Genomic DNA, 246,947 nt, shown 5'->3' with positions numbered 1-246,947 from the left:
AAACACCAGGCAAGTGAAGAGTGCTGCTATACTTCCATATTAGTTCTGAGGAATGTAGGGGTTACACCCTCTGGTCTGCATTTTACATCTGAAAGTGGAAGATGTATTGGGTATGAAACCAAAGACCTGCTGCAAGAAGCGAGGTTCATCACTGAGACATTCCTTGAGGAAAAAAGATTGACAGGCGATCGTTTATTTCTGTCTGAGAATGAGTGTGAGTGAGATGGTTTAGACAAGCAGCTCACTGTTGGCCTCAACCTCTGTCTGTTTATTCGTTCAAATTCCAGAAATTACATGAGAGTCCATGCATGTTTTCATCACGAGGAGAAAAGGCAGAATGTATTTATTTTAATCAAATATTCCTCTTTATTCAGCAGGTGAAGTTGCATCTGGAAATATGAAACATTAACCTCGAATTTTCTCGGCATCTGTGGTTTCCCGCTCTGCAGAAACTGCAGTGTCTGGAGCATTCCTCACATGTTTTTCTTTCACAGAAAGAAAGCCATGCTAATTTCTCTCTCTCACCCTATTCCACAGAAATATGTAGGTGACGTTTTTTTCTCTCCATCTCAATCATCCCTTCTTGACCTCGTTCGTTTGTGCTTTCTCGACAAAGTACCTCAAAACTTGGGTTTTTTCATTGATTTTATTATACCTGTATAAAAAAGAGTCAAACAACAGAGGGTACTTGAAGGATGATACCCAAATGTGCTTGCTTATACTAATTCAACAATGATCTGAACAATGATTTGTTTTGGTCCAATGCCAATACAAATACTTTTTTTATTTCAATTTTTAAAGCGGAAACAAGCTGTAAACACAACGCTGAGATATTATTAAAAGTTGCTTCGTGACATCCCACTGTTTTACAGTTGTTTTTCTGGCCACCTGCTGAATGTAAGTGCAACATTTACTCTCCTTCAGCTCTGTATTTGGTCTCCACCAACTCTAGAAAATTATCAGGTTGTTTAGTTATTAAATATTAGACGGTTTAGCTGCAAGTTCCTAACTTTGTTGTTCTGTTTGCTGTTTGGTGCTGGGCAAGTAGCGTAGAGTTGGTTTATCAGGGTTTTTTTGCAAAAAAACGTCTGGAAAGCTTCGTCTAGAAAGAATGTTGACAGAAACAATGAGCTTAAAGACACGTAAAAGCTTCGTAGAGTCTATGAGTTTGTTCTCACAACATTTGTTTCATATACAAATACTGATAATAGCAGCTTTGAGAGTTTAATAAATCAGTTAACAGCCAATATGGGTTTGATATGGATCCTTTACATTTGAAGTGGACATTGTGTCATTGTGATGTGACATCAAGCATATCTTTGGCAATTTATTGTTACTTATTCACCCACAAATTCAGCAATACAGGATATCTTTGAAAAGGGTCTGCCTTTGTATCGGCAGGGCTCTACCCCTGACTCCAGATGATTTGTAAAAAAAAAATCTGCTTTTGTTTTGGTTTCACTCATTGTCAAGGTCCAGACTTGTCCAGACTGTCTCCCCAGCAGAAACGTGACGTGAAGCTAAGGGTGGAGAGGATGAAAGCGGGCTGACACTCACTTTTGATCCCTGCCTCATGAAAACCAGATGGGCTGTCCATCTAAGCCAACTGAAAGACGGCGGAGGGGCTGCTGTGTTCTCTGTGAGTCAGTGGATGGGGAGTTTTGATAGGACGCTCTTAAAAACGCAGACATAAACACACAGAGGTACGCACAGAGAGAACCAGACAAAACTAGACGCAGAAATGTACACAGAGATAGAGAGCTCCGGAGATACCGCTCAAGTCCGGAAGTTTGGAGCACACACCCGCATGGGTTCATTAAGCAACCGTATAAATGTGCACATGTACTGCAATTTCTTAATTACAGACATAAACACAGGAATTCACACACACATATACACACACACACACACACACACACACACACTAGCACGCAAACGCAGCAGGATGAGACCCTGAGCCCTCTGTCCTCCCTTCCTCCCTCCATGTCTAATTCCTTTCTAGTAGGTGGGAAACCCCTGAGGCGAGTGAGCAGGACCCCTTCAGTGATTTACTTCAAACCAGCACTCGCCCACATAACCTCCCATGTAGGCTTAGACACAGCAGCCCACGGTCTTGACGGTTTATAAAGCATGACTCACAGTGAGTGTACACACTAATATCGCCATTAAGGAATGGGAAAACATAAACTCTCCTGTTGGCAGTGTACCCCCCGCATCACTTCTTGGATCAATTACCTGACTCCATTTGCTCTCCAGGTCTATATTCATTAGCTTTATGTGGCACAGGTTGTTTTGATTTAACACAAGGGGGAGAAGAGCAATCTCAGCATTGATAATTCATATCCTGCTCTTGGATCAGTCCCAAACGCTTCCAGCATGTCTGAGTGACATTATTATGAAGTGCACTGTCTCAGTGACGAATGCCTGAATAGCTTTCGGCTGTAATCACTCATGTCTTAATGGGACAAGATGAAAGGAAGAAAGAGAAGACAAAGGGGGCCGTCTCTCTCTTGTTTCTCGTTCCCAGGGACAGCGACCTTATCAGCGTCTGGAGATCTGCCTCTGTGACTGTGACATCATTTCCTGCCTGACCCTGGACTATCAAGGTCTATCAAGATTAGGGGCCTGGGCTTGTGATTTAGACATTTGGTTGTTCTTTCACAGACAGAAGGGATAGAAGTCCGACTTCTTCTGAGTCAATATCTGTCTACAGCACAGATGGGGGTTTTTTTGTGAGGTATTTCTGAGTCTTTAACAGACGATTTAAGGCATGTTGTGAGTAGCATGTCACTTCTGTGTCGTGCTAAAGAGAAAATAAGGGTCTTGTGGAGGAGAGATGTGCATTCAAGGACATTCCAGCAGGGTTTGTGGGGCTCGGTACATGTGCGTGCATGTGTGTGCTTGTCTTTCATTGTTCTATCAGGTGCCGACGAGTGATGCATCGTGACATTAAATGTTCCCAAATGTTCATTTCCCTTGTAATTGTAAATCCATTGAGTTCTGCATATCACGCTCTATATTTAGTGCTAATAAAAGACAGGACAGAGCTGCTTGCAACACTTTAAATTGCTTTCCATCTGTCTCACTTTAACTGCTTTGTTCCGACTGAGATGTTATAATGAGACAGGTCTTTCTGGGATGGAAATACATTCTTTTGTCAGTGTAGCTACTCTCATTTTTCAGAGATATCTTTCGTACTAAATATTAGACAGTGGACTTTTACAAAAGACTTAAATGTTGATACAACACAGAAAATCTTTTTTTTAAAATGGGTACTCATTCATTATAGAAAAGTATAATGTAATATACAAAATTATGACAAAATATGAGCAAACCATCCTGCCAACATGCTTCAATATTTATGTTTAGTATAGAGAGATGCATTATAATCCTCTTTGATGATATTGTCCTAATGTATACCACAACATCCTGTTTGTAGCAAATCCTCAATATGAACTTCAATCCCTTTTTGGAAAACAATACGCTCTGCAAGTGAATCCCACTCAGCTGCAATCTAGGATGAAGCCTGAATCTATCTTTGTGTGAGAGCTTAGCACATCAAATGCTGGGAATAAAGGACCATGCATGCTCTGCAAGAGAGGAATGATGCATTAAAGACTTCCCAAACTAGAAACATCTTTGCCATAGCTAGAAAGAACAGAGCATATTTGTTCCATATTCTTTTTGTAGGCTTTGAGTGGACGTTCAAATGGGTAATTGTAGTGTTTGTGGCTTAGTGATGTCTTGTCAGTTTACAATATAGTACAAGAAGACTGTAAAATGACTTTTTTTCAATGTAATTGTTTCTACAGACACAGTTTTGTAAAAATCAAAGACGTTTCTATCTACTATCAAGCTTTTGCTTAACAAAAGCAAAAGGATTTAGATGCTGTTTTGATTATTATCATACGTGAAACTCTAATGGTACACCCACTGAGCAGTTCCACATGTTTAGGTTGGTCCCTTTCTGTCCTGATGTGTTTTCCACTGAGAGGCTCTAACCTCAGCTGGAGACTGCTGGGTGCTGGTCCAGTGTAGGAAGCAGGTGCTAAATTCACAACAGCAGACAAGTTGGAGAAAAATAAAACGGCTGCAAGTTGAGGCACAAGAATGTGTGAAGCTTGAGACTCAAAAGTTTGTTTCCCTCCCTCCTTACTCAAATAAAACAAGACCGACAGTCTGGAGCCACGCTAGCGACCCCGTGAGGATGTAATGCACATTACACACAAGAAGCAAAGCGCTTCAGTAGATAGGTGAAAAATTTACTGAACCATAAAAATGTTCAACTTCATCTGAGCAAAATGAAAGGACATTTTTAGGACATTTGAGACTCATCTTGTCATGCCCAGCTCTTAATTTTCATAAATACAAAAATTCATCATTATCTTTATCAATTGCTGCATTCACACAATACAGGCAGAATGGACAACCTAGGCTGAGGTACTTTTAGAGATATTGTCATGGGTTCACAGATGAGGGGACATTTTAAAATATTGGTGGCACTAGATGAAGTCAGGGTATCAGTCATTGAGATTCATAAGACAACATGAATGTATGCACCAAATTCCTGGCAATCCATTCAATATATTTCATGTGGAACCTATGTGTCCAACAGACTCCATAACCTTGCTTTTTACAATTGTGCTGGCGTGGCTAAATATTGTTAAAAAAACGTGAAGACTCACTGATGGAGTAAAGCTTTTTAAGGAAGTCACTGCTGGACTAGTCATTAGGACACACCAAGACAGTATTTAGCGGCTAACTCTCAACTCTACTTGCTTGTATAAGCAAAGCTGTCGACACAATGGTGTTTTGGGATAGTGGTATATGAAAACAACTCCTGCTGCCGGGCCATGGGAAACAGGGAGACTCAAACATGCCGCTGAGTCAGAGATGGACTGCTGCACACACAGACAATGTTGTTTCAGGTGAAATGGAGGACAACAGGTGTGTGCGTGAGAGAGAGAGAAAGAGAAAGGAGCAGCTTGGAGGATATATCTTCATGCTTCTCCTATCCTATATACAGGACCAGTCAAGAGCAAACATAAAGTACTGGTTGTAATGTTTGGTTCTCTCTACACCCTCTGTTTCCCAGTATCTGTCTCATCATCTGTCTCCTTAGTGTCTCCTGGGATTATTACTCTCTGACTGCCTCTAACTGCTTTACCTTCCCTGACGCGGATCTCTCAGCACTCTTTTGTGTCAGCTATTTCCTTTCCGTCTCTGTTTTCTCCTTAACATGTCTTGTCTTCTTGCATTAATTCCTCCTGCCACTCACCCCTTATTTTTCTCTAACTCTGCTTAATTCTTATCCCAGCTGGACTCACTGCTTTTAGGTCTTTTGTCCCTGCTCTTCTCACCCTCTTCTCCCCCCCCCCCCCCCCCTTGCATTTTTTTACAGTATGCCTTGCAGAAGTAGCTGTTGGGAGGTGGCTGCTTCTGAGTGAAGCTAATCAGTGAGATTTATTACTTGGAAACTGGACCTTGAACTGGACAAAGTTGATATTTCTTAACTGAGACACTGAGCATGTAAAACTCTTGTGCATTTGTGCACCTTGTTCCCCTGTTTTTACATCTCTTTCTTGTCATTTCTGCTCTATTTTTTACTCCAAAACCACCCCGAATCATTTATTTCCCTGGGTTAGACAATCACATTCTTTTGTTTTTTCCCTCCCCTTGTCTTCTTTGACACTATTCCTATTTTGTTGAGGCTTGTCCGCTTATGTAAAACTGTATTGGCGGTAGTTGTGTTTGGTTTCTCTAAGTCCCAGCTGTGCCTGCTTCTCCTCTTACTTTGGGTTGTGGTTGTGGTTGAACAGATGTTTTGGCTAACCATAAAACCACGCCATACAGCGGTGCGTCAACAGATACAGGACCAACCCAATGCACAGCAGAAGCAAGATTTACTGTTTCTCTGATACAGATCAGGGACTGAAAGCCAATGGTAATGGACTTCACATGTTTCTTTAGGCTGAAGGTAGGGTAGTATACTTTTTTAGGAGAACAGGATGACGTTTTAGTATTTTATCTTTCTAAATGTGTATTTCATTTCATCCTTTCTTTGCAGTATAGCTGATTGTGACATAAATAGTTACATTAATTAAATGAATAGTTGAAAGAAAACCATTGTTCATAAAGATGCACCTTGCAATATGCAGAGGATGACAGTTTTGTCTCTGTATCAGGGTTTTTATCAATGATTACTTTGGTGCACATTAACCTTTCCATTAAGATGTTATGGTTAAAATTGGTGATATGATAATTAAATAGTTTGCAACAGTTAAGAACTGGTATATGATTTTGACATATGTTGGGGAGGGTGTTGCTGTATTTTCAAGAGTTCAAAGAAAACATCTTAATTTTTTTATAAAATCAAACATAAGGTACCGTCCCGAAAGTGAGAATGAGAACAAATTGAAAAAAAATCTAAAACTATATTTTCACTATAGAATATAGTGAAAATATACACTTGGGCATATACAGTTCATTCACATAAACACATCAGCGAAGCCTTGTATGGACTTCCTTCTGTTAACTTGCAGTGTAAATGTTAAACCACTAGGTGTCATGTTTCATCAACTGTCACAATTGTGTTGTGACTGTAATTTGAGAAGTATCTGCCTCTCAACATGACCGCAGAGAGAGCAAAGGCTTCTCTCAGCGCTCTGTTTAGCATCTACATATCATCTCTTGACTTCAAAAAGCATCTGAAATGAGAAAGACTTAAACACACAGTTCAAGTGCAGGAGCAGCCTTTCCTAAAAAGGACAAGATGGTCCACTGAAATGAGCCTGGACCAAGCAAGCACTCGTGATATGTGTTTCCTCCCTAATGCCAGGTGAAGGCAGTCATTTCCACTGGCAGGATAAATTGATCCAGATGGCATGTGGACTTACGAGCATTATGACCCTCTCCTCACCTGCCTCCTTGTAAGGTATTATTATCCCAAGTCAAGAAAACATCTGGCTCGCAGAGCTGTGGGATGCAGGGTTCACACACACACACAAGCACACTTTTCACGGCTGACATTAAAGAAAGATTCCCCTGGTTTTATAAGATGGTGTCTGGCTTCAAATCTGTATTTGCTCCTAACTTTTCTAGAGGTCATGTGGTGGACAAAAGTGGAACTCAGTGAGTCATATTGTTTATCATCTCAGTGTAAAGACACTTCTGGTTTGTTGCAAAGAGAAGTACAAGTTGTCCAACATAAGGTCTTTCTGAAGCATTCTGCACAAAAAGCTGCAATGTAAGTTTGAAAATGTGTGTGTGTGTGTGTGTGTGTGTGTGTGTGTGTGTGTGTGTGCGTGTGTCTGTACTCAAGTGTGCAGCTGTTTAAGCAATCGGCCTGAAGGGGACATTAGAAGCAAAGAGCCTAGTCTTTGAACACATGTTTACCTACGTGCACACAGACACACACAGGATGTGCTCTTAACAGGTCACACAAGATGCATGCTACTCATGCTAAGCAGCGTGAAGATTCTGCAGCCATCAAACAGATTATGCTACTTAGATGTAACCTCTTTACATAATGATTGAAAGTTTGATTCTCAAAATGTTAAGAAGAGCAACAACCAAGAAGATCACTTATTTTAACCAAGCATGTTATGTCACACACAGTTATTTAACAATTTCCATGCATCTTTTGGGATTTCTACAACTCTTAAACTTAACTTAAACTTAAACTTAAACACAAAAGTGTTTCAAACAACTATGGGTGTGTGCGTGTGTGTTCTCATTTTCTGATGGGTTTATTGACACAGATGTCTGTCTGTTCCTGTGTTTGCCCGGGATTGTAATGTTTTCTGTTCTAGGAAACAATAAAAGCTTTTATGTGGGAAATGTCACAGTGCATCAGTTGAAAAGGAAAAAACAAAAAACAAACTAATAATAGAAAAGCCAGGATTAATATAGCCACTGGCTCAAAAATAAGCAAAATGCCCAATGCAGTGGGTTATATTCAACCCAGGGACAGAAAAAGACATTTTGTATTTCATGATTGTTGTTGTATAGCGGTTACATTTTGAATTTGTGGTGAATATATAGCAATCTGGATTACCTTGTTGAAAATTCAAAAGTCTAGAGCTGGGCAATTTCACTTCTGTGCACAGAGATATCTATCTTTGTTAAGTTCAAAAACGTAATAATTAAGGAGCACAAAGGAGTGAAAGCTTAATTACAGAAGCGACCCGGTTAACAGTTTATGAATACCCAATAGATGGGTCATGTTGCTCACGTTGTAATAGCATTGACAGCTCAGCTCATTACCAAAGCACTAAAATTAAGACCCAGGCATCTTTATGTGCTACTGAGGCAGCTGAACCCGAGACAGGCCACAGGACACTATTAAGAGGTTGTGACCTTCCGTCTCCATGACTCAATATATCCCACCAAGTCCAGAAAAAAAAAAAAACACACACACACACACACACACACACACACACACACTCACACACATCAATGTCTGTGGCCAACAGGTGGGACTCCTTGATGGAAGACAGACTCCTGAACAGGAAAGTCAGTGAAACTACCGTCTTTGTGTAGGTTGACAGGCATACAGGTAGGAAATGTGTCCTCCTGGATCAAATTAATGGCTTTTACCACCTTGAAAAATACGCCAACCTACGCTTCTAGAACAATAACTTGTATCATCTTTCTACCCCAACGTTTCTGACAAAACATTTTGAAGCTTTAAATAACATGTTTAATAAATTGACTGTTTTTCTTTTCTTTGAAGATGTGGAACTTGTTCTGGACTTGCAAACATCCGGACACACACATGCAAAATAAAAAAAAGAAATGAAAAAAAGAAAAGTAAAAAGAAAACCTGCTATTTGAGATTCCCCCACAGGATATAAAAAGATCTGTAACCCGCACACAGACAACTGAGCTGAGACAAGCTTCAAAGCAAAGCCTTGGAAAGAGCATTAAATACATTTCTATCACAGAACATGCTTTAACTAGAGCCAGAAATCTTGCTGTAATTGGCCTCCCCACTGGAAAAAGATGCTGCATTGTTTTAGTGGCAGTTTGGCAACAACTTTTCAATTAGAAGTTGTGTCCCAATTAGCCAACACTCACTGCCACTGAAGACAAACAAAAACTCCAATAAGATCCAAGACGACAAGATTACTAATCCATGATATTTTGATATTCAAACCAGTTGAGAAGATTTGGTTATACATCAAGTTAACAGCAATAATCAGCAAATGAGAAGAGTAAAAAGTACAACAGGTATAGACAATATACACTATATTACAGTGTAGAAGTATTAAGTTGCATTAAATGGAAACTGAATTGTCATAAAGCGTTCGTGCTCATGGGAAATGTTTCCTGATTGCAAAATGATTCATGAAGATTTATTGTGCGTCTAATAACACCTCACTATGGAGATATGTATCAAATATTAACACTCCCCTCTAAAACAAAAGCACAGAAAGTGTAAGCTTTATCTGCACAGACAAGCCCGGAGGCAGAGTGTTTCATAATCTCCTGCATTGTTCCCCTACACACCTGGAGGCCAAAAAATACTTCTCGTATCTTAACTATTGAGGAAACTACTCTAGCAACATCCTAAAAGCGTTATTATAATATTTGAGTCAAACAATATTAAAAAAAAGAAAAAAAATGGATAAATAAAAGAGTTAGCATACCTTTTTGTGTCAATCCAAATACCAAAGGAGGATCATCTCTGGGCTGTTTGAAATCAGTTCATCTTTAGGGCCTAACAGTGGAGGGCAAGCTGTGACAACATACCATATCACAACAGGTGTAGCCTTGGAGGAAGGGTGGAGAAAAAGAAAGGAGGAGGGCTGGAGTTTTTTGGGGGGGCGGAGGCTACACACAGGCCTGCTTTGGCGAGAACCTGCAGTCATACTTCAGCAAGTTTTCAAAATCCATTTGATTGGCTTTTATTCTGTTTGTCAAATTTGCAGCTGTTGATTGAATACACTAGAGGGCAGTTTAAAGGCCATGCTCCCAAAAACTAGTTTTAATCCACAATTGAAAACATTATCATACAGACTATAACAAGTCTCCTTTCCTCTGGAATGATAAGATAAAGCAAAAATATTAACATAAACCTTTAACACTGAATAAAGTAACTGTGCTCTTGTTGTAGACTCCACAGAGAACACACTGGCCTTCATAAGAGATCAGCTGATGATAGAGGTTGATGGAGGTAACCTCTTCTGAATAAATATAGCTGTGTACTATCTCATGCAAAGCCCGACCCTGTTCTCGCTGCACCCAGTGTGCCTGCCTTCCACCCGTCACACAAAATGGAGCTCTGAATTTGGGTCAAGTGGCCCCAGGAGTTGTTCAGGCTTGCAGCATCATTGTGTAGATTATAGTATGTGTTCTGCGACATTTATCATAATCACAAGCTTACCTTTTACCCCTATACGCTCACATGCTTTGATAACCATGTTACTGAAACGTCACAGCACAGTAATGGTTATATTTTAGTGTATTTATTAAAACAAAGATGTGATATACTTTGTCTCCACATGCATCGTTAATCTTTTTGCACAGTGCTGATAACACTGCTATATTAATAAGACTTGTCCATTCTTAGCAGTATTTTGTTTCCCCAAAGTCTAGAAAAAACCCAGACATGTTAGCCTTCACATCACTACAATATGTTTCTTTAACTTAACTAAATCAAATGTTAAATCATTTTCAAAGCTTGAAAGGACCAAATACTCATCAAATACTGAGTTCTGAATAATTATTTGATACATGACTACACATAACGTCTTAGAAACATGACTTTACCTTCTGATCTAATGTAACATGTTTGCTTTCTTTTCCTTTCTCTCTTTATATATTTGCTTGCGTATTTGCACAAGTAGATAGACAGGTAGGTAGGTAGGTAGATGGATGGATGAATAAATAGATAGATAGATAGATAGATAGATAGATAGATAGATAGATAGATAGATAGATAGATAGATGGCAAAGAGAAATTGCTGACTGCTGCTTCATGTGTTCATTGACTACTGCATACACTGTACTGCCCACTGTACACAGTGAACTGCATGCACTTCCAAGACTGTCTCAGCATGGCTTTGCCTCCTCCTATAGAGAAGATGTTATCACCAGCTCCCTGCTGTGTTGTTCGTGCAGAGATGTAGGCCAGTTTAAGTCTGATCTAATCCTTCACTATTTAAATCTTTAATTATTGACAGTGGTTCACAGACAAACTGCAAACCTGATGTTTTTTTAATGGATGAGTACAGAAACACAGAGCTGCCACAATGAGAAAAAAGTCTTGTAATACTGCAACAGGAAATCTTCTAGTTACAACAAGATGGCATATGTCATCAGAATGAGATAATTAGAGCTTGCTTGCTTGTGATAGTGAGGCAACGGAGGGAAGTGTCATAACAAAATACTGTTTGGGATTATGACATTAGAATTCACTCTCTAATAGCGCTGGAGTGTAAACAAAATAATAATTTTTACAGCCCCAAATCACAAGTTTTTATTACGGGGCTTTGTAGCAATCATTACAATATTTCATGACAGACTGACATCCAATAGATTTAATCAAATACACAAAAGAAGTCGTAGAATTACAGTAACCAAGTAACAAGCAAGTAAACAAGAACTGCAAAGTACCAAAGCAAGATTGTTTTTTATATTTCAATTTATATTTGTATTATTTGTCATAACAAAACACTTGATGTTGTAATGGGAGTGAGAATTCTCATTATAATAGCAAAAAGCTCCCCATACACAAAGATATATATTAGTTAGCTATTATGTGTTTAACAACAATTGGTTTGCTTCCGGTTTGATAGGTTTACAGTGTAAAGTGGCAAGCAGTTGCCTGTTTTCACAGACAAATTTACTCCTTGTTAGCTTTTGCTCCCAGATATGGAAAAGCTTGCTCCAGGCATTCAGATAAATCCAGCATAACTACTAATGAAAGCACTTGCATGCAAACAGAAACCCTAATGAGTTCGGTTTTGATCTGCCGAAGGAGCTGCAGGTCTGAAACCAAAGCTAAATATTCAGAATTTATTTGTGTTGCCTTTTAGATCAAATTGATGAGATATGCGGTGGCCACTCAGTACCACACATGTCTACACTCCTTCACAGGAATACTGCTTGTCCTTAGGCTAACTCTGGCTTCAAAGATGTGTATTTTTGGCAAACATGACTCATTTCCTCCTGTCAACACGGGGGCATGCAATCGAACAGGCATGTTGTTTGAGGCAGAAATACTTTTATGTGTTGTATGAATGAAAAATGAATCCTGGGCCTTACCTTACAGAGGAAACCCAATTAAGAATTATTGTTCAGTACAGTAGATTATATTAGGTTTTCTATTACGTTGCAATTCTCTACATTATAGCAATACATTGTTGTTCATGGTTTAAAAAAGCTAGTCTCAGGATGTCTGCAAACCATCAGCTTAACCTTTGAGCAGCATCTCATGAGAGCTATTTGTGTTTGCATGGAGTTCAACTTCACCTCCGTCTTAGATGTTATTAAAAGCCTCGCCACAGGCCCAATCAATGGAGTCAGTCCTGCTGTGCATTGTGCCCCTGTTGAGGATAATATCTGGTGCGTATGGAGAGCTGAGTAATCAATCAGTACAGTCCGCTCTTCAAATGCTGAACACGTACAAAATTTCAGATGAAAACAAACTTATCAGTAATAGCATGCTTGCCATGACGCTGTCAACAATTTACCAATATTTAAGTTAGCAATCGATCAAGCCCACATACAGATTGAATCAGAACCAGACATATTTGTATGAAGAGAGCATTGAATTAATCGTTGAAATAGTGAAACACTTCCACAAACAATTCAAATTTCACCATTCATTGATCTTCCCGTGCCCTGAAAAACAACCACATCAAGAGCAGTAGCTTGCTGCCCATAATCAGGGTTCATGAAGGACGAAATGTAAATATCACAGAGTCTCTCCCTAGAGCACCACAAATACGTATGCTCAGCTAAATGCTCCAAAATGGCTTACTCATGCAAAACAGTGCATCCAGTCATGGAGCATCTCTTTAAGTCAAGTCCATTTTAGTCCAAAATCACATACAGTATCACAGATTTGCCTCAAGGGGCTTTATTATCTGTATAACATATGACACCCTTAAACCTTGGAATCTCAATTTGGAAAAAGAAAAACTACACAAAAGAGCCATCCACTGAAATTTATCTAAACTTAACTATCATGACAAAAAAAAATGACATACCCTCATTAACAAGTGTTGCTCATGTGTTAAGTAATTAATTATTGATCACTCTCCAAGCTGCCGCCCTATGCAGCAGCCGGTGCACTGGGGATTATCTAATTTAATAATTTTAGGATCAAATCAATAAATATTGTATCTAATTTTCCAAACCACCTATATTCCAAAAGGAACTGTTCTTGCTGATATTACATTTGGGCATGATATGCAAATTTAAAAGCTGAATTGCCTTTTGCTCTGAATTGAACAAACTTCAATACTCACTTGCACATAAGTACTCTCACTGATTATTGAAACAGTTGATTCTAAGCTTCTAACATGCGAACAAATACAAACACACACATTCACACTCTTACACAACAAGACTCTGTCTTCCCACACACGCTCTGATGCAACCCTGGAGGACTCTCTCTATATTTGTACCACTTCACAACTGTTATCCAAACAATAACAGGAAGTTTTAAATGGAAGCCAGTTTTATTTTTTTCCCTTTTGATCTGCTGCGTTGCTTTTAGAAAGTGCCGAAAAGTTGAATGTTTATTTCGGGGACTATCAAAGTCATGTAATTGCAAAGGAAGGCCATTAAATCTGCACAGGCTAAGAGAAAAAGCAGGTGCTGAGTAAATCACCAAGAGGGTGCTTCTATATTCCTGTGGAATTTGGGACACTGCAAAGAAGCTCAATACATGAGCATTAGCAGCCTCTAGTGGATCACAAGGTCTGGGTGGGTGGAAACACCTGTGATGGGGAGGTTGTTGAAGATTGTGTGAGTGAGTAAGTGAGAGAGGGATAAGCAAAGGAGAGAGGGTATGGGGGTGTTCAGACATCAATTTTATTGTGAAGTCTGCAGATACTGTAAAAGCGTGGGCGTGTGCCTGCAGAGCTCAGAAAGTTGTTCAACACAGAAATGTGACTGCTAGCAAAAGGTGTGTGTGTGGGCTCGAGGTGGGGGTATTCAGCTCGTCTTGTTGAGTGTCTGAATAAAATTTGAATGTACTTGATTCGCATTTGCACTCATCTCGAAGATGTCGTTGCATGATGGTAACAAAGCACGGTTCTGTAGTTGCTCTGTATCTCAGAGAAGCAGCACAGTCGACGCCCACCAATGATCAGAACATAACTGTCAAGTTTCATATGTGACAGCCTGGATATAACTTTTTAGAAATCCCTCTCAGCAGATGCAGTGTTAACTGCTGTCCATGACATTTACGCATGCATAAGTTTTATGAGGAATCCGATGAGTGAATGTGTTAATGTACTGTTTGCCACATCTGTGTGTGTGTGTGTGTGTGTGTGTGTGTGTGTGTGTGTGTGTGTGTGTGTGTGTGTGTGTGTGTGTGTGTGTGTTTGATCAGTATTCCTCCGCAGCAGAGACAGCAGAGCATTGAATGATCTCATCTACAGAGACTACCAGCTGCGATGCTGTGTGGAGGGATGAACGATGCCCTGAGATTTTACTTCTATCAGATGTCTGCTCCCTTTTTCATCTTTTATTTAATCTTTCTCCAGACAATCTTTCTTCCAGAAGTCAGAGAAGGAGACAAAAAAGACAGGGCATGTGTAAGGCAAGGCAATGCAATTATATGAATATGGCACATTTCCTTACAAGTAAACTCAACGTTCTTTACATTAAAACTTGTGCAGCAACATGCTCAGAAGATAATTAAAATACAAGAACATGTAGACAGACATGCATATATATACCGCACAAACACATACAGTATAATCATACGTCTGAGAACATTTTTTGTATGTCTTCCTCATTTTCTTTTACATAAAATTATGTTAATTGTTTCCCCTATCCCAAAAAATCTCCTTTTGGTTGCTCACAACTCATGTCCAAACTAAGGCCACGAAGGGTGATTGATTGGCTTCACAAGTAAACACACAATTGTGACATTTTTGAGCAGGCTCAAATAGCTACTGCTGCTGTAGCAAAGCCATTTATAACACAAGCACAGAAAAAAAGTGACATGATTAGTGTCATTTGGCTATATTTAAACTAAGCAAAAAAAATATTTTGTAAGAAAAGATGAGGATAATTTTTCTCTGATCAAATCACAAGATCACAGATATATAGTATGATGGGGTTTGTAATTTCACTTTCATTTGGATTACCATTTGTCATTTTAAAATGAAGAAATGAGGATGACCTAATGACAAGAGAAAACGAAGAGAATGACATGAATAATTGAGTCCCTGGTTAGCAAGGGGCTACATTCATCAATATCTGGGCCACTTAATCAGCCTCACCAGAGATGATCACAATATCATTTTGTGAAATGATGTTCACCGACAGTGACACTCACCAAACTGTCATTAGAAGAAGAAGAAAGTCTCACACACACACACACAGACATACAATTAATCAAACACAGATGAGTGTTTCAAGATACTCTCAGACGTCAGTAAATCTCCTGTCCTCTTGTCAATTCTAGGTGACAGGGTAAAACCCTCATTATGCACCTCATATCGAGTAAGAGTCATGAGTTATCACTCTGTACTGAGCAGTTAATGTCTCGGGTGTGAGCTGTGTGTTTTTATCAGAGGTCAGGTAAAAAACTGATACTGATAAATAACCTTAAAAAATAGAGTTAAGCTAAATATTGTAAAGTCTCCTCTGAGCAAATAGGAACTAAAAAGCTATTATTGAAGTTAATGGGCACACATAACTTATTGATGTTGAAAAACAGATATTAGTTTACATATAAATTAACATTTATTCAGCCTCATATAGCACGTTTAATAAAACAATACTGTAACTGTTTAAAAAACGATTTAAACTGTTTAAAGGACTATTCTCCTCAACTCTCAAAAAAAAGATACGAAGATACAAACAATGCAGACACTTTAATTTTCAAAATTAGCCTTATGTAATACATGTTGGTTTAATATACATTGATCAAAAACACTAATCTGTGTGGCACTTACATGCTGAAGGTGTCCTGAAAAGCGTTTGTCTCACTGATCTATAACTTTGGAATTTAACTACACTTTCTTACTCTCTGGTTTTTTCTCTCTTACCCTGATGGGAATAACTGTGCTGGTGTTCATTGTGTTTTAAAACACCAATGTTTAGAGAAAAAAAGAGCTGGACAGTAGCTAATGCTACTAGCTAACAATGCTAACAACCATAACGGAGTGAGTTTGACTGTTTTTGTCAGTTTATGATGGAGGCACTAAAGCAAGTGAGACATCTAGAAATGAAAAGACCAATTGCAAAAAGTGACAAATGCCAACAGAAATAGAGCATTTGATAAGGTTAGTCATAATGCAGTCAAATGTGTTTGTATATTGCCTCAAATCTAAATATATATACAGTATACTGTATAATTATGTGCTTGCATGCTAGCTACATACCCTTGCTTGCAGGTCAGCTGCTAACTGTAGCTAATCTAATTAGCAGAGATACTGATTCTTCTGATGATTTCTTTAAAAAAAAAAGTTTTGTTCTTTTTACAAATCCAAACAAAAATGTTTAGCTTTTTAACTACAGATGCCATCTTCTTGCCAAATATGAATGAAAATTATAACATTTTATTAGCAATTATATAGCCTATTTTTCTATAATGTTACGTTACACTTTTTCTTTCGCAATAACATATTTACATTTGTCATGTAACTACAAAACAGCAGTTCATGAAATGGGATACACTCTATGTCTGAGGTGAGGAAAAAGAGACTAACATCCAATTTGTGCACAGGAGAAATACAAAATATTATCATATTTTAAAATATTACAACATATTCTAAAATATCATAACAGTAAAAATGCGCATTGTTTTCAGGTTACCAGAGACAATACACATTTAGAGCAGAAAAACTGATAACATTGCAAGGCAGTATGCACATTCTTTTTATATAAGTTTGAGACTTTTAGATGTAACAGCTGTTTGAGCATAAAGCAACAGAAGTAATTTCGTCTTTAGAGTTTTGATTTTTACTGTTAATGCTGTTATCTCACTCTAACAAGATTTGGCTCATTTGCATTAGATGCACAGTTGGGAATCCCTTAGGGATACAGCAGTTTTCAACATCTTTTAAAAACAGAGGAAAGGATGCCTGAGGAGAGATGGAAAGATAAAGACTCAGGCAGCTACACAAGCATACATAAATGCTCATGCACACACATACAGAATATACACACACTTATCACAGTCTCTCAGATTCTGCTAAGCATTAACATTAACGGACACCCTTGGCAAAAACATAAAAAGCAAACGTCTCTGAAGCAAATCCAACATGTTTTATTTCCAGTATGTTCAAAACTTCTGTCAGGAGACACAGGCTTTAATAAACAACACAATACCACTAATGATACCACCTCATGTACTGCAATTATTATTGCAATTACATGACGCTTCTGGAGATTATGAAGTTTGGTATCAGTAAAAAGCTGAAGTTCTTGTTTTTTTAATTTTTCCTTTTCATTTTGAGTCACATGCATATCTCAGGAACTGTAGTTCTCCCATATGTTATGTGAAATTTGTTATTTTTTCTCAACAAAAACAACCCTCTACATGCTCTATATGACACAACTCCATTACCTTAAGGTTAAACATATACTTAGGTTAAAGGTTAGGGATGCCACAGTGATGGTTTAGAAGATAATTGCTTTACATTTACAGTATTTGGCAGAGGTTGTTGTTGAATGCAAATTACATTTTTTTTTACTTTTACACTGTTTTCAGCGTCTTGCTCAAGGCTACTTCAACATGTGTACAGGAGGAGATTTGGATTGAGCCACCAAATATACAATTAACGGCCACCTGAGCTACAGCCGGCAGGGATAGACTGGAAGTCAATATCCTTGAAAGTTCTGGAGTCCAAGATTATGTGTGTGGGTCATTAAGCATCGCTGAACATGGCATAAGTCCAAGCTTATTAACACACAGACAAGGTCATGTCAGTGACGTGATAATCAACATGTCATGTCAATATTCAACACTGGTTATGATGTCCTGCTGTCCTCATTCATTCGACCCTTCAATTTATCATTTATGCTGTTTAACTATATCATTAACAATCAAATTATGAGTGTTGACATTATTTACTGTAAAGGCCTGGTACAATGAATATGTATGTGGTATTTAATGGGAGTGGTTCAGAGCTGAAATATAGATGTGGTATACGTACATATACACAGTGCAAAGTGGCTGTGAAGACAAATAGAGAATTCATGTCATCTTCACCTACACGTTCTGTAGCTTTCCTGTACACTTAACATTCAACAGCGTCCCTGCTTCTCTTGTGTTTAATGTGGTATTTCCACAAAGGTATAGAAACACTTTGCATGGCCTTGTAGGTCTGAATAATGTATTAATGAACTAGTGCAGAAGGGATTCATAGTAGCTTGTGAATTTATAATACAAAATAACCTGTTCAAAGAATAAACTGGCAGCTGATGCTGGTTTTCCCAGCAGAATCATGACTGGCAAAACCTAATTTTAGTGGATTGTCTCCTCTTTGGACAGTATAGTATTGTATATTCTCTATTAGTTTGCATGGTTAATACCAATTTAGATTTAAGGCTTTCTTAATAGTTTGGTTTCCTGAAAGTTTGATAGTTTTTTAATCTACGGAAATGCATTTCCAGTGTTTTGCCAGATCTTCAGGAAAAGGTCTGTCACTATTTGATCATAATATTTATCAACGAAAACACCAACACATGACTTAAAAGTCCCCACTTTGACAATAGATACTAATGCTCTTCACATATAATCTTAGTTTGACATATGCTATTGCAACAATTATTTAATGGCCTCCATGCTGGATAGGATTTTTCACATCTGGTCAAAGATCCTTTCAGTAATCTTCCCTTAGACCACAGCTAATCCTACGGTGTTAAAGAAGAAAAAATTCTTGTCTCTGTTCTATAAGGGTCAAAAAAGCATTCTGGCTTAACAGTTAGCATTGCATTTTAGCAGTCATGTTAATCCCCCAGCATCTACCTTTTCCGCAAAGCTGCTTCTGCTCCCATTTGGCTGATTTCATTCTTTTCCCCCCATCTCTAAATGTCCATGCTAGCATTAAGGAACCATCTGTGGCTGCGTTTCATTGGCCACTGGCTCAAGGCTCTGGTTTTTAAATAGACGTAATGGAAGGGTTAGCCCAAAGTGGAGCATGGCCAGGATTTGGTGCATGTGTTTAAAGCATGGATGTTGTTGAGTGTATTAGAGGATTCAGATCTTCAAATGCATACACACTAAAAACAGGAAACGGTGTCGTGGATAGTCCACCAAGAGCATGTGATGCAAAGTGAGTAACAAAGCCTTCCCTCCGGACTCTTACTTCTATAACCTTTCAATGCATACGTCCACACCGATATTTCTTACTGTCAGCGGAAAAAAACAGCTCAGTCCATATCGAGCTTTGATTGTATACCCCACAGTATTTTTTTTTACGTTCTATTACTTTGTGATGTAGAGGCAAGGTGGGCTGCAAACAAACTGACAGAACTGGAGCTACATCCAGATAACTTCACCTTGACAATGTATTTCACCTTGTCTCATTACTGAATAAGAGAATACTGCCATGCAGTCTTTTAATAACTGTGATAGAGAGTGGAAATCTTGGCAAGCAGACGTTTTGCTGTGGATATAAGTTTGCTAGATATGCGCTCCTGAAAAGGTGATGTTTTCATCAACAATCTCCATCAGCATCAGAAACTTGTCGGAGACATACCGAGAAGGCCATGCTGACTAATTACAGTTCTCGTGGCCACTGTAGGCCAAAGTCCACTTGTAGAGATCGGCCTTCCAGAGGTTCAACTTTTGCTACTTCTAGTGGCAGGGCCAATCAAATTCATGCAAGTGCATATTCCTGGTAGACCTTATTGTGACATATTTTTGCAGTTTACCTTGGAATTGATAATACTTGCTGCCATGATAGCTTTCCAGAGTTGTAAAATCCTGTCTCTGAGTATTATAAACTGTTTTGTGGTGTTTTCATGTTTTATGAGCCTTTAAACACATTAATCTGTCAGCACCACTGGACTTAATGGGTTGTATTTCATTGTCTCATCGGTACCATAAACAACACACCTTCACAAACGCGGCCCCCTCCTGTTGTTTCTTTACCAGTAGAGGATTTTCCTCAGGATAGAAGGATACTCACTAATGCTTATAACAGCACATCTAAAAGCTTTTTTAAACCGAGAACTGAGTGGTGTGAGTGTTATTATTTGTGAGTGTGTGTGTGTGTGTGTGTGTGTGTGTGTATGTGTGTGTGTGTGTGTGTGAAGGAGTTGAGGATGTACAGTATGAGGGATGAATGTGGGAGAGGAAGAAGTCAAGGACAGAAAGGAGAGAGTAGGAAATTGAGGTCAAAACTCAATAACAACATAAAATAACATAACTCTGCAGTTTTTCTCCTTCACAATATGAGCTTTACATGTGCTGGTTAACCTCTATCTAGTCCTTTCTTTCCCACACTGTGAGCATGTGCATGTGTATACATGTGGCGCTGTGAGTTTCTGAACCTTTGTTCGCCCATAATGTGTGTATAGACTATACATTTATGCCATTGCATGTGTGTGTATGTGTGTCTGTGTTTCAGTGTCTGTTTGAATGTGAGTCACAGATCATGTGACCAGACAGATTTTGACGTGGTTCGTCTGCTGATGAGAATTGAAAGAGAGACACAAGCTTGAGAACTGTAAAGAGAAATAGACTGCTTTGGTTTGGGCTGAGTGAGAGGCGGTGCATTTTTCTGACATTTCTTCTGGTGACATTTCCAGTCTGAGCGAGAGAAAAGAGAATACAGGGAGATAGAAATGTAAAAACAAAACAATGCAGCAGGTTTGCGCCTCGTCTCATGTAGTTGGTCTCCCTTTGCTCGGTTTTCACAGAGGAAATAATTGGTGTGACCTCTAGGAGTCTAACACAGATCAATTATCTGTGTTTTTGTGTCAGAGCCGTCTTGTTACAGCCTGACTGAAGCAAAGGTCAGCAAGGCAGCAGATTGGGCAGGTACAACCTACTTGATGGCGGATGTATAGGCTAGTTGGTGTGTCTGAGCCGTAGGTGAAAGTAAAAAAGGGTTACAATATGAGAAATAGTTTTGGGTTTCAGAATTGGATTACAGCATGGTCTCTGTACGAGCAACGCATCTTTCGTTTCATTTGAATCGGAATAGGAAATGTGCCGATTGTGGTGGCAGGTGAGTTACAGATGTACAGATACTGCCGGAAGATGAATTGTGCAATACGTTGCTCTAAAAAATAGAACAGGGAGTTAGAAGAGACATCTCAGCACAAGTAAAACGGTCTACATTAAAGATGGTGTGGAATTTTCATTTATATGTTGGCTGAAATGAAATTGGTTTGGTGCTTGGTGTTATAAAAAAAATATTTATCAACTGATCTGCTGTCTGTTTCCATTTGTCTTGACCCAAAAAGGGAATGTGGATGCTCTATAGAGGCAGAGAGAGCAATTCATTTAATTCTAAATTGATATTGGATAAAGAATACAAATCACAATTCATTATAATGATATACTGTATCTTAACCATTATATTTAGAGTAAATCCTACAAAGGTTATTTTAAAGAGGGTAATGATTCCCAGAGCACTTTAGCCTGATTGCACAAAGATAAAATTCCTGCACTATAATGCGGTTCTGATTGCTAAAAGCCACGGCATGGTTTTGTCTGAGGCAGTAACCTCCACTAGGCATCATCAGCCGTCGACTTCTCAGTGTCTTATAAACTCCCCTGTGTCCCTGTCACTGGATTCAAGTCTCATTTTGTCGGCATTCACCCAAGGGACCAGGGTCATGGACGGAAGCCTGGCTGAGACCAGAATCAAGGTCTACACAGTCCTGCTCTGACTTCCTGCACTCTGAAAAGCTCAGCCATTTTATCAACTGTGGGCTTTGGAAAATGGCAATAACTAATGTTTAATGTATTACTGTATTTCATGTGTTTGCTGTTGAAGTTGTCCGACATGTGACTGGCTGAATCTGAACAGTAGATTTAAACAGTGCAGTTTGAACTGTGATTGTTGGCACTGAAGGGTAAATAGCTTCAAAGCCACAGCATACATCACCCGAATGTCCGCAAAGAGATTTCTTTTCAATGCTCACAGTGCTAGTTTCACTTGTCCTTGTTTAGTCATTAATCACACTGCTTGTTTTTTTGTGTGCAGGAAAACTGCATGCAGCAGTGTCTTTTTTCAGTATGCCAAGAACAGACTTGTGTTACTAGATTAGAAGGATGTTTTTTAGCCACGCTAGCAGCGTGGTTCTGTGGATGTCTATATCAGTCTTACGGCCGTTGTGTGTGTCTGTGGTTCAGTTGGTCCAACACTTTGGTTGATAGAGTGCCATGAAATTTGGTGCAGACATTCATGTCCCACTCAGGATGAACTGTAATCTCTTTGGTGATTATAGTCTCTCCCTTTACATTTCTTCTAGGGCCATCATCAGGACAATGCTAGTTCGTCAAATAACTTGGTTTATGACCAATAAGTGCAAATGACTAATGACATGTTGTTGAATGTTAGCATGCTAACGCGATAAACTGAGAAGGTAAACAAGGTAAACATTACCTGCTAAACATCAGCACATTAGCATTTAAGTCAAAGCACTGTGCAGACTCACAGGTCTGCTGAAGTGGCTATTGATTGTGTAAAATATCATGAATACATTCTGTAGAACTTTGAGAAAACATTAAACAATATACTTACATAAATAAAGTCAAATATTGGTCATTTATTTGCAATAAGCTGCATTAAGTAACTGTTAGCATTCATTGCGATAATAGCATTTATTTTGTATCATCGCCCTGAATGCTCTTAATCAGAATTTACAAAAGTGTAAAAGAGAGACTGTTTTCATTTGATTTATTTGTCATCTATAGATCTTTTACATAGGAGTCAGAAGATACTGAGGCAATTAGTTCAAGAGGAAAATAAAGACAGTTTGTTATATAAGTGGAGGTTATTTTAGGTGACGTAAACATGCAACAGGAGTAACAAAATTACTTACTATTCTTTTTGGGATATTCTAAGTTAGCACAAGACATGATCAAAACACATTTTGACAACATTCGCAAAGGCCCTATTCCAACATTAGTCTAGGTCGTTTTAGTCTGTATTGAGTGATACGACACTCACACAAGGAGAACACACAGTACACAATCCTGGGTATTTTCTGCCTCTCACTATTGAATGTGGATCCTTCAACCAATATAGACTTGTTTACTATATTTTACAAGTGCAGCACTCGAGGGGACAATTAGTAAATTACATTTTTAGAACTCATTTGTAGCACGATTGAGAGGTGTTGACAGGGCAATATATAGCACTGAAATCCCACTTGGTTGAAATCTCACAGTGTGATTTGTACCTTACACATGCTGTGAAATTGTGTAATGTGCTCATTATAGGCAGTGAGTGCTTATCATATCCATTGAGAAATACTCTAACAAGATAATTTTTCTTAAAGACTTAAGAAAAATTGTTTGTGAGTGGAGATGATGAGAGAATTGTACCTGCACGTATAATACATGTTGCATTCCATAACCTTTATTGAATTATCATTGTCGTCTTCCTTCATATTAAAAACAAATCAAAGGTGGTTTCATTCTTACCAGCTAAGTTGGCCTGAGCGTGTCGATTACCTGGCCATGTCCTCTTCACGTTGCAGGAAGCTCTAAATTTTAAATCCAATTACCCACTGAGCAAAAAAGCCTTGCAACTGACACCAGCTGACAGCTGATTCAGATGGTAACATTTAGCAGAGGCGGACAGGTGCATCATTGTGTGTGTGTGTGTGTGTGTGTGTGTGTATGTTTGAATTGTAAATTGGCACTGCTCTCTTTCTGTTGACTTTTATTAGGCATTCAGCAGTGTCTGCATTAAAATGAGCGATCTGACAGGAGGACAGGTGTTTGGCAGGGATAGATGCTCAAAAGCAGTTGGTCATAACATTATCAGAGTGCTGGCAGGTAGGGAAATGGAGGCTTGTGCCGTTGTTTATGTTCCCAGAATTCCCATTGAGAGCTGCTCGATATGCAAGCTTTTGTTTCATCAAAGTGATTGTATTCCAGAGAAAACAATGTATTATTAACTGGCTGCAGCAGTGAATCCAAATCAGGTGTAGCTCAAAGGTCTAAAGGTATGTTGAATTTGTCTTGTCTGTCTACAGCTAACAGAAAGACAAAATGACAAATTTGAAGAAAGTGCTACATGTGTTGCAGTGAAGGGATGTTTTTATTCATATCTAGTTTGTCAGTTAATTATTTTTAAGAGCCATTTTAGGAGCCATTTGCCAGTGTATGATAGCTGATGCCTGTGATTTGCTCTATTCAAGAAAAATAGAAACATTATATGATTTTATACATTGCTGATACGCCACACAAAAAAAAGACAAAATGACTAATAAGAAATTCAGTTTGGAGCTATAACATGGCCCTTCAACTTTTGTTTTTTTGGTTAATGAGCTGCCAAGCCTTCTTTTTCACAGCATGCAATTAATCAATGTTGTCAGGGACGTTGATGAGCAGGTGCAGACATCACACATAAACAGGACTATTTCCTTAATTAGTCCAGGCCATACCAGTGTTCATGGAACAGAGTGAAAGGTCCTTTCCTTTCTGCGAAATGTCACTACTAATTCTGACATGCAGGTTTAACCGGCAATCTCCTGATCGTTTCCTGATTGTGTGAAACTTTATGTTCTTCTCCAAAGAGGAGGCAAGGGCATTAAACGGCTTTGATTATGTGAGTGTGGATGTTGTGTGTGTGTGTGTGTGTGTGTGTGTGTGTGTGTGTGTGTGCGTGTGTTTGAGAGAGAGAGAGCGAGACCATCTGTTTATCAGCTGAACCATCACATGACTTACTGCTCTGCCACAGTCATTCTTCGCCCTTGATTTCAATACATTCATGAATTGCAAACTAACGCATATTTACTTCTCGCACCGACGTGGAATATGAATACATTCTGGGCTGCTGTGGCAATTAAGCTAAATGAGCGGAAATGTAAATGAATGTTTTTTTAATATATGTGGTTATGTGGTGTAATAGACGCCACTATCTTGGGAAGCAAATGCCGTGTGAAAGCTCAAATAGATGCCTATTAAGGTGTTTGATTACATGTGATTACAGTGCCTCTCTCTCGTGTGTGTTGTGCACATAACACCCTCACAAAACTCAGCTCCCCTACTAATTAAGCAGGTAATCCTCCCCTCATATTCCCTCCTCACACCGCACAGATGCTGCTGAAAGACATGCTTAGAGAGGGGGAGAGCAGTAGAGAGCTGCTTTGATTCAAATGCACATGAGCTGGGCTTATCTGCAGGGTTCATGTCACAGCAGACATGATCAGAATACATGCCGAGGTTCTTGCCATGCTTTGTGGGTTCAAGTCTGGATCTTGAGGGCTTTTTTACCATGAGACTATCGTCTTTAGTGCCTTTCAGCTGCTCCTCTGCATTTGTGTAAGACAGCAGAGAAGCCAGAAAAATGAATGTGAATGCTGAGTCACAAAGCTGGTCATTTCTTGCACTTTACTCAGTGAACAGTATCTGAGCGGAGTCACTTCGTTCCCAGATCATTTTAAAAATGTAGCCTCAAAGTGAAGGGAAGTCTGATGGAAGAGGGATCAATAAACAAGCACTCACCCTGCTTTGGAGAAAAGTGGTTACTGTAGTTTGCAGAAATTGATTGCGAGAGAAAGAGAGAGAGAGAGAGTGCTGGAATATATCCACATTGCATTACTTGCACTAGCAGCCTTCCAACCGACTTATGATTATTTCACTGCTGAGCTAAGTTAGGGTTATTACATCTGACTTAGAACCAGCCAAAAGATACAAAAACGGTCACCTTTTTTTTTTTTTTGCAATCGCTAATAAGAATTATGAATGGGGTTATTCTCACTTCCAGGGAGTGTGCATGCAGAGAAAGAGCTTCTGTGTGTGCCCAGCTTTGTAGAACATCAAGGTAAATGTCGACCTTTTAAGAAATACTTGTATTTTCTCCCTGGCCTTCACCTCACAGGGATGAGAGCGATCAACTGTGACAGGTGGAAGACGACCTATAATAAAGCAATAAACCTGTAGTCCTCCTGCTGCATTAGGTAGACTGAGCCTTGTTTGATGTCTCACCACACTTCATATGGCTTCCTGTCTTTTTCAGTCTGTAGACAGTGACGTGTGTTTCCTGTGTGTTCTGTCCCAGGAGTTTGTGGATGTAATAGTATTCAGTTCATCTTTAGCCTGTTCCAAACTGAATTTAGATTGACATGATAAAAGAGGTGGCAGCAAGAACAAGAGCATAGTGTTTGGCCTAGTTAGGACACCCAGTGAGCTGTCCAAGGTCCTGAATCCATTCCTTATCTCCCCGTCTTTTACTCGCTTTCAGTTTACCTTAGTCTGGGCTTTATTGGCATGAAAAAAAGACTCCATACAGCGCTAAAGCAGAGGGTGACCAAATGAATTACATTCCCTGTAAAGAAAGATCAGTCTGATAAGAACAGATGGGCAGATGTGCTGTTTTGTATTCAGTATGGTTGCCTGTTTCCTTTAATGTGAGACAAAAATCAACAGCTCTTGTAGAGAAAGAAAATTGGACCAAATGCATTTGTTTTTTCCCTCTGTCAGTTCACTTCACTTCATATATGCCTTATTGGCTTTACAGGAAACAAGCTTAAGGCTTCCTAAGCAATGCTCCCATGGTGTTGAAAGTGAGCTAAAATGTACTCTTCTTCTCTCTTTTAGAGATGATCATTTAGTTTAAGATTGTTATGTTTTACCCGCTCAGCTATAAAACATGTAGCATATTTCCTGAACATTTTTTAAAGCATGCTGTGCAGTTTTACATATCTTCATGTCTTTCCCCTACACTTCTAAGCATTCTGCTCGATACTCGATTGGCAGTCTCTTGAAACACGCTGCTGATGTGTAATCTATCACATATAGAAGCTGTCAAGGCCGCACAAGTCGCATGATCATTACCAGTTGTGGTAATGCATTTTATGTTGACATTCATAATGATAATGCAACTTGGACCAAAATTAAAGGGGCGCTCCACTGATTTTACACATAAAGGTCAGTTTAGTTGTCATTAGGAGTACTACTCAGCTTGTGGGAAAAGCTGTAAAATGTCCTCTGTGACTCTGGATGAGTGTGAACACTTTTGAGAAAATAACCCTGATGATGTCACCAGAGTTTTCACAGTTTTGAGCTTGGAGGGAAAAAATAGATTACAGGAAGCCTTTGTTAAAAACAGTGGAGTTTGGGTGTAGGGTCTGAAAGGTAATTTACCCAGCAGGGAGGGTCTAACGAGATAATGCTATTGAGTTGCATTATGGGAAATGCCGGATTTTGGTTTTTTTGGAGTTTGAATCAGTATATCTAGGCCTCAGCTGCATCAATTTGAATTTATTTCTCTTTCTCTTATGAGTACCCCAATTTTACTGAAGTGCTGTACTGAATCGAGTAACCCTGTTAATGCGGACTTGATCACAGTCATGGTTTACACAACTCAAGCAAGTTTCAAGAGTTTGCCAATAGGTTTTTATATCAAACGGAAATGAATGGACGCCAATGGCTGCCTGATACACATTTCTAAAACAAAATGTGGTTTGCAAAATGGTTCCGTACAAAAAAAAACGCAAAAATAACATTGGTGAAGTAATTTAATTGAAATCGTCTTCATACAAGTGAATACAAATAACTACAAATGAATGATTGGTAACCTAAATACACTGAAGCCTTTCACTTGTGATTTGCCATCTCTCTCTCTCTCTCTCTCTCTCTCTCTCTCTCTCTCTCTCTGGAGTTTGTTGGTTGGTTGCAGCAGTGTCTCAGTATCTATCGGCTCGCTTGACATACGGAAGCAGTCCTCCTCCTCCTCTCTCTCTCTCTCTCTCTCTCTCTCTCTCTCTCTCTCTCTCTCTCGCTCTCTCTCTCTCTCTCTCTCTCTCTCTCTCTCTCTCTATCTCAGTCTGGCTTTTGAGCTGTCTGTCGTCTCTAAACGTTCAGGTGAATATAAAGCTTGGTAATGGAGACAGCCGTGGACCGCAGCTCTTGTTTTTCTTCCCGCCGGTGACACACAAACTAACCGGGCAAATAAGCCTTCAAAGGTGAAAATACCGGGTATCAACGGGAAACGGCGCCGTGGCTGTTCATCACAGTGACGCTTGCTCGTGTTTCTTCTTCTTCCTCCTCCTCTTCTTTGCTATCGGCGTGTCTTCGGAAACAGATGTCCTGCTCGGGAAGTTACGGACGAATCACGGATAAATCCACCAAGTCGTCTTCTCCAATTTTCAAAAGGCGCTCTCACTCGAAGGTAAATCGGCTCCACGGAGCGCAAAACTGTGGAATTGCTGGTTGATGTATGCGTCTAGCAGGCAACGTATCGCCCGCTGTGCGTATGTGTGTTTTACATGTTAAGTCTGAGTGAAGATTTCGTTCAAAGTGGGTGGGAAGGTGACTCATGCTGATTTAAAAAGCTGTTTTGGAGTCAGTATTTACAATGCGCCTTTGCGGGGTTAAAAGACACGCAGGCTATGGGCTATTTCTTTCAAAACATGTCACAGGCACTGTCACAGGACGTCGGGTTTGCCGGCGTTTATGTGGTTAAACATAACAACAGTGGGCGATCTGTCTGTGTGATGTTGTGATGTGTGTCTGAAATGATGCAGCTCCTCCTCCACGGTTTCTCAGCAATATTATTCGTGACAGGTAAATGCATGCGTAATGGTGGATTTGGAGTCTTGGGTGTTATTGGCCAAATGAACGCTGTGACTTGTCAGATTGGGTTAATACGATGTTTATCACACACTACAGGGTTGGTTCCCTGCCCCTGTGTGTAAATGAAAGACAGTATTTAGGAGGAGAAAGTAGTCAAATATGGGTTTGAGAGCTTCTGTGTCAAAATAACAGGTAAACAGAAGTGATATGGTGCCTTGAGTTTACCAGTGTATTCGTAAGTATTTGTTGATCAAATAAAAGACATCCTGTCCTCCCAAGATTTGAGGAATCAAAGCTCGCTCTCCACCACAATGGCAAGTGGCCCAAAGGAACCCGGAGACTTGTTATGTCTCCTCTGTTCACTGTTGAACATCAAGAGGCATCATTCTGCCGGTTGAAAACACTCCAGCACAGACACTCTTGAGAGGAATGAATCAAGTAGGTTTTTCTTTACCCTTTTTTGTTGCACTGAGAATAGTGACAAGCAGAGCCGCCACGTGTTTTATGGAGGGGGATGAAAAGCATTGTATTAAGTGGAAGATTAGTTTTCTGCAAATAATGATTCATTTGTGTGTCTTGCAAGTGACAAATAAAAAGAGAAATGGCTTCCATGTGGCCACTAGAGCACCCTTACATTTAGGCCATTTGCAGAGATGATGATTTAGCTCAGACTACCAGTTCCATACTCACAAGGTCAGTTAATCCACAAACTCAAATGAATCACCCAACCAGCTCTGTCCACTCAGCAGTCACTCACGTCACCCACAGCATGTATGAGCAGGGCCAGCTCTAAAATATTGAGGATAGAGAAGAGGTTCCCAGAAAAAAAAGATACTGTGATGAACATAAATGGAATAGTATGAACAATAAGAATAATCTGTCTGTCTCTGTTTGGCATTTTAAATGACGCATTACCATTAGCTGATCCAGATCCAGCTGTGCTCAGCCCGGGATACTAATCAAGATAAATCAATAGTATTTTTCCCAACAGTTTAATGAAATTAAATCCAGTGTGGCTAGATGACATGAGACAAGCTGTAATCACTTGATGGACTACAACATGTGTGAATCCTTTAGTAGGTTGCAGTGTCTTTCATTCTGTCAAATTAACAATGGATTTAGGTCTAGCTACCCTTTTAGCACAGCTTTTTGTGTGACCTGAAAAACAGCCTAACTGCTGCGTTAGTGGCCTCAATTTGCTTCTGCTGCAAAAAAAAACAAAACAAAAATAAACTAGCAGGCTATGCTAACTCATAGCCATTTATGTCCATCTTCCCTCTTTGGCTCTCTCACTCTCTCATCCACTTTCACACACTATCTCTCTCTCCATCCTGCTGGTATGCACTCACTCAAACTGTGTCTCATCGCATCTCGTCACTCACAGCGGCACTCTGCCCTCTCTGCCTGTCTCTGTCACACACGCACATGTGTGCACACAAAAAGAAGCGCACCAGCCCACAGCCATGTTGGATATTATTTGATACAATCTGTGATCTTTGCACTTCTCTCTCATCTGCATCATCTTGTTTCACAATTTGATTGTTTGTGTTTATTTTATTTTTTTCATTTGTTGACAATCTGCACTTCTTCTTGAGTTTCTACTGTACATGATGACCTCTGTAATCTTAGAACAAGGATATCTGTTTGTTTAAAGTCCATCTGCGTTTATTCCCTGGTTTTCAAATGGAAACATCCACTCAGCCGGAAAAGCAGTGGCGTAGGTCTCCAAAGTAAGCTAATAAATATGGTTATTAATAATGTGAACGCTAGCTGACTCAACGTTATCTGTGCTGAGTTTGGAAATAACTAAAAGGGTTAGTTAAGATTTTTTGAAGTGATGTTGTATGTACCCTTCTGTTCTGCAAGGTACAGTTACTGTTTTTGTCAATGGAGTCTTTAGGCTTTGAAGAGAGAAATATAGCGGTTTCAAAAACAACAACTAACGGACCCGCCTTGATGTATGTTATGAATACGCATGCGTTTTAAGTGACATATTTTAAGGACAAAAGGAAAAAGGCTCAGAACATAATGTCCAAACCCCGGCGATTTTACAAGGGCAGGCCATTTCTGTTTTCTCTGTGCAGTGGCTTCGTTTTAGAAGGATGGGATATTGCAGAGGGACATTTATAATGTATAGAGCAGTCCTGTATTAAATATCTGCAGAGTCGGAGGTGTGTATTCCACTGCTCAGTCAGGGGGGCTAGATTACACCATATTGCATCAATGAAGGGATGAAGGCAATATGGAGAAATGGGAAAAAAATCTTCTCCCTCTTGTGTTTCTGCAGAGTATGCCATGGTGTTGTGAGTTTTTGGAGTGTGTGGGCTCAGTCATAATTAATATTTAATTGGATGCTTTAATGCTGCTGCAGCAACTATGAGTTATAATGTTGGCGTCTTATAGAAAAGGTTAAAGACAAAAAGTTGATGTCACAGGTGCTGAAGTTCAAGGATAAAAACATAAAAGGAAGTCTATGATCATGTATCAGCAGACTGAAGCTGCAGAAACGGATAAAGTAGCAGAAATCTATATTTAAATGGCCTAACTAGATAAGATGTTGTCATTCCCCACAGTTGGAAACTGTGTCTGCAGAAGAAACCACATTTTTCATATCTCTGTGTCCTTTTTCTACTTGTTCTTTATGAAGCTTTTTTGAAATAGATCACAGCTTTGCATCTATTTACATTATTGTTATGGGTTGTTTTAGAGGAAGAGCCTGCTGCTGTTTTTGATGACAATGGCAATTTTATGCATATATTCATATACAAAGTGTTTTACATTGAAAGAGAAAATATTGAAATGTAGTCATAAACATAACAACATAGGTAGTATAAGCAATATGAGTATAAGAATATAGCATACACAAGCGTACACCCTACCACACAGCAATAAAACCTCCAGATTATCAACAGAATTAAATAGAAACCGCTGCACATCACATAGCTGCATGTACCCAACTGCATAAGAAACAAGTGTGACCATACGAGTACACACGCATGCACACACACACACACACACACACACACACACACACACAGATTAAGTAACTGTAACCCTAGGAGAATAGGAACGTTTTGAGTCTGCTTTTGAATGTGGACACAGTTGTGATAAACCTCAAGTTCGGACCACAGTAGCTGGACGAACCCTCACTGGACCTGGATCCAACTCTGGGTAGAGCCAGCAGTCCTCTCCCTGCTGACCTGAGAGGCCTGATCGGGTTATAGTCAGTGAGCAAGTTACTTTAAGAGTGCTTTATAAACTATTGGATATAAGAGCAAAATATGGACATCACATTTGTCCATTTACCTTCAATAGCAGTTGTTAGGTATATTTAGCAGTGCAAAAACTGAATAATTCATGGAGTGAAAGTGTAAAATAAACCCCCTTTTTGCTCCTTGTTTGCAAAGGATTATTTGCCGTTAGAAAAAAGAAATCCTATCCTGTGGGATATTTTACAACAAGTTAATTTTCCTTATTGTAAGCTATTGAGATGCAAGAAAATCATCAAGAATGTTATATCTAAACGGGATTATGCTAAAAAAAAGTCCCTTTCAGTAATTTGTTTAGGAAACTGCAGTGATTGCCATCAAAGATGATAGAACTGAATGAAAGAAATGTTTGTCATTCAAATTAAGTCATGGCACAATTTGCGCCCATCTGCTGATTACTCAATGTAACACTAACAGTCACAAAACAGTGTGTAATTTTTAAAAAATGAGCAAGTCAGTGTCACTGCTGCAGTTCTTTCTCCTCGTTTTGCTTATTTTTCTCTCGCTTGCTCTTACCTGTCAGACAGTCACATTTCAGCTGTCAAAAGCACAAACTGGCTGATTCTATCTTTACTTCAAACTAAAGACTTAGCAAGAGGTGGCGCACCCCTCCAACCTTCTTCTTTCCAGCTTGAAATCCAAGCAGTGGAGTTTGGCTATAGCTGACATGAAGTAAGACACGTTTGACATCAATTAAATCCTAGTCTATGAGTCAAAAACCCAAGACCATCAATTCTAATTAAGCCATACGTCACACTTCCTCGGAGGTGGCAGGCTTCCGAATAGGTGCCAAACCCTCTTTTCACCTACCTGGCAGCTAATAGCCATGCTAGCTGTGCTGCTCCGGGATACTAGTAGGGGTTTGGCACAGGTTCAGACTGGCAAAGGGGAGCTTTTGTGATTCTGCACACAGCATGACGTGCTACTATGTTTGGTGTGATGCTTGTTAACGCTGCAATAATAATCCATTATGTGCACCTACAAGTCAAGGATTTAGGGAAGAAATACAACCCACTTGTCAAACAGAAGGATTATAAGTGATATTGTTAATTCATTGGCATTGTTTTCCATCGATTACTACGGCTGTGTTTGTGCATCCCAAATATGATCAAGTTTAAGCCAGTACAACACTTAAAGTTAGGGAAAGATAATGTTTGGTTCTAAATGTACAGGTCAGTAATGCTAACCATTTCATGAAAATGTCAGTTGAACACCATATGAGGATCCTGGTCAGACATGGTATAAGATGATTTGTACCAAGTTTGCATACTGATTTGTCAAATGTTTATCTGCTGCATATTTGAAATGCATGTCTTGCATTCAAACAAGCATCCACAAAGGACATTATTCACACTGTGGCTCTCCACATGTTTTTATTCTGCAAGGCTTAAAGTGTGTAAAACCCCAAGGATAATTATGGACTTTTCAAAAAATCTGCTAATGACCATATAAAGTTATGCAAAACATCCACCTAAGGTCAACAAATGTATACCTGTGAGAAATTAAAAGGATTCTCAGGTTTTCATTTCAATGCCAGCTACAATTCAAAGCGTGGTTTGTGTGTGTGTGTGTGTGTGTGTGTGTGTGTGTGTGTGTGTGTGTGTGTGTGTGTGTGTGTGTGTGCGTGCATGTTTGATGGACTAATTTATAGTTTGAATTGCTTAAGGAAATGTTGCATGATCATGTGCTAACCTCCCTCTTCTTTGCACTGTAATGACTCAATGGAACCACACATCCAGACTCAGCAAATAGAAAAAGGATTACGGTGTGTGTCAAGTGATTACGCTATTTGTGTTAACAAATGCCATCCATCAGATAGCTCAAAGCGATCAACAAATACCCAGAAGAATGCAACATGTTTTTGTTATGTTTGCTTATGGAATATATTCCTGTGTGCAGCTGCAATTATTTTGCCTTTAAGTGATCGTCAGGAGACCTTTTCTTTTTGCTTTGGCTGAGAGAAGATCTGTTTTCCTTGAGATGATTGTACAGTAACAGGAACTTAACAAAGTGTGAGAGCAAACAGCCATGACTGGAGGAAACCAATGGAGTGTGAAATGCTGTTGTGATGGATCCATGTTAGGTTTGTGTTTGTGTGCCCTCATGCAGTATGTCTATGTAAGACAGCAAGTGCTGCTTTGTGTGTGTGTGTGTGTGTGTGTGTGTGTGTGTGTGTGTGTGTGTGTGTGTGTGTGTGTGTATGAGCCGTGGATTGTGTCTGATTGTAATGCAGAAGTCCTTTGAAGTAAAAGAAATGTTTTTCTCTGTCAGAGTGAAATTATTTCCTAGTTCCATCAGCCACAGAGACTCTTTTCAGGCATATTGATAGTTTTTTAGTTTGTACTGTCTTCGCCTCCATCGGCCGGGAGGTTGGCGAAAGTCTGACACTTCCGCAGCTTTATGTTGTTGTAGTGTGACTCATTTGATTCAACTCTTGAGCTTTGAATATATGTTTTGAAGGATGTCAGGCATAAAAACAACATAAAAAGAAGTTTGTTTATGCAAATCAACCAACATGGAGAAATCCGCAGTATGTTTGAAATCTGACAGTAAAGGCATTTCAACTTTTAAACTACTGTGAGAGTGAGAAGAGATGGCATGAGATTATTAAATGTTATCACTGGTATTGGAACAAAATAATGATGTCCTGATGCCAAGGTCAGTTAAATGTGGCAATTATTGAATTGAAATAACATCAATGTAATGTGTAGTGCACTGGTAGTATTAAAAAGAGATGCTCTTTTTTATACTGTACATTATGTTCCTTTTTGTACTGTGCATGCATTCTTTTTTCTTTTTTCTTTCTTCTACCCTTCTTATCCTAATTTTTTTCTGCATCTGCCTTTTTTTTCCTCACACTAATCCTGCCTCCCTCCTCCTACCAGCAGCCACCTACCAACCCACCCAGCCGCAGCATCTCCCTCCCTCTCTGCTGAGCCACCTCATAACAAGGCTGTTCCACACTCAGGCCTGCATTAAGATGCAGACCCCTCTCTCTCTCCTGCTCTTTCTCAGTGGCCTTAATCCTTTCCTCCTCTCTCCTATGAATGATAGCCTCAGCAACTAGCCTCCCCGTTTCTGGCAGGCACAGGCCCATTGCTAAACATAATGGTGAGAAAATGGCTGCAGTCAAAAGATGCGTCTTGGTGTGGAGGTCAAGCTGTCAGCATCTCAATCATAACGGCGGCAGCGTAGACCTGGGAACCTGGCAGAGAGGAAAGGACCCTGTCAGGCCCACAGCAGAGAATATGGAGAGTTGGATGTAGATACAAAGCACGGTTTCAAGTTTTAACATCTGTAATTCAGATTATGATGTCAGTTTGTATGGTCAGTCTTTCTTGATGACCGTTAAGTGCTGTGGTTGACTGCAGTTTTTCTACAAATCTGACAGTCTTACTGGTTTTCTTTGGAGTGAGTGGATCCGGGTCCGTTTTGGGTTTCAGATCAGATGTGTGAGTCTGCACAGAATGTGCAAGACGTTTGTTCATCTGGGCCTGTTTACTTCAGCTGCCAGAAGCTCTGTATGTGTGTTTGTGTTTATGTACTACTGCCATCTCTTAATGTTTCTTACAGCATAAGTAACGAGATAGCAAGAAACTCCAGGGCCAAGAAACAGTCCAGCACATAACCCTCTATATGCTTTCATATTCCAGTGCTTCCAGTCTTCATTCATCTCCTGTTTGCAGCTTCATATTTAATATACAGATATAGGTATGGATCTTCACACCTTATTTTTGACAAGAAAGCAAATAAGTGTATTTCCCAAAATGCATGCTTTTCTGGCTTTTCTGGCCACAATCCTCTGAGCAGTGGATATACTGTATGAGCAAGAGGGTCAAAGTTTAAGGTGCAGTGTAAGGACAAAGTAGTATGTCCAAACTCATGCAACAGTACATACTGAGTAAGAAAAAAGAAAAGTATGTGATTTGGAACGCAGTGTACACGTATCACACACTCTTCCCTGATAACGCTTGCCACCGCTGCCCCCCTCCTCTCCTATCAGTTTCCAAACAGCGTGAGGGAATTGTTCATTAGTAGTGAGACCACTTCCCAGCTGGACAGGGCTTCATTGAGATGCAAGGCCCCCCCACTAGAGAGCCGAGTGGAAAAAATGATATCAGAGGACACAAGAACAAACAAAGAGGAGGCCCGCCTATGTGTTCAATTTACTTGTTAAATCAACTCACAATGCCTCAGTAATTCTCTCTCTCTCTGTCTCTCTCTCTGTCTCTGTCTCTCTCTCTCTCTCTCTCTCTCTCTCGCTCTCTCTCTCTCTCTCTCTCTGTCTGTCTCTCTGGCTCTCTCTGTCTCTCTGTCTCTTTCTCTCTCTGTCTCTCTCTGTCTCTCTCTCTCTCTCTCTCAGTCTCTCTCTCTCTCTCTCTCTCTCTCTCTCTCTGTCTCTCTCTCACACAGTGTTGAGATGAATAGATTCTATAAGATACTGTCTGTGAATACTGCATAATAATGGCATCTGTGTTGCCTGTGCAGTGCAGGTGGTCTGATAAAATTCACATAGTCAGCTTCTGACATTTTGTTTCACTTGTTTACAGTTCATGACAATAGTTAGCTCATAAATCCTAATGTAACAACAGTTTAACATATAGGCTACTCAGATCAATCATAGTCAGGTTGAACTGGATCTCTTCTTTGATATAGAAAAGGTGGGTGGTAACCGTAGAGTGGGTACATCGTTATGGTTTATGTTACCGTCCTCATTCTCCTCACACTCACAGTAACTCATTAGTGGCCTGTTGCTTTTCCTGTTAAAAGAACAAGGTTTTTCATATTTTAATATTTCTATCTGTATATTAAGATAATCCCTCGGAACAAATTCAAACCTTTATTTAACCAGGAGAGTCCCATTGAGATTAAAAATCTCTTTTTCAAGGGAGACCTGGCCAAGACAGGCAGCAACATAAGAAACACATAGTTACAGACAGAAAACACAGAACAAGTTAAAAGAAACAAAAAGTTAAGAGACAGTGACGAATCCGAGTTCATTTAAAAAACATTTACATTTTTGGGAACCTGCCTGTATTTCTTTCATTTTAGATTTAAAAGCAGTAAGTCATATCAGTTCTTTGAGTTTTAAATCATTCTGCAACATATTCCACGATGAGGGTGCAGAGTACACAAAAGCCCTTTTACCCATTTCTGTTCTGGCATTTGGGACAGTGAGCATAAAGAAGTCCTGAGAACGCAAGGAGTATTGTCCGACATGTTTCTGCATGATGAAGACACACAGGTAGTTTGGGAGCAGACCAAGGATTGCCTTATAAATGAAGGTGTACCAATGACAGAGCCTACGGGTGGCCAAAGCAGGCCATCCTACCCGAGAGTATAACTCACAGTTAAAGCTTTACAATTGGTAATGAACCGCAGTGAACCATGGTAAGCTGTGTCCACCATACGAAGACAGTTAGCAGAGGCATGCATATAAAGAAGATCACCATAGTCCAACACAGGTAAAAAAGTAGCAGCAACTAATCGCTTTTTTACATTGGTTGAAAAGCACAGCTTATTTCGAAAATAAAAACCCAGTTTTAACCTCAACTTTTTCACCAGGTACTGCACATGTGGCTGAAAAGTGAGGGGGTCATCAATCAAAATACCCAGATATTTATAAGAGTGAACAACCTCTATTTCCCTTCCTTCAAGAGTGACCACCAAAGGGATATTCTGTGGCCTACTCCGATAGTTTGAAAACAACATAAGTTTTGTCTTATATGTATTCAGAACAAGTTTCAGTTGACAAAGGGTATTTTGAACATTAAAAGCATTTTGCAAGAAATCAATTGCCTGCACAAGAGTTGACGCACAGCAATATATCACAGTGTCATCAGCATAAAAGTGAAAGTTAGCATCCACCACATTTTGGCTCAGATTATTTATATAAACAGTAAATAAAAGTGGACCTAATACAGAGCCTTGTGGCACACCTTTGCAGATGGTTGCAATATCAGAGGATAGACCTTTATATCTGATGCACTGAAACCTATTCTCAAGGTAGCTTGTGAACCAAGCGACCGCTTGCTCCGAGAGCCCTGAGTTGAGGAGCCTTAGCCTTAAAACATCATGGTCAACTGTATCAAATGCTTTAGACAGATCAATAAACAGTGACGCACAATGTTGCTTCTTGTCAAGAGCAACAGAAATGTCATTTACCACTTTCAGTGCAGCTGTAATAGTGCTATGTTTTTTCCTAAAGCCTGACTGATAGGTTGATAAAATGGCATTGGTGTATAAGAACTTCTTAAGTTGTTTGCTCACAAGAGCTTCACGAATTTGAGCAAGTACAGATAAATTAGATATTGGCCTATAGTTATTTAAACTAGCTGGGTCACCACCTTTAAACAGTGGGTGAACAAAGGCAGATTTCCATTTCATTGGTATTTTGTTATTTTTCATTGTCAGATTAAAAACATATGCAAGTGGCTCTGCAACAAAATCAGCAGCCAATTTCAAAAAGTAAGGGTCTATACAATCAGGCCCTGAAGGTTTTCTATGATCTAAGCTTTTTAGGGCTTTATGAACTTCCTGCACAGGAAATAGGGTAAAATTAAAAGGTTGACCAGTATAAACTGTAACACCAGTACAGGGTTTCACAGACCTTGGACAACAAGAGTCAAACAGCGACAGAATCCTTCATAATAAAAGTAGGTAAAGCTTGTGAGTTCTTGCTCACATAGAGGGATTTTATAGTTTTCCAAAATCTCCAGTAACAGACAAGTAATATTCAGATTTTGCTTTCTTGATAAAAGAGGAACATTTGTTTCTTAGTTGCCTAAACACAAGCCAGTCAGTGGCAGAACCTGTTGTTCTTGCCTTAGCCCAAGCCAGGTTTTGCTCATGAATACTGTCTGCTAGATCAGAGGAGAACCAGGGATTATCACGTCCCTGGTACCTGTAGTCTCTTTTCAGGTGCAAAATACAGTTAAGTCACCAATAATGATTTCTCAGGAAGTTAAAGAAATGGCATGTAATGGAAAGCACAGCGTAACTTTGATTTGTGCTGTTAATACAATCAGTAAAATTCATCATAGTACAGATGTAAGAGTATAAGTTCCCTCAAATTCTTACACAAACACAGTAAGCATTTAATCCCATATTTTAAGCATTCTCATAATGTGTCTTTTGAAATTTTAAACACAGACACACACACACACACACACACACACACACACACACACACACAGCGTACATAAGGAAAGAATTGTGGCCTGTGCTCTAAATAAATAGGGCTCAACCTCAACATCCCCCAGTGATCAGTAAAATGCTTTTAAACACTTTTATGGCTCTTTTACTGCTCGCCATATGTGGAAATGTGTCACCAGAAATAATGATATTGTCTGTAAATACATGCATACATATTTATTACTGCTAGAAGCCACAAACATATACTCACCCCAAATTAGACTGCATGACTGAGAACCAAAGTCCAGACCAAATGTTTCAGTGCACTTGAGAAGCTGCAACTTAATTAAGCACTGGCCCAATATAATAATAATAAGACACAGCGGCTCTTAGGCAATAGCAGAACCTGCCAGCTACTTTATCATGTCTGAGTCCTGTGATTTGTTCAAGGTAATGGATGAGTCCTTTTTCTTTTGACACTTTTCTTTTCCACTGGACACATCTGTTTCTATTTGCCTGCATTTTCCGTTGATGAAGTTTGAGTTGTAGGCAGCAGGTTCTGGCCATCAAAGGTGGCTTTCACTGCCCAAGAAATGCAATGATATTTCATTAGATATCGTGTGTAACATTTTCAACATTGCAAAAGAGAAGTGTATATAAAAATGTCACAAATTATTGCTTTACAGTGCGTGCTGGGGTAGGCCATGATGCATAATTGCATTGTTACAGCGGACTGATTTTCTCTCACAAAATATATATTAACTGATACGGCATGCACCACAGGATAAATAACACAGTGTGGCTCAAATTAATGACACTGGAAAGACTGAAGGAACCAAGCTGCCAACAAATACAGAGAGAGCTTGGTTTCCCTCACTAATTGTTCGATATGATGCTGATTTTGATTGCACTCTGCTGTTTGCTCTTTCAAGTCCCAACTAATAGATAGACACATGCCTGTGTTAGTTTTGTTCAGACCTGAGTCTTCATTCGGGACTTGATTAGTTTGTGCAGCACTTGAGAGTGTTTAATTGTCTTATCTCTGATTGGAACCGAAGTGCATGTGGAGATGGTCAGTTTAATAATGATTTGTTTAGTGTTTATCTATTTGTATGTGAGACTTTGTGCACATACAGTATGTTCAGCTGTGTGCATGTGCACACTGCATATATGATGCCGGTATAGTGTGGTTTCTATGATTGCTACACTTAGTTTAAGCGATATATTTGGACCAAAAGGGAAACTTTCCCGGTCTATAATTACTTTTAAACCCCGTCTTACAGCTTTCATGTTCATTACTTTATTTTTTTATTCTTAATTTATTCTCTTTATTCTAATTTATCCATCTATGCTTGAATTCTTCCATGGATTTGTGAAGCACGTTGATATGGCCTGCGTTTGAAATAAAAATAAACCTGCCATGGCTTTCGATATGAGTTGTTGTGGAGTAATTACTGGAGTCCTCCGCAGTGCAGACCTGTAGGTGACTCATAAAGGATATCACAGAGTGAGACGAAAAAACAGGAGGAAAGTGAGGATTGTGGAGATAAATAGACAGACAGGGGAAATGCCAGGTTCATATGCCAGCTCCAGACAAACAAATAAGCAATGATGAGGCCTAAAGCTCAGGAGACACAAGCATACTTACTGTGGTGTATTAACAAATCTATAGATATTCCTTTGATCTGTAACTACAAAGAAAGCGTGTGTCCCCCCCACAACTGATGTCAAGTTCTCATACTCTCATGTATTGTTCTCTGTCACTGTCAATCAAGGCTTTGCTGGCTTTTCTTCTCTTTGAAGTGACTTTTTTATACACCCACCAAAGTACCATTACATGAGATTAAAATCTGATGCCCCTTTAAATTTGTGTTAAATAGTTTCATCCGCCAGATGCCCGACAGTTCGGTAAACAAGGCTCATCATAAGCTTCAACTGTGTAGCAGTGTTTACATACTGTATACTACATATACATACTGTCCATATGTCGTTGTGTATGCCTATGTGCAGGATGAAAAATTACATAACCAAATTACATCATTATGCCCTCCGCGCCGGGTTGTCCGTCCTTTCGTACGTACGTACATCCATTCTCGTGAATGCGATATCTCAGGAACATTCGGAGGGAATATCTTCAAATTCTGCACAACCGTCCACTCAGATTTAAGAATGAACTGATTAGTGGTGTTCAAAGGGCTCTATGACCTCACAAAACACATTTTACATTATACAGTACCTGCTTGTTATCAGAATGTTATCATTGTGAGCATGTTATGCTGACATAAACATTTATCTCAAAGCACTGCACTGGAGTACAGCCTCACAGAGCTGCTAGTGTCCCTGCAGACTCTTGTTATATAGACAAAACTTGTAAATGATAACCTGAAATACTAAAATCAATACTGAAATCTTGTTACTTATTGGCCAACATATACACAAACAACGATATGATGAAAAACAAATGATGTATTATCTTCTCACTAACCAGCCTTCAACATACCATTCATTTCTGTTTTTAAAGGACACACTTTCACTTTAAGCTTTCTGATGTGGCCTTTTAATGTCTTCTTACATAAAATTATAGTATACGGAAATACCAACACTTGTTTTAGTAAAAAGAGATCTAGAAAATACTACAGCCGTGAAAGTACCTTCTTAGTAACCTTAACCTTAACTCTTAGTTTGTAATCATAGCCTTGCATCACTCAGTATTTATCCAGTCACAGAAGATTAAAAAGGTTATCTATGCCAGTCAAACCATGAGTGAGTCTTGATTGAATGGCTTGAAGCGACCGTGGCTTATCTGAGGAGAGTGCTGCTAATTATATCTTTTTTATGCAGCGTCACAGTAGCTTAGCACTGAAGAGCTAATTCATGCTAACCTTCCTCGCTCATTCTCGTCAGGCTGAGTCATTGATGACTTGTCAGTGCATTTGAGAAGTTGCGAAGGGAGGAATAAGCCCTCTTGGCGCTAGAGCACTTATCACATTACACCAGCTTTTTACAGCACCAATGACATGTGAGCAAGAAGGATAGATATTACAATACAATGTTGTCAGATTTCTGTCTAGAAACGATCAACCATTTATTTGATACAAACCATCTTTGTCTTTTTTTGTTGTGATAATAACACAATATATAGACTGTTAATTGTTATATTAGATACATGAAACAGCTCAAATGTGGTTTGTTCTGTTGAAGCTGTAGAAGTAAACTGTGCATACTGTAATAATGTATTAAATACTGTAAACACAACGCAGAGTGGAAATTAACACATATTCATTTATACGCTGCATAAAAACACAACTTGCAGAAACTGATGTTAACGAGATAATGCTATTTATATGTGGAAGCAGTAAGCAGACCATGACCAGAGTTGGATTGAGGCTCTCAGCAGTGACAGTGTAAGAGGCCAGACATATAACTGGAGGATAACTGTCGTCACAGAGACAGACCAGCCAAAAACATACTGTGAATTCTAAAAATGTATAGCTAGTGAACTGATGCCAGAGTTAGAGCTATGTGCTGGTTAAAAATTGGCCTGCTGCATTCTGCACTGTGTCAGGAGAGGAAATTATTCATGCCATAGCGTCTCCACAGTAACGAGCACTTGACCGCAACTCTTACAAGTCGAACTGACGAAGGTTTAAAAAGTCATGCCCTTTTTCTGGTCGGTTCTTCTTCTTTTCTCTGTGGCATTTCAAAAACTAACATTCTCTGCTCCATTTAGATTAAGGACAACTTTAGTAGAGTTTATATTGACAACTGATGTGGTTGTGCTAGAAAGTGTTTTTTGAATATATCACAGTGAATTCTAAATATTGTATCCTTCCCTCATTGGTGTAAATGAGGTGGACAAAATAATAGAAACACCTTTCTCTGTATAATGCAACACAATTCAACAACAACACAAACTACATCCTCCAAAACACTTCTTACCAACATTATCACCTTCATGAAGGTAGAATTTATGTTGCATTAAAACTAAATTAATTTCAGCTTGAGGGACCGAATAAATTAGCAACTGGTTGTTCTTGTCTACATTGACTTGTTGCCTTTGCTTTTGAGAAACAGATGACATTAAGTGCGTTGTCATGCAATTCCTGCCCACTAAATGGCATTTTATATGTGGGAGGAGAAAGTATCATGACTGAGCATAGCATTAACCTTTTAAGTGCTGCATGATGCGTGCTTTATCTTTTGTGACAATAACAATGCACCCTGATAACTGTAATTTTAAACTCGCTCCATTGATCGCCGAGGCCCATTTAATGAATCACGTTGAATCTTTCTGCATATGACTGCGAGACATTTGCAATAATATTAATGTCATGTCAGTGTATCTATACTATCTCATATGAATCAAGTAACCTCTATATGATGTGCCCATGGCCTGACTATATTTCTGTGCTCACTGAATGTGTGGGCTTTGCAGGCATACCAGCTGCATACAGCCAGCTTCAATCTGACCCATGTCAGTTAATTCCATTACAGGGGAGCTTATAATGAACTCATGAACATGAGCATTTGTTTATACAATGAAATAAAAACAGACAAATGGCTTTCAGGATTGTAATCTTTATAAATGCCTGTGTGCTTAGGCTGAATCATTCTGCATTTCAACCATACTAACTACCACCAAGCCAAATACACGTATTGTGAATACATTTAAAATGGGTCAGGAATAATACAACGCAAGTTGTAGTACTTGCTGCATGACTGCTGGTCTCTATCTGTCTAGTCACCACTCATGCCCCGTTGTCCCATCAATGGCACCTAACATTGTTCGCAGACTGTGACAGGCCAACAAAGAAAGAGGGAGAGATTGGTCGAGGGAATGATGCTAAATCATAAGTGTGGGGAATCAATTGACTTCAGAAGGGGACCAACACTGAATCCACTACAGTGGATCCCCCCCTTGTGGGTCTTGTGTGCATGTGTGTGTAGTGTGCACACAATGATTTCTGCTTTTGTGTTACACTCGTGTGTTTTGTATCTCTTTACTCTCGACAAGAGCACACGTCTACAACCATGCATCAGCTCTGTGATCAGTGGTGCTTTGAGCTAAATGCTAAAGTCTGCATGCTAACATGCTCACAATAACAACAATGATAGCATGCTGCTGGGAATGTAATTGGCCTTCCAGTTAATCTTCATAAACCAAGGTATTTGACAAATTCATTTTTTCCTCAAATATTTTGCTGGCGGATAAAGTGACAAAGAGACAGACACAGTGAAATACTGTAACAAGAGAGTACTGCCTATAATAGGATGGTCATGGTTGCCTTAAGGGTGTTTTATACTGACAGACATATGTCTTCCTCCTCATTTGGTGACAAGTACTTATCCTGACGCGAATTCTCCTGCACTGATTCTCATAATCCTTACCTGCAGTCTTTATCTACAGAAGCCGCAATACTCTAAGATATCGGGTGCAGTATAAGAGGTTGTAATATTGTAAATAATTGAATTGTATACTGTAGGAGCAGAATATAACTTGACTGCAACAAGTGGAGCATTATGGTAAAGTGCCTAACAGCAGGGTAATGACCAATAAGTTCATCACATTGAATACCCAAAGTGAGTGTTTCAATTAACTGAGCCATGCAGTGACAATGTGGTGCAGTGGACTTTTAAGCTAATTTTAATGGTATCATTAGCCTGATGGATGGCCATATGACAACTTAATAAAGTATACTAGAAGTTGTTTTAATTAGTAACTCAGTAAAGGCTGTCGGGATTTGTTAAGCTGGTTTAAGAGAATCAATGCATCCTCATGCAGAAGCTTGAAATGATAATGTTTAGAAACATTAGGTCACTCCAGTTGTTTTTAATCAATGAACGATAATCAGCTCTCCTAGTCTGCTAGGCTTAGCGCCTTAGTCAATTCCCTGACTTATTTAACATCTCGCTGGTCATGTCATGTGACCAAGGTCCTAAGTAGAATGCACACTTTCTGACATCGCAAGTAAATACATGCGACTTAGACTGCCCAGCCATCTGGACACCCAGTGTGTGTGTCAAAGATACTGTAAGAGATGGTTGACCTCCACAAAGGCAGGACACTCTGCACGTCCGGGACTGTTAGCCGGCCACATGAGACCATGCATATTTGATGCAAAACCTCACTCGACCTCTTCAGAAGTACGACAAAAAGTACGCCTTATGACACACCTCCTCAAATTAGGCTGATGTTAATGCTTTTGTGTCTAAAGCTTTTCATACATGTCGCCTTTGTGCAATTTGTGGCAGTCTCCAATGTTGTTAAAGGGAAAATTTGCCAGCTTTTGTAAGGGTTTCCAATTAGTGCTGATGGTACATGTAGTCCACTGAAGAAATAAATTCCCAAGTGTGCCCTATATTGACCAAGAAAGGTGATATCTACCGCTGTAGAGTCATGCCGGCTGTGCCTGCATGTACCAAGATGCATTGCACACGAGTTGCGATTCTGCTATGTCTGACTCATAAACAAAATAAGCGCACCGAATGTCAATTAAGGAAATATTCTTACAACTAAACCAAAAAGTACAATCTTACAACTTTTGACTTCAAGTCTCTCCATTACACTAAACTAATACAGGCTTAATTGCCTTGCCTGGTCAGGTTCGTGCAAAGTAAGGTCTAAAACAGTTTGCTAAACAGAACTCTGTCACTGACGTAATTTCCTTTTCTGCCAATCATGTAAAATGGAGTATAAAAAATGTTGAGTCATAATTCTCGCGGTACCTACTTTTCCTGAAGGCAACGCGATTAAGGAAGGTCCTCAGCCTTCTTTGCTATGCTCTCACTCATGATTGATGCCACACCCCTCTCAGTTGATGCCACGCCCCCCACGCCAGATCAAGGCCATAAGTCTGAAACGGAAGAAAAACGATCTGGAAGTAAAAAAAAGATCTGAAACTGAAAAATGATTTAGAACCGAAAAAATCAGATCAATCTGAAAATATAAAATCTGCAACCGAAAACTATAAGACCTCAAATATTAAAATATATATGGAAGTGGAAAATTAAAATTGTATTCAAAACAATTCCAGAACTGAATCAAAGTTATATTTAACCCAAACAAACTTTTCCTACACTTGTATTTTTCACAGTTCAAGACCAAAACTTGAACTTACAGTTTCAATTTTTTTTTCAAATTATTAAAGCTATTGGCCTGGATTTGGCTCCATACCTGTCGGCCATACCTTCCCCGCTGCAGCCTTCAGCGGCCTCGATCAGAATCAGCCAAACATTGAAAAATCTACACTGTAAAAAATCTTCATCAATCATGCCATTTTTGCTGTTGGAAATGTAAGACAAGCGACGATTACATGAATATTTTGAGCGACATTGCGGCCCACACCTACAAAAGCTGAGAGCAGAACTCTGTAGTTTCCTCGTACCAAAAGGACTACAGATTTTACAGCTGCGCCCCAGAGACCCGGAGAACATAGGTACAAATTGCAGGTTTTTTTCACACTATATACATAACTCGGATATGTTAAGTGACAGAGCAAATCTAGACCTTGAGTTCCTCATGCTTTAAATAGGCCAACTGATGACCTAATTGCTCGTACTGCTGTCAGTGGAAATAGGACTGGTGCTCCGATGAGGAGAGGTGGAAATATAAATGATGTTAAAGAGGAAGAAGACAATAATGGATGAAGGGAAGTAATGAAGTCCTCCACAGAAGAGAATAGAGACAGAGCTTTTCATCACTATTTCTATTGTGAATGGTCTGTATGTTTTGTACATCCAACAATACTGTGTCTCTAGTCTGATATGCATTTACAGTATGCTTCAGTTGTACATACAAAAAGAGCAGCTTGCTATCAGCAGTTTTTTCAAACACAGCAGTTTTTTGGCTATATTATTCATTGTTTCATGTGTATGCAAGTCATTATGTCTCTAATTAAATTTTTTTGAATGAGTCTTACTTAAATCTACTGATGAGTATTTGTTTTAGCCTTATTTTGTGCCGTTCAAACCACCTTCATTGCGAACCAATCCTTACAGCACACACAGTGTTCAGGGGTCAACAACACAGCACAATCCCAATAATCACTCCTTGCTGTTCTGAGTTTTAATTAGACTCATTAGAAATTGAATTGCAAGTTGTAAAGATCTTACTCTGATAACTGGATCGTGGGGAGATTTCATAGCTTACCGTGTTCTCAAGGGCCTGTGTGTGCGAGTGTGAGTGCAGCTGTATGTATCGATTATCTGTGCTACATTGTTAACATATAAATCTCATCCGTCTGGTATTGTGATTGATTGTAGCTCACTTCGAATTCCGTGAAGAGGACACTTCTTCTGGCCAAGAGGCAACAACTGCTTCAAACTGCCATGTCCGTTTTGTCCAAACAGAGCTGTGGTGTGTAGTGGGTGGCTGTCTCTGTTGTCTTGACTGTGGAAATTCTCACACATGGTCACTGCATTCACACATATGGATGTGCACACGCATACACTCAGAGGCCAAATATAGCCGGGCTATTTCGACGCTATATCGGTAAAATTGACTTGAGGAGGAAACTGTACTCCCGTTAATCTGCAGCCCTGACAGTGAAAATGGAAAGAAATGTGAGAACATGATGGTGAGCTGGTACCCTTCTGATGATGGACAGGAAGAGTCTACAGTCTAGTGTGTGTGTGTGTGTGTGTGTGTGTGTGTGTGTGTGTGTGTGTGTGTGTGTGTGTGTGTGTGTGTGTGTGTGTGTGTGTGTGTGTGTATTTGTGTGTGTATTTCTGGCTGAGAGGACAGAGCAGGAGATGCACACTTGCATGTTTACGTATGTCCTTGCCTGGATGCACGGAGTATGTGTATATGTGTCTGACTGTTAAGCTTTTGACCTGCCAGTCCCAATTTGGCTGATAGGAAACTATCAAATGTGGATTATTTTGAAGTGGAAAGCTTTGATTTGATCAAATCCATGCTCTTTTCTGAACAAGCTAATGCCAGGGTGCTCCGAGGTCAGCTTCTGTCTCTTTTAATGCTGTTGCCTCATTCCTCCTTTGCTCTCTCTGCACTCTCCCTCTGCTTTTCTCCCTATCCTTTCCCTTTCTCTGCCCCCCCTCATCCCTCTTTCTCCCTCCCCTCCTGCAGCTGCCACTGTCCTTGTTTTTGACCTATATAATGACCTGGACCATGTCCTGACAACACAAGGAACCATCAGATTCCGTTTCTACACTAGCTCCACTCTGCCATCGGCAATGCATTGAACATGTGGGAGTTGTATGGTTTAACAAGACTGGGTTTCGTCATTGTCGACTCGCAGCAAGACCAAAACACTGATGTGTTTTAAGAAAAAACGGCTGGCTCTTACATAGGCTTGATTCGTGTCAATTCTCCTTCCAAAAACTGACTCCAAACTGAGAGTTTAAAAATGATTCTTCTTCGAGTTATTTCTGCTCTGCTGCTCTAACATTTGAAAATGGCAATTGGAGGAGTATCGCGGCAATGACGTTGCTTAAGAGAATATATAAACTGATAACACTGATGTGACTCAGTGTTTCTTCTGCAGGATAATCATGCACTAGCTTGCATGAACAATCTTAACTGGCATACACTGCCATACCTGGGGACATTCATGCTAAATATGCACAAAAAAACAACTTTGATTCAGTTCTGGGATTGTTTTGAGTAAAATATTTATTTTTATTTTTCACTTTCATATAGATTTTGATATTTGAGGTCTTATAGTTTTCAGTTGCATATTTGATATTTTCAGATTGAGATCTTATTTTTGTTACAGTTTCAAAAAATAATCGTTTTCAAATCTTTTTTTCAGTTTCAGTTTTTTTTCAGTTTCAGATTTTTTTTTCATTTTCAGATCGTATTTTTAAGTTTCAGACTTACGGCCTTGATATGGCGTGGGGGTCGTGGCATCAATTGAGAGGGCCGTGTAATCGTGAGTGACAGCAAAAAAAAAAAGGCTGAGAACCTTCCTCAATGTTGCCTTCAGGAAACGTAGGTATCGCGAGAATTATGACTCAACACTTTCTATACACCATGTTCACATTAACAATCTTAACTGGCATACACTGCCATACCTGGGGACATTCATGCTTAATATGCAACAACAAAAAAGGAAGAGCACTGCGATATTTTGGACTCAGACTTACCTACATTTTAGTCCCTTTTTTCATGTCTAGTTGATCTATTACAGCGGATCAGTTTGTTCAAATTTAAAAACGATTAAAGGAAGAATAATTTCTTCAGGAGAAAAGTAACAGATTTAAAGCAAACTCCACATAACAACAGAAGAGGAAGCACTCAAGTTCTCAGCGTGACATCTGCAACGGGATTAGCAAATTGCTGTGACAGTCTGACATTTGAACCCAAGGGTAGAGCTAGCTGGTGCAGATAGGCCGTTGATAGTTGGTGGTGACGGGGTCCTGACAGTGCCTCTTGGTATTATTATAAATGTTTGCGCTGCACCAACAGTATCCCTGCAAGAGCTTGTGTTACAGTTTTTACGATGAGGGCAGATTTAAGAAGGATTGGCGGTTAATCCTTCAGGGGTTGCCCATGCTGGGAGATAATAGCTCACTTCAGTTGCAGCACTGATACTGACTTGATGTAGAAATCTGTACTGGAGATGTGTTTCAGAAAGGTTCACGACCAGGTACTGATATTATGTAAAGACGTAACAGGATAATGGCTACATTAGTTTACACACACACGCACGCACGCACACACACACACACACACACACACACACACACACACACACACACACACACACACACTTCTTGATGAAAAATAAACATTCTCTTAGCATTATACATTAGATATGGTGAGTGATGGGGTCATTTCTTACCAGATTTTCTTTTTTATATTTTAAAAGAAAGAAGCTGTTTAATTCTCATGGTGTACCCCTATGCATGTGCAGCAGTCCCAGCATATCAGATCTTTTCGTCCTCTGGCCTTTCCAAAGTGCCTGTGAGACTTGAGTGTTGACTGTTTGTCTCAGTGACAAAAGCACCTCAGCCACAGTAACCATGAATGTGCAAAGTGCTTTGCTGCAGGTCTGAGTATGGCAGATAAACGTGAGATTGTTGCACTGTTATTGTATTCTGAGGGGGCTCTGTCATTTGCTGGATAAACATCACTCTATTGTGCAGCTCCTTCTATGATGTCTGGAACATTTGAAATGTCAAACACATGCAAATGTTGAAGCTGCTAAAAATAGCAAAGGTAGTTTTGTTTGGATGCTTTAAGCGTACTCCGCAAATTCCAAAAATCCATTTGTCTGATAAGCCTGACCTTATTCACCCTCCTTTGTCTACTCATAAGTGTGCTAATGCAGCACACCAGCTGTGGCAGTTGCTCGCCAAAACGGTATTCAAGCTGACCAGAAACCTATCTGAGCACAGAGGTCAGTCAGTGAGCGGTCACACTGAGGCTTATTCAGCTCGTGAAAATACTCTGCTACTGCTGCAGCAGAGCTGCCATGTTAGCCTGTGGGTCAACTTCATGTAGGTAATTAAGTTCTGACTGAATTTGGTGACGTATGATGTGTGTTTATGGATAATTGTTGAAGATGTCATTGAAAAATTACAAAGTGACAGGAGGCCGAGGTATATTGCTGAGACGGGACTTTGCGCGCCGAAAGCATTTGCAGGTACACAGAGAGTTCTTAGTATCCTATAACAGTAAGAGTCCGTGGAGCTAAGTCCATGTAATCATAATTTGGTCCGCCCCAGGCCCAGCTTTGTGCTTTTTGTGCTAATTTAGTTTGTTCTGAGTTTGCATAGCTAACACCTCCACAACAAACCTGGCAAAATAGCCATGAGCCTTTAGTCAAAACAACTCAAACCGAGGTTCGGCATCTGTGTATGTGCATGAAATGTTTTCATTTTCATCACTATTTCTATTGTGAATGGTCTGTATGTTTTGTACGTCCAACAATACTGTGTCTCTAGTCTGATATGCATTTACAGTATGCTTCAGTTGTACATACAAAAAGAGCAGCTTGCTATCAGCAGTTTTTTCAAACACAGCAGTTTTTTGGCTATATTATTCATTGTTTCATGTGTATGCAAGTCATTATGTCTCTAATTAAATTTTTTTGAATGAGTCTTACTTAAATCTACTGATGAGTATTTGTTTTAGCCTTATTTTGTGCCGTTCAAACCACCTTCATTGCGAACCAATCCTTACAGCACACACAGTGTTCAGGGGTCAACAACACAGCACAATCCCAATAATCACTCCTTGCTGTTCTGAGTTTTAATTAGACTCATTAGAAATTGAATTGCAAGTTGTAAAGATCTTACTCTGATAACTGGATCGTGGGGAGATTTCATAGCTTACCGTGTTCTCAAGGGCCTGTGTGTGCGAGTGTGAGTGCAGCTGTATGTATCGATTATCTGTGCTACATTGTTAACATATAAATCTCATCCGTCTGGTATTGTGATTGATTGTAGCTCACTTCGAATTCCGTGAAGAGGACACTTCTTCTGGCCAAGAGGCAACAACTGCTTCAAACTGCCATGTCCGTTTTGTCCAAACTTTACTACTCTGTCTCTTTCTCCCTCTCAAACTATCTCCCCTTATATTGTTCCCTTTCCCCCCTCTTACCTCTTGTTTACCGCTGTTTCCTCTCTCTGCGTCCCCCTCCGTCGAGTACCCTCTAATGCTCTTTATCAATGATGGGGCAGAGATACAGAGTTGCTCCCATCCATCTAGTCCTCCACAGTTAGCTGCTAGAGAACACTATCTGTCTCTACCACTCTGCTCTCATTCAGCCTTGGCACAGGCCAGACATTTTTGAGCATGTACATGTGCTCAGGCAGAGACAAGTAAGCCCTCACACACTTTCACTGTGCACACACGTGCATGCACACAAACTTGCGCAATAAGTTTTTATGGCTTACAAAGCCACCCGCTGTTTGTCAAGCTGCCAAAGATGAAAAGACAATTTTAATTTTCAGTGCAAATTAATTATTGTGGAATAATTATCTCTGTAATCCTCTATGCACATATTGATATTCTCAATTACAGGTTTTATCATTTAAAGCTGCACTAACCAATATTTAAAATTACTGTGTGAGAATGTGAAGAGGCTGCTTTGGTCATACAGCCTGAAACTTTACTGTTCTGGTTCAGTTTTGTCTCCAGTCGCAGCAGGCGGCTGTTTTCAGTAAACAACCTGATAAACCCGCCGTACTCGGCTTTCACAGCACTGAATTACAGGCATAGTTAGCGACCAGCTGGTAAACATAGTGGAGCATTGATGGCACAGTGATATGGGAAAAGACGCAAGATGGGAGATCTTTCCAAAAATGGATGTCGACAAGAAACTAGCTATCTCAAGTTGTTTGTTGGCTGATTTGCAGCAAAAAAAAAGAATAAGGAGCAGAGAGTCAGGGAGATGCGGGAAGCAAGTATCGTCTGTTTTGCAGAGAGAGTTGGAGGTAAATAGAAAATGATGACTCCTCCCCCTGATATTTAAAGATATATCTTGCACTCTTAATTGGCTTTAGGTCGTTGGCGGCTGCTGTCATTGCCGGTCAAAACTATTTTCAGACAGTTCCAAATATTTAAACTGTCTGAGGCCTCTGCGCCACATCGCTGCGTCTCTCATGCTCCGTCTTTGAAAATTCACACATAGGGTTCCTCGCTCACAGAAGTTAGCGCCAATTTGCCTCTGATCTGGAGCTTTTGTCGCTGATCTTCGAAAACTGTTGATGAGTGGAAAATCAATCGCGTAGTGTAAACTCTGCGTTAGCTGCTAAAGAGACAGACTTTTCCCTGAGGACTTGGTGGAGACTAAAATTGAGCTGCAAGGGTAGAGGAGGTTGAATGTTAAATGTTGCATTCGTCAGGTGGACACAAACAAACTTCTCAAAAAATGCTGAAACACAGCAGTTTGCATACGTGAAGTTTTTCCGTACCTGAGGGAATCAATGAAAGAGGCAGCCACAGGATGGCTTTAATAATGTATTTAAAATGAATTCAACATGGCTTTTATTTATTTATTAATTTTTTTGGAGGGCTTTTACATCTGTTCTAGTTTTTTTTTTTTTTCTTTATCTATTTTTTACTATAACCAGCCTGAATGTTTTGACATGATGTGTGCAGGCTAGTGTTACCGCAGAGAGTTGAAGTGTTTTATGCTTCCCAACAACCACTAAAGAACAGAAAGTTGGTGCTTATGTTTCACATCCAATCTTGTGTTGGACAGTTAGTGTGGTCCCATCCATGGTAAATTATACACTGCAGTGGTTCGCACAAGATCCAGATGTATGTGCGTCAGTATGCGATAAAGCCGACACAAACTCTGAGGCTCACTGCACTGAGATTCTTGACTCGGATTAAACCCCCCAATGCGGTCCTCTTGAATTCAGTATAAAAATGTGACGAATAACAACTGAAATTTTTATGCTGTAATGTTACACTCTTACATTTAGAATCAATGCCCTAATTTTGACAGGCAGCCGTGAATGTCTCTGCCTACGGCTGTGTGAGTGATGCATTGCAGGCCTGATTGCATCTCCTCTACACAACAACTGAGGGCCAACAAATTTGTGAGTGAAGAAACCATGTTTTCTTTTTCTGCAAAGCCAAATAGCTTCCCGTCACTGAATGTTTAATTTGCCATCTCTTTCGTTTATTTCATGACTTCCTATTACATGGAAGCACAAGACATTATTATAGTAATATAATATCCAGTGGCTGATCAATTTAGTTTGACCTGTTGTGTTTTAGATACGTGCAGATAAAGACAAGAAGGCAATGGATCACCAGCCCAGCGTTCTGCAGGAATAATGACAATATGATGACTGTGAATTACACAATTTACATCCGGTGTCAACATTCAGTGTCAATGCAGGAAGTAGGAAGAAATTCATGTCGATAGGCTGATAAATGGGCAGTTAAGGACTTAGTCTTCAACCCTGGAGGACAGGTTATGTCTTTGTATCATATCAGCAGTTAGTATTGGTCTTTTTATGCCTCCGCACCGGCGATAGCCGTGCTTGGCAGCATTATGTTTTCATGTTGTTTATCCATCCGTACTGTCCAGCCCATTTTTGTGAACGCGATATCTCAGGGACGCCTGGAGGGAATTTCTTCAAATTTGGCCAAACGTCTACCTGGATTCAAGGATGAGCTGATACGAATTTGATGGTCAAAGGTCACACAAAACACTTTTAACTCAAGAATTGACAGGCTAATTATGACAATCTCACACAAATGTCTAATAGGATTAAAATGATGACGTGATGGCATTTTGGACAGACATGGATGTAAACTGCTACATGACTGTTCTGGTTTTAAAACGTTACCATGATAAAGCTCTTTCTCTAACTTTTACCAAGTTTCTTGGCTGCCTCAATGAAACCATGCAGTAACCAGGTGTATTTGCCATATAGTATGTGGATATTTTAGAAATGAACAGGTGAAAAAAGTTGCCAAGATCAACTTCCTCAAATGGAGAACCAATAACCATTTTGAAATAATGGTAAATGTAATCTGACTAACTGACTGTAGATTTGCGAGAAGCAAAAGTTATCTCTCAAAATAAACTGCACATATCTGAGCTGCAGCAGCATCTGCACTTTTAGCTTTTCTTACTTCATAATTGTTTTATCAAGTCTACAACCTGTGCTTAAGGAGGTTAGAATCCACCTTTTTCTTCACTATAAAACAGGTTTAAAGGGAGGGTCTGACTTAACCACATAAAGATGAAAGACGATGTATTAACTTGTTTCCAGTTTAAGCTTTGATTAATAGATGTGTGGAATTGACATATTTTACCCTGATTGTGTTTTTAGCACATTCAGCTACATGGAGGCACTTTATGACCCTGCAGATGTGTTTAGACATTATTTATATGTTGCCTGTGTTCAAGAAAGGCTAATTTTACATTGTAGGGAGATCAGATTTCTACTTTGACCTAGTCAGCACTTCCCATAGAATAAGAGGAGGCGTATTTCGCGTTGCTAATTAGACTCACAGATCTTCTGAAACAGAAAAAGCGGTTGGGAAAAGAAAGGCGTGACACATTGCTTCACATCTGATTTAATTAAATTATTTATTTAGCAGGGCAGCTATTCATGTTTGCTCTAGGTTTAAGGAAGAGAGGGAGAAATATAAAGGGAGGCAGTATTATAGTAATCTAAACCAGAGTGATGGGACCATGAATCATGTGCTGCAGAAAATATGCTCCATAGTGAAGCTGCCTTTTCTCACCATTGCTTTCCCTTTCTTACTCTCTTTCTTTTTACCCCCTCCCCCTTTCCCCTCACTCCACATAAGCTTCACCTAGCTGGATGCTGTCTCCATGGCGATTCCTATGGGTCTTTTTGGCAAGGTCACCTTCACCAGATAGGGATAGTCCCCCCGAGAGGAATGAGAACGGAAAATAGGAAATTGAGAAGATCCATTTTAAGTCAAAGATAAGGAGTGTGACTAATAAACAGAACATGAAGGGTTTGGCTTTAGGGGAGAGTGATGTCAAGAGAGGTGGACGAAGATGGTGCAAAACAAAAGATGCAGAAAGAAGCAGGAAAGGGGGGAAGGGTGCATAAACAAGGAGCTCAAAGCAAACCTATTACTCGTGTTGAGGCTCATCTTGGGGAAACATGTTTGAGTGAACGCTGTATGGAAAGAGTCCAGCTCAGGGGTCCACTCACTCCATCCACACAGATCAACTGGAAGCAAATCACTGAATGCATGTGAAGAAGCCAGCTGGCAGCTGGGATAACAGGGTTTTTACACACACACACACACACACACACACACACACACACACACACACACACACACACACACTCCATCATTTCTCCTCATTTGCCTTACTTCACCTCGCCTCCATCTGCTGGAGTATACCCGTATCATTGCTAAAGTTCACTCGCTCTGACTCTACCTGACCGCGGCCCTTGCCCGTACCCCCTGCAGAGTGTGCTGGAGGTGGCCTTCGCCTGGGGCCATCAATATTTCACACTCTCTCAGCACTCTCGCTCTTGGGGATACAAGGGCCGTTCAGAGCCCAGGGGGAGGTGCTGATGGAGAGACAGAAGAGGGGGGGAGAAGGTTAGAGATGGAGACTGATAGGTGAGGCAGACTGGGCATGATATGGGAGAGAGATAGATAGTGTGAGGGATGGAGATGTAGAAACACTGAGAGGGGTGAATGGATATGAGGAGAAAATGATAGTGTGCATTATAAAAGAATGAATGGGGGGGGGGGAGCACCATGATGGGTGAGTGAAAAATGGGTTGTTAGGCGGTGGGAGTTGGTGAAAACATAATTCTTCTGCTTTGTTTTTGGATGGATTGTTCCAGGATTGTTAATGTCACCGTATCAGTGTGCATGATGAACTGGAGAGAAGAGAAAGAGGGAAATAATTGTCATGATGGTAACGATCTGTGCATTGATGATTCTGAAAATCCATTCACTTGAGGAGAACATTAAGCAGTTAATTATCTATTGAAAATGAGGCAATTGCATACAGGGACTGATGAGAATACAGAAGGGAAAGTGGGCAAGAGACGGATGGACAAAAAAGATGGATGGATTGAGGGGAGGTTCGGCAGACACAGATGCATGACTGCTGATGACAGAGAGTCTCTTGCCCTCTCTTCCTCTTCACCCACTCGTCCTTTTGTCTCAGTGTGAAAGAGCCGCACTTGCCAACTGTTGCTACGACTACAGCTGTTGCCACAATGGTAGTCAGTAGGGGTCGTAACCAAAGCAAGGAGATTCCCGGGGATCAGAGAGAGAGAGTTAGAGATGTACTGGTACAATTGACCATTTGCTCAGCCTCGCCCCCTGCTGCTACTCTGTCACGAACTGCCCTCCCTGAATCTTGCATCCAGCATGTCAATCTGATTCAGCAGTGAAGTTTGAAGTGAAGCAGTTTTTATAGTGTGTGGAATGCAATAAGTTCTGGCAAAAGTCACAACTGATAAGTTGACAGATGTTAATTCTTAATGGTGGATGCAGTTCCTGTCGCAGGTTTTGTGTCCATATGATCTGATCAGTTTGGATGACTCGCGCAGATGACTTAGCATAACTTTTTGCACATTACTGTCTTCATGAACATTTGTCATCCATGCTGGACTAGTTAAAGAAGTAGAGTGTGCCAGAGATAACTTATAGGGGACAAGAAATAGAGCATGAAGTAGAGCAAGAAAGTAGTTCTTCAGTGCAAAGCTAAACTTAAGTGAGTCTCTTGTAGTATTCTCCCTGGAGTCAGCTCCAGTTACACTGTCACAATGACTAGTGAGATATCTGAGCACAATGGGGATGAGTATGGGCTCTTAAAGGATGAGGAAACACTGACTGACCTCTGACCTGTAGTTTGTGTCCTCCAGAGCAAACTGAGTGTTGTGTTGTTTTGAGGAAATATGTTTTGCTGATGTGTAATTATGAGGTAATCATCCAGTGGGAGTGTACAGGATCCTCTATTACTGCATCTCAATGATTTTAAAGTGTCTCGCATGTGTGCGTGTGTGAACATAATTTGAGGTTACTCAGTAGCTGTCACTACTTCTGTAAATAGAGAAGCTAATAAAATATCCATGGGGCGATATGAAATATCGACCAAGTCCTTGGCGCTGCCCTCTCAACCATCCTCTAATTTAATCACACTCTGACACAAAGAGTTCACCCTCGAGCTTCACCCACAGTGCTCTCCAAAACACTTTGGAAGGTGACTGTCCTCATGTATCACATCTGATGCCTGCATGGTTTTAGCGGAGGCTTCACCTCGCCATGAACCACCATGATGGCTCTTGGCAATTGGTTACCTTTGAGCTCCCCTGCTGAGGCCATACTCCTGCCACTGGAGAGGGACAGTGGCAGAATCCTCCAAATCCAAGGTGGATTATGGAGGCAGTACTCCCTTGATGCACTGCCTGAATCTGTTTCTAAAGGGCCCTGCTGGGAAATAGAAAAGGATGACAACTTGCAGGTATTTGATACAGAAGTGTGCATGCTTGTGTATGAGATGCTAATACTGTAAGAGAGTAGGAGAGAAGGAGAAAGAGGAATATGATGTCATGTTTGTGTATCTGAAAATAGACTTATTCTCATCGATTTCTCAGCGGAGTAGTCACAGTTTGCTTTATGCCTTTTGTTATATGAGTGTGAAAAAGAAGAAAAAAAACAGGATTAAGGAGGGAGAGTGTTTTTTGTTGATTTACAAAGCAGCTTGGTCAGTCAGCGTTTGATGCCTGTTTGTGAGTGATTTAATGTGAATGTTGGCAAAAAGGAGAAAATCAGACAGATGAAAAGAGATGGGTGTACAGGGTTTATGAGAAAGCAATTAGACAGAGTTGCAAAACAAAGATGTCGGCAGGTTAACAAATAGAGAAAGGAGAGATGAATGGGAGATGACAGAGACGAGCGGCTGTTGAGCAGCAGTGATGCTGTGGGGCCTGTAGTGAAACGGTTAGATCCGGCTCAGAGTGGCTGCCTCACAGCAGAAAGTGTGTCACAGGAGAGCTAGGTTAATGCACCAGGCTAAAGTTGGTTCACAGAGCCCTGCTGCATTCAGGCCTCCCAGTCAGCTCTACTGTTACTGTTTGAGCAAGTTATGCCCTGAGAAACCATAACAGCATGAGCCACAATGAAAGGTTTAGCTCGCACATGGGCAAAACAGGCCCGTGGTCAAACTCCGCTGTGAGGATCTACACTAGTCACTAATTGCTGCTCAGTCAGTCGAATTTTCTTTTTCTCCTCAGATGACCCGAACAGCACCAGAGGTTGGCACGGAACCAAAATTCAGAAAACTACCAAAGCTATGTGCACTGTCAAGGATCAATACAGTATTGACATAGTTATCGAGTGTATGCAGTGCTACTTACAAAGAATCATATTGCAACATATTGCTGCAGAGTTAAAGGTGCCATGTGGAGCAAACAATCACCGTTTTGTCTAAATTTAGTTTCCCATTAAAACATATCCCCAAGGCCTAACAAACACGTTGAAAGCCTTTTCTCTCTTGTAATACATATACAATGTCTTAAATTGTATTAAGTTAAAACTTGAACTATTTGTACCATAACTGTTTACGAAGTGGAAATTTATGCATCACTAAATTAAAACAGATTGTTTCACACAAACTAAATCTTTTGTAGAAATAAGTTATTACCTAATATTTACACAGAGTAACCGTCAATTGTAGCTGTAATGTAGCTAACTGAAATAAATGACAAAGCTAGCATTAGCTTGCGACTATATTACCGCTGTACCAGATGTTTTCTGGCAACTGATTTGCACATCAGTCTAGCTAACTCCTTCCTTAAGGGTGAAATGTAATTTGGTAAATAACTTGACTGAAACAACCTAATAGTTACAAAGAACTTTGGAAGGACTTTAAACACAAAATCAGTAATGGATTTACAAAAAGTTGGAGCAACCCATTCTTGTCATGTTTACATTGCCTTGCTGTCCTGTTCCTCACTTTTATTTGTATCATTGTTGCATTTAGGTGCATCACAGTCACTAGCTGTTACCGCCCTTCACAGTCAGTTGGAATAGTTATCAGGTCATCCACTTCTTCGTGTGCATGCTGGTAGAACAAGATACAAACAGTATGGTGATCTGCTCAGCAACGTTGTTCCACAGTGCCTCTAGTGGTCCAAAACAGCACACAGTACTTTTAATGCAAGTCTCTGCTGTGGATTGTGTTAGAACTGGTGCTGAATAAGTATTTACCCCCGAAGATGTTCATCTTGGTCTTGTTTTTGATGTTTGTAACAACACTCTGGGAAAATAGGCCTCATTACTGCTCCACTCTCATGAATACCACAGACGCATTCGATTATGGCTGCAGGCTGCCAATTATGCTTCAGGCGTCACTTTGTGTCCCAGCATAGGTCGTTTCATTTGATTCCTCGGAGCCCTTCTCATATAAAAGAGGGCGTTGTAATAGCACTGATATCTGAATTGCACACACGCACACACTGTGCAGATCCTCACAAAGACATGCAGTTCTAGTGTGAGTACGTGAATCCATTCACCTGTATGCAAATATTGGACTTACTGCAGCATGTACACATGGACCACACAGCTGACCTCTGGCTAATGAAAGATGAACCCAGGAGCAAAGCCCCGAACGATGCTCCGAGTGTATGAGATCAGACATTTAGCCTGCATCAGAGCCTTGAAAACCCTTCGGTGCCCCAGCTTCTCTAATCAAGCAGAGGTCGGGTTGAGGCTATTTAGGGTCACTGATCAGTCTCAGCTCTGTGGCACACATCCAATAACCATCCAGATATCAACACTAATGCTTCCCATGTGGAAGAATAAAAGAAAAACAACAGGCGACCACTTATTAAAACCTTTCTGTCACTTACATAAAAAAGCCTTCACAGTGCCGCAATCATTTTATTTTTATCTTATTTAAAGTACCCATGAAATCGAAATAGATGTTTATGTTGTTTTATCACAAACTTATTGGTTTTGTAGGTATTTTAATGGTAGGTAGTAATGGTAGGTATTCGTAATTTCCTGGATAATGCTAAACAATATTAATTCTCATCCTGCATAGATAGAGAAAAGTAAGTTACCTGACTGCCTTGACATTTGTGGTTCTACTATCTGACTTACTTTAACGTTGTTAATTATAAATTGTTCATTACAACTGCAATAAATATGTTAAGTCAGAAAATAGTTATTTTAGCTCTAAGTTAAGTTTAACTTGAACCACCATGTTGTATCAAGATATACAGTGCAACTTAAGTTCAGTTTAACTTGTTTGTATTCCATTTTAATGCAAATGCTCACATCTGAACATCATGATTAGTCCCCTTACATTGTAACTTCATTCTGCAATATTAATAAAGCATCACTTTTCCTCTAGTCCTCTTCTCCTTTGGTTTGAAAATCCTTTCAGTTTTCAGCAACTGTGAATCAGACTGATCACCAGATGCATCCAAATGTGATCAGATCAGAAAAGAGAATAGAAATAGAAATAGCTAATAAATGGATGTCCTTTATCACTGAACCACAGCAGTCCTCCTCAGGAAATAATAAGTTTGATATTTCTGCTTGTGTTGCACAGACACAGTCACTAGAAATAGTCTGCTGTTTTGCGTCACACCAGACTGCAATGGATGGAGCATATAATATTTAATGACAGACTGCGACGGCGTCCTTAAACAAGGGTCGGATACGTGCTGTCTGTGGTATGTTTGCTCCTAAAATGCTCTCATAAATCACTGTATGTTGTCACAGAAAATAAAACTCTTCACCACATTGAATTTGTTTAAGCATTTGTTGTTGGAGGGATTAGCTTCTCTTCGTGAAGGTCTGTTTGTGTTGCACTCTAATCGCTGAATATCACCTCTGGGTATGAAACATTTATTAAGACAAAGCAAAACCTCAGAGGGCTACCTGTTTTAACTGTATGTTGTAAAGCTATGCCTTTATACTGTTAGTGAGCAATATCCAAAAATAATATTATGTAAGTGGAAAATGTTCCTGCTGATTCACGATATGGGTTCCTGGAGTTTTACTGCCTTAGGAGGCATTTTCCTAATCTAATCGGTGGCTTTTAATTGAAATGCTTTATCTCTCAAGATGTGCCAGTTTGCCTATCTTGAAAAGCTAATTGATTTTCCAAATAAATGAAAAAGTTGTCAAGACAAATTAGTAAGCAGTTTTGAGGCCAATGAAAGACATTAACAAAGCACTATAATAAGTACATATTCACAACTCAGAACTATGCTGGCCAGTCAAAATCCACAGATACAGCTTTTGCACTATGAGATACATCAAGTGTGTATGTTTTTATTAATGACTATTGAAGCTGATGAACTGTCTTTGTGTTACAGGATTTCTTCTTCTCTGAGCCGACTCTGCTCTGACCTCAATAAGAGACTCTTCAGCCCCTCCAACAAGGTACAGTACATTTGTACCTGTTTTTTTCTCCAACCCTCAGGACACTGATAGACATTCTGTCTTCATTTAATGCCCATGTTAGCGTCTTCTGCCCAGTTGTGACTGGGACTAGAGAGTCAGTGCTAATGAAACAGGGGCCTGCTTGATGTTGTTGCTGGATATATTGAAATGGCTGAACCGCCAGGAGAATTAATTAATAGGCTGCAGAAAAACAACACGCCTTGACCTTGTCTAGATTGAACTACAATTAATCCTTGGGGCATTTTGACTGAAGGCTGTCAAACAGAAAGAAAAAAAATGGTGGGAGGAAGAACTTGCCCTTTGTGCAGACTAATAAAACTCTGGGGGGTTTTGTTTGCTCAGGCTAAGAACTGATCTGAATAGAAATGTCAGTGTATCTGATGTTAAATAGTTTGAATGTAACATGAGTACAGTAAGTTTACCAATGTTGTGTTGTTGCACGGATGAAAGGGCATGTTTTCTCATGCAGACGCATGCATGGTGTTGCCTGCAGAGCAATGAGCACTGATGGAACATAGCCGCGATGCTCAGCATCATGAGTGTCCTCCCTGGGCTTCCCTGAGGTACAACACTGGACTCGATTTCACACTGGATTAATTCCATTCCAAGCACAAATCTCTTCTGCAATGCTATCCATAAGAGCAAACCACCACTCATGTTGACGAGCAGGGGAGCATTGCAAAGGAACAGCAGCTTACTATCATACAGTCAACCATAGGATGCTTTATCTGCTTTAATTTTACTTGGTTGTTGCACTTCAAAGCGAAATTAAGTTTTATAAGGCAACAGTCAAATTAAATATTAGTGTGTTTTTTGAGAAGGCGTATGAAGAGAACAAGCGAGAGTGCTGGGAGGAGCTACCGCTGTGTACCTTGTTGTTAAATTTCCAGTGACACTGGTAGCACCTCCTTGATTTTCATACTCAAAGAAACAAATCAATAACCTTTCTGCAGCTGTTGCATTAGTGATTTTTGCTCCACTGAGCTGCTCGGCGTTCGTACAAAACAGAGACCCATTCATCAGGGCACACTGAAAACATCAAAAGTTGAAAAGTTTAAAACTTTAACTTTTTTACCATCTGGGATACAAAACGAAAAAAAAAACACCCTTTAAGATTGTCTTGAACAAATGCTGACCCCTGCCAGTATTGATTGGATCAATATTACCAAATGACACTACAATGTAGAGAGGAATTGCACATGGACAAGTATCTGAGAGCATTAATCCATTTACTGGGTAGCAATGGTTAATGGATAGTCATGTTGTAACAGTGAGCATAAGTAGAAATTTCAACCAATCATAGCATTTTGAAATAACTGTAAAATGATCCTTTCACACATTTTAAGCTTAATCCAAAGCGTTATCAGTAGTCTTTTCACAATGGAAAAACAACACAAACAATATGCATTATCAGAACCCAGACATGTTTGTTATATTCGACTTCAGTTAAATCTGCTTCTACTTAGTTTCCAAATGCATTTTGCTGCAGTAATTTACATAACACAACCATCTTTCATTGACACATAAGGACACTTAGAGCAAACCCTTTAATACTCTCAAAGGATTTGAACCAGCATTTCACTTAGCTGATCACCCAGATGTTCCAGACAGCATTATTAACTGCTGTTAATATTGTTTGTATGTAAATGCATTTTTTACACGCAAAGACCCACCACCATACATCACATTCCATTTTGTGTTGATTAGATATTAAAAACAATGTGTATTTTCTGAGTTTAGATGGTGAAAGTGAACAATGAGCTTGAGCTACAATGACGACATTTGAATTCAGTGTTTAATGTGAAGTGTAGCAGTGCATAATATGCATAAAACATATCATTTAAAATTCAAATGATTATTGTCATGAATACATGCACGCTAATTATGCAGTTTCTGTCTGTCTTAGACAAAGTGCATGTATTCATCTAGCCTTGTTTATCTAAAGCCTTTCAGTATGTAAGACCGACAGGGCAGAGACAAATGAATGTTTGTACCGAAGCTACTATGCAAGTACATCAAATATTTGTGCTTTTAAACCGAGGTGAGTTTTCTGTCTGCTTGCATATTTATCTTTTTTCTTTTCTTCTTAAGAGAAATACCATCACATGGTAGTTCTGGCTACAGGGAGCATTAATGGTTCTGAAAATATGGCATTATAGTAGGATCATTTCTGAAAAGCTTAAAAAGTATAAATCACTACATTTTAGAGAACAATGTTGACCTGGTCTGATCTCTCCCAAAATGCACAGTGTTGCATTTTATCCACGATGAAGTGTTGATGTTATTAAGGTTTTCCCTTATATATCAAGTCACCCAATAATATAAAATGGTTGCTTGATAAATGACGATTCAATGATTAATCAATTCAAATTATTCTTGATAACATGTCCTACCAAACTAACACTAATAGATTAATTGATCATTCCAGTACTATTAAATTATTTAAATAAGCCTCTATAGGAATGGCTAATAGTACAGGGACAAATAGTAAATGTTTTTCATGTAGCATTATGTACATTGACCAGACGGCAACTTCCGGGTCTTCAAAGTGAAGCCAATGTGGAAGTGCCTTAAACTCACTTTCTTCCTAATGGCCATCAGGGCGACTCCTCTGGTTGCAAAAAGAAGTCAGATTGTAAAGATACTGTAGATGCCTATGAGAAAATGACTCTACTTCTCACTTTATTTATGACCTCAGTAAACATTATAAACGTGACTCAAAGGTCTCAATTAGTACTTTCAAGTTTTCTTCAATACAACATGATGTTCATTTAGCAAATTATGGTCCCAGTTAGAGTAAAACAGACAATAAAGCAGGGTATGCTTTAGGGCATAGCTTCATTGTGATTGACAGGCCACTCACAAGGCATTGCCTGTCTGGGAGTTGTCCGTGTTTCCCTCTCTAACTTTAACCCTTTCACAATGTGTTTTCAGTTCATGAAATTTAATTAAAACGTTTTGGTTGCCTGAAAATGCCAAAATGCCGAATTGCAGGCTTTAAAACCGTCAAGTGACTACGTCCACTTCTTGCATACAATTACGAATTAATCACGCACATACTGATAACATTGATTGTTTGTTTATCCAGTACAGGGTTCAACACCAAATAGTCTTTACCCTCTACTGTATGGCCAGGAATACTTAAACTTATTGTAAGATTTTCTACTAGATCACTCCTCTTAGTCCAAACTTAAGTTTATTACTCGGTAGATTGTGACTGAGAAATCTTGTGTCTTACAGCTGTGCACCGCAGGCCAGGACTGTGGCTGCAGTTCTACAGGGAAATGTATTCTCTCATGAGAACACTTTGTTCCATTCATTTGCATTAAAGCATTGGATTATCTTTAATGAAGTTGCAGCGCAGCTCCAAGGAGCTTTTTAAAACTTGTTTCTAGAATACTAAAGCTACTGTGGCCAAAAGAACAAAAGTGCTGACACTACTGCAAGACAAGTATATTAGATGTAAAATGCTTCGTTTGTTCTCATGATTATTGGGCCGTATCCTGGAACATTGAGTCATTAGATTAGATGGGAGGCTTTTGTATAGGTTGTTCTCTTGCTTCATTTGTGGGACCTCCACTGGGGAAAGTAGACCTAATGTATGACAGGTGCTTTTACAAACAGGTGTATCAGTTCACTTTGTAACGTTGGGGTCAAAGGTACCATCCCCTTTGAAGGACACTGATACTTTTTCTGTGGCTGATCTGACTCAATTCCAGACTGAATGCAGGACTTAAAGTACCTACAAATGCGCTGACATGGTATTGTGTAAATGCTGTAACAATAGTGTTGTGTTACCACATTACCATACTACACTTATTCCTGTCATTCTGCGCACATGCCACCCTCTCCCTGTGTGTTTGTGTTTGTGTGTGTGTGTGTGTGTGTGTGTGTGTGTGTGTGCACTGTGTCCAGTTTGTTTAGGCATTGCATTAACATGGTTTAATCCTCACATGGCTTATTGGATCCAAATCCCTCCCAAAGCTTTTAAAGCGCCTGCCTTTTCATTTCTGTCCCTCTGTCGTAAACTGTAGTGTTACAGCTCTTTGTGTCAAACAAAATGTCATCACTACTCATCGGTGGTTCGATCCCCGGCTCCTCTAGTCCATGTCTACCATGTTAACCCCAAGGCTGTGCCATTGGTGTGTGAGTGGGTATGAATGCTTATTTAGTCCTGATGGGCAGGTGGCACCTTGCGTAGCCCCTGCCATCAGTATTAATTGATGTGAATGGGTGAATGACATGTAGTGTTAAAGCGCTTCGAATGGTCGGAAGACTAGAAAGGTGCTACACTAGTTCAAGTCCATTTACCATCCATCACCATTTACTTAAACCACATCTGTTTTATTGGGTGGGCCAGTCCCAAAATGCCTTTTTTTTCAATGTTGGTATTTGATTCAAGACATGGGATGCAAATTGATTTCATGTGCAATGCCAAAAATATTCCAGAGACATTTTAAGTACCTCGAGTAACAGTGGCTTGACTGCCTGACTGCATTTTATTTGCAACTCATTGACAAGACTCAATAACACCAATGGATTGAGCTGAAGAATAATATTGAATTGTATTTAATTGTTGCATACAGTAAGCAAATAGAAATACATTTTTAAAATTTCTTCACATCTCCCTCAACTGTCTTACAGGTGACACAAAATATCTCTTTATAGAGCCCACTACAACCATGACTGACCTTATCTCATTAATAGATATGCCACTTTTTTCCACAGCTGAACACATGTAAACATCATTCAAGTAAACATAAGCAACATAATTAACTGAAATATAGTACTAAATTCCCCTTTAACTACCCTTTACTCATCGTACAGCTTAAGGGCGTTTGACTTGGATTTACTCCTTCAAAATCAATAAGTCCGTACTGATGGTTGAAAACAAAACTGTCTAAAGAAGTACCTTGAATCTTTTCTGGCTTTTGAAGCCAAATGATCTCGTCATCAAGCTTTTTCAGTTTAAGAAGAAACGCATTCATGTATTTTTAATCAGAAAGATCAATGTACTGTATCAGTCTTACATACACAGCCTCTTCTGCACAAAGCAATTAAGAATGGTTTATAAACTAAACTAAAGTTGTTAATTGTGTTTGATAAATAGCATAATGGTTAGATTTCTAACTGGACTGATCAGTGAACATATTCAAAATAATGCAGCATGTGTTGCATGCCTTACCTGCTCTCTGTCTCTCCCCTCATTTCCTGCATGCCATGTGATCAAACATAAACTCTGATGATATAAATACTGAAAAGCACATACAGTAATACCTTAAGCATGTCACTCTGTTGTCACTTTGCATATTTCTTAGCAATAAAAACCACATACAAAAAAATGGGAAAAAAAAGTCCAACACTGTCTATCTTTTTTTATTGAGGGCAACTGGAGTAAATACTGTTTGGTGACTATCCCTGATTACCCTGTCTTTCACCCATAAAACCGCTAGAGTGCCTACTGTACATCTCACACACACACACACACACACACACACACACACACACACACACACACACACACACACACACACACACACATCCATCTATGGCTTTGTCTATGAAGGGATTGGAACAGAAATAAGAATGTAACAGTGCAAAGGACTATTTTCTGCTCATCTATAGTATGCCGGGCGATGAACAGAGAAAATTTAATTCTGCTCCTCTGTCTTTCCCGTTATTAGAAATGTCTGACTTGGTTGACAGTGTTTCTCAGGCAAAATTAATATCGGGGTTAATGTGCCTATTATTAACATGTGGGTTCTATTTTAATAACCTCACGACCAATTGCTGGTCTTCAATATCCAGTACCACATGATGTAACCTAATTAATGTGACAGAGACAGATGCTTTATTTTCTTACATGTGATCTCATTTCAGATAATATTTAAAGAGAGAAAGTATATTTTTAAATTTAGTGTAGCAGAAAGCTAATTGAGAGAAGGCCTGATGAAATTTCCACTAGGATGCCAAGACCTATTATACGAAAACTGTACTGTATATCACCAGTTTTCATTAATGCAAATATAATTGAATCTTATGGAGAATACAGATGAAACATTGAACTGCTTGTCAAGTATATTAGTGTTTTCATGCCTGTGTGCTTTCCTGGTGCGTCATCAAATCCTGCAAATTACATAAGCACATTGTTATTCTTTACTTCATTTTGTGTGGAAATAATTTCAAGGGCCCTGATGAAGTTCTTGTGTGAAGGTCATTTTTTCCACTCGAGTAATTTATTTATAAGCTCGGCCTTATCTGCCACAGGCAGTGACTTTTATGGATATTCCCACAATATGACTGCTCTTCCTGATATTTTTAGCACTATTGAGCAGTGCAGTCATGAAAGACAGAAGTTATATTCCACATTAGAATTCAAGCTCGGAGTGTGTTCTCATACTGTATGCAGTGACCTGAACAATACTGAGAACTGTACTGAAAACTGCTTTAAATGCACTTCATCACAATGAGAGTTGTGGGTAACCACAGTCCTTTCTGTGTTTTTGTTTTTCCATACATGTGTTGCTACTGTTGTCTTGGTGCCCGTCTTATCTAACCCACATACATAATTCAACAGGGACCTGAGGTTTTGCAGCATGTAATGACAGCAAGATTTCGAGGAAAGCACTACAACTTAACATCTGAGAGCCAGTGACAGCTGAAGCTGTCATTTTCACTGGCTGCCTCCCCTTCTGTGAGTCTCTCTTCATGATGTCTCACTGCTGCAAATACTTCTCCCTTTCTCATTCCCCCTTCTTTACTCACTGTGATAAATTCTTGCCCCTGTCTTTCTTCTCTTCATATCGACAGACTGCTCTGTATTTTTCCCTCCAATCTGCGAGGCCATCTGGCCCTCTGTCCTCCGCCTCATGTCTGTCTGCAGTATCTTTTGCTCTCTGAATCCATTTGACAAGATTAATAGAGTGAACCTCAGACAGATATAAGCTGCTCATTTTGATAGGGATCGTTGGGGGGGATAAGTTATGTGCTGGTCATGAGCAGATGAGCAGGCTTTTTCCTTTTTTCCCCTCAACAATGACAGCTCACCGAGCCAATTGAAAGGATTCGGGGTAAAAATATTTAACCTATTTAATGTAAAAGATTATTCTAAGAGAAAAAGCTCTAATCACTCTAATGTTAGGTTGTCGTGTCGAAATAATGCAAAAAATGTGACCCCTTTTATCTTGCAGTGTCAGACTAGGCCACAGACACACCAACTACACCCAGTTGGCAGTATAAACGCCTCTGCTCTGAATTGTAGTCAGATTAATAATGTGCTGCCAGGTGGAATTCGTAAAAAGTGTAGAACATGGGGACGCAGTTCAGTTTATTATAACTAATATTGTTTAGTCTAAAACATCCTAGATCTCTATCATGTCATTTTTGTTTCCTAAACTGAGGGTGAAAATAGCAAAAAAAAAAAAAAAAAAAAAAAGCACTTGGAATAACCATAGACTCTATATGAGAAGTTGACCATCTTGGATTATGGCCGTCGCCATCTTGACTTTTTGCAACCAGTGAACGGAGAACGTAGAGACAACGTATACTGCTCTGGTAGCGGCAGCGACCTGTCAATCGCAATAAACCCGCCCTAAAGCATACTCTGCCTTATGATCTATTTTACTCTAAATGGGACCATAATTTAATAAATGAACATCTTGCTGTATTGAAGAAGACTTGAAACTAGCGATTGACACCATAAACTCATGTTTATAAAGTTTACTGAAGTAATAAATCAAGTGAGATGTAGGGTCATTTTCTCATAGACTTCCATTAATTAAATCTGACTTCTTTTTACAACCTGAAGAGTCGCCCTCTACTGGTCAGTAGAGAGAATGCATATTTTAAGACACTTACGCATTGGCTCACTCGGCAGAACCAAAGGTTGGCGCCTGGGAAAAACTAGCAAATGCAGATAATTTACCTGAACAGTGGTAGAAAATTGTGTTAAATGTTATATAAATGTACCTGTAGCATTAGTCACAGTCAGGTGACACTGCCTCCAGTGGCAAAGAGGAGAACTGCTGTTGCGTTTCACGTCCATTTGTCTTTGTCTCTGTGGGACTGTAGTGTCCTGGTTTGGCTGCCATATGCTTATCATTACTCAAACAATCAAAAGCATTAAGATGTGGTTAGAAATAATTGGAACAAACAAACTTCAATACATTAAAGAGCACTGGTAGCCAGTACAGTTTAGCTTTCACTGAAATATTTGACAGGAACACGTCCTATCACACACTGCCAGTGGCAAAGCTTTATGTAGCAAACTATTGAGTAAGCATCACTCATTATGGCCTGCCTGAACTAATTTGGCTCTTTTAGTTTTGTGACTGAGGATATGCAGCGATAATAGACACACTGATTGTACACCTGCATGTGCATTATTTTATGCTCTCATTTTGGCAAACAAACTGCTTCTCAGTTTGAATATACTGCTGCAAACAGGCCTGGTGTAAATGTGTCATTTGCTATTCCACAGTTAACCAAGTTCAGGCCTACATTTTGTGACAGTCCTAACCCAGTTTTTGTACCACTGCTCTAGTTGTGAACCGATGTTGCACGCAATCTTCTCTCTGTGCTTCTATTCTCTGCAATAAAGCATGAAATTCTCACCAAAAGATGTTGTTACTTGGCACTCACAACACATCCTCTCTTCTGGGGACATGAAGCATTGACATTCAAACCCGGCACAAGCACCTCTCATTAATGACATAACACACACCCTTTGGCCAAGCCCGGCACCCAGGTAAACTACACACAACAGCAATGTGATGATTCACGCATGATGCTAACATTTAACAGTTGTTTTGTTTGTGTTTACTTGCCCAATTATAGTTTATCCCTCCAGACACATTCTGCTCTTTAATTTTCTCCCACACATCTCTTAACCTCTTCTCACCCTGCACTTGCATTTTCTTTTTCCAGCAAACCATATTATCTTGTGTGCTAATTAACGAGGCTGGCCTCAATTAAAGCAAAAAACCAAACTGAGACACATAATAGCCAGTTTCTTTGTCATCGCCCTATGAAGACATTACTATTACTGAGGAAAGCTTAGTTTTGGCTGTGATTTGTACTGGATTTATTTATTATGGTAAGATTTGTTTAAAGAAAACAAAGTCTGCTTTCTTTTTGTGTGCAGAGAAACCCTATCAAGTCTTGTAAATGCAGCCAGTCATTGTATTAAAATATATATATTTCAAATTTACTACCGGCTGACAGTAAAGTTGACACGTTATGACAGAATTTCCCACTATTACTTGCAATTTGTGAATTAAATGTTCGGTGCCAAAAATAGAGCAATAAAAAGCACATATTTCCTTTGCCACATATTCACACACTCCTCTTTCAAGCTCTTGAAAATGGGCAGTTTTGAGACCAGAGACATTTTGGGCATGCCTTCTTCTAACATGACACTCTCTGATACTGGATATCTTTGCCACTTGACAGATGACTCTGTCTGGACCATTTCTCTTACATTTCCTTTCAAATAGTTTTTTCTTCCATAGAGGCAGAACAGGTGACACAAGCTTGCAGAAAACCTTGGCATGTTATTGTAAACTGGGCCAACACAAGGGTTTCTTCACAATACCTTATTTATGGAAATGTTCAGAATTAAATATGTAACAACTTGCTTGAAAACAATGTAAATAGGCTATACCTCTTTGTGATTTGTTTGTATGGAAAACTAAAGCAAAGTGACGTAGCACCGAAGGTAGTCACCTCTAGCAAACCTATTAGCAGCTGTCACAAGTTGCACACTAAACTCTGCAGCCAAGCAAACTCATTAAACCGGCCACACACTTTAAACCTGTAATTTTATTTAATTTGTCACTTGAGGGCAGAGGAGCTCCTAAACAAGCTGACAGACACAGAGCCGTGATATATTATCATCCCTAAAGTTCTTACATTTTAATATGCAGTTGCCTTCAAAGCAACAGAGACACAATGTGTTTGAAAGTAAATATTTAATATTATTCAAATATTGGGAAAAAATGGGGATCTTTAGCTTTTCTTTAACATTTTTCTTCACAAGCTAGCAGCTAACTTTGTCTCCTTTGTGTGGACTGTAAAACTAAAACTAAAAATGATATAAAAGAAGCTGTTTAATGAACTTATACCCAACTTATTCCTGCATTTTCTTGTTTTCATGGTTTAAAAATGTTCATGCTTGGCCACTGAGAGCTGTAGATGATCATGAATATATCCATTGCCACAGCCTGAGCTCAACATAATGCCCCATTTGTTGCCATATCAGTTGGATAGAGTATGATATAGATATGTGGCCTTTGAAAGATTTACAACCTATTGCAGTATTGAGCAAGTACCATAATATCTGTCAAATAAATGGAACCTTTACACATGGAAGTACCACACTTTTATTTATGGAAAGTTTATTATATTTTTTATATGATTTTACTATAGCTTTTATTCATAAGTAATGTGTTTCCCATCATTGCTGAATACTGAACTATCCCTTGAGTTGTTACAAACAGTATTTAGTCAATGTGAGATACTCCATGAATGTATACAAGAGAAATGATTTATCTCTTGTACTGTATATTCTACAAGTCCATAAACACAAGCATTGTTAGGCTGGTAGACGACAGGAATGGTGACAAAGACTGTGGCCTCAAGGCTGTGAAGGCTTGCGGTTGGTATTTCCAGTTCATTAATATGTTAATGTCCTGAAGTTCCAGTTGCCTATCATGAATGATACGGTGCTGTGTTTTCACTTTCTTGAAAATTGCAGCGTAATGAAGACAAGGACGCAGATGACATGAGAGAAATGAATAGATATGATATTCAATAACAGATCCATGAATATCATTTCCCATTCTTTTCTGATGTGACACTGTATTACTGGAACCGCAGCTTGGTCTTAATGGCTCTGCCTGAGAACAGAAAAACTGTAACAGCAGGCTGCTCACCTCCACTGTCCTTCAGGGAGGCCGGTTTTTACAGGCTTTTCTTCTTTTTAACGAGGAGACGGGGACTGTGCAGCTAATGGGCTTTGTTCGGTGGCGGTAATTGAGAGGTGGAGGATATAGTATGCTGTATTAATGCTCTGGTCCTGAAGAATGGAATATAGGGACTTAGCAGTGATAAGCATTGAGAAGTGTCAGGCTCCAGATGTTAGCAGGTGTAGCGCTCATTAGCACTCCCAGGGGAAAGTGAGATTAAGATATATCAGTTAAAAGTCAGATGGGGAGGCAGTAGCTTGAAGGTTAGGGAGGTTGGCTCATGCTGTAACTGGAAGGTTGTGTATTTGTATTCACACACAAACACACACACTGCCTCTTTGAACTGTAGTCCAAATGGACAAAGAACTGAAATACCATGATGCCCCAGCGGTGCAAAAGTTGTCATAGGGGGCAGATGGTTGGCATTAAATCATATTTTATATGTTTTTTATGCTTTTAGTCAAGCCTTTTCCCTTCATCAATGTTTAAAGTGATTGACAACTTTGTAATATTCCAGTCTGCCAACTGTGGGAGGGAACCGGAGCTGTTTTTCTTTAAAAAGAAAAGACTTGATCCCAGAAACATCTTGCTGTGAGGAGACGGTACTGCTCAAACTAAACCCTGACAGACTGACAGGCGTCTTTGCTGAAAGCCCACCATTTGTTCCCAAATATGATGTCAATGCTTTCTTTATACTCCTAAGTCTCACAGTGGGGTTAATGTGTGCTGTCACTTACTTGCAGTAAATAAAACCATCATGCTGAACTGTACCTTAACTTCAGGAAGTAGAACAAGCCTGTAAACTCATTAAGATTATTTCTAGGGGTTTAAAATGTGAGTTTCTAACAGCATGTTATTATCCTTACCATGTACTTTGTGTTCCCACCTGTGTCAGAAAATGCATAGTCCAGCATTCATTCCTCCTCTCAGGATGAATAAGCTCCTGGTCTGAGAATATGACTACCTGCTCAAAGCAATTTTCTAAGACGCCATGCACAATTAATCCAGATGGAGGAGGATTCAGATTAAGCCCCCACAGCTGCCTTGCAATGCTAATTTTAGTATTATTACCATGTCACTTCTGCCATACCTTTTTTGTTTTTTTTATTGGAGGAGGACTGATTTGTAGCGTAAACTTATTAAACAGCGCTAATGGATTACTTTGTACCAGATTGAACTTCATCAGCACTAAATACACAGAGCTGGAAGTCTTCTGCAAATATTATCAACAAGCACATTTTGCTAAGAGGTTGTATTCTTGTGTGTGCTCTGAGGCTGTGGTTTGCAATAAAGCTAACGCACTGAAATGATAAATAGACCCTGGGGGTGGGGGGGCTGGGAGGAAATGAGATTAAGGCCACGTCAACTGGCCACAACTCCACTTTGGCATCATCAACACGTCACTATACAGGATGTCCACATGTCAAGCCATGCGAAAAGCTTTATTGAAACACTCCTGTCTAGATCATCCTACTCCTCTCCTGTCTGTCTCTGTTACACACACACACACACACACACACACACACACACACACACACATCTAATCACGTTGCCGGCAGTACCAAACTAAGGTCATTATGTCACTTTGCATTTTTACAGTCTCAATCCTTTACCGGTTTCTCTTTCATCTCTACCCTTCTGAGCCTACTGATATGTTGTCATTGTTGTGGAAATGTATCATATTGTCCTTGTAGTCATAACTTATATTGCTTAAACCTGCATATATGCAGATCATCCGGACTCATTTAAACCCAAATAATACGTTTTATCATATTGAAGGTATTTTCATGTCTAACCCTTTTCCCACGAAAACAATACCAAGGCTGGGAACTTGGCCTTGGTGAATGCATCATCAGGCAGAGGAGGAGGAGGACATTTGCGAAGGGGGGGGGGGGCTGTCCTTCTCTGTGTAACTCTTTCCTCCATCTGTGTTTAACCTCAATTGTAGCATCACTTCTCACTCTTTCAGTCAGCCACAGTTGTCATTGTGAACCCATCAGCATGGCGTGCTTGAGCCTTCCCGGAAGTGTGACGCGTGACTGTGTCTGGCTTAGGATTTTAAACCACCTGCTGTCTGCTCTAAATCTGGGATAGATGGTTGGATAGATGGACATTCTAATTACGTGGTGAAAGATGGGGAGTGGTAGTGCTTATGTTAATGTGTGTGTTGTTTTTTTGTTTGTTTGTATTCTTTCTTTGTTTTGTTTTTTTCTATGAGCAACAGTTGACTATGACCTCCAGTGGTTTGTTTCAAGGGAGCAGAGGAGCACATCTGGTGTTCAGATGTTTGTGTGTATATGTATATGTGTATATGTGTATATGTGCAAATGTGTGAGTGTTAATTGTGTGTAAGTTGAGCATCTGGTCAGGCAAAAAAACAGGCCTGGAGGGTGCAGTGGGAGGAGGCTGTCGCCTACTTCTGTGAAGATGCCCACATCTGTTTTTCTTCCTCACATACATGGGAAAGTAAATAACAACACAAGTGAAAGCAGAAAAAACGGCTACTATACGTATCATAAAACTGACGTTTTTACATAAACCTATCTACTTCAGGGTTGGCATGCACACACACACAGGAGTTATAGCTCATGACATACATATATATAGTGCTATTGAATGCACCACATAGGCCTCAGGCAGGTGTCCAACCCGGAGGAAAAGTGCAGCAAAAATAGCATCATTCACACACAAACTTGCACTCAGACTATCTCTTGCTCAGCCCCTCATAAATCAATGCTCTTTCTCAACGTTGTGGATAGTGGTTACTGAACCGTGGTTGAAAATATTGCTTGGAGTATATTAAACAACTATAGGCTATATGTTATTATACAATGGCAATGTGTGTGTTATGTCTGCTGTATGAATAAGGTTAAAATCATAGATGAGATAAATATGTTGGGTTTAGAGCAATATTAATGCCACAACTGTGTCATTTGATTAATTTGATTTAATGAGGAACACTATTGACCATATAATAAACCCCACCCCAGAATAGTGATTGTCCAATCATAGCTTAGCAACTGTTACAAGGCACAGAAGTCTGTCAAGCTTTGGATTTCTCAACATTTTACCAAAAACACAAAACCAAAAGTGTAAGGAGAGCATTGATGGATAGACTGTCCGGTTTACCTGCTCTAATGTACAAGCTAAATCACTAAATAAGGTTATGCAGGATTAAAAAAATAAAAGTCTGATCTTAACTATAACCTTATACTTACATTAGGACTAACTAGCTTTATGCTGCTTTCTGAAAGAATTAATCAAGACAAATTTAGTAGAAGACTTTTATAAATGAAAATGATAAGATCATTGTTTGTCTATTTTGTAGAATGTCTTCACAACTTGACCTGATTTTGGCTCTTAAAAATCAGAAGGAACTAAATTAGCATTCAAGTATGACGGTTGGTTGGATGGTTGAAAGTAATGCTCTCCAATGAAGAAAACACAATATATTATAATTATTACTGAATAGTGTTTTGGTTCAGAAAGAGTGTGGTTACCTGCTTGAAATATGTAAGTCATGTGTCTGTTCAGATTGATCACCACATGGTCTTCTTCAGGAGAAATGACAGATGTTGCTGTGCTTTGATGCTTTAAATTTGTAAAGTAAACATTAGCTTTATGTATCCCCTGATCCTTAACTACAGTGAAGTCCAAATATAACCATATTAACAAAGAGAAGAGCTGACATGTTCAAACAGACCCAGTGCTATTTTCAGTTCACTGTCAAAGTTATTTAGGGATGAGAGCTCACTCAGACATTGTTTTGAATTGCTGTTAATCTTAGGATTTCATTCAGCGACACCCATTAATGCTGAACATGGACCTTATCAGGGTGGGTGCCAGGATGAGACAATTTCCTGCATCCTACAGTCGTCCCCCCTTCCTCCAGAGACACACTGTGTACTTGGCACAGCAAGTGGTGCGATCACATTCTGTGTCACATCCACACAGTCGTATTATATGTGAGAGGAGGACCAGCAGTCTGGGAAATATGAGTCAGGCTTGGGTTTTTTAAAAACTCCACAAAAATCATCACATCAAGGTTGAGCAGGAGATTTAGAGACTGCTTTTCCCATTCACCCCTTGAAGATAGAAATAGAAAAAGAGGAAATAAAAGATGTTAGAATAGACTACTGAGATTACCTAATTGTTCTTGTTCTTTGGGGGGGTCGTTCTTTGCTGTTCGCTTACACAAACACGCCTCCCACCACTTTAGATGTCTCTTTCAGGATATGTCATCATCATCTTTGTGTATTCAACTCTGTGATCCTCATCCATTGCTGCCATCATTTCCTGCTGTGCCTTTGCCTCCAAAAAAGCATTTTGTTCCTTCCAGTGCACGAGGCCGCTGAGCAAAAGGCAAAGTCCACTCGAGCTGACAGGTCAACTGAACCCAGCGTACTCTGACAAATATGGACACTTCCAAGAAAGTGAAAGTTTTTTTATTTAGTTTTTTAAGTTTACTGTCCTGAAACTTTTGTAGTGAGTGTTGTGTGTGTAACTGCTGGGCACATTTTGACTGATAGTTGAGTTGATTCACTTAATATGAAAATCCATAAAAGGGATAGAAGTACTGGAGTAATGAATAGGGTATTTTTTTAACATTTAGGACTGGTGCAGTGGGACAGAGATGAGCTGACACGCAATACAGAATGATGATATGGTGTCACTGTGTGGATTTTTGATATACAATTAAAGGTGATTTTTAAAATGAAACCATATGGAATAATTTAAACAGATCAGTATGTCAAAAGTAAAACACATTGAAAAGGAAATTATGTATGCACACCAAGCTACAGATTCTGTGATTCACTAAAGTGGTTGTGATGATTGGCTGTCTCTTGATTGTCTGCAGGCAGGAGCTGTGCATGATTGAAGTGACTGAACTTGAAAACTTTTCAATACTTAGTGAATTAAAAATAATATTATTTTTAAATGGTAAAAACTAGCAAGGTGTTACAGCTGATCAAAACTATTTCAATTCATGGATTTAAAACCTGCATTTACAATAAACAGCGCACATACAGTAGCTACTATGTAAAGGAAAGCACATACAGACCCCTGAATTTGAGAGGTCTTCGTCTTGAGCACTTGAAATATCTGCACTGCAGATATTTTAATTTTGCAAACTATGTACCACGCTGTTTGACTACAAAGCATTTAACTTTTGCCAAATTTGATTAGGATTCTCATTACACCCCGGTGACTCACAACAGCATATACAATATAATGCACATATAGAATATTTAACTAAGATTGCCCTGAAGATGCATCTGCTCTTAAGCAGAAATGTACTGAGTGGTAAAAACACATGGACACAAGTAATGCATATTAAATCTCTCTTATTTTTATGTCTGTCCATTCAACAGTAAAAATACAGCAAAAATCCATGAATCAGCCGGGTGTGATGATGAAGTCTGCAGTCTGTGTTTGGTCATGTCAGTGGACTTAGGAGCTTCCCTCGTCCCAGTAAAGCTGCTGTGGCGAAGACGTAAGCTTCTCAATTGGCTTGGGATTGGTTTGAGTAAGACAGGCTCATGTAATAATGTCAAAGTGGTTAAGCCCTCAGGCATCTTTAAAGAGCTTTCAGCAGCCACACAGGGAGAAAGACAGGGGAGAGGGAGGAGGGAAAGATAGAAAGAGCCAGAGAAAAACAGGAAGTGGAGAGACCTTTTTTCAGCACAAGGGAGGGAGTGGAGCAGATGAAAAAAGGTGGAGGAAAGACATCTCATTAGGCTACAGCAGCAAAGAGGAAGAGGAGAGACAGATAACGGGAATGGTAAAGACAGAAAGAAGAGAAAGTCAGTGATCTCACACACCAGCAAACGCACAGCTTGCAGTCAAAGATGACTAAGCTGTATTTCCGTGCGTTCGCCAATGCCTGAGCACCTCTAAAGCCTCTGGCAGTGTCACAGTGATGTTCCCACTCTTCAAAGGAATCTCCCAACGTCTCTGTGATTTACATTAGAGAGGACTAATAGAGTCTCTGTAGTTGTGGTTGACAATTCTACTTAGCATTTTAAATGTGATGCGTGAAGTCTCGGTGGGCGGTAAGAAAGAAAGCAATCAAGTCAAGTCTGAAGTGAGGTCTGTTTAGTGGAGGAGTGGACTTCAAGATTCTCTCACAAAGCCTGGACCTGGACCACAGCAAAGGCTAGTGGGCTGGAGCAGCTGTCTTTAGGCTGAAAATGGCCCACATCCAAATTTTGTTTTCTTCCTGCAAAAGTCATTTAGGTAAAAGTAGAGCAGTGCCTGTGCTCTGTTTAGTGCACTCACAGCACGCTGAATGCCTCTTCAATCCATGCTAATTGCAGTCTTCTCACCTGTGAATCGTGAGCCTCAGCCAAACTCCCAGGAGGTGCACATAGCGGGTTATTAATCAGCCACCGAGGTCAGAGAAATACGGCAACTCATCCCTGCCTTGTTTTCTCCTTGAATCAGCTAAATCATACATAACTTCAGCGGGAGAACACGTCCTGTGACACATCTGACATCTCAGTGAATCACCTATTCACATGCTGCAGATGTGTTACTGACACTGTAAATCGTTTCAGTAAAATGAAGATTCGGGCCGACATCTCTCGGCATTAGTAATGACTGTGTGCAGGTGAAGACACCAGTTGTCCTGATCCTTCTCTGCAGGTGATGCTGGATTTGTTCCGTGACAGGCCGGCATAGTTAGTCATATTTACACGGCTTGAATCAGGATATGAAGTGGAAAATTAAAGGAGAGCCTCAAGCAGCAGCAGTCCTGTTTATTTAAATCACAGGAACAGGAATCTGCTTTTTTGCCAGAGAAGGAAATATGTATGAATAAGAAAACTGACTGGAGTTGCGTCAAGGTTTGGACAAGAGAATACTAATCCATTAGCTGTTTTGATACAGATGGTGCTTCAGTTTGCCTTCAAACATTTCAGTTAATTATGTATGCTGCATTATTTATGTTTCTATAATCAGAGATTCACAGATTTTATTAACACAAAGTTAATCAATTGTTCTGTCACCTTGGTAGCGGCCGAGTAGTCTTTCTTCTTTTGCATTCTTGTAACATCCTTTCCCCCTTAATGTATGTGAAGAAGATTAATCTACCTCATTTTCATTCCAGTTTTTAATCAGGAATACACAGTGTAATGACTGGAGATATATGAGACCATCACGGTGTCCCATAATTGATTTACGCTTTCTGATTTTTGAATTTGTCGCCATTTACAATTCAGTTCAAAATGTACAGAGTTGTCTTTCTGGTACAAAGAGAAAGCCACAGCAGAACAGAATGAGAACTCGGCTTCAGTTGTTTTACTTGTACTTCTGGAAGTCTCAGTGTGCCTCGGTGTGCATGCAGCTTCAACTGTAGTTGTGGCTAATGATGTTACGTCAGTGCTGGAAAAATCCAAAGAACCAAATACTCTTTCAGCCAGTGAATTTCCAACAAGAATAGATCAAGAAGAGGTATAAAGTTTAAATATTCATTATTATGTTAATGTTACAATAGAACCTGTTGTAATGCATCAATTCTAAGAATAACTGTAGTAAAAAACACACATTGTATGTTGTGAAGGATCTTTTGTTGACTGCTTTATATACATTTTACAGGATTTTGCATGAATTTAATTAAGTGGCTTGATTTCTCAGATATTTAAATGACCAAACTAACCAAAACAGACATTGCCATCTAGACTTTGAGAAATTGCAGCCTCCTAAGGACCAGTGTTATAGATAGATATGGATATGATCTTTCTATCTCAGTGGTTAGAGAGCTCCTTTTAAGAATTCCCCCTTCCACTTGTCTGAGAGAAGCTTTCAACTGAGTTACAGTTTTAATACCACTTTTTAGTGAAGTCTTAACTTAGTTATTGCTTTTAATTCCTAGAAGTCAACTAAATTGCAGCCTATGGAAGTGTGTTACTCTTTGAAACTCAATGTCAAAGCCCAGTTATTTTGCTCCTCTAGCACTTGTTCATTAGCCGTCTATACTGTGAGTCAATCTTAAAAGGCACTATGAAGGGAACTGCACTAAAGCACCTTCCTCTGAAGTGCCAATAAAGCAGATGCAATGAATATCTCAATGTTTTAGCATGTATGTAGGGAAATGACTAATAACATTTATCATGTCAGTAGTATTATTGGTCAGGTTGCCTTGAACAACCGTTAGCAGAGCATTGCCCTCCAGTTGACAACAATGAATTATTAAAGCATCAAACAGCATTAAGGAGTTTCTTAGAACTTTATTTTTATCTTTACATACAGCCATACACAGCACAACATAGTTAAATTCTACTTCTACATTTAAACCCATTCTAAGCATTAGGAGTATTGGGCCACTGTGAAGCATCTGGGGAGCATTTTGGGGTTCAGTGTCTTGCTCAAAAACACTTGTGAGGCCAGGAATTGAACTGCCAACCTTGTGATTAAAGGTTTCCTTTAAGCCGCCTTCCGTTTCAAGCATCACGTTTTTGTTTGGAACCCCCTCTACACTAATGTAGGGGGCAGGAGTGATGACTATGGATGCTAAGGCGGCTAGCATCACAGAGCGTCAACAGCATTTGGAGGGCTCCCCATGGGCCGAGTCACAGATGTGGAAATAGAGATCTGGGGCACTTTCTGATACAGCTCAGACTTTCTAAACTAGAGAAACAACGATGAAACTGCCTGCAGGAGGAGTCAACATTTGCTCAGCTGATTATGTGTTAATTTAGCACAGTGGTTGTCTGTGATAAATGACCAGTGACACAGGCTTTTTTCCTGGACGAAAGATCCCAACTGTGCAATAGATATCAGTCATCCACACTAGCCTATAGGACAGGGGTCACTAATAGGCGGACTGCGGTCAGGGTCCAGACTCAGACACCATTGTATCGGGACCTGGACCTAAAACCAATAGATAATTGAAAATTATAACATTTTGACGGAGCGCTTTTAATTATTTAGCTTTTCCAGCCTTTACGGGACTCGTTCAGCGGTCCAGGAAACACACCGACCAATTACATGCATTGCAAATCACATCACGTGATGCTACTCAGCCAATCAAATATGTGTATTCCGATAAGCTTTCTTAAGTGAGATGTACACGGGGGAGACGCGGAGAGGAACGAGTAGTCAGAGTCAGAGAAGTTGTGTCACATGGCATTCTCCAAAAAGAGAAATGTGGTCAGAGCTTTTCACCAAGACTGTACAGACTTTTAAATGTTAATTCTTCTCACGGGCATCTCAAAACCAGTATGTCTCATATGTTCAGTGACTGTGACGATTATTAAAAGCGGCAATGTGAAGCGCCACTACGAGACAAAGCACAACTCTTTTGAGCAAACGTACCAACTCGGGTACAACAAATAAATGATCTAAGAACCCAATATGATCAGAATCCTAACACATTAATTCACTGTCCAACAATGAGGTTAACAGAGAGGAATAGAGCTGAAACAAGTGGTTTCCATAACCACAGATGAGGTCCCTGCACACAAATTTCTGTAATTAGAAAATCATGGTTTTCTTGGTTGGCATCACTTCACACCTGAATGAATGAATTTAAAGCTGCAGGGCAATTCAGTTCAATAATTTTTTCTAAAATTAAGTACTTTATTTTAAGGTGCACATTGTTCAAAAGCTTTCTGTTATGTAATTTATTCTTAAATGCAGCCATTATTTTACTTAAAATGAGAGAACATTTATTTATTATTAGATTATTATGTATCATTTATAATTCATCCAGTTGATTTTGAAAACTGACAATAAATATTGTTGAGATATTATTTCTTTTTTAAATTTCACAGTCAGTTGTTGACATACTTTAATACAACTGCTAGGGTACTTCACTATATACGGAACTAAATCATAACGCAAGTTAGATATTGTGATGTTGCGCACCTTTGCATGAGGAAATTCTCCCTAAATGGACCTCGTTGAATTTTAATTGAATACAGGACAAGCAGTTGGTTGAGTAGTGAGAAACAGCAAAGCCTGTGACACAAAGAAGTTACCTCGCAAGCCTCAGAAACAAATCATTCAAATGTTACATCCTTCGAAGGGTGTGATCTCTAGAGGACAGGAACAAAACATTCAGGAGGATCTTGCCACTTTGGAAAGTTTCATTTTCTGCATGAAAACAGGAGTTTATTGTCTGACATTAAGAAGTCAAAGCCACAGTCTCTCAAACTGTTTATATTTAGTCAAACGTAGACTTACGAACTTTTCTTACTATTTTTTAAATTATTATTTTTTTTATGATCACTGTCAATCGTCAGTTCTCATGTCACTAAGAAGAAATTTAGGAATAAGGATTGTGTGTGTGTGTGTGTGTGTGTGTGTGTGTGTGTGTGTGTGTGTAATTGTGGTTTATTCTCATGGTATTTCAAACAAAGAATTCAAAAGAAATGTATCACATAGTGCTCCACATTCTCAGCAAAAAAAAAATAAAAATTGCAGCTAGTCTTCACTTCCTGGAAACTCCACAGATCCAAAGTGTCATCCAGTTAGCCCGATTTCAGTGTTTAATAACATGCTTCACATTTGATAAGCATAAAATGTACTGTGTATTTAATTGCATTGCTTGATTGGTGAGCAGAGGGATATGCTCATGTCATATGTGAGTAATTTATCTATACATTTTGGCACTAACTTTGGTTTAGGTGTCATAAAGGGAATGAGCTCTCAGGAAAGAATACTTGAAAGCCTTTTTTTTACCTGCTGTTGAATCTTTCACATGAGTGAAAGAAGCAGGGAAATTGTTTTACGTATGATCAAAAGGTATCGATCCCTTGATTCCCTAGAGGTGACAGTTAGCAGGCAACACTTCAATGGTAAAATACATATTTCTTTTCTGCATTAGATTAACTTCATTGTGTATTCAGTGGCTAGTGAATCCAGGGATAATAGGTGGATGAAGCCTTGAGAAGCTTTGGGACTTTCTTATCGTATGCCTTGAAAAAAGATCAGAACTTTACAGTGACGTCTGAAGGTTTTTTATAGCAGCAACAGTATTAAACCTCAACAAAGCAGCAGCACATCAATCACATTGATTTCAGATTATTATTATTTTTCATGAATTGCTGCGATTAAGAGTTAAGTTGTGAAAGTTTTTTTATATTTATTATATTGATTAATTAAGTTACGCATATTTGCACATATTTCTGTATCTTATGGATATTACAACACAAATACAAAAATTCATGTTTATGGATAATAGAAAATGTATGTACCATGGTATACATTTGTGGATTGTCTTATGCAACTATCAAAGTCCAATAAAAACTTCCATATTAGGTTATATCCTATTACAGTATGTCTGTCATTGTGGTTTAAAATGTTTTAATAGGCAATGTTAACCATAATCAAAACTGTGAATGTCAACCTCATTGTGGCATTAGAGATCAAGTGTGGAGTCCCTAGAGTCAATAGAATGCATCATCTGGGAACCACGAATGTCTACAACATTTCATGGGAATCCATCCAATAGTTGTTGAGTTATTTTAGCGCAAATCGTTTTCCCGCGTGTCAAGTGAATTTTTTGAATTGATTTATCGTCCAACATGAATAGCTGGTCCCAATGCAAAAGTGATGAAGTAGGGCGTTTCATCACGAGTCAGGTGGCAGCCAGGTGTGGCATCACGTGCCTCGCTGTGCCAGAGGCAAAGAGAATTTATATTATCAGTCATTGCACCCAAAGTACGGGGACATTTGCACATCCGCATGCTGCTGCACAGTCCTCTCATACAGTATGACTTCAGTTGCAGTGCTCACTGAAAAACAAAGGGCAATTAAAGCTGCACAATTATTACAGCAATTCCAAAGATATGTATGTACAGCATACATATCTTTTCTAATCTCAGTGTCAGTCTTAGCAAACCTTAATACATCAACATTTCTTCCTGAATCCAGTTGCCTCAGTAATGGTAGTTACTGATCATTCGCTTGTCCCTCCCAGCAAAACAACTGACACAAATTAAGTGATTATGTCAATTTCCAGCATGAGGAGATCTGCGTGTGTATTCTTGGAGGAACACCTGCACTGTTGCACACACACGCACAATCCTGTTGCCGCTGAGCTGTAGCAGATGTTTGAGCCAGTGCTCGAAGACTGTCCAGATGTCTTCTTCACGCTCGTCGTTATTGGGAGGGAAAAAACACAAAGCAGACTGCATGGCACACGTGGGCCATTTAGAGAGTATTATTGTGGGGAAAAGCACATTGAGACCTTCCAGATTCCCCTCCATTCCCTTCTGTCCCTATTTCTCCACTTAAAGTGGTTTACTGAAGCTGCTTATTCTTTAGCATTATCTCTGTGAAAACGGAAGGATGAATATAATTGGATTGGTTTTTTTTTATTAAATCATTGGGGTGGGAAAAAAAAGGCAGCTTTGTAACCCAGAAAAGTTAGCAGTTAGCAATTATGATGTGCTTTTCAGGTCAAGTGAGCATATAGCCCCAATTCTGACACCTCTTGTCTTGTGGGATTTTGAATTGTAATAACCTTGAGGCTGTTAATGTAATTGCATGTCAGCGTGTTTCACAAGTCAATATATGCAGCTTTTGGTTAGATATTTTAAATCTGTGACCTCACTGTGTGCAGCCCATTGCTCTCTGAGGTCTCAGTAGTCATTACAACACGTGATCCGCAGGCCACTTTAAATCACTACTATTATAAAAAGAAAAAATGTAAATAATACTTAGTTTTAGCTCAAACCTATAATATAGCTAGTGAGTAATCCATGACTGCAAGCTAATATAAATAGCACATAAACAACCTAAATAAAATCCCACGCTGCCTTCTTGCTGTCTTAACAGGCTATTGTTGCGGCTCAGTAAATGCAGCACTCTGCTGTCAATGTGAGTGGTCTTTCTTTATCTGTGAACATCCCATGGGCCTTTACAGTAGGCCAGTCTGTTCTTGTCCTACTTTCGGGCACGCCTGTCCTCCCTCCTTGTCGTCTGTTAGATGTGGCGTGCAGGCCCTTCTTTCACCGACCTCTCTGAGGTATCAGACTGCAGAGCTACTACCCGTGGAGACAGGGTGGCTTGGTCTGCATCCATCTGTCTTGTTTGCCTCTGTAAAATCCAATTCCCTCCTCTCGTGCAAGCATCCCAAGCGACACTCATCCATCTTTTGCTTCCCATGAATCTGGGCCGTCTGGTCAGGTGCTGCAAGCCCATCATTTGTTTCTGTTAGGTTTTTTATCCCTCCAGCCTACTTTCTTCTGTACTCTATTCTCTCTTTTCAAATGGGCAGGCTGCTGGCCTGTAACTCACAAAGGGCTCGTTGACGCTATGTTAAAGGCTAACAATATCGCAGTGGCAGGGAGGGAATGAGGTTCGACTTTTTTGCCATCAGCAGCTGCTCTAAACCAATAAACAGGATGTTAAATTGAGAATCACTGCCATGGCCAGGTTGTTGGCAGTACCGTCGGCCATATTCCAGACAGCAGTAATAGCATCATTGGTAATGCTATGGGTCTCAGCGGGCTGTAATTGAATGTAACTTATTCAGTTACACGTATATATATCTCTGTCTCCCACAGGGGCTTGGAAAGTGTCTCCTGAGTTTCATGCTGCAATAAAGACAGCATAGAGTTTAATAAAAGTAATGGCAGCTTAATGGCTTTTTCCTGCCAGCGTAATTGAAAATTTGAGGTGTCATATTGCATCTTTGTTTTCATGGATTCTAATCACACCTTGTAGCTGAAAATGAAACTAAATCATAACACAACTCTCTATGGTGATGCTTTTATTACAGTACATTGTCCCATCACAACATGGGAAATAATCATGTTACCAGTAGACCCAGTATACAAACACAGTGGTTGGCTTGATATCCCATTAGCCTCAGCTGAATATGTTTTCCGTTAATTAGCAGATGTTAGCATGCTAACATACGAAAGATGGATGGGGAACATTGTAAACATTATACTCATTAAACATTGGCATTGTCATTGTGAGCATGTTATCATGTGCTGACGTTAGCATTTAGCTCAAAATAGTGGCTAGCGTGGCTGTATACTATTGTCACAACTAAACTGATGTCATTCATTGAAATATTTGCACTGAATGGTGCCTGTGGGGGAAATGTCAAGAAAACATTGTAATGTAGCAGATTCTTTGGAGTTGAACAGAAGGCTAGGATTTGTTCCCCAGTTTATACGCACAAATGTGTAATCTGGCATGCAGACTCCTGTACATTTCTGGCAGTAAAACAGTTGTAGATTCTTGGCATGTCTCTCCTACATGTGACTTCACCTGGAACCTTCTATTTTCACATAATGTGAGCGATGGCCAGTGGTCCATTTAGCCAGAAGACCCAGAATGTGCAGTTTGTGAGCTGAATTAATAAATCAATAATACAATGGATGCTATCCTCATTAAACATTGGCAGCGGTTTAAATAAATCCCTGATTAAACACAAATGAGCACACAAGCACACCACTCACAAAAAGACACACAAGCTTCTGAGTCTAACATGATAATACACTAAATGCATTATATGCTGCCCACATTATGCACTGACATTATTTCTCAGTTACAAAATGGAAAGAAAGGTGGGCTTTCATTCAAATTTCATCTAACCACCTTCAGTCGCATCATTTCAAGTCCTAAATAATCACTTATTTTATGTACTTATACTTGAACATGGAGGCCGCAGAGATAAAGTGTTACTGAGACACTAACACTCTGAAGAAATGCTGTGTGGTAATTTAGTCAAAGTCACGATTTCCATCCTTCCCTCCTTCCTTCAGTGCTTTATCTATCCATCTGTCAATGGAGTCCCAGACTTATATGTATGTCTATGGCTATTGACCAAAATTAGAGCTTTATTTCACTGTCTCTCTCCTCGACTTTTTTAACCCTGCTGCAGCCTCAGAGAAACGGACAGACAGGCAGAGAAAGAAAGAGGTGTTTTCTTCCTCCTCCTTCTCTGTCCCTGTGTGTGTGTGTGTGTGTGTGTGTGTGTGTGTGTGTGTGTGTGTGTCAGTGTGTATATTTGTGTGTATTTTTGCTTAATACAGGTGTCCATGCTGAAACGCATATATGTTCTGTGTGTGTGTGTGTGTGTGTGTGTGTGTGTGTGTGTGTGTGTGTGTGTCTGTGTGTGTCTGTGTGTGTCTGTGTGTGTATTAGCTGAAGGCAGCGCATCTCTCTCTTGAGCCAGGTCCTGCAGAGCTAGCGTGCTGCGTTCACAGTCGGCCTGCATTTTAGCAGCAGTCTCCATTTACACCGTCTGCCACACAACCGTCCACGGCTGAAGCATATATGGATTCTTTGGCTACAATAAAAGGTACAGCTGAGGGCGGCCTGCTACAACATTTATGTAATGTCTTATACTTAACGCTCAGCCGGAGTAACACATAGAATGGAAGGTTCAATGTGCTACACAAACACAGAGACAGGTACACTCGGTGATCAATCATGTCTCACAGGGCTGAGTAGGACATCGACTGGTTGGTCTGTATGTGTTTGCAGAGCATGTTAAGTAAACAAATGAGCTATATCTAATTTATCTGTCTTTTAAAGGCAATCCAACTCCAAAACAATAAGAACAGTTGAAGTGCATATTGATTGCACTAAGAGTGTGTTTTGGAAAGCTTGAGTACATTGAACCAGGGACTGGTGTTTCAAAAGAAATTTATTCTAATTAAGTGGTCTCTCTAATTGATTTGGACGACCGATTGACCGGTACCTTTTATTGCTAGAAAATAAAAGGAACCAACTTCTCCATGTTAACAACCAGTTTCCTCCTGTTCTAAACCTCTTTATCAAATAATGACAGCAGCAAAGAAAATAAAAAGTTTGACTAGTAGGAGAAAACTTGTGTTGGTTCTGTGAGACTGTAAGTAGATTATCCTACCCTGTATCTGACAGATAAAATTGCATTATAGTTGAATTTAGTACATTTTACCAAAAATGAAGTACTGTGGTCAGAGTGTGTATACGACATTTAATTAAATATTATAAATATAAATCAAAACCACAACAGACTACCATAAACAATTTACCAATCACTTACTATCAGTTTTAATCAAAATATGTACAAAATATTGTCCCTTCCTACAAGGGCTAATCTGTCCATATCATATTGAAATGCTGCCAATCCATATGTAAAAGATGTGATTAGTGCAGGTTTGTGAATATAGTAAAAGTAATTTCTTGATTCATCTTCAGAGGAATTAGACTCTTAGACTAATTAGACTGGCCAGCTCAATAAATTATGTCTTCATTTAGCACTTTCCCACCATTATTTTCTGGCGTTTGGTTGTCAGAAAGCTCAAACAGGGTTTGATACAACTACTGAATAAAAAGTGGGTCAACAGAGAATTGTATCAAGGGCAAACTTGACACAAGGTTAAAGCAATTATATTCTTTAATCCCGTCTAGAGGAAACTGCTGGGGATACCGTTGATACATCTGTAGGAAAGCAGTTTTCTAAGTGCAATACAAGGGATTTGAATTGCATTACTTAATTAATTCATTTGTTTTTATTAATACTGTATTTATGTTCTAAAGCACCATGAGTTAGGAGGTCGACAGATGTCAAAGGATGTTTGGGTGATGATGCCGTTGAGAACTTTAAGACTATTTTGGGAAGTTAGAGAGTAATAAACACTCTCTGGTGCTGTTTAATCAATGTATGTGTATGAGTCTTGTGTTGGTTGATTCAAGGTCTAATAAAAAGATAAAGATAAAACATAAAAAGTAAGACTAATTGATCGCTGTCTAGCACTGACACTGCATCCCTGTAGACGTAATGTTTTTTTTGGAACTTTTGAAACTAAAGAGCAAACTAATTAAAGTTGTAAAGATGGGCGAGAGCAGAAACTTGGCATCCACTGAAAGAGTTTTATTTCCAGCTTATTCTTGTGTGTGACTTTTTAGCCCGGAGGATGGGCTGAGCTGGCTGTTTTTCCAGCACTTTCTTTCACTCTCTCTCTGTACTCCAGCCCCTCGCTCAGAGCATAAGGAAGTTCAAAGAACGAATATGAAAACAGGCGATAGTCTGATCTGCTGCAGAGTGGAGGAGTTCTGTGCTTTTATTGAAATGTAGTAGTTAGCAGGCCCCGAAATCATTCACGTTTAGTTAAAAAGAACTTTTTAATTTTGTCCAAGTAAAATAAAGAGAAAACCAAGTAAAATAAAGAGAAAACAATGTAATTATTGTTTTACAAAAAGGTTTATTTTTTAAGTTCTTTCTTAAAGTTGTGTTATTGTATAACTAAACATGAGATGTTTCAGAACTTCTGCTAATAGAAATTGTGTTTAAATCATCATCAAAAATGAAGGGGTCACAACTGCTTTATACTATATGAAAACCTCCTGCTTCAGTTTATTAAATCCCTGCTGCCTTCTGACGACAGCAGCACACATGTGTTGACAAATCTGCACCCCCTGATTTGAGAAGTGCCGCTCCAGAGCACAGCACCATTACGCACAGCCGTTCACTGTGTTCACTCAATTAAATCACCTGCAAATGACACCAGGCTCTCTAAAAAATAACCCCACGCAACTCTATACACAAGGGATGTCATGATACCAGAACATTTGTAGTAGATACCAGTTCCAGTGAAATTCCACGACTTGCGATACCAGTATAAAAAACAAAACAATAAACACTTTCAGTTAGTGTTAGGAAGTTTAACAGGTCACAATTCCCACTCTAATATCTATTTTACATTGCTTCAAACATGGCCTTCAAACAGCTGTTTTTATTCAAGTTTCTAGCCAAAAACTAAATTTTACGGGACATACAACAGAAGTACAGATCTGTGCATCCACCATTGTAAATATATTGTACATATTTCAACGATCTAATCCATCATCATCATATCACACTTCACATATTGTCTACTAATGACTTTAGTGTGGAGTTGCAAAAGCACTCCAACTCCAACTAATGCTGCGGAGATACTTTCACTTCTCTCTTTCAAAAAATAAAAATGCATCAGCCTTGTTTCAGTCTTTAAAAATCGGAGGACCTCTAATTGGCACAGCTCTTTCTGAGAGATGAGACCAATAACAGATTGGTTGAGGATGTATTTATTAATTACCACACCCTCCAATCTATAATCCATTGCATGCAGCCCTTTTGCACTTTGCGCTGCTACATGATCCAACATAGCAGGTGCGCTTGGAGATGCCCATACAGTCAAGGCAACTGACTGCTATATGCACTTGTAATTTAGTTGCACTTGTAGTTGCACTTATGCAATTAAAATAGGGCCCAAAGGGTAAAAGAGATTGTGTTTAAAAGTGATATTCTGATATTCAGAACATTCGTATAGCAGCAAACAACTATTTACTATGTAAAGATATAGGGGAGTACTGTCTACCTGGGCAGAGAATGAATGGCTACTGGCTAGCTAATCGGCGCCATTCTGCACCACGGTTATACAACGGGTACTGTTGATAACGCCGTCCTGACCCATGGCGTCGCCATGGCCCTTTGTAAAGCTGCCTCACTGGTTGCAAACCAATGTTGCTAAAACTGTCAAGATCAAAGGGATTGATAAATATTATTATTTTAATTATTTATAACATTAATAATTGAACATAATGTTGCCATATTTTTTGTTTTTATATACACTCACACCTCTCTCTCTCTCTCTCTCACACACACACACACACACACACACACACACACTCACTCACTCTCCACTTCCATTATTGCAGTGACCACATTGACATGTAATCCAGTTGCCATATCCGCTGCCAGCTTCTGGGTCATTAGCATAATTATAACATGCAGAGATATTTGGAATGAGCTTGTGATTCTTTCCAAAAGCGTTGTCACACTGCCTCACTTGTGGGATTCATCTTCACTCACACTCAAGTTGCCTCCCATCTGCTCACTGAATACTACAAATTGTATAAGTAGGAGAAGTTCTCACCCTCGTTTTCATGAAATGGCCCAACAGATTTCTAAAGGACTCTCGTGTCTGTTGGCCTTTTCACCAGCCTTTACCTTAGCTCAATATGACTTCTTCAACATTTATGTAACTGTGTGCACAATTTACTTACAGCAGTTAGATCCCTTGAATGATCAATGTTTCCTTGATAATGCACCTGGACACAGTGACCTTTTGGTCCTGCAGTAATTGGATTTCATGGTTGAGAAGTGACGATGAAGGATTTGTTTGATTTAGAGCCTATTACTTCCACAACTTTGGCTCTCTTCCCTCCATTTTGGAAAATGTCCCGAATAGATATTACAATGATACTTTGAGGAATGTCACATAAGCATCATGTTGTGTGGTCAGAATAGCCAAAACCTGCTTAATTTAAATTTTAATGGAAAACTATTACTACCTGAGTAAGAGTATTGAGTAAGAGTATTGTACCTAGTGAAAAGTTTACTTCGTAACTTAAGCCAAGCGGGTTGGGGAGGTTCAGGTGTAACCCTACATATACTGTATGTCAGGACCGTGCACCTCAGACAATGTGTTCGTTTTGATCAACCACACAATGATAACCTGGTCGCTCACAGTGCCCCAAGTTTAGTGTCCAATCAACTACAGACCGTTTTGAAAGGACAAATGACTGAGAGAAACTAGATAACACCATCTTCCAGAGTGTTACACTGACAAACACTCGACCAGATATGTTTCACAAGAGCAGTAGCACATTTAACATGTGAATCGGTGATGCTGCGATTTAAACACTTTTTTTTTCAGATCGTTTCACCAGTGAATAGACCTGGGAGTGATCGACTTAGACACAGAATAGTTAAAAACTTTGGCACACTCTTCATATATATATTTCATATATCGGACTGTGTACAAGCAAAAACAACCACTTGAGAGAAATGAAGAGTTGCTCAATATTTTTATGTGATATACAGGCGTCAATCTTGAGTCTACAGTCTTGAGGGGATGTGGTCAAATTATAACGGAGAGCCAAAGCAGTACACCTTCAGGTTCTTTAACGTTTGAGAATAAAACCAATGGGGCATGCTCTGAACAGAATATTGATTAACAAGAATAAAAATATAGTATTAAAAAGACTTATGTAAGGCTATAGTAAAGATTGTATGGAAATCCATCCTATACTGCTTAAAATTACTCTTACAGGTACAGGCAAAAAGTTAAATGGACTGCAATAAATACATGGATCCTAGTAAATGTAACTTGTTACAGCATAACTCTGGTAACATTTTTAATCTTATTTAACAAACCAACGCTATGAAATATTCATCAACCACTGCAAAGCTGACCTGATGTAACCAGCATCACCGCGTCCCTGGACAGACCCTATTGTCCTCAAAGAGCTCTCAATAAGTAATACACAATATCAGCAGCTTAGCAATGTGAAAATAAGAATTCCCATAATATGTATCCCCAATCTTTATTGAAGTTTCTTCATTGAAATATATGTTGCAGAAATGTTTTCTCAATATATGTCATTGTTTTTTTAATTTTAAACTATGCTTGTCCTTCTGCAAGACATCTGCTGTTGTAAAAAAAAAAGTCCTCAATTATCAATGCACTCAATTTAGCCGCAAAATCCGAAATATCTAATCTAATGTAATTGTTTCTCAGTTGAGGCCAATTTCCATCAGTGAGAGCGATTTTCAATAGCCACTGAATAGACATTTATGATGCATTCCCAAAATGAAGAGTCCAAATCAGCAGATCCCTCTGGCCTGATGCCTCAATCTGTTTCCCAATCTCATTTCTAATTTATCTTACTCTGCCCGAACAAACCTCGGTGCCATAAAGTGCAGTTTGACATTAATCCTTCGAATCTGCAGAGGGCGATGAAGCGATAGAAGAAGGGTTTGGCATGATTCCTATTCCCAGTTCAATCCCCAGAACTCTATAAAGTGCCCTTCATTTGTCTTCAAATCAACGTCATCTGTGTTTTGTGAATGAATATAAAAATATGCCTGTTCTCCCAGGAAGTGTAAGGAATCCTAATGGCCTCCTGATGTAGCTTCTGCTGTTAGTGGGAAGAATTGAGGTAGAATCAGCTTTACCCATTATCATCCACTATTTATTTGCAGTCTTACTTTATTCTTTGTGTACAATCAATGTGATTCACATTGATAATAACTACCAGGTGATGTTGGATTGTATTCTTGTTGTTGTCATTCTCCTTCTTGAAGATGATATGAGATGACCTTTACACTTAAGAGGTGTGTTTGTGTGCAGTTTTTTCATTTTATTGCAAAAGGTTACAGCACTTTTGAGTTTTGTGTTTGTTGATTCTGTCCCAAAAACCAAAGCTAACCACGGTGGTGAAACTATTGGTTGTGAATGTTCAGGGTGTGGTGTGTCAAGACCATTCTGAATGGTCTGCCTAAAGAACATGACATTTCACCTCTAAACCTGGTTTCTCTCCTGGTTTCAATACAGGTTCATCTTGCATTTCTATGTTCCAATTTCTTAGTCAGTCTGGTTAGACTTAGTTTATATTTTTCCTTTTGTTGCCTTAATGGTTGCTCTTTTCAACCGTCCCATCAGAAATTCAAAACCTGGTAACTAGGATGGAACGTCTAGGGGCACCACTAACATCTTAATGGCCATAGACAAGTCAGCACTTTTGAGTTACAGCAATGTAGCTAGCTCAGTTCATCGTGGAGAAATGTGTATCCAAATGTTTGAAGATATCACAGACTACTTGTGCACATGTGAATAGTGAAGATAAAGACACCTAAAGGATGTTCTTATGAATTCTCCTTTCAAAACCACAGTTCTGAACGTTCGAGACTGTACACACAAAAACTGATAGTGTTGATCCTTTGTTCAAACAGTTAAAACAAACAGATTTCAGTGAACAATGACTGTTCTCACTCAGATTCAAATGTGGAAGGAGTGCAATGTTGCAGCACCACAAGACTTCTGAGGGAGGAGGTAAGGTTGAATGATTGAGTCAAAAACAGTGTGACTTGGAAAGCTCTTTGCATCTTCTCTTCTATCAAATACCAATTTCTGTTTGATCTTTCCTATCCAAACAGTTGAATTTTCAGGTCAAGCCCTACCAAATAAAAGATGGTACATTTTTCTTTGACACTAAGTCATCCATGCAGGCATTTCACTGGTGTACTGTGACCTAACTGTCTCCATCCCCTGCCAATCCCACCGCCCCCTCGACAATTACGAGTCACCCAATTTGACGATGTCAAAGTACAAACAATTGCCCAATTCTAAATGTGTGTTTTTTTTATGTGTCATCTACTCTCCTATGTATCTTTGTATGTTTGCCACCATCAAAGACTACTAACAGATGAATGCCTAAAAATATCAAAGAGAATATCCAACGGTCTTCATGCTGTGAGTTGGATATGTGCAAAGGAATTAAAACAGTGGCATGAAACACTGAACACAGCAGCATTTGAATATTAACATCAAGGTTATACCCTTCTACACACTGTATATCTGAGTGCTTGCAAGACTGATGAATAACGATGTGTTCTTACTGAATTTTCAAGGAAGAGAGGAATCCATAATGCAAAATAGGAGCGCTGGGATGCAGTTTAATGTATGACCTCAGAGGGTCTTTCTCCTGCAGAAATAAGATGGCACTTGTCAAAGTATGAGCCTTTTGTCATTGGTGCTGAGAATCCTGAAGTTCTTCTCTGATGCGGGAAATGATAAAAAGAAAATAGAGACAGCATTTGTTATGTGTTGACAGGGACACTTAACACAGGCATCAAGAAATTAATATAATAAACTCAAGCATACACACACACACACACACACACACACGTGCGTACCGTAGATGTCCAAAGGCACACCAACCCACACACAATCTTGTGTCTGAGCACTGATTTAACTCTGAGCACTGGTTTACTAGTTCAACTCTTCTGTGTGGACTATGTAGTGGAATCAGACAGGATGCACGGTGAGTGTACTACTGCAGAGAAGAGCCCTGATCCAACATTGTCATAGCTTCTGCAACACTGCAGGCGTTATACAAGCGACTGGAATATGGATGAGTGAGAGAGTGCCGTGATTGAAATGTGCTAAAGCGAGTCGGTGCCTTTGTACTACCCTCCAAGGTGTGGGAGAGGAGGAAGAGAGAGAGAAAGTAGGGCAGGAAAAGAGTAGAGTAAGGTGGAGCTGCCCGCTGATACTTTGCTGGCCTAAACCTGAACACAAGTTGCCCTCAAGCACTGGTTCTCAATCAGATGATTTTAACCCAGTTTGCAATGCTGCATGGCAAAGCCTCATCCTCAGTTCTGTGTGTGTGTGTGTGTGTGTGTGTGTGTGTGTGTGTGTGTGTGTGTGTGTGTGTGTGTGTGTGTGTGTGTGTGTGTGTGTGTGTGTGTGTGTGTGTGTAGCAAAAGATGCTGAGGTTGTCTTGTCAGTTAACAGGTAAAGCATGACGCGGTTGCATGGGTTCATAACACACATAAACACTGACACAGTTTTCCTCGTATCTCTTTCAGGAAACCTCCTGCTCAGATCGAGGCTTCTGAGAAATGAGCTGCCAATGTAAGTCATTTTGCCTGACCTCAGCACTCAACTGGTAATGCTGCTTTTAAATTAATTAAGCCGACTGAAAATTAAAATTGAGTACACAAACACTCAGAGCCGTAGCCTTGGACCCCTAACCTTTAACTCCCTGCTCCTCACTAAACACCAGGAACAGGATTCACCACCAAGTCCATTTATTAGAAGCTAATTGCTATTCCTTGCAAACACACTGATGGGACATCAAAGGAGGACTCACTGCAGGACAAGCTAGGGAAATTCAAATTTCAAACACAACCCTTGCTTCAATGTAATTCTATGAAGTTGCCACTTCTGGTTTTAGTTTGTCATCCCCAGCACAACGTAGGCTTAAGACGCTATCAATATTCTAGTGCATCAGCCTGCCTCTCGTATCTACAAACATTCTTGAAACAAGTTGTTATGTACAGTATAGGAAACAGGTTGCAATACTCTTCCGTCACTGGCATCACTTATTTCAAGAAAATAAGATTTAGGACTCAATTATCACAGAAATAACTTGAGATTGTGAAGATGTTTAGTCCTGCTCTGGTGTAATTGTGCATTGCAACACAATAATTACAATTTGAAAGTAGGGGAAACGTGGTTGTAATATTTCACAGATCATTGAACATTGTGTCTGCAGGATTGTGTTATTTTTGTTAGGGTCTCACTAAATATTATTGAGCACAAGTTGCACAAATCCCACAAATGTGAATCTGCCTCTTAAAAGTTCCTTGAGTGGGCTTATACAAGGCTTCTTCTTATACATGCCTTCTTCTCCATTTCTTGAGTGGGCTTATACATGGCTTCATCTTAATGAAAATGTGAAACAGTGTTCATGCAACTGCAGTAGATTCAATTTAAGGATTATAGCCACAAACATGACCACTTCTCACATATTCAATGTCATGCCCTTCATTTCTTCACACAACTATAGACACAACATGGTGTCTTTGTAGTTTCTCTCAAATATTTACATCGGCATCATACATCACACGCACAGACAGGCATTTGCATACAAATTTCGTCCTTGACATTCACACACACACACACAGGCAGATGTACACCTCAGCAGACCCACACATGTGCACACATATTGCCAGTTTTCTGCAGAAACAGGGGTCCTGCCAGCTGTGTTGCTGTGGTTAGGAGATAACAGGATGCTCCAATCAAAGGACTCCTCTCAATCCTGCCCCTGATGGAAGTCTCCCTTAGGTGGAGGATGAGAAGGTGTTGCTGACATCACACTTACAATAGGCCATGCTAGAGGTGTTAGAACTGGATCCGGAGGGTGCATTTGACACCGGATTTTGTACAGTAAACGTGCACAAAAGGTGCACCGGTCCGTGGCTTGATAATAAATAAATCGTACAACTTTTCTTGAAGGCGGTTTAATTTGTGCTTTCCTTTTTAGGTCAAAGTGAGGCACATAGCATTTGCCAGGAGATAATCAGATCAATGATAGCTTCTCAGAGGAAAGACCGAAAGGATGCAACCACAATATTGAAACACTATGATCAAAGCTGAGCGCACTCTGTGAATGAGAATGTAAAGTATGAGAGCAGGGCTGCAAAGGACGGCTGTGATTGATGCATTACTCATTCCTAGCTGTCTGCAGACATAGAGAGGGAGACTGTTGCAATTTCCCTGAATTACAGTGTACAACTTCTTTTGTCTCTTCACTCTTTCTCTCCTCTCTCATCTCTTTACGCATTATAAAGTGCTCATCCTGTGCTATTAAAAGGCCTCTCATGTGTGCAGACAGTAAGAGGCCGGCGCAGAAACACTTTTTAGTCTGAAAGGGACAGCATAGAACTGCTGTTACTGTCCTACACAGAGAACATAAACTGAGTATCCTTTCTGAGGAATACTGAATTAATTCTTCACATTTATTGCTGCCTTTAATTTGTTGTGTACAAACATTTATATTTTTCTACCTTTTTGTTTTTTATGATACCTAAAAAGCAAAGATGAATCATTTTCGTTCCCATAGATGAGATGTCACCTCTGAAATCGGTGTATTGCTAGATGAGTCACAGTCGTGAAAACATTTATTTAATGGATATGTTCTAATATACCGGGACGAAACGCACAGCCCACTCACACTGTGGATAGAACGTGTAAAAAAATATATATATATTTCACTCTGTGTTACTATGTTAAGGTAAAAATCTTCTCTGACTCAGAAGTCCTATCAGCAAAGAAAATCCACATTGCCGGTTTCAGTGCAGTTTAAAAGGGTAATGAGTCTCAGTGGTGATATTCAACCCTCAGTGGGAAGGAAACCTCATGGGAGCAAGATGATTAAGAAGACTTATAATGTGGTGAAACAGCCTCTAATTTATGAATCACACCTTGGAACAACACAATAGAACAATGTACATTGATGTAATTAATAACAGCTGTTATATACGGTACATCAACAAATTTTTAGTCCAAAATCCATATATTGTTGAGTTGCATGAAATCTCAGCCCTGGGGCATTGTGTTAAATTACCAATTCCAGCTTAAAATATGGGAGAAAACATGTTCTGGTTCTTTGTGAGCTAAACGTATGATTTTGAGACACCATGCAATGAACGTGAATATAGACACAGACTCGTAATCCAGGTAGCTTTACAACCAATGGTTCTACAAGTCAGATTTAACAATCAAGTGCTCTGCTTCATTTGACAGAAACATTAAAATAAATCACAAAGTAAGTCACAAATAACTCTAAAGCTCATTTAATATATACCTAACATAGAAGCTGAGGAGAAGATATTTATAGGCTTGAAATTATACAAATGATCCCGAACCAAATAACATAAATCACAGTATTTGATGTTGTCTGAAGGCTGTTTGCTGAACCACAGACTCTGGATTAGTGCACGTAAACTTGGGTGTCACATGTAGTATAATATACCAACGTGACTTTGGGCAACATTTGAGGGCTGTAGTTCACGTCTCCTAAATGTCAGAGCTCTGTGTGAAATACAACCGTACATACGTAGCATCTATGCTAGTCCTGCTGGCTTTATAAGCATTGTCATGGCAACGGCTCATCCTTGTGCCATTGATAGGTTGACAGACGGCCATTAGGGTATTATTGTGACGTCAAGTGGGGATTGTGAAAAATAGATTCAGGGGTTGACCCACTTGGCATCCAGAGGGGACCCCTGTCCCCCCATCACACGATCACTCCTCACATCTCGACAGGAAGTGACTTTTCACCTTTTCTTTTCACAGCAGGAAGGCTCATTGCGCTGCTGCTTCCTCTGTAAGGAGGGGGGGGGGGGGGGGGGGGGGGGGGGGCTTGGTCAAGGCTATGAGGATGTGTTAGATTGAACCAGCTATTGTGTGTCAGGCCAAGGGCATTTTGAAGTGGGTGAGGTTTAAGGCTTATCCTGGTGGGATTTAAAGCTGTGCTGTGGTTGTTCTGGCTGTGGGTGACTGCTCATAGCTCATACACATGCAATGCAGCAGCTCACTGACAGCACAGGACGTCACTGAGCTGAAGCTTATAGGAGTAAGATTTGAGAGCTTTCATTAAAGCGTTCAGGAATTATCAAAGTTACAAAACATCCAAACTCATCTTACCCCTTCATTTAACTTTGTCTTGTATTTGTAGAAGTCAACCTCAGTTTTAGTTGTGCAAAAACAGGAAAGAGTGAATGGCAAACACTAATTAGAGAGAGACTGTTCTATATTGATGTGATAGATTGATGTCAAGGAACAGCTGAGGTATATGGTTAAAGTTTTACATCAGGAGGTGCCTTCAGTAAATCAGGATCTTCTAGTCTTTGAAGTGGATCTTTACTGTGCGTGGGTTATGGTGTGTGTCTCTGCGTGAGAGCGTCGTGTGTTTGAATGGTGTCTGTGAAATCATAAAAAGATGCTAATGTCTGGGTGCGTGCGTGCGTGCACTTGTGCACATCTCTATGTCTGTTTGCATTAGTCGTTGTGATTTGCCCTGAGTCTAGAGATAGAGGCCACAGCTGCAGCCCACAACCCTCTCCTCCCGCTGTGCTTCACTGTGTGCAGGACCCAGCGAGAGACACCCATCTCTGTGTCATTCCTAAATATAAAAATACACCTTGAATGGAGTAGTGCTAGGCCATGTCTGGTCACCATGTCTCCAGCTTGAAATTGGGCTCATACTAGTTAGTATTTGAGCCTTTCCAACGGGGTGCTAATTCAAGAAGCTAACCCACTGCTTGTGCTTCCTGCAGATTAAATACTTAAATAAAGTTTCACACTGTTTATATTCAATTCAAGTCAATCCCAATACAATACTAACAGGCCCATATGCACATGGAAAGAGTTATTAATTGCTGAATTCAATCCTCCTGTTCATACCAACCTTGAACATTTTCAAGTTAAAAGATAAAATCCACATTCTTTATTTTGTGCAAAAATGCACGACAGCTGAATGCCAATGTGAGGTTTCAATGGTCTGAATTTGCCAAACTATGTATTCAAGTCTTTTTGGTATGACATTCCCTCTTCGTGTCACTATCTTGTCTGTCTCACAGTCTGTAGGGAATTTCGTGCTCCAAAGACATTGACTTTGTAAGATACCCACTTGATTTGACTTGATTTGATAGTCAACGGCTGATCAGGCTTCATGTTAGCTTCTACTGAACTGAAAAATGTATTTGTGGATTTTGTCTCCCATCTCTAACATTGAATTCACACTGTAAAGGAGTCATTTTATGGCCAGTATGAAAAGAAGAAATTATTCAAATGAAAAATAAATTTAGTGTACAAAAGGGTATTTGAGTCTTGTATTAACATAGATTTATAAGTATGTAAATCTTTCTTTTAAAGTTCCACTTTGACTGAATAAGCTCATTTAAAATGTATTTATTGAATAGCCATGACTCAAGTCGTTCAATAGCATCGTATTCTCAAGTACATCTAAATTAATTTGAACTCTGCCCGGTGATATAGGTAAGTGGTGGTGTTGACACACAGTTGCCTTCACACCTCCAGGTAGACCGACCCAACAGATCTACAGAGGGACATCGACAAGGTCACAGAGGTGGGAGTGGAAGATATGTGTTGGAACATGGCCCATGATAATGGATGCCATGCAGATTAGAGGTGAAGGTTAAAAGAATAAGCTACATTTTCTATTATCATATGGCTTTAGGATTAAATGATTTCACTTTCCCTTGTTTTATTGTCAAATCCACTCTAGCTCCAGGTTATACAGATGAGATATTATTATCATTGTTGTCACATCGAGAACCTGATTTTATTTTGAATTAAAAGTTTGGGCACAGATTGGGCTGCATGCATGATCCTTGAGCCCTCACACTTAATAATAATGTTTCTCAAACACTGGATATTTTTTGGCATGTTATTTATGTGTAAATATTGTCGAGATTAATAGCAAAATACAATGGGTGATCATTGAAAATGAGCTGCTTTTTTTGGCGTTTGTGTATTCACAGACCTGACCTCTTGTCTCTTCACTTGCTCGCCTCCAGGCAGATTAGAGGTCAGGAACAGTGACAGAATAGCAATTATAAAACTGCGCTTACAATTCAGTGCTTTAGACGTCTTCAGAGACGAAAGATGCTTGTCAATATACAGCCTTGAAGTCTCTTTGACTGCTAACATATTGTCAAAAATGAGGACTGGAAACTCATAAATACTCTGTAAACAGCAAGGAAGCGCTGCTTTCTTTTATGTAAAACACTCTCGAGATCTACCAGGTGGCACGTTAATGTGCTTTTTCATACTAGGCTTTCCTCATAAAGTGCAAACTCCATACTCGTTTAATGTACAAACAGGAATAGTTTTGAGGACATGGAAAGTTCCATCGCCATCCTAATCAGTGAAGTGGTGCCACTGTCTCTCACTGACTTCCTTTCTGGCTCACAGTCTTCAGAGATGGGCTAAAATGAGTGGGTCATCTATCACAACAGAGGGGAGAGTGGTAAATTTATAGCTGTGAAAATGGGTCAGAGCACAGCACTGATGGAATAGATAGAGCGTAATTAGGACAAGGTTAGCCTGCCTCACACACAGGCATGCGTGCGCACACATACAGTACACACTATTTATTATTAATTACGTGACACACATACATACAAGGGAGTGTTTGTGTGTCTTCGCTCGCAAACACTCAGAGGCATTCAGTGAATGGCAAATTATTGAATCACCTCTCCTCTTTCATAACTTAAAACAAAGCAAAGAAAATTCAAATCTCTCAAGCAGTCGTGGTCAATTATTGTATTTCACACGCATATGCCTCACATATTCACAGTCATTTACACCCTCGCACCCTTTCTGGGATAAACACATGCATCGAACACTCTGCTAACTGACACACATCTCCTCCTCCAGTATCGTCTGATTACCTCTCTTCAGCCGAAAACTTCCAGTATATGCTAAAAAATGTCTCTTGACATTAAGCGCTCTCGCCCTTCCTCCTTCATGCTGTTTCTCCCAACTTGCTAAATTTCTATCGCTCATCTTCCGCTGCATTTTTATATTTCTTCACCTTCTCCCCAATGAACAGTTTACAACTCATACTCATTTTCACGCCGTCTCAGTGCTTTAATTTCCACTGCCGTCAAAACCCACACCTTTCTCCCCACAGCTTTTGCCCCCACTTCTTTCTGTCCATCCCTCCTCACCAGCAGCCTGCAGGCATTCGGCCCCCTTGTTCCATGTAACACACACTGCCTTTAGACACAGCACACTAACACACGCACACACACAGAGAGCTGCCCCCTGTCGTCCAGGGCAGTGCTGTAAGCCTATGGAGCAGATGGGCTCAGGGCTGACTGACTGAGCTGTGCTCTGACAAACTGTCTCTCTGTACAGTGTTGCTCAGATGAGGGGATGATGTCCTTTGCACGGGCGCTAATCTAAATCTGGCCGCCCACAGACTTGCCAATGTAGAAGCTGGCAACCGGTCGGAAAAATCTGGCATCTCAAGCGCTTCAACACAGACAACCCAGAGACGTTTTGATACAGTATAGCCATCAGTTTGACTGTTTCCAGGATGGCAGAGCTTCTCTCTGTTAATGAAAATATTGGATGTAAGAATTCTCACCCTGTCTTGGAGAGAGGAGTCCATTTGTTTGGGGAACTATTTCATGGCAGGAAATGTGCTAACTGGCTAATATTGTTGGAATTGAAATGGATGAAATCTTCATTCAGTGAGTTTTTTTAATAGTTAAATATTAACAGACAGGTCCTTTACAGAAGGCAAAAAGAGGGATGCGTGCCTGTGTAAAGACTGACAGATAGTCCCTAGAATGATGAAGTACTATATATTAAATGTGACAGTACCCAATAGAGTTCACCCAATTTTGTTTTTTGAGAATCAAAAATTGATCCCAGTACTTTATATTTCTTCCATCTATTTAACGTCTTTTGTTTCATTCCTTTCAACCCTCCCAAACACTTGTCCCTCTGTACCAGCACTCCAGTATTTCTGACAAATTAGCAGTGGTGGACAGAAGCTATACTTAACTCATGTGCTGTATTTAAAGCTACTACAGGGAACTCTCCTTTTGTGTTGATTTTGGCGGTCCCTGTGAACGAAGCTGGTAGTGTTTCCGAGCACCAGATTCTCTTTCCCAGCGGAAAACCTCTCATTTTACTGCAGCAGGGTCTGACAGTCTGCTCCACTCAGTAAACCTTGTGAACCTGTATGATATAATCTGATTTTGCGTGGACTCTGACCCAGTGGCACCGATGACAAGCATTAGGAATGACTAAATAGAAATCTATTCGCTGATGGTCTCGTTTACTTATGTAGGTCACACAGAGTCATCAGTATTAAATTGAGACTGTTTCATAACCAGTTAAAAGTTCCTCACAATAACTTTAAGTATGTACTTTACTTAATAGTTGTACTTTACTTGAGTATTTCTATTTTATGCTACTACTGTACTTCTACTCCACATTTCAGAAGGAAATATTGTACTTTTTACTTCACTACATATTGTATACTACATGTATTTGATAGCAGCAGGAAGTAGTTACTTTTCCACTTAGGACAATTCAATACATGATAGGCTTATACAATACAAACTAAGTATATATAATATCCAATATACAAAGTAAGTATATGTTCATTCATGTTAAGAAAAATCACATTTAGCAAACATTCAAGCTGGAAATATGTTGTCACTTTCTAATTTATGAGCATCATGAAAAAAAATATTGGCAACATAGTTTCGGGTATGGTTCTGGGAATTATTTTCTTTTATTCATTCTCTAAACATTACTTGACATCCAGACAGACCTTTTCATCACATCTCCAATGCTTTCTGTGAGACTCAGGGACTGACAAATAAATCCTCACAACATCCCCACACGCTGTATGAAAGACGTCAGTGTGATGGAACGCTTGTATTGAGTGTTATCGCCCTCTTCTGGTCAGTAGCGTGAACTGCCTGTGGATCTGAGGTTAGCAGTGGCTGAGAGAATGAGTAAGGTCATAGATTGGAGACGGTGCCAGACACCCCTTTTCCCACTTGAAGAGCAGATGGCAGCTCCCCAGTGCACAAGGCAGGGAGATGCTACCACCAGACGCTCTAAGCAGGGTGTAAAACACACCCAAACACAGACACATTAACATTCTTGCTTGCACTATTCTCTATGAGCACTGTACACAGACTGAGATGCACTTGTCTTTCCAGGCTAATGAATGCAGAGGCTTGACCTGAATTACTTTAATCTTCACGTATGGGTCAAAATGTCTCTTGACCTCTATTATTATATTTTGCAGTGATACTGTGGTAGGTTGGTGTCAAATCTACTAAAATTTGTGGTTATAAAAGAAGCATAAGTATATACTGGCAGGCTTAATGAAAACTGTATTACCTGCAACAACTGGGACCACACCCATCTTCGAACTTGGCCTTCATTTTGATCTCAACAGACAGACATTAACACCTGGTTTCTCCAGGACCACATTTTGTATATTCAATGATAACCATGTCACATACTGTCACGGCTGGTAATTGCTGAGTATGCCTTTAATGACCTATGACTTAGCATCTTAATTAGCTCATAATCAGTGCTTTATTAAAGTCAATCCACTGGAAAGGTCAACCACTTAATAATATAGAAAATGTCGACTATAAGACAAGTCTGCTGTATATTTTTCTGCTACAAGTCTGTAATTAGAGGGATTGAGATCCAGGCCATTTCTAAGTCATGGTCTTTAATATAAAAAACAGACACATATTTCTCATTTCTCTTTTACTTGTATCTTACTTGTGTTTAGTATAGTTACCTACCATTATTGAACATTTACCAAAAAAAGACATTTTGTGAATGTGCTAAAGCGTTTAAAACTTTTGACTGACAGGGTACAGTTTACAATCCCGCCTGCATTAATAATGCAACTATCACTGTCATTTCAAGGCGTGCTGGTTGACACATTGAGGAGGGTACGCTAAGCTCAGCTGAGTGGCGTGTCGCAATGGGATATGAGGCAGTTAGCTAATGTGGTGTAAAAGGATTTAGAGGATTTGACCCTATCAGCAGAGATGGCACTCAGAGAGGCTCTGTTAATGACACTAAATGAGTCTGTGCCTGCAGCATGCTAATAATGGTGGCATGAAAGCCAGGCTTATAATTTATATGGAGTTCTTTTTTTTTTTTTTGAAAATAGCTAATTGCTAGAAGTGTTTTAAAGTAATATGTGTGTGCACATACAGTATTATGTAAAGGCAAGGTAACACAATTCATTTCAGTGCCTTTTCTGAAACAATCACAACAACTCACATTGTGCTGTGAATTAAGTGTAAACCTAAAAGTGAGCTGCTTTTCATCTTTCTAATATTTTTGCAATAAGTATCCAAACAATAAGAGCACTTGGCCAGCGTCAAAGTGGTGAAGTCATGGTTCGACTGCCGGCCGACAGGACACCTCACAGCAAACAGTGCAAGTCTGCAGTTGTGCGAAGCAGCTGAAAAATTATTGAATTCAAGATGTCTTTGGCTGACTTCCTCTAGATAAATTAAGAATAAATGTACCGTGCTGAGGATGAAATTGAGTTTTTAACCACTTATTAGTTTTCTTCACATCTGCTGGAACTCTGCAGGGGCTCTAATGACTAGATGTATCATTCATCTTTTTTTCTAAATCTAACAACCTCCATGCTAAGTCACTATACACACTATAAACTACTATTTATCAATCTCGGAGACGAATTTGATAGAAAAGTGAGTTATAACTGTATTTAATATCCACCGAATTAAGCATGGAATGATTTGAATATTATATATTTGAATATTATATATTTTGAGTTATAAGAGCTGATTTAAACATTCAGCTGCAGCTGCTAATATTAAATGACAAATGGTTTCGAGAAACATTTGCGATCGCTAAGTCTGGGTTTTTCAAACCTGTTGACCTGAAGCAGAACAATAATCTCGAATAGTCAAGAAAGGAGCATGCATACTGTTGAGTTTTCAATAATGGTATCTGCCTCGACATGCAGGGCTCCCTTAGTCCTGAATGATTAAAACAATATATATTGCTTCATTTATTCATAAGGAATAGTGATCTTTTTGCTCATTATGTAAGCGTAAGACCAACTCTGTTTGAATGCTCCCCGACATTATTTTACAGACAAATTAGTTTTTTTGTTGGTGATTATTCCACACTGGATAAGGAGCCACTCATAGATATACCTGTCAATGCATGAATACCATAATAATCTCTATCACATTAGCTTTCGTTTTCCATGCATGAAGTACCATCATTGCCGCCTTGCCAGGCAGGGCATTGGCACAGCTTGACTGATAGGACAAAGAGGTGTAGCTGCCAACTCCTGTAACCCACCCCCCGCTGGTCAAATCCTCTTTACTGGTTTCACTATGACAGTCTGCCCTGCCATCCTTGGCTTGCCATGCAAAGATAGGACGGGAGCTCAGTGACCATTGCCAGGGATACCCACTCGAGGTGGGAGGAAGAGAGAGAGAGATAAACAGATGGAATAATGGGCAGAGAAAGAGCTACAAGCTGAAAGAAAGGGTTCTCCCAGAGACTAGGTTGTTCTGTATCACAGCTAACCTGTAGGATATGCTGAGAGGCAGCAGGTCTATTATTGAGGCTTTCTTAAAAGGCAAATGGTTCAATATCCAATGCTAGACCAACACAACATTTCATTTTTGATTAATCCACTGTGTGGATTCATTTTCTTTTTCTGAATGTGATTAGACCGAAAAAAGGAGATATTTGTTTACTGACTGCTGGCATACACTGTAGCCCCACATAGCTGTGGAGGTGTCAGGAGTTGCAGATGACTGCCAGCAATTGTTCTTTTTCTCATAATGTATGCCCTAGCCCACTGGCTATAGCTCGTCATTGTTCCACATGTTGTTTTTCCATTCACTTCCAGCATTTTAACAGTGATGTTCTCTGTGGGAGGCAATGGAAAGCTGGCTCATTCGCTGCACAGTGTTTCCCTTACAGCTAGCCTGTTTGTAGTCTGTTTTGGCACATACGTGGGCGTGTTTGTGTGGCTGAGCTGATATGCACTGTTGAGTCTGAATGTGAATGTCTGTGTCCTGTATTACCCAGCTCTGCACTAAACCTCTTCCATCTCTGGTGTGTCTTTCTGCCCTCAAGGAATCACCTTCAAGGTAATCAGTCATCTCTATTTGGCCTGGGGGTCTTCTAGAAGGTCGGACCTCCTCGCCACCATGAAAGGGTTGGGTACCAACCGTAACAGACACCTGTCTGAGTCCTGTGAACCTTCCTCAGGCCATCCAGAGGCCCTCTACTCTCAGAAGACCAGCACTCTCCCACGCAGCCCCTACCTGCTGAGCCCGACAATGGACCACTATGGCACCATGGACCCCCATCTCTATCCTTCAGCCAACCCAGGCTCCCTTCCACCAGACTGCATGCTGCCCCTCAACAACCAGCTGTCCAACAGCAGCACCTTCCCCAGGATTCACTACAACTCCTACGACCAGTCTGACTTCTCCCCACCTGGAGACAGCATCGGGGGGATAAGTACAGGGACTATGGGCACGTCCATGTCCATGGGCATGGGCATGGGCATGGGAACAGGTATGGGCATGGGCATGGCAGGGCTGAGTGGACGAACACCTATGATTACGAGTGGCTCAGCAACTATATCACATCATATGACCAAGAACCAGGCACCATCCAGTCTGCTGGAGTTTGATAAGCAGCTACCTGGAGGCCGTGACGGATTCAGCACGTTGCAGTTTCATCGAACATCTGCTGTTGCTGCTGCAAAGCAGCACACAGACAGTCCTGGCCGGATCCGTTACATGCTGCATTCAGTGCAGAAACTCTTTGCAAAGTCCCAGTCACTGGAAAGCCAAAACATGAAAGGAAATTTCAATGGACGCTCCACTGGCAGTGGTGGAGGTTCGTCTGGCACTGAAGATGGAGGAAAGCAGAATCGTAGATCCAAAAGTAAAGATCGGGGTACAAAATCAGAGGCGACTGCCAAGCGACGACCACGCTCCAACATGTCAGGCTATTGGAGCTCAGACGATTTGGACAGCAGTGATTTGAGCAGCTACCATAACACCATGGCCATGATGACTCTGGGCCGTCCAACTGGCCATGACAGTCAGGGGGGGCAGACCAGATATATCCAAAGCGGCTACAACACTATCAGCTCCTCCAAAAGCAGCAATGACATGAAGTATCAGACACTTACTGGGCCTGTGGTTGGAGGAGGTCGTGGACTAGGTGGAGCAGGAAGAATGGTGATAAATGATAATGACTATATGAAAGGAGGGTCCTGGTCCACACTGACCATGGGCCAGCCGAGACAGGTGATCCAGAAGGGCTCAGCTACTCTGGACAGATCCATGCTCAAGTCCAAATCCTGCCAACCTGAACTAACTTGCAACTACCTGCAGGTTGGACGAAGGGTGAGTAGGCCTGAACTGAATGTAGTGCTTGATAAAAGTTTACTTTTTACACGTGCAGGTTGACAAATATCAAACTATGCTAACTATCAAGAGCTATAATACAGTGATAAAGGGCGGAGATTGATTGTTAAAGACTCATTGTATCCACTTAATGCCGTCTGTAGGGTGATTGGAGTAGTACATTAGGCCGCAGCGGAGGTGCCAATGAAATCCCGTGTCGGCGGATGCGCAGTGGTAGCTATGTGAAGGCCATGGGAGACATGGAAGACAGCGACGACTCGGAGGGAAGCCCCAAACCCTCGCCAAAATCCGCCGCTCGCCGCCAGAGCTACCTCAGGGCTACGCAGCAGTCTCTGAGCGACCAGCTACCCCCACGCAAGTAAGACAACAGACTGAGACACAGAGCTGTGCTTTATTTATGCAGTACATATTAATATTCAGCAGCAAGGAAGACAACCTCATGTTAAAGGTACAATCCGTTAACCAACTGTAAACCAATGTAGCACCATGATTCAAATTCAAAACAGCAGATTGCAACATGCTGTCAGCAGGGTACAGGTCTGTTAAAAAAAGAGACTAAATGAGACAGTTGTGAATCTGAGCTATCAACGTTTTCTGATGCCATTAAAAGTCTGTTTACCTTAGTAAAGTTTGTAAGAAAAACTATAAAACAGATGTTATTTTAACCACAATCAGTTAAGAAATAAGCAAATGCTTAATTGTTTGATGTATATCTTAAAGGCCTTATATCCTGTTTGAGATATACTGTATTTTACATACATGCCTTTAAAATGTGTGGTTATAAAAAGTGTTGATTTTCAGAGCACTTTTAAAAACACACAGTTATCAAAACTAATTAGCACACCCTCTCAACAATCAGTAGAAAATAAATAAGCCACTCTTTTCTGGATGTACAGGAAGGAAACTACCACACCCAGCCCTATCATGACAGTATGCAGGAAAATACAAATGCATGCAACAAGCCGACACAAGCACACACACTCCACTCTGCGCTAACTCATGCATAGAATTCAGTGGTGTCAGACTCCCTGTTGTCCCCCACATGGCAGCCTTACTACCATACCTCAGCTCTGATTTACCTTCCTATTGTTGGACCCACAAAGAACCAGTCTAGCTAAGAGGACACAGACAACATTGGTGTAGTTTACATAATATGACGATGGCATTTATTTCCACTGAACCAGTAAATCACCACAAATCAGCCTCATCTCTCCAACTGACTGGCATTGCGCCTCACTTGTCTTTAAATTACATGCTTTCTGAAGCAGACATATTGCACAATATGTGATACAGGCACGGTGGGACAAAGCTGAGTTGACTGTGCCTTTTCAGAAAATGACAGAAAATGCATTCACTTTCTTTTCATTTGCATCTAAGGCAATGTTGAGCAAATGTAAGCGAGACAGAACTGTCATGTTTTGTAATGTCGAGGAACAATCACAACGCCCTGAAGTTACAAAAGGTTTTGTCAGCAGTTCCATCTGCTGTCTAATATAAATTGTTTTTATGTTTCTAGTTGAAATAACTGTCTGCAGGGGTTTGCTAAAGACATTTAAGGAATGTTTATCAAGATAAGATATAAAATAAAAACTTTTTAAAACTTATTATTCAATACATTGTTGTCTAGTGCCATAGATTGTCATGCTTTGGCATACTCTGAATATATTTTGGATATGTTTTTAGATTTATTTATTTTATAGTCTGCATAAGTGAATTGAGGTATGCTTTAAATTTTCATCAGCACACGTGTATATTATAATCGACTTTCAGTATTCACCAAGGTAATTCCAGAGATTGAAAACTTCAAGACAATATCTTTGTGACAATACCTTCTATAAAGCAGCTCTTGTTTTTGTTTTCAGTGTGGTCCTCAAGTTTGGAGGTTGCAGTGTCAAAATATCAGTGCCACACTATATGCAAACACTTTAACAGTGGGCACATTTCTGGTTGGATCAGAGGAGTGTTGATGTAAGATTTCATTCACCCGAAACAAGAAGGCATCATCCTGAGAAACACAGCCACTACAGGCCTACCTGACATCCTCACCTCCACTTATTTCAAGTCCGTTTAAAGTCTATGTTTAGAAAATTAAGGATTTATTCTTCCCTAAAGCGTGCTTGAATGACTAACCCTACTCCCCCTGCCGATCCCTGCCGATCCCTGACCACCCAACCCCACTCTCTTTCGCTCTGCTCCACCCTGATTGGCTTGAGCAGCAGAACCCTGGATTACACCTCTTTGCAGGGGGAGCTGGATGCCCTGTGGTCTCCCCTCCACAGTGTGTCCTCTCTGCACCAGCTGGGCAGGTCAATGAGCAGGTCAGTGATAGGTCTGTAAGCCACGTCTCAGGAGCGTGGTGCAAAACGCTTTTGTCTCATTGGATCATTTACAACCAATGGCTTTGCACTGCCCCCCTCAGATGCCTGTAAAGTCAGTGGCAACTCCAAATGCCAATTCATGCCCTGCTGCTAACAACTGCCAACCTCCCTTAAGCTTGTAAATACCATCTGCCCGGTGCTTTTAGCAGAAAAGTAGCTGAGTGTGACTCTATTCCAATGGGGGAATGAGGGGACATCAGTGTCCATACACCATGTCATGGCAGCTTACTGTCATGTTACTATCACTGTGTGCCAACAAGGAATATGTAAATAATGTGACTTTAGAGCTGCAGTTTGATTCAACTTAAACCTGTTCTTTGTCTTTGGCACCATGATGGCACAGAGGGCTGTTTACATACGTCGCCTGACATCACCGGCTTTGCATGCCCAGATGCTACAATGACTGATGCCAAAATTAGATGAAATTGAAACAGATTTAGGATTTGGATTCACGATGACTCATGAATGAAAGTGGAAATGAAAGGGGGTAACTTGAATGACAACCTTATCCTCCTTTTATCTCTCTTTCAATTTTTGGTTTTGCTGATCATTCATTTTCTCCCCCGATCCATGTTTCCCTTCTGCCTCCCTGTCATTGTATATATATTAACATCAACTGTCTTTTCCCTGAATATGTCCTCATGCACTCCGGACATTGCGTTTAATTTTCCACCTTATATTTAATCTCCTTAACACATCTCCTTTATCTTGTCTTACCTCTCACCTTACCCCTCTTCCTAGCTGTCTTCCATCTCTCAGAGAGCTCTCCAATAATCGCAGCCTGGACAACCTAGACTGCATCGGGGGTACCGTCTCATCTTTGCCACACTGGGATGACGATGACTTCAGCCAGGCCTGCAGCACCTTGGGCAGACGTAGCTGCTTGGGACAGGTCAGTGCTTGCCTGGACAGGACAGACAGGGGTCGCATTAAATGTGAGCTGTCAAGGGGCTAAATACTAAATCTGTTTCTCTCTGTCTGTTTGTGCCTCTCTTTTACTCTCATTAGTTCAGCAGATATGTTTGTAATGAGTTGAGAATAGATTTGTACTTGCTCGAAATATACATGTCTTGGCTCCAAGCAAACTCTCTACTTTCAAATCAACAGTCAGTTTCAAAGACCCCTTTGTCTGCCTTGAGCTACTAACACTTATTTCCGTAGTATGATTTGCATTTTCACAGATACAGCTTGAATGACATTAATAAAATGGGCTTCCTCTGAACACAGAATCCCTATTTTCCAAATGTATCGCATGCTAATGTTATGAACCTAAGAGCCAAATGAATGACATTGGTAGTTTTAAGTCTAATTTATCCACCCGCATAAGAGCTATTAGCCTCCCACTGACAAGGTCACTAAGATGATGAACAACTACGCGGAGTGGCTCTGATCTTTTTCAATGAACTAGTCAAATGAGGCAGTGCTGGCTATTAGTATGGGATTTACACCCAATCTCTTGACAGGTCACCACATTACAACAAATGTGTCCAATATATGAATTTATTGTTTGGATTTGCATGCACAGCAGCATGCCGAAACATTTTATATGCATTATAATTTAGATTGGTTGAGGTCAAATTGTATAACTTGGAACGTTCTCCAAAACAAAAATGAATTCAGAACAGGGAGCTTCATCAGAACAAGTGGAAATCACCCAAACACAAAATTTAACATAACTCCAAAATGTGTGTATGTGCATATTCTCTGCTTCATTTTCTTTTGTGCTGCCTCTCCTGCACTCACCCCCTTATATGCCTCTGTTACCAGTCAGTGAACCATCATAATAACTTTGCTTCTAACACATTTTTAACTCCTACTCTGGCTCTTTCTGTCAATAAACAGAATATGAAACCCATCATCTGCAGGGCTGGTTCTTACTCTTCAAAAGAAGTCTCAGAAAGAGCCTGCAGTTGTTGTGTATAACACTTTTCAAAGTGATGTTTCTCGTCTTGGCATTTCTTTTGTATTCTGTAAATTGACAGGTCTTACATAGCTGGCCATGCAAGAAATATAAAAGAAATGAAAATGCATTTCACAGATGAAATGACAGCCCATCCAGAAACCCAGCATGTGGAGGAGTAACACTAGTTTCACTGGGGTTGAAGAGCTCTGTGCTCTGCACTACCTAGCACTAATTGTACGTCATTGTACCTGGTTGCCACGCACTTAAACTTTTGACTCTTGGCTCCATTTAATTTCTTCCCATCAGATGCGTCTCACAAATGAAGAATGCCCTTTACAGAAAGAGTCAACTGGACAGTTAGTGGTCACCTTCCAGGGCTGGGAACGGCTCAAAATGACCCCACTCATGCAGTACTGTTCTCCTTGCCACACTGCTGCTGCTGCTGTCTGTGCTAATCTTGCCCTTTGCTTTCTGCAGCTACGGGACCTGGAAATGAGTCATCAGTATGAGGACCGCAGCTCCGAGTCCACATTCAGAGATTCCCGTTCCCACTCTCAGGACAACCCAGAGCCTCTAGACTTGCCCATGCCGACATGCTTCCGATCCCGCAGCCACAGCTACCTGAGAGCCATCCAGGCTGGCTGTTCCCAAGATGACGACACAGCATCCATAGACTCAGGCTGCTCACCGCCTCCTATTGACACCACTGTTCGCACCTACAGCACCAGCACTGGTAAGTCACTGGCTGAAAAAACAAATGACACATTTGATGCAAGTTTATTTATTTGAATTCATAAACCATAAGAAGTGGTTTATTGGAGCTCTTATCATGATGCAGTGATATGTGTTACCAAACTGTGATCTGATTCTTTGTTACAATATGTATAGTGCAAATCTGTTTTGGTTATTTATTTGGTTTAAGCTTTAATGATTTTTTTGCAATTGTGACCCCTATTCCAGAGGGGCACATGGGCCAAATTCTTGGCTTCATTTGTATTTCCCATAACATTACTTTGACTGCTCTTCATAGCCTTGATCCTGGGTGGGACACTAGTCCTCCAACAGGCACGCCCCAGCATATTAGCTCAAATGCAGCCTCTTTTGCCCATGCTAGACGACCTTTCTACACAGTGGAAGACATGGAAAGAGCAGTTTGGCTCTTACCTGATAGCCACTGGCTTGGACAAAGCCCCAAAGGAGAAACAACTTGCAATTTTTCTTCAGCGTTTTGGGACAGACAGACAACGCATCGTACCCCCACACACAGGTAATAAATTCAAACCAGCTCATCTGCCCTAATTCTTCTTTTTTTTTTAAATCAATGTACCACTTCAAGGACTACACAAGAAAAAGCAACAATTAGAACTCACTATCAAGACAAACTTGATCAATAAAGAGACGCTATTGGCTAGTGGAGCTTTGGTTGTCATTGAAATTGATTACAGGACACAGCAGTACAAGAAAGCAATGTGCAATCTGCTGTGTACTTTGATGTTGAATTTGCTATAAGGAAAGGAAAGGAATAGTGAATGTGTGTGATGACACACGTTAGGCAACAACGCTTACTACTGGTGATTGACTTTCAGGTTATTTTGGCTCCAAGACTGTGTCAATGCTATTAGGGGCTGGACGGCAGAAGATTGTTTACGACTCACGACGGAGGTTGTGGTTATTGCACCAGATGAAGTTGTCCCTACGATCAAGCATATTATTGGTCCACTCTCCTCTGCTGCCCACTTCAACCTGCGTAATCTGGGTAATATTTGACCAATCCATGTCGTTTGACCCCCATGTTAAGTCTAGATATTGTTTTTTCAACCTAAGAAATATTAGTAAACTGAGATCTGTATTATCAACACTGAACCAGAGATTATCATACATGCCTATATCTCTTCTCGCATTGATTATTGTGACGCACTTTCCTCCTCACTCAGTAAATCTGACTATAACCGTTTGCAGGTAATCCAGAATGCTGGGCCGCCAGATTACTCATTAGGACAAATTTCACAAGTCTCACTTCACCCCATACTCAGATCTCTTCACTGGCTCCCTGTAGCATTTAGGATCCACTTTAAAATTCTCACTCTCACTTACAGAGCACTACACGGTCAGACTCCTGCATATGTGGCTGAACTACTTCCCTATTTAGCAGACCACACTCTCAGATCAGACTTGTTACATTTTCTGTCCATCCCACGCACTCGCCTTAAGGCCCTGGGTGACCCAGCTTTTGAGGCAGTTGCACCAAAGCTGTGGGATGCTCTGCCTGCACCCCTACGATTTGCTGATTCATTGAATTTATTTAAAAATCAGCTCAAGACATACTTGTTTAGACTTGCATTTGGGTAAAATTCATGCTCCAGGCCTGATTTTAATCTACATTTTTATTGTGTATTTCACTGTTTTTTGTGCCTTCTTAAATACATTTCATGTTTTAATAATGGTCCTTGTAAATGATTGGCCCCTATATGGTCACATTGTGTTATTAATGTTTGTGATCTTTTTCTGTGATAAGCGCTCTCTAAATATGTTTTACTTACTTACTTACTTGTTACTGACTGCTCCCCGTGTTCATAAAAGAACGGGGATATTATGTGCATCTGCTTGGTTGAGTATTACTATGGAGTCTCCACCACGTGGCGCTCTTCCCCGTAGTCAAATAAACTTTAGAGTATTTGCTGCCTTCAGGAGGGTAGAACGTTTCAGTTTCCATTCTGATATTGCTGAAGATCTACAGGGTAGTCTGAATTTTCTTTCCGTGTGGTGTAGTACACATTTAATTATTCGTCCTGTGCAAGAATAATACTGACTGGTGTTGGTTATTTATCATTCATCAAAGAGCATAGAACCTTTTTTGCAACATGTAATACAACTGTGTCCCCATGAACTGAAATATATATATATATATATATATATATATACTACGTGGATACTACAGTATCTACAGTATCCACGTCGTTATTCAATTGCCTCATCAAACGTGCATCAAAAGCACCTTAATGTGCACCATAATCACTTTTAGGTAAACTAGTCAAACTGTGGAGCTCGAGTGTCCAAGGCGGCCCTGGAGGCACCAGTAGACACGCCACCACGCCTCCCTCGGGCTCAGTGACACAAACAAAGGCAACGAAAGCCGGCGTTTCAACTCCACAGCCTGGACGAGAGGCAGTGGATGTCAGCTCCGGTTACAGTTGCCCGGTAAATAATTAGTCTTCATTCAACACACCGCTGTGCTGTATACTTTTTACTGTGCCTTACAGCAGGGTAAGTATTTTTTAACCGTTATTGTTATAGAGTTTAACGTTAATTGTGCTGTGCACAGTGTGTTTCCCGTTACAAATGACAACTAGACTACTCCATTTCTCCTGATGCAGGAACTTTTTGACTATTAAGCAAAGCTACAACAGTGTGCAGGATATGAGGAGAGTCATCTATCATCAGTTTGATATCTGCAAGCGCCGACTCCACTACTGCCTGCATCGTTGAACTGTTTTTATCATCTCTCATACTTCCAGTGGTGCTGTATGATGCACTCTTTACTTTATTTGTTATTGAGTGTACCCTAACATGTGTTCAGTACAAAGTGCTGTGTTGCTGACGACAGAAAAAAAAAAGCATGTTCCCACTATGTGTGCACTCACGGCTGAGATGCTAAACCATGGGAGTCAGATAAGTGGGGTTAAAACTGTGTGAGGATGTTATATTATTAGTATTACTACAGTCGCTTACACTTAATAAAAGCTGCTTCTTTTCACTTGAAATGGAAAATTGGTTTTCACGGGGGATTATTTGAGGGCTGCCCCACTTTGGTCCCACACAGTGTCCTGTGTTTTGCAACATGGATTAAAATCCCAATTTGAGGTCACATTTAATATAAAGATTGTACGGATTTGTAGCTGTGTTGTTGAAAGCATTTTAATGTGATAATTCATTTTGAATAATAATGGCTTTGCTCATAAGGGAGCCCGGATAGTTTCAGGCAAGGTTATCTGTGTCTTGTGACTGTTAATTGATTAAATACAGTTGGGTCGACTGGCGGGCAGCAGGCGACTTGGCAAGCAATACTAAACCGTTAAACAGAGCATCACAAGCCACCCTTTGTCTTTCATTGTCCCTGGTTCTTGTCCAGCTCCAACTGACCACAAAACAGCGCCACCTAAACCAATCAGCTTAAAATGTAGATCGTTGCTGTTGAATAGTTCACCCAGCTTTGTACCACTAGAGAAAGCTAGACCAAAGCCTCATCCTGAGTGTCTCATCTGCCCTGCAACGTTGGAGATGTTGGACTGTATTACATAATGAAGAAGAGGAGAGATTGGATCAGGGCTCGTCAGTGAAATGATGCATTCTGTAACGTGACCGATGAGGGAATGAATCCATTAAAAGGAACAAAGATAAACATTACAGACCCAAGTTTGCTAACTGAATTATGGCTAAAAGCCCTAAATACTTTCATTTCATCTATGTTAATAAGAACATTCTTACCACATTTTGCTACTTTGCAACATTCCTGATTTAATGTAGACATTCTTTAATAATTAGGCAAAATATATTAAAACCTGATCTTGAATTTCAGGGTCTAAAACAACGATGTCATTGCGGGCAGTGTGGTTGGTTAATTACCTCTCCACAGCAAACGTGGTAAAATGCTATTAACAGGAAGGAGATCACTGTGTGGGTTGTAGCTCATAGAGGGTTGACTGAAGTGTTTTTTTGTGTGTGTTTTTTCTTTTGGTGTGTGAGTATTAAGCCAAGATATAATCTGTCAGTATGCAGAGAGTTGGTTAAATTGGTGAGAGTAAAGCAGTCACGGGGTTGTTGGAAACGGCTGTAGCTTCATGCAGCTAGCCTAGTTGTTTTACGGCCTTGAAAATCACGTCTTGAACCAAGGCTCGCTGTGGACAGCAAAACCACTGTCCAAATGGCACGAAAACAGCAGTGCTTAGTACCCACTCAAGATTCCACTCCAACATTTTGGCACAAAGCATCTGCTTGTCTCTGTTGTTAAATTCCCTTCTGTGGAGCAACCATTAGTTCTACTGAGCAGCTCCTGCAGACAAATTTAGCTTATTTAGGAAGATGAAGTGTTTGGCTTCATGTCCATTTCTATAGCTCCTCTCTGTGGTACTAGCGCTGTGAGTTCAGGTTAAGAAAATGGCTTTGTCTGCACTGGTTCTCTTCCCAGTAACCGGTACACATAAAATGTGTTTTATGCTTCCACAGCTGTGAACGTAGGAGTTAGCTTCATTCAATCTTCTAAGCTATGATCTCTTGGCTTCACTTTAAGCTTTGGCCATTATTCAATTACCAATTACTCACCAGTTTCACAGCTGAGATCTGGGATGTGGCATAGCCAGTAGCTAACAGCCATAATACAGTATGTTCAGTGGACGATGTGGTCAAACTCAAAACTTGTTTGAAACCTGATTGTGTGGTTGTCCTGTGCATGCAATCGTTAAGCCGTGTCTTAGTAGAATCACAACAACATAATCACAAAAATGTAAAAACATAATAATGGGCTGCCCCATGTATTGAAGCTGAGTCCTTACCGCAGCAGACCGGGTTTGAATCTGACCCGCAGCCCTTTGCTGCATGTCTTCCCCTCTCGCTCCCCCTTTTCTGTCTCATATCTGCCAAAAAAAAAGCCCATTAAATTATTATTTTTTTTTAATGATAAGGCTACTGATAATGTTTGGCATGCCCTCGATCTTAAGTAACATTTCCTAATTGGCAACACAAAGTACAGCTGAGGGTGATTGGATTGTCTAGGTGTGTTATGTCATTCACTAAAGTATTGGTACATTTTAACCTGATGACAGAGGTATACAGGAAGTCTGGGGATAACCAAAGTTGTTACAAATTATCCTGAAGGGGACATGAATGTCTGTAGCAAATCCCATGGCAATCCATCGTGGGGAAGCTACTGTATGTGATGACAACACCGATTCCAAAATAAAGTACATAATCTTTGGCATTCCTGTACTGCAGTTTCTTGTTACCTATTGGCCGACACATGTGGCATTTGTCATGAGCTAAAATCGGCTGAAAATATTTGCCCGGCCCATTTATTGAGTCCAGCTCTACTACTTTATCTCCTGTCTAATCTCAGAGGCAGCTGTCAGTTATGATGTTAGGGCTTGTTTTGATGAGCCAAGCAGATTCTGTGGTATTAAGACTTAAGGGTGAATTCTGTTCGGAGTGACGAAAGCATGATGTGACACTTTGAGAACTGCAGGGCACACACACACACACACACACACACACACACACACACACACACACACACACACACATTCATCTATGTCCTCTCACACCCAGTTAGTGACAATGACAGTCCTGCAGACTGGGATGCAGGTGTGCAGCTGGTGCCGCATCAGCGACAATCCTATTCTGCCCAACATCCATCTCTGTCAAGAGAGGAAACGTGGACAGCGAAAAAGCTGTCTCAGCAGGTTTTCCTAAGGCAAAGATGGTGGTCAGAGGCCAGTGGATAATCCATGGCTATAGGTGCATGTAGGCTACCGTTTAGCTATGGTGGATGCTAAACTGCAGGTCTCCTAAAATAGCTTTATGAGACTGGATTTCAGCCTTTCAACTTGCCAAGAGTGGGCAAGAATTGTTCTGAAATGATGACGGCTCTGGATATCAATAAGATGCTGTGGTTGACACATCTAATTTTCTATCTTGTGGATGTCAGGGACCACAGATCTGACTTTCAGACTGGGTTCCATCTTTAAAATGGGGGAGCTGAAGGTGTGTTCCAACAATTTAAACCATCACAGTGAGCGAGTGATGTTCGTATTGTCAGCTTATTATTTACAAGAAGGTGTGTGTGTGTGTGTGTGTGTGTGTGTGTGGGGCACGGTGAAGGTCTGGAGATGGTCCAATGTGGGTGTGCTTTGGGTGTTGTCTTGTTTACAGAAGGTGTCAGTGTTTTTAATTGATTGATCTTTATTATTTTATATTATTGAAATGTACGTTTGAGTGCATCGGAGCTGTTTGCTGTTCAGAGTTTCATCTGGGGCCAGCATTCATCTGAGCTCTGTCCTGGAATAAGTCAGGTGTAGAATGTAGGAGTTCTGATATGTTCATGGTAAGAAAATGATTCAAAAGATACTGATCAATGGCAGAACCAGTCTGTAATTGCCTCCACACTACTTTTGCACAGTGCAAACACAAGACAATGGTTTGGCTGAACCCACTGTCATTCTGGGTTGGGTAGGTTTTTTGTGTGTGTGTTTTAAACACAAAAGGGATCATGAATCATCAAAGGGACAGCCCGAACTATGCTAAAGAAGCTCTTGGGTGGAGGACCAGGTGGAGCTTGGACCCGGTGATGTAGTTCATGGTGCATGCAATTCTTTGGAATAGTTTGACTGACTGCAGTTTGTTGTTGTGGGAGGTCATATGAGTTAGAGATGAAGCTAAGAAGCGGATTACAATAAACAACAACCCTTTTGTTGAGGTGTTTTCTCAGCAGCTCACATGTTTGCTGCAAGGCTTTTGTATTTGTTGGTATCCTTGATGCCACAGCATTCAGTGCAGCAACACGAGGCTCTAACAATGTTTGCTTCATGCTGTGCCTCATCAGATGCTGTCAAGTCGTTTCCTTTTGGATGTCGCTGCAGGAAATTGTGATTATTTATTACAATCCCAGTATTTATGATTCATATGCAAGTATTGCAAATCTGGTGATTATGTGTTGTGTCTGTTTTGGCTTTTACCCATGAGTGTAACAGCTTTTAGTACACAATGGCTGAGCTTTATGGAAAGATATAGGACCACTTACCAGAGTCTAACAACACCACATTCAAGTTCTGTAAGTTGCATTAAAGTCACACTCCATGTAATTTCATTGGAAAATAATTTAACCTAATTAATAGGTCTCTATAAGTGCTTCTGTCACGGTTTCATCTGGTGGAATCATTGATGTTAATATTTGGCTATAAAGGCCTTGACTGTCCCACTGACTTTCTGATTATGATGTGGTCTGCACCATAAACTGTTTGTCAGCAAAAATGTCAAGGAAATACAGACTCTGTATTCACAAATTAAATGAATATTAAATGAATTTAATAGCAGGCCGATGAAGCAGCTTGTGCTGTAATGATATCCCTCTGTACGCCTCTAGTCTTAGGTTACATCTGCTTTCCACTGTTTTTTTTTCCTGTGTGGTGTGAAATAAAGCATCTGTTTAAGGGATCACGTAGTAGCCACAGAGCATTACAACAAAGTTCCCTGTTTAGATTATAGGTTCTGCCTTTACTATGTACTGTTTGTAGCATGGGGGGGTTCTGTGGTCTCTTGATCGAAGGCATCAGAGACTCTTTGAATGTTCACAGCAGAAGAATCTTTTGAGTCTTACATTTATATTTGTAGTCCATGAACTTGATTTCTTCTGACTCACTGTCTATGTCACTGGGTGAAATCCTGCTCACGGATGGGATGGACCATTTACTTTTGCTCTCACTGATATATTTAAGACTGTAAGGGAACGTAGCATTGACCTCATCACAGACAACTGACTGGTTGGTGGATGAGATAAGTGAATGATCGGCTCTACTGGTGGTGAAATAATGTAGCCGGACGTGCAGAGGACGGAGCAGTGAAGGGAGATGTTTCACTGAGTCTCAAATCTGCTTTTTATGTTTATGTTTATGTTTTAACCTTGTATACAGACTACCATGTGACCATGAAACTAAGCGTCGTAAAATAATCCAACATTAACAAAGCTTAGTACTTAGTGTCTACTGTTTTTTGTACGGTTTTGCCATTGCATCCGTTTTTGGAGGCTCCTCAGGACTCTTTCCTGTAGCTCAAGCTTTGTGATGACGTGTATCATTAAATCATTTAGAGAATGGGACTAAACATCTGCATTAGACAGATTTTCTCTCTTTCTTTCTATGGTTAATGTACCTTTCTATTATCTCTTTTACAGCTGGAGGGTATATGTGGTCTGGCATTAGGGAGTGGTGCACAGAAATGTCCTCGTTCAACTTCTCAAGCATAATTGGTCTTCAGAGTCTGATGGTCTACAAATTGCTTTGCTGATTTCATTACCTGTTTAATGATCGAGGCTTTTAGTGCTGTGTCTGCTGTCACTGCACCATTATCATGGCCAAACTAGTTCACCATAACAGTATTATAGCAATATCTTTATAAAAAACGATAATGCTTTCAGTCAAATTATTCTTTAAAAGTTCTATATGCGGGATTCACGGCATTGAGCAGAGAATGAAGTCACACTGTGTGCTTTGTTTACATAGCAGTCGGGCTGGCCGCACATGCATTTTAAGTGCATGTGAATCTCTGTTGTGCTCCACTGGCTAGCTAATCGTTGCTGCTCTGCACTCATACTTTGGCTACTGTTGACAACGCCGTCCCGACCCATGATGTCATTGCGTCATAGGAGGATAGGATTTGCTAAAACACCTTTACTTCCTTGATTTTTAATCCTTCAACCTTTTATTTCTCTCTTTCTCATGTCTTTTTCTTCTTGATTCCCCTTCCCCTGTTCTCTACTTCAGTCTCCACATGCATCACCACCTGTAAGAAGGCCGCTCCTCCGCCGGTGCCGCCCCGTACGACCTCCAAGCCCTACATCTCTGTGACGGTGCAGAGCAGCACAGAGTCGGCCCAGGACAACTACCTGGACCAACAGGACCGCAGGTCGGAGGTCAACAGCCAGTCCAGCCACGCTCACAGCAACTCCTCTGACAGCCTTGACAGCACCCGTGCCAACAGCCTGGCCCGGGGTATCACCCGCCCTCCACACATCATCCCCACCCCCATCGCCATCCCGAGAGAGCCAATCGCACCCACCACCTCCAATGCTTCCACTGAGACAAGTGACTCAGTAGTGCAGCATGAATCCCTGAAATCAGGATTAAACAAAGTGAATCTAGTGGCAGAGGAACCCCAAGTGGCACCAGTACCCAGACGGAAACTGTCCTCCATTGGCATACAGGTAGGCAATGGGACTGTTGCACTATCCAGGGCTAGTACCGTTGAATAATGAGAGAGAGAGCCCTAGATACAGCTGGAGTACAGCTCCACAACGCCTGTTGAGTTTGAATCCAGGAAAAATATATTTTTTAGCAGTAATGTCTGTGGTGTATGGCTCCGTCTGAGTGTGTCACCTCAAGCCAAAACATGTGCTTGCAAGCTCAAAGGTCTCATTGGGGTGAACGTCCCTCTATCATTAGAGCTGGCTGTACTTGTACAAAATTCCTATTTGTGATCCCCCTAAACCATAACTTTTCTGTTCTGTATGTACTGAAATAACAGAACCTCTTCTCCATTTTTCAGACCCCGCACATTAACAGAACTCAGTCAGGGTAACCATTAATCGTGACACTTTTTAATTGAAAACCAAGCACAAAATTATACAGATTTTCTCCAAAATTGTTCTTCTGGTGATTTTGGTTTATCACTTGAAAAATGAAAAACCCTGCACAACTGTTCTTATACTTGCTAGAATTAAAAGCCTGTGAACTCATTCGTGCCAAGATTTTAGTTTCAGAGTCGGTGATTCTGTTTTTTTTTTTTTTACATTCCACTCTTTATTTGTTCTCAGGTTGACTGTATTCAGGAAGTTCCACGAGAAGAGACCCCGCCATTGGCCAAGTTTCAGTCAATTGGAGTACAGGTGGAGGACGGTTGGCAGTAAGTCCTCTTCCTGTCCTTGTAACAACGTGAGGAATTTACATTATAGCCACACACACTGGTCTGACTATTCCTTCCCTTTACAGAAGCGTTGTAAATGTGAAAACAATGTGAATGTGGTTTTGTCCGAAAACTATCCCTGTGTGTTGTATTGGTGGTGTTAAAATGGATTCCTGGTATGAGTTGTTACTGTTTAAACTTGTCTCTGCTTACTGTATATTTAAGTTACTGCAGTCTTGTTTGCATTCTGTGCTTTTGACGATTTGAATGCCAGGAAGTTCCTCTTGCCTCCTCCTGTATTTTCTTAGTTTTGCATGCTGCAGTGCATTTAGTGTCTGGTATCTAGCAGAGTCCTGACAGATCAACTTAACCAGCTAAACAAGAGTTCATCTGTGATATGTGTTTCCTTCCTTGTGTTTTTATCAATGTTGTATACACATTTTGTACTGTGACATTCCCTCAGCTGCTTACCCTTTGCTTTTCCAGTCCTCTGCTGTTCTTGTCCCCTATATTTCTTTAAAATCCTTCAGTCGGGCCCTCATAATATTTCATTTTCTGAGTTAATTGCAACTTCTCAGCATTTCCTAACAAGAAATGGAAGTAATGTTCAGCCTGTTCTTTTGTTTGTCATATGAAAACAAGAACCTAGACTCCCACTGACAAGAGATCAGTTGAAACCAGTCTGAGTGCACTATTATCAAAGGCCAGCCTCTGATCGATCCTGTTTATTTATATCTGTATTGACCAGCAGAAGTCGATAATTAGTATTGTGTGTTTGTTCGTATTTCAGATATTCTTCTTGAATAATTTATAATTTTCTTTGTCCGCTGTTAACAGTGAACAAAAAACAACAATTAAATTGTTTAAAATTGAAAGGCGCGTGTGTAACAGTGAGTCTCACTCTTTGTTTCAGGCTCAGTCACTCCAGTAGCATGGCCTCAAAACAAGAAACAGACTCAGACACACAAGACTTCCCTGTCATCTCTTATACCAATAATGCCAAACAATTTGAGAAGAAAGTCATGGTCAACAGTGCCAGCCAAGCCATGAGCTCCCCTCCCGGACATGACTATCTAGACAACGGAGACACTACCGGTGACATCGCTTCACCTCCACCGCCCAGGCAGTTCCTCAATCGCTCTACCACACGAAGTAGCTCCTCCTCCTTCTCAGAAAGTCTTGACCCGGCGCTGGACCCCTCATCTTTACCGCCTCCGGACCCTTGGCTGGAGAGTGGGAATGGGAGTAACAGCAGCGTTCCCCAGAGTGGAGGTGGGGGAACGCTGTGTCGGAGAGACGGCCACTGGTTCCTGAAGCTGCTGCAGGCAGAGACGGGACGCATGGAAGGCTGGTGCCAGCAGATGGAGCAGGAGACCAAAGACAACCAGCTCTCAGAGGAGGGTAAGGCTGACCGGGTGCTCTTCACCAAACCCAGGTGTTTTTGTCGTACTGCCTCCACGCCTCCAAGTTTCCAACGCCAGGCGAGGGTATACAGTATTGTGAGGCAGTGAATGAAACAAGTTGTTTCTGGGTAGCTTGCACACTGTGGGGATCATTGCACTATCCAATCCTTTTTTTTGTTGCCTTTTCTAAAACACAGATGCAATATTTAGCTGCTACACATACAAAAATGTTAACAGTATGATCCGTATCTATCTGATAACATTCTTGAGGTTTCCTCTTGGGCTAGCGTAATTAATGTCCTTCTACTATTTAATCTACTTTTAAGTTAAATAAAGTTATTTGGCCCAGAAAAACACAGAACAAAGCCAAATGTACAGTGAGAGCAGCGCTGAATTCAAACATGTGCAGGCCCTCTGGATGAACCCTGCGTCTTGAGCCTCCTTCCAGAGGTCTGCTGCTGTCTGACCTCACCATGTGCTTCAGAGCTCAGTTATCGGGCTCTGCCTCAGTCACAATCGCTCTATCAGACATACTCAGCATGGAGGGGATGAGGCGGTAATACCTGGGGTTACCACACACAAGCAGGCCTGTAATCCCCAGAATTACACAAATCTACTCTGGAACTGATTAAACCTCCAGATTAGATCAGTGCTCCAACATCAGCAAGTGAACACACACACACACACACAAATACACACTGTACACATAAACAAACAAACAAACAGTAGGAAGGCTTTGGATGCTCAGTTCTTATCAGAAGCACATATGAACAAGGCTCTGTGTGCGTGTGTTTTTGTGTGACCTTTTTACAATAAAGTAGTCAGTATTAAAAAATGGTGCAAATCTGTACTGCAGAGTTGGGTCTCACCACACAATAATCACATTGCTTAAATTTGCAATCCAGTGATCAGATAGCAGTCCCAATTTTGTCCAGGCTGGTCTGGTATAGGCTGGTCTTGGTGTGTACTCCACTATAGCAGACAAGACTGGGTTTCTGTGTCATCCATAGCTTGATTAACAGGATGCTTCTGAGATTAACAATTATTAGAATAATTGTCACAAATGCATGTGTTTTGAGGTTGAAACAAATTAATTTGTGTTGCTTTCTGTTCTCTCTTCAGTGCTGGGGAAGGTTCGCAGTGCAGTGGGAAGTGCCCAGCTCCTAATGGCCCAGAAGTTCCAGCAGTTTCGGGGACTGTGTGACCAAAACGTGGTATGTCTATAGCCTTTCTGGGACCCTCCACTCTACAGGTCTGCAGGAGCATGAATCTGAAACTTTAACCAAACCTATTGTTATATTTTTGTTATTCTGTCTTCTTCAAGATAGGCTTGCCACGATACACGTACAAGCTTTCTCACAAATAAAAAAACGGACTAATCTGGGAACAGCCATGATCACAGCATATTAGGTCTACACAGAATAAGGCATGGTGGCCCACCAGCACAAAAGACAAGGAGCTTATAATAAGCCAATAATCCATTCCTCTCTGTTGACGTGTTTTATTGGCAATGACTTTACACACCGTAGCATTTCAAATTTATAAACTGTTGATTAAATAACTGTTGGTTCATATGAAGCTCAACTTTCCAAATATTGGCCAGATGATCATGGCTGGAAACTTTCTTTGCCAATGTAATGTTTAGCATTACACAATGTCATCATGTTCTTAAGAAGCTGCCATCATGACGAAAGAGAGAAACGTTTTTAATTAGATTATATCTGTAACCATAGGTAACAAAATTACCTAATACAGACATGTACCCTGTCAATGTGTCAGAGCTCGGCTTATTAGACATCTTATATTAATATTTTTCAGAGTGAAAATTGGGTAGCTGTCCAGAGAAGCTGCTGGGCATATCTTCTGCCATGCAGTTTTGCACATTCAGTCAGTTAGGAACGTAATCATGAGCAATCATTTATTTTCTGTTTCTGGAACTTCACAGGTCCTTTAGCATGATAGCAACACAGCAAGTGTGTTTTACCTAAAATGTCTGGACATCCCACCACCAACTCAAACAAAGCCAGTCTGCCTGGAGCATTACAAACTGCATCTGTGTCAGGGGAACAGAAGTAGGAACAGGATATCCTTCATATCTGTTTGCCAGTCTGCGCTTTGTGCAAACGATAAACATGGAGGCAGCTGTTTGTAAGCAGGCGAGGGGTTTGATCTGTTGTTACTTTTGACTCTTAATACGACACTGGATCATTTCTTTATGTTGACATTATCATAAATTGAATGCCCTCTTTTTGTATTACTCCAGCTCAACATGTAGGCTTATTTTACTTTGCTTACTGAAAGAGACAAAGCTCTGCTGTGATCTTTTAATTTTGTCTTAAGATAAACTTTTCAAAAGAATTTAGTTGTGAAATGGCTCCCTCTAGTGATGAATATGCAAAGAGCAACGCTTTATGACGAGCAGTGTGTTGAGCAGTGATGCAGAGGTGGAGTACGGTAATAAGCTGCACCCTGTGAGGTCCCGACCAGGAAACGCCACTTCCCTTCTTTTGTTGCATGTCGTTCTCTATCTCTCTCACTCCACGCGTTTCCTGTATTCTATCTTCTGTCAACTACCTAAAAAAGGCTTAAAAAAACAAACATGCAATACAATATAAACAATATGTAAGTGGAACTACAATTTGTTTGAGCAAGAAACAATTCTGAAGTGACATTTTGATACAATATATTTATGATGACATGATGAAGTTACTCACTTAAAGTTAGTGACTGTTGGCCAGATGTCAACAACAGATGTTACTCTCTGTCTGTAGTGGCATCTAACTCTTTATATAGCCTCAGCTGCTTAAGTTGCATTAGCAGAATGGATGTGAAGTGTGTAATAACACTATTTTATAACCAGGACCACCATGAAAAGGATGGGTGGTTTTGTTGATGGTGACCCACAAAAGCTCACCCACAGCCCTGATTTTCACATCGTGCTGAGTAAAACTCAATGGGCATTTTTACATTTCAGTTTCAAGGATACGGCATCATACATTCTACACTCCAACATTGACTGTGTCCTCTCTCCTCATCATTCATTGTTTGTTCTTTCATTTTCCCGTCCCGTCTCCCTCTCTCGGTCAGAATGTGAATGCCAACCCGCGGCCCACAGCCCAGGACCTGGCAGGTTTCTGGGACCTGCTGCAGCTCTCCATCGAGGACATCAGCCTCAAGTTTGATGAGCTCTACCATCTCAAGTCCAATGACTGGCAGCCCGTGCCGTCTGCGGCTGCCCAGTCGCCCCCTGAGCGGAAGGTACTTCCCACCCCTGCTGCCCAGTGCCCTGGCTGGGGTAGGAAAGCCGCCGAAACCGGCCTCTCTCCTCCCACCACCACCACCATTTCTCCCACTCTTTTTGTTTTTTTACCTCCCCTCTGCGTGGGATGAACTCTTAACAAGGCCTCCCTGTCCAATACAAAGGGGTCAGAGGGATCCCTTTAGGCATGCATGGAAGAAAAATCATCTCAAAGAGGGCTGTCTTTGGTGTGTTTTTTATATGTAAAGCCCTACTTTGAGCATGCATGCGTCACTTACTGCGCTGCTGGTTGCAGTGGAGCATGGCTAAGATGCACTGGCTCAGTCAGTTTTCAGTATTCAGATATCTTTGCTTGTGTAAGAGTGTCTGTCATTGTTTCTAGCTCTCTCTATCTTTCTGATCTGTGGTTTGTCTTATATATGTGTGTGTGTGTGTGTGTGTGTGTGTGTGTGTGTGTGTGTGTGTGTGTGTGTGTGTGTGTCTGTTTGTTTCACGTTTATGGCTCTGTAGCTGAGGTGCTCTTGCTTTATGTTGCTTTGCAGACTGTGTGTCTTGTGATCCCTGTTTTGTGCTTTAAGTTAGCTCCAATGTGGCCATCAATTCATGTTACCATTTCACGTCTACAAAAATTGTCATATAAGTGACTGTTTTTTTTCCCTAAATTTTTGCCTGTTTTTACCAGTTTGTCTACCTGTCAGTGTTTGTCTGTTTTAACACCTAAAGCCACGAAATGTTGTTTCAAGCTTTAACAAATACAATCAGCATTGTCAAAATGTCTTTGTCAAAGTCCTGTCTGCCAAACCTGTCTAGACGACCAAAACCTCCTGAAGACAGTCTCCATCGTACATTCTCTCACTGTGCTGTATCTGTCCTTTCTCCTCCTTCCTGTCTGTCATGTTTCATCGCTGCACACTACAGGACGAGGAGAAGGAGGCCGCTCCAGCGTCAAAGAAGCCCGGTAAGGGACGGCCATCGCTGGGCCGCGAGAAGAGCGCTGACTCCTCGTCCACCTCCTCTTCGGCCTCAGCAGAGAAGCAGAGACACGAGGCTCGCAAGCGTCTACTGGCTGCTAAGAAGGCCGCCTCGTTTCGCCAGAACTCCGCCACAGAGAGCGCGGACAGCATCGAAATCTATGTCCCCGAGGCCCAGACCCGCCTCTGAGACAGTGGGAAGGAAGGAACTAGGGTCGGATCAAAGGACAGATAAGTGTCGCTGAAATACCTGGAAAAAAGGAGTGGAAATCTTTTGCAATGCAAATGAGCTACTCTGAGTAAAGATGGATAGAAGTTGGTGGGGGAGGAGAGATCAGATTCCGTAAGATTGGGGTGGGGGTGGGGGTGGGTGGGGGGGGGGTGAATAGGGCATTTTTCACACACTCTTTCACATATAGTTATGGGCTGGTCCTGGTGGCATCAAATACTCATCTAAAAAATAATTTAAAATGTTACTTTTGAGGACTTGACAAACTATGAAGCAGGAGACTCCTCATTTGAGGCTGCCATTGAAAACCTCAGCTGAAGAACTTTTGTCATTTCTTGTAACTACTCTTGATATCATAAAATTGTTAATGAAGGTATCGTTATTATGACAATTATATCTTAAAGAATCTATATGAAGACTGTTTTAAACGTTGCTCTATCTTGGTTATAAGATCTATTAAGTGGACAGAAGGCAGACATTACTGCTCTTCTGTCTCCCATCGTCCTTCTCTCTTTCCAGATCATTGGCCATCTTGTAGCTTTACACAACACCACCCTGTGGCCATCACACACACTGCGCACACTACATCCACTGCACTCACACACACATGACAAACTCACACCTATGTATGTCTTCTTTGTATTTATTTGTTTACTTTACTCATCCTTTTTTTTGTGTAAATCCATTTGGATATGGTTATTATGAATAATTTTGGTATGATGGAATTGGATGTCCGATTTGAAGGGGGTGTTTATATAGTTCCTAACAATTAACTCTTGTGTGTTTCCGTTGAAATGTTCTTGTGTCAAAGATTTAAACACCGGTGAGAATCTGTAAAGTTTAGTTTCTTAATGGTTTTTGATGAAAGCACATCCCGATATTAATGGTGACCAAGCATGACGATCTCCATTTCAGTCAGAATGTCAGTGGCCACAATATTATTGAAAATGATTTTTCTTTGGAGGGAAAATGTCTTCTTTTTTTTTCAATCTCTCTGTCCCATTAACTTTGGTTTTCATGTTTGTGCTGTAACTGCAGATTCAGGAATATTTCAGTCAAGATTTTTGTTCCATCTGTTTGTTTTAATGCTTCTTTAAGTGCTTTTAATAACCTCACTTAGCATTCAACTCAAACAATCTCAAATGAATTTAGGGCTTTTATTGAAATAATGCAGCAGGCTGATTATGCAGGGTAATGTGTTATTGTTTGTGGGGACACACAATCGGACATGTGTCTTGCTGTTATTTTTATACTATGATTCCAAAAGCTGATTGATTTATTTTTGCCACCCATCACTCAACAAATTCAATCTTCAATTTGTTGCCATTATTGTTTTCCCGCATTGAACATCATCCAAAGTATATAATAATTTTTTTATTCAAAGAAACAAATATTTAATTAAAACATTACATCCATTAGTCTTGTGTTTTCATCATTTAATTAAATGCGACTTGCCTTTTTTAATTAATGGAAGACTGCATAAGCCAAAGATGAATTCACCGTTTCAAATTCAACTGACTATTTAAATGTCAGCAGCAGGTAGCTCAACAGTGACAGTGCTTACTGTTGAAACAGAGTGGAGTGCAGCCACAGCACTGCATGTATTTCAGTTTTTAACATTAACATATGCACATCCCCTAAAGCTCAACTAGAAATGCCCATCACTACAACCGAGTTATTGCTCAGCAGAAGGACCCCCTCCCTTTCTCAGACAAGAAACTCACATCTTGAAATGTCTCATTTCTGACCTCTAGAGGGCAACAGTGGTTAATCAAATACACAGTACATTGTCGTAAACTGTACTGTATGCATTCACATTTTCAGGCGACATTTAGCCCTTTACTGTTCTGCTGGAAGGGGACACATTGTGTGCATTACACATATTTACAGACTCCTGTCTCATTTGAAGCCGTTTCCCAAAACAAAGAAGCCTCTTGGTTTTTGAGTCATTCACAGAGACAAACTTCTGGATTTCAATAAGAAGTACACATCCAACCACAAAGTCGACCCACAGTTGTTCGTCTGACCTCCACTCACATGTGGGTTCTTCCAAATGCTAAGCAAACATCACTTCCCCTTCCTAATTAGTTATGTTAAACTATGACAATGGCACTGCTTCAGCTGCTGCTATGCCTCATTCTCACCTACTCTGACACAAAACTGCAGCCTGAGGCTTTGAATTGGAAAAGTCAGATGACAACTGTTATCTCTCTATCTTGGCAAGAGCTTTCTCTTGATGGCAGGCCTTTGTTTGCCGGCTGGGGATGACTCCCAGCAAGGAAAATGGCTCAGGGGTGTCAATAGTCTGTTCCCTGGGTGCTGTCAATGCCCCCCCCCCTCCCCCCTCTCTCTCTCAGTGGGGTGGAGGGCATCGTTAGCACCTATAGGCCTTTTGTGTGACTTGATCTCAGTCGTGGCTTGATTTGATTTGAGACTGCCAGGAAAAAGTTGTCTGACAAGTTGTTTTTCTGAACTAAGCTGTGGTTTCGATGCACAGTTCTCCATAAAAAAAATGATTGACACATTTTGATGATCTTAATGTCATGGGTATTAAATATTCAGTCTTAGGAATTAATCAGTATTGTATAACATAGCTTGAAGGCAATATATTGCAACAACTACTTTTAAATCTCTTTCTCATATGCAACCACTGCCAGATTATTTTTAACATTTAACACCGTTTCATAACATATCATTTCCCTTTTCTTCCCATTTGCCACATTTTGGGGCCCAAAACCCCAAAACCCTGCTGTCTGCTTCTTCACACAAGTCTGCCTGACGGATCAAACAAAAATTGTGGCATCTCAAGTACACTGAGGGAAGGAGGCCTGGAACGCAGAGAAAGTTGTGCTACGATCTAACCGTCACAAACTGAAAAGCAATGCTTTCCCAGACTTTAAAACTTGGACGTCTAAAAATGCCAAGAGATGGCAGTGACAATATTTAAAGAGAGACAAGAGAGCTCATGCATTTAAACAAAACTTCCCTCCAATACACACATATCACTGGGACACACCTCGGTGGGGTTATGCATGATCCAAACAGCTGCAGTGTGGCATTGCTGCTGTAAAGCCATTGATTTGATGGTGATGACGTCCCCCATATTGGTTTGGCCAAAACCTGTTTTGGTAAAGCTTAATTTTGACTAGTGTTGTTATCATTCATAAATGCAAGCAGAAAAAAAGTTTAGCAAAGTTGTTTATGATGTAGCTATGGTCCAAATTGTACCATATCTTCTGTGATACCAATGTATGTTTTCACTTTTTTCCTCTAAAAATGGGTCTGACATCACACCTTATATAAAGTTTAGCTACCCGTTGACATTGTTTTGTTTCTGCATTCCAGTACTGAGAAAATAGTTTTATCAGTACAGGCAAAGAGAGACAGTTTAATCCCAGTGAGAGCATACCTCAACTGGGATACCACCAGTGAATCCACTCCCATACAGTAGTCCAAAGGCCTGCTTGCAAAAAAAAAAAAAAAAAAACAAGCTCATTAGCATCTGTGCTTTGTTCCTCTGAGTAGGGCATAAAATTGGGGAAGGGGTGAGGGGCAGAGCTCCTACCACCAGGGATGATATAGCAAAAAGTGTCTGTAAAAATACTAGAAGATATATTTTATGAAGCAAGCACTTATTTTAAAGAATAGGATGTGTTCGGTATTATACTCTGTAGGCTGTATGGCAGGGTTTGTGGGGTTTAGTATAAAAGGGTTGTATTGTTTGAGACAAAGTTGTGAGTGAGAGGGTGTGTTCTTCATAAAATGAGATTTACCTATATTCTTGTCACTATACTCTGGTAAAAATTTAAAGTATAAGTGCAATACTGAGTAAAAGGGTTCTTTGATATTAAAATGAAACTAATAATCTTGCATTTCTCCCCCTGTGCTTCTTAAAGTTGTCTTCTGTAAATAGACCAGACTGAAAACTGAAAATTGTCCTCTTTTACAATGCTGTAGATCTATTTATACTATTTCAAGGTTGTTCAAATGTATAATGGAGAGATGTAACATTCAATAAAATGCACACGATACTTTTCTCATAAAGTTCATCATGGTTGTATGTGCTTACTGTTTTGAAGCTTTTTACGGACAAGATGTTTACATTTGTGAATGTCATCTTTCTTTCAACTATTTTTTAGTCGATGCAGTACTTGATATAGTTTGTTATTGTTTTTAACCCTGCTACATTTCAATTATAGCTTTAGATCTGTGTCAATATGCACTTTTTTTGTAGGTCGGTTACAACAGGTAGATTGAGGTTTTGTATTATTTCTTTTAATCTGAGCTCACTCCCGCTCCTTTGGCCTGGGGAATCTCCCAGAGACTTTGATGAATCAAATCATCACAACACGTATTAAAACTGTAAAACTGATGTCTAACTATCAGATCTGAAGTGACTCCGGGCATTGCGAGTCCAAATAACTTGGTTAATTGTGTTATGAACTGGTCCAATGCGGTCACCGATCGACGCTTTCGACGTTTCTGATTTATGTAACCAGAACATTTTGCTCAACGTTACGTAAAGCCAATGTAGCCGTCTCCCGCACACATGAATAGAAACGACCACGGTGCTTACAAACGAGCTCTACGGTTCTGTTCATATACAGACTCGTGTCGACGTAACAGTAGGATTTCAACCGCGTCGAGAAAATAACATTGTTTCAATTGACTGCGCTGTACTTTGAATGAAATGGTTCTCCCCGTCAGTCACAATTACACGGAGCCCGTCTGCTGTCTGGCGGAGCGCAGTGATTGGCTAACGGCTGGCCAGAAGGCGCAATGGAGGTCTGTGATTGGCTGACAGCTGTTGATGAGGCGGGATCATTTCAGCTGCGACTGTCAAGATTGGTAAAAAGAAAAAAAAAAAAAAAGCTGGCGCTGCTGCGTGCAGGTAAAAAGGAACAAGCGACACAAAACAGAAAACATTTGTCTTGGCAGAAAGCAAGGGCTGCAATGGAGACGGAGAAACCTATTCGTGCGACGGAACCCCAAAAGCGAGGCGTTTAAGTCGGTGAAAAAAAGCGCAACACCTTCAGCTTTCTTGGAAGAAAGTGCCGTTGTGTCAACCATCGCTCGGGCTCCCGGGGCACGCTTTGTACAGCGAGCAACTTGGACAGCTGCGTGTTTTCAAGCAAGCCATCAACAAAGAATGAAAGCATTCAAACGAGGTGAGCAGGCGCTCGCATCGTGTTGTTTTTTAATCACTGCCATGCACGTTTATAACCTACAAAGTGTCCCGTCTGCGAGCCCGCTGTGTCTCTCCGCTGTTGGTTTTGTCTGGTATGCGGGCTTTTTGTTGCGAGCAAATGCAGCGTGTGTGTTGTGTGCTCCCATTTGGAGGGACAGCTAGCCAGCTAGTTATCTCTGGAGGCGGGCATGGTGTCCATCTGGCGGCGTGACATGCGGGAGGCTGCGCTTTCCTGCCTGCCTCCTTTGTGCGCTCCAGATGGCTAATTTACCGAGTAGCTCGCTTTATATCTTTACGAATGTAACATTTAGCATTATATTCCAGAGGGTTTGTTTTGTCGTATATTTAGTTTCACTCTTGAGTGTGACGTTATCGCGTAACGAGACAAAGCGAGCGGGTCTCCAAAGTTGATGTTTGGTGTGTAACGTTACTAACGGTCAGATTCAAATCCGTACCTCGGAGTGTGTTGTGAAGTTTAGTTCACTGTTGAGGTCTTTCGTCTCATTTTTATATTAAAATACAGAATGCTAGCAGCACTTTTCACATGACCAACGTGTATGTAACGTTAGAGGATACGGTTGGTAAACAAAAAGTTGGGTTTGACTGCCTGTGAGATGTTACATGTGGCTGTTGCTGATGTGACACAATGTACTATAAGCTAACGTCAGTTCAAAATCTTTTGTTTTATTAACTGAGTCTCACATTGAATGAGTGCACATATGATACATCTTTAAATGTCTATGCAGTGATATAGTGAAGGGAATGCTACTTTGTTGTGGGCCACATAGTTTCTCTCAATGTTATTATAAGTAGGTTAACGTGAGATGTCTGTCAAGCATGAATGGGGCTAATGCATGGGAGACTAATTTTACAGACTACAGTATTTTCATACCCCTTTAGACCAAATTAGACTTAATTTAACTCTGAAATTATTAAGTTTACTCTATTCATTGCAGAGGTTTTAACAAAGATGTTGGGTGAATATTTTTTGGCAAATTTATGCAAAAATCCCATGTTTATTGCAGTGATCCAGGTTGTATGGTTGCATTATATCAGACAAGACACATGACAAACAAATGTTGTGTGAAAACGATCATTAATTGGGACCACAAAATATCATCCCAAATGATAAATCAGTTCTTAAATGTAGTTAATTAGTTCCACTAAAACATTTAAATCAACAGCTCTAGCAAATTATTTTTAGGTGCTAGGGGGAAGCTCATTCACAGTAATTGGGGGGAAAATACACTGAATTTGTATGTTGTTTTTTTAATTTGACCCCCACTAACTTGGTTGTAGCACCCTCGTTGTCGAGGAATGCCAAATTCAAAAGATTTTGTCAACTACTCCTGCAGTACTGAGCCGGAGTGGCATGAGGTGAAAACGGCCTCCTTTGCATGGTCAATAGGCTCCTGGGCCACTGGCTACTGTGATGTTGATATGCACACAATCTTCTTTGTGAAGACAGGCGCTGCCCCGGGGGTCAGGTTTCACCCCAGCCCCACAGAAAGACATTCACTGCATTTTAGTGGCCCACCCCTGGGATCAGGCATGCTCCATTTTGAGGGGAGATTCTCTCCAGTGGCCAACCGGAGACAACCAAAAAAATCCCACAACAAAGTCCAAACCTCGAAGCCATTGTTTGAATTTATTCAGACCACACATTTTTAAATTGGGTTAAATCGGGAGGTTAAAAGCAACCGATGAGGATTGTGCACTTGTTCACAAATCACTGAAAAACACTCTTTGAGTTTGCAAAACAGCCACTCATACAACATGTAAGCTATCTGACACCTCTATTTAAAATCAGTACGCATGATGAGCAACACCGAGGACTCTCTGACCCTTTTTATTCCAAATTATTTCCTTTTTCCTCAGCTCTGGAAGAAGAGCTTCGCCCGGAGCAGGAGCACTCCTCCGCCATGTCGGACAGCGATGACGGCTCCCCACTCGACCTGTCAGGACGGGGTCTATTTGGGAAACGCCGTCGCCGCGGCAACCTGCCAAAGGAGGCGGTGCAGACTCTGCGGAGCTGGCTGTACGAGCACCGCTTCAACGCCTACCCGTCGGAGCAAGAGAAGCTCAGTCTGTCCGGCCAGACCAACCTCTCTGTGCTGCAGGTGAGGATTTATTTAATCTTGTTTTTTCCACAAGCACTCAGCACTTACCAGAGGAAATGACACTTGTGGTTTACACCGTTTCTGCTTTCTGGTGGAGTAGAGCTGATTTTTACAGGTTCCACTGGATTTAAATGCTTTGTGTGCATTTACATTTGTAACAGAAGCAGGGCTGTAAATTAGATTCAGGATGCTTTGATACTGAATATTATTTCTACTATTTTTTTTTGTAATGCACATAAGCAGGTGGTAAATCAATACATTATTACTCGTCTTGTTGCGCAAAAGGCAGATCATGATCCGCACATCGGGACTAAATTTAGTAATGTTTTATCACTATAGCGTTTGATGCTGCACACAAGAAAGGGGTTAAAACTATATTCATAACACCTTTTTACATGCTTCTCACGCTTGAAAGCAAAACAACAATCTGGTGGTATTTCCACACTGCTGCTGAGAATGAGCTTTTCCCAGCCCTCCCTTTTCACTTCATTACATCAGAAGAAGACGTTTCCTCTTTCCCCTCTCAACACTCGCAGGCATGCAAGAACAGGCGGGCAGCATTAAAGACAGCATTACAGATTAGCATGAGGCAGCAGCAGAGTTTCTTGTTGTGTAGTCAGTTCCCTGGAATGCCTTTGGCTGGCTTCTCTGTGGCTCAGCATATTTGAGCTCAGACCTTCATTATTGCCAGCTGTCTGAGGGCTCTCATCTCCGTCTGTCTCCCTCTCTTTCTTCCTTCCTTGTGTGGGAGGCCGTACCACTAGAGGGGGTAAGTAAGGCCTGTGTAAAAAATGTGTAGGTGGTTATTAAAATCACAGGCCTCAGATCATTTTTAGACCTTGGATGTAATTCAGGCTTTCAAAAGAAAAATGTAAAAGTACATTCTTTGTGACTGAAAAGCTTTTCTTTTTATTCATGTAAAACATCCACGTAAGCAGCCGGTATCAGTTATGTTCATGCAGAATTTCTTCCTCCTTTCCCCAGATATGTAACTGGTTCATCAACGCACGCCGCCGCCTCCTCCCCGACCTGCTTCGCAAGGACGGCAAAGATCCCACAAAGTTCACCATCTCCCGCAAGGTCGGTGGTAAAAGTGAAGTCCCCTCGGCTAATGGAGGCGGAGCCAGCTCTCCGGAAAGCAACTCCTCCACCGGCTCGTCTCAACAGCGGCCGTCCGTCATCCGCTCCGCCCCTACGCTGGACCTCAGTCTTCTCGGGAACACGGCGACGGCCATTCTGACCGGAGCGGGCTACCCAGGCAAGGAAGGGTCCGTCCAGGCGCTGATGAAGCTGGACACTCAAAGTCTGCTGAGAGAAGCGGAGGAACAGGGGGCCAATATGGTTTGTCTCACCAGCACAACAATGGCAGCTAGCCCCACCAGTGGCCTCTTCAACACTCCGCCCCCGACTCCTCCCGAGCTGTTCCCCACCCAGGACTTCAGCGACTTGAGGCTCCTGGTCGACGCGGCTCTGCAAAGGGCGGCAGAGCAGGAGAACCTGAAGAGGCTCCAGGAGAGCCAGAACAGACCTGCAGAGGCTGTAAAGACTGAATTAGTGGAGGCAAAGTGTAGCGCTTACGGCAGTGACACAGGGCCGACACCGCCTCCAGAGGACAGCCAACAAGTCATGGATCCTTCCAGGGTGCAGAGTCTGATGGAGAAGGCTATGGCTGTTCCAGTGTCAACTGTGACTTCAGGAAAGGATCCAGTGCCTCTGTCTTTAACCGCCTCTGTGCCAGCCGCAGCTCCAGTCTTGGTATCCGCCTCAAGGCTATCTCCTCTCCTGATGGATAAAGTAATCTGGAGCCCCTTAGACAAGGACACTGCCTCCAGCCCAAACCAGCCTCAGCTCATCCCAGTCCATCTGCCTACTGTAGTGCCAGTGTCTGCCTCAGTTTTAGAACAGCCGAATTCCCAGAAACCAGCCGCTGCTCCAGCCTCGAGCTCACTTCCAGCTCCACTGCCCGTCTCTTTGCTGTCAGCAGTCCTTGTCCCAGCCACAAGTCCCGCCTCTGTGACGGCTCCTAGCCAGGCTTCTTCCCAGACTGTAGCGCTTGTTCCAGCTGCTCCACCTCCAGCCATCACCTCTTTCACAGACCCCAGAGGAGTCCCGCTTTGTCTGCCGTTCCATATGTCCCCCATAATCCCAGTCAGTGTTCCGTGTCCGTCACCCGCTTTCACCGCAGAGTCGTCTCCAGCCTCCGTTCACAACCCGGTCTTTGGCTCCACGCAAACTCCAACTTCTCTGTCCACCTCAGCACAAATATCCTCCTCTACGCCAGCGATGACGCCTCTTCTGGGCCTGGCTTCCCCCCTCACTGCTCCTCTCCAGCCTTCCTCCACTACCACCAGCAATATCAGTAGCAGGAATTCAGCAGCGGTGCCCAGTGTTTGGGGCATGGTCCATGCTGATACCAGGCAACCCAGTTCTCTTCCAGGGGTAAAGACCCCCATCACCACAGTGTGGGGCCCGCAGCACAGCCTGCACTCAGTGAGTGAAGCTGTTAACTAGGAGCCGGAAGTTTGCCCCTTGTTGTTTTTTTTATTTTTAATTTTTTATATATATATATATATATATATATATATATATATATATATATATATATATATATATATATATATATATATATATATATATATATATATATAGGAGGAGAGAAGCCAAACATTCCTGTTGGCTGGACAACACTGTATATAGGAGAATGTATCTTCATCACAAGTCCCCTTGTCATTAACGCCTGTGCCTGCAGAATACAGGGAATGTGATCAGATGAACTGGGACAAAGTGAAGCAACAAACGAGAGGTGTTATAGAGACTTGCTGTTTCAAGCAACTTTTTATTGTTTAAATGTGCTGTTCTTGACGGAGGCACCTGCGGGTAAGAACACTTTTTTTTGATGTCATATCTCGACAGGAACATTCCTCAGTGCAGAGTCATTGTATTGTACAGTTTTTGATGCCATTTGTCTTTCCACATTACAATTTATAAACGAGGCGGAAATATCCCTTAATTGTACAAATCGTCGAACAGTGTCATTTTCAGGACCAGCAGTTAGCCTCTTCAGTAGCAGTACTGGACTTTATTGAATGTACTAAAAGACATGGATATCATTGGCTTGGCTGCCTATCATCCATTCCCCTCCAGGATAAAAAGGAGGACATGAATTGTTCCCCCCCCCCCCCCCCCCTACGCTCAGCAACAACACCGTAGACCTCTTAAGAATTTAGTCTGTTTTTTACTCTTTACATGTCCCCCCTTTTCCTTGGAAATGACCAGAAAGGGAAATTGATTGTACTGCAGCGTCTGTCTCCATCACCCCCCCCCCCCTTCCTCCTGCCTTTTTATAGCTAAGGAGATTCATTGTCATCTCAACCTTTCAACACATGCTCTCAGGCGCCACGTGTTCCTTTGTTTGCCGTTTCCCAATTTATAAATCGGAGCTGTGTTTTTGCTGGAAGTGAAGCGGTTCTGTCCGTTACTTTGTGCATCCTTGATCGGTTGTGTACGATTTTCAGGGATTGTTGAGGAGGAGGAGGGCTGTGGATACAGGATGAAGGGGAGAGGGTCACATTGGATCTGTTACAGAAATCAATTTCAGTGGAGAGGTGATGACATCAAGCTCTTGCAACTCCTCGACTGAAATGTTTCACTTGCTGTGATACTCGGCACCTTTTCATCTTTTGTGGTGCAAAACACTTCAAACATTGGATCCTCTTATTTGGGGAGTAGATAAATTACCCAGTCTTTTTAGGGCCTTATGATTTTGTTTAAAGTATTTCAAACCTGAATGTCTAACTAGTGGAAAGATGGATTGATGCGTATTGTGTCTTGGCAAAGCAAATGTAGCAGATGTACTGAAATAGCTGACATTTTGATGTTTTTTTTATTATTTTTTTCGGTGGGGGGGGGGCGACAGCATAAAAATATAATATTCCTCATTTGTGCTTTCCACCTGTGTTTAGAAATGGTTTCTTTTAGAGTTCCTAATCATTCACAGAGCTGTAGTTTCCATGAAACTGTCGTAGCATAAACCACAATATATCAGGCGTCTCTTCACCGTAGCATCATGTGGAAAAGGTCCTATGTGAATAATACTATAGCAGGATTGTGCGTCACATCTTCAATACTGTCATGTTTACCAGCGTCATTGAGCTGTGCTCGGTTCAAACGGTCACATTTTACTCGTGCAAGGGGAGACAAAAGGAGAAAGTCAGGTGTTAGAGTGCTGCTGAGTGCTGACACCATCAAAAACAAAAATCATTCTTGCTCAACTCTCCTCTTATTCCCACTTGTGTTGTGTTTTGTATGTCCCTCCTCACTGCCAGGGATGCTCTGTGGATGGCGATGGAAATGTTTTATTTGTTTTTTTTGTTACAGGTACTCACTAGACTGATGTGCATTTATACCTCAATTTACACAGGTTATGTCAGGCTTGGGTCATATGTAGAATACTAAGTATTAAATTAATATTTTTATTGTTCATATACTACATCATGCCACTGTGACAACACCTTTAATCAGTTGAGATATACTGGAAATGGCTGGCTAAAGATTAGGCAGGCAGTTTTTTTTGTTTTGTTTTTTAGCAATGTTTATGTGATTTTAGATTTCAAATGACACTCCACTCTGATCAGACAATGTGATGATGCATGTAAATATTTTCAGTCATGTTTTTTTCTTTTTCGTTTTGTTTGTATTGGCATGGACTTTATCTCGAACTATGTAGTTTCTTTACAGCCAAATGCATTCAAAATGTTGTGAATCATGACCGACCGTTGGCAGTATGACTGGCTGCTGTGCCTTAAACCTACGACTGAGGGACTAATGTTCCTTTTTATATAAAAACTTCTCAATAGTCTGTGCAATATATGCCTTAAACTTTAAATGTGTTTTGTATAAGCATTTCAAAGAAATAAAAGTTCTGTTTTTCATAAACGCCATTTCAGTGTTTTGTTGCCTATTAAAGCTTAAGTTTATTTCAATTTAATTTTGTGAGAATATTGCAACATATTTTCTCAATTACTTTCTTACAATAGCCCTTTTTACACACTAGGCTCATGGTATTGTGCATGCTGACTCACTGAGACACTGTCATGGCTTACTGAGACACTTGGGTAGAGGAGTGGCATGGTTAAATATTATCAATTTAAAAAATGTAAATGTCATGAGTGCAGTTAGAATGTCTGTGAAAAGGGCATTTATAAAATCAAATCTTCCAACTTTTTTTTAAAATCCTTAGTAAATATTGCTGTATTTTTTTTTTTTTTTTCTCCTGGGATCAATTGGAAAAAAAGTGTCACATTATGTGCATCAATCAGGATTAAATATTTGAATCCGATGACATTTGTTGGGTTGTTCAGCCACCTTCAAACCAAACTCGGTCCTGATAAAGCACATTTGTTGTTTGAGTGTATCACCACTGGCAGTAGTGAACATTAACATTGAAAAGTTAAAATAAAATTTCCAAGTTGGTGCATTCATGGTCATGTATACAGCGCAAACTACATTTTTTGGCAACTGGTCATAGTGCAAAGTAGATTGTACTGCTTTGTTGGACAAAGCTCTAAAACAACTAAAAGCACTGATGATGAAACAGAGAAAGGAGACACTTACTTGAAAAACATCTACACTGCTCTTCCAACAACATGAATAAACTTTATTTGCCTGAGCAACAGTTCAAGCCTGAATTCCTTCAACACAAACTTGCCTGATCCTTCAAGTGCACACAACCAGCTGATGGGAAAAACAATTCAGTATAAAAGCTCTACTAATCATTTCATCAAGCAGAAGCACTCGCCACTTTCAATGAACACAATCAGAATGATCAGATTCTCTTTTTATCCATTTTTAACACAGGAATACAAATATTACAGGTATGGAGACTTGTTGCAGTGCAGGTGTGGTAGCTAATTGGCAGGTAAGAGGTAAACATTGCTGGTACTGTATGTGGCACCGAATCTTACAGTCCAAAAGCACCCCGCGCACATGATGTGTTGATGCATCCACCCAGCAGTCCGTGAAGCCGCAGGAGACTTGTAGCTATGAGATGCAAATACATCTCTTCATGGTAATATTGCAAAAATATTTCTGTGGATCCCAAATGAATCCCCAGCTCCTACCTTTTAATACACATGTTTAAATCTAAATAACCTCAACACATTGGACACTTGATAATGTGTCTTTCAGTTTCTCTAAAACCTACATGGTCCGTAAATGTAGGAGCTAAGGGTTGATTTGTGGTGCAGTATGTGTGCGGGGGGCCCCAAGGAAGTCGGTGTCTCCCTCTACTCGTCGTCCTTGTCTTTGGCGCCGTGTTTGAGGATGCGCGTGAACTCTGCGTAGTTGAAGTTGCCCTTCTTGTCAATGGGAGCCTCGCGGAACAGCTCGTCCACGTCTTCATCTGTGAAGCGGTCGCCCATAGTGGTCAGCAGCTCCCTCAGATGGTCCTCGTGGATCACACCTTGGACACAGGTAAGACCCATTAAGCTCCAAAACACAGACAGTGAAAGTGCCATGAACTTTTGTTAACAGTATTGTGTTTATGCTGACTCACCAGACCCCTCCTCGTCAAAGCAGGCGAAAGCGTTGCGAATGACGTCCTCGGGGTCCGTTCCGTTGAGCCTCTCTCCAAACATGGTGAGGAACATGGTGAAGTTGATGGGCCCCGGTGCTTCGCTCATCATCCCCTCCAGGTATTCATCAGAGGGGTTCTTACCTGAGGACGAACAACACTGTTACATGTATCGTCTTTATCTTGGGACTACACAAAACCAGGAAGTGTTTCCTTGTGCCTCTAGAAGAACCCTGCTGCTATAAACAGTGGTCAACTTATTTAGTTGTGAAGAACCAATTAAGAACGCAGTCCAGCAGTTTTGAAGGAACCTTTCGGAGGCACATAAATTCAATTGGGTTTTTTTTATTTCGTCTACATATAAAAAGAAAATTTTGATATTGTGACCTTTAGCTCCATTAACAGGGAATCTGTACATTTCCCATAGTGCAGCTCTTTAGCATCTTTTGTTACACACCTAATAAATGCCCACGTCTTTCAAACGCCTCACTCCCGTTTTGTAATAAAGGCTTTTCTGTTAGAAATGTGTAGTGTCAAAGCCCTAACTGACATCATTTCAGTTTTTCTCAGACTTTAGAGAGCTCATGTCGGAGTTACAGATTATATTTTACTACTGTTCACATGTTGAGTGCTACTCCTCATAATGAGCAAACTAAACCTCATATGTAAATATGTGTGTTAGGAGTGGTAAAAGAAGTGTGATATTTATGATTTGAAACCTGCACTTGTAAGCCATAAAAACTAAGTGTAGTGAGAAGATGCCAGTTTACCCAGAGAGGCCAGCATGTCATGCAGATCCTCCTTGTCGATGAAGCCGTCTCTGTTCTGGTCAATCATGTTGAACGCCTCTTTGAACTCCTGGATCTGAGACTGGTCGAACATAGCGAAGACGTTGGAGGTGGCCCTCTGAGGACGCTTCTTGGTGGTCTTTCCCTTGGCACGCTTGCTCGACATGGTGGCAGCTGGATCTGGGCCTGTGCACATTCAAAAAGCACGACTCATGGATTAGATTGCAGTAATGCTGCACCATGAGGAATAGCATGGCTTAAGGCATATTGCCTGTTACCACAGCTTGACATGAATACTGATTTCAGCATTCATTTGAAAAAAACGAGTTGAATTTTACGCATATTTTGCAGTTCTGAAAGCTGGGATGCAGCCATGTAGCTCTGTTATATGTTCTCTTCTATTTGCCCCAAGCAGGAGAATCTTTTTCTCTGGCTTCCTCTAGAGAGAGAATCACACTCTCCTTAAATGTCGGGTACAGTGATGGGTGTGAAAATGACAGGTCTCCACTGTGCACACTGCAGCTAACTTCAGATCCTTCCAGAATTAGACCCGTCACTCATGTTCAGGTCTGCAAGGATTTGTCCTGCGTGCGTGCGTGCGTGCGTGCGTGCGTGCGTGCTTGCGTGCTTGCGTGCTTGCGTGCTTGCGTGCTTGCTTGCTTGCTTGCTTGCTCTGTGATTGTGTTGTACCCAGTGGGAAATAGCAGACAGAAGACGGACGGACAGGCTGGACAGGCAGGAGGGGGCAGGTGAATGTGGCTGATTAGTCGCATACGAGGTATGACGGAATGCCTTGAGAGGCGCTGAGGTGAAGATAATTTATTCAGTGTGAGATTGCATGTCAGGAAAGGGTGTGCAATGTGTTGTTTCCAGTCTTTAATTTACACCTTGAAAATGACATAATTAAGCCACGTTTCTCAGATGTAGAAGTATGTACAGTACGTGCTATTTTGATGTATTATCTTGTCCACAAATTTTTACTTCAGTGGAATAGCACTACTCAAATGCATCTTCAAATGTGCTGTGCTTAGACCTTCACCGGAAAGCTACAGCAATCCCAAAGTGTTTTCATGTCCGGACAAGTCACTTCCTCTACCACAATAGGTAGGTTTAATGTCCAATAAATTAAATCAACAAACAATTGATAGAACATGCCATCCAGTGTCTGTATTGGAATGTACTATATCATATATTTACTACAAATTCAAATAATTCTTCTGGTTACCAACATTTGAACACATTTCTGTGTTTTAGGAGCAAAAGACATCTACAGCCATGTATTTTATAGCACATTATAGTAAAGGCAACACTGCAGTGTAATCCACCACTTATAAATAGCTCTTTCCTGTCCTATATTCACCAAATCTCTGTCTCAAAGGACAGTGTCTGTGTGACACTGTCTGCCATCACTTTTAATGGGCTGGAGTAGTCCTACGTTTCTGTGTCAGCTGTCCCTGTTGCTTTCATGATTGCACTCAGAAAAGTTAGTGAAGGCAGCATTGAGCAGCTTTGACTATCAATTTATCTTGAATCTATGAGACGTTTCTTTCTCAGTTGGTCTCTATACAAATGAATGCTACTGTATCACTAGGGCAGAATTATAACATTCATTGTCAATGCAAATTAGTATGACCAGCCGGTTCTGTCCAGAGTTTATAATCTTGATGAATAACTGGATTGTCCACAGTAACATTTACATAAAATACATTAAATCCAAAAATGGATCTGTGCGTTTGGCTTTTCAGTATTAAAAAGGTTACAGGAAGCAAATTCATGTACTTGCTCTCAATACCAAACACACCCACAGTTTTTATCAGCGATGATTCCACTCTTTATTGTCTCACACTTGCAGACACATGTTGGATCAGTCTCTCCTTTCATTTCACTACTGTTTGGCTGCTTGTGTTCCATCCTGTGCTTGAAAAATAAAGAAATCTGGAAGGTGTGTGCTTTTGGCTCAAAGCCCTTCCATTCTCCATTTAACAGTTGCAGAGGAAGCTGGAAACAAAACAGCTTCTAGCTCCAATTTAAGGTTTCTGGGAACAGAGGAATTCCACATACTCATTCTTGTTTGGCTCCTCTGATACAGTACAGTAGGGCACTGTTCCCTGGAGAGGCTGATTGTCTGTTTCAAGCAATCGATAATATAGATTCTTTGACTTGTGTGATTATTAAAACAACCTGATGTCCAGGTGCCGTAGCGACCGCTGAAATCTTCTGCATAGAGTGAGTCAACGAGGATTCACAAAGAGGCCGAGAAGAAATAGTTTCGGGACTTCAGAGACGTCAGCATTTGGCTGACGTGCCTCAATTGTACTTGTTCTCTGTCCACCACAGCTCCTCTGTGAACCCTTTCATCCAGTGGGACGACAAAGCTTCTCTGTCCCTTCACCCAAGCAAGCAAGCGCGCGCGCACGCACGCACGCACGCACACACACACACACACACACACACACACACACACACACACACACACACACACACACACACACACACACACACACACACACACACACACACACACACACACTTTGATATCACCAAACAGTCAGGCTGTCATCCTTCACTCTAACTCCAGGCCTCGTAGGTCACCACTACTCAAGTGAAGACTGAAACGCAACCGGTCAGGAATTCCAAAAACAAACAGAGAGTACAGTGGAAGTTAAGCTCTCATCGCCTATTAAAAGACAACATCAGAGTGTGTGTGTGTGTGTGTGTGTGTGTGTGTGTGTGTGTGTGTGTGTGTGTGTGTGTGTGTGTGTGTGTGTGTGTGTGAGATCTAAATGGGTCACCTGCACTCAGAAATTCCTCTGTCTAATGTGCCGTAATGATGAGATAGAAGTACATGACACATGTATACAGTCCATTTACACTGCATACACAAACAAATACACAGATCTAAGGTGAATTACAAGTCTCTGTTCATGTTGATCAAAAGATGAAAAAGCAATATTGTAACTTTATCAAATATCCACTGAACCTCTCTCTTTATCCTCTACCTCACTCTCAGACCTGATAGTTGAGCATTGTACCACTGAGCTCTTACACATTCTGTCCTTTCTAAGAAAAAAACACCACATCAAATATGAGCTTTTTAACACTTTGTATGCATGATAATGTGCAGTGGTAAAATCAGCTTTCTTTCTCACCTTGGCTTCAGGTAGAAATATCTGGAAGTCCCTCAATCTCCTTTTGTCTGGGTCCAACACAGCAGTGCGAAAGGGAAGCAGGCAGTCCTCCTGAAAAGTTTGTTTAAAGAATCAGACTCCCGGTGGGTCCCTCCCCTTTCGTGCCCCGGCCAATGGAGAGGACGGCATGTCCCATACAAAGACATCTCAGGCCAGGCCGTTTCTCCATACAAGGCAAAAGAATGCACGGGCTGCAGCCTGTTACTGCCACAGACGCTGCTCTGGATGTTTGGGGAAAAGGCAGAAATGACAGGAACTACGATAAGGCTGCCTTATTTAGAGAAAAGGGCCCAGACATTTAGAGAAGCCTTTGTGTGCTGGAGAGTTGTGAGCAGATGCAGAGCAGTTTAGAAAGCCAGTGTTTCTGTTGTAGGGCCGTGGCTCTCCTTAAATAGGCAGTTTGGCTGGCCATCACTGGGGCCTGGATGTGAAGGGAACACCTTAAGTTATGTCATTGAGTTAACATACAAACCTACTTGACAATTATTCACTGTAAGAAAATATGCACTGCTGCAGCGTTTTACTCCGACAAAGCTGCTGAAGGTGTCGCCATTTTTTTTTATGTGAAGATGTTAAGATATTGATGCCTACTGTCTTCATGGAATAAATGCATGTGTAAAATATGCATCTCCTTAATTGGGCAGTGCATAATGTAAGCACAAAAGCAGCGTATGTTTTTATTTTGGTATTTAGTTTAATTGCAAATAATATACTTTTTTTTGCAACCCCAAAGCTGTTTTTATTCTGTCAATTTTAAAGGTATAACACATCAAAAATGTGTTTTTATTTAATTGTTAAATTACCATTTAGTCATTTCAGTGTTTCTGTGATGGTCATGATTTACAACATAGCTCTATGCTCGTGTTTTTCATCTCTCTTTCATTAGACCGAATGTGCATTCTAAGAATATATGTATAAAATATATTCATATTGTTTTTTATCAATAAAACAGAAAATCATCTGTTTTGTTTAAGCAATGCAGCTTTCCAACATTTTAGTAAACATTTAGAGATAAAGTGTTGTTATTTTATTGAGTTGAAATTATGGAAAGATAGATCCAGAGCATGCATAGAGGCGTTCGGTCAAAGAAAGGAGGAGTCTCAGTTGAGGCTGTGTTCAGGAGAAGTGATGCCCTCTGCTGGACCACACTAGTTATTATTTCTGAAATACTGAAAACCCATGAATGAATGATGATGAGGACTAAAATAACGTGGAAAGGCTGTGAAACTGTTCCGTCTGGCTGCATACACATTAAGTTGTGAGGCAAACATATGATGCATATGCAAATACTGTTTACAGTTCATTATATGGTCACACAGAAAAAAGTATCTCACAGTTGGTAGTGTCTCAGATTTTGAAAAAAAATGTGCATTACAGTTATCTCTTGCTGCCTGTTAGTTGCTCACAAATTATATCAGTTAATGTAGTGCAACTTACGTAAAGTAGCATGTTTTATGAACCCTCTTGTGACAGATATTTATATACACAACTTTACACCATGCCCATTTTCTTTGAACCAAATTGTGTCTGCATGTGTCTTCTTTTCGGCACCATTGCATCAGGAGCTCCTGTATACCAGCACAGTCTCTGCCAATAGCTATGTTTAAAGATGTATTTTGCAGGGTGACACCTGTGGATTCACTGGCTAGAGAAGCTTCCACCCATAGACTAAATTTAGCTCAACAACATCATCTGAATCTGCTGACAACAGAGGAGACACTGTTGCCTGTCTGCTGTTTGATCGAGCTGTTGTAGCCCATAGTCTACAACTGCCCATTTTTTTGACTGTTCTCTGATACAATTCATGATGTAATGTGAAGACATGTTGAATGTAAGAGTAAATAGATATGCATGCATCTCAAATAAGTTCTGTAACAATACTATTGCATCACCAGATATTAATCTTTCATCAAAAAGTAAAATTTGCAACAGAAGTTTTTCTTCAGGTGACTTTGAGTTACAAGGTTTTCTAACTCATTTGTTGAACATATGTTAATGTTTCTTTTATATATTTTATAATTGTAAAATATAAGTATTAGTTGTTTATTCCTTATCTTATATCATGATGACAATGTAAACACTTAAAGAATATGCAGGTCTGCATCATTTAACGCTTTGTTTACAAATTAACGTTAGAGGCGGGTCATGTTTCTTTTCCACTTTGCCCATTGGCTATTGGAGTGTTTTGACTTGTGTTGCGCGCATGCGCTGTATACTAGGAAGCGTCCGAGGATGGCTTGTATTCTCTCAATCTGAAAAGCTGACCCGAAAGGTAATCTGCTCTCTCTCTTTCTCTCACCGAAAGAATAAACTGTTTGTCACGTATATAACAGCCGTGGAAATATGTTAACTAGTCAGAGTTGTATCAGTTAAGACTATTTTTTTACTTGTTGTAATTTACACATCGTTCAAGACGATTAGGTTAACGATGTTTCACCACTGAGTTCCTGTCAAACAAAGCAAAATCTTCCTGAAGTTGTGAAGGGTGAATACGTGGCTCCAGCTGGGTCGGGAAGAGGACGCGTCTCTAGTTTTTAAAACGTTTAAAATAACGGGAGAGGACATTTGTTTCTACTGTTGTAACTGAGTTTCAGTTGCAAACACTGGATTGCACCATACGGTCACACGTAAAGCCGATGCGGAAGTTGTTTGTGGTTTAGTTGTATTTAACGGTTTAAAGCTAAATATATCTGTTTAAAATCTTATTTAAACTTTTTGGTAAAATTGCTGTCTTTCACTGAGTTATTTATTAGAGTTCCGCCAAATGAGGGACTGAGTGTTTCAGTGATGGGGACAGAAATGATGTGATCATCAAATGTGACGTATGAGGAATGTCTTGAAGTGGAACAGTGGTCAAGAGAAGGAGGAGGCAGACATGATTAATCACATTGAAGTGAGGGAACCTCTATGTGTCTGTGGCTTCTGTGAGGCAAAGGTCGTGAAAAGCCAAGACTGCTTTCCACACACACTTGTGTGGCTTTTTATTGACATTTGGAAATAGTGTGTGAATGAATGATTACATTTAATCCAGGGCTGAAATGGTCAAATGATCAAATTTTCATAGTTGGTTAAGCGTTAAGGTATGACTTGATAAAGCAAAAAAAAAGTCATACTTTTGCTTTATCACCGTTCAGAACTTCATTTAGGAAATTAATATCTTTCCGTTAGTAGGTCAGACAAAACAGGACATTTGAAAATGTCACATTGTCACATCTGTTTCCACTATTTTTTGCCATTTCATAGACAAAAAGAGGAATCAGTTAATTCAAAAAGAGAATCTACACATTAATACATGCTGAAAACAATGAATGTGCAGCCCTAGTGTCATCGTCATCAGCTTGAGTGAACTAATAGGAAGTGAAGCTTTGAGTTATGCCAGGTTACACATGAGGGATAACTCACCCTGTGTTTAATACATTAGAGGCGACATCCTGCTACAGGTGGAAGCGTTTGATCCTTTTACATCAGTGGATAACCCCCTTGTCTTTCCCCTCTGTCATCCGTCTACTGCCCTACATTTTGTCGTCACTCGCTGCCATTGTCTGCTGCGGGCTTTTGTTCCTCCTACTTTCTAAATACAGCTGACCTGGCAGTTTCAGTCAAGCATCACTCCAAATCGAATTTTCGGATAGAGAGGCCTGACTGGTTACGGAAAGAGGTAATCACATCAGAAGGCCGTGATGAGCTACACTCATATTTTACATTCAGTGATAGGCCAGAGTGTTTTTTTGAACAAGGCTGATGAGCTACATCAATGCCAACGACATCTCTTTTTGTTGGACATTGTTTTATAGCTTAGGCCTACCTTTCTGTTGTGTCCTCCTCCACAGGCAGTGATGTCCATCACGATTTGCAAGTTATTTGCTTAAGCTCCTCCTGAGTGCTCTTCGCCTATGAAAGATTTTCCCGCGTTGGTAGAGCATGGCTGCTGGAGAGTCCCCTCAGCGTCGATGGCCCAGAGAGCTGTGGTCAAGCCCAGAAACTCTGTGGTCGATCAGTTTGTGTGTGTGCGTTTTGAATAGCCTTTCAGAAACTGCTGGTCTGGCTGTCACGTGCAGTGCAAGTGGTGAAGTATGAATTTGGTGGGACAGGAGGGGATGTATGTGCTTGTGAAATTGTGTGAGATAGAGGAAGCATCGGTGTGTGTGACTGAATATACTAGGACTCTCTCATAGATTTGCTATATTTTGCGTCCCTAGCTCAGGACAGATAGGACTCGAGCGCCGTCATCTCGGATCACCAGTGATCAAGTGGAAAGTCCAAATCTAGCTCACCGGCTCGACTGAGAGATCTTTAGTAGCTACATCTCAGATGTCAAAGCTAACGAAATGTAGCCTTACATCTACAGACAGATATGGGGAGGGGTGGGGGGGGGGGTGTTAAGCACACTTAGCCTTGAGAGTTCAGCCGAGCATTCTGGGGAATGGAGTTGACCGGTTCCTGTGGTGGAAATGGGCGTAAAGTTTCGTGAGTTCCAGTGGTGGGAAAAGCCTTTATAGTGGTGCTGGATGGCAGGAGGGAGGTCAAGGGAACACCGCCTGTTTGGGAAGGCACATCTGCATCCTTCCATGTGGGTAAGATGTGAGACTGGTAATGTGGACTCTAGACGGATGATGCTGTAGACGGGTGTGATTCATTGTGCAGGTGTGTGTGTTAAGTCACTCTTTATGGACTAAATTGGGTTATTGGTTGGGTTGTTAGGAGCATATTGTGAGGCTCGGTTGAGTCTGACAGATCCATCAAGTCTTGTCTCTTGGGATCAGTTACTAAATTGTGTAAACACAAACTAAACGTCACAGAGGTAGAATGTATTGCCAAGCTATGGTATCGCTATCTCTAACAATATTACATTTGTTTCTTTGTTGAAGCAAAGAATTGTAAATTCCTGAATATTGCAGTGAAGGTTAGCTCCTCTGGCCTCCAGTTTGTGGCTTCAGTGTGTTGTAAAGTGAAAATATTCACTTCAGGTTCATTTTGATTTGAATTTAAAATAGTAATACAAGGTAAAACGCTATTCTAGTATTTCTTTAAAAAAGCACTGTCTAGATGTGATAGGGGCTTGTAAGGCCACTTGAGGTAACATCATGGTTTCTTAATCCCACAGAAGCTACTTGCACGGTCCTGCAATGTTGGCGAGGATTCAGTCTAGACCAGATGAGATGTTTTAAGAAGCCTTTGGCAAACTTTGACTTCTTGACTTACGGAAGCTACTTGTTATCAGACGTGCTGTGTATCTGTACATCATGGAAGGAATTGTATTGATCCTTTTTTTCAACATAACTGATAAACTAACTTTATTGTCTTTATCTAGCATGTATGTCCTTTTGCTCTTAGTCTGGCATGAGTCATGTAGGGTGTGAAGTGAACCGTTTTCTCATAATCATCATGCCAGGCCAAGATAGTGTCTTCTTTAGTTCCTGTTGTCTCATAGTGACAATCATCTAGATTGTCTCACCTTCCCTCCCGGGTGTCGACCTTTAGCCCATTAATCATGACCGAGATCCGATTCCAAAGGTCTATACGGTTTAGTCAAAACATTACAAATGCATTCAAGGGACGCGCTTCAGGTTGAACAGGTTTGAACTAAAACTCTGAACTCTGTTTGGTGACAGGGAAATGTTCTAAATGTAGCATTTTAACACTAAATGTAGTACATGCTGAATATGTTGTCTTGATGTCACCTGCTTTTCAGTTTGCTCGACTGGAAGTTGTAATTCTTTCGATAGTGGCTTCTATGTTAACTGTTGACGGTGTTGTTGAGTGCTGCCGACAGACATTGTGAGAAAAGGAGGATGAAACCGCAGACAACAGAGAACACAGAATGCAGACACTTGTGGCTCCTCTGTCACAATGACCACTTGGCCTCACTGTTCTCACTTCTTGTTTGTTTTCTTCTTTTTCTTTCCAGTCCCAAACCATGAATATCGTGGGCCAGTTTGCGGAGACGGTGTTTGTGACGGTGAAGGAGCTGTACCGGGGCCTTAACCCCGCCACTCTCACCGGAGGGATCGACGTCATTGTGGTGCGACAGCCGGACGGATCGTTCCAGTGTTCTCCCTTTCACGTCCGCTTCGGCAAGCTGGGTGTGCTGCGCTCCAAGGAGAAAATTGTCAGTGTTTTCTCTGTCTCATTTAATTCCTTTAACTGCACTTCTACTACAGTTCTGTCTCTCTGCTTTTTTTTTTTCTTTGACACATACATGCATGCCTGTGATTTTAGGTGGACATTGAGATAAATGGAGAATCAGTTGATCTGCACATGAAGCTGGGTGACAATGGAGAAGCTTTTTTCGTGGAGGAAAATGAAAACAAGGAGGTAAGATGACCAACATTTTCTCAATTCTTTGGCAACATTGCATCAGTTTTGGGCTTTGTTTGACTTTAACCCATCATTGTAAACAGTCCCAGGTCCCGGCCCATCTGTGCACCTCACCGATTCCTCTCGAGAACCCCGAGGAGATCGAGGAGCCCCCTGAGGGATCCTCCGTCGCCGGGTCTGGCTCCCGCAGGAAGAAACGCCGTCGCAAGCGCATACGCTCTGATACTCACCTGAGAGAAGAGGCCAGCTCCTCGTCGGATGAGAGAGAACGAGAGAAGGAGTGGGAGAGAGATCTCCTGCCCGATCAGGCCGGGCAGGAGAGTCCTGCTAAAGAAGAGTCCGTCACAGCGCTGCACATCAGGTCAGTGATCATAGAAGAGGAAAGAGGGAGTCGTGGTTCAGTGTTCACACCTTCAAAGTTAACCCAGCAGCTCAACAATATCTCCTTGCTTGTGTTAAAGTAAATCGGTGTACTACTCGCTGTCTGAGGAGCCCAATGAGGAGCTGGGGCCCTCACAGACCAGAGAGACTCATCACCCTCACTCAGATGGAGAGCAGTCACCCTTGGAGAGGTGAGGAAGGTTCATATTGAAGAGGAATTCATTGATTGATGTCTTTGTTTGCATTGAGCAGCTTCACTGTGGCAGTTTGAGAAACGGTGTCAGTCGGTTTGTTCAGTTAATGGATCTTTTGCTCTTTATCTTATCTTCCTCCTTCACAGCAGTGTGTTCTACAGCCGGCCATCCTCTCCTAAGAGCGACTCAGAGCTTCTGGTTAAACCCCAAGAGTCCTCTGGGCCTCAGATGCAGTGGAACTGGGGCGGTTTTCCCATGGTATGGCAACACAAACACACACATATATATGTGCTTTTACTGCCTACCCATGCTGTGGTAATGCTGTAGTATTTGAGATCATCATACTGACACACTGTCTCAAATTGCTCCCTAACAGCTGTGTCAATCTGAGAGGACCCCCGTGGAGTTGCAGCACATCTCCCCTTCCGGCTGTTCTCACTTCCGCACCATTGAGAGACAGGACTCCTTCGACATGGGCTATGAGCCTGTGATCAGCTGTGGCAGAGTGGGCAGCGTGACAGTGGTCAGGCCACAGCCCAGGACTCAGTCCCTAGACCTATGTAGCCACACAATGCAAACCTCCCCCTTATCTGGGGAGAAAAACTCTCACATTGCACATTCCACCCCGAGTGACCTCTCCATGTCTTGTGCATCACCAGCGAACATGGACGTGACACAGGCACTAGAATCCACGTTATGGGAAGAGGAGAACAGAGACTCATCTACTAATCTAATGAACGGCGCAGATCATCTTGCCAGCAGAGAAAGCACAATCGGTGTTGAGCACATTAGCACCGCGACTGACAGTGTGACCGAACCAGACAACGCACAGATACAACTCATAAAAGAGAGCGAAGACCGCACAGACACTGCAACAAGTCCAAGTAGTACAGAGTTGTCTAATCCACAACAGCAGGGCGCCTCAGCGGAACAAAGCGAACAGGGTTCCACGAGCAGTGCCCCTGTCAGCGAGGGGGACAGCGGGATAGATCCCTGTGCTGAGGGAGGGGAGGAGGACGGTGGACCTGGAGGGACTGAAGGGTCACTGACCAACAAAACAGAGGAGTCAGCAAACTCCTCCGAAGCATCCTCCAGAGTGGAACAACAGGATAAGAAGAAAGGTGACACGTTTTTTCTAAGCTCTCTCATTTATGTTGCTTACATTTTGTTAAGTTGTTGTTAAAATATTTTAGTCTATGTCAATGTTCAGTACTTGGGTTCATGTGTCATTTTGTTGCAGGCAAACGCAATCACCATCTAGGACCAACTGGTATTTACTTGGATGATCTGACCACGCTGGAGCCTGAGGTGGCTGCGCTCTACTTCCCCAAGAGGTAAAAAAAAAGATGAAATGAAAATTCTTCACAAAATACAGTACAGAGCAGCACAATTTTAATTATGTATGCAATCCCCATCTACAAATTAAGAAACTAAAATGTGATTTCACACAGTGATGACACTAATTTCCACAGCGTTCGATGTCCAGTGAAACAACTCAGTAATCCAATGATCGTGCTGCTCTATCTGTGAAATGTTTCTCTTTATTGGGGTAAAATGGATGAAGTGTCTGTGATCCCTTGCAGTGAAACGGAGGGAGCGTCTCAGCAGGGGGCCGAGCAGGGCTCCTTCTCCGGGAGCCAGTCGCCTCAGTCGGTGGGCAGCGGCGCCATGGACAGCGGCACGGAGTACCTGTCAGATTCCACCTCCTACAACATGGACATCAGCATGTCCCTCTGCGGACAAGAGGGGGACACCAGCCAAATCACCAAAGGCAAGTGAGAGTGAGTGAGTGAGTGAGTGAGTGAGTGAGTGAGTGAGTGAGTGAGTGCACGCTGGTGGTCTGTGTGTGCAATATAAAGGAACGGGAAGGTTCTCAGAGTGGAGTAACGTCAGTTGTCATGTTGCTTTTGTCGATCCAGAAAAGTTCATGGCGCACATTGTGACGTACCAGGATTTTGCCAACAATCCAGGAATCATTGAGGATCCAAGTCTTGTGATCTGCATCAACTCAAAGTGAGATTAGATATTTATTTGTTCTTATACTATTACAATTTGCATTGTAAAATGAGTTGGGTCTGTGTTTATGTATTTATTTAAGAGGATGTTCTTATATGGTCATTTTAAACAAGTTCATGTCTGTGATTGTACATCAGCTGCCTTTCATTCATGTCATCTCACAGCTATTATAACTGGGCAGTGGCTGCTCCAATGGTCTTGTCAATGACAACGTTCCAGAAAAGCCTCCCCAAGGTATTTCATTGTTTCTACTCTGGACCGCAATCATTTTAATTAATTAGGCTTCCTTTATTCCCAGTTACAAACATCAATGAGCAACTTACGACTGAGTTATTATATTGATTCTCAAGTTAACAGCACGAGACGGATAAGATCGTTGTTACCTGGTGAATATGATGACAGTAGTCGTATAAGCATTGCCTTGTTTTTTGTGCGTCTTATAGGGTACGATAGAGCGGCTGGTGAAGGACAAGATGCCCAAAAAGTCTGGACGCTGGTGGTTCTCCTGGAGGAAACGAGACATGGACAATAACCAGGTACATTCTTAGGATTTCCTGCTAATGGTCATTCATTGAGTAGTGATGCTGTGTAGTAGGTCTGGACCATTGCCACTTGACATTGATGTTGATTAGCATGTACCTGATCGCCTTGTTTTTCAGCAAAAGATCTCAAAAGAGGGACAGGAGGACTTGCTGCCAAGTGATCTTTCCACAGTGAAGTAAGTCAACTCACGAAGACATTTTCTAACACAAGTTAATAACCTTTACACATGCTGTGTTTCAGTCGGAATCTGGTCCCGCTGATCCACAGCTGTTCTCTCTCGTGTTTGAGTGCACTTCAGGACATGCAAACTTATTGCTGGAAAGATTAATACAATGACTGCCGGGACATGTTTTATCATCTTTATTTGGTTGTCCTAATGCACATAATGGAACAATTCTGTAAATATGCCAAAGCCTTGGCCTAAAATAATGGCATTTCTTTTGTAGCTCACCAGGCAAATGTAAAAATAGAATTTAACCACAAGCAGCAGCAAAAGACATTTGTACGCACAGAAATTGTAGCTAATTGTAGCTCCATTCTTTTCCTCTAAATGTCAGATTAAGAGTTTTATTGGGGCTTGTATCACGACTACTGAATTACTTAAAATGTCTGAGGATTGTCTGTGGACACAATAGAAGAAAACACAAAGCAGCACAGGTAGACCAGTCACAGTTGTTGCACTCTGTGAACTTTTCATAGCTTGTATTTGTTACTCGCTTGTACTTTAGATGGATTTTCTACTTCGCTAGGAAGTTTTCTCACAAAGCCTCCAAAACACAAGAACTGATGAATTGGAGCAAAAATAATTGGCCTTATTAGATTAAAAAAAAGACGGTGTTTTGTGTTTCAATTCAAACTCTCATCATGTAGGTTCTTTGCGCCACCAGAGTGTGCCAAAGCTGTGTCCATATGTTACATTACTCGATAAATATTTTTTAAAACAATTGCCATGACACTCAACTATGAGTCAATTTAAGTTCAACACATCTGACAACCAATCAATGATGCAGATCACAATGTTCTCTTATTTTCTTGTACAAGTCACTCAATATTTTTTTTTATCAATTATCATTGATAAATCTGCTGTGACAGAAGGCAAGGCAAGTTTATTTGTATAGCACATTTCAACAACAAGGCAATTCAAAGTGCTTCACATAAAACCATTAAAAGCCTCAAAACACAAGGCAAAAGAAAAGGAGATTTAAAAACAATTAAGAACATTCATTAAAACACTTAAAAGCTAAAAACAGAATAATAGTTGCAGTGCAGTTTTAGAAATAAAATACAGTAGTAAAATGCAGAAATTTATTAATATCCTTGAATGTGGTTCAATCAAAGATTTAAAGGAGCCGAGGGTCTCAGCAGACCTGCAGCTTTCTGGGACTTTGTTCCAGATATGTGGAGCAGAAAAACTGAACACAGCTTCTCCATGTTTAGTTCTGACTCTGGGAACAGAAAGTAGACCGGTCCCAGACGACCTAAGGGGTCGGGATGGAGGGACAGAGAAATATAACTCCGATACAAGGTGTTTAATAGGATTTGTGTTGTTTCTCCAGAGCCACACTGGATGACATTGACAGCGATGAGGCGGCGGGCCTCGGCCGTAAAGCCATGCTTCCTTCCAACCTTTCAACAGAAACCCTGAACGCCACTCAGTGTATCACCCAGATATACCGCAAATCACTGCGTCTGACCTCTGAACAGATAGTAAGACACACACACACACATATATAAAAAGATATATCATACTCTGCTGTCTAATGCGTGTAGAGGATGACCACTTAGCGCCGAGCTTACTCCCCTTTCTCTTAACCAGGAGCACTTAAACCTGCGTGAAGGAGCCAACAAAGTGGTTTTCAGTGTGACCACGCAGTACCAAGGCACCTGTCGCTGTGAGGCTGCTATCTACCTGTGGAACTGGGACGATCACATCATCATATCAGACATCGACGGCACCATCACCAAGTAAAAGCACCTGCCTTTCCTTGCACGCTATGGTGTACAGATGGCCCAATAGACCATTGGATATAAAGCAATTCATAGAACCTGATCACTATGAAAGATGAACTGTAGAACTTTGTTTGAAGCTACATTGTGACATTATTATGAGTGGTCTTTACTGTCTGTCTCCTGCAGGTCGGATGCTCTGGGTCACATTCTACCTCAGTTTGGAAAAGACTGGACACACAAAGGCATCGCCAAACTCTACCACAAAATACACCAGTACGTGAAGTTACTTCTTTAGAATCAGAAATCAAAGAGTAAAAAAACAAACATGTTTTCCTTATTACCAGTGTCTTACTGAACCTTCACAGGCATTACTCACACCGCAACGAGCAACAACAGATGAAATGTATCCGCTGCTGCTGATTTCATCCTGATGTCATTCTAGTTGCAGCTGAGTGTCTAATCTGCATTGCCAGATGTTTCCCTGTTTGTCCCCATTTTCAGATGCCTTATGTTCGGCTTTTAAAACGATCTCAGCTGTGGAGTTAATTGAAAAAAAGATTGAATTCTGTCTTCTCAGCTTTTGTTGCACATACCCGAGGAAATGGGATGCAGCGCAACTGTGTTGTTGAAAGTATTGATGAAAGAGTTCCGGAGCTTAATGCTGTAGATTATCTCAATTACAAGCAGAAGTGGAAAACACTTTTCTTATTTGGTTTTATTCGACTAAAATGCTAAAAGATCTCGATCTCAGTTCACGGATAGACACTATAAAAATGAGCATACTTCCAAGACTCCTCTATTTCTTTCAGTCACTACCAATCGAGATCTCTGAGAAACAATTCAGAGCCTGGGATAAAGTTATTTCAAGGTTTATATGGAATGGCCAAAGGCCAAGAGTCAAGTACGAAACATTACAGATTGAAAAACATAAAGGGGGCATGTCATTACCAAACCTTAGGGCATATTGCCATGCAGCTCAAATTAGATCAGTAATTTATTGGTGTACCAATGACTATGAAGCAAAATGGAAAAACCTAGAACAATATGTAGAAGGAAGGGAAATTCAAAGCCTTATTAGAGATAGAAATATAGCAAAAGATTTACTTGAACAGATGGATGTTGTCACCCGACTTACGTTAGAGATGTGGTTTAAAGTGGTACGAAAATATGGATTAGAAGAAGAGCTCAGGCTTATTCCGGGTACTCTCGATCCAAGGTTTAAACAATGGATTTCATATGGAACAACAGCAATATGCACAGTTATTAAAGATGGAAGTGTTGTGAGTTTCCAGGAGTTGAAAGACAAATACTCACTAAATAACCAGGAGCACTTCAGATATTTGCAATTAAGGGACTTTTTCAACAGAGAAATAAAGCACAAAATTAACCTGGATGAAAATGGAATAATTAGAACCATAATAGGAGTTTACAACTCAAAGAAATATAGAATCATATCGACTTTACATCAACATCTGTTCATCATGAGAGAACATTGTTGGAAGAATATAATCAGATTCTTTATTACTCCCCAAATTACAAACAAATGTCTGTCTATTGTTCAACCATGCTGGAGGAAATGTGGGGCAGTAAATGTAAACCACTCCCATGTATTTTGCCTATGTCCGGAAATAGTACAGTTTTGGGGAAATGTTCATACGGTTATCACCAAAATTCTGGGCTATGATATACCTAAGTCATATGTATTTCTTTACTTTGGTAATATGACAGAAGATGTTGTGTTAAGAGAAGACAGGTATCTAGTGAAAATTCTGCTAGCAGCTAGTAAAAAAGCTATTACGAAGAGATGGCACAAGATAGAACCACCATCACAAGATGGACGGTTGAAAATTGTGACAGAATTGTATGATATGGAACTGCTAACACAGAATAAGAGCTCAAGAGGAGCGATGTCGTGAGAAGTGGGTCAAATGGACGATGTTTACGTAAGAACACCTCAGGCTTTATCATGCCTTTGAGAGGACAGAGCAATCCAGATCCCCTTTTTTATTTAGTTCTCTTTGTTTTCTTCTTGTACGTATGTGTTCTGTCTGTGGTGAAAAGGCAAAAAATAGTGTGGGGAAAAAAAAATAAAATGGTTGCTCCTTGCCTTACAGAAATGGCTATAAGTTCCTGTATTGTTCGGCGCGGGCCATTGGTATGGCTGCCATCACTAAGGACTACCTTCAGTGGGTCAATGACAAAGGCATTGTCCTCCCTCAGGGCCCTGTGCTGTTGGCCCCCAGCAGCCTCTTCTCAGCACTACACAGGTAACAAATGAATCCTACTACAAATAGTGTCCTACTAAAACACTGTAGCATTAATGAATTGAATTAATAGAATGTAGGCTATGACTGTGAAATGTTTCATAGCTTCATAGAGAAAATGTTGTTGAAGTTTGAAAATGAATGTAATGTCTTGCTGACCTCTAGTGGCCACTCTACATAAGCGAGAGCGACTGCTCCGCTAATAAATACACTGTATGAACTACATAAACGTATGCAAGAAGACTTCAACAGATGTCAATTTTGACTGTACTATCTCTCCTGACTTGTGCAGAGAGGTTATTGAGAAGAAGCCGGAGGTGTTTAAAATTGCCTGTCTCAGTGACATCAAGGACATGTTCAACCCCCAGAGGAAGCCCTTCTACGCGGCATTCGGCAACAGGACTAACGTAAGCAACACTGCAGACCGATTCTTTATCGCGGCAGTAAACTTCAGCAACAAGTGTATTGTCAGTCAAGGTTCTCCAGGTGCTGGGTTGCATATTTGGCAGTGGGATAAACCTCTGGCACAAACCTCTGTGTACATAATCACAAGAGACCATGCCTGTTAAAAGGACAAACCCATGTGTTTGTAGTTGTTGTTACATAATACTACTTTTAACACGCACTTCCTCTAACATACTCTAGCAGGTAGAAATAAAGTGTGAGAAATGTGGAAGTAAAGTCTGGGGTTTGCTTGTTGGATATAAACACTGGCTAATGATTTCTGATTTTGGATTAGTGCGTTAACAGCCAAATAATCTTTTTAGTGCACGTAGATACTGCAAAGGTTAAAGTCACACTGAAGCTAGTCCGTGTAACTGTATTGGTTTGCTGCCTTTCCATTTTGCAGGATGCTTTCGCCTATAAGCAGGTGGGGGTGCCTGATACCAGGTTATTTACCGTCAACCCGAAAGGAGAGCTCATCCAGGAGAGGACTAAAGTCAGCAAGTCCTCGTAAGTGTGCAACTAAACATGGACAGGAAATTCCTTTCCACCTTTTTTTTTAGGCTTTGAAAAAGTCTGACAAAGTGACACTGTGGCATACATCAATGCAGGTATCCCCATCAGAAGGAATGGGCTGACAGCCACATGTAGCCTTCAGTCGAATAGTCTTTTTTTTTTTTGCTTGTGGAGGTTCCTAACTGAACGACTTCAGCCGTTGCATAAATACATGGCCTCGTGTTAGTGCAGTCGAATTCTCTCAGCACAGCCGTTGTCTTTTCCTAAGTCCTCATGACTTCTCCTTCACATCTTTTCTGGACCTCATGATGTTTTACATCGGGGTCAAGGAAAAGTGGTCAACCCTAACCTGCACTCATTTTCACTGGGATTGTTGATTTTGCTGCTAACACCATATAAAACCAGAGTTAAAGATGATACAGTTGCATGAAAACTGTGCACATACAGCAAGATGATTTTTTTTATATTTATAATGAAGAAGCAGCTTGTGCAAACACACAAAGCAAATTTCCAGACAATGTTTAACTTCCACATGTTTATTAACAAAAACCTGAGTCCCTTTCTCTGTGTGTGTTTTACAGGTACAGCCACCTCAGTGAGTTGGTGGAACATTTCTTCCCCATGCTCTCTGTCGGGGGCAGCACGTCCTCTACCTTGGACTGTCCCGACTTCAGCAGTTTCTCCTACTGGAAGGAGCCCCTGCCAGAACTTGACCTGGATGCACTACTGTAGACAGACAGACAGACAGACAGACAGACACACACACACACACACGTTTTAAAGCAAGCACATATACCCTTTTGTTTTTTTCCTTTTCCAGAAAGGCATTTGAAAGGGTTTTTCCCACCATGCCTGAATATTGCCTTTGAATAAACTGGAGACAGAAAGAGGCGACTGTCCCATCTTAGAAAGACGGAGACAAATTAAGTCATAATATGCTTGGACTCGACATTTCAAAAATATGTGTACAAAACATCACGCAGTCCTTAGTCTCTGTGCTTGTTCACAGATGATGGCTGTTGACACAATATTTTGCTGAATGTAAAATCCAACATTGAACATGACACAACTGGACAAATACGCCTTTGGACAGTTTTTCATGGTTGTGTACCTGTATCATTCCAAAATAATGAATTTAAACCGTATTAACACTGTCTTCATTTCAGCTCTGTACACTAACCAAAAACACATTTGAGATGCCTAAATGCTGCACATGCCAAAGCTATTGCCTGCTTTCTGTGGCTGATCTGGACATTTTCGGTTCACTCCTTTTTGGGAGCTCATGCCCAAATCTCAAACAGACCTAGAGACACACTGCTATAAAACCAACATGGGTGTGTAGTTGGCAAAGGAGCGTCGAGGGGATGATTTTTATAGCTACATGTACCGATCAACAAATATGGTGTGAGAGTGTATTTACATTTGTTTGTTTTACGGTAGTAAGTATGAGTAAACTGGGGTTTGCCCGGAGCAATATTGAGCATTATTCTGTTTTTGTCGAGCACAAGAGTGTTTTCTAACTGCCTTTGACTCACCTGAGTTATAAGTAATAAGAGCTTTGAAATAGAAAGCTAGATTTTAGGTGCTAAGTGCTGACTCAAAGTCTGCAGAGGGTTACTAGTCAGAGTTTGTTGTAAGGGACAGTAGCATTATTTTCTTCTTAATACCTGAGGATTTCAATAACAAGTTGATTTGAGCATATGATTAATGTGAAACTACAGCATGCACATTTCACATATCTTCCTTTCAGGTGCCTCACTACCAAGTTTAGAAATGTTTGTACATGAATGCAGAGGTGGGTCAGTCTGACAGTGACTTTTATTCCAGAGAGGTGTCAACCGACCTCGGAGGGGAACAGTAGTGGTTTAGCCTGGCCCTGTGCCTTTGCCCTTTGTACTATAATGACTGTTATATTTATTATGTGTGCATAGCTCTCATTATCCAATTGTGTGGCGATGCATTGGAGCTGAGGATTTTGCTTTTACTTTTTTTAAACCAAATGTATAGAAATATAAATAAAATAAAATTAAGTTAACTCACTGAAATTTGCATTCATTCTTTTTTTTTTCCTCTTTTTTTTTGCACTTCATTGCAAGAGCTCACAATTAAAATTTACAATTGCTATCACTGCGTAGTTTGTTTTGAATTCTTACATATATTCTGTATATTGTGCAATGTAGAACAACAACGTGACACTTACCACAGTAGACAGTAGGGGGTAAAGGTTTGGCACACGTGAAGTCAGACTGAAACATGCTGGAGATGGATGACCTCATTGAGCTCCAATGGGACATGAAGTGTTGCTGAATGGCGGATTTGACGGCTGATCACCGCGTTTTATTGACTCTTAGCTGAACAGGAAGCCCCGACGCGACACAGTACAGTAATAGGTAAGCCTCTTTTTACACTTGCTTTTTACTTTTAGCGACGAATAATCCATATTTGGGATAGTTGGTTGTTCAGAATTAGCTTGAGCGTATTAATAATTATATCGGCCTAATTATTTCGTGGGGAAGCAGAGCCGAATTAATTGAAATCAAAGATACCCTGCAGCAGAATACGTCTGCCAGAGTACAGTAAGTGTGATTAAACTGGAGGAATCAAAACTTGATGTGAGTGATTTGGCCGCATGGAGATCCTGTTCGCAGGAAATCGAAACTAAACTAACGAGTTAGTCTCGCATTGCCAGAACAACCAAAGTTAAACAGGCGACAGTGTGATCTACGTTGTTAGAGCTCCTCTCCTTATTAAACATTCATGGCCAATAGGCACATTTACGACAATCGACATTCTTCGATGAAACCTTGGTCCAGCTTGTGTACAGTTTCGTCTGTGGTTATACTTGCATGCGTAGACTGGGTTGCTTGTGCTGTGCTGAGTCATGCTGGGGACGCGTTGGTAACTTCCTTCGTGTTTTTTACACCTGCAAGAAAGATGCAGTAAGTTATGTTCTCAGTATTTTTTGTTGGAATTTGTTATTTATAGCAGTTTATATTCAGTTACACTTGTACACTTGGTGAATATACAATATAATTAACAGAACAGAACTGAACAGTTGACACAATATATATGAATGCAAGATAATACAATTTAATATATTTGGTGTTTATTCATAACTTTCTTAGTGAAAGGGGACTCATTACTAAGGTCCTGGCTATGACTTCGATGTTTATAGTTATTTATTTATTTATTTATTTGACCTTAAATCATTTTCAAATGGTAAATACTTTATTTAAAAATTACAAAGTAAGAAATTATTGACAGCTTTTCAAATGTTAAACATAATAAGCAATAAATAAATAAAAACATGATAAAATAGCAAGTAGTTTCCTTCCATTAAATGTAACACTTACTGATTGACTTGCAGCTTATAAATTCTCATAATTCTAAAGTGCAAAAATAAAAAGCATTTCAAAGTATCAACTGTTCAGCAGGATTCTAAAAAGCACTTTCTTATCTAATCTCAACTTCCTTCCTTTTTGAACCTTGAATCAACTTTCTACGTATCAACTCAATATGTAGAAAGTTCAAACTTAAACAAAGTCAGCCAAGTTTATCTTATAAACTATACTTTTTTCTGAGGTCTTACTCTGAGTTATCTGTTTGTTGTTTTCTAGGGCCCGTCACGATGTCTGTGAGTGAGACTGACGCAAAGTTTTCAAAACTGGATCATCCAGAAGCTTTAGCTTTAGAGCTCACGTGCCCCATCTGCTTGCAGCTCTTCTCTGAGCCGGTTTCTCTTCCGTGTGGTCACATCTATTGCTTTGCCTGCCTTCACACCATGGGAGAAGGCCTTGACAAACACAGCTGCCCTGAGTGCCAGGCAGAGTACCAGGGCACCAAAGCCCTTGTGAAAAGCCTCAAAATGTGCAGCATCATAGAGACCTACAAAGCCACTGCTGGTAAAGTCAATTCCACTGGCAACCTTCCTGATGTGGGCCACGTAACAATCAAGAGTGCTGATAGCTCCGTTACAGAAGAGTCAAACACAAAACACCACCAGGGCACAGCAACAGCTGGACCGAGCCGAGAGGAGAGCTCGGTGCGTACGGGAAAGCAAGGTGTTCAAACTGGGTCTGGATCCACAGAGCAGTCCTTTTCTTTGGCTCAAGAACAAGGCAGCGGCAAAGTCAAGATGGAAATGGATGAACCTAAATTTAGAATGGCATCTCAAGTCACAGAGTTGAGCCTCAAGTTGGAGATGGCAGAGAGTGTGCTGAGTAAGGAGAAGGAACGGGAGTTGGAGGTGACCACTGCTAACGGTCAGCTGAGAGAGAAAGCACGCAGACTTTTAGGGCAGATAGCCGAGTTGTCGCAGAGCTACACCGCGCAGGTGATGCAGCTTATTGAGGAAGAGCTCAGTCCAGGCGAGGCCAGCGTGGGCGGTCGAGTCGGTCAAGCATCTGAGTTGACAAAGCAGCTGAGACAAGCCATGCTCAGAGCGGAGTCCCTTCTGACTGAGGACGACGAGGCTGCATTCAGTGACGAGCTTCGGACTCTACAACCACACATTGTGGAGTTAATGGCCAGGCCCGTAGGAGAAGAGGACCACCACGTTGAATCAAAAGTCAACTCTGCGCGCGCCTGTCCCAAGCTGGAGGAAATGAACGCTGCGTTCAGGGAAAGATCTGGAGAGATTCAGCGCTCCCTTCGAAACACCCTCAACCCTTCAGAGGTGACTTTTGACCCAGAAACGGCCCACCCCAACCTCGTCCTCTCAGGGGACTTGAAGACGGTGACGTTCAGCACTGCCAAACAGCCCTACTCATCCTCTCCTCAGAGGTTCACCAACTTCCTCCAGGTCCTCAGCACCCAGAGCTTCCACGAAGGCGATCATTGCTGGGAGGTGGAGCTCGATGGTTCTCCGTGGATCTTTGGTGTGTGCTACAGCGAGAAGCTAGCACGCAGCGGGTTGCCCTCCGCTCTGGAAAGCAGCCGATACTCCTGGTGTCTGATGTGGTTCAACAACTTGCTGACAGCCTTCGAGCGGGGTCATGATGTGCCGCTGAAGAGGACCACCGTGTCACGCAGGCTGGAGATCAGACTGAGTTTCAAGACCCACAGGCTGAGCTTCTACAACGTGAGCCCCAGCAGCGGAACGACTCATGTATACACATTTAAGGCTAACCTGACTGAACCAGTGCACCTGGCCTACAGGATGATGTCAGGGAACCCTAAAGGCCGTGTCACTGTTTATTCATAATCATACCTGTATTTCTATCAACTATATATCCTTAGCAAATGTGATGCCGAAAGAGAAAAGTAATAATATTTTTGAGACTTTGTATGATAATTTAAAGTCTTTCGTTGTGTCTAGAAGACCCTGATCACCCACTTATTTCTGCCTATTATTGTGGATGCTTTGTATGGTAATATATGACTACTTCTAAAAACATAAAGGTCCAGGGATAATAAACATAAATGTGACTGAATTACTTGTTGCCTGAAACATATTTTTCAAAATGATGTGCCAGATATTGTGTTGTATGTTTTTCTATTTCCATCGGATAAACTCTTTACACACTGGGCCTTTTTCGCAGCAGACTAAAGCATAGGTTTGCCGAAATCAAAGAAGCTAAATGGAATTCAGCCATCATTCATTTCATTATTTGCACTTCTGCTTTTCCTGTCAAAATGTCCTCCGTGAACAAGCCCTATTCTATTCCAAGCTTAATAATGTAATTCATCATATTCAAATTATTACATCCTAAGCAGATGGCAATCTCTAGTCATGTGTATTTTACTTGCCTTAACTTGAAAAATAGAAGAAGAAAAAAAAAAGAGCAATAAACTACGTCACAATGTAATCTCGCGAGACTTCCCCTGCTTGTTTGGTGAGAGTGTCAGCTGACCTCACTGGGGAGATTTTTGTTAAGGAAACTATCCTCAGTACAGCTATGTCCCGTATCGGTGATCAGTTTATTGATCGATTACAGCGTGTATGACGGCGTGTAACGCATATGTACTGAAGTCATATTATTTCTAAAAACATTTTACAGCACTTGTACCACTGAATCGGTAAGATATATATTTTGTTTTTAACCAGTTTAAGCTGTCGTTACGTTGGGTCGGCGTCATCGCACTTGCACTAGTATCACGTTTGTTTTGATTCTAACGTTAGCTTTTATAAACAGTGGTAGCTTTTCACATACGTACTGTCATCTTTACTGTATTTGTCTGTAACGGAAGCTCAGAGAGTATTGTTTTAATTCTCAAATAACCCATCCTCCGACAGCAGTTAGCGTTAGCAAGGTTAGCGTTAGCCAACGTCTGAAAACCCCTTCGCTAACTGAAAGTATTCTGATAAACCATATGACATGATAGGTAGATAGGTGAGGCTATGTTATGATTGGCTTTAACTATCTTAACTTAACCCGTTACCACCTCAAACTAACTCCAGCGAGAGCGGTCTGGAGTTGAGACCTCTTGTCATTTTATGTTGTTTACTAAAGCCAAGTTTGGTAACGTCACTGTTTCATGCAAATTCTCCTATTGTTGACGCAGGATTAGTTTTTTTCTGTCGTTTCGAACTTTAAATGTAACACCACACATGGCCGACATAGCAGTCAATCTAGTTAGCTAGCTAGCTACATAATGTGTTTCTTAAAGTGTAGAAAGCTGTGACAGTTGTACAACAATCCTAACCATCTGTAACGCTGGCGGAAGTAACATAGTGTTTTACTCTACTCTTGCTCATATTTAACTATTATATGACCTAAGAGGATTCAACATCCTTGTATGTAGCCAGAGGACCTTCCCGTAACAAAGCCCTTTTTATTTATTCCCCCTCCTTTAGGGTCCGACACCATGCTAGCCACAGTGACTGCTGTGGTTAGGTTTGCTGAATACAATGGCAGTATTTCACCTACACCATTGGAGAACACGTCAACATTCACAACTTTGCAACCTGATGCTGGGGCCAACATATCAAAGCCTCACAAATGTCTACAAGTTTTATTCGAGGACGTTGGAGACTCCAGGTAAAGTTGAACACTTTTAAAGTCTGGCATTGCAAGAAATACAAAATGGACTACCTGTAGTTGAAACAACATTTTTCCAAAAGCTCTGTATCCATCCCCCTCACGTTCATCTCTCCGTCTCAGGGTGCGCTTCTGGGACATCTTACTGCTCGTGCCGAATGTGGCCTTCTTCGTGTTCCTGATGTGGAAGCTGCCCTCAGCCCGGGCAAAGATTAGACTCACCTCCAGCCCCATCTTCGTCACCTTTTACTTGCTGGTATGACACAATCTACAGATTCACCAATAGTCATCATAGTCGTTATTTTGAGCTTTGCATTGTGCCACACTGTGAACTCTATTAATAAGAGTATTTCAGCCCATTATTTAAGATGGCTGCAGTGTTGAATCAATCCCCCAAAAAGTCTGACGGGACAGTGCACCTGTTTTGTTTGACAGCAAAGACAAACAACCCTGTGAAAAGACTTGCTGATGAGTTTCTTTCTTGCCTTCTCTGTGGAAGGTGCTTACTTTTCCTCTTAATTCTACTCCAGGACATGTTTTTATTGGCCTGAGAAGACAGATTCTTTTATATAATCTGACCAATATTTTGTTTGAACTGTATTTGTTAGGTGTTTGTTGTAGCGGCGGTTGGAATCACCCGGGCTGTCGTGTCCATGACTGTCAGTGCGTCCAGTGCTGCTACCATCATAGACAAAGTAAGGAAGCAAATTAAACATAAATACAAAATGTTACAATGTGGACATAAAGTAAACGGTACATGGGTAAGGCTTGTTGTTTTCAGTCTTTATTCTTCAGATTTACTCTTCACTTTATTTTACTGGGAACATATAAACTTTCTAAAGGGTCCAGTTTTTTTTTTGGTGGGGGGGAGGTTCTTGGGATTTTTTTTTTTTATTCACTGGTAGTAAATGACAGATCCCAGCTTTGTAGCATAAATACTTTACCCCCATACTGAAGTAGCTATCACCATCTCCTCTTTTATTGAATACCCAGAGGGGCTAATATGAGCTTCAGCAGGACTTTGTTTGGCTTTCATGTCCAAAAGGAAAGGCATGGCTGACATTCCTCACATACCAGACCGATCGCTACGGAGTTCAGAGGGATGAACCCGCTGTTCCCGTAGCACACCGTCATGGCTGCGCTGTTGAATAAAGACATACCCACGATGATATATTGTGACCTGACGTATGTTTCAGGTTGACATGTGTTGCTCTGTCACAGTGGATGCTCATTATGTCCGTTGTCTCTTCAGGTGCTGTGGGAAATCACACGCTTCTTCCTGCTGGGGATTGAGCTCAGCGTTGTCATCCTGGGACTGGCTTTCGGTTCGTTCGCGCTGCTGGTTTCAGTTCTCATTTACTGTATATTTGAACCAGTGTGGTGTTGCTGTCTCTTTTCACATGATGGATCTATTTCAAATGTTTGGTTAATAACGCCCCTTTTCAGCCCTGGATATAACTGAGTGCCTGTGTAGTTTTTGTTTCTGTTAAGCCTGTTTCTTTATTCATTTATCAGGTCACCTGGAGAGCAATTCTAGTATAAAGCGAGTGCTGGCTATCACTGCTGTGCTGGCTCTGGGCTACTCCATCACACAGGTAATGACGGATGATGGAAAGAGGCAGGACCTTTTTGAAAGTTGTCATTCTGAATTCAATGAAAATAACTTATATATATATATTGTTCTAGGGTACACTAGAGATCCTGTATCCAGACAGTCACCTGTCTGCTGAGGACTTCAACATCTATGGTCACGGAGGACGCCACTTCTGGTTGGCCAGCTCCTGCTTCTTCTTCCTGGTCAGTAACCTGTAACATTCTAAAATAAAACTCATAACTGATGTCTAACAATAGATTGATGATATAACCCTTTTTTATAGGTGTACTCTTTGATTGTGATCTTGCCTAAAACTCCAGTGAGGGAGAGGATATCTCTTCCATGTAAGTTACGCATTTTATTGCAGCAGATATTGAAAGAAGAAGAAATTTGATTTGAGGTTAAAAGACTTGCATTATGTATCATGTAACCCATGTAAATATACGAGGATGTTCTGCACTTTTAGTAATGATCTTTTTTACCACTGCATTATGACATCTAATTGAAAGAATGTGTCCTCTGTTGCCCATTGATCTTTGTTTTACTCCCTCTGTTCCAGCTAAGAGGAGTTTCTATGTGTATGCTGCCATCCTGTCTTTACTGAACCTGGTGCAGGGCCTGGGCAGTGCTCTGCTATGTGCTGGAATCATAGAGGGACTCTGGTCAGTACGATCCTCTTTAGTATTCTGCCAATAAATCCACATGTGGGAGTATTTTAGGAAGAAAAAGATTAGTTGAAACGATGGCTAAAAGTGTCGGACGTGCTTTTTAGAAAAATGTCTATCGTGGGTGGAGCTGGGTGATTGTTTTTAAACATTTGAAAAGCTGTCAAGGGGGGGGGGGTGTTATGAGAACATAACAGATGTTTTGCTTTTGGATTGAACTTTCCTTTTGGCAGGAACCTTTTGGTTGAGCTTTCTGTATCTACTGAAGCTTATCGTGTCCTTATGTCTTTTAACTTTTAATGAGATTGTTCACACAGTGTGAAACCTGTCTCTATTTTGTGTCTTTCTGAAACAGCTGCGTGGATGTCACCACCTTCCTGTACTTCTCCGCCTTTGCGCCGCTCATTTATGTCACATTCCTCAAGGGCTTCTTTGGGTTTGTACAAGGAATCGTGTCACATAACACACTACTTCATATTTGACAGTTGCCCTTGTTTCACTACTTTCTTCCTTTTCCACAGGTCAGAGCCCAAGATCTTGTTCTCTTACAAGTCGCAGGTGGATGAGCCGGACGAAAGTGACGTCCACCTTCCCCCGACCGTCGCCACGACTCTTGGTCGCAAGGAGCTGACCGACCAGGGCCTGTTCTACTCCTCCACCCAGATCGACGGTTCTGGTCCCAGCAGCTCTCGTATAGTCGGAGCGTACCTAGATGACGTTGCCTCCGGACCCTATGGGTCCAGCAGCATTAACAGCATTGAAGCGGACCGCTGGAGACCTATCAATGCGTGAAGGACTGAAGAGGAGAACCGAGGAACAGAGGTGGTCATACAGCTGGACTTAGGTGTTTGTGTAATGCAGGCTGGCCAAAAACAAATGCAGAACAAAGTAGTCGGGACACCAAGAACGGGTAATCTTGGTCTTGCTTTAACGCCGGGATAAGTTAACGAGTGGACACTTAAAGGAGATAGCTTTTTCTAGCTTATGATCTGGAGGACTGTGATTTACTGCTTTTGTAACACTGTTGCCAGAGTGCACTGCTGCTGTTGCGCCACACTAGGAGTCCTGTCTCTGATTGTGGCACCGTGTGGATTCTGATCAACGTGCTCTTGAATGTGTGGAGCTTACTGACTCAGCACATTTTCTGTCATTCCAGACTTCGAGCGTCGACTGCTCAATCCCCAATAATTTAATTTTAACCTCATTTTAAGTACCCAAGTCTTTAAAGTCGAACATTCTTTTGTTGGCAACTCAACATCTGTACATTCCAACAAGTAGCTTTGAGTGACGGCATCTAAACTCACTTTGTCTGCTGCCTTCTATTAGATTTGTGACTCAACTGGCTACAGCTAGTTCATTTTGATTGGTGTACCGTCTTATGAAATAGGAACAAAAGTGTTAAGTGTGATGTGTGTCACTGCAATATGATAAGATCATTAATACCTAAATACAGGCACAGCATTGACGCTTATCACAAACCATCTGTAACACTCTCTACCAGGAATCATCTGTCATGTCTCTCCTTTAATTTATTCTGGACTTCTGCTTTAATTTCTGATACCAGATTAATAATTCCTGCTACTGAAAGCACATTTGTTAGCTTCAGTCATTTAGAAGGACTTATTACATGTGTGATTTTTTTTTTGTATTCCAAATTAGACATGCCCTCATTCCATATCGGCATATCTGGTTCATCTCTGCTTGCTGATACAAAGCTTTTAGTTTTATGCCAATATCTATTGTTCCTGCGGTTGTATTTTCCTGACTGTTATTAGAAGTGCTCAAATTAGACCATAAACAATATCGCTAAATTGTATGGTATCAAATGATGGTATTGATGCAGTGTAATCATATAGATCTTAACTACATATTAAGAGAGGCTCAGGCCACTGGTATGTCCGATACGAGTCATTATAAGACGGCGTCAAGAGAAAACTACTGGACTGTGGCAGAACAAATTATCCACATATTGCAAATATGCTTCTTTGTTCTGCTCATTAAATCAGTTATTTCACATCTTTTGGTATTACTACAATATCATACTTTAGTCTTTATAAACCACCACACATCACCTTTACTTATTCCTACCAAGGAAGTTTGATGTATGTGTGTTTCCCCCTGAAAATGCTATATGTTTGGTATGAATGGATTACTGTATTTAAGCTAGCAGTATTCATAGATAGTGGGGACCTGGATGCAGAAAACACAGAGCATTTATTTTTTCATCATTTTAAAAGCAACAACGCCGTAAAGAAGTGGTGTATAACCAAGAAATTACAGTATTTGCCTTGACTCTTAGAAATATTATATATTCCAATTTGAGTGCCGGTGATTACTGCTGTGTAACTTGGGAGTTAGAATTGTGTTTAGGAAATCAGTTCGCTGATTCGTGACATGGGTTGGAAAGGTGCAATTATTACGGAAGTCCTCTCTCTTGGTTGATTTTTGGTGTTTAAATCATTTTGCAAATGATCTGTAAATTTTGCCTTCTTAAGTGCATTGATTGTATAATATTCAGCCCATATTAATGCAATGTATTGAGCATTCTGTGACCTACAGAATAAACCATGGACTCTTTCATTTGTTCGTTTGTTGGGATTGAACAAGACACCACTCACTGGCTGCTTTTTGGTAATTCAATACTTTAATTTTCAGGACTCTCTCACTCCGACTGTGTGTGCTTTTGTTCTGTTTCCTTGGTAGACTGTGGTTTCATTATGTTGTGCTTGTCTTTAAACGTCTCACATAAATCAGACTTCTTCAACTACACTTCCCATCGACCCTTTTAATTCATGCGACTATGAGTCATGAGTCCGAATTATTTTATCCGACCAATGAGACAAGAGAATACTGTAGCGCCAGTTTGACCTTTATTGGTTTATTTCAACCACCCTGTCGCTGTGGCGGCGATTCCAGCCGCTTTCTCTCACTTATGTCTCTGTCCCATCACCCGGCAAGGTTTTTATTATTTTTTGCAAACCAGGTGCCAACGAACCGCTGGTGAAAATGGGAGGTAACGGCAGCACGTCGAGGAAAGTGTCATTCGGACTCGACGAGAACGAGAAGGTCACAGTAATTGAAGGAGTGAAGGTAGATGTAATGTAACGTTTTCCTCTAATTGTTAAAATTCAGAGCCAAAGTTTGAGTTGGTTTTGATATCGGGTATGTCGGGTAATGACGGTTAGCTAGTAACGTAAGAGTGACGGTTAGCTAGTAACATAATGGTCTGAGGTTCACTGACAGGTCCCATGTCCTCAAATGAACCGGGTCATACCCTCTTCTCTCCGTTATGCTCAGATAGCGTTACCGTTACTCACTGCCTTGGTTAGCATGCTAAGTTACCTTATAACAGCCTGAGTTACGGCGTGTTTAGCTGGTAGTAAAATATCATTAAAGTAGACATTTACGCTGCTATGACGCAGTGCAACTTTAACTTGCTGACATATCTTCATGAGCATACAGTTAACGTAAGTGTCAGCTAACGCTAGATTAGCTACGTCAACAACGTTCACTAGAGTAGTGTAGGTTTACAGTTACGTTATTTAACTGTAACCTTAACGTTACATGTAGAGATTTAGGGAGCTAAAGGTTGCAAAAACTAAACCTTAGACAGTTTTAGTTTTATAAAAAGCTTAGTTTGCAATTGTATTCGCTGGTGAACCTTCAAATTGTAGCGTTACAGTTGGATTAAATGAATGTTGTGTTTATCATACCACGTTAGGCAGATAAGCTACTCGTTGTCTTATTATTCAGGAGGGTCAGAGAGAGGAGAGTCACAGCTGTACAGCAGCACATCTGGAGCATGTCAAGCAAGTAAGTGAGTGACTTGCTCAAGAGCATTTCAGCAGGCTAGCTGGTGGACTCCTAAACTTGTGAGCCTTTTTAATATGATGCTTTCGAAGACACCAAACGGGCTTGTGTGTGTGTGTGTGTGTGTGTGTGTGTGTGTGTGTGTGTGTGTGTGTGTGTGTGTGTGTGTGTGTTTATGTGTTTATGTGTACATTTGTTAATTCTCACATTCCTGTCCAGCTCTCAGAGGATGTGCTCCGGCGGATGAGGGAGTCTCAGGGGTCTGACGGCGCCAAGTCACCACCAAGTAAGTCCCAGTCCAAGACCTTTTACTCTCTCACAGAGCTCCCACTGGGAGGCCCACTGTGTCAGCAAACGTCCTCACACAGTGACCGACGAGAACAGAACAGCGTCAATAAAGGTCAATTTTATGGCTGTGTGACTTTATATAGTAAACCTAAAATGTGTGATTTAGTTACATGTATTTGGGTATTTACACTTGGTTTTAGAGAGTTTGCGTTTGGCTCGGTCAAACAACTGTTACTTGTAATTGTTAATAGTATTTTATTGATGTTTATCCCGTTTTATTTTCAGGTCCAAAACCAACAGGACCCTCCACTACAGAAGTCCAGGAGGAAATCCGCAAAAAGTTGGTTCTCATAACTCTGCATGGAACTTATGCTTTGGTATTGGCTAACTTGGAATTAGATGCCCCCCTCAGATGTCAATTGATTATTGCAACTTGTGCAGAATATTTGATCCTATCCCATAATACATGTAGGGCCCTTTGCGTTGACACAGGCAACTAAAGGCCAATGGAGGTGATGGATGTGTGAAATAACAGACACTTGAAGCTAACGTGCAATGTTTATGGAGAACACACACATGTCGAGTGACCTGTCAACACAGCCTGTGCTAAATGACTCTGTGTGTACAGCGGGCGTGTTGCTATGCTGCTGGAATGCTCATATACTATCCTGCACCTCTGTAGATTTACTTGTTAGCAAGTCCAACAATTCTTAGCCTCTGTCACTGTAATGCTGTTTCCTGAAAACGTGTTAGACACAGTAGATAGTATATTATTATATTTTGTTCAGTGTTTTGTGCCAAACCTCAATAATGTGATCTTACTGATGTAGTTAAAGAAAATTAGAGAGTTACAGAAGTGGACTCTTGGTCAAGATACAAGTTGTTTCAGGTACTGTAGAAGAAGTATTTTAGGAAACCCAATACAATAACCCTGCAATAGGTTTTTGCTGAGTAGCTCCTTGTGTGAACAAGAACGTGCATGTTTAGCAGACTTTCATTGGATGAATGAAGGTTAAAAAAACAGTGCTTATCTTCCCCTAACTCAGCTTTGAGCGTCAGCAGGCTCTGGTGCAGGAGCAGTTGGCCAGACTGGCCCAGAAGGAGAGAGAGACGGCAGCACCCAAGGACCCGGACGAGCTGACCCCTGCCCTCCTCATGGAGAAAGGAAAAGCCCACGAAGAGCAAGAAAAGGCAAAGATACTGGTTAGTGCTGCTTTCTGGGTCTAGACCGTGAGTCAGCTGCACTTTGTCAAAACCGCAGACCATCTGTGTTACACAGTAGCTGTGACCATGTGACCATGGGCATTAAACAAGGAGTTCCTTACACATTTATTCAATGCTTTTTATCTAGACAGCTATTATTATTTACTTTCGTCCTTTCCCTTGTTTTGTAAGTGTGTCCTCTGAAGCTGCAACAGACAAAGGCACCCATTCATTATTTTTAATAAAGATGTGTACATTTAACCTTAATTTTCAACAAACCTCTCTTCGTAAGATAATGCTGCATTTTCACACTAAAACTTGGCATCGCGTCAATTTTATTTGTTATAGAATTTTTTTATTTAAAAGTTTAAAACAACTTGTCTGATCCATAATTTTGCCGTTTCTTATTAACTTATATCAGTGTTTTTTGGGCTTCAGGCAGGTTGAGTCCTGAACTAAACTTAAGGTGTGAAATAGGCAAACATTTTTAATATAGAAACAATACAAATAATATACAAACACATATCTCAGTGTGACACTTTTAATATTCAAATTTCATAAAATATATGTATCATTGTGTTTGTTAAGGCAAAGATGCAATGTTTTAAATTCAGAATATGACTTAATTACACATTTGACCATAATCATTTAGCAGGAGCAGTACGTTTCCTCCAGAAAGCCTTTGTAGAACTCAACAGCACCCTCTACTGTTAAGACTTTGAATGGCACCTCTGGACTGAGTCACTGGTGAATTATTGAATTATTAGGATGTAGAATTATTACTACAACCCTGGTTTCTATATTGCAGAGGGCAAACCAAACCAAACACATTTTTGAAAAAGCGGTCTATCAAACATTTGAGTAAAACACAAACATAACAGAGATAAATAATATCTCAGTGCAGGAAGAGGCAGGAGCCATTTGAAGCCTCCACCTAAATAATGTTAAAATGTCATATTATAGAGAACACACACTTAATATATATAAGATATGGCTATGTACTATTGATGACAAAGTATTTTAACAAAATATAGGATATACAACAACAATAACAATAACAATACAACAGAAAATCTGTACTTTATCAGAGCAGGGACATGTGATGGTCCTTGTAGCCTATTGGGTAAAACTATGATTATCCATTTCAACAATCTATATATTAACAATAACAGTATTCATTATAGGATGGGAACAAGAACATGAACAACGTTGGCTTCTGCTATGATTGTTAACGCTTATACCCGTCGCAGTCACATGGTTCAGATGCATTTCTGTCATCTGATCCCCCCCCCCCCCTCCCAGCAGTAGTCCGGTTTCCAAAGCGCCACGTGAAGAAGAAACTAGTGTGCGTTTTGTGTTTACATTTAGATAAAGCGATGGCATTGATTTTTGTGTGCTTTCTGTGATAGCTCTGCTTTGTCACTGTTTAAAATGTGCACGTCGAAACAGACTCCTGTCAAATTGAGAATGAGTCGATCAACAGTGCAGTGTGTGAGAGCGAACGAGAGGTGATCGCCAGAGAGATTTGTGTGTTTGTCAACCTGGTTTTTCATTTTACTTACATATCTATATTTGATGAGCAGTGATCTATTGCTGATCATTAATTTGCAATTCCCTCACCGCTGTTTTGTTTTTTTACTTGCTTTGCTTTGTTATAATAATATTGAACACTCTGGATTTTCTTCAACTCTGTCTCTCCTCTCTAATTAATTCGTCCTGCAGTGTCTTTTTTTGTTGTGTTGGCGAGCTGTAATGAATACTGACTGAAGCCGCTGGCTTAGCTCACACTGATACAGGCTCAATTTAATAATGTTGCCTCACAATGTGAAACTGAACACTTTTAGCTCACTGCTTTGTTTTCTACTTTTTCCTGACTTGACAAGTCAATACATCCAGTCAGCGTGTGTGTGTGTGTGTGTGTGTGTGTGTGTGTGTGTGTGTGTGTGTGTGTGTGTGTGTGTGTGTGTGTGTGTGTGTGTGTGTGTGTGTGTACTTAAAAGGTGCTGTATACAGCCCTCAATATAGGCTAAACTGGACCCTACGTACAGTCGCCCACTTTTCTACAACAGTGTTGGTCAGTTTATAGTGTCTTAAAATTTTAAAATTTTAAGTTCTGTTTTTACTACATTGCAGTTTGCACAATACAAATTGTTTACATTCTGCCACTGTTTCATGCATTGTGATTCCTTCATATATTGTAACATGTCATGGGGCCAAGCAAACCCTCAAGTAATCAAAGCCTTTATACATGATGACATTAAAATGTTTTTACATTCTATGTACTCCTGACAGTAGAGTAAGCCACTATAAACCTATAGAAAAACACAGTCAAGGGAGAAAAAAAGTACCGTGATATACCGTGAAACCGCCAGGATCTTAAAAAATACCGTGATACACATTTTTGGTCACACCGCCCAGCACTAGGTTGACACTATCAGGGAATCTGTTTTAAAAGCTCCACCACTATCACATCTCTCTGCTTAGCAGGTGGGCTTCCCTCACCTCTGCATTATCCATCGACCTTGTATCCACTGGCAACAACACAGCTGGATGCCTTTTTAAAGAAATCATTCCACCATAAAACGCTTCACTTTGAGTAGTTTGGGGACTGACAGAGGAGAAGACAGACACACAGTCATGCATTCCCGCACATACTGCTGTGACGCCATCGCAACACACAAAGACATATATATATATATATATATATATATATATATATATATATATATATATATATATATATATATATATATATATATATATATATATATATATATATAGCGAGAAGCCCCCCCCACATGCACTCCTGGCTCCCCAGCAGGCAGGCTGTGCGTTAGTGTTGGGGGGTACAAGGTGTCACAGAGCTGATCTGCTCCCCACACTGCCTCAGGCTGCCTGTCACAAACACTCACATTACTCCTCTCTCAGTGCCAACCGCCACCGCTGGGACTATTTATGTGTATGAATATATCTGCGTCTGTATCTGTGCATACCTGTGCAATAAACAGGCTCTGTGTCGAATTGTATATCAGAGGAGTGTGTGTGTGTGTGTGTGTGTGTGTGTGTGTGTGTGTGTGTGTGTGTGTGTGTGTGTGTGTGTGTGTGTGTGTGTGTGTGTGTGTGTGTGTGTGTGTGTTGTGGGGGATATCTGCTTGCACGGTTCATCCACAGTTCAATCAACACTATATCATTTTAGCATCTTGCATATTATATTTTTAAGCTTCTTTTGTACTGTGGTATTTACACTTTTGTTTGGTACAAAATGTATTTTCCCTTCGTAGCATCTGATGGTGTTAATTCATTCCTTCAATGCCGCATTTTTTCATGAGGGGTATGAACACCTACTTGTGCCGATAGGTACCGTTGCTCTAAGATGTTGTTCAGAAAGTCTAAAAGTGGTGAAAAGCTCCTTTTTTGATGTTCCACAGTGATTGGTCAAGGCTAACCACATCCACTAATACATTTTTGTTTTTTAATGCCGTTACAGAAATACTCTCTGTCCATAATACCGCGCCTGAAAACGCATATCATATGATCATTTACTGGGCATGCGTCTTAGTTACACAAAGTACAAAAGAGTAATAAACGGTCTTTTTGGAAACTGAAGATCTTCCTTCTGTCTTTCTGACGCACGGACTCGAACAGAGACAATTTTATTTTATTTTTTAAAGCCAGTTAGAATGCTGCTACTATAGCCTAACTTAGGTCTCGCTATATCACTCTCTCACACACAACACGTTTATTTTAAAAAGGAACAGTTAGAAGTCAAAGTTGTACTAGATTCAGTCAACAAATTTGGTGAACCCACGTCTCCCTCGTTTCCCCTCGGTTCCATTGTTCTCCGCTCTCACACTTGTAGCTCTGCCGTGTCGCTGCTGTTTAGAGAGCAGCGTCTATACTTTGTCAGAGAATCAATTTCTGAATACTGGCAGTGACTGATAAACTCTAATTGTTGCTGAATATCCCTCCACCTTCATTCCATCATTTTAATGAAGTTTGCAAAGCTGATATTAAAACACACACCGGGGAATGTCGCAATATGTGTGCTCCTCAATATTTTCTTTATTTGTTTGTTTTGTGTGCCAACTGCTCCTTCTGCACCGCATCCCTCTCGTTGCTATTCACCCAGCCTACCAAAGTGCTGTTAAAGAGTGTTTACGACGTGGCTTCTTCGACATGTAAGCTTCCGTAGTTTTGAGACTACATTCAGGCCTTCCACAGTTACACCTTGAGTGAAGACACGTTCCAGTAACACCTCGTCTCTTCACCTCTCCTTTCTTTCATTAGCACCTCCTGTGTTTGTCTCTCCCCCCCCCCCCGACTATTCTCTCCACCTCAGAGGTGTCATTCGTGCCGCAAACAAAACGCTATTAGTATGCACAGGCATTCAGTGCTGAGCATCTCACACACAAGCATCTGCTTTAAGCTGTTGAATTTCTGAAGCTTCCGTGGTGGGTGAGAAGAATAGACTTTACTATTTTTTTGGGGGGAGTCGTGGGTGAATGTTTATAACCAGTCTGTTTATTTGCTTTCATTTCCTGTTTATAAAAAGATAGCTTTTGCCGTCTCTAATGAAAAACCAGCGATGGACAAGCAGGACAAATAACTAAAGTTACAGTTGATCCTTTGCAGATTTATGCAAGCAGTCCTTCAAACAGCTGACATTTACGAACCTAACAAATCTTGTTAAAAGTGTGTTTCGTAAGTGTCGACGTGCGTGCATGCTTCAGTATTACATTCATATTTGGGTTTTGACTGTCTCTGCATCAGCGGAAGTCACCTTAATTCCCCTCACCTCGATTCCGTTTTACTCGGTCCAGACGTTTATTAACCCTGGAGGCAATTTTCATATTAATTTCAGTGTAGGAAATAGGTTCCTCTTCATGCGTCATACCGTCTTGTCTTTGTTCCCTCGTCTCTTCTGGTCCATTCAAACCCAGGTGGGACATTTCCTCGACTCCTCGACACAAACTCACATTACATATGTTCCCTATGATTCAAATTTCCCACAATGCAACAGTGGTAAAAAGCCAAATCAGTTTAGCTAAGATTTGATTGTAATGAAGCCGTGCATTTCTGTAAAAAAAGGAATTGAAATCCTCTATTTAACTGTAAAGAATGATATCTTATTGTGAGAATGTTGTCAGTTGTACAGTTTGAGCTGAAATGTGTGGTCACCCCCAATGTTCCTGTTTTCTCACACCAGCTCTTTCCTTTAACAAACTAGCCAGAGTGTCGAGTAGGCAGCTGAACAGCAAATCGGGTCTTCTCTCCATATTTTTTATATTTTGGTAAACATCTCTGTCAGGCTGTAGTAGTATGCTATTGTTTGTTGAGGTGTTTTAATTCCCTTGCTGTGAAGTTGGACCCACCCTGTTCCCTTTCTCATTAATTTTGACCACATATTACCCGTGGCTGCATATTCTGAGTTATTGGTTGATTTGTCCTGTGTTTGAATGTGGGATGTTTGTGAGGATGTAACCCTGTAAATAGTCACTAGATGGCATTGTTGAAGCATGTGTGGGTTTGCCAGGGGATTAAAACGCTGGATGGATGCATGCTCTGCACAGCAACATGTGCTCCTGAGCAACGTGTTCTCCCAGCATTTATTCCTTCTTCTCGGTCTCTCATTATTTTTAATATCTTTCTCTTTTCAACCCCTCAGTCCCTGTCCTTAGTGTGTGTGTGTGTGTGTGTGTGTGTGTGTGTGTGTGAATGATGACTCGGAGCGAAGCATTTGACATTGTCCAAAAGAAAGATGATGGAAACCTGGGTGAAAAGCCCAGCATTCATTGAAGTCAGACCTGAGATGGAAAAATGAGCACAGCAGCTGTTTCATCTAATACCCTTACTTTTAAAGATTTCTTTAAACATGTTTTTTTTTAAATTGTTTCTTTTATTTCCATTATTACATATAATTTAATCTGTGACACGTTTAAAGACTTCATCACACATCAAATCTACGATTTGATGGCAAATGAAGCGTTTCTACCCACCATGTCCTCTGTCCTCACTAAACTAGCAGTCTCTCCCCCCCCCCCCCCCGCTTGACCCCAAGATGACGACGTGAATCTAAAATGAGAACCATCAATCCGTTGTTTTTCAGCAGATAATATCACATCATTGTTGGAACAGATTACAAAGCAATACAAATCACACAGTAGCAAACGTAACAATAAGATGCCACGCTGTGCATCTGTTCAATGTCTGTCCATCACCCGGTAGTTATTTGTTGCAAGAATAAGCACATAGTGCAGATTCACACACTAAGGATATCTGTTATATCTGGAAAAAAAGCACATTTTTAACCAATATCCAGTAGTCAGCGACGGCTAAGGCAGCCAGCATTAGGCCGGCGAGCTCAGAGAGAGAGAGAAACACGGACAGGGATGGGCTGTAGGAGCTGAAAGGCGGCGAGAAGAGACTCGGAGTGTGGTTTAGTAATATATTCAGATGTCTGACTCCGACAGCCAGCCGGCTAGATGGCTGACGCTGCTTGTTAGCCAAAGACAGGATGGAAGAGGGGGAAGCGAATGGGTGCAAGGATCCAGAGAAGAGGAGAAAGCTGGATCAATGAAATAGAGTAAGAGAAAGCTATGGCAGTGGAGTGAGAGAGAGATTTATGTTGACGCCAAGTGGGTCTTTACCATAACGATGGCTTTTTGAGTGTGACACTGTGAAGGTAAATATATGTGCACACACACACACGGATATAAACTCACAGGTATAATTTCCTTTCTCATAGAAAACGACGACGTCAAATACAACAGCAATTCAGACACGCATTCACACACGGCTAAACCACTTGTTATCAGCGAGTGTAATCACAGACTTGACATCTTTTCTGCATGTTAAAGCAGCTAAGCCCTTTGTGCACACACACACACATGCACACCCGCACAGGACTCCTCCATCGTCTCGAGCGACGGTAATTGCTGACGAGCAGAGCGTTCACCAACTGAGGAGATTTTGATCGGTGTAGAGCAGCGAGTGAGGGAGGGAGGAGGTGTGTGGGGGGAGCACAAATCCTGTCGGTTCAAAGGACAAATGAGTAGGAGTGGAATACCTCCTCCCATCAGAGAGCGGTCGGGATGTAATGAGACAGCTGGACAAGACTTATTATCCAGAGGAAACGTAGAGTTTCCCAGATGCTTGTTCTCGTATGGGAATATAAGGATTTATGCTGGAACAATCAAAGTACAAGTCAAAGGTTTCTGAACTTCAGATTTCTTATCCTCTGAGCAGTTAGGCAGGTTAAATTGCATTTATCACAGTCAAGAAAGAAATGCGATTTATAAATTCTGAACGTCAGTTTTTTCACATGTGGAATCATATCTCATGTTACCCTGAGACACAACAGTGTTTTTGTAAGGAAAGTTTGTTTTCAAACTGAACATTTTACTTGTGTTTTAACGTGTTTTACCGTTGCCCAGTATTAGTACACGGAGGACTCAAAACGTTCATTAATGAGACTGTGTTTCTGCTGGTTGGAGCACTGCGTTCAAATAATCGCTGCAATCTTTCTGGATATTGTTTTGTTGGGAATTTTTTTTTTTTCTTTAAATTAGAAGATTTCAGGATTTCAAGCAAAATCCAGACAATAAATGAAAATCCAATGCCAAGGACATCGATAGTGAAACTGTACAGGTGGTCATGTTCTTGATTTGGTCCTGTTGGTGAATTAAAACAGCTAAACCTAATCAGAGTCCAGTCTCACCATCCTGTTCATGTCTATAGTCCATGAGATTTTTCCAGAGCAGAGTAAGCGATTTCAGAAGATTGATCTGTGGACATAAAACATTGCTGAAAGTCATTATTTTAGGCAAAATGAGAAGAAATTGGAGTGAAAGAGATGGAGCTAATGAGAATATGTAAAGGGCCTCTCTCTCTCTCTCTCTCTCTCTCTCTCTCCCTCTCTCTCTCTCTCTCTCTCTCTCTCTCTCTCTCTCTCTCCTCTCTTTTCTTATCTTCTCTCATTTCCTCCGTCCTTCATTTTTCTCCCCAACAAAACCTCTTCCTCTCGTCCGCCCCGACGTCTCTCTTTCTCCATCCTGTTTCTATCTCTCTGCCTTTTTTTTTTTTTCGGTCTCTATCTGTCTGTGTGACAGTCTGTGGTGTGAAAGCGGGGCTGATGATGAAGTGTTAATTCATTTAACCTCCCCCGATGCGACGAGAACACACATTTAATGAGCAAACGGCTACAGTAACCACTCCGTGCCTCTGGTATCTCCTCTGTACTGCGTGCATGCTGATGTGTGTTTTTTCGTGGGTGCATGCAGGTGTGCATATCACGCACAGGTGTGATGAGTCGTGGATATGTATTTGGACCGCTGTCTTGCTCTGACGGAGGCTGTGCAGTTTGAGTTGACTGCCATGCTTTCCCCTGCTAACATTGCTCAGTACAACGGCTCGACTCGCATGCTGCTGGTGATGGCCGTCCTCGTACATCCTGACTTCCTGTCTCTGACACTCCCTGTACGTACTGAACTGCTACCCATATACACAAATATAATACAAATACTGCAGATACCACTGCCAAGTTTGTTTGTGACATAGTGCACATTTTACAAATGCCTCCCGTGTGAATTTAAAGACATAGACTTATACAAATCAGATATCAATATTTTTCATAATTTGAATTCTACTTCTATGACAGTCATATATCATCTAGTGTTATGAGTACATCATTTTATATTTGTCAGCTGACTCATAGTGCCGTACGCCAGAAGAAGTTTGTCACGTTACGGTACCACAGATTTGCTGAAATGTCATAAAATGTATGGCTTTTGTTTGGAGTTGTTTATGTTCAATTAAAGATGAGCAGCAATGAACAAAAAAGTAGTTGATCATCTGTATATGGTGAATACATATTATGTGGATATAATTTGAATACAGACGGTATAAGGAACAGCTTTGTGATTTTAAGTTGCTGAGGCATTTCAATTTAAATTGTTAAAGTGATAACAGTGTTTTCCCTGTGTTTAAGTATCCCAAAGTCCTTTGATGATGTCAAAAGTAAAAGCTTTATTCTGTACTTTATTCTGTCCTTTTTTTGAAAGTGATGCAACATAACATCGTTCATTGTGCCTTTGAGGGCAATTCCACATTCTGGAGGTTTACCTAAGGGTCAGCATGGACCAAACTAGAGCTGGAGTGAAAGCACTCGGTTGTATCAATGACATTTATTAACCGGCACACATGATGAATATGCTTACCGTGCGTATTTCCACAGAGATATGACAGGAAGAGACCTGTCAGTGATTTAGCTCTTATTTTCTTCTCTTTGTCTATGTCTCTGCCTTTCTCTTTTTCTCCCTAATTAAAAAGCCAAATCAGGAGTGTGACTGCACAAACTGTGCCAGTGGACATTCTCCAGCCTAATCCTCATTTTCACTCTCTCTCTCTCACTCTCACACACACTCTCTCTCTCTCTCTCTCTCTCTCTCTCTCTCTCTCTCCTCTCTCTCTCTCTCTCTGTGTCTCTGTCTGTCTCTTTCTCTCACTCTCTCCACTCCTGACTGCAAGTAGAAAAACCACACCAAAATCCCCCCCCCCCCAACACACAGATTTATTCAAATGCTCCATTTGCATAATTCAGTATTTACATAATTGATTTCGAGGAAGCGTATCTCACCATGTGAGATGGTGTTAGAGACCAAAAGGTCTCATCGTGTCACAGTTCTGTCACTTTTTGCGCTTCACACACACACACACACACACACACACACACACACACACTCACACACACTGTTGGCAGACCATTGGGGTTTGGAGTCTAAATCAAGCATGAAGCATTGTCAAGCTGGTGCATCTGGTGACCCCAGTGGTACAACCATAGAAAACATGATTCAGGGTGAGCGCTGATAATCAAATGTATTGAGATCCATTAAATCAGTGAGGTTAGAAGGGTCATCCTTCATTTCACTATGCTGGTAAATGATTTGCCCCTTTTCACCTATAGAATAGTTTTTGTAAGTTATGTTCCAGTTCGGATGGGATGCATTGAACATGTAGCTAAGGTTTAGCTCCAATTTGTCTTCATGAAATAATAAAAAATTAAAATAAATTAATAATAATCCAATATATTGCATTATGTCGAGAGGTTAAACTGGTGCGAACGATTCACGCTCTATTATTGGGCGACTACATAAATTCAAGACCAGGATTGAAACTGATACAAACCTTTATCAGAACTAGTTTGTAGTAGTTTATTGTTGTGGTGGAGTTAAGAGCCGTCCATTATAGAGAGGGGGGGATACTCAACATTGTTAAAATATGTATATATATATATATATATGTATATATATATATATATATATATATTATATATATATATATATATTATATATATATGTATATATATATATATGTATATATATATACGTATATATATATATATATATGTATATATATATATATATATATATATATATATATGTATATATATATATATATATATATATATATATATATATATATATATATATATATATATATATATATATATATATATATATGTATATATATATATATGTATATATATATATATATATATATATATATATGTATATATATATATATATATATGTTTATATATATATATATATATATATATATATATATATGTATATATATATATATATATATGTATATATATATATATATATATATATATATATATATGTATATATATATATATATATATATATATATAGCGGCGCATATCTTCAGACAGTATTTCCTGAAAGGAGTTCACAGTGTCACAATCAGTTGTTCACATTCGTGATTTAAAATAATTGAAAACAAAAGAGCTTTAGAGCGAAGTTCAAACCATGGCTCCTTTCTTATCTCTTTACGGCTGACTCATCACGGCAGGAAGTGAGCGTCGATGTCAGTTGTCGGTTTCGTTTAGTTACAGAAATGTTCTACTTTAGGAGGAGGGAAGAGTGGAAATTTGAAAATTGTTATTGTTAACATAAATTAATGATATATAATATATAGTATTCAGCTGGGTCTACTATCCATGTCATCTTCACAGCAGTTTAATACATCCACGGCATGTGACACCTACAAGCCACTCAGTCTGTGGTCTTATTTACTACTAAAGGATCACAATTAACTTGGTTTAATAATGCATTAACGCTCCATGTTTGAGCTTTATCTTGGTACAAATACTGGGGAATATTTAAGCCTCGGTCTATTTGGAGAACTTTCCTGCTCGTGTTTTTGCTGGCTCAGTTGATCCAGACTCTTAATGTGCAGACTGAGGCTGCTGACTGGTGGTCACTAGAGAGCCCAGAGCTGCAAAAAAAACAATGAGTGGCTGTACCTGAAATGCCTTTGTCCGTTATGGCCCATGGACCGCACCAAACTACTTGGGTGTGTGTTTGTCTGCATCCGTAACACAACAAGCGCCTTCACCTCCTTTCAGAAGTCTATCATCTATGGAAATGGGACCTCCACACTCCTGTGAGCACTCTGTGGGGTTCCACATACACTCTCACGCACACACACACACACATTCAGTTTAGGGCCTGCCACCCAAAGAGCATGGAGGTTAAACAGATGGCATCGGTTGTATCCGTTACGCAGATTACCCAACACACACACACGCACACACACATTCTGCAGCAACCGGCTTTGTGAGTTCACCTCATTTAACTGAATGGTGTTTTTATGAGGCATGGCAACATAGAGCCACCCACCGCTCTAATCTATCCCTTTCTGTTCTGTTCTAATGCTGGACTGGGAGCACTTGGTTTGAGTGGGCAAGGCCAGACACACCCAAATACAGTGTGCTGTTTGTCTGCATTGTATACTTGAACTGAACATGATTTTGGTCACACACTTTGTAATTTAACTTGAAACTTATGTTCATTTTTCACTAAAAGGTCTTATTAAATGAGAAAATATTTTTTTATTTGTTAAGTATTTAATTCACACAGGAAAAATAGGCTTTACAATGTGGTTATTTCATATAGACTATTTATTTATTGAATTACCAGAAAACATGCTATATCATGATATATGTGTATGTAGCATTATTGAGATATGAGGAAAAAAAGTACATGTATCTTATTTATATACATTATATCATATTTCATCATCATCATCATGCATTTAAGACTGGTACACATACAACAGGCTTGTCAATTATCATAAAAATCATAAAAAGCTGCTACTTCTCCTTTCTGACTGGCCTACTAAGAGCCGTTGTAAAATAGTCAATGAACCCATATATTTACAACTAATTGCCTTTTAAACATTAATGTGCAAGCTGATAATTGACTACTATTACATAATTATTTGGTTTTCATTGCGGATTTTTATGTAAGCAATACTTTCACTTCACTTTCATTTGATGTTTTTGACACACAAGCGCAATTGTCGTGAGACCTTACGAGTTGCATATTCTGAAACGGTAATAATAATAATAATAATAGGTAATCGCTCAGTGATTTTTCATCGTAGATTTTCAGCCAATTGGACAATGCATAAATTATACAAGCAACCAAATTTTTGTCTATTGGCTACTCATTTAAAGGCTGTGTTGGAACACTGAGATGTTGCCCACTGTTCTGTGTGTATTTGCATCTTGCATTGCGTGTGGAAAGAGATTTACCTGCCTGTGCCGCCAGGATGCCCATTGAAATGATTAATGAGGAGAATTTCATATGTTGTTTCATTACCTCAGAGAACTAGCAAGTTATTTGGTTACAGTATGATTTGTACATAATGTGTTGATTACTCTTTGACGGCTGTATTCTTAATTTATCTTTACTTCACCTTCCTCCTTATACCGGCCTTTTATCCTTTCCTCTCGTTGTCTCTCTGATCTTGTCCAACCCTGTGCCTCCCTCACACCCGTCCACCGTCTGACTAACCCCTGCTCCTTCTCTCCCTCCTAGCCAGCAGATTTGGATGCCTGGGTAAGCCACACTGCCATTGCTGGTGCCTTGATTTTTTTCCTCTCTACCTTTTCTTTCTCTCTTTCACTCTCTCTCTCTCTTCTCTATTCAAATGTCATGTTTTCATTGTGCATTAAAGCGAGGCTGTGAGTGTGCCGCCGCCACCGCCGCCATTCCACACAACAACACTTTGGGAGGTATTCAACTAGAAAATTACACATCATCTGTGCTGCTAGCAGAGGTGATTTTACACACAACACACACACACACACACACACACACACACACACACACACACACACACACACACACACACACACACACACACACACACACACAGCCCTTAAGCATCAAACAGCCGGCTGCAGAAAGAAAAAGTGCAGTGAGCCTAGAATAGGGATTTGTAGATGTGCTCTTTGTGAATGCATGTGCCTGTTAAGTTCGGATAAGATTAGATTGGAACACAATGAATGTAATGTCAGTCCGTGCGTAACTGCGAGTCTCCTCTCCTGTATTCCCCATAGCAGCAACGAGCACAGAAGATGAGTAGATCATCCAGAGAAGAAGGCGTTGCTCCATCTGATCTATATCACACTCACTAATGCACAACTCGGGTGTAGTAATCTGTCAACATTACACCTTGGCATAACACAATATACTATGTGTTGTGTGTGTGTGTGTGTGTGTGTGTGTGTGTGTGTGTGTGTCTGTGTGTAATACACACTATTCCATCCTACATAAATCTATGCCCCATTGCTGCCTTTTTCTGCCTCACTCTCAGCCCGCTTCATTGTGTTCGTGCACCATATAGTGTTCATACTGCTGCAGCACTGTTTCACTCATCACCCTTATTCAGAAGCAGTGTGTGGTCACGAGCGCCCTATTGACAATCCTTCCAATAGGAGATAATTCAACCATCCTGTGTACACCACGCACATGTGACCTTGTAGCCCCCGTATGTGATTCCCATTGTACAGCTGTTGAAGTCCTCCTTTGAACCGCTGCATACGCTCTACAGCATGACCAAACTTCTGACGGATGCACTAAGATCCAATACCAAGCCGCAGGGATTTTTGTGCATCAATTCAATTCAGTTAGCTGCCATTCAATTCAGTTTGAGTGAGTCGATTTAGATATACAGTATGTGGTATGTTTTTGGAAAATAGATTTGATATTATCTTTTCATGTAAAGACACTGCCCCATATCCTCATAACTCTGTGACTGACCATGCAAAATGTATGAGCATTGCTTTTATGTTCCGAGAGGAAAGCTATATTCAGATTGAATAATCTAGAAAGAAATGGATTGATGGATTAGCGGACTGTAAAAGACATTGAGTTCATCGCATGGTGAAGGATCATAGCTAGAGATGTTCTGATAAACTTGCGTATCGGGCCGATACTGAATACCTTTCAGATACCATTGCGGTACAAACACCTCGCCATTTTACTGGTGGGATTTTTATTGTGTAAAATTGCTGACATTTTTATAGCTCTGGCTAACGTTACACTTTCCCGATCACATGCCTGATTAGTGTTGTGCGACTCTCAACAGAGGCGAGAAAGAAGCAGATTCATCATCAATTTCAGACTGATGATGGAAGAAGCTAAAAAAGTTTGCCATCTCGCGTCTTTGTCGTCTCTGTTGAGAGTTACGTAACATGTGCAATACCGTACATACGATCATACCCATCTCCTCTGACTATATCTGTGTTATTTTCTTTTTACAGCCCTGCAACAGCTCCTTATTACTCTTTTTCCAATCTGTTTATGGTGTTATTTTGATAAATAGTCACCATAAAGGAATTCCTTTTCATTCCACTTTTATCAGAATGAGTGATTGATGATATTGATACACCGTGAATCCTCGTTTCGTTAAAAACAAGGTGTCCACATTGCGTAACTCATATTACTTCCTCACGTAAATCCCCCCAAAAAAAATGAATCTTTCAATGAAATTTTAAAAACTTTCTGAAGCTGGCAACTTGTCTTCACAGCGCATCTTTTTGACGTCTGCCTCCTATCTTCCCTGCTTGCATGCTGCTGCTCCACGGCCCAAAACTGTGGGTCTTCCTACAGCAAATCTGCCGTCTTGCTGCCTGTCAAAGCTTGGGCTCAGCGGGCATGTTAAAGCCTTTCACCTCATCCTAACGCCGGCATCGCCATGTCAGGCCCCCGCCTCCGCAGTGTCAGTCACACGCCACCTGATTAGTTTTGTAAGTTCTGGACCTGCTATTAAATAGCCATTTTTTATTGGGTTTTACTTTGTTGGTGCAGGTGTGTTGCACTTAACATATTATTATAGATCAAGCATCATAGATGTGTGATATATCCATCGAGTGGTGGGTGTATGAGGTGACATATGTGAAGCTCCACATAGATTAATAATGCTTTGAAAAACATGAACCTGCAATTTAATGCTATAACTACACTCTGTGGAAGGATATGATCCCTATTTTTACCGCGGTGTCCTAAAACATCTGTGCCATTAATCTGTTTTTAGAAGAAACTATTTTATGTTTTGTTTGCTCTCTGCTACAGAAAAGAGCTTAGCTTGCATTTGGTAAACATTGGTACATGTCTGTACTGTAATCTACGTAAGTGGTAGTGCATCTGCTGATAAAGTTGCGTTAATATAATGTAGAGTTGATTGATAACTTTGAGTTATAGTTTATATGTAAGTGGGATGTGTATTTCAACCGATTTTTTCTCATTTTTCATGTTTTCTCAGTCTGTTGTGCAGTGAGAGCAACAGGTTGCATCATTTCTTCTCCTTCAGCATTTACCTCTACTGGTGTCTCGTGTGTGTGTGTGTGTGTGTGTGTGTGCTGTGTGTGTGTGTGTGTGTGTGTGTGTGTGTGTGTGTGTGTCATGCTCATAAGCTAAGAAGTGATTGTGATGTTTTAGGCCATTCCGTTCAGTGATTCTAGCCACTTAGTAGCTATGTAAAATGAGAAGTTTAATTACTGCCTCGATTGATTTTTTCTTTTCCTCCTTTTTTGCCAGGAAGTCAGAATTTCATATTTACACACAGGCCTAAACAAGTCATATTAGTGCAGTAAATTGTCATGTGTCAATATAAACAACCTCTGCAATAGCTGTTCTTCATAATCTAAAAAAAAAAGTCTGTTTTTTTATTTATCTCCTCTTCTTCTATTCTCTCTTTCCTTTCTCAGGCAAAACAGCTGAGCAGGAAAGAGAATGAACTGCCAGCATATCCAGCTTCTATAAAGAGCAACTGGAAATACTGGAGAAAAAGGTAAGAAACCATTTTCCGTCTCATAAACACGTATATTATTAAAGGAAATAGCCAGAACTCATGGGAAAGGCTTTTTCTTGTGTGTCCATTAGTTGCATTGCATTCATTGCCTTCCAAGACGTTTGATCAAATCATTCTTTTTCTTGGGGGGGTTCAGAGAGCATGATACGAGCCTTTTAGCACTCATTTTGACGTGCTTAACAGGAGACTTCCCAAACAAGATAAAAACACCCGGTAGGCTTTCACTGAAAATAAGTCTTCACACATCGGAATATCAAAACTCGTCTTGATGTGACGTATTACTCACTCTCCTTGGGGAGTAAAATCTTGTTGAGAAACAAGACACTCTTGGAAATGTGGAGCCCACATACCAATGTCGAAATGTAAATTAATTGAAAAGTTTCAGCAGGCAGATGTGAGTCACGACTCACTGTCGGGGACCAGCACTCAAGAGAGGTCTCACAGCGTTGTCTCGCTCAGCGAGCTTCAGTTGTCTAATCAAATGTACTGAGGTTTTCTCAGCACTGTGTCCTTTAGCCACAAACCCTGTTGTCTTTTTTTTTTTTTTTTTTAAATGGAAAAAAATAAAAGCTGTTTGTTGGATGCTTTTAAGAAATTATGACCTGTGTTCCCTCCATTTAAGCGCTAATGTGTCGTTGATATTTTTGCGCCCTGTAAAAGTCACAAGCACAGTGGTTTGATAAATGTGGCTTGACTTTGTCAGAAGCAAGGTTAGTATTGGTGTGTGATTTATTTATTTTTATTTATTTTTTTTAGGCCAGGAAAAAGTGCATTATGCTTTTAGGAGTGGACGGAAAGGACAAGAGGCAGGAGAGTGAAGTAAAGAAAGGAGGGAAACTATCAGACTAACTCAAATGACCAAAGAAAGTAAGATGTAATGGATGTTATTAAGGATACATAATAACTGAAAACAGCATATGCAGGAAGGTAAAAAAGAGGAAATGTACGCACACACACACATACACTCTCCTTCCTCCCTCATCCTTCAATCCCCATCCTGTGTCTCTCTCCCAGTATTCAGTAGACACTCTTTGGGACTTGACTCCCCTCCTCCATCCTTCTCCCTGTCTCTCCCTCCATCCGGCGGGGCCCCATCAGGCAGACGGGAGGACCTTATCTAGTCCCTGGCACTCGCCTCCTTTAGGCCTCTGAGGAAACCTTTTACATAGCCGAGTTAAATGGAAGGGCCCCTGCACACCGTGCAGCACGCGCTGCAATGCTTGACGGAAGAGACTGATTGGCAGACGAGTGGAGGATGCTCTATCTTTCTCTGCCGCAGTCGCTTTTTCTATCGCCCTTTTTTTTTTTTCACCCCTCACTTGCTCGCAGCTGACCTGCATGCGGATGAGGGAGTGAGAAAGAGAGGGACTGAGAGCGATAGATAAAGAGGCTATATGGACTGTGCATTAAACAGTCTATCCTGAGCCGGCGTCCATCTCCCTCCTTCTCTTCCTTCATTTTCCAATCTCGCACTCCATTCATCCCGGCCTCCTTTCATGCCCCCCTTTTTCCTTTACCCTGCCTATTTTTCTTTCCTTTCACTCCCTCATACCTGTGGCAAATACCAGTTTGGGCTGAAATAAATGGCCACTTAAACGTTGAATTGTGTTTTGCATTTATGTATCTGACCTGTGTCAGTCACAATTTGAAACAGTAATACGTCTCACTTTTCACATACGTTATGATCCAAGCATGTGAAGACAGCTCTGTGCTTTTATTCTCGGAGAATCTCGCAGGTCGGAGCTCTTTTGTACCGCTGTGTTGTTTTGGCACACACAAACACACGTGCACAACTAGACGCTCATCCGCATGCAATTGCGCTGATGTGTTGATAATCTGAGGCAGAGATTTAAGCCAAAGGCAAGAGCAGCAAGATTAGAAGGAGAATCCACTTGTAATTGGTGTGTGATCTTCCCCCCGAATCAACATTTTACTTGGGCTTAGCAGCAGCCTCTTCTAACAGGCTATAGAGAGAGAGAGAGAGGAGAGAGAGGAGAGAGAGAGAGAGAGAGAGAGAGGAGGAGAGAGAGAGAGAGAGAGAGAGAGAGAGAGAGAGAGAGGAGAGAGAGAGAGAGTGGGGGGGGTTGCTTACCTGTATGAAAACACACACAATACGCTCTGCTGTCCAGTTTGCTTAAGGGATGAATGACGATAACAGACTGTTGTGTTTGTCGAAAGGCTGTGGATGTTGTTAGAATCCACCACTGACACTAATGCGTGTGTTTTATATGTGACAGGTTTGTGTGTGTATGCTGTCCACTTCAGAAGTAATTGTGATCGAGAGGCCTCACTGCACAACTTTGCATTTCCACTAAAAGACATCCTGAGACCCTGAGACCCCCCCCCCCAAACATATACCAGTGCATCTTCAACTTCTCCTCACTCCCAATCCTTTCCACCCTATTTATTTGTGGATGCCTCCCTAATCTCTTCCCAGTGTACAGGTGGAGTATATCCGTCTCCCTGTGGCAACATATCCTGTGACTCTGTAAACAAGTCTCAGTTTAAAATTCACCTCTTTTTAATCCCCCTCCCCCTAGTCGACTGCTGCCTCCGAAAGAAAAAGGGAAGAAATTAATCCGCCTTCGTCCAAGCGCAGAGCGTAAAAACCACCCCTCAAAATCCTGACATCAGCCCATCTCAATCCACACCTGCTGCAGGGTGTTCAGAAGAGTGTGCATACAAGGATCATCTGAACGCAAGCATTCATATACAAACACAGATTTAGTCACACACCTGCATGTATGCAAGCTTACACACACCCACAGCATACATGCACCCGCACTAATCCCCGCCATGAGTCTTTTCCAACACCCCCAAAAAACCTTGCTTTTCCCCCCATTGAGGGTTATCACCCCTCCCTTTCTGTCTCTCCACATTGGGCTTTTGTCCCCATGGGAGCAAAACGACTGGGAAGAGCTCAGAGCATGTGTGCCAGTGATAGTGCTGCCACTTCTCTGGTGTCATGAGAGCTGAGCTAGGGCTGTTGCTCTGGGTCTGTTCTGTCAACAGACACAAAAAAAAATTGTTGAAACGCACAAAAACAACACCCCTAACATTTCCACTGGGTAAGCTGTCATCCAAACACTACATTTACAACTCATGTCTCCTCATTTTACCCATATTACTCCTTATTGCCAAGACCAGAGACAATGTAGTTCTATCACTAACTTCTGGTGTAACATCCCTCCCATAACGATCCAACTGACCATTTTGTACACATCCATGGATAAAAGAATAGAGTTGTTCACGATTCTTTTGGCAGAACAGGAAATGTCAATTGGTTCCCATTTAGAAGAACCCCCCAAATTGTGAGATTCCTCAGAATCTCTCCGGAACACATGATTTACAAGCTTGCTTTCTAATGTTGGTTTTGGCTCATGGCACAGACACTATTTAACGATATGTGGCCATGTTTTACCAAACCAGGCGATAAGGGGAACATATTCTATTTGCAAAGGACTGATTTCAAGCAGTCGTGGCAATTTTACCAGTTAAACATTTGGTTACCAATGCATTGGATTAAATTAAAGGAATTCTATGATTTTATAGTTTTTATGGATGAGAGCTGCATACCTATTGAGTTTGGAGTAGAGCATCCATTACCTAACATATGAGTATTTATATAAATCTATATATAAATGTTTATTTTCCGATTTTCATCTGTTTTAGGCATTTTTTTTTAAAACTGAAGCTGCGATTTGTGCTGTTAAAACCAGATGTTGGTATTTAGAATTTCTTTGGTTGTCGTTGTTTTTTAAAGATTTTTACACTTTCAATCACCCAATTCTCCGCTTGCTACATTTCCTCCTCTAGCTAACACTCTCTTGACCTTGGAAAGGTGCAAACTCGGAAAAGGGGTGGGAAGCCAATGAGGAATTTTCTCTTTTCTGCTTTTTACTTCCCACCCCTTTTCCGAGTTTGTACCCTTCCAAGGCCAAGAGAGAGTTAGCTAGAGGAGGGAATGTAGTAAATGAAGAATTCTGACGCATGCTAACGTTGCTAAATGTGCTCATTTGTTTATCCTCTTCCTATAGTGGGAGGCACTATATTAGCTACTGCCTGACCCCACCAAACGCACAACATAGAGCCGTGGTCTCGTCAGTGAGAAGTTCTCTTTACCTTTAAACCATCTTCTTGCTGGTTCCCTACTCTCTATGTCCTGCATAATCTGAGGCACTCATGGGTTTAAGCCCCTGTGGAGACTTTTTTTTTTATCTTTGCTCCAACACTGGATGTCCCACAAGGCAAACAGACTTTCAAGTTTCAGCTCAGCTTTCTTCTGTTGAGTGTACCCACTGAGCCCTTGACCTGAGGCTAAAAGCTAAGACGCTAAAATGTGGCTAACTTCTTGCTACAAATTCCCAGGGAGTCAGCCCTGTATTAGCTCTTCTTCAGTAAGAAGTGAGACCTCCTCTCTCTTTAATGTCTATAAATCCAGGACTTGATTTCAGAGGTATTTTTTTGTAATGTCTAATGCCTAGTAGATTAATAAACCACCGGAGCAGGGGTTCTGAGGTCTGGAACTGTCTTTTATTCCAAAGGTACATGATGATTGGATGAAGTGTGCTTCATCTTTTCGGAGCTGCAGTCAAGGTGTGGTATTTAAACCTAGACCGCATTTTTGCAATTGGGAGACTTAACAGCAGGAGGAGTAAAATCCTGAGTCCTGTCCTGGAAAATCCAATATAACACAGCCAGAAAACATATCTGGCAGGAATAAAATCTTACACCTAGCGATGTATGGAATTGTGAATTATCATGACAACCAAAACGGGACACAAATTCAGATGACATAAGAAATGTAAACTGTAGTTGGACACATTTCTTTCTTTCTTTTCTAATAGATAGATAGATAGATAGATAGATAGATAGATAGATAGATAGTAACTTTATTGATCCCGCGAGGGGAAATTATTTAGTTGCAAGCAGCAATAGGATACAGAAAAAAAAAAATGCACATTTCAATACACAATATATACAATTATAATAACAGAGTAAAGATATTATATAAAAAATGCACACTATATACACAATGAATAGAATAACAGAATAATATTAAATCAACTAAATAAACAGTAGTGCAAAGATTTAACCAACAGTGAATGATTTGGCCCGAGGTGATTTGTTATAGAGTCTTATAGCAGTAGGCAGGAATGTTCTCCTGTATCAGTCCTTATGACAGCGGAGCTGGATCAGTCTGTTGGAGAAAGTGCTCCGCTGTCCCTGCAGTAGGTGGTGGAGAGGGTGGTCCTGGTTATCCAATATGGATAATAGTTTCTTCAGTGTCCTCCTCTCCACCACCTGTTCCAGACTGTCCAGTTTGCAGCCAATGATGGAGCCAGCTTTCTAAACCAGTTTGTTAAGTCTGTTGGTGTCACCGGCTCCAAAGCTGCTCCCCCAGCAGACTACGGCGAAGTACAGTGCACTGGCCACAACAGACTGATAGAACATCTCCAACATCTTGCTGCACACGTTGAAGGATCCGAGTTTCCTCAAGAAAAAGAGTCCACTCATCCCCTTCTTGTACACAGCGTTGATGTTGGCCTTCCAGTTAAGTCTGCTGTCGATCTACCGTATTTTTCGGACTATAAGGCGCACCGGATTATAAGGCGCACTGTGAATTAACGTGTCTATGTTCACACATAAACCGCACCGGATTATAAGGCGCATTAAGCAAAACAACACAGTCCGGTAAATCAAACTTTATTCAACTCAGTTGTAACAACAAATACCGGTACAGAAAAATACACTCACTTATCGATTCATTCCTCTTCCACAAATCCATCGAATTCTTCATCTTCAGTGTCTGAGTGAAACAGCTGTGCGATTTCGGCATCAAGAATGCCCGAATCCCTCTCGTCATTTTCCGAGTCAGTCTTGTTGCTGTTATCGGTACTTGGCTGTTCAGTGATGATTCCAGCTTTCGTGAAAGCTCGGACGACAGTTGCGACCGATGGTTACTTGTTGTGCTTATTGATCGATTTTGACTTTTAGTTTAGACATTTCATTCCTGTTACGGGGCCGATCAGGTAGTGACACAGCGTACCGTAATGCTCCGAATATCCATTGAGCGGAGCGGCTTCGTTGCTTACCAAAGTCGTACTTACATATTTCGACAGATTTTTGAGCGCATTGTACCACATAAAATCGATCAATAAGCACAACAAGTAACCATACATAAGGCGCGCTGGATTGTAAGGCGCACTGTCAATTTTTGAGAAAATTTAAGGATTTTAAGTGCGCCTTATAGTCCGAAAAATACGGTAATCTACTGGTTTCAGATGGCTGAATTGCTGCCACAATTTCTTTTCAGTGATTCGAATAGGTGTTGTGCTAATATGTCTGTTTCCGAGTCGGTCAGAACATTTTAGGCAGAGTAAGAATGGAGATGTCATCTTCCTTCACCAAAGCCACAAACATGGCAAAGTATGGATGAGTTTTTGTAAGTCCTCTCACAGAAGCAACTCTTAATTTGCCCTATTTCTTCAGTGGACTGCAGCAGTTTCTGGGATGACGGAGATTGAAATGAACTGGGCGGATACCACAGCACTGATTGGGTTCGGATACAATACCCTCTCCTCCTTCATACTAGACTCATGACTTATACTTCACTGTCTCTTACTTTCTCTTTAAAGAACAGGAAAGAAAAGGATCGAGGCGCAGATTCTTACATTGTAGTGCATCGTAGCAGATAGGATTAAGGAAAAAGACAGCTATGACATTACTTGAGTCTTCTCCATCACCAGACATTCCGATCAGGAGAGGCATGTCTGCGGATCAGCGTGAAATAATGAGATATGAAAATGACTTGGGGGGCACTGGAGGAGTGGAAGGGCCAGGGATTGTGGAGGAGGGTTTGTGTTTGATCCCATCTCTTTCCCTGCTCAGTCACTTCAATTATCTTCCTCTCCTATCACCCCATCTGTTGGGAATATAGGGAATAATTAAGTAAAAGCGTGAGCGCTGTGGTTATTGGTTTAAAATGGTGATTACTACGCAGTGAGTGTGTATGAGAGGGTGGAAAGAGAGAGATTCACCTTGTGTTTTGGGGCATTTTAGACTACTTATACTCTTGATGTCTTCCTAGTCGGTGCAGCTCTGTACTTCCTGGTCAATGCAGGATAGTTAACACCGTGACCACTGATTACTGTTGTAGAGGTGTGCGTTATGTGACCTCGCCCTCTGGGCACCGGCCCCACCTGTGCAGCGATTGCTTGTTTAAATGCCACCGTTTCTTGAAACGTTATAGAGTACCAACATGCTATCAGCATTCAGATTTGTCAACAAATGTGACATTTGGCGTGGTGCTCTAAGCAGTTTTCTCATCATCGTTGGCTCATTAGAGCTTGAATTGAAACTCTAAACGTGTGGTGATGTTAACTAGATAATACAAGTTGTTAAGCTCTAATTCACAGGACTTGATTTAAGCACTTAGACAATAGTGTTTTTTTTATGTTTTGCAATGATGTGATGTAATAATTTGATAATGTTAAAACCGTAATTAAAAGCAACACATGCCTGAGCAACCCACTTGATGTTATAAATGTAAAGTGAAGTGCAACTTCTTCAGAGCTGTATAATACAACTGAATGGATTTTCACCTTTGTCTTTGTCTCTTTGTCTCTTTGCCTCCAGAACCTTGACAACTACAAGCAGACGGCAGAGCAGTACAACGAGGCAGCAACTAAAGCCGAGGCACACATCCGGTAAATACTGTGAATTACTTTACAACACCATTTTCTGTGGAATGAACCATTCAGTGTACTCATTACATTGTTGCTGCTTACTGCCTCAGTATGCTTTTACGAGCCTATCATAGGCTTAAGTAGTTGAATGATTGAATATGCCTGTAAATAACATATTAGTTGAGGGTTTTTTCTCTCTCTGGGCTAACCCTGCACATCTAAATTCAAAGCAGACATCGTATGACAAATTAGAAAAAAAAAAGCACAGCAAACCTCGGCACAGTGGAGGACAGAGAGAGACCAGCTCTGACTAGCAGGTTGTCCACACAATTATCACTTCTCCTCTCTCATATAATATTATTGTAACACAATTCTCATATTGTGTCAGGGCTCACTAGTATTTCCCTCTTTAGATGAATGACAAGTTAAGTACTTCTGACATCCGTCACTGCTCACAGTTTTAATACTTGAGAAAATAAATTTAGGATTTTGATTTATTGAATCGAGTATTTCAAACAATGTGATAAACATATTTTCCATTTTTCATCATGTGATTTTGTCATTACATGCATATTATAACAAAACAGTATATTCAGGCGATAATTATTTATTTATAGTACTTTCATCTATATCACCTGCTTCTGTTCGGTGGTCTCTCCAAGTATACTTATCATCTTCTAAGATAATAGAAGATATTGGATCGATTTTGACCCATATTAACATGTTTTTTTTTACATCATTTATGAGAATGGCATTATAATAGCCTAATGGATAATACAGAGCATTAACAATTGCTGCTTATTTAGTCTTTCTTTCTTGTTTCTGTTAAGCCTACTACTTTTTTTATCTCTTTTTTGCTCTTTTTTTTAATTAGACACGGCAAAGAGAACTGAAATATACCAGAGTATCATTGTCTTGGTTGTTTCATTGTATTCTCTCTAGTGCTCGGGGAGACGACTTGAATTGTGAACCTGATTAGCTGGTTTGGAATATGCATTCTCTGTTGTAATGAGTGCAGTACTTTATGTATAGATTTGTACAAAAATGTATACATTGTGGTGGCATGTTGGGTATCTCTCCCCACTCTCCAATGTGTCTTATGATATCAACATTAACATCCCCGCCTTTCTTATTATTTTCTACAATGATGCATGTTATTATTAGCATTTGTCTTCTCGCCACCACCAGCTTGGTCATCATGGCAATAGATTATGGACGACTTGGCCTTTTTTAAATGGCCCCATCCTGCTAGTAGGAAAACAGAAACAGTGCGATCTCACAAGAAGCAGGAGTTCTCCTCTGGGACGACAGAGTTCAGACTTCACCTGCTGTCAAAAAGCGTGTCAGATTCATTTAACAGGGAATCACCGACACACTGGCACTGCCTGAGCATGAGGGCCTTGCCAATTTACGCCCCTCTTTAACACCCATTCTTACCTCTTTTTAGGAAGGAGAGAGGAGATTCTCTGTGAATCCAATTTAGTCAGAAAGCCATTCATTTTCCCGTTTGACAATGCTTATTGCAAAAATGATGAAAGATGGCTGATTAATTCAGATCTATCTTTTTTTCATGTTATACTCACGTTATGCTCATTCCTCACCTTTTAGTTTCCATTAACACATAAAGCCTTTGTTTTTTTTTTTACCCTCGTTCTGACGTCTTATCGTTCACTATTAAAACCTGAATTTCAGTTCAAATGAAACAAAACCTGTAAAAGTTAATGCAGTTAACTATTTTCCCTCTGCCAGCAGTGTAATATGTATCCAAGTCTAATAAGATTCACCAGGAACATAAAAAACACAACAGAAAAAGAAACAATCTCCCTGCTGAACAGTAATAATTTCATATTGGGGTTAATTAGAAAGTTTTGCATTGATATTTTAATAACAATATCTGAACAGATACATTTCCATTGGATAATTTTGAATGAGTACATTTGTGGCTCAAGTCATTAAAGGGTTTGTTGATGTGCCAGCAGCACAGAGGCTGAAATTAATTCTCAACAAACTCAATCACAAACAAAATCACTTCCAGTAATTTCTTAACAAGGTGGGAAATGAAAGAAAGTCACCAGTATAGTGTCACTGAACGGTTGTGTAGCATTAGTTTGTTACTTTGCATTATTAGGCTTTGTTAAGGTGCTGTATCTTGAAAAAGCACCCTTCTGTTCCTTACTTAAGTCGCATGACATCACTCACTTTATTATTTAAACTCACATACAAAGGAAGTATATAAAACAAAGCTGTCCTAGAAGTAAATGTGTGAATGTTATTAGTACGTCAGTATTGTAGCGTAGCAGTGCGCAGACTAGTGCTTTCCTGGAAGCAGCAAGAGGAAAAAGTAGATGTACTCGGTCCTTTTTGCTAGCTATGATGGGCAGTGACCTCATCCTGCCGCCTCCTTCCACCTGGTCCGTTGAATTTAACAGCATACAATTCAAGTCCCAAATTTTGTCCAAATGATTACATTAGCAAGGATTTGCTATTGTCCATCGCTGCATGGAAGAGGTTAGAAGATCAATTCTGCATGAGTTTGCCAAAAGAAGCACATTTTGTCCTGCCACAATGTGTTGCTCATTATTTTTGCGCACACACAACATTTCTCTCCCCTTTTTTTCCTTTTCTATCTCTGCCACACACACACACAGGCACACTTTGTATTCAAGCAGCCACGTGCTCGTCATGTTCTGTCAGCATTTGGGCAGCGTTTCATTGTGCCGTGGTCACGCTGTCATTTCACACTACACTGACCACTCAGTAATTATTCTATTTACCCTTCGCTGAAGGGAGGGGGAGAACACAGTCCAACACCTTATGTAGCGAGACTGTGTCTTTTTCTTCTGTCTTTGTATTCCTCTCTGTCTCCAGTTTTGCTTATGAATCTCGCTCTTATCGGCTCATTTTCTTAATTATACAATATTTTTTCTATCTCACGCACACTTGTTATTCCTCTGCCCACGGCTGTAATTTCGTCTCCCTTTTTATTTATTGTCCTCAGCATCTTTTTCTTGGAACTTCTATCCTCTTCTGTCTTTATATTTTCTTTAGGTATGAGAATGAAGAGTAGTGATCTCAAAGGCAGGTGACTCGTGTTGTTTGGATTCTTCCCTCTTCTTCCTCTGTATAGTTTTGGTTGAATTGGCACAGAATACACCCAGCAGAATGATAGGTACCTAAATAAGGAGTGGAAAAAGTCCGGACGCTATAATCCTGTAATTATGAAGAGATCATTTAAGAGTGAGTTTCTGAAAAAATAAATAGAATATGCATATTTTAAGGAAAGAAATGGAATAGATTGTTTTGGAGATCAGACTCAGCCATAGCACATTATTCAGTGGTGGAGGAGGGGATTGGGGCTTTTCTGTTTGAAGTGGTTAAGGTCAGCAGATTCACCACGAGGAAAAGCAGAGGAAGACATTTATTTCATTATTTAATGTTTATTTGATAGGGACAAATATATAATACACAGAGTTGCACAACAATTATTCAATGCAATTTATCACAGCATTTATAGCTGCTGCTAATTCCCAGTTTCCCTTGAAGGGTCTTTCAGGTATAGTGCTTTTCAATTAGTTATAAGGGATACCACCGTTACAAATTCCTTTTAGTCATTTCCAGTTGTTTATTGACAGTTGTGGTGGTCCCACTTTAGCCGCTAGTTCCTAGCTGTGATTCCAAACCGCTTCATTATAGTTTGAGTACAAAAAGTTGAAGCTAAAAGCTGCCTCTCACACCTGAGGAGGGCACTCTGTTGATTGCAGGGTGGAAGGAAGCCTCTCGGGTTATTGCCTCCCTTTTCCTACCCTGGACAGGTCACACTCTCTAAAACAGTATCCTCGAGTGGGGACACGCTGAGTGGTAAAATGTTATTTAGTGCTATTTTCTACTGGCCTTGCCTGACTACATGGGGGCATTTTAGAAAAGTTTATCCATTAGCCTTGCCTCGGGGTATCAGACTACCCAGATTCCACAGAAATACCTCACCTAAGAGACCCACAACATTGCAGCTTAGCTTACCTTAGAATCTAAAAAATACATTAATCCTCTTAAAAAAAACTTGTTACCCTCAAAGTGTTAGCAAAGACAGAACCTAAGGGAACCTCAGGTGGATGTCTCTGTGAGGATTCACCGTGAAGTAACTGCTGACAGTTTGTGGTTAAAAGCCTTCTTTCATGTGGGTTTGTTATATCTACTTTATTCTGTACGTGTGTGTGTGTGTGTGTGTGTGTGTGTGTGTGTGTGTGTGTGTGTGTGTGTGTGTGGCGTGTCCAATTAGTGAAACAGACAGGTAGCGAACTGTTAGGATCTCTGTGGCCCACAAGGTAGAAGACTCCTAGTCATTACAAGAGACAAGAACTGTCTGCACTGTGTGGTCCAGCAAAGATTTACCATTAAGACAGAAGGCTGCTGTCACTTACACACTTACAATGCCTCTCTTTGACTGCCTCTGTACAGTGTGTGTGTGTGTGTGTGTGTGTGTGTGTGTATATATATATATATATATATATATATATATATATATAGAAACGCCTACACACACAAACAATCCTGCAAAAGAACTACAGACAGCTCAGAGTTGGTCTGCAGTTACAGTAGATACATGTTACATTTTTCACTGCTGCATCAATTAACAGATTTTCATCCCATCACAGTTTAGAGACAGGAAACATGGGAATCAAACTGTGGACATTGCGTTCATACCACCTTTTAAGATGCTAAATGCAGAAACAACTGTTTGTGATGTAAGGATATGGGGTGGGATACTGGCGTCCTGAGCAGCAAATACAGTCACACCCTTTCTGTGTGTGCACTGTAATCCGAGTTTATTATGTATTTGAAATACAGTAGAATACCTAACACTCATTTAGCCGAGCAGTGTAACATGCAGCAGGTTGTAATACAGTCTCCTCGATGAGAGCCAGAGGAAGAGATTATTCATCTTTTTTGTTGTACGGATTTGAAAAGCTAGTGTTTTTTTTACAGGATAAGTGAAGTTACAAAGTAAAAGACACAAAACCAGAATTGAAATAGTTGATGATAGAAAGGCTAGCGATGGAAGGTGGTGGCAGCGAAACGCTCCAGAGAGCGTGTCTCACCCCACATCGCCCGCAACATGAGTGATTCGTCCAACCGCGAGGTCTGCTGATTGAAAAGTTATCAGCGGTGAGATGTACCACACGTGCACATGTGCCCCTTATCTTGTTCCCGCGTGTCACCTGTTTTAATGAAACACTCTCCTTATCCCCTCCCATCGCTCCCTCCCTATATTCCCGCAAAGTGAGTTTGGTGGGGATCAATCAGCTAGGCTAACAGAGAGCGAATTGTTCTCCTATGTTCCTACGTTTTTACGTTCCTATCTCCCTTCAGCACTTCAGCTGTCAGCAGATACGGACAGAGTTCTGTCTGTCTTCAGCTCGCGGCTTGTAGTTTTTGATTGCTGTTCTCATTTGAGACGCAGACTTAAGATTTCACTTTGTGAGTTTTTTTTGGGGTGTTGTCAGATTATGAGGTTATGTTTTAGTTTGTTGGATCACTTTAAGGTATGATAAGTGATTATTACGACGACCAAAATAATTGTGGCTTCTGAGTTCCGTCAGTTCTCAGTCGGACCTTAACGGGCTTTATGATCCATCTGTAGTTCTCATTGGATGTGATTCTGCCAGTTGAAATGTAATGTTGTGTTATCTTTGTGGTAGTATCATAAAAGCTTTACAAAGCCTCTAACAATACCCGATGCATGCTCTGTTATTCTTCTTGATCTCACCCCAGCAGTGACATAAAATATAAAAGTACAATGACATGGCTGCTGCTTTAAAAGGACCTAATTCCATGTCATCATGCATTAATAACTGTTCACACCACACACACACACACACACACACACACACACACACACTAAGACACAGAGAGAATAATAAAATGCTACGCCTGTACAATTTCTCCTTTTTCTTCTTATTGCTTTATTCCCTAATGTCACGCTTTGCAGCAACTCACAACTTGAGCTCTCTTCATGAAAACCACACACTGCCAAGGTGAGACAAAAAAAATAATGAAATACAATTTGAACTTAATCTTTCTGCCCCAACTCGCGCACGTATTTATGCAAAACATCACAGGCAGAAAGAAATTACAGCATTGTTGTGCTTCTTCTCCCTGCAAAAGTTGGCTATCAAACTAGCTGGGGCGGCTAATGTTTTTTCTAATAAGAGCTCACCTTTAATTTCAGTCAAACGAAGCAGTTGGTGGAGATTAGCATAGGCAATTTTCTGCTTCAGATTCCATTATTAAAACACTCCTGGTATCAGAAAGTTTCTCTTGTTGAATTGAGAATAGTTTTTTTCTTTTCTATTGGAGCTTGAGTTAATACCTTTGGGCTATTGTTGCTGTTATCTCCTCCTCTTAGTGAGTGATTCAGAATGCCGACCAGCTGTCAGAGTGCAGTCAAACATCAGCCAGTCGTATAATTTTAATCATGTGATTGAAATTGTTGGCGACAGATTTTAAAGTGACCAACACAACAACTCCATCTCCATTTTTTAGTGCAACAATACAAATTCTTTGTTTTCGTGGCAAATCCTCTCTTTTCAAACTCATATTTATCATAATAATGACGTGTTTTAATGATAGCTCCAGCCGACACAGCTCAGATGTATAGCAGCTTGCTTTAATACGATTGAAACTGTGTTTGTGGCTCAGCTAGTGAATTATACAGACCACGATAACACCTTGTCAGTGTCCCCAACTACATGATCTGTTGCCAAACATTACACAATGTGCACCAATATTCAACTGTCATCCTGAGCACAGAGGGGCGGGGCAATGGTAAAATGCAGATTGCGATGGTTGCCATGGGTTACTGTTTGTCTACGCTTGCGAGCTGCAACGGTTATTTATCATTTAATAAGTCACTGTCAGGTCTGCCTCTCTCTCAGGTTGCATTCACTTCTCTATTCATGAATATTCTCTCTGCCAGTGATTTATTTAATCCTGTCGCTCTACCCTTCACTGCACACACACACACAACACACACACTCAGACTACACAATACACAATGCGGAGGAATTTCTCCCCCCAGTCATCCGTGTGTACAGTTAATCTCACACACGTGCAGTGCATTTACGAGGCACAGTTCAAACACACGCACACAAATTTATTGTGTGCATTTGTCAGTGAACGCAGAGACTACTGCGCTCATTCGTATGTGCATGATTCTGTAATTGCTTTGAGGGATGGCATGAGGGCAGTTAAGTGTGTGTGCGTGTGCGTGTGTGTGTGTGTGTGTGTGTGTGCGTGTGTGTCTGTGCGCATGATTGCGTATGTGAATGTCAGGTGGTCAGCTTCCCAAAATAAACAGGCATGTCCCATCATGTAAAAGGAAGCCATGCCTCTCCTCGTCAAATTCTTACTCTTCCCCTCTTTGTCTCTTCTTCTTTCTTTTTTTTCAGTGTTGTAAACGGACTGAATAATCACTGCGGGATAACATTGTGAAGTTCATTAGAAAATTAGATAATAAATGTCTGCAAGAGGTCTTGTCTAGTGTTACACATAGTGTGCACACAGAGGTAGAGGACCTCTATTATATTAGATATATAATATAGATATTCTATTCTATTCTAGTTGAGGTGAACTTCATTATTGACCTCGGTAACAGCAGTTGACAACAAAACAATCTCAGCTTAATAAAAGTTGTCACGAATGAGAATTAATTTAATACATTTTCCTGTTTTATTCTATTCTGTTGTGTTGTATTCTGTTTTGTGCTATTATATCCTGGTCTATTATGTTATATTATCTTCTATTCTGTTATGTTCTGTTCTGTTTTGTTCTGATCTGTTCTGTCCCATGCTGTTCTGTTGTATTTTATTTTGTACTAATATGCTGCGCTCTATTCTGTTGCTAGTGGACTGAATGCGCATATGAGAGGTTGTACAAGATGCAGTACTGTGAATGATAAGGTGTGTGTGTGTGTGTGTGTGTGTGTGTGTGTGTGTGTGTGTGTGTGTGTGTGTGTGTGTGTGTGTGTGTGCGCGCGTATCCGTATCCCTATCCTTCCCGTTACGAGTTCTGTCACAACAGCAGGTAAATTACTACAAGCAACAGAGCACTCAAGGATTACCCTCATGTAGGATTAGCATTCACTACCTGTGTGTGTGTGTGTGTGTGTGTGTGTGTGTGTGTGTGTGTGTGTGTGTGTGTGTGTGTGTGTGTGTGTGTGTGTACATGCGTGCGTGTGTGTGTGTGTGTGTGTGTGTACGTGCGTGCGTGTGTGTGTGCGTGCATGTGTGCGTGTACTTGTTTGTGCGTGGATATGATTGTGTGCTTTTGTCTACACCCACATGTACTGTATGTGTTAGTAAGATAAAAAGAAAAGAGAAAGTTTGACTTTGACTCCTAAGCTGCTTTGTCGATGCATAATTCATCTTTCTCCACAGGCTGCACCTTGAAGCCTTTGAAACTATCTCAGCTTCTCCAACTGTGACTAAAACAAACCGTAAACACTCTCAAGTGTTTTTATTTTATTTTGCTCTTCATAAGATTTAATGACATCACACAGATAGTGCTGTTCATACTGTGGTGAAGTAAGTAACGTTAAGTCACACCAACCTATTTTCTGAAATTATTTCCACAAACCTGACGTTTTAAAATTTCAATTTGGCAATTACAGTAAAAATGATTGACTTATTTGATATTGGTAATTGTTTTTTTTAATTCATTTTCTCAAATAAACAATGGTCCCCACTGTATCTTTTCACCAGTATCAGAGACTGAAACTGTAGATTTATACTGTACTGCACCTTAGCTCATTTTATCTTAGCATAGTGCTTGATATATTTTACAGCTTTACAGTGCTTTGACTTAACATTAAAGGAAAATTCACTTTTTAGTTTCATGGCTGTTTATAATCTGTCGATCATGTCACTGGTTCTGCTCCTTGCACTTTTACGCTCCTCCTATTATGTCCAAGTCTGATCTCAGCTTGAAGTTTGTCAGCAAAATGTCATAATAATCATAATTGAGAATTAAAGTCAAAGCTTTGACAGTGAGACAGGTTGTTAAAGAAGCAGCTTCTCTTCATATCATGAAGGGGAATTTACTGCTACAGTTATCTAATGTGATGAGCTTTAAAGCAAACCGAATTCAGAACAGATTTATAGAGAATTTCCTTCATGCTGTTTTATTTTATTAAAAAGGTATAATGTGTCACTCTTAATTCCAAAAAAAAGTAATATAGCATTAATCTGAAATTATATGTCAAAAGGAAGATGAAACATAAGAATTACTTGAAAATGTGATTCTTACAAGGAAGCATGTGATTCAGCCCTACTGAATTCCACGCTTGCTTATGTTAGCTTACAAACAATACTGCTCAATATCTGACAATAAATAAACAGCGGATAATACGAATCACTCAGTAATCATTGTTGATGTTTTTTGTCAATACTGAGCAATTCATGCAACCCAATCAACTGTCAGAAATGCACAATCCGATGATTGTAGCCAGGAGGTTGGAGCGCACACAGTGAATGAAGACGTTGCCGGTTGGCGGTGTTGTGTTCTAGTCCCACTGACTCTCCTCTCTGTTCCCCCGTAGACCTCGACAGACTGCGTCTGTGTGCGGCGAGCTGCAGGCCCAGGTGCTCCAGTGCTACAGAGACAATCCACAGCAGACCCTGCGCTGCTCCAGCCTGGCCAGACAGTACATGACCTGTGTCCAGCAATCCAAGAAGGTGGGCGAGGGCTACACACTGTACGCCGGTGTGGGGAGCGTTGGTGTACTAGTATGTGTGTGAATGTTTGTGTGTGACGGATAACTCCACGCGTCTCTACTTAAAATCAATTTCCCACTCCTATTGTTTTGTTATTACCATAATCAGTCCTTGCTCGTTCCCTTTGAGTAACACACTTGGCCAGAGTACATGGAGTAGCTCCTTTTCTCTTTCAGATAATATTTTTTTAATTAGTGAGACCTGGAAGGAGCTTGGCAGTGACTCTGACGGTGGAACAAAAAGGTGAAGGGACCAATGATCCTTTCAGTCCTGAAACGGAATCAGTTCATTTCTGAGAACTCTGCATGTTGGGTTAGTTTGACACTTCAGATAGGACGCTAAATCAATGACACATGCTTATTGAGCGGATTTATAAGTCACCAGGCGGGCACTGTGTTTTGGAACTTTCTGATAGGAAGATTACACCGTTATTAGTGTATTCAAAATCAGTTTTGGCATTCAGCTCTTTGAAATGCATTCTGCTTTCTGCTGATACTTTTGCAAATAATGTTCAGACCCTACACTTATCTACAAAGTGCTTATTTTATCCAATTTCTCCATTAAAAAAAGAAACAATAATGACTGGATGCAATTTGCACATTATTATTGCGACAAAATGCACTGATACTGCTGCAAAGTAGATAAAAGGCACAAAAACAACAATTGGTGAATTTGGCAGTTTAAACGGTCGATAAAAGCGAGGCAAAGGCTCACAATAAAAGCAATCAGTCTTTTTTAAACTGGTTCAAAAGATCCATTTGTCAGTGGGATGGTGCTCTTTGAGGGAAAAACTGTGTATTTGTTCGTGGGTCAGTCTTTTTTTTTGTGTGAGCATGTGTTGTATAAATTCAGATTGTAAGTGTCAGAGTAAAGTGCAGAGTAAAGGCAAGCTGTTTTTCTCCCTTTTTTTGAGGCACTTGTTTAATACAGATTCAATCAGGCATATCCTTGACAGAGTGAGTGTGAAGAGGAAAAAAAGGAGAGAGAAAACACAGAAGAGACAGAAGGCGAGAGTAAAAGGTCAAACGAATGAAAAAGAAAAGCTTCAGTCTGTATCGAACGCATCAATGCTACACCCAACGTCTGTGAGTGAAAGTGTTGTGGCCTGAAAGCCAGAGCGGGCTCAGACCTCACCGTCCTCTGAATAGCAATGAAAAGTCCACAACTTCTACTTCTAAGGTGGATCTGACTGACGTTGATAAATGAGGTCTAGTCCTTTCCAGACAGTGGTTTAGAAGCCAAACATTACAGGGCTCTATGGAGCACTTATTGTTTTAGATCTCTATTAGTGCCAAACTGTTGAATGAACTGTATTCTCACGTTTGTTCACCTGAAAGCTAGACAATTCTAAGAGTTGGCACCTTTTTTTTAAATTCCCCGCGGTTGCTGTCTCACTTTGAAAAGTACAATCTTGATCCAAAACATTTTATCGCTGACATCTTCTCTGTCTAACCTTTCTTTTTGGGGATAATCTAACGGAGATGAAATCTCGCTCTTCAAGCGTGCTCCTCTGAAGACGGTTGGACTTTCAGGTTGACCTTTAAGACTTCTGAAGAGTGCTCCATCCCATGCTCAAACTTAAACATATAAATGTTTCAAGATTCAAGATGGAGATGTGGAAACGTAGAAGAACTCACATTTAAGTGTCCAATTGAACTGCACATCCAATACACATCCTATATTATATCCTTTACATCTGTCACACATCTGGAGTATTATCTGCTATTCCTTGAATCTTTCATGCTGCTGTCATCATTGATCCATCTCTTTAGCACCAGTTCCCATCCTCCATTCGTCCCCCTTCCTAAATGAACGCCTATTTCTCTGCTCTTCACGGCACACTTTGTCACATTAGCCAGTGCATTAGCTCCAGATGCACTGCTATAGCCACGGAGCTCTGGAGAGTCTTCAGTAGGTTTGGCACTATCCGAACCCGACACACAGACCTTGGCTTGGCTTCTTCTAGTTGCCATCCTGGTATCCAAGAAGAGGAGAGACAATGTCTTGCTTTAATCCAGGTTCTCACAAAAGTCACTGGATCAGATTTGTCCAAAGGAGGGGTCCGTTTAGGTCCACGAACAGACGTGAAGACAGGCTGGCGTCACGCAAACCTGCTGCAGCTCTGACTAGCTGTGATCTCTTTTCCCACTCGCTAGTCATATTTGTGAATAAATGTTTTGCAGTTTTAATAATGAAAACCGCTGGGCATTGTAAGCTTTTTTTTTAAAGACATTTAAGTGACAACTGCAAGTGACAAATAATTGTCTTTTCAAGACCCCCGACATTTTGCTATTAAGGGCTTTCAGGGGGTCTGAAGTGTCACGTGTTTATCTGGTCCGGAGGTTTTCAAACGTTGAGAAACGGATGAGTTGAAGGGGGGCGTGGGGGGAGAGATGTGAGGAAAAGACATTGTGGGAGGTGAAGGGGACAGACGCATGGCGCTGTTCTGAAAACAATGGGAAGATACAGTAATTGTGGTACTTTGACACACTTATTAACACGGTCAGCAGTTACAGCAGCAGTGGCTGCGACACACAGCTCATTTAAGCAAATTGAATTGAAACTTGTCTGAGAATCATCACATTCTTAAGTTTTCCTTCAATATATCACTGTAATATATATTACACAGATAAAAAAGGGCTTTTTAAGACTTCTGTCGATAAAACAGGTTCTGTTTTAGAGCTTACGACTTTCTTAGTTTTTAATGGAAATATTAAGCAGTGCCGGGTTAATATTGAATACTCAAATAGCACTTTGGAGTGATACCCAAATGACTGAGATTGGGTCAGATAGAGAGGGGAGACGACGAATAGAGCTGCCACTGGAGGCTCCCCATTATTCAGCCTTAATGAAAAGAAATGAATGGGCGGTCCTAAGACCCCTCCGGACACACAGGCAGCTGTCCAGTCTGCCTGTCCATAAATGGATGTGACAGAGGCAGCAGCTTGGCAGTGCAGAGCACTTGGACGAGAGTTTTACAAGGTAAAGTTTCAGTATGGCTGCAGGTAGTAAAGGGTCAACAGGGAGCAATATGCACTGCAGATTTAGTAATGAGAGAGTGCACTGGATCATATTTCATTATGAAATGTGATATTCTATAGACCCTGGAGGAAACATTTTGTTAAGGGTGAGACTGTCAGTAATGGAGGTTTTGCCTTTGTCTGAATGAAGTGCCTGTGTGTTCGTTCCGAAAGGGGAACAGAAGGTTTTTAGATAATTGCATTCACCTGCCATGAGCTCATCAAGTATTGTGAGTGACGATATGAAATATTACATAGCAAAATGTCACGTTTTGGAAATTGTTGATTTGTCGCATTCAGAAAGTCTTTGAAAATCAGAAAACAAACAATTTAACAACCAAATGTCCGAACATGAGGTCAGATTTTTTTAATCTTGCACCAACATATTTTCGAGATGCACTCTGGAAAAGAAGGCAGTTTATTTAAACTAACAAGCAAAGTAAACTGGCCTTTTATGGGTAGATCAATTAGCAAGTGAGTTCGAAAATACATACAATGTAATTGGATGCAGTCATTTTTCAGCTTTGTGCAACAATTACATGCTCAACAGACAGCAAAGCTTCTAGCCGGCTGAAACCTTGCGACAGCTTAAAAGCTCTGTTCTTTTGTTCTCCGTTTGTGCTTTTAAGGATTTTTCTAAAGCAGATGCATTCTTCCCTGTGATTAAAGGAAGAATGCTGTATTTTTCTCCCCAAAATTATTCATTTTAGTTATTATTCTTTAACTATTCTTCCTCTCTTTTGTGTCTTTCTGCACATGAATGAACACCTATCTAATGCCATCTGTCTGCCTAAAACCTAACATTTTCCCACGTAGACATCTGGTATCTTCTGTGTTCTGTATCATGGAGTCATGTAAGCAAAGTTAAAGTGTGTTCATGACTCACAGCAGCAGCAGGTCCATTCTGTCTTGGCTTGGATCAGTTCTGTCTGTCACCCAGCTAGCACTGACTTGTATAATTTTTTTCAGAGCGTTTATTCATATAGGCTCTACTGTATATATCTACCGTCCTGTATGTGTGTGTGTGTGTGTGTGTGTGTGTGTGTGTGTGTGTATATATATATATATATATATATATATCTGTTCCTCCTTGTCAGCCTGTCTGTTTGTCAATCATTCTGCCAATGGAGCCCGTGGCCTGCTTCTCTGTCTACTCTGTCTTGATCTGAACATCACGAGAGTATCTATCTCACTATTTCTGTCTCCCGCTTGAAGTCCACCCAACTCACTATCTACAGTGGCACAGCCTTCCTTATATGTCACTCAAAAGTTCTTTTATGTTTTATGATTCATGCATGCACACACATGCACACACATGTGCACACACACACACACACACACACACACACACACACACACACACACACACACATTTTTCCACACATTCTGCCCTCTGCCATCCATTAATGATGGCTGCTTAAGGATATGGCCTGGCACCCACACACACACCCCTGTCCCTCTCCTGTCTCTGGTTGGGCCATTGTCATGCATATGTCACCTTAAGAGTGTGTGTGTGTGTGTGTGTGTGTGTGTGTGTGTGTGTGTGTGTGTGTGTGTGTGTGTGTGTGTGTGTGTGTGTGTGGAGGATGCAGGGTAAATGTCAGCTCACCAAGGCCCTGCGTTCCATGAAGCTTTGTAGGTTTTGTCTCTTTTCGGTTTTGACGTTATCTTATATTTTGTCAGTATATAGTCATTGTGATAGGACGTTTTTTTTGTCATATTCAGTGTGTGTTAGTGGGCTTAGAATTTGTGCGTTTGCGTGAGTGTAAGCCCACAAGAGACGTTGTGAGTCCACCCTTTGCCTCTCATCATCTTTTCTCTCTTTCAGCCTCCTTCTCAGTGAAACAAAACACACCGTCCTCAAAGTCACATTCAAGTACAAACCGACACTTACTGTAAGTGTCAGCCCCCCCCCCCCCCCCCCCCCGTCAATACTCAAAGACTCCAGCGCCAACCATTTGCAGAATGCTAGCGCTGTGCCACTTAATACCATTAGCAGCGGCCACTGGCATTGTAGCAACACTTGCTAATGTATCCCACACACTTGACCCACTTGAACGCGTCGGTCTCCTGAACGCAGTGTTCGTCTACCCTGATCTGTGAGCGTGTGCTGGCCTCTGAGATGTTTGGTTAAGTGCCACTCTAGTTCTGCCTTGATTACTGAGGCAGAACTAGAGCGTTGCTGAAGCTAAACAGTAAGTGGAACGGATGTTTTTATACTTGGGTATATGGGGATATTTTTTAAAGGTAATCAGCAATCTGTTTATTCTCAATTGTAGCTTTTTAAATAGTGCAGTAACAGTTTGAAAAAGGTAGAACATATACTTGGAGGATGTTGAGGGCCCTGGCGGGGCATTAGGATGCTTTCTTTTCATTTATGTTGAACAGACAGTAGTGCAAATGTCAAACACTGACCAGGTAGCATTTTGCTGATTGGCAACTTTGGTAACTGTTTCCATTATAGAAAAAAGGAACATTTCAAACCCATATGTATTACACTGTACGGACACTTTCCCATATGATAGACATAGATCACATGAAAGCATTAGCTTGCACACCTTAATTGTGTTACACTAATCAGTAGGGAGGGAGGAGCTTTGGTCTCTCTCAGTGTGCAAGCCTGTTGGTCCACAGCTAGGAAGTGATACATCATCGAATGAGGAAAAACATGTGTTGATTGGCTGGAACAGAAAGAAAACGTGGTTTCAATGTGAAGTTTGTGTTCTTGCACTTTTTAAAACTTGCGTTTTACACGGCCAGGACATTTTGGTGTTTCCTTTTTCATGGAGCTGATGGAAGACTAGGGCTGGATTTAAGAATTTGGTTAATGTGTTCACATGACTCAATTAATCAATATTGTGATGTCATGAGAGGGAGTGTCATCAATGGGCGATACATCCCCTCCCAGTGGTTGTAGCAGAGACTACAACCCATCATGGCGTCTGGTCAACTGACTACAATTCCCACAGTCAGCAGGGCAGCCGGGGCCAAGGCTGCTGCCCAGCTGAAAGAGAGGTGTCTGATTACCCTGGGGAGGCTGGTGTGAGGAACAAAGGAGAAAACGTTTGGAAGGAGAAGGACGACAGTAGCCGACGAAAAGAAAAGAGTTTTATCTTACGTTAAAGACAATGAACCAGAAGTAAATTGAAGATAGTTATGTTTGTTTTTTGTAGCGGTTTTCTGCTGGAATTAAGCAGAAATTTTGCTAAAATAAGCTGAATACAGTATTTTGAGTTAGAAACCACCGCTTGTCGTCTTGATTTATGCACCCATGCCTCACAAGCCGATCCCGACCTCTCAAGACATCACAATATGCTGATTGACAGAAAATCACCTTTCTGGGCTCACCTTGGGCTCTGGGAACTTAATTTTTCCCACAATGTTCATGCTAAATGATTAATAGAAGAAAGAAACAATGACTTAATTAATCAATTGTGTAAATAATTGATAGTTGTAACCCCATTATACTTTGAAGGTATGCAGCTATGATGGGCAACATTAGTTCGGACACAGGGAAATGTGTATACAATCACGCCTTCTCATCTTGAGTCCCTAAGAGCGTTAGTGACAAAGGACAAAGAAAAACAAATTCAAAAAAGAAAATAATGTGCCTGTGTATCTGTGTTTGTGTGATCGCCAGTTTATAGTGTATGGGTTTGCAGATGGATCCTGCCGCATTTAAGTGCTACTCTCTTAATGTCACCTCCATCAGTTGTGCCGTGTGCGTGCGTGCGTGCGTGCGTGCGTGCGTGCGTGCGTGCGTGCGTGCGTGCGTGCGTGCGTGTACATAAACTCGAGCTATCTCCCGTTCTTCAAAACATTTCAGTTGACATTTTCCACACCAGCCACTTTTAACTACAAACTAACTCAACAACGTTTTCTTAAGCAGCCGACCATTTCTAAATGTAGTGCCAGCAGCATCTTAAGCACCTCTCAGACAACATTCAGTCCAGGAAAATGGTTAAACCTTACTGAATGTCTTTAGTAATGGCAGACTATTTCCCTGTCTTCCTGCCACAGCAAATCCCAGCAACAACAAAAAAATCAAGACGTCTCCATTCAAACCTGTTTGGTGTGTCCAGGTGGAGAAATTGATTGAAAGGAAGATGAATTTTGCCATTTCCAGCTAAAAAGAGGGGAGAAAAAAATGAGGGATGCGTTTTTGTTGCCGGGATGACGAATAGAAGGTGCCTGTCAATGGGGGAATGGATGAAGACTGATGAAAGAGAGGAAACGTAGGGGAGGTAGAGGCTTAAGGGTGCCTGTCAGTGAAGAAGGGTTAATAGAAAACTGTAAAAGAGAGATACAGTAGGAATGAGGAGACGATGGGAGGAATGTAGAGAGGACGAATAAAGAGGAGAGGAGAGGTTTATGTTAGCGGAGGGGATGAGGGGATGACAGAAAGTATGGAAGGAATAAGAAAGAGGAGAGGACGATCTGTCAATCACCACTGTGGCATAGAAAGGAGAGACTGAGACAAAAAAAAAGATAAATGAAGTTTATGTATGGCTATCTGTAGTTGCAGGTGGTGAGCCCCACTGTGAGCCTTGGCCTGCCTGCTAACTCTCTAACACACACACACACACACACACACACACACACACACACACACACACACACACACACACACAGACAGACCGTTCTATATATGGTAATATCCCTTTTATTAATATCTGCATAAAATAAAGCATACACTGATTATAGCTTTTGTGTGATTGCTACTTGCTGTACGTCTGTACCAATACTAACACGATGTACTGTATGTATTCTTGAATGCAGTATTTTAGGAATGCCTGGAGGACATTTCTTTGAATCAAACATTCCTTGAGGCTTAAAGGATGAACTAATTAGGGCTTCGGGAGTAGCGATCAATGGAATAGGATGCAACTTTTGGGGCTCCTGCAATAATCTATCAAAAATCCTTCTCTAGGCACAAATGTTTTGCATTTTCTTGTTTTACCCAACACTTCCAACTTCTCGCTGACAAGGGCTGTCACTTATCACTATTGATTTATCTTTTGACTATTTTACAGATTAGTCGAGTCATCTAAATCAATAATTTTCTTCCAAAAAAATCTAATTGACCATTTCATCAAGTTCATTTAAGTTTATTTGATTTGACAAACTGTAGACTGTCGTTGTATAATGCAACACAAAACGAAATATGCTACCCCTGAAATCTATGATACAGATATCATAACCAAAATATATATATATATATATATATATATATATATATATATATATATATATATATATATATATATATATATATATATATATATATATATATATATATATATATATATATATATATATATATATATATATATATATATATCAGTGCTTTGAAGAATACCATTAGTTAAATGGAAACCTTGCTTTCCACCTGCAGAAGTCCATGCTCTCCCTGCTGAAGTGAATTGGTACTAGCAATAGTGGAAAATAAATGCAAGGATCTTGAGGCCAGATCACAGCGAACAATATAAGGATAGTGTGCGACTCCAAGGACTTAACAAACTCCTGCCTCCACTGCGGTGGCGATCTCCACTCTGTTCATGGACACTCCTAAACTTGAGAAAGAGCCTTTCCGAAACCTGCTGAGCGCCCCCGCACAATAACCGCGTGATGTATCGTACGGACTGTGTTGATATTCTGTGGTGAGCCAGAGCCCAACTACAAATCAAAGTCAGAGACGGGGTCATCTCTGTCTTTCCTGATTACACCGTGAAGACAATTCCCGCCCGAGACGCCTTCAGTGACATCCGGCGGCAGCGCTGTGAGAAACCAGGGATACAATTTGACCTGCTTTTCCCTTTGTGTTATGCATAACGGCGCAGAGAGGGAGTTTCAATCACAAGAAGATGCCAGGACATTCATTAAAATACCTAGCAAGTGATGCGATGTTGAAGTGGATCTGTTAATTTGTGACTAAATATTTTATTTACGTAATTTATGTGCACCGTTTGTTGTGAGGATTCTTCTCTTGACGCCTTTTTGTTTCACTGAGGGCGGAGCTCTGCACACAGCCATAATTGTCATTTTTGTGCTGATTTGCTGTTACATTTCTTGATTCAAGCTGTATTTCTCTTCGGCATAAAAGCTTTTATCTTAGTTGCAAAATATTGTATTGACATTGCAGATGTTTGTGTCCTGCTGCTCATATCAGTCTGCCTTTCTCTAAGTAATAGTCGGCTCTGCTGGAATAACTGTGTGACGATACCATTCCTGAATTACTCAAACAACACTTTCTATATTAGATACCTTTAAATCGATGTTTTCATATCTAAGCAAATCACACTGCATATGGACAGATAACAATATATCAGCAATAAACTAATATGGGCCGTCAGACAAATCTGTCTCTCTCCATATTGCCATATTTGGGTTTCCAGATGACTGCAACCATCAAGCAATTAGATATCGTAGCTCTCACTTCCCTACTTGCAAGTCGGCATCATACTATAATAACGTTCCTCAGCTCTCTGCAATCTCTGTCCTCTGACTGACTTATTTAGCTTTGTTTTGCTTTTGTTAGTTCGAACATTGATTTGTATGATTACATCTTTAAAATGCAGAAAGTATGGCTTATTTTTCTTTTGATTATATCGTTATGATTCATGTTTCTACTTTTGGACTGTGATTCTCATTGTTAAACTGCCTTTTGTTTCTCTTTCCATGCACTATATTTATAAATAGCAATATTAAACAAAAAAAAGGATTAACACTGTGACTTCATAAAACACATTTTTGCCATAACTCAAGAATTGTTTTTCTAATTATAACAATTTCACACATATGATAAAATGATGAAGTGATGACATTTGACTGGTTGGTGAAGGTTTATTTATTTATTTTTTCATTTCATTCCATTGTAGGTCTTTGTTCAACACGTGAAAAGAAACATTGACATATGTGTTGTGATATAATATACCCGTACATATTGCCCTCACAAACGCACTCACACCTGCTAGTCCACATATTTATATCTCTTCATGTCTCTCTCTCTCTCTTTCCCTCCTTCCATCCCACCTCTCCTTCACATCCATCATCTCCATGGCGACTGCCCTGTAAACGCACAGAGCACATAAAGATTAGCTCTCTCATGCCCCTCCTTCCTCCAACAGTCCTCTCTCTCTCTCTCTCTCTCTCTCTCTCTCTCTCTCTCTCTCTCTCTCTCTCTCTCTCTCTCTCTCTCTCTCTCTCTCTCTCTCTCTCTCTCTCTCGCTCTTAAATCTATATGACACTCCATCAGCATCCAGCTAAACTTCTCATCCGTGCTGCTGCGATCCACTGATCGCCATCTCTGTAACATGTGATTGATTCGTAAATTGTGACAAAGGGACTCACTAGCTGTAGACTGAGGTGTTGTTCCGTAAATGGAATTGTCATTATCATCTTCACTATCCTATTGTTAGATATCCTAGCTGCTCAATCTCACTGACATTTTGTCATTTGGTCTTTTTATGCGTACAGATAGCCTTTGTTAAAGGAATAGCTTCTTTTGGGGTCTTTATAGGATTATTATTTTTCCTGCTCACCCAGAGTGAGACAATTTCATATATGTATGTAGTAGTGCAAACTAGTCAATGACAAGTGTGATACATTTGGTTGATGAGCACTATTACTGTGGCAAAGACATTATTTTGATAGGAAGGGATCACTGAAAATTACAAATGTGACTGAATCTCTTTAAGATCAGTCTGACAGCACCACAGGAAAGAATAAATATGTAATGGAAAGAAAAATGAATAGTTTGGACAAAAAGATGTGTGAAATTAAAATCAAATACAATGTCCCATACAGTTATTTTTTTATTTAACAGTTACCAGTATAAATAGACAAGAAATGTATGGAGAGAGTGAGAGGGATGAGTCCCCAGAGAAAAAGTCAGGGGAACAGGGTCAACATTTTTTGTCATACCATCCAATAGTCATTTCAGTCTGGCCCAAAGTAGTGGACTGACCACTACCATGGCTTAAAAAGATCCAAAAGTGATCAAATTGGGGTAAATTTAAGTTTTCCTCTTGGTTAAACACATTTAAATTAAATTATCTGATCACCTTTGAAAAACGTCTTTATATCAAACCTAGCTTTTAGATGACTTTTCATCAAATTACATGAGTGACTTTATACATTAAATCAATGAGTATCTTCAGTATTTGATGGCTGAAGGTTAACAGACAGACTGAGCAACTGAATGCTTCTCTGCAGCAACTAAACCGCTGTGACTGAATGAATGGTGGTTTCAGGATTCATACGCTGAATCTGTAGACAACAGGACACGATTTTGGTATCAGAAGCGTTCTGGTTTCCATTTGCAGTCAGAGTAGTATTGACTCGTTCGAGCAGGCTTTGGTTGAATGCAAGTTAACCATCCGTGTGGGGAGCAAAAGCGACGCATTGGCAAAATTGCAATCTCTGAACCCACCAGCTATCATCTGGCGATGATTTTGCTAATTGTGAAACAATCTGATGTCATCTCTGAAACCCAACTCCGGTCTCACATCTCAACTTGCTAATTGGAGTGTAAACAACAAGTCTTGTTCCGGATATATATACAATGGAATCCTGGTAATATACCCCCCATGCCCCCAAAGGCTCTGTCGTCATCATAGCGTCAACTTACAGACTGAGTGAATCAACAGTTCCGATGGATTTGTGCGTGTAACTAACTAGCTGTCTGACTGATTAAGAGGCTTCCTCAGAGGACTGACTGATTGACTGTTTGGCTGTCTTTCTGACCGTGTAATCAGTGAAAGTTGTGTCTTTATTAAGCAGCCAAAGCCACGGCCATTCTGTGAGTGTCTGATTGACATCCCTGCCTGGCAACTGTCTCCGTTCTTCCAGAGAGAGAGAGAGAACTGAGTGCTGTTAGCACTGAGCAGAGAAGACACTTATTGATTTTCTACTCGTCTATTATTTTTGTTTTTTGCAGAGAAAAGACAAGTGTGTGTGTGTGTGTGTGTGTGTGTGTGTGTGTGTGTGTCTCCCTACATTTGATGCAGATGTGTTTACATGTGGGTCTGCTGTCAGTATACAGTTGCTTCTACGATTCCTGGCCAACAAACAACGATCTATCTGCTCCTCTCACTGCTCACTAATTGGATGAAAGCTGGCAGGTGGACGAAAACATGTGTTAGTGTGTCTATATGCTGTGTATCACTGTTTTTGTGTGTATTAAATCTAACCTCAACGGACCCTTTTTCCATCTCGGCAAGAGTTTGTGATAATGAAGTGAAATAGTTGGTTTCGACTTTACACTTTTTGAACCAACATAGTGTAAGACTAGGTTCCAAGTCGTGTGAATACGTTAAGAAAGCGTAAATGAAGAAATTATTCCTGGAACTTACTCATTCCCTCTGATCTGCAACACAAAAGATAAATGAGAGTAACGTTAACATTACAGCCACATCCATGGGATGTGATGATGTTAGATAATATCTGTCTTTAAATGGTGTGCTGGCGTGTGTTTTTGTAGTTTGTCCTAGCTATTTTGTTTCTTCTGAACTGTTTACATCAGATATCATTGCTAATAGAGATAGATACAGAAAGCAAAATGATTCTTATTAACAACTCAAGCAGCCAAAATTATGGAGGTTTTTTTTCTTTATTCAAGATCATGGCTTTTCAATTTTGATGACTCATTGATTTTACTTTCAGCATTTTGTGATGCTTTCCCTCAAAACCCCGTCCTCACACTCTTAATAGCTCTTGTTTGCGCTTTGATTTTCTCTGCTTCTGCTCAAACTGTATGCTCGCACTCAGATATATCGTTGCTTGCACAGATTTCCTGCAATCAGGCTTCAGCCCTTCTCCTGACACTCAGGCTGCTACTGTGTGCTCGTCAAATGTTTTCTCTCTGATTTCTCCTCTACTGTTAAAATTCCCCAACCAAGAGAATGGCAGGTGTAGTGTTGACCAATGAAATGATCCCTGCCTTGCTGCGGCTGCGTTTGCTATACTTCTAGATATAATTGGCTACGAGAGCCGTCTCGCTGTTATGCGTACAACAACAATCTGTATCAGTGTTTTACAAAAAAGCGTCAGCATAATATTTTCATGGCCTAATCGCCATCATATGATCATGATATGTTTACATCATCCACCTGGTGGATTTAAAGAGTAACCACCTGTCAGGGACAATCTAGTAAACCGAACCGACCCGCAACAAAGCAGGGATCATTTCATTGGTCGACACTACACCTCACATTCCATTGGTTGGGGAATTTTGACTGGGTTATTGCACAGAAGAGCAGAGGGGAAATCTGGGATCAGATGTTTCACAAGCACACAGAAGCAGCCTGAGTATGAGGAGAAGGCCTGAAGCTGGAGCACAAGAAATCTATGCAAGCAACAATATATCTGCAATATCAATATGTCAACCGCAAGCAAGGGCTATTTGAGTGCGACGAAAATCTGAACGTGAAATCAATAAGTCGTGCTCTCAGATTGAAAGACTTGAATGACAGGAAAAAGCTCCATACAAAATCATCTTCTCAACAAGAGATATTATTGGACCTTCAGTCTACAACATCTAGCTGATAGACTGGTAATGGGGTGACAATAAAACTAGAAGTAGCTCTCAGTATAACAGCATCACAAACTGCATCCTCTGGAATGACCATGAAGTTGAATCGGCACCTCTTTAAAACTGTTTCAACAAAAGTTGAACATTTTTACCTTGATGAAGGTAGGATTTATTGTTGGATTCAACTGCATTAGCTTTATTTCGGTGTACCTAATAAACAGGCAACTGAGTGTACATCTTAAATTCGGCACAGACCTTGAGCTTGAATATTTGGCTGCCCTCCCTGCCCAAGTTGCCGTGCATAAAAAGCTTTTCCTGTCTTTAAATTATCCAAGTGTGGATGGCGGCGGTCCAAATTTGGACCTGGGCACCAAATTTAACCGTGTGTTCTGTTGGAGGTGCCAGGGGTCAGTTTGAAATTCAGGGACTACTTCATACACTATGCATGAGGCATCATTTCCCATCACACTGTTGTATATGAGTGTGGCAATACCTACACACACACTGCCGCCTCACACTCGCACATACACACACGTTAACGTGTGCACAAGCTACGGCGAACACAGTCAGAGCCACTTTCATGCACATATGCAGATACACACTGTCCCCCTTTATGTCTCGGGACGTGAGTGGAACGGTAAAGCTAAATCCCCTCGTCACATTTGCCGCTCATCTCCAATTCAATGGCACAGGCTGCGATGCCCTCGGATGCACTTGGCAAGTGAACGGCTAACCTGCCCGCCAGCATATCTGCCTGCCAACCGAGCACCGAGGTAGTTAGCATGCCAACTAGCCCACCCAGCAGCCACAAACTAATGCTGGGTTGCCCTGTGTCTTTCCCTGTGACTTTGTGTTTGTATGTGTGTTGATGCAAGAGGTGTTTAGTTGTCAATCAGTGTTTCGTACACTACATCAGCACACACAGACAATTCCAAAGGCATTTCCATCCATCCATTGTCTTCCAGTAACAATTAATACACTTGTTTCATTTTAATACACCCTCTACCAGCACCACTCTGGGATTCTTTAGCACTGTGTTTTTATATTTTAAGCCCAATGTAAATACCCATCTTAAGTTTGAGTTTATTTAACCATCGGTCACACTCCTCTCTCTCCAACTCTCACTCGCGTGTCCATACCTGTCTTCCAGCAACAGATCACATGACACATTAACAAACAGACCGGATCAAGTGAACGGTAAAGAAAAGCCTTTTATTTCGTTGTAGTGTCCTTTCCATAATGTTGTCAGAGACTTATGATAACAATCTGTCGCTGGCAGAAACAAATACTTTAAGTGGCTGTACAATGACTGTGCGGAACTGCCCTGAGCGATTACATTGCAGTCTGCTTAGCATCTGCTGTCTGCAGCGTTCTCCCTCAATATTGGACCAATTTTTAAAGAAAATTCTCTGAGACACATGAACATTGGAAAATACCAAAGTTACTCTTTTATAAGTCTTATTCATTTTATAGCTAACAGGATAAGGGATTGATGGATGTTCATCAATTTGACATTATTTTTTGGCTGATGGTAATAGCTGAGGCAAGAGGGAGAAATTAAATGATAAAATATAAATATTACATACGTTTAGAAGTACAGAGTTAAATGACACAGTTGCAATGAAACAGTAGATGTAGATGACATAATGACCAGAGGTGCATCATAGTAGAAATTTAAAAACCAGACTGGATATATTATTCGTAGACCAGTTAAGACAATAGTCTCATTTAAGTAGGCATGTATAGCTATTATATAGAGCTATTGCTCCAACCACTGATGCAGGTACACACCACACACATACACACACATACACACACACACACACACACACACACACACACACACACACCACCTCCTTCTGCTCCAGAAGAATTAAAAAACCCTTTTCCGTCCACTTGTACAACTGCAACCCCTTTCTCCCTCGTCCACAGTCGTCTTCATGAGAGTCTTTCTCATCTGGTGCTGTCACTTCAGCGCTAAGCGTTGGTGCTATGGCAACAGTACAGAGCAAGCAAAAGGCGGTTACAAGCTTTTGGATTTTAAGGTGGAGTAAAGAACTCTGGTCTGTTGCAATTCTTGCTGTTGCACAGCAATTCCACAAAAAAACACATTGGCCAAAATATCTCTCTGCTGTTGGCTTATTGTACTAATAAACCACTTCAGACTTTCCCTGCAGCCCCTTGTGAGTCACTGAGTCAGAACTCACATCTACTGCTACAGGCCAAACTCTTCCAGGGCAGCACGCGCAGCACGCTACAATTCCTGGGAACACAGTACATCATGTATATATTTCTTACTCTCAAGGATGAAAAATGTTGACCAGTTTTGTGCTAGTTTACATCAAAATTAAATCAAACATTTTTACTAAAGTTCCTGACAAAGGAGCCATGTTTCCAAGTTAGCGAGGATCATCTCTCGTAGAGAAAGCGCCCCAAAATCGCAAGCTATGGCTTTGGTTTTTTTTATGCTTTTCATAAAATGACTAGTTCCCTAGAGTTGGAAACATTGGCCGTAGAGATTACAACCTTTTCCCCAATGTAATGGGACTATATGGCACTCAGCTTGTGGTGCTCAAAGTGCCAAAAAAAGGTAAAAAAAATGACCTGGTTACTCAGAATAATCCAGACCTGGTTGTGAGCTGTTTCATATAGAAGCTGTGGTTGAAAGAAGTCGGATAGAGGTGATACTCACATTTACTGAACTACCTTTGTAATGTGTGACTCTTTGGCTGCTTTGTTTTTGTGTGAGGGATTAGATTTCCCATGATGCATCCTGACTTTTGTGAGTTTCCCCTTTGGATCTCAGTCATGTAAATTTGTAATTTGATGGTTTCTCTTTTCTTGTCTCCCTCCCTCTGTTTTTTTTTTTTTAGAGCTCACTGACGAATCATGGCTGAGAATTCCAAAGAAAGCAGGAGGAGAAGAAGTCAAGAAGGAGAGGGCATCAAATCTTCTCCTATCCATCCATCCATCCATTTATTTATTCACCATCACTGAATAACCCCCCTCCTCTTTCCCACTCACCGTCCTCCTTTGGTTTTTGAGTGTATTATCTTGACATGTCACTCCAGAGTGTATGATGTGTTGATTTATTGTCATGTTGCGGCGGCACACCCCTGCCACTGCTGAAATAAATCCCAGTGGTCCGGTGATGATGAGACTGCAGGTGGTGTGTCTTGTGTGTGTGTGTGTGTGTGTGTGTGTGTGTGTGTGTGTGTGTGTGTGTGTGTGTGTGTGTGTGTGTCTGTGTGTCTGTGTGTGTCTGTCTGTGTCTGTCTGTTCCACTGCTGAAAATGGGGTCGTGTGTGTCCTTGTGACAATGCTGTGCCATACTCATGGTTTCATTAAGAGAGAGAGAAGGGAAAGGAAAGATAAATGAAGTGGAGAACAGATGAATAGTGAAGTGTTAATTAATATGTGTGCCTGTATGTGTGTATCCGTCTTCCTTATGTGTTTTACCACTACAGTGAACACCTGTATACATACGTGTCGTCACGTACAGGTGCTCGTGTGAATGCGTGCACATGAGCAACACACCGGACGGGCCACATGTTGCCCCTTCGAGCTGTGTTTCCATGGTGACTGGGAGGGGTGGTGCTAGCAGCAAGGTGTGGAGGAACCTTCCAGATAACCCCGGAGGTCAGCTCACAGAGCGTCAGCTCATAGCACGACTCTACTCACACACTTAACCCTCTTTCTCTCTGTGTGTGTGTGTGTGTGTGTGTGTGTGTGTGTGTGTGTGTGTGTGTGTGTGTGTGTGTGTGTGTGTGTGTGTGTGTGTGTGTGTGTGTGAGAGTGTGAGTATGCGTGTGTGTGTGTGTGTGTGTGTGTGTGTGTGTGTGTGTGTGTGTGTGAGACTCAGTTAAGATGCATTTCCACTTATATATGGACATGGTTGGCCACCCTCAGAATGACAGGGGCTTGTTATCGCACACCACAAACACACACATACATACTGCACACAGTCACACAGCAGACACAGACAGAATATTAATGGACTTGCAATATGTCCTCACGGTTGTTCCTGGATAAAAGTACACATTCACACACAAGTGGTAATCAATGTGAATGTAGTAGAGTGTATTTGTTAATGATAGCAGCGAGAAGTGATCTATTGATCACTTTGACTCTCACTTGCCATCATGGCATCGATCACGTCATACCGCTCACAGCGTCATTGACCAATCCATACAATGTATGCTCTATTATAGAAATCTAGTAAAGTGAAATACTGAGGCCAATGAAATGGATTTGAGTGTGTGTGTGTGTGTGTGTGTGTGTGTGTGTGTGTGTGTGTGTGTGTGTGTGTGTGTGTGTGTGTGTGTGTGTGTCTGTGTGTCTGTGTGTCTATCATTTCTGTCAGTCCAGTTTTGTGTGTGAGCCACCAACCACAAACTCCACTTCCTCACCAGGGATTAGGCAGCTCTAACCCAACAGACATGATGCACATATAATAAAGCCAGCCCCATATTAGAGGTTTCAGTCAGTGACTCTCATATCCCTCCTCTCTCCCTGACATTTCTTTACAAATACCAGACTCTATTCACTCTGTTATTGCCTTCTCCCATTCAGCAATTCTCTGATTAAACAAACTCCTGAAAAGCCCAGGCACCGCTATCTGCCATTTGGCTTTTATTAGAAACCCACCCCCTTTTAATTAAAGTGGCTGAATTACAGAAATATCGTGGATATTTCACCAATATATGGGATAAGAGCACAATGGGTGGGAAAAAAAAACAGAAGACTGGGCTTTATGAGATGTTCTGAATGTGGTTTTGTGGTGAAATGAGATAAACACAATCTTGATGGTGGGCGATGGTAGTTGTTGTGTGTTCGATCTGAATGAGTCTCAGAAACCGAAGGTGAAACCCTCACTGCCGGTAATTTACTTTTATTTTTTCGACAGAGCATCTTAAGAACGGCATGTATTTTTCACTCCCTCCTGCGACTTGACTCAACCCTGCACCTATAGTGCGGAGCCTTTTCTTTTCCCGCCTTATTACTGCGAAAGATTGGGGATTGAGGTTGCCGTGGTAACCGGCCTGGCTTTGATTTTGCGAAGACAAGCTGCACTGTGCGGGGTTAGAAGATGGCTGCTCACGCCTCACAATGCGCCGCTATTCATTTCTACTCCTCGACGATTACTGGGCAGAGGGGCCGGTGGGGCTCATGTAACGCTCACTCTGCATTCAACATACAGCCATTTCTTTTGCTTTTTTCCCAGCCTCTTAAGTGCAGGTGTTTATCTGTTTTAGCAGCCCTGCGCCGTCTACTTAGCTCAGCTCTTGAAACGCTGTTTGTCGGCTGTTCTCTCTTATCCAGCTGAAGAGGTTTCAGCAAATGAGAGGCAGTGTCAGACTTTGACAAACCGTTGCCCTTTGTACACACTTAATGGGGATCAATTCAAGTAAAGATAGACACTTGTAGAATGTACATGCTGTCAGATAATGCTCAGACACACCTGGAGTTCAGGTTCCCTCTGGGAATCTTTTACTCTACACTTTTCTCTTTCCCTCGCTGTTTCCCCTCTCCTCTTTTGTTCTCTTCACCCTCAGCCAACTTGGCGTTGCATATGTGAGAAGTCGACAGTGAGCCTAATTAGAGTGTGTGGCTCCATCGATGACAGTCGCCATTCTGCTTCTGCACGCAGCACACGCTCACATGGGGCTCTACAGCTAATTGAATAGTCTTTTATTAAACTGTGTTAATGTGAACTGGAACTGGCTGCCGGTGAATTGAATTAGACCCCCCACCACAATCGCCAACCGTACACATAAACACACGCAGCTCAGTGAAGCAGTTGGATGGATGGAACCTCAGCATGGAGGGAGGAGACAGGAGGAGAGTGGGAGGTGAGTGTTTCGGTACATTCATTGTAATGTTTGTAATTTAGAAGAACTGTGTTCAGTGTGTGAAATTTATGTTTATGGGGCCGTCGTATCGCAACAAAATGGTAAAGTTAAGTCAGTTTGGATGTGTGCAGTTTGAGGAGCAGAAGTTAAAGGGCCAGTTCACCCAAATCCAGTTTTGGACCAGTTACTTGAAAAATACAAGGAATTACTCGTTACATGTTATTAATCTAAAAAATATATTTTTTTACATTACTTAAATAAACAGTTTTATTACTCCTCAGCAGAATTCATTCATTACCTTACATCAACAGCTAATCAAACTCCTAGTAAGACATCAAATGACCCAACCCCCAAAGTTAAAGTGACAGAGCATTTCTAGGAACAGTCACTGTAATATAAATACTGACTTTCAGCTTGAAATGGTTCAAACTTCTCACAACAGTTCTGCCCTGCCTGGGAAAGTGTAACTGCCCCACACCGCCTAAATAATCACAAAAAAGACGCTGATATCTCAAAACCTGGACAAATCAATCCAGAACTATGGGCGTGGTCAGATAGCATTAAGTAGGAAATTACATTGTTTTTATTTTTTTATTTGGGTGAACGAACCCTTTAAGTTGTATATCAAGTAGCTGATACCTACATCTTAAAGACTTGATCAGCTCACCCCAGTCAGTGAGCTTTGACAGCCGAAGGTAGACTTTCAGATTCACATATCTATACTAACAACTTTGCTGTATCTGGAAAGGACATCATGTGATGTATGTTTGAACAGTTAGCTATTCATTTCCATTTTATTTGTATAGCCCAATATCACAAATGACAAATTTGTCTCGGAGGGCTTTACAATCTGTACAATACAACATTCTTCCCCCCAAAAAAACACCTAAAAAAGAAAAAGAAACCTAAGGACCGGGTAGGGTTACAGAGCAACAGAGGAGGGATCCCTCCCCCAATATATATATGTATATATATATAATTAATAAATATCTGCTGCCAAACCACAGAGCGGGCCTAAAACAGCAAGGTACATCTGGAATAATTTAAAGTCTTAAAATGTTTTTGTGTAGGTTTCCTTTGATGATGCATCGTGAAATGGCTCCCCATCATTGAAAACTAACTACACCGGTTGTGCCATCTCCATTTGACCCCCAGGGAGACCCACTTTCTATTTCATCCAGCATCCACAGACAAAGACAGACAGAGTGACAGAATACAAAGGATGGTGTTACTTTAGAGGGAATGTAGAGATAACCAGAGGGGCCCGAAACAGCAGGGGACCTGACCCATGTGTGTGAGTGTGGAGTGAAACTGAGGCTGACAAAGGGTGGAGCGTTTCACATCCCCTACACTGTCATGGCTGACACTGGAGAAGGAGAGGAGCCTTAGAAGAAAGGGAACAAAAGGAAAATCAGAAGGCTGAACTAACCCAATACGCCAGTGAGGAGAAGAGAGTAAGGAAAGGAAAAGAGGTCACGGTCATTCAGGACAAAGTTTACCATCGGGGTGCAGGGGGCAGAGAGAGAGAGAGAGAGAGAGAGAGAGACGGTGGGCGAAGTTAAGAAGGGAGGGAAAAGAGAAGGACTCGGAGAGACAGTCCACCGAGGCCTGTGGAGGCAGCTCGAAGACGATAGCTCCCTCCCTTCTGCTTTATTATATTACACTGGTGGATAAAAAGAATCCGACATCCTCTAAAGTCATTACAGCCCAGTAAGACCGGCTCAGAGGGCAGCGCAGCTCCTTAACCCCGCTCAGCACATGGCTGGATGTGTGTGCGTCTCAGAGGGTGATTGAAAGGGTGTGTGCGCACGACTGAGAGACTGAGCAGGCCTGTTTGTTTGTTTGTGTGTATGCATGCACACACACATTCACCAAACTAAAGTGGCACATCACTTAATCCTTCCCCAACTAGGATAAGCCACCAGTCTTATCTTTCCTATTCCCCCTCGTTCTTTTCCTCACTCTTTCTTTCCTTAGAAAACTATTGTCCCTTATCCCAACACACACACACCCCTCCCTCTTTCATTCGTATTATTATTACCCTCCTCAGCCCCAGACTTTAATGACTCATTATTCTGTATTTAGGGTCTGGAATCTTCTCTTGGGCTGGCAGTAGGGGCTAACATGGATTCTGCATTTCTTTGGTTCTTTATTGTCAGGCTGTGCATAGGATTTGAGAGCAGCTTTCCAGGAGAAGAAGGATTTTTGCTGCCATCGATAATCATGCTGCTGGCTCCCGGCAAGTTGCGATATTTTGATATTATGCCAGGAAGTGTCGCTACATCTACCCTTGGGAATGGAGCAACAGGTTTAGGGAGTATCTAAGGTTACTTTGATTTGTAGGTGCAGTAAATGTTTTTAAAGCAACCAGCAGTTTAAACGGCAGTCGAGTGGAATGTATCAGTGTAAGGTATCAATTTTGAATCAAACCAACTTTGCTTGCAACAGAAAAGAAAATCACTTGATGACTTGCCTTTTTTGAGCAATTCTGACAAACTTAGATTTAATTTAATTGCAAAGTTGTTAACCAACACAAACTCGTACATGGGCCAACTATACAAAATAACCTTGATAACATCATTGAATTTCTGTGCTTTAGTCTTACATATGAGATGGATTTGGTGCCGGCATTGTACATCATTTCATGCATTTCCCCTCAAACATAATATTCTCCTGTTTCTCTTCGATCGTTTTACTCAGTGTCCTTTGTCTTTCACTGTCCCTAGTTTTTCCCGTAACATCGTCACCTTAAGTGGCATCAAAATGAATGAGGAAGAAAAGACGACGTGAAATGATGAGGGCACATAGAGAACTCAAATATTGTTCTACCTTTTTGTTATTACCATCTAATTGTTGTCGCTATATTCCATGCATGGCATCCTTGCCATGCTTTTTAAAATGTTGTGTTTATTTGTAACATTAAGATACAGCCAGTGTGATGCCCTTGTGTAAGGTGTAAGGGCAAGGGTACAAAAAAAGGAGAGTTAAGGCCGTATTTAAGTGAACGATTACAGTTAGAGGGCATATCGTTCAGAGGCTGATGGAACGCACTTCTCAAGAAGATGACTGACCGAGTTTGGCAAATGTTTGGAGGATGGACTTGTGCTTCCATAGTTACTTTCCTCTCTTAAACTTGACTCATAGCAGCTGTTAAAGCCAAGTTATGCTGCAGGGGTATGCTTTAAACACAAACTAGTTTCTACAAAGTGTCACATGACTGAAAGACAAAGGTGTTTATAACTGTTCTTGGTCTGCACTTGAAGCCGGGGTGAAAAGCCTGCTATCATTTTAAGGGTCAAGATGTGGTGAACTGTACAAACGTGGATAACGACCCACTTTCTGACAGTCTCTCTTCAAGTGTATTCATGGCATTGGACTCTTTTCTATGCATGAAAAGTGGCAAAAGCAACTGGACAGGCAATTTGTTCAAAGCATACTGTCACCGTAAGACCAGTCATGCAGTTACTCCAACCATAGACACATTTATTTATTTAACACACACTCATTTTTCCTTCTTCATACTCAGTCACTCATGCACTCACACACAAATGCAGTGTCAATAATGACAGGGGGCTGTTTGTATAATGATCCTATCTTCCCAGATTGACAGGGTGCTATCACAAAGAGAGGAGAGGCAGTGTGGATCACCCCTCCACACACACCTAACTCTTCTATCATGGCGTCCTCCTATAGACTTCCTGTGTCAACAGAAGCTTTGATTAACCAGGGACAGGCACTAGCCTTTGTGTCGCTTGGACAAAAGCAGTTACATGGTGAATTTCTATTGAAGACGGCACGCTGCAAGTCGTATCAGTTAAATTATGTGGGACAAATGGGAACAGCATGAAAGTTGAAAAAAGAATATTTGATTTTTACATCAAATCATTTTTTCCTTTCAACCCTGCTGCTTTGTTTTTGATTAATACTCAGAAAGAAACATTTAAAAAAAAAACTTCCTATGTGCTGTCTCTCATCTTGTAATTTTAGCCAGGAATCATCTAGGGAACATAAATTTAACAGACAATTTCCCTCCCCACTGACAGTGTGATTTTTACCTTAAACTTCCAATCAGCTGCCTTCACGTTAGCTATCCATCACTCTCCAGAAAGGCTTCCGCTACCCACCACATGATGTACATCAGCCACACTCTGATCAATTGAACTCTGATTATAGGCATGTGGGCTGTATCCATCAAAGCCGGCTGTTTATGACAGCAAATGGAAATTAATATTTAGCTGCTTTCAGTGCACAACTTTGAGGAGGATACTGTGTGTGTGCTAGCATTCCTCTGAAGGTAGGAAGTGTGTGTGTGTGTGTGTGTGTGTGTACCAGCAGATAACAGACAGGGTTAAGGACCTCTGAATGATGCCCTCTGCCTCTTTACCTGCTGGCAAGGTGTCTGCCAGGTGAGACGCTGGCCAGTGCCAACAGGGCAACTGAATGCCAATCAGCAGTGGCCTGCTGGTCATGTGTGGTCAACTTCCGTTAGATGAGTGGAGTGTGGACGTTGTAATGTTTTAATGAGCTATATGTGGGTGTGTAACTGCTTATTAGGCTAGTGGGACGTAGTTGATGGGGTTCTGGTGGAAGCAGGAGACTGATTTGGACACATGTATGAGAAGAAGTGTTTGTTGTCTGCCGGGGAATTAATGAAAGCTCAGTTCTACCCATAGATGGCAGCATTACTCTCAGAGTCCTCGCCAGTGTCACACCCCTCTTACAAGGGCTCAATTGCAGCACAACAAAGATTTTCTCTGTGACACTGTTGATCCCTAAAGGGGAAATTCGCTTTTCACATCATACGGAGGTCAACGCCGGTTCTAGTGTCCTGGAACTGCTTGAGATCCAGTTTCCTGCTCAAGGACACTAAGGCATGCCAGGTTCCCTGCTGTCATTGGCCTGCTTGGTGAACTAGGTCGGATTAAGACAGATTTGAAATGCATGTACAGTAACTTTATTACACTATTAGTATTTTATAGTGGTAATTACAACATTTTATTTTCCAGAGAAAATCCTGGAATTCTGTCTGCTAGACCCTTAAACAGACCCGTGAAAAATCTAACGTCACAATCATTCCTCACCTCCAACACACTACCTACTAATACTGTGTATATGTGTGTGTGTGTGTGTGTGTGTGTGTGTGTGTGTGTGTGTGTGTGTGTGTATATATATATATATATATATATACACAGCAATCAACTCTGAGCAGTTTGGTCGGTATGGAGTTTAGAAGTAGTAGAAATAGTACCTCTATACTTGTCATTTACAGTGTTGATCAGTGTTATAGTGTATGTGGCTAATTTTACGCCCATTCATATCCTCTATGCCGTCACTCTCTACTGTCTCCGATAACAATTTCTTGAATTCTGGGTGACCGTCAGATGTTATATATTGGTATTAAAACATCTGAAACACGATAGAGGAACACTGGAGAAACAATCTAGAGCAGAGGGAGGGTGGGACTGTCAGTTTTGAAATATTTGTTTTAATTTGTGAAGGGGGAGAGTTCAAGCTAAAACATGATGTCAAGTTGCTACTTAAAGGATTTCCAGTGTGATATTGCATGAATAGGTCATTTGCAGTAATGTAGTTGTGTAGTGGACTATTTCTTGGACAAAGTCACTGTTCTTGGCCAACAAATAGTCGGACACATAACCTGTAGTAAAACCCTAACGCAGGGAGGGGTATATTCAACTTGCCACCTGTGCAAAATGATAAGGGCCAGTTAACATTAACAAACGTTGAAAGTTCTCCATGTTCTCTCTAAGTTCCCTCTAGCTATGTTCTATGTAAAGATATAGTGCCCGAGTGCAAAAAAATAACTATCACGTATCACTGCAATAACATGTCGTTTTTACAATTCGTTTTTTGTACGGATTAAAAAAGCGAGATATAAGAAATTAGGGAGAATTATCTGTGCTGGTAAGAGATTTTGTTACGTTTGGACAGAGCCAGGCTCGCTGTTTCCTTATGTTTCCAGTCGTTATGCTAAGCTATGCCTACCGGGTATTTACTGGACTGAAGTGAAAGTGGTATCAGTCTTCTCATCTAACTCTCGGCAAAAGCAAATAAGTGTATTTCCTTAACCGTTGGACTACACCTTTAAACCAGAGGACTGACTGATACACACACAGCCATAAACTGGGTCACACAATCTGTTGTGCAGATGCCTCTACATTCTGTTTACTATCGTGACCCATGAAATTGATTCTTTTTATCTGTGTTGTTTGTGAGCGTTTTCATGATGTGAAACAGGTTGCTCCCTCTTTCTCTCCATGCCCTCGCCATACAGTGCCTGGTATGTCTGTGTTGTGTGCGATATACTCATTTCATGGTTCATTTGTTGCTTCACGAGCTCCGTTAATAAACAAGACCCTTTGTTGCTGGTGTCTCTCTGACACCTCCCTGTGTGTCGGCTGTCAGACGACTTGTCTTCAGCGCTAGTGTGGGATTAGGTGAGGCGTCATGCTCATCAGCATCCTGCTGTTGTATCGATAGTGCGAAAAAAATACTGTTAAGCTCATTACCAACTTCACCATCACCCCATTTAGGGATTACAACTCCTTCCACCAACAAATCAGTACATTGTATTGATCTTGGATTGTATGACAATGGATTTTTGAATTCAAAGATTATGCATTTTTTGATGACTTGATATTTTTTTTTCTGGCTGTGTTGTCTGCCTGTTCATGTGTCCGTCTATATGTATTTGTGGGGTAAAACAAAATATTACATGTGAATTGCTCAATGGCAGGGTTTATCTTCAATCAGACCAGAATGCACCTGTGATGAGAGAGAGCAGCGCTGAGCGTGCACAAAGGAAGGTACATTTTTCCATTCAACCTCTCCTCTCCTAGTTATATACGTATTTCAAGAGCCTCTGCAAGGCTGACACAGTCTGAACAATTCTTCTCTTTCACAGCAAGCTTGTGACAAGCTTTGAGGAAGATGTACAAAAGAACAGTATGCATAAATATGACTATAATAATAGCCATGATGATTCTCAAAGTAGTGTAGGATTTTTTTGTTTTAACATGTTTTTCAAATTTGTTTATGACGATGAAGAGGATATCACAGTAATTCCTATTATTTTCACTTCATGCCACACTCTCTATTATAAAGCAGTTTCCTTGGAGCCTAACATTGAATATTGTATTTATTTTTTCCTCTCAGACAGCATGAAGGAGTGTTTATATGTTGTGTTATTAAAAGGGAGAGAGCTGAGACAGTGACTAATCTATTTCCTTTCAAACACAGCAGCCAGTAATCACTGTTCTATGGAGCTGCTCACTCATCCATCCATAATGTTATCAAGACACATTATCTGTGTGTGTGTGTGTGTGTGTGTGTGTGTGTGTGTGTGTGTGTGTGTGTGTGTGTGTGTGTGTGTGTTTATGAGCGCGTATGTGTGTCCGCGCACTTGTGTGATTTTTAGGGGCTTTGAAAGTAGGTGTTGAAAATGCTCGTGTTGGCATTTTGGTGTGTGCAGGAGTGCACATTTGTTTTTCTCACAAGTTGAAAACTGTGTGTGCTTTAATGTCAGAGCTGTGTCCACCCTGCAGATTCAAATGCAACACATTCTCCATGCAGCCTGTGGCTCGATCTCACATTGTCAACCAGCGGAGGTCATACTCTAATGTGTGAACATCGGCCGCTCTGCCTGGTCCTGAGAGGCAGATGAAGCTTTCTGCTTGGACAAGGCCACACAGACACGTCTCCCAGCTGTTTTTTAACAAGGTCTGTCTTACTGTGCTGCCACCAAGGTCTCTGTATTTGTTTTATCCGTGTGGCAGGGCTTTGGATATTGTACATTTGCGAAATCAATATTAGAGCACATACAGGTGAAGCAGTTGTAGTTTGGATTGAAGGCTACAAGACAGGGATGGCTGCATTGGTGTTGTGGTCAGCATCTCATCTAGCTTAATGGTTTAGATGGTTAAGTAAAGACAGCTGATGCAGAGCTGGAGGAAAACGCACACCAATGCTGGCGAGGTGCCGGCTCTCACTCACGTAGCTGGTACCTAGAAAGTCGACATATTGATATTAGAAGCCTTTTTTGGACATGAATGGTCTCTTTATGGACTCTATATTCATGCAAATATATTCAAAAAGATTGCATTCCCCACTTTTGTGAAAAGAGGAACCACCATTTTCACTTATTTTCATATTCACTCACCCTTGCCGGGTGTTCTCAGTGGTCTGCTTTATTTGCTTAGTGTGGGAAGATGGTGCGTAGTGGTGGGACAGTGATCCTCGTGAGAGTGTCAGGACCCTGACCTCAACCTCTGCGTGACCCAGCTCTGTTTTACTGCCCGTCAGCCTGCTAGCACCTACACCTGTCGTCACCCGTTAGATAGTATGGCAAACAACGCCACAGGAGGTATTCTCTTTTTGACCTCTCTTTATGTATGCATGATGTACAGTACAGAGTAAACCTCTCCCCTTGATCATGTTATATAATCTATTCCACACAGCAGAGGGCTGAAACTAACAACTGTTTCCATTATGGAGTAATCCAAGTAGTCCAAATCGCAATGATATCCAATTTTCAGTGATAGAAAAGACAGAAAAGAAGCTGGTGACACTTTATAATGCAGTATACTATTACAACGTAATTACCAATAAAATATTGTCCTGATCCTACTGGTATTTTAAATGTAGATACAGAGGAAGAAGACAAGACTATGGAACTGGGAACATTGTGAATACATAGTACGCAAAGAAACACTGAACCACTTAAATGAGTAACATCGATTATCAAAATTGTCTGCAGTTTATTAACTAATAAATTCAGCACTAATTACATTCAAATCAAATTACATGCATGTTTGATAAATAGAGTATGTAAGTATCAGTCAAACCCAAAAATAAGGATTTAAAGCTATACAAAGTATTTCAAACAGAAGGTCACAGCAGCAGGCTGGTCTCAGGTAAGGTGGGGAAATATTTGGGTGAATAGTGACTCATGCACTGGTTCTCCTGCAGCTCCTCTCTTTATATTGGAAGCAGCCTGCGCTCCTTGACTCATTCTCCTCTCTCTGGGGAGTCCTTTCTGTCAGACTGCAGGGGAAAATGACCTGTGAGTAAAGCGGGCATTTTGGGGAATGGTTATTTATTGAACTGGTAGAGAGGAGATTTTATGATTCACTGACAGGTTCAGCAACAAACACACACCAGATGCACACAAATACAAAGGTTCTCTTTGCACTTTTATGACAAGAGAACCAGGATAACTTCAACCGCCAAATGTAGCAAAGATCTTTTTTTTCACAAGAGCGTTTTCTGTTCTTCATCCTTTCCTTCCTCTCATCCCACGCTTATTCTCCAACTCTTAGAGGAGTCTAGTCAGTATAGCTGTTACTGATGTGTCTGTCATGTGTTTTCACCACCCCTTGTTTTATTTAACTTTATCTTGTTGTCATCCGATGAAAACTGTATTAGCAAACAACCTTTGAGGAGCTAAGAGATACACTAATTGAATCTACCAGTGGGGTTTGAAATAAGGGATGGAAAATGTTTCTAAATTACATTAGACCAAGGATGATAGCTGTGTCCAAGAATTCAAAATCACCGCTCACTTCACCAATGTTTTAGTGAATAATGAAGTGAAAATGATGAGGGAATTTAGTCTGATTATCAGGCTAAAAATATGTAAATAGACATTAAAACAAATCATCAAATTTGATTCATAATGTTTTCAACCAACAAGGCCATCATTTATAACTGAATTAATTATGTCTTGTAACAAATAACCAATAAATTGCAACCAGCAGATACAACATTAACATTGATTTGGAGTCGTGTTTCTGGCCAACTGGCGAATGTAAGTCCAATATTAAGTCTCTTTTAACTCTGTTTTGGTCTCCACCAACTCCTGAGGGAAATATTTGGCACTTTAGCTGTTAAATGCTCCGCTCTGTTCACCAGCTAGTCGCTTACTTTGGCTGTCTACTATTGAGCGCTGAGCGGTAGTGTGCAGTGGATTTATCAGAGCTTCATTGAAAACAGCTGCCTGCTGCTGCTGGAAACAATGCTGAGACAGTGAGCTGTGAAAGTGACTCAAAACCAGGAAGTTGCACACAATTAGCTGAGAGACGCTAAAATGCTAAGAGGAACTGCAGAGTTGGTTGATAATTACTTTTTTTGATTCTTGCTCTACAGGGTTCAACCACCCAAACTGAACCCAATAAACAAAGACGCAGTGAAATGCCTCGAGAGCATTTTATGATACCATTCTTTGAGAAACACACAAACGCATCCCCACCCAGGCCAGCGGCCCAGCTGATCTGATGCTTAGCGACATGACCTTCATGTCTTGCCCAGCACCATGTAAAGCCCCCCGGGTGCTCTCTCTCTCTCTCTCTCTCTCTCTCTCTCTCTCTCTCTCTCTCTCTCTCTCTCACCTCCCCCCACCATGCTGCCTGTTTGGGGCTCATCCTGCTCTTGTGTAGTACCTACTGTCACTTGCTATTCGGAGACAACATAGGCACAGCTACCTCACAACACACAGGTGCAGCCGAGCATGATCAAGACGCACCAAAATCACATCAACCACACACACAAATGACAAATATGGATAATCAAACACACATACATGTTCTGAGAGTAAATATTTAGGACACAGGTTGGAGGAGGGTGCAGAAAAATGTGTGTTTGGCTGGTTGGTATTTATTGTGTGACGAGTCAAAGTTCTGTAAAGAGACAGTGTTGTCCAAGACCGAATATTTCAGTTAAGCTTGTTGTGATTTTAATGTTGTGATCATCCGTTCTCTTTAAACATACTGTTGCTGATGTGATGTAAATCACCAGGACATGAGGAGTTGGAGGCACTGCACGACCTACCACACCCTGATTTCTAGTTGGTGGTCACTCGCGTGTGTGTGTGTGTGTGTGTGTGTGTGTGTGTGTGTGTGTGTGTGCACGCTAACAGGCAGGATTGTAATCCTGTCCCGACATGAACTGGCCACTTACGATCCTGAAGACACGCTCCTTCTGACAGCTTACATTATAATTCATGAGGTGGATGCTAGTCTCCTCCACACACACACCATATTTAACCTTTGGTGCTCGTCGACACAGCAGTGAGATTTTTACTCCCTTCATCTCACAGTCACAGCTACAAAGAAAGCCCCTGCAGCCTTTTTAAGTTATTGCTGCAGATAGTTTCCCTTACCGCGTCAACAACATAATAAGTTGAACTGCTCTGTTGGTGATGTAATAGACTTCAGTTGTATCTCTGGAGTGGTCTATCAATGCTTGAGCAGGTAAATTGTGTACTGTTTTCTGCCGTGGTAATGATTTTCATAGCAAAACATTGATTTGATGTGTGCGATTGCTAGCAAACGCTAATTTGGAATTGCTATAATCAGAAAATGATCTCAAACCTGCAAGGTACTTTCTAGCGGCGTGGCTCTAAGGATGGCAATGTCATTTGGTCTGAAATATGGATTGCCATGAAACATTCATGGACGAAGTGTAACAACATTACTTAACCCTTGACTTATCATTTAGCGCGATCATCAGGTTAAAAAATTGTATTCGTCCAATACTTTCATTTATGACCAAATACATGCAAACGAAGGACATTACAATCAGTGACAGCTGCTTTGTGTTCTATGCTAATTAGCAGATGTTAATACATCAGCATGTTAGCATTGTTAGCATGCTGATGTTAGCATTGACCTCAAAGTCCTCACTGAGGTGACAGCATGGCTACAGACTAGTGTTGTTGCCATGAATCTCTCAAAAGAAAGGCTGCATTGCTGGAGGTCTTTTACTGTGAAGTAGCTGCGAACATGCAACATAATGCAGATGTGTACGTCATGTTGGCCCAGAACGCTAACTTATGCTTGATTTCATATTTAATATCTTTCAGTAGGCCTAGTTGTTTGTCGTCCATCTAGAACACAATATTTGTCAGTAAATGCTGAACATGTAAAATGATTTTTAATACAGCCCAGTAAGCTGAAAATAAGTTGAAAGTTACTTTTTATAAATAGCAAACACAAACTAAAGCTGCCTTTACACAAGAGCCAAGTATCTGACTTTTTCCACCTTTGTGGCAGGCCTGATCTAGTCGTGACTGTGAATAGGGAAAAGTTATACACCATGATGTTGCTTTTCAATGTAGTCAGCCATGAGAGCATCAGATGTGCCACAAGACTATAAAAATAATCAGAAATTCTGTCAGGATAAATAAATGGAGCCTCAGATGTAGAAGCCATCACTGGTATGTGAGGTTGACAACAGGACAGGAACACAAACATAGCACGTCAACTGTGACAAGAAAAAACCAACACCCACGAAACAACCGTAGAACATTTTTGTTTGTTTGGTCGTCATCTGCTTCTTTTTCTCTCCCCTTTGCTGCCTGTGTTTCCTTTACTGACTCCGTATGAGAAACTGGAATGTTACATTGCCTGAAAGGAGCAGCCTGTGTTTCAGAGGGTTGTGTTTGTGTGTGTTGGCCTCTCAGAGTGTGTAAGTTAGAGAAGTGGAAATGCACTTTGGTCCACAAGCTTATTAATGCATGTATCACCCCGTGACACATCCGTCTGGGGGAAAGTCCAGGTCAGATTCTCTGTTTTTCTTTGAGGGTTAGAAAAACTTGTTTGCATCAGTGTCTGTTTTCCCTCTTGGTTTAGGAATCTCTGAGGTTTTAATTTACAAAATCCTCTGTCCAAAAAAGCTTAATTGTTCCACAGCTGTGCTGTTTTTTTTTTTTTAATCCTTCCTTTGCAGTGAGAATTAGGCCAGTGTGAGCAAATTCCCTGGGTTTGTGCCTTGCTGGAATAGATAGCTGGATAACAGTCTGCGCTATTCAATCTGACCTCAAACAACTCAGTACATTATGGTGTGTTGTTCACACACGTTCACACGCACGGAAAGTTAAACTGAAAACAGGATTTAAAAAAAAAAAACTTGGTCCAGTTCTTCCGGACACAGAGTCCACGGAAGTGCTAGACATCGCCAGCGGGCTTAAGGGTGTGTGTGTGTGTGTGTGTGTGTGTGTGTGTGTGTGTGTGTGTGTGTGTGTGTGTGTGTGTGTGTGTGTCAGTCAGCCTGTCTTTTTTATGTGTCTGTGCATCTGTGTGTGTGGGTGTCTTTGAAGGAACCAGGGGTGACTGTACTGTGAGAAAGTATGTATGCACAAGAATGTGCATTTAAAGGAAAAATCTTTTTTTTCCCTATATTACTTCTGGCAAATTTTCATAGTTATGGCCATTATTATGATCAGGTATTGTAACGTTTACTTTGGATGGAATGATTTGAAGTACAAGGACACATCACTGTAATTATCTCTCCTTTCATGCATCTACTCCACTGTTACATTTCCGTGTCTGCAGTCTGCAGTCGTGCAGATGTATTGTTGAAAAAAGCCAATTGACAGCCAGTTACCTGTATTCGAGACTAAGATATCTGCCTTTTTCTGCAGAAATGTAACAGAGGAATACCCAGAATATAAGATTACAGAGTCAGGTTTGTTGGTCACATGACATTTAAGAAGTGGAGAAAACCTGGCAACGTACCCGCATACTTCCATTTGTACGATATCGTTAGAAAAGACAAAACTACCTGGTAAGGTTTAGGAAAAGGTTCGGGTTAAAATAAGTTCCGTTTGTTACATCACTTGCATGGGTGGCGTAAGTTAAGGGCGTAAGTTACGAAACAAAAGTAAGGTAAAAGAAGTCAACATTGACTTTTGTTTTCGCTCAGGACACAAATAGTGGTTCCTTGTGTGGAAGTCATGTGTTTGTTTGACTTATCCGTCCACCAGGACTTAAACCCCATTTATACCTGGTGGTGACGCGCAATCTGTATTGTGCTACAATATCTGGATCTGTATTCAATGTGCAAATTAGTAACTTTTCAATGAGCATGACACATCCCGGGTTGAGGAAAGCAATGCCGCTGTATGGACTTCACTTATTTTTGGTCCACGGTTTTGCAGAATTGTCCAATAACGCCGTTCTGTCTGGTGATGCATGTCTTTACCTGTATGTACACATGGAACCCTGCTTATGTAAAGTCACGTAAAGCAGTACGATGTATACAGTACAACATAAAAATCTATGATTGGTTGTGAAAATATATTTTTCTTCGTGCCACACACACTCTCAAGAGAGACAGAGAGCAGCGGCGTGTGCTGGGAGACAGGTGCGCTCATCTTCAAGACATTTCCCTCTCTAATATCTACATCTGCATCTCTTTCTACGCCGCCTCCCTCCTCGATGCTCCAGTCTCTCTCTGCAGTGTTCAGGTGGGATGGTGACGCATCGGCTCAAGCAGGCGTCTTATTAGCCGAGCGCTAACAGGAGGCCTGTGTTCCCGTGGGGGCTGAATGCTGCTGAGTCATCCTGTAAAAGCTGAACAGTTCGAGTGTTCTGCCTGACACACTCACACACACACACATACAGGCAGCTGTTATACACTCATGCACATACACACGAACATCTGATTTGCTGTATTCCAATGAGAGTTTTACTGTGTAGGTGCATCAGGTTCAGTATGTGTGTGTGTGTGTGTGTGTGTGTGTGTGTGTGGGAGAAGGAGGATTTGTACATGTAACTGCTGCAGTCAAACTCCAGCTCTCTATCTCTCCGTCACCCATGCAGCTCATTGAAACAGCAGCATGACACCAGAGTCGTCAACAGATCTTCTCTCCACCCTATCAGCCTCTTCTTTCGTCTACATTACCTGATTACACCAGTTTCAAACACTCTGTAATGGATCGCTGCGGTGAAAGACCAATCACTGTCGTAATCAATCACAACCTCCTCGTCCTGAGAAATTCTATGAATTGTTTGTTTTGTGTATTTCGAAGGAACAACATTGGACTTTTTTGTTCCATGGAAATTAGTTTGACACCTTTTAAAACTGAACCTGAAATAAGTTGCAAGTTCAAGGCACTTCCACATTGGCTTCACTTTTCAGAAATAGATGTTAAGAACCTGATGAAATACAACAAAATAATGTTTTGTACAACTTTGCTCTTGTGTTTTGAGTTTTTGAAAGACTATAAACTTTAAACTTTGTGTTTCCCCAATGCACACCACTTTGGCATGTTGAGAAATACATAAATAACTTGACAGGCCTCCTGTGCTGAGTTAGGGTTGGAGAATCGCTGTTCGGAGAAGGGGTTTAGTGTATGGTCAAATTATATATTATTTTGTTTTTTAAAATGAGACAAGATGAGGCTGCATCTTTGCAAGCTAGAGACGTTCTCAGTGTTAACAAGGTTGGCCGCTCTGCTGAGTTTACTCTGCTGCTGTATATTTCAGAGGGAGTTTATTTCTGATGTTCTCACACTTTCTCTCTGACAAATATACTGCCAATTTCCCCCTATATACTGAGAAACAAGCTTGTTTCCTCAGCTGACAGAACACTTACTTTACACTGTTAGTCTTGGGTTGTGCACACTGGGTTCAGTCCATGAACTTATCTGAAAAACATCCATCAATATCCACTTTCCACCTTGTGAATGTGTTTATCCATTTCCAAAATCTCATGACGCCGTGTGTGGTGGAGAAATAAAGAAAGGTTGTGTGGGGTCAAGCGCTGTTGTGTTTATATGCGTGAGAGACAGAGGCAAAGTGAAGGAGGGATAGCCGGACAGAGGGAGTAAAATATAGAACGAAAGAGCGAGTGAGAGTAACAGTAAACAGTCGAATGATCGATGAACGCCTGACGTGACTCAGCTCTCTGTTGCCGGCCAGCATTTCCATGACTGGCGAGCCGCCTGCACGACGAAGACAAACGACCCGGCAATGAAGGAAAATGAGGATTTTATCACCCATTTCCCTCTCACACCGTTGCTGGCCCACGTTACCCAGATTGCTTGTGTGTGTGTGTGTGTGTGTGTGTGTGTGTGTGTGTGTGTGTGTGTGTGTGTGTGTGTGTGTGTGTGTGTGTGTGTGTGTGTGTGTGTGTGTTTTCTACGCTAAGAAGTTAACCAAATGTGTGTTCCTGAAAGGCTGGCTTATGGTGGTACGCTGGCCCAAGGGTGCAGTTTAGAGAAATCACTCACTCATTTGGAGACTTGTGGAGAAATGCCCAAGGTCTGGAACATCTGTACGTTACCTGGGATCCTGTGTGTGTGTGTGTGTGTGTGTGTGTGTGTGTGTGTGTGTGTGTGTGTGTGTGTGTGTGTGTGTGTGTGTGTGTGTGTGTGTGTATATGCAAGGGAGTGTGTTTAAAAGGACATTTATCTCATCCCAGATATAATTACACTGCTCCGGGGTAGAGGTTATACAGTTCTCCCTCCTCTCTCTCTCAAACCCCTCTATCCTTCTCCTTCACCCTCCCTCTTTCTCTCTTACCTTCTCTTTATGATCCAAGCTAAGAAAGACGATCCGACTCTGCCGTCTTCGGAAGTCATTATGGGATTAACTCATTCCCAGAGTATGGATCTCTTCGCTTGGAGCCCATGAAGAGGGCTCCCCTGTTCTTTTGCTTCCCCAGACACGGCTCACTCTCGCTGGGGTAATCAACCAGCAGCACTCCTTCCTCCAGCCTGGAGCTCCACCTCGGGGGAAATCACTTCTCGCTTCTCCTCACTTCATCGAAAATATTAATCCTCCCAAAATCAAAAAAAAAAATTGAATTAATTCTATAAAATTCTT

At 40.8% G+C, this 246,947-nt stretch overlaps 6 protein-coding genes and 1 pseudogene across 15 annotated transcripts; 6 read left to right on the top strand and 1 right to left on the bottom strand.

Annotated features, from left to right (window-relative positions):
• The first annotated feature begins 28,075 nt into the window (after nucleotides 1-28,075).
• dlgap4b (discs, large (Drosophila) homolog-associated protein 4b) lies at nucleotides 28,076-130,361 on the top strand. Of its 6 annotated transcripts, none has more exons than XM_068720387.1 (15): nucleotides 28,076-28,502; nucleotides 62,083-62,149; nucleotides 96,503-96,548; nucleotides 108,141-109,429; nucleotides 109,594-109,808; nucleotides 111,667-111,768; nucleotides 112,570-112,720; nucleotides 114,209-114,464; nucleotides 114,846-114,998; nucleotides 123,259-123,698; nucleotides 124,308-124,396; nucleotides 125,310-125,797; nucleotides 126,922-127,013; nucleotides 128,887-129,057; nucleotides 129,977-130,361. In XM_068720387.1, the coding sequence occupies exons 4-15, from the start codon at nucleotides 108,215-108,217 to the stop codon at nucleotides 130,217-130,219; spliced, it is 3,615 nt and encodes a 1,204-aa protein (XP_068576488.1). In that variant the 5' UTR covers nucleotides 28,076-28,502; nucleotides 62,083-62,149; nucleotides 96,503-96,548; nucleotides 108,141-108,214; the 3' UTR covers nucleotides 130,220-130,361. The 6 variants fall into 6 exon arrangements, with proteins under 6 accessions (XP_068576488.1, XP_068576493.1, XP_068576489.1 ...); XM_068720392.1 differs by having other exon boundaries at nucleotides 128,887-129,094; nucleotides 129,977-130,120; XM_068720388.1 differs by lacking the exon at nucleotides 96,503-96,548.
• A 4,473-nt stretch (nucleotides 130,362-134,834) lies between these two features.
• On the top strand, nucleotides 134,835-140,102 carry LOC137879503 (uncharacterized). Its single transcript, XM_068720265.1, has 3 exons — nucleotides 134,835-135,426; nucleotides 137,325-137,566; nucleotides 138,551-140,102. Exons 1-3 carry the CDS (start codon nucleotides 135,408-135,410, stop codon nucleotides 140,075-140,077), a joined length of 1,788 nt encoding a protein of 595 aa, XP_068576366.1. The 5' UTR covers nucleotides 134,835-135,407; the 3' UTR covers nucleotides 140,078-140,102.
• Nucleotides 140,103-143,201: 3,099 nt separating this feature from the next.
• On the bottom strand, nucleotides 143,202-148,183 carry myl9b (myosin, light chain 9b, regulatory). Its single transcript, XM_068720494.1, has 4 exons — nucleotides 148,075-148,183; nucleotides 144,908-145,111; nucleotides 144,120-144,281; nucleotides 143,202-144,026 (listed from the first exon to the last, which is right to left on the bottom strand). Exons 2-4 carry the CDS (start codon nucleotides 145,089-145,091, stop codon nucleotides 143,851-143,853), a joined length of 522 nt encoding a protein of 173 aa, XP_068576595.1. The 5' UTR covers nucleotides 145,092-145,111; nucleotides 148,075-148,183; the 3' UTR covers nucleotides 143,202-143,850.
• Nucleotides 145,619-164,774, top strand: zgc:123305. 3 transcript variants are annotated; one of them, XM_068720487.1, is made up of 20 exons: nucleotides 145,619-145,703; nucleotides 154,022-154,222; nucleotides 154,333-154,428; nucleotides 154,515-154,792; nucleotides 154,893-155,003; nucleotides 155,153-155,264; nucleotides 155,383-156,127; nucleotides 156,247-156,340; nucleotides 156,590-156,777; nucleotides 156,926-157,019; nucleotides 157,187-157,256; nucleotides 157,466-157,558; nucleotides 157,682-157,740; nucleotides 159,122-159,272; nucleotides 159,382-159,530; nucleotides 159,702-159,788; nucleotides 161,630-161,782; nucleotides 162,072-162,186; nucleotides 162,630-162,733; nucleotides 163,321-164,774. In XM_068720487.1, the coding sequence occupies exons 2-20, from the start codon at nucleotides 154,031-154,033 to the stop codon at nucleotides 163,469-163,471; spliced, it is 3,042 nt and encodes a 1,013-aa protein (XP_068576588.1). In that variant the 5' UTR covers nucleotides 145,619-145,703; nucleotides 154,022-154,030; the 3' UTR covers nucleotides 163,472-164,774. The 3 variants fall into 3 exon arrangements, with proteins under 3 accessions (XP_068576588.1, XP_068576587.1, XP_068576589.1); XM_068720486.1 differs by lacking the exon at nucleotides 145,619-145,703 and adding an exon at nucleotides 150,344-150,385; XM_068720488.1 differs by lacking the exon at nucleotides 145,619-145,703 and adding an exon at nucleotides 153,670-153,689.
• A 237-nt stretch (nucleotides 164,775-165,011) lies between these two features.
• On the top strand, nucleotides 165,012-168,171 carry trim107 (tripartite motif containing 107). Of its 3 annotated transcripts, none has more exons than XM_068720492.1 (2): nucleotides 165,012-165,117; nucleotides 166,357-168,171. In XM_068720492.1, exon 2 carries the CDS (start codon nucleotides 166,368-166,370, stop codon nucleotides 167,940-167,942), a length of 1,575 nt encoding a protein of 524 aa, XP_068576593.1. In that variant the 5' UTR covers nucleotides 165,012-165,117; nucleotides 166,357-166,367; the 3' UTR covers nucleotides 167,943-168,171. The 3 variants fall into 3 exon arrangements, with proteins under 3 accessions (XP_068576593.1, XP_068576591.1, XP_068576590.1); XM_068720490.1 differs by having other exon boundaries at nucleotides 165,027-165,129; XM_068720489.1 differs by having other exon boundaries at nucleotides 165,030-165,678.
• An 84-nt stretch (nucleotides 168,172-168,255) lies between these two features.
• tpra1 (transmembrane protein, adipocyte asscociated 1) lies at nucleotides 168,256-174,555 on the top strand. Its single transcript, XM_068720493.1, has 11 exons — nucleotides 168,256-168,757; nucleotides 169,536-169,719; nucleotides 169,843-169,975; nucleotides 170,328-170,414; nucleotides 170,972-171,044; nucleotides 171,235-171,314; nucleotides 171,406-171,516; nucleotides 171,597-171,657; nucleotides 171,873-171,975; nucleotides 172,334-172,414; nucleotides 172,500-174,555. Exons 2-11 carry the CDS (start codon nucleotides 169,547-169,549, stop codon nucleotides 172,768-172,770), a joined length of 1,173 nt encoding a protein of 390 aa, XP_068576594.1. The 5' UTR covers nucleotides 168,256-168,757; nucleotides 169,536-169,546; the 3' UTR covers nucleotides 172,771-174,555.
• A 270-nt stretch (nucleotides 174,556-174,825) lies between these two features.
• Nucleotides 174,826-227,625, top strand: LOC137879619 (MICOS complex subunit mic25a-like; annotated as a pseudogene).
• The last annotated feature ends 19,322 nt before the right edge of the window (nucleotides 227,626-246,947 follow it).

Source organism: Cebidichthys violaceus, unplaced genomic scaffold, assembly GCF_023349555.1.
Source record: "Cebidichthys violaceus isolate CVI_PGR_0920_01 unplaced genomic scaffold, fCebVio1.0.p SCAF_25, whole genome shotgun sequence".
In the NCBI taxonomy this organism is placed as follows: domain Eukaryota; kingdom Metazoa; phylum Chordata; class Actinopteri; order Perciformes; family Stichaeidae; genus Cebidichthys; species Cebidichthys violaceus.
Note: the sequence above shows the minus strand (reverse complement) of the source record. Positions and strands in the feature narration are given on the sequence as shown.

Bases quoted from the DNA above. Each gene is read 5' to 3' on its own strand.
- tpra1 (XM_068720493.1), top strand. From the start codon at position 169,547: ATGCTAGCCACAGTGACTGCTGTGGTTAGGTTTGCTGAATACAATGGC. The intron at 171,315-171,405 runs GTAATGACGGAT...ATATTGTTCTAG, and splicing joins TGGGCTACTCCATCACACAG to GGTACACTAGAGATCCTGTA. The intron at 171,658-171,872 runs GTAAGTTACGCA...CCTCTGTTCCAG, and splicing joins GGAGAGGATATCTCTTCCAT to CTAAGAGGAGTTTCTATGTG.
- zgc:123305 (XM_068720487.1), top strand. From the start codon at position 154,031: ATGAATATCGTGGGCCAGTTTGCGGAGACGGTGTTTGTGACGGTGAAG. The intron at 154,793-154,892 runs GTCAGTGATCAT...CTTGTGTTAAAG, and splicing joins GTCACAGCGCTGCACATCAG to TAAATCGGTGTACTACTCGC. The intron at 157,559-157,681 runs GTACATTCTTAG...CTTGTTTTTCAG, and splicing joins GAGACATGGACAATAACCAG to CAAAAGATCTCAAAAGAGGG.
- LOC137879503 (XM_068720265.1), top strand. The intron at 137,567-138,550 runs GTGAGGATTTAT...TCCTTTCCCCAG, and splicing joins CCAACCTCTCTGTGCTGCAG to ATATGTAACTGGTTCATCAA.
- dlgap4b (XM_068720388.1), top strand. From the start codon at position 108,215: ATGAAAGGGTTGGGTACCAACCGTAACAGACACCTGTCTGAGTCCTGT. The intron at 114,999-123,258 runs GTAATAAATTCA...TCTCTACTTCAG, and splicing joins CATCGTACCCCCACACACAG to TCTCCACATGCATCACCACC. The intron at 129,058-129,976 runs GTACTTCCCACC...TGCACACTACAG, and splicing joins AGTCGCCCCCTGAGCGGAAG to GACGAGGAGAAGGAGGCCGC.
- trim107 (XM_068720492.1), top strand. From the start codon at position 166,368: ATGTCTGTGAGTGAGACTGACGCAAAGTTTTCAAAACTGGATCATCCA.
- myl9b (XM_068720494.1), bottom strand. From the start codon at position 145,091: ATGTCGAGCAAGCGTGCCAAGGGAAAGACCACCAAGAAGCGTCCTCAG. The intron at 144,282-144,907 runs GTAAACTGGCAT...GTTCGTCCTCAG, and splicing joins TGACATGCTGGCCTCTCTGG to GTAAGAACCCCTCTGATGAA. The intron at 144,027-144,119 runs GTGAGTCAGCAT...CCTGTGTCCAAG, and splicing joins CTTTGACGAGGAGGGGTCTG to GTGTGATCCACGAGGACCAT.